The sequence below is a fragment of the Podarcis bocagei genome (assembly GCF_964188305.1).
Source record: "Podarcis bocagei genome assembly, chromosome: 10".
Classification (NCBI taxonomy): Eukaryota; Metazoa; Chordata; class Lepidosauria; order Squamata; family Lacertidae; genus Podarcis; species Podarcis bocagei.
Window position 1 is genome coordinate 31,417,634 of NC_138135.1, and position 288,358 is coordinate 31,705,991.

General features: G+C 44.9%; 1 protein-coding gene across 4 annotated transcripts; it reads right to left on the minus strand.

Annotated features, from left to right (window-relative positions):
* Positions 1–84,823: 84,823 nt before the first annotated feature.
* Positions 84,824–227,872, minus strand: ELFN2 (extracellular leucine rich repeat and fibronectin type III domain containing 2). 4 transcript variants are annotated; one of them, XM_081211103.1, is made up of 4 exons: positions 227,680–227,872; positions 227,244–227,343; positions 179,021–179,200; positions 84,824–98,057 (listed from the first exon to the last, which is right to left on the minus strand). In XM_081211103.1, exon 4 carries the CDS (start codon positions 97,446–97,448, stop codon positions 95,040–95,042), a length of 2,409 nt encoding a protein of 802 aa, XP_081067229.1. In that variant the 5' UTR covers positions 97,449–98,057; positions 179,021–179,200; positions 227,244–227,343; positions 227,680–227,872; the 3' UTR covers positions 84,824–95,039. The 4 variants fall into 4 exon arrangements, with proteins under 4 accessions (XP_081067229.1, XP_081067228.1, XP_081067230.1 ...); XM_081211102.1 differs by lacking the exon at positions 227,244–227,343; XM_081211104.1 differs by lacking the exons at positions 227,244–227,343; positions 227,680–227,872 and adding an exon at positions 227,081–227,150.
* Positions 227,873–288,358: the final 60,486 nt, after the last annotated feature.

Genomic DNA, 288,358 nt, shown 5'->3' on the forward strand with positions numbered 1-288,358 from the left:
ATGGATGCCAAAATCCAGCATCGCCTGAGCTCTGCAAGTGTAGCTTTCTCCCGATTGAAGTGCAGAATATTTGAGGACTAGAACATTTGTAGGGAAACCGAAATGCTTGTTTACAAAGCTATTGTACTACCAACCTTACTGTATGCCTGTGAAACATGGGCCACTTACAAACGCCATCTCCAACTCCTCAAAAGATTTTATCAATGGTGTCTCCGGAAAATGGTACATATCACGTGGGAAGACAGGCAAACTAATGCCTGTGTACTGGAAGAAGCAAAGATCACCAGCGTTGAAGCAACTTCGTTAGACTGGTGATGTTGTTTGGCTGTCTGATTATCATCTTCCAAAGCAACTACTCTATTCCGAACATATGTCTCCACTGTGGAAGGATGTGTGGATCCAGAATTGGCCTCCACAGTCACTGTTAAGACCATGGTTCATGGAAGACAATCTTACTCGGCTACGAGTGATCCCCAAAGAAGAAGAAGACCGAGCCAGAAGATCTTCACCCATGCTGTGCTGCTGCACACACATTTCATAGACCCATGTCATGTACACTGATTCATGCTTTGCCTTCTAAATAGGCATACAGCTAGCACAATGTCAGTGGTAAATGGTATCAGTTGCTGAGTTTCCTTGTGCTATCACAAGCCCCTCTTGTCCATCAGGGATCTTGAACTTCTTCAGTTAATTTCCATGAGGCTTATGTGAGAGAGCTCTCCAATGCAGCCTTGGTGTAGTTAAATATATGGGGTGTGGAGGGCGAGGCAGCATTCCATTTGGCCATCCAATCCCACGTTTCAAAATGTCTTTGTCAGGTACAGTACTGCTATTGTCCCAGTGTGACGAGGCAAGCAGACAAAATCAGGTAATAACTGTTGCAATTCTCAGTGGCCTAAAGCAGGCATCCTTGTATGTAGGATTTACAGACCCTTATAGGAGCTTTGAGTCAGAGGGTGGATGTTTGGGGAAGTGCAGGGCTGCTGCTCAAAACATCAGTTCTGTTCCCTCTTTTCCTTGGCAATACATTCTGGTGAAACAAAACCTAATGGGGTGCCATTGGACTCTGAGTTTCCTCATTCTAAGTCCACTTTGCTGACTCCCAGTTGTAAGAGCAATGTGGGCTTAGATTACTGGAATACTGTGTCATGTGTTTGTTTTACTAGGTGTTACTCAGGACAGAGGAGATGGAGTTGAGGTGCTATTGAGTTTGGTGGCCACCACCTTTCCTCCAAGGAGTCAAGGTGGCTTACATGGTTCTTTCCCTTCCCCATTTTATCCTCACAACAACTTTGTGAGGTAGGTCACTCTGATAAATTGTGACTGACCCAATGAGTTTCATGGCCAAGTGATGGAAGCCAGCCATCACAAATGGTGCAGTTTAGCATAAAATAAAGACACAGTGAGACAGCAATATTTTCAGGATGGTATGAGCAGCTCCTTTCGAACTTCTCTCCTCTCCCGTCTCTTTTATTATCCTTTGTTCTCTCCTGTCGCATGGCCGTTTGCTAATGTCTCACATTACCTACATCCGGTCATGGCTTAAACCCACCCATCGTCATATAGGGTAATTACTGCCCAGAAGGGGAACATAACTCCATATAAGGCTATGCACTTAATACACTGCAAGGCACGGACATGCAGGTCACCGAGGTCAGCGAGGCACCAGGTGGCGCTACAAGCCTTTGCCATGACTTCATGGCTCCCACAGCCAAGTTGGAATTTGAGCCCAGGTCTCCCAGCCAAAGCTGAGGAACTTGTGGTTCTCCAGATGTTGTTGGAGTACAACTTTCTTCAACCCTGATCATTTGGCCATATTGGCTGAGGCTGATGGGAGTTGGAATCCAACATCTGGAAGGCCACAGCTTTACCAGCCTTATCCTGGTAAAGCACTGTAATCTGGCCAGATGTTTTGAACTGCAATCCCTATCAGTCTCAACCAACATGACCGCATGCTGCTGGGAATGATGGAAGTTATAGTCCAGAGCAATCCAAAAGGTTGGTGAAGACTGCTCTCACCAATCTACTATACTGGCTCTCATTTTCAAGTTCCTTCAAGTGGATGACCTTCTGCTCGTGAAGTACTGCCGAAAACATTTTTGTTTGAGTAATGTGAGCAATCTCATTAAAGAAGTGTCGGAAGACCAGCGGATGTGTCATTCCACAGGCTTCAGGGATCTGGATTCCTGGTTATGTGAACAGGCTGTGGAATTGCTACCAAATGTTGTGTGATGTGGGAGAAGGAGGCGTCAGTCAAGTGAAGATGTAATAGATAGATCTGATCTGTCATGGCTCTCCTCCAGGCAGTCTCAACAGAGCAGACTGCCAGCCACTTGCTGAAGCGCTCTGGTGGAGCCATGTGCTCCATACCAAAAGAGATGGTCTGACTTGTATGCCTCATTTTGCTAAATCACTACCACCATCACCATGATCTAATTTAACTCCCAAAGCATTGTCTTGGAATTCAATACAGTGGTACCTCGGGTTACATACGCTTCAGGTTACATATGCTTCAGGTTACAGACTCCGCTAACCCAGAAATAGTACCTCGGGTTAAGAACTTTGCTTCAGGATGAGAACAGAAATTGTGCAGCAGTGGCGTGGTGGCAGCGGGAGGCCCCATTAGCTAAAGTGGTGCTTCTGGTTAAGAACAGTTTCAGGTTAAGAAAGGACCTCTGGAACGAATTAAGTTCTTAACCCGAGGTACCACTGTAACTGCTCCTTTATAAACAACAACCACAAATCCTTCCATTGCCTTTCCATAAATGGTCTGTTGTTTAGAGCTCCAGATTCATCTACAATACTGCATTCTGAGATAGCCATAGCTATAGAAAATCTGAAGGCGGGAAACTTCAGATTAATCTATACTGCATTTTGAGAGATAGAGACAGAGATATCTGATAGTGGGGATATTCAGATGAGGGAGAAAGAGGTTCTGATAGTGGTGGAAAAGGCAATCAAGAGCTGCAACCACCCCACCTTGTGAAGGGCCCCCAATGCAGGCCCGTGGAAGGGAAGAAGATGAAGGCTGAGGGGTAAAAGGAGAGCCACAGGTGAAGTGGATGGTTTAGTTGGTAAAATGTTGGACATGGCCCAAAGAGACCCAAGTTAAAGCTCCTACTCAACTATGAAACTCACAGGGTGACCATGGGTCAGCCAGAACCTCTCAGACTGACCTACCTCACAGGAATGCCATGAGGATAAAATGGTGGTGAACCATGGAGCTTCTTGGATGAAAGTTGGATTAAACAACAGAGGCAGGAGAGGGAAGAGAAGCAGCAGCAGTCTTTGAGCCCAAGAGAGAGAGAAGCCTTCTCACTAGTGACAGTCTACCCCCATTTCATAACTACCAACAGCCTGTCTACTCTTCATGAGCTATGTCAGTCATCTCAGGCCCTACAATTCACAGGTGCCACTGGTGAGTGAAACTACTATGATACTTTATTTGAAACAATTGAAAATTACAAGCATCTGAATGTGATTGTACTGGGTTGAAATCCATGTCCTGACAGCTCTAAGTCTGTTTGCCCTCCTTGGGCGGGTGGCTTTGCAGGTGGGACCCAGACCTCCCCTGTTAACCAGCCTATTGCATGCTGGATTGTCCTACTGCTGCCAGATTGGCCAATGGCAGCAGGAATTTAGGGGGTGTTCCCCTAGGGGCAGTGCCAACTGATCAGTAGTGGCACTTTGCATTGTGCCCTGGGCAAGGATAAATGACCGGCCTGCAGGGCCTTTTGGCCTCTTTTGCACTGTGCCAGTTCTCAAACCCACTATCCCTTGTATTAGGGTTTTTGCCAATGATACAACCTTGCTATGGACAAATGTCGATCACTGGATTTAGAGGCCGGGCAGGAATTTTTTCCGTCTGACAAATTGGCTCTGCCATTTGGGTTTTCGCCTACCTCATAGCAATTGTCACAACTTTGCAAGGTGGATAGGCACTGGGCAGGCCAAGTCTAGATTGGAGGGGGGATTGCAGCATCCACCCACCCCTCCACTGGTAAAGGTATCCTGTTAAAAGGATCCGGGAGGAGTGACTTCTGTCTGACGCCCAGACAGGGGCTAGGGTCATACCACTCCTCCAGCATAGGTCATAGAACATCCCCGCCCTGCTGGCTTCACCCTTAGAAACACTCCCAGCAGATGGACAGGAGTGATGTTCACAGTTGCTTACCTCAATGCCTATGACCAAACCTTTCACATCTGTAACCAGTAAAGTTGTGGCCTTATTTGATCCCAAAACCAATATGCCGTATGTTGTCTAGTTATTTGCACCTAAGGGAACAGGGTGATCATGGGACTTCACCAGGAACATCTGGACTGACCATTATTTGGTCAGCCTTGAACTTCTTAATTTTTGAAAACATTTTGGTTGTGGTATGCTTCTGTGAAGGGGAACATCCCACAATCCAAAGATGGCAGGGTTTGACTGCTTAGCCTTGCCATCCATGCTGCCCATGGTGGCTCTGCTCTGCTGCCATAGTTGGAAGCGGTAATACTAGCTGCTAGAAACCACAGAAGGGGAGAGTGCTCCGGTGTTCAGGTGCTGCTTGTGGGCTTGCCACAGGCAACTGGTTGGCCGCTGTGAGAAGACGATCTTGGACCAGATGGGCCATTGACTTGATCCAGCAGACTCTTCTTAAGCCCTTTTGCAGGGAATATAAACTTGTAATCAATCTCAGTTTGAGAGAAAACAATACGAAATATAGTTGAAATCAAGGGCTCGCAATACACTAATACTCACAATACATGCCCAGACTGAATCATATCAACTTGCAAGCCATCTAATTTGACGTTTCAGTGGCATCATCACTAATGCTGGGGGCTCAGAAGATGAGCCCGCGGAAGGCCATGTGGAAGCCCATTTCTAGAGATTCAAGGTGATCGCTTTCTCTCCCGACACGGAAGACAAAGCTTCAGTTGCTAATTGTTTCTTAGACGAATGACACCATCAGCCTTCAAGGAATAATGTGCAGCATCTTGGCAGGCGGCCAATGCACAGGCAGCACTGTGCGCCGTGTCATAAGGCTGAAGCGAGCTCCGTATGAAAGGCATCCACATCCCCAAATGGTGCTCGCTCTCTCTCTCTCTCTCTCTCTCTCTCTCTCTCTCTCTCTCTCTCTCTCTCTCTCTCTCTGCTTTGACATGGAATCCACAGGCTGCCCATCCCCCACCATGCACCTCCTCGTGAACAAGAAGAGCAAAAAGACGTGAATTGCAAAAAACAACAACCCAGACCTCAAGTTCTTTTGAGCGGAACAGATGGCTTGGGGACAAAAAAGAAAAAGGAAAGGTAATTCAATCCACAAGTTTGTCAATGTTTTGTTTTCGGAGTGTGCTACCAAAAAAACCAACAAAAAAACTCCAAACCCAGATAAAATGGCCTGTCACAAACAGCCAGCCTCATCACCAGTGACCATGTTGAGCTGTCTTGTCTAATGATTCAGTCCTTTCGACTGCCAAATAGCTCCGAGAGAATCCCCTCTCTGAGCCAGATTGGACTGTCTTGCTGTAGTCCAGCTTCGTTTCTTCTCACACAAAGACACGGGGGGGGGGGTTTGTAACCCACATATACTTGCAAGTTAAATTCCTGTCTCTGAGAACAGAGATATTCACAATTTCAATTAATATCAGGTGGCAACCAGGAAAACTCTCCAGTTTCTTTAAGGGTCCTTCCAGACTGGTTTTCAGTTGTTTGCTATTTTTGCAGGTGCACTCTGCAACATTTTGTTATTTTTTATTATTTATTTCATGTATAAAATTATTATTATTATATATATTATATATATGGTAGTTCTGGTAGCACAAGGATGGAAGACTGAAGAAACCCCAACTAAAGAATCATGGCAAGAAAAATTGATGGACTATGCAGAACTGGCAAAACTGACATACAAGCTGCGGGACAAGGATAACTGTGACTTTAAAGATGAATGGGAACCCTTTACAAAGTATCTGAAGACGCAACAAAGCGAACTGGACTCCTTGGCAGGTTTTGAATAATCATTCACAAACTTTTTATTGATAATAATCAGCTAAATCTATACAACATTGTAATATGCAGAAAACAGCATTTTTAGAGAAACCAAAGACTGGAACTGAGGGAAGTCGGGGGTGGGGGTGGGTCGGTTTTTGTGTGGGAGGGGGGAGGGAGGAAAAATGGGGGGGGGACAAGGATGATATGTTTTTTGGATAATATGCCTTGTTATAATTTTGAATAAAAATAATAATAACAACAGAAAAAACATTATTATAAAATACAAAGAAATAAAACAATAATTAAAATACAATAAAGCACATTTAGAACCAGCATTAAAATAACCAATTGCCTTGATAGCAGACCAGTGACCAGCATTGTCTGCCCCTGGTTTTCAAAGGGCTGTCTGCCAGCAGAAACATAACAAGGTGGGAGCACATCTAACCTTGGTTGGGAGGGAATTTCAAAATCTGGGAGCATCACCACCAGCCATGTCTCTGATGTTGATGGCACCAAGAGAAGGTGCTTACCCAAAGAGCTTAACACCATACAAGGAGATTTGATATTTCAGGAAACCTGGACTCAAGCCCGATATGTCATTGATGCAGTAATGGTATGTTAGTAGTGGATTTATACTGGGAGATCCACATAACATTCTGCTTTATTATTTGTTCTGAGATGCTTCTCCAAGGGTACTGCATAATTGGCATCTGGAGGGACCCTCTTGCACTATATATCATTTATTTATTTTTTGGAAAATGGTTCAGGACTCCTGGGGAATTCCAGGTTGAAGCAGTGCACTTACTGGAAGGGAAAAGGTACACCCAGAAGAAGATTGAAGTCTAATAGTCAAGTCAGTGTAGGCAATGTCAGATCACAAGCAGTACAGCCTTTCAGGACCCTGGACAGGTCATGGCAGCGGAGGCTGACTACAACTCACCAAAAGACAGTCATTGTTTCAGCAGCATCTTGAAGCCTTGCGAAGGCTGGCTGGTCTGGACCTGCTATTAACTCCACCACCTCTGAGGTGCTGTCATTTACTTAAAGGGCCGTTGCCCAATTCTGTAGCTGCTAGCCCCAACATCATGGGGACTACATGGAGGGGGAGGAAATGTCCTCTGAGGAGTCCCAAAAAATCATGTCCTCTGTCCTAGATGGTCCTGGAACAGGAGACAATGAGGCTCCCTGCCCTTTCTAGTCATAGAAGGGACTGAGGCCACATAACTTGATAACACCCTCCCCTTCCTTCCACCACCATTTGAAATGAATTAGTTGCGTAGGTGAGACCCAAAACAGAAGGCATAAGAAGAGCCTGCTGGATCAGGCCAATGGCCCATCAAGTGCAGCATCCAGTTCTCACAGTGGTTGACTAGATGCACTCTCCCCTCCTGCAGTTTCCAGGAACTGATACTCAGAGGCACACTGCTTCTGACAGTGGAAGCAGACCACTGGTAGACCTGTGCACAGAATTGGATCTCCTGCAAGCATGGGCAAGAGGGATTTGGTACTTTCACCCTAAAACAATGGGGAAGGTTATATCTGTAAACAAAAGAGTTTTCAGGTGGAAAGACACAGGTAGCTAGAGGTCTCACCACTCCCTCTCCCATCCCTATCCACCCTGTGTTTTAGAAGTGTGCCCAAATGGCCTATTCAAATCCTCCGTCCTAATTATGGGAGAGAAACTTGGGAGATGAGGAACTATTTCACCAAGCTCTTCTAGAGAGAAGAAAATTTCTCCAACAACTTCTTGGGGGTAGAGCTCACCACTGGCAGTGGCAGTAGCACACCTTCATTCCTCTTCTTTTCTTTTTGCCTAAGGCATTTTGTTTGCTTGCTTAATGCTGAAATAGGCCTTTTGCTGTTGTTTTGCTGCTATTCCCAATGCTAGCAGCAGCACCAGCAGCAGCAGCACCTCTGCTGGCAGCCATTTTGCATCCTCTTCAAAAATCCTGAGCCTAACATTGTTTTGAGGTATTCTGGGAGAAAAATGGCACCTACCACAAAAAGAAAAGGGGAAAAAAGGGGGAAGGGTGGAAAATATTCAGAGAAAATTATACAAAGTGCCCTTTTCTGTGAGGGTTGAGAGAAAGGGAAACTCTGGGAAATTATCTCCAAAAAAACCCAACCATGTTTTGTGAGGAAATGTTGACTCTACTAGAGTTCTAAGGGGCCAGCTTTATCAACAGAGAGGGAATAAACCCACATCTTCCTTCCAGTCATATATTTTGAATTGGGCATTTGGGCCAGACCAAACCCATACACAACGCAGAGGTGTGACAGGGGGAGGGAGCATGTGAGGCAATTTTTTTGCCTGTGCCGGACAGATCCAAATGAGTGGTGACAGAGTAACAAACGGTGCCACACACAGAGCTTCTCTCCACCAGGCTTGTTCCCTGCTTCCCCCTTTAATAGTCTCCCAGCCCCCACAGCCGAACACAAGACTCGTTTTTCTACAAAGGAGCTGCAAAGCTCCGTTTCATCACCAAGAAAACGGCTGATGTGCCAGAAAGCCACCAATTAAAAAGTATGCAACGGATAAACAGCCTTTGTATTTCTCGGAGGGCTGGGGCAACCTGTTTACCCCCCTCGACTTCTCTCCTCAGATTCTGCTCTCTCTTTGGTCTCTCCACACCCCCCACCCTACCCCCAATGAAGAAAACCAAACATAAAAGTGTGAGGGGCGGGGGAAGAGAGTCGGATACATGAAAGGGAATTTTTAAAAAGGAGTGATGGATAAAGAAGTAATTGACAATGGAGGCAGTGTGAGGAGGCAGAGGAGGGGGGCTCAGAGGGGGGCAGAGTGGAGAGTGGGATGGGGAGAGGAAAAAGGCGAAGGTTGGTGTCAATATTTCATGAGGACTGAAGGAGGCAGAGCTGTGCTCCCCAGCAGTATTCAGCAGGTAATTACCAGCTGTCAGGGTGTTTGTTAAGAGTTCAGGACACAAACTTGGATCACAGGCCCAGACTGGGGAGAAAATATAGAGGGAGGGAAGAGCTCTAGGGGCACAAGCAGCCAGTAGGTGACGATGACAGGTGGCGATTGTTTGAGTGGGGATGAGTGGGAAAGGGAGCCATTCTCTTTCGGTGGAGGATCACAGTGGCCTAGAGGCGGCCAGCAGAGGGCACCCCAGTTCCCCAGAAAACAGGCTTGTTTGCTTCTCCCTCACAAGAGGGATAAATTCAGGGCTGGTAGCCAATTGCTGCACACATAGACACAGAAACCCGCTGCCAAATTTTCAGGGGGTTAGGTGTGTACCCAACAATAAGTGGGCCATGCCCTATTTCACAGAGGATAGTTCTCTATCTGCAAGGTCGCCTGTTCTGAGTCTGAGTTAAAAGAACTCTTGAGAAGGTTCTTGAAGAAGGGGCAGCACGTTGGACAGAAGAATGTGCAGTAACTCAGGCCATTGTGGCTCAAAGCTTTCCCTAGATTTATTTTTGTATTTATGGTATTTATTGATTGGTTTTTATTTTACCGCCCTTCATTCAAAGATCACAGGGTGATCCACCACATAAAAACACAATATGCACTAGGGGGAGATGTACGGCATTTTTGTCTATATAAAGTAACTGCTGGGTGGCATTCAACCACCTTTTGCTCAGAGCAGATCTATTGAAATTAGGGGCCTTTGCTTAGCCATGTTCATTCATTTCAGTGGTGCTACTCTGAGTAAAACTGGGTTGAACACCACCCAGTCTTAACTGGCATCTCTACATATAAATGAGCACTGTCCCAGGGGCACTGCCTTTCTAGAGGCCAGTCTAGCCAGGGGAATACGAATGTCTCTGGGAATCACAAGGGGGAGAAAGATATTGTGTTGAGATCCTGCTTCTCAGTGGCCACTGAGAGAAGAAGTTGCTGGTCCAGGTGGGCTTTGATCCAACAGGATCCTTCTTATGTCCTTTAGTTCAAGAGAAAATAGGTACATTTGTGTATTATCTTCTGCTTTGGTTTTTCTCCTGGCTGAAGGCTTCCCTCCTTGTGCAAATAGCAGCTGGGAGTGAGGATTTTCATTGGGACTAGCACAGGGGGGTTCAACTTCCCCTCTCCCTCTGTCATCCCAACACTGCTCCCCACCCCTGGCTGGCATTTACATTACCAAAAAATGCTCATTAATAACATAAATGCAATTAACATCACATCCAGTTGGTCCCTTAAAACTGAAACATTTCCTTCCAGAATACAGTTAAGTGCATTCACCATTTCCCACTATTCCTTACTTTGCTGGCATCAAAAGGACATTTGTCTTTGTCTTTTGGAGCTCTCTCTCTCTCTCTCTCTCTCTCTCTCTCTCTCTCTCTCTCTCTCATATTGCTTGGAAGCTACATATTTATAAAAAGGTACACCATTTAACCCTCCAACCTCTCTATGGACATGGTGGCTGAAGGCCAAATCTGGATGTCTTTTTAGAAGAAGGATGCTTGGGCTTAGTCATAGCTATTGGACTTCATCTGGGAAATGTTGAGCTATTTTCCGCTGACTGCATGACAGTCCTCAAGAAGTCTCACAAAGGAAGAAAGAGAGAGCGAGATAATGGACAAGAACATATTCTCAGCTGTAGGCAAACATTTCTCCTAACACCACCAGTTCCTCTTGGGCCTTGTCTTAAAAGGAAACCTTGTACAGTATCTTTAAAAGATGCAGCTGGGAATTAAAATTAAAAGGCAGAACCCTGTATAAAGCAAAGGACAATAGACCGAACAGGTATCTTGGCTAAGATCCTGGACTGCTACAGCTATCCTATTCCTGCTGGTTAGCAAATTGCATAACTTGATTGCAGTTCGTTAATAGGAAGATACTTGATGTGCACTGATAGCTGCTGAGTCAAAGATTTCCTTCAGGGGTCTTGCATTTCTCTTAGGGAAGGTGGTCCAGAAAGAAGGGGGGTGGCTGGGAAGGAGGTGTGGCCTGGGGTGGCTTCCATGGGCTACATAGAGAAGCATGGAAGGTTGCATTTGATCCCCCAAGTCTGAGGTTCCCTCCCTCTGCCTTAGTATAATTATATAATGGGTGCTAGAATAGTGGGGCAGAAGGGAGGATGGAGAAAAGCATTGTTTTGGGTTTCAGGGTTTCAGGTCCACAAATGACAGCATTTTGGAGGTCCCAGGTCACAAGGTGGTTAGATCGGTCGCAACTAGGGCCAGGGCCTTTTCAATACTGGTGGAACGCTCTGTCACAAGAGACTAGGGCCCTGCGGGACTTGACATCTTTCCGCAGGGCCTGCAAGATAGAGCTGTTCCGCCTGGCCTTTGGTTTGGACTCAGTCTGACCCTTATGTTTCCCTCCCCTTATGGTTTTGATGAGGCTGCATTTTAAATTGCATTTTAACCGTTATTTTAATTTTCTTTTCTTTTCTTTTCCCCTATTATGGTTTTACTGTAATTTTACTGTTGTTAGCCACCCTGAGCCTGTCTCTGGCCGGGGAAGGAGGGGTATAAATAAATTTTATTATTATTATTATTATTATTATTATTATTATTATTATTATTATTATTATACCTCATTTTCTTTGACATTCAGCCACCCTGAAGAATTCCTCACAGAACAGTGAAACGGCAGCTTGATGGTGCATCGATTTGGCAGCCACACTGACAGGTGGTCACCTCATTTTCGCCCAGATATTTATGACTGCGAAGGATCATCGTGGATAAATGTCCCTGCTGTGGATCCATTTGATAGGGAGAGGGAAGCCCTGAGCTGCCGTTTGGAGAGGCAGCGAGATCATCAGCAGAGCCCCACATGGGTCTTAATTAATGCTCACTCACCGTGCCCACAGCAGGCTATGACACAGTGGGGTCTAAATGGCTCCAGAATGCATGAAAAGAAATACAAAGACAGGCTGGAAGAGGAGAGGGGAAATAAAGGAAAGGAAAAAGAAAGAGAAGCCTGGGGAAAATGTTCCAAGCAACTTGAAGGGTCATTTCATATCAGATCCGGCCCTGCCATTGGGTAGAATGAGGGCATGGGGGAGAAATGCAATTCAGTTCACCTCTAAAGGCAAACTGAATTGACCTAATTTGCATTTTCCAAAGCAAGTTTGCAAATCTAAACACACCCATCTCTCAAATTTTGAAATACAGTTCTCCAGTCAAGCAATGCATACAAATACATATATTAGTGAAAATAGCACACAAAGATGTATTGTATTAAGGAAGATTGCTTTCCAAAAATGTGAATGATTAGGTGAAATTGCATACAAAGGTGTGCATATAAGGAGAAAATTGCACTAAAATTCAGATGAATTCTCATTAGGACTTTTTAAAATAAAAAGCCACAAACTGAGGTGGAATGCAGACAACTTAACACTGAAAAAATGAGAAATGGAGAGAAACTGGAATTGGTAGATTCCCCATCCCTAATGAAAAGGGATTTGTTGTTTGGGGCGATCCAAAACCAAGAAGATCCATAGTGATGAATAGAGTTAGGAATAGGTGGATCTTCAGGTGAGCTGGCTGAGACTGGGGTTACCTAGAGCTCTGCAGGCTTAAGTTCTCCATCCTGGATAGCCAGAGCTACACAGGGTTAAGTCCTCCATCCTGACATTGGCTGACCAAAGGCCAGGGTAAGTCCATTCAGTTTGGTCACACTTTACACCAGCCAGAAGGGTGGTACAATACCAAACAGTATTTTAAAGGATTGTTTTCCCAGTATACCTGAAGGAGCGTCTCCACCCCCACCGTTCAGCCCAGACATTGAAGCCCAGCTCTGGAGGCCTTCTGGTGGTTCCCTCACTGTGAGAGGTGAAGCTGCAGGGAACCAGGTACAGGGTCTTATTGGCAGTGGTGTCCACCCTGTGAAACATCCTCCAATCAGATGTCAAGGAAATAAACAGCTATCTGACTTTTAGAAGACAGCTGAAAGCAGCCCTGTTTAGGGAAGTTTTAAATTTTTGATCTTTTACCCAGTGAGCTGCATGGCTGAGTGGGGATGTGAACCCTTGTCTCCCAGGTCTTAGTCCAGCCCTCTAACCCCAACACCACATTGGCTCTACACACTTTGTCTTGTATATTGGTCCATCCTTCACAGTGGGCTGTCCATTTGCTCTCAGTGAACTTCCACCAAGAAGCTGTTCATTGTGCAATCTGGTCGCCTTTCCTTCTTCTTCTCCGATGCCCGTGCATTTCAGCCCAGATTGTTAGATTTGTCTCTGAGTAGGCGCAACATGCCATCGAGGTCATGGGTAAGAAAGGAAGCAATTCCAACCAATCCCTTGCCCTATTGGGCAACTCTGGTCTTGGGGAGTGACAGATACAGTAAGAGCGAGCCCTACCAACCTCCCAGGACACCACTGTGGGTTTCCAGAGGTCCCCTTACATTTATGTTCAGCTGACCGACAAGGGCCACCCAGGACTGTGAGTCAGTTGATCCCGTAACATTTATTCCCTGCTCTGTTTGAAATGGAGGCTGCCAGAGCTGCCCAGAGGGTCTCTTGGGGAAAGTGGCCAAGCACATCTTATGTGGATGGATTCAATCAGACAATCCTTAAAGTACACACTTGAGGTGCCCTGCTCAAATAAATCTGAGGGTTGGGTTTTCTTTACATATTAATTAACTCAAGAGAGTTGTGCCGCTATGAAGAAGAAGAGGAGGAGGAGGAGGAGGAGTTTGGATTTGATATCCCGCTTTATCACTACCCTAAGGAGTCTCAAAGCGGCCAACATTCTCCTTTCCCTTCCTCCCCCACAACAAACACTCTGTGAGGTGAGTGGGGCTGAGAGACTTCAGAGAAGTGTGACTGGCCCAAGGTCACCCAGCAGCTGCATGTAGAGGAGCGGAGATGCGAACCCGGTTCACCAGATTACGAGACTACCACTCTTAACCGCTACACCACACTGGTTCTCAGTGAACTAGAATTGACATTTGTCCTGCTGTTCAGGTGGCAGGCCTCTATTTGAAGAGCCATCAGAGGACAGACCTCTATTTGAGATAGTCCACTGTTTGAAGGACTATTTGGTCTGCATCATGTTTAAAGATAAAGAGCTGCCAGAAAGGAGAGTGAAGGGGAGAGCTGGAAGCTGCCCACTCACAGTCAGCAGCACTGGACAGCAGACTGAGCAAGCACCCACCACACCATCTGGTACTGGTCCTCCTCACTTTGGTGGGATGCATTATATTTCCATTGAAATTAAAATACATGCCCCAGATCCAGTGTTCTCTGACCTCCAGGGCAAGGGCTGCTGCACTAGAGTAAGTCAAGAATAATGCTTGTGCAAGATGAAATCTAGTGCAGCAGTTACACTAGCAGAAGCTTGTTGTGCAACAGGTTGCACAGCAGGAGTTATTGGGGCTACAACAATCTGCTGTGCAATAGCCACAAGCAGCACTCTGCATCTTCTCTTGTTTAGGCCATTCTACTAGCAAGACTGCTAAGGGACTTTAACTTAGCATTGCACTGATTCCTCCCTTTATTTCTAAATGTGAATCTTCTTGTTGTTTAGTCGTCTAGTCGTGTCCGACTCTTCGTGCCCCCATGGACCAGAGCACGCCAGGCACTCCTGTCTTCCACTGCCTCCCGCAGTTTGGTCAAACTCATGCTGGTAGCTTCAAGAACACTGTCCAACCATCTCGTCCTCTGTCGTCCCCTTCTCCTTGTGCCCTCCATCTTTCCCAACATCAGGGTCTTTTCCAGGGAGTCTTCTCTTCTCATGAGGTGACCAAAGTACTGGAGCCTCAGCTTCAGGATCTGTCCTTCCAGTGAGCACTCAGGGCTGATTTCCTTCAGAATGGGTAGGTTTGATCTTCTTGCAATCCATGGGACTTTCAAGAGTCTGCTCCAGCACCATAATTCAAAAGCATCAATTCTTCAGCAATCAGTCTTCTTTATGGTCCAGCTCTCACTTCCATACATCACTACTGGGAAAACCATAGCTTTGTTGGCAAGGTGAATCAAGAAATATACAAATACTATGCCGACCTGTGGTCCTCGTAAGTGAATGCTATGCAAATCTGTCTCCTCTTTTTTGTGATTTGTTTCCTCTTTTTGTGATGATGCGTAAGTGGCCCCCCTAAACAGGATGGGAGAACAATTCTTATTTGTTTAGCTGTAACTATTTTATTATTTCTGTCCTACCTGTGGGAGTTTCCAGTGCAGATTATCAATTTCATAAGACCCAGTGTTCCCAGAGTCCGATGTCCCTGCATACACAGTCTGACCCACTGTGTAGCCTGCAAACTAGGAGGCCAAGCATTTTTACCCCCACCATATTTTTTGGGGGGCATCCACCCAGCAATGTTCCCTACTGTCAGAGGAAGGAGGAGGCTGTGAGTGGAGCTGAGCACAGCTTCAGGGCTCGACTCCTCCTCCTGCTGCCATGAAAGGCTGCTGAGCTTGAGAGAGGAGGAGCCGCCAGCCACTGCATTCAGCTCCGCCCCTGTCTCCTCCTGAAATGTCACATGATGTCACACACCACACACGTGACATCACACATGCAACCTGGCCCCCTCAATCTTCGGTGCAAGTTGGCGCCTCTGCTGCAAACTGTCCCCATATGAAGGGGTACCTCTTAGCAGTTAACTTAAGTAAAGATAATCAGTGTTTACTTGCTGTTCTGTGGGAATATTAAGGGGTGTCACATGTGCGTATCATGCACTTGAAGGCATCTGCAAAGCCTGTTCAAGTCATACCAACCCACATTTTACAGAGCTGCAGGCTGCAGACTGTCAAGATGGCAAGACTAGACTCACGAATGCTGTGAACGATACAGGCTTTCAGAACGGCAATTCTCAGTGACTTGGGAAGAGTCTCTAATGTACTTAGACAATCAGTGCTGGAAGAAGACTTCCTCAGACAGGGCTCTAGAAGGGAGGTCTGGGTGGTTCTGCTGGGTTCATATTCACTCCAGATTGCTATCTTAGGATAAGGCTGACAGATGCATCACCAGCTCCATCCAAGGGAAAGAATGAATTTGAAAAGCAGCCACAAAGTCAAACCATTCAATATCCATTCCCCAGTCAACACACTATGGAGAGTTGCTGCTTCCCCATTTTTCAGATACAGTTTCTGCTTCAAATATATCACTGGCACAAACCAGCATGATACAGTTTTGTTCCCTAAGGATTATATGTGGGAATGAATGTAGAGGTGGGTGCTGTTCAGTTACTAGGTTGAGATTCTTTGAATACATAAGGGTGTGATGTCCAGGGACCTGTCCCCTTTAGTCCTTCCTGTTTGGATTCAGTTCACATTTAAAGGCAAATCTACCTAAGTCACACTTTTCAAAACAATTCGCAAACTGAAACACAGCTGTCCTTTGTCATTTGCCCATCTCAGATTTTGCAATGCGGTTCTCCAGCCAAGTATTGCATTTTTAAAAAGGTTTATATGGAGGGAAAGTGTTCCTAAAGGTGCACATGTTAGTGAAAACAATGTACAAAAATGCATTCTCTTAGGGGAAATTGCTTTGCAAAAATTGTGCATATTAGGCAAAATGACATAGAGAAATGTGTTTTATTAGGAGAAATTCACACTAAAATGCTGGCGGATTTTCATGAGGGTTTAATTTTTTTAAGAAAACTGATGGGGAAATGTGGAGAACTCAACTGAACACTAGAAAAATAAGAATCTGAAACTGACCTACTCAACTCTACTTCCAGGTCAATAGCACCGCATGTTCACACATCAGCATTTGGGTTTTAAACCTTATGTTGTGCTAAACTGTGACAGAAAGCCCTCCCAGAAAGGCACGATGAGGCTACACACAAAGCTGAGCCGCAGGCACATGTCACTTCAGCTTTGGGGGACATTGTCAATGAATTCAGGCATCTGACTGGTACCTGATGCTGGTCTGCAGACTGTCTAGGACCAGGGAGCATGTGAGCATGTAAAGAGGAGGGCATCAGCAATGCTTGAGGCTGAAGAAGAGAATGCCTAATGTTTACAGGGACATCATCCATAGCATTTTCACCATCTGCTCCTCTGCTATGCCAAAGGAGCACTCACTACCTGGCTGCACTGTCTAGAAAGAACTGGAGGGTTGTTTTTGCAAGTTGTTTAAAGAAGGGCTTATGTTCAAGACTATGCTGCTTGCTTGTTGGTGTTTTTTTGGGGGGGATGCTGTTAACAAGATCTGGGTCCCTTCTACACGGCTAGTCCCTGCTTTTCACAAACTCGTTTAAAAACTTTGCCTACAGGGCTATGGGTCATGCTGCAAAGCTCATTGCCCATGAGTCCCTTGGACACAGATGTGATCTATGATCTGATGCTGGTTTTGTGAGGATGTCCTATAGAAATTGTGTATCCATGCCTTGGCTGCGCCCTTGTGCAGCATGGCAAAGCACCAGTACAGACAATGGGAAATGATTTGACAGTGCTTATGGAGAGAGAATCTTGAAAAAATTATGCAATTTCAAGAGGAACCATTTAGGGGATCTGGTGTGCATGCATGCCTGCTGGCCTGCTCTCTCTCCCCCTGACACATACAGAACCTTACTTTTCTCCACCACCCTCCTGGTCCCTGGTAATTCTGTTTTCCTCCCCTACCACACGGTCGGTTTCCCAAATCGCCCCCCTTTCCCTCCAACTCTCTTGCTTGTTCCACTTTCTGCTCAGTTGCTCAAGTGCTGACCTCAGCCTGGAATGGCACATAGGGCTGAATAGAGGAAGTGGGGAAGAGTATTGCTTTTCCAACTTCCTTCTTCAGCTCTATGCAATTTTCAAAGGCAGGATAATGAACCTCAGCCCCTCATGACCAGGGTGAGGGGGTGAAGGCTCAGAGGCATTTCAGACTCCAAGGAAAATCTTCAAGGGCACCATGGTACCCATGGATGGCAGGCTGGCAACTTCAGGTATCCTGTAGTTTATAAGCTAAGAAGGCAGCTGAGAGAGGAGCAAGCAGGCCTGTGCCTTGGTTGCCTGACCCAAAAGAAAAACATGGCTGCCTTGCATTTTCTCCCTTCTGTTTGATTGGAAACCAAAGCAGGAAACAGTGAGATGCTTTTTTAATTAATACAAGCTTTCTCTAGCTTACTGCAGTGGTCTCTTGCTGCCATCGCCCCCTCTCGTGCTCTGCGCTCCTTCGTCCCTCCCACCTTTCTGTTTTGCCTTTGCTCACCAACAGTTTAATTAAAATAATCCCAAGGGAAGCAATGCCTTCCACACCATTTTATATCTGAAGCCCCAAGCTGGGTGCATTCTGGTCAGCTTTGGGCCTACAGCTCAGCATCTGAAAATTACTTCTGTAACAATCAGGCAACAGAAGGGCGTTGTTCCTAAAAGAGTTTACCCCCCGGCTGAAATGAAATTGAATTGTTTCCTTCCTTCGGGAAAATGTCTCTCTTCTTGTTTTCGGGGGACATTTGACATGCAGATTTAGTGCCCATCCTGGCTGGTGGTTCTATGTAAGTACAAAAGCTCTCTATTTGGCTTCTCCCCCCCTCCCCCCCTTTTCTCCTCCTTCCTCTTTGCCTGGAGAAGAGCATCTCTGCAGTTCCGCCAACAAAAGCTGATTCAATAAAAGATATAATCTTAACCTACTCCAGGTACATTTTGCTCAGCTGGAGGATATAGGAGTCTATGATATTTCTGCTTGATTAGATTCCAGGTTTTCTCTTTTCTGAACACGTAAATGCAAAACTCCACCGTGTGACTGTATGATAATGTGAAAATGCATTTGCCTTCCGTTTTCTTCAGCACTGGGATCAGATAGTACATTTGCAATATAAGTTGGGGAGAACTGTGGTGCAGAGAAGAGGGGGAGCTGCTATCCAGCGCTTGCCTAAGAAAAAGTTGGGAAATTGTTCTCCACTAGCATTTCTTTATATCAGGGATGAGGAACTTGTGGTCCTCTAGATGTCCTTGGACCACAACTCTCATCATCCTTGACCATGCTGGCTGGGGCTGATGGATGTTGGGGTGTGGAGGGTTACAGGTTCCCCATGCTTTCCATTCTAGTTTACTTGCATTTGCCCATGTGCCTCCCTTCTGACTTCTATGGCACCCTCATTTACTGACCTCACCTAAATTTGTCCCTACTCCTTTGCCCATACCCAACTTTATCTGCCATATTGCATTACACATGCAATATGCATTACACATAAGCAGTGTGTGAATATCTCTATGAGTTTGTTGGAGATTTTGCCCCTCACCTTTATATTTGCTTTGCAAAGACTTAATTTATTTATTGAAGCACTTAGGTCCTGCCCTTCTAGTACAAAGACACCACTGAGGATTGTGGTCAGTCATTAAAAAAAAAGAAAGAAAAATCAGTTAATCATTTTAAATATAATAAGATCAAAGCCTGGTCAGAATTTTAAAAATGGTATTCAGTAACTGGGGGGGGGGTGACAGTAAGGTGCAGGGCCAGGTGTTCATGAGGCAAGGTGTTTCACAATGCTGGTGCCACCACCAAGAAGGCCTTCCCACTTGTCCCACTCAGCCATGCTTCTACCCTAAGTGGGTCATGAAGGAGGGTTCTTCCTGAAAGTGCCTGGTGTGGTGGGGCAGCGCTGTGGAGGTGCCTTCCTGACACTGACATCTCTGCAGTTCACCTGGACAGAGCAGGAAAGAGGTTGTGGCTGCACAGGCACACTGGAAAAGCCAATCTGCCTCAGGATTGGTGTAACATGATTCCATGGAGCCATCAATATTTTTGTAGTTGCATTTTGGGACTAACTGGAGGCAGAGCAACTCAGGTATATGTCATTCTCACCAGGTCTGGCTTTCTTAGGAGTGGATGCAGTTGGTAAACCAGTGTCAGCTGACCAATGGCTCTCCTGGCTGCAACTACCACCTGGCCAACCAGGTGTAAAGCTAAGTCCAGGAGGACCCCCCGTAGACCTAACTCTTCAAAGGGAGTACTACAACACCCCATCAAAGACAGGTTAAATCACTATTCCCAAAGCCATCTGCTTCCCATCCTGGGACCATGTGCTGGCAAAGTGGTTGCTCTGCCACTGAGCCATGGCCCTTCCCACATGGAAGAACATCCCTGTCCCTTTCCAAATTCTGCCCAGTTTTTCTTTTGAATGAATGAATGAATGAATGAATGAATGAATGAACAATCTGGAAATCTCATTTAAATATACAATTTACAAGGGATTATAGGGGATGCAAACTTCACAGAAAAGCAAGATACATCAGAGTTGTACATAATCAAACAGAACCAATTCAAGGACTTAAAAGATATTCCCCCAGATTTCCCTAGTAACATGAAGGAAGGACCTGCAGCAGAAGACGGCAGTGTATCTTCATGCCCTAGCAGAATGGCTCCTGGTCAGGCAGTCAGCCAGCAAGGAAAACTGGGACTCAGCGGCAAAGTACCTGCCTTGCATGCAGAAGATCCCAGGGTCAATTCATGGCATTGCCTGGTAAGAGTGCCAGAGACTCCTTGTCTGCAGCCTTGGAGAGCCACTGTCAGCCAGTGAAGGCAATACTGAGCTAACTCAACATAAGGTACAGTAGTTTTCTATATGGCTCTTATACGGGGCTCAACCAGGCTAAAGTAACTCCCTCCACCTTTTCCGCTCTTCTTTTCTGAATGTCATTCAACATTCTGTGGCTCCCAGAGGTTTCTGAGCATGTTTATTTCTTAAAGGAAAGCTGCCAAACCCCTAGATCATCGACATCTGGTTTCTCTGCTAAGGCAGGCAATGGTTGAAATCGAGCACATGGAAAGAAACAGCATGCCTTTACATTTGTGTGGTGGCTTCAGATAATGGTTCTAGCAGCATTTAAAAGGGTAAAGGTATAGGGGCCCCTGACCATTAGGTCCAGTTGTGACCGATTCTGGGGTTGCGACGCTCATCTTGCTTTATTGGCCGAGGGAGTTGGCGTACAGCTTCCGGGTCATGCGGCTGGGTCATGTGACCAGCATGACTAAGCCACTTCTGGTGAACCAGAGCAGCACACGGAAACACCATTTATCTTCCTGCCGGAGTGGTACCTATTTATCTACTTGCACGTGCTTTCGAACTGCTAGGTTGGCAGGAGCAGGGACCGAGCAATGGGAGCTCACCCCGTCGCGGAGATTTGAACCGCTGACCTTCTGATCGGCAAGTCCTAGGCTCTGTGGTTTAACCCACAGTGCCACCCACGTCCCGCCCTAACAGCATTTAGTAATTGTTAAATATGGAGGAAAGCTATCCAAGTGGGCTTTTCCTGGGGAACTTGGGTCTAGTCAAGTCCTATGCATTACTTCAATGGCCATTCTATTTGGGTAAAGCAGTAGACTTTGCACTTAACAAATTCAAAGAAGATACAATGCTGCAAACAGTTTGGGGGAGGAAAATGTCATTGAACATACTGTATAGCTGACCCAAATCTTCCATTCTTGGGCAAGGTGATTGAGCGGGTGGTTGCTGAACAACTCCAGGCACACCTGGAGGATGTGGACCATTTCAGGACCAATCAGGATTCAGGCCTCATCAAGGGACTGAAACTGCCTTGGTTGCACTGGTCGATGATCTCTGGCAGGCTAGGGACAAAGGTGAAAGCTGTTTCCTAGTTCTGCTGGATCTCTCAGCAGCCTTTGATACCATCGACCATGACAACCTTTGGGACAGTCCAGAGGAGCTGGGAGCTGGGGGCACTATCATACAGTGGTTTCGCTCCTTCCTCCTGGGCTGTGTCCAGAAAGTGGTGTTGGGTGATGAGTATTCAGATCCCTGGGCTCTCACTTGTGGGGTGCCTCAGGGCTCTGTCCTCTCCCCCATACTTTTTAACGTCTACATGAAGCCGCTGGGAGAGATAATTAGGGGGTTTGGGCTGGGTGTTCAGTATGCGGATGATGCCCAGCTGTACCTCTCTTTTAAATCAGAACCAGTGAGGGGAGTGAAGGTCCTGAGTGTCTGGAGGCAGTTGGCAGATGGATGGCATCTAGCAGATTGTGGTTGAATCCTGAGAAGATACTGTTCTTGGGGGACAGGGGGCAGCCAGGTGTGGGGGACTCTCTAGCCCTGAATGGGGTAACTGTGTCCCTGAAATACCAGGTGCACAGTCTCAGAATCATTTTGGACTCACAACTGTCCATGGAGGCACAGGTCAACTCTGTGTTCAGGGCAGCTGTTTACCAGCTCCATCTGGTACTCAGGCTGAGACCCTCCCTGCCTGATGACTGTCTGGCCAGAGTGGTGCATGCTCTAGTTATCTCCCTCTTGGACTACTGCAATGTGCTCTTTGTGGGGCTACCTTTGAAGGTGACCTGGAAACTACAACTAATCCAGACTGCGGCAGCTAGACTGGGAGTGGCCGCCAAAATCATATAACACCTGTCCTAAAGGATCTTCACTGGCTCCCAGTACATTTCCAAGCACAATTCAGTGTTGGTGCTGACCTTTAAAGCCCAACGGCTTCGGCCCAGTATATCTAAAGGAGTGTCTCTACCCTCATTGCTCAGCTGAGGTCCTCCTCTGAGGGTCTTCTACTGGTTACCTCACTGTGAGAAGCAAATTTACAGGAAACCAGCAGAGGGGATTCTCAGTAGTGGTGCCCTCCCTGTGGAACTATCTGGCTTTTAGAAGACATTGGAAGGCAACCCTGCTTAGGGAAGTTTTTAAGGATTTATGTTTTTATTATGTTTTTAGATATGTTGTAAGCCATCCAGAGTGGCTGGGGAAACCCAGCCAGATGGGTGGGGTATAAATAAAATTATTAGTATTAGTATTAGTATTAGTATTAGTATTAGTATTAGTATTAGTATTAGCATTTGCCCGGCCTCCCCCTCTTGTTTCTCTGTGGTTTCAAACCTGTTAGCACTCAACCACATGCATTTGCTATTAGAGGAAGTGATTAAAATGACATAGCACAACAATAACATATTGCTGTGAAATAATGCAGATGAATGCCATATTAATGGTATAGTAAGCATAGATTTAGTTTGGCTAAGAAGCTATTCAGGTGTTCTCTCAAGTGGCCATCTTGGAAGACTAATTGAGATCATCCAGTGTTATGAATGATGAACCTGGAAATCAGGTTTTTTTTGGACTGTGTACAACATCCTTTGTAAAAGGCCTAAAAAATACAGAATTATCTCAGGAAGCTTTGGGATTTGGCCTTGGCTACCCCTGCTCCAGAAGGTAGGACACAATTCATAAGGCTCAAACTATGGCGGAGGGATTTAGACTGAGCATGAGTAAGAAATTCCTGGTAATGTGAGCTTTTTGACAGTGGAAGAGACTGTCTCAGAATGTGTCTTTTGTCTGAAGTTTTTAAGCACAGACTGGATAGACTCCTATCAGAGATGCTCCAGTAGCGGGTGTCCTTTATTGCTACGGGGGTTGGGTTGACCTTTCAAACCTGGAGAGTCCAGGGATTGAATCTGGGACCTTCTGCATACAAAGCAGGTGCTCTTCTACTGAGCTACGGAATCTGTCAATTCCAGTTTCTCCCAGGCTCTCATTTTTCCACTCTTAAATTTAGTTCTCCACATTTCCACATCAGTTTGCAATTTTTATAAGGTCCTCGTGAATATTCAGCAGCAGTTTAGTGTTAATTTCTCCCGGTACATACAACTTCCCCATACATAATAATTTTCTGCATGATATTCTCACCAATACACGCAGTTATAGGCATATGTTACCCCAACATAGGCAATTTTGTATATATTACTTGGGTGGAGAACTGCCTTGCAAAATTCAGAAAAGTTAAAATTTCTGTGTGTTTCGGTTTGTGCAATGTTTCAGAAAGTGCATATTTGGTATGTTTGCCTCTCAATGTGAACGGAATCCAATTTCTCCCTGGTCCCTACCTGAGAGCCCGCATGTTTTCCTACAGGGAAGTAATACCCACATCAGAATGCTTTTTTCTTTTGCAAAGATCTCCAAGAGCAGCATATGTCTGTCTAAATAGTCTGCCAAATAGCTGGAGTGCAGATGCAATGTTTCCAGCGTGTGCATGATCAGCCTGAAAGGGGACCAGATAAGCAAAGAGTGAGTGGCGGCAGGCAAAGGAAGAGGCAAGCAGAGGATCTTGTGGAGGGTTGCTTTGAAGGACACCTTCGGCACCACGTCTTCAGCAGCCCATGTGATCCCTCCCGGGATAGGACCTGGTGATAGGATAATACAGGCTGCCTTGTGCTGTGGCATCACTAAACACCGGCTGCAGTGATGAGAGGGGGCTGCCTTCTGGGTTTGCTCTCTGGAGAGAGCTATGGAGGGGCATTTTTGAACAGGGGAGACAGGAGGGCTGGTGGTGACTTTGAAAGCATCCTTGCTCTAGTTTAATCATTATTCCAAGAGGGAAACAGGTAGCAGAGGCAGCTGAATACTGAGCTAGTCACAGGGGTAGGGACTTTCCTTCTTTTGTTGTAAAAATACAGTACAACCAAAAAGACAGTTACAATGCAGTGCCTTCCTTCTTAGTAAAACACATCTGGAAGAATGCCTGTGGAAAACCTTTTCGGATTGAAAAATCTCACTGGGCAGCTATTAACTCACTTGTACATCTGCTTGCAAAATCTGTACGGAATTCTCATTCAGATATAACTTCCTCCACACATGTTAAACCAGCTAAAAGGCATTTGAACCAAATGGATAAACAATAGATGAGGAAATCTGTTGGTGGTTCAAGTTCTCAGATAAACCCCCAGATGTTGGGTTGATAATGACAGGAACAAAGAAAGCTCCCTTATACTGAATCCATTTAGCACAATACTGTCTACACCAAAGGGCAGTGAGCACTTGCAAGTTTTCAGACAGGGTCCTTTCCTAGTTCTTCCTGGGGATGTTGAGGACTGAACCTGGAACCTTCTCCATGCAAAAGGAAATGTTCTACCACTCGGTCTACCACTCAGTCACTGAGCACGGACCTTTTCCTTTTCATAGGTGGTGAGGCTGTGGCAAGGGTCCACTCCCCCCAGCAGGGTTTTGGAATGAGGAATACTCCTAACACACAAGAAACTACACCTCTGAGTTCTTCCAATAAAACATTGAAAAACAGAGCCAGCAGGAGGTGAATCACTATTGACATATAATGAAGTCAAGCATTCGCTGCACTGTTTTTGCCCTGCCAAAATCCCCTGCAGTCTCGACTTTATCATGCAAACTTATTTATTTACTGTTATTATTACTATTTGTATCCCTCCCTCCCAAAGGAGCCCAGGGAGGCAACTCTGTCATGCTTATTTTCACACCAGCCCTGTTACTTCATCTTAACAAAAGCTCCTTCAGTCCTTCATACTCTTCATTTCTTTTACTGTTCAGACGACTGCTGGACAAAAGTGTACATCCCAGACATTTTGTGCCATTTCAGAGGGAATAGGTCTCCACAAGTTTGAATTAGAATAGAATCATAGAATCATAGAATCATAGAATCATAGAATCATAGAATCATAGAATCATAGAATCATAGAATCATAGAATCATAGAGTTGGAATAGACCACAAGGGCCATCGAGTCCAACCCCCTGCCAAGCAGGAAAACCATCAGAGCACTCCTGACATATGGTTGTCAAGCCTCTGCTTAAACACCTCCAAAGTAGGAGACGCCACCACACTCCTTGGCAGCAAATTCCACTGTCGAACAGCTCTTACTGTCAGGAAGTTCTTCCTCATGTTTAGGTGGAATCTTCTTTCTTGTAGTTTGGATCCACTGCTCCGTGTCCGCTTCTCTGGAGCAGCAGAAAACAACCTTTCTCCCTCCTCTATGTGACATCCTTTTATATATTTGAACATGGCTATCATAAATTAATCTTTTTATTTGAGGGTGCGAGATTTAAGTACCTTCAGGTGAAGGTCTAAGTACCTTCAGGTGAGATGGGCTTATCTTTAAATCTCAGCAGGCCTATTATTTATTCATTTGTTGGTTGGTTGGTTCATTAAATTTGCATACTGCCCTATACCCATAGATCTCAGGGCGGGTCACAACACAAAATTACAATATACGAAGCACAAAATACATAATAAAAATATAATGAAAAATAAAAGCAATTAACAATGCTATTGTATACACACTAATTATCAATACACCCCCCTCAAAAGCCCCCTAAACAATATTTCAGACCACAAATACCAAAACCCAAATTTAAGAGTTTAAAACCACCCCACCCTCTAAATAAAACAGCACACACCCAAGTTAAAACCCCATCCCCTGTTAAAACAATAATTTTCAGTGAGTTTTTCCTGTTCTTATGGTTGATTTCAACTCCTTTTATGATGTGTGTGATGTGTCTGGTGTTCCTTGCTTGCAACACCACAAAGCCACTGTCTGTCAACATGGAGCCAGATGGACTGATGGCTCTGACTGAGTGTGGGGAAGCTTCCTGTGTATGCCACCATCTTTCACTGAGTGCAGACTGATTTTTGACACACCATTGGAATCACAGTTTTGGAGCATTTGCAATAGTACCCAAGAAGCCAGCTGATGGTATATGCACTGTATTTTCATTAGAAAATGTATTTTACAAAGAATTAATTGTACTGGGGGAGAGAAAAAACCCATGTAATGTAATGTAACAGCTGCAAAATCTTGTGACTCCAATTAAGGTCACAGAAATGCTGAATCATTGCCTTCTCAATTTGTTTACTCCCTTTAAAAGTGAGCATGTAAGTGATAAGAGGGGTGAGATTGGAGGTTGGTTGGTTTTGCCACTGTTCTGCTACGCGTGGAAACTTCAGGCAGTCACTGTCCAGAAGAGCTGGTGAGGACAGACAAACTATAATTTATGGATTGCCATGAAGGAGTTTTGGAAACAAGAAGACCCTCTCTTGGGCTCAAGGAAGAGAACCACATCGTATTGGACTTCATATGTATAAATATTACTGCTTGTAATAGCTGCCATCTTGCAAGTTAAGAGTCATCTTCAAAGTCTTGTGTGTGGAATGTACTTCATCAGGAGGGCTTCGAGGGTGAAATGGCTGCATCACTTTTGCACGACTCAGAAAAATAGCTTCAATGTCTTTAAGCATAACTGATCTGCTTATGCATGCTATGAAGCTCTTCCAAAGCTTAATCCAACTTTCTGAAATTTAAATTCTGTAAGAACCTTGTTAATTTGGAAGTGAATTGAAGTGCCAGTTTTGAGTCCATTGGGTGGGATTCACCTGACCAGCCCCATCAGTGGAAGTCCTGCGCAAGGACTCCTGCTTGTACAACAGGACTTTCCTTCCTTGCCCCCCTGAAATTGGCTCAGAAGGGGTCAGGAGAACCCCCAGAATACCAAGAGGCAGGAGGGGAGGGAGCCTCGTGTCATCGGGCAAGCGGGAATGCTTGCGCACATAGAACAGCTGGAACAGTGTGACGCTAAATTCCACCCATTGTGTTTAACGTGGCATTTGAGATTGATTTTGAGAGCTTTGAGATCAACTTTGTTATTGAGACAGTTTTAATTTGACTGTAATCCTGATCCATGTAACATTTTAACTGGTATTTCTTGCTACGCTATACATAGATATTTTTAGATTTCTAAGCTTCTCGGAGCATTGGTGGTCAGATGGAGATAAAATAATTAATGTGGTGAAGATTAGAATCGGTTGCCTTTCTTCCTTGACAGAATTTTGAAATTGCCACAAAATTCTGCCCACTCCCTATTATTACTCATATATATGACCTCAAAGACTGTTGCTTAGGAGTGAGTCCTATTGAACTCAAATGGGCTTACTTCTGAGCACACATGCATAAGCTTGTAGTGTAAATCTTGCTTTTAAAAAATGTTCCTGTAGATAGATAGATGATAGATGATAGATAGATAGATGATAGATAGATAGATAGATAGATAGATGATAGATATTTTTCCTGCCACGGGTAAGGTATCGCCTAATGACAGAGGCAATATTTTAGAAATGACCCAGATGCAGATTTATGTAAACAACAAATTACAGGTGCCCCTTTTCTGCTTCCTACGATCATTTGGGAGCAGCAATACAGGATATAGCTATACTTGCAACATTCACAAACCTCAATATTGAAAGCAGTCTGTTTCTCTTGGCATCAACACACGTGAGCCAAGCTTTCTCTGCTTCTTTGTCAAAACTCTCACATGCGGGGTTGTTGTTTTTTTGCAAAGCCAAACCAAGTTACTGGCTCTTCCCAAGTCCCAGCTGTTAGAAACGACAGTCTACATCTATACTGGAACAAACAGGCCCCAAAAGTAGAAGATAGAATAAGGCGAAGAAGATACGATGACAACTCTACAGCAGTTTAAATGAAAAGCTGACAGTGTGTGCCAACTAGGGATGGGTGAATGTGTCTGCTTTGGTTTCTCTCCAGTTCTCATTTTTCAGGTGTTAAGTCTAAGACTCCACATTCCCCAATCAGTCTGGGCAACATTTCTTTTAAAAGTCCTTGGCATTTTAGTGTACATTTCTCCTAATATACTTTTTTTTGGTATGCTGTTTTGCCTAAAATACACTTTTTGGCAAGAAACTTTCCCCAGTATAATGCAGCTTTGTACGTTGTTTCCACAAATATATGCATTTTTATGCACACTTTACCCGGGCATATGTAATCTTATGCAAGTTACTTGGCTAGCGAACTGCATCGCACAATTCAGAGGAAGGCAAATTTCCAAAGATGGCTGTGTTTAGTGTCACATATTATTTCAGGAAGTGCCAATCAGGTAGATTTGTCTTTAAATGCAAACAACCAAATTTCTTCCACATCCATTGTGCCAACTCAGATTCCAATTTGCTTATTTAGTCATCAGACCGACGCAAATCAAGGATTTAACTCTGGCAAAATTATTGCAATGCCCACCTCTCTTTCTCCCTCCTCTCTCTCTCTCTCTCCATTTTCTCAGCTTCATCTTAGCCAAACTTTAGCTCTGCTATGGAAGAAGATTCCTCTTCTTTGCTAGTTTACCTTTCAGAAACCAGCCCTGCACTAATGTTGCATGCAAGCATAAAAAACCAGAATGGAATAAAGAAAAACACCATGAGCAAAAGTCAGTTCCAGAGTGCCCCATTCCCTTCTCTTCTTGAACTTAAACCTTGTATGATTTCACAAGTGGCGTGATTTTTGCCACTGCCAACAGCAAGACAAATACAGTGGTACCTCAGGTTACAGACGCTTCAGGTTATAGACTCCGCTAAACCAGAAATGGTATCTCAGGTTAAGAACTTTGCTTCAGGAGGAGAACAGAAATTGTGCGGCAGCAGCGGGAGGCCCCATCAGCTAAAGTGGTACCTCAGGTTAAGAACAGTTTCAGGTTAAGAACGGACCTCAAGAATGAATTAAGCTCTTAACCTGAGGTACCGCTGTATTCCCCCCCCCCATTTCATTGTGTGTTTGAAACTTTTTTAAAAAAAAGAGCCCAGTTTTTCAATATATTTATTTATTGTTTATTTTATAAAATGTAATTTCGTTGTCCCCGAGAGGGGGCAATGACAATAAAGATATTATTATTATTATTATTATCTGATTGTAAAACAAACAGACAAACAAACAAACAAACAAACATACATCTGTTTACCAAAAAGGATGTTTGTCAAAATACCAAAATTAACAATAAACTAAGAACAGATCAAACTCACATCAACTTTCTAAATAGCTGGCTGGGTAAGGCTTGTCAGCAGGCAACAAAAAGAGGGCAGTGAAGTCGCCTGCTTGATTTCAATAGGCAGGGAGTTCCAAGGTGCAGGCGCACTGAACGATAAAGTTCTGACGAATGCAAAAGGGGTATTATGTGGCACTTGTAACAGTGCCAGTTCTGCCAGTCAAAGTGGTCAAGTGGGAATATATGCGGTAAGGCTATCTCATATGTAAACTGGTCCCAAATTGTTAAGGAACTGATGACTGTATACTAGGTAAAAAAAAAAAAGGTAAAGGAGCCCTGGATGGTTAAATCCAACCAAAGGTGACTATGGAGTTCCAGCACTCATCTTACTTTCAGGCTGAGGGAGCTGGTGTTTGTCCACAGACAGCTTTCCAGGTCATGTGGCCAGCAGGACTAAACCACTTCTGGTGCAACGGAAACTCTGACAGAAGCCAGAGTGCACGGAAATGCCATTTATCTTCCTGCTGCAGCAGTACCTATTTATCTACTTGCACTGGCATGCTTTCGAACTTCTAGGTTGGCAGGAGCTGGGACATAGCAACAGGAGCCCGCCCCGTTGTGGGGATTTGAACTGCCAACCTTCAGATTGGTAAGCCCAAGAGGCTCAGTGGTTTAGACCACAGTGCCACCCACATCCCTACTATATACTAATAGTAACACCTTTATCGGAAGCTCTGCTGGGGGTGATGGGGTCCTACCCTCCCCCAAAAAACTACAATTGCAAATAAATAACTAAAATTAAATTTAAAAATGCTGTTTGCGATACATCCCTGTCAGGTGCCATATCTGAATGTGGTAAGTGTAAAATCCACCACTTTACCCAAGTCATTAATTAGGATAATGAATGGGAGTCAAAGATCCCTGCAGAAACCCACTTGATAACTTTCCTCAGTCTGCAACGATTCCTTACCTGCTGATCAACCATTATTTTTAGCCACCAAACGAATGTAAAGGCAAGCACATTGATTTCCATGTGCTTTGTATGGCCCAGTTCCATAGATGATTTCAATCATTTCCTGCCAGGCTTGGCTCTGGTAATCTGTTTTCCATTTAGAAATAAGCTACTGAAACTTATTTCCAGCAGAGATATTTTGTCTCTGGTGAGATGCATTCAGCACTTCCCCGTTCAGCTACTGGTTGCTTTGAACCAGTTGCTTTGAAGACGCATGGGCATTCTGGCATATTTTTCCAAGAGAAAAAATGGAAAGGCAACAGCCTTGACCTCCACCTTCACCTTTGTTCATGGGGATGGATGGCTCAGTCTCTTTCCAGTCTGTTTGCACTTATTTATTCGTAAGTCTGTTCCACCCCATTTCTTCATTAATTTGTGGGTGAGTTTTTTCCTTAAATGGGCACAAAAAGTCTTGTTTAAATTCATATTTTAATGTATTTCCTCTTTAAGTATGCATTTCTAAATATTTTTTATCCTTAAACTATGCATTTCTACACCCATGTTTGCACTGTGGGGGTTTTTTAGCCAAGAATTAAAACACAAAATTCAGAGAAGTGCAGAATCTTAAGTCTGAAGATCTGACTCTGAAGATCCGAGCTGCAGGCTTCTTTAGTTTTTTCACTTTGTGAGTGATTTCTGCCATTATAATCACTGACGTGATAAAAGTGCACTTACGCAGAGGTATCCACACATCATTCCACTTTATTAGTTGTTCCCCAATGTTCCAGCATCAATCCAGCAAATCCAGCAGCATCTGCTGTAGCTGTTGATGTCAGTCAGTTACTAATGTTGTTGGTGTCAATTACAACATGTCATTTCCATTCTCACTCAAACAAATAGGGCAGAATGACAATTGCATTTAAACAATTAAGTATGATGCCATTTTGCCGCAGAGGACAGCAGGATGAATAGTGAGATAAACGGCATAGTTTTTGGTGGAAGGCGAACTGCAGTGGAATGGGAACAGTGCTTCATGTGAAGAATACAGGTCACAACAGAAAACATCCCTATCTATGTGCAAAAAATTAATTCTTTGGGTACCCCTATACCAAGGGTCGGCAAGGTTTACCTCACCTGGGCTGGTTCACTCCAGCAGAGATCCTTCTGTCGGCTGGACTGCATGCACGCCCATGATTTCCAGCATCTACACAGACAAGATTTCCGGCCCCATGGAAGCGGGTCCCCGTGCTGCACTGCGCCGGTTTAGCACAGCATGTGGGGACTTGCCGAGCGGGCAGCTCAGTTCGGGGGCAGCTCGTAGGCTTGTTAAACGACCCCCATGGGCCACTTGTGGCCCATGGGCCTTAGGTTGCCTACCCCTGCCCTATACAGAAGACTTGCCTGAGCACAAAGTTGTGGGAATGTAGGGCCTTCCTCCCTCTTTGACCCCAAGGCCATCTGAGATGCTGGCACACTCATTCCATGTGTGCTGCAGCATGTGGAATTTCCACGCTGGTACCTGCCCTGGACCTTTGGCCATGGGCAAATAGGCCCTGTACTCAGACACCGTGGGCTGATTCACTCCTCTTTATCACAAGGCTCTGGCTACCTCTTCCATTTCCCTTGTAATTTTGATGAAAAAAGAACCTGAATGAAATAAGATTATTATTTTTTTAATATAAAAAACCCAACAAATAGGCAGAGTAATTTTTCTCAGTCAATGGAAAGCATGTGTTCTGGCTTTCATTCCTCCCTTCATTTTCTGGCTCTGCCTTCATCTCTCCCCCCCCCCCCCGCTCCCGCTTTTCTTTGTAATGAGGTCAGCAGCTGCTTCACAGCCACATTCATGTAAATCAGTCCCCAGAGCCCCTAAAAGATAAGAGGTGAAGAAGCGCACTCGTCCCTCCAGATGCTGGCAAGATCTCCAATTCTCCTGCCTATCTCCTCTGACATCATGCACAACCTTCTCCCACAGAGCAAGAGTGGAGAATTCTTGAAAGGCAAAATCCACAAATGGAGCCCCCCCAAACCCTTTTTTCCCTTTGGAAATGTGAAGGGGACAAGGGCAAGGACGGGGCCAGGCTGAAGGTGAGGATGATCAGCTTGGGGCAGCTAAAGTGGAAGACGCAATCACAAGCCAGCTGTATCTTGTGAGTAGCCCATGCATGACATGTTAGCTGGCTGAAGAATGGTTCTGTTCCCTCTATTAGGGATGGGAAACTTGTAGCCCTTCACACAGCTCACCATCCTTGACTACTGGCTGTGCCAGCTGGGCCTGATGGGAGTTTGAGACCAACAACTGGAAGGCCACAGGCTATCCATCTCTACCATACATGGAGAAGCTACCCTGAGATTGTGCATCACGGTGTTCTGACTTCTCCATGTCGACGGGAGATAGGTCCTTGTTAGGTTTCCCACCTTTCTGCTGGCATTCCTCCTGTATCATTAACAGCACCCTGACATATCGGCATGAATCGGGTGAAGCTCTTCTTTGCCACTTATCTCCACGCCAGGAAAATTATTTTATTTGCCGATTTCTGTGTCAGGCAGGCTGCAGTTTTTGAAAAGAGGGTGACAGCCTTTTCTTCTGATGCTCAGAGGTCTTACCGTATAACAGGAGACACTACCTTCTCTGAACGCCCAAATCCTAGCAATTTAATTTGCATAGTATGCAAATTAAAGATGCTAATTACACGAAGTTGTTGCAGTAAATCAGCACGTACTATTTGCATATATCCCAACTGCCACTGCATTCGTGCTCCTTCCTTGCAGAATGGAAGCCTTTCCCTGACTTTGTGTGGCTTGCTGTCCATCAACAGAGGGGAGAGAGGTTGACTGTGTACTCATGCCCCAACTAAATTCGAATTAAATGTGCTAATGTTAATTCACAGGTATAGGTGCAAATTTAGAAATAATGACTGTAATATAAATGGCAATATAATACACCTTGCTTGGTAGGGCAGATTGTCACCTGTGTGCCCGCTCAGTCCGCTACCAAGGTTCTGTAGGAACACTTTGGACCTGCAGGTGCTGCTGAACTACAACTCCCATTATCTGTGGCCATTGGCCATGCTTGCTAGGGCTGATGGGAGTTGTAGTTCAGCAACATTGGGTGAGCCAAAGGTTTCCTATCCCTGAGGTACTGCTATCTCCTGCTAGTCTTCTACTGCCCTGCCTCCTTTGTCTCAAAAGAGCCAATGTGGCATTGTTATGGGCAAATCACACTCATATATACTCTGCAGTCTCCCAGAATGCAGTATGTGAAATTCTGCTCTGGGACTCAGCTCAGCGACCTGATGTAGCCAATATTGTGCTCCCAGATGTTGTGGACTACATTTACTGTATTCATTTTTCCCAATTTGAACTATAAAATGGTGATTTTCTTGAGTCACAATGACAGTACCCCTAAACATTTTTTTTTAAAAAAATAGCACTGAGTATACCCACTAAATAAAAAGGCTGTAGCTAAATTATACTAACCTCCCCCCCCCAAAAAAAAAACCCCTGGCATTACTTAAATAAAGTCTATCAAAATAGCATGCACACAAAATAACATGCACACTTGCTGGATCATTTTAAAAACAACCCAGAAGTGTTTTTATTGCAGTTTTTGAACAATACAATTAAAGTAACATACAAAAAGGTGGGAAAGTCAAAGCGGGAAAGGTGATGGGTTAAGGTGTTTTGTCCATATAAACTGTTATTACAAAAATATACCAGACTGCTGACTAGAATGCCTAAGTCTGAAGAAATGTAGGCCAAATGGTCTTGTATTTCTTCTTTGTGCTCAGGCTGGTACATTGCCAGCTCAAATAAGGGCAGGGAGTGCAAATCGTTAATCCATTGCTGTATGGAAGGTGATGGCTTCTTCCAAAACTGAAGCATCGGGCATTTTGCTGACCCCAGTCCATGCTTGACCCATAATTCAAGGCCTGGAGGTAAATTCCAGATAGTGGGGATATAATTCAGAAAAACCTGCACATCTTTGAAATGGACTGTGGTTTCCAGGACTAAATTAATAATTTCCAAGACTTTGCCTCCAAAGGGATTTACAACAGCACTACTTCATGCGGCTAAGGGGTCCAATTTTTGCCCCACATCACCAATACCATAGCTACACAATAGTTGGGCAATTTTAAATACCTGACTAGCTGGCAACCCTCAGCACTCGCATCCCAAGTAGCCTACCAGCAGAGTCATTTAGTTTTAAGCTTTTACCTTTAGTTTTAAGCTAAAAGATCCCCTGTTCTCATTTCAGAAACCCTGACTGTGGATCCCCAACTCAGCTACTGAGAGTGAGAATAAGGCTGTTATCACCTGGGAGTAAGTATCACTGAACGAACTACAACTCCCATCAGTCCTAGCAAACATGCTCAATGGCTAGGGATGATGGAAGCTGTAATTTGCCATATCTAGTGGGCCAAAGGTTTCTGGTCTAATGGTAGGGCCAGCCCTGCCTAGTGTTATGGAGCATGTAGCAAGAAGGGTCACATTTCCACACCCTTTCCATGTCCCACCCTTATACTCTACCCTTTATATCCCTGCCACAACCTGAACTGGATTTCTAAAAACTAAGGCATACTGGGGAAACTCAGCATAATCAGTGATTCCTCAAAGGCCCTACCAACTTTCTGTTAGTTAGCTTTATGAAAGAATCTAGTGGGTGAATTATTACGGGCAACACATAATAATAAGGAACATGTCAGAAAATAAAGTATGCATGCCCTTAGTACTGTCAGAACTATACATTCATTGATCTTTCAGATATAATTTGATGCAGGACTTAGAAGTTTGTAAATAAGAAAATAATTGGTTTGGTTTTTCATCACATCTCATCTATTAGTATGTGGCGCAGCTCAGACATTTACTGCGACAGCGAGAGTTTGGAGCCCTCCTCCCCTTCCATAGGAAGAAACTTAGGAAGCTGCCTTTTACCAAGTCAGATCAGGGCTCCATCTAGCTCAATATTGCCCGTTCTGACTGGCAGCTGCTCTGTGGCGTTTCAGGCAGGATGTTTTCTCCTAACTCGGGATGTTTGGGATTGAATCTGGGACCTTCTGCATGGAATGCAGATGCTCCATCACTGGTCCTTCTAATGGACCTACCATGGTCCATAAGAAAACAAGAAGAGCCTGCTAGATCAGCTCAATGGCCCATCTAGTCCAGCGACCTGTTGTCACAGTGGCCACCCAGATGCCAATGGAAAACCCTCAAGCAGGGCTGAGCCCAAGACCATTCTTCCCTCCTGAGGTGTCCAGCAATAGGCATTCAGAAGCACTATTGACCCTGACGATGGAAGCTGAATATCATAGCTAGTAGCCATTGAGAGCCTTGATCTTCCATGAATTTGTACAATCCTCTTTTAAAGCCATCCACGCTGGTGGCCATCACTGCCTCCTGTGGGAGCAAGTTCCTTTTTTAAAAAAATGCTTTTTATTAAGTTTAGTCTTTTATTAATGAAACTGTGAATTAAAGATTGGAATAAGAAAACCTGCGGAAGGGAAGGAGGGAAGTCAATGGCTCTACGGAGCATAAAGTAGGATACAGGTAAAAAGACTTGATGTTTTTGGTTTGTTGGTGTTGGTGTATTTAAAATGAAAACTGTGGGAGCAAGTTCCAAAGTTCAACTATGCACTGCTTGACGATGTTCTTCCCTTTCCTGTCACAACATAGACAATGTGACATGAGTACTCTAACAGTGCAGACATCCAGATATCTGCAATTATTCCTCCTTATAAAAATGTGGGTGGTGGGGAATGGAGGGTGAGATTGCTGAAATTAGGTATCCACATGCATACTGGAAGGCAAGGTGTCTGCCTTCCCTTTTCAGAAGTGTTCAGTGGGACTTAACTCAGAACAACTGCACATAATATGGTTGTGGCCTAAAATGTATGAACCAGCCCTTGATCTCTGACCTTATCCAGATATAAGTCACAGCTGGGAGGGGCGGAGTCTAACCATGTTAGTTTCAACTAAGTCTTAGGACTTGACACAAAGAGAAGCCCTTAGATATCGAATTTATGTATGCTACTACAGCAGCAAGAATGTTACTTGCCCCAAAACAGAAAGAAGCAGAAGCAAAAGGAAGAATGGATACAAAAGCTTATGCAATATGCAGAAATGGCGAAACTTACTGGAAGAATAAGAAATAAAGATAACAAACTTTTTATAAACGAATGGAAATGGTTTACAGATAAATTGTAAGCAGATAAAAACATTTGCAGGATTACTGTAATAACCTGCAGTTTTATAAGAGTATATATTTACAGTAGATAATTACCGTATTTTTCCGTGTATAACACGCCCCCATGTATAAGACGACCCCTATTTTTTGGGACCGCAACAAACATTGGGGGGGGGGCGATTGCTCAAAGTTGTTGAGTTTTTTGGGGGGAAGACTGCCTGGAGTTGTTGAGCTTTTTTGGGAGGGTCACCACCGCTAATCGTTCTACAGCCTGCACGGACACCTCACCGCAAAAGAAATTTGACCGCCCAATTGCCGCAGCCAAAGCAAATCGTCAGCAGGCCTTGATGCAGCAACCAATCACATGAGCAATCACTGCTGCCAATCTCCTGATGGCTGCTGCCACAAATCGCCAGTCCCCCCTCTGCTACCTTTCCCCACTGAAAGAGGGGGAAGTCACATTTTGCAATGTTAAATGGATTGTAAAACTAATGATATGTATAAATTTGAAAAGTATAAAAAAAACTTTTTAAAAATAGATTTTGAATTTAGCTTAGAGTCATTCAAGAGATAAACAGCAAAACTCCTTTAGAAAATGCTTTTGCATGAGCCCCATTGAAATGAATGAGATTTGCCAAGAGCACAGAAATGTGGGGGACTCTATCTATCTATCTATATCTATCTATCTATCTAATCTATCTATCTATCTACAGTGGTACCTTGGGTTACATACGCTTCAGGTTACATACACTTCAGGTTACAGACTCCGCTAACCCAGAAATAGTACCTCGGGTTAAGAACTTTGCTTCAGGATGAGAACAGAAATCGTGCTCCAGCAGCGCGGCGGCAGTAGGAGGCCCCATTAGCTAAAGTGGTGCTTCAGGTTAAGAACAGTTTCAGGTTAAGAACGGACCTCCGGAACGAATTAAGTACTTAACCCGAGGTACCACTGTATCTATAAATCTATCTATCTATCATCTATCTATCTATCTATCTATCTATCTATCTATCTATCTATCTATCATCTATCATCTATCTATCTATCTATCTATCATCTATCATCTGTCTGTTTGTCACTTGCCTAGGGCAACCCAAGGCAACTTACAACCAAACAGACAGACAATAAACTCCACATACATTAAAACCAAGAGCAAAGAAAAATACACTAAAAAACATCCAACCCACTTTTAACAGGCCACAGATAGTTAAAGGCCAAAGGAAATTTTTTGCATGGCACCTATAGATATGTAGTGAAGACACTAGGAAAGCCTCCCTGGGGAGAGCATTCAACAATTGAGGAGGCACTACAGAAAAGGCCCAATCTCATGTTGCCACCTTCTGGACCTTTTGTGGAGGATGCACATGAAGAAGAGCCTCAGAATACCATTCCCTTCTAATAGTTTGCAGTTTCGTTAATTAATGAGATTTCCAGGTTGAATACAGCTCCTGTAGAGTTCCTGGCCATTGGCAAAAGGCCCATGACTATCTCTTTCCTCCCCACTTCTAACCTCTTAGCATAGAAATACAATCTAGCCTGAAGTGTCAATACTATATTGGAATTGAATTGTTTTAACTCAAAGGACCAGAGACTACATGATTCCTAATTACAGCTGGAGAGTACAAGATATCTAATTAGAGAGCGATGTAAGACTTTATGTAGGTGGCGTGAGGTCTTTTGAAGTTTCATATTTATAGACAGCGACAAACACTGAGTTGTCACAGTCTCCCTCTGCCAGCAATTAGGAACCCAACAGCACACCCTAAAAACTCTAGTGTTGTAGCACCTTTTCTCAGAAAGTTGGCTCATCTGCCACACTGTGAAATAGATAGTGTTTCTGCACAATCAGATGCTTGACTTTGGAGGGAGTTATCTGGCAGAGAATGAAACTGAGTGCCTTTCAGCACCAATCAAGAGGTAAAGAGAGCCCTGAATCTGCTACCCATTGAATTTAATGAACTTGACATTTCTGACATTCTGCCATAAGCCAAACGTCTCATTCTCTTACAAGCAATGCAAATGACAAAGAATGTTTCACAATAGAATCATGTCATGCAAAACACAACAGGTAATACCACTTTCCTACTTTACATAAATATTATTTAAAGATGTATTTTTAAAAAACATCAGAAGGGAGAGGAAGGGCCTCAAAGTTGCCCATCAACAGTTTGCACTTGACTGGTCCTGGTCACAGATGTCCCCGCTATGGAGAGATGCAATGTGCTTCTATTTAAATGACAGCAATCATTTCTAAATGTGCATCTAATCCTATAGTTTAGCACATTCAAATTTTATGCAAATCCATGCCCTCTTTTCATTGCCATGCATTTCCTCTTTTGTGGGTGTTTTGCTAGTGGCTACTCTAGAGAGGATAGAAGAACTATTCATTCATTCACTCACTCACTCACTCACCCACCCACCCACCCACTCACCCATTCGCTCATATTTATTTTATTATTTCTATCCCTTGTGTTTCTTTTTGGAGGGGAGTGATGTGTAAGTAGCCACCCTAATCTGGAGAACCATACCCAGTTTCAGCCACCATCATGTCTCTTTATCTCACTGTAGCATTACACATTAGCATTGTCAAGAGACACAGAATGAGGCAATGCAGCTTGGAGCAGATATGTGGAGGTGATGGGGTTCTTCAGACAGTTCCATATGTGCCATGACAGGGGTCTTGCTGCCACTGCCTTGCCCCATCCCTGTCCCGGGAAGAGCTCTACCACTGCCCCAAGAGAATGCCACTGCCTTCACAATAAGATTCTCTCAGCTTCTCCTTTTTTCCAATTGTAAACCTAGTTCTCCACATTTCTACTGCTATTAGTGTGTGTTTTTAAAAATCTTCATGAAAATTCATCAGCATTTTAGTGCGAATTTCTTCAAAGAAAGACATTGGGGGAAGTAATGCATTTTGTATACTTTTTTAAAAAACTGATATATTCATTTTGATGCATGTCTTCCACTAAAATACGTGTTTTTGTAAACATTGCTTGGTTGGAGAACGGAATTGCAAAGTTCAGTTCTCATAGTGTTCTCATTTTTGTTTTGGTTTTGAAAGTGTGAATTGAATTCACCTTTAAATGCAAACTGATTCAAATCTATTCACCATCCCTGCTTCTCTCTCTCTCTCTCTCTCTCTCTCTCTCTCTCTCTCTCTCTCTCTCACACACACACACACACACACACACACACGTTTCAGCTAGGGACAAAACTTCTGTGTATGCAACCTCAAACACTAGCTGTAGTTATGAGATAGATAAGATCACCGTCCATGGAAATCTGTGGGCCTCTAGATATCATTGGGCTCCCATCAGATTCAGACAGTATGGTCAGAAATGATGGGGAATGTAGTCTAGCAACATCTTAAGAGCCACAGGTTCCCCATCATTGATCTATGGATTACATGCTAATTGGGAAGTCAAGATAGACGCAAAGTCCTAGAATGGCAGAGATGACACATATATCAGATAAGAAAGAGATAGGGAGAAGATTACGAGAAGGAGAAGGCAATGAGAAGGAAAGTAAGCCCAATACAAGAAAGGGAAAGGGAAAGGGAAAGAATGATTAGAAATCAGGCATCACTAGGTTGCAATCTGTATTGTCAATCATGGTTCCCCTAAAAGAATCCTGGGACTTGTAGTTTGGTGAGTGTGCTGAGAAGTGTCATCCCACAGCCCCATCACAGAGCTACAGTTCATGGAGAAACTATTAAACCAGTTTAATTTATGGTATCGGCTGAGAGCTGTGAGGGCGGATGCCATGAAAAAGAGACGCGGTCAAGAAGACAGGGTGGAAAAGAAAGCTGGAGGGATGAAGAATGCAAAGGCGAGAGGCCAAGGTCAAGAGTAAGGGATTGGTGTCATTGCTGAAAACCGTGTGGCTGCAATATAAATGGAAATTCCACCCGACTCAGATCGATGTGGTCCCGGGAGAGGGAGCGGGGAGGTGAAGGAGCAAACGCAACCAGGGTGGACTGTCTCATCCCTCAGCCTGCGATCATTGCCCCATTTGATTAGCTCAACCTGCCTGTGACAAGTCATATCCATTAAGAGGATGAGAGCCGACTGGCTGATTATGCCTTGAGGAGGGGGCAGGTTTGATGCTTTGCCTGATCGCTTCATCATTCTGTTGACAGCCAAGAGAATGCAGGCAACTTTTTTTTTTGCAGGGCTCGACTTTTCCTTCTTCCTTCTTCCCTCTCTTTATCTGGCAGTATCCTGGTTGCCATGGTGATCTAGATTAAACGCCCCACTCCTCCCCACCCCACCCTGCAATTGCTGTGTCGCGCAGGGTTTTTTTTTTATTATGTTGTGATGGCATTTCTAAATAAGGCCCTGGGGACCCATGAGACATGCTAATGGGCCCTGGAGCCCCATTAATGCACACAGGAGCCTCCTAATAATATGATTGTTCCTTCTGAATTAAATCCCAGCGGAGAAGATGAGGCCTGTTCTGCTCATTGCTCATGGCATACACAAATAATGGCTGCTTAAAGGGCCAGCCAATGCTTATTGCGCTATGAAAAAAGAGGCTCCATTCAACTACCATGGAATTCAGGGAAGTGGGATTATATTGATTTGTAGCAGCCCTCTGGTTAATTGTACAGTGGTACCTCAGGTTAAGGAAATCAGCCCTAAGTGCTCACTGGAAGGACAGATTGTGAAGCTGAGGCTCCAATACTTTGGCCACCTCATGAGAAGAGAAGACTCCCTGGAAAAAACCCTGATGTTGGGAAAGATGGAGGGCACAAGGAGAAGGGGACGACAGAGGATGAGATAGTTGGATAGTGTTCTGGAAGCTACCAGCCTGAGTTTGACCAAACTGTGGGAGGCAGTGGAAGACAGAAGTGCCTGGCGGGCTCTGGTCCATGGGGTCATGAAGAGTCGGACACGACTAAACAACAAGAACAACAACAACACCTCAGGTTAAGTACTTAATTTGTTCCGGAGGTCTGTACTTAACCTGAAACTGTTCTTAACGTGAAGCACCACTTTAGCTAATGGGGCCTCCTGCTGCTGCCGCACCGCCAGAGCACGATTTCTGTTCTCATCCTGAAGCAAAGCTCTTAACCTGAAGCACTATTTCTGCGTTAGAGGAGTCTGTAACCTGAAGCATATGTAACCTGAGGTACCACTGTAATTCACTGGTGAAGGGTTAGATTGGCATCCTGCAGTCAATGGGAAATGAGGTCTATGGAGCTTCCAAATGTTTTCCCACCCCACTGTAGGGATAGGGAGTCTGTCTCTTCCTCCAGATGTGTTGGACTCCATCTCTCCTCATTGCCAGCCAGCATGGCCTACAGTCAGGGATGATGGGAGCTACAGCTTAACTTCCAACACAATGTGGCGCAAATCTGGGGCACCATCTTCTGGGTCTGCACTAGATCACAGCCCCCACAAAAAGCACTTCTGCGAGGCATAGCTTCCCAAAATGAATGTTTCTGAGTGCCATGGCTGGGAAAAAATGCAGCCTGAAATTGTGCAAGACTGTGGCGGCCATTTCGGCTGCTGTCCTCTCGTGAGAAAAAATTGGGTGTCCCTTCTTCTTCAGGGCAGATGACAGGTATGCTATTCTCCAGCACCACATGCAGAGCCACAGGTTCCCTATCTCTGCTCTACTGAATCCACGCATTCAAAGAGGAGTCTAAGATCTCCCAACAGGTTGATTGACAGGGGGAATGGGATGGGACAGAGTCCTGTGGTTATAGGACTAGACCATGAGACAAGAAATGGTGATGAGGGTTCCACTTTTTAACCTGTTAAAATTTTGGCACTGTGGGGCTTTGCTGAATTATTATTTATGAATCACTTCCTATGAAGCATCTCACAGTGAAGAAGAGGCACCCCAAAGGACAATAAAGAGGACACCTTTCTGATCATGTGATGGAAGGGCATTCCAAAGGGTACGTGCCACCACCATAAAGGCTCAATTCCAACATTGTGGACAATAGCCCTCCCAATAAGAGAGTATTTGCAGGATGGCCTCTCCTGCAGAGTTCACTGATTGGTTTGGGTATATGAGAGATGAGATGATCTTTTAGTAGGACACCAGATGGCTGGTTGAAGCCACTGTACAATAATGGGCATCTAGTCAAATTATTTTGATTAAAACATGTAGCTGGAAAATTGGTCACTAATGCCTAATATTCATCGTAGAACCTTATTTTCTTGCACAGCAATTTCAGGGCTGAAAATAGGTATGACAAGAAGAACACCATGCTTTATACAGCTCTGCAAAACAGCTCACCTCCATTAGGATAAAGCTCTTAGAAAACAGCCAACAGGGCTGGCTGAAGTTTGCCTAAACACCCAATTCTGCTCTCCTGCAGTGAAAATGAAAGAAATATAGACTAAAGCTTCCATTTATCATGGACAAGCTCTGGAAATATGAAAGCCTCATTTTTAAAAAGCGTGATATTCTGTTATTTGTGAAACACATTCAGGCTAATCAGCTGTTTTTAATTTAATTGAAATTGATACTCTACCACACACAATTTTTAAAATTTACAAAACCTAGCTTGTCAATAAATATGTCCCAAATGTAAGCAGTCTTTGAAGCAATAACTTTCAGACCAAACATTTTCAAGTTCATCTGGTCTTTGAAATCAGCTCAGTCCAATAAAGACTGTCAAACATGTTTTGACTCCCGTCTTCATCAGCGGCATAAATTCATTGTTTTCAGCACAGATCCATGGAGATCTTTTCAAACCACTGGAAATATAGCAACTTAATCAAGGCTTTACAATTCTGGAACCTCCAGGCTAAAAGTATAAGGAATCTCATCAATCTAGTGGGGCCAAAATCCAATGTTTCAATATTACAAAAGACCTGGTGCAGCATGGTTTCATAAAAAATTATGAGCAGAAAGCAACCGTGTGTGTGTGTGTGTGTGTGTGTGTGTGTGTGTGTGTGTGCTTATCTACACAAGCATGAAAGCACATACACAGCCAGGACTTCAGAGCTAATAGGGAGGACTATTGCATATGGAATGTGAAGGGTGGCAAGTCTCTGAATGAAGGCATCAAAAGCTTCTGTGTTTGTTATTTATATATGTGTTTCTAAGCAAATTTGATCTCACCTCTCTATACAGAAAATGGGACCTAACACATCTTGCAAAATGCATAATATCAGAAAAGTACCATTTAAAAAGAAATCAACTAAGCCACACGTTCTAAACATCAAAAATGATAAATGATATATCATAAATCAAAGCTTAGAATTAAATCACAAGTGCCTGTTTATACAAAACAGTAACAGCATCCAAACAGACCATTTTTACCCATTTTCTAAACGCAGATACTGCAGGAGGTGTTGTGCGCGAAGAGGGAAGGTTAGAGCACATAGGGAGGATTAACCCTTCCCTTACCACCTGCACCCTTTGAAAAGACCCCCATGTGGCAATTAGGAAGAAGCTTCCATTGGTACTAATGGAGAGAAAGGGCAAGAAGGGGAAGCCTCAGGCTGGGTTCTGTTGCAGCAGATTCTTCTTCTTCTGCAGACAGAACCCAGTGTATGGGTTTGCATCTATGGGAGGAGGAGCTCAAGCCATATAAAGGTGTGTTATCCTATTCATCAAGACACCTATATGCTTGGAAGAGCTTTACCTGCTCTATCTATGACCACCATTACATAGAGACAGGAGTCCTGTCAGGGGGGAAGCAGCAACAGTAATGCAAACCAATAGAATCAACTCTCCTGCTCCCTGGGAAAGGAATTCCTGGATGCTCTATCATTTGGAGATCAAATTACTTGGAGGTTGATGAGGAGGGATCAGCTACTAGAAATAACTACTAGGTTTGCCCAAGGGTAAGCTCTCACCCTTGTTTTATGCAAGTCCGTTGCAGGTGGGAGCACCATTTGCAGTGAACTTGCGTCTGCTCAATTCTGCCTTGACTTTTCCCACAAATGGTTATTGGAGCTAGATTTTGTCATCCACACAATAAAAGGAAATGTGAACCTTTAATTAATGCAATGTTGATCAGCCTTATCTAGGAAGGAGTCACGAGGAAAGGGCGGAGGAATGAACACATTACATCCAAATCCAGGCTATGTCTCCCTTTCAGTAGCGCAGTCTCATGAAAAGACCTGGGGTCGGGGGGGGGCAGGAAGAATGCAGCAAGAGCAGGAAACTCTGGACTGTGGGGTTTCTCCCACCTTGCTGAGGTCACCTGATGTCAGACACACACACACACACACACACACACACACACACACACAGATCACCTGATGTCACACACACACACACACCCGCTGCAGCTGTGGCTTCTTCCTGGGTAAGGCTGGAACCAGTTGTGATACATTATGCTGCCGCCACTGGGACATCTGGTCCTTGGGCTGAAGACCAGTAGCAGATACCAAGGAAGATAAGGGGGCCATAGCAAGAGGAGCCACTTCTGCCAATAAAACACCCCTTTTCTCCTCCTCAGTATCACATTAGAACAATTCTTCCTGAGCCTGCATTGTCTGCATCTGTCATATATTTGCAGATGGTTATCTCATGTCCTCTTAGTCACTACTTAGCAGAGCTAAATATACTTCTTCTTACACTTCCCTCATAGATCAGTCTTTTTCATGCCAGGCTTTCTTTGACTTTGTTTCTGTTCCCTGACTTTCCTCTCACTTGGCTCTGGAATTCTGGTAAAGCAATGGGATTTTTATTTTTATTTTTTTAAAAAAAATGGTTGTCTAGAAAAGGCTGTAGTGGCCCAACTTTGCTGCCCTGCTGTCTGGGGAACGGCCTTAACTCAGCAGTTTGTCACCTATTTTATATATGTATAGAAAGAAGGCCCCCAAGATATTACACGAAAAAACAGAAAGTTCATTTTCTCTGGGGCGCTTGGAAGGCATGTCAGAGTGCTTTAGATGTATGGCATGGGCATGACTGAAGAGAAGAAAAAAGTGTTATATTAACACAGCTTGGAAGCATGCACCCAAGACACAATGTAGAATTGTCAAGTACACAAAACCACCAGAAGCACACACTTCAGTACAATATGTAGTAAATAAAACATGCAAGCATGGATCACCCCACAGATACAACAAAAATGTATAACAAAAGAAGAAGAGGGAATGCGAACATGGTGGCAACCCCCATGAGATTGCTGAAGGTGTGCAAGTGTGCCCATATTGCACACAGAACTGGGCAGGCCTAGTCCCTTCTTTCATAGCCAGGGATGGTGCTTTTTGTTGATGTGCAAACAAACTGCTGGTATACAGATAAGTGTACAGCAGGGGAAAGACTTGCAGCTGTTATTCTAGTCCCCTTATGTATGCTTAATGATGTTTAATTGCAATTTTTTGAATTATGCAAACAAAACTACATTCAAGCAAAAACTAAACGGAGTGTGTTCAGACAGGGAACACTCAGATAAGGAAAAGACGAGCTGAGGCATTTTGACCATGTAGATTGTGCTTTGTGTGTGGAGAGAGCTGTTGGTGTGAACTAATGCACTAATTAATAGAATAGAAGCATATGATTTCTAGAAACAAACCTATATCCTGGAAGACTAGACCAATGAACTTAGCATGGCACAAAGTCATCGGGGTATTATTTTTTAACCAATTGAGGAAATGGATATATACACAAACACAGCAAGTGTTACATAATGAGCAAATGTTGGATCATAAGGGAATAGGATTTGTTCCCTAAGTCACTGGAATAGCCTTAGATAAATCACTAAAACAGTATTTAGGAAATCCTATGCACATCCTGTGAACATAAATGTGGAAGGAGAGTTGGATTATGGTGGCAAGCTCCCCACCACGACCTAAGTGTGTTCATAGAGCATATAAACCTTGGAACTCACTCCCACAAGAGGCAGTGATGGCTACAAAAATTGATAACTTTATAGGCATGAAGAATAAGGCTATCAATGTAATGGGACGGGGGGTGCTGTGGTCTAAACCACTGAGCCTCTTGGGCTTGCTGATCAGAAGGTCGATGGTTTGAATCCCCATGATGGGGTGAGCTCCCATTACTCTGTCCCAGCTCCCGCCAACCTATCAGTTTGAAAGCAAAATAGTGCAAGTAGACAAATAGGTACCACTGTGGCAGGAAGATAAACGTCATTTCTGAGTGCTCTGGTTTCTGTCACGGTGTTCCGTTGCACCAGAAGCAGTTTAGTCATGCTGGCCACATGACCTGGAAAGCTGTCTGTGGACAAACGCCAGCTCCCTCGGCCTGAAAGCGAGATGAGCGCCACACCCCATAGTCGCCTTTAACTGAACTTATCTGTCCAGGGGTCCGTTACCTTTTTACCTTACTAGCTAAGATGGTTATGCTCAGTCTCAAGAGTGGGAGGCAGCAATGTTAGGATCGTCCTACTCGTGTGTAGGACCCTGGCAGAGACACATGCCTGACTGGTCAGTCGTTCGGGAGCTTCAAAAGCTTTCTCCAGCCCGAACATCACAACGACTGATACCAAAAGGCATTAGCACGCTTAGGGATCCTGCAGAATATTTGCAGTTCGCATAACAGACTCAGTAGCTCAGCATTTTGACTAATCTACTGTATTTACATATAATACACTCAGATCATTCTGACGTAACTCCTTCCTCTTTCTCATCAGACAGCAAAGAGAGAAAGACAAAGGACAATAGTCCCACATCAAGGAACACAGTAATACCAAAACATCCTGTCTCCATCACTTCCCACACTGTGGAATGAAAACATACACCGTCATGTGATAGACAGCAATCCCATGACTGCAAGCATGGAGTAAGAATCCTAACAAGCAATGCTTCTGAATACCAGTTGCTCAAAACTACAGCTGTGAAGAGCATTCTTATTGCTTGGGTCCAGCTTGTGGGTTTCCCACAGGCATCTGGTTGGCCACTGTGAGAACAGGATGCTGGACCAGATGGGCCATGGGCCTGATCTTTCAGGCTCTGCTTATGTTCTCACCTCAACCAGCTCACATATATTTTGCATGTCCAAAGGGACCTATATGGATGGTTGAGCACCACAATCCTGCCCCTGCCCATGTGCATACTCTGTTCACATGTTGAATCAAAATAGTGTTTCTTCCTCAGCCTCCATTTCCCATCAGCATGAACTTATGATGACTTGTAGAGTCATTATCACATGCAGAGCTATGATCATATTATGGGAGAGAGCTATGGCAGATGTACTGCATGTACCCTGGGGTTCAGTTCCTGGCATTTGCATTTATAAGTGTCTCTGATATCAGATTCTGGGAACCAGAAGCACCTGTCTAGATGGTCCTGAGTTCGATGGGTCCCAAAACAGAGCCTTTAGCCTCAGAGACATCTCTGAAGGAACAGCAGCCAACTCTTGCATTGGGCTCACATCACCTCTGGGCTGCCAAGCACTGTCTACAGCGTCACCTTGAATCTGCTTGTTGCGTAAAATGAATGAATGACACAAGACACTTTTTTTTTTTTTGAAGAATTTGAGTTGCTAACCCTTAGCTCCACTGAAAGGAAATGGTGAGGTGAAAGCAAGTCAATTGCGGAGAAGAATGACAAGAAATTCAACTGGCATTCCTGCTGTCAGCTTTTGGCACCTGTACACTGTCCTATTGAAATCCATTTGATGCCAGCTTTAGTGGGAGCCGAAGGAGGCCCCTCATTAAGAAACCAGCTTAGGAAAGGGCTGACAGAGTTAGGCTCTGGGAACACTCAGAGCTGAGTGAGGCAGGAGACAGGCTGCCAAGGGATCAGTTTCGTTAAGGGTAATATCAACAAAAAGTCCTTGCTGAGTTGCCATGCCACGTGTATGTCAGAGAGCAGCCTGTGTATCCAAGACAGAACTGACAGGGAGCCAAGCAGATTCATTAGAACTTCTAAAGGAAGCCTCTTGTTGAACACACACACACACACACACACACACACACACACACACACACCTCATGGGATGGAGAACTCTTCAGCCCATCCATTTATTTTCTTTCCCAGTGCAGTGGCCAAGAGGAATTAAAAACAACGCAGGATGGAGAGGGATACATAGTAAGAAAGTGTGGCAGGGAAAAAAGCTTAATGGTAAGGCCATACTAGGTAAAGGTAAAGGGACCCCTGACCATTAGGTCCAGTCGTGACCAACTCTGGGGTTGCGGCGCTCATCTCGCTTCATTGGCCGAGGGAACCGGCACACAGCTTCCGGGTCATGTGGCCAGCATGACTAAGCCGCTTCTGGTGAACCAGAACAGCACACGGAAACGCCGTTTACCTTCCCGCTATAAAGCGGCACCTATTTATCTACTTGCACTTTGACGTGCTTTCGAACTGCTAGGTTGGCAGGAGCAGGGACCGAGCAATGGGAGCTCACCCCGTCGCGGGGATTCAAACCGCCGACCTTCTGATCGGCAAGTCCTAGGCTCTGTGGTTTAACCCACAGCGCCACCCGTGTCCCTAAAGCCATACTAGAGATAGCCATAAAAACATAAGCAGAGGCCTGCCAGATCAGGCCAATGGCCCATCTAGTGCAGCATCGTGTTGCCACAGTGGCCAAACAGATGTGTGTGCAAAACCAGCAAGCAGGACTCATGCACAAGAGTTCCCTCCCCTCCTGCGTTTTTTTGGCAACTGGTATTCAGAAGCATTACTGCCTGCAGCTGCTAGTAGCCTTCAACAACCCTCTTCTCCATGAATTTTGCCCATCCTCTTTTAAAGCCATCCAAGCAAGTGGCCATTGCTATCTCCTGTGGGAGCGAGTTCCATAGTTTAACTATGCTCTGCATGGAGAAGTACTTTCCCCCCTGTCCTGAATCTTACAACTTTCAGCTTCATTTGATGCCCGTGAGTTCTTCTTCTTCTTTTTATAATAATTTTTATTGAGTTTTCCATATTTATCAAAATCACATTCTGATACATAATTCTATAGCCTAAAACATTGCTCAAATTGAGCATCGACCTCCTTCCCTCCCCCTTTCTGACTTCCAAACGTCTTTACTAAATTCTTAGCATTTCTATACCCACGTTTTTACCTTCTATCTTCTTTTTTTATGTTTCACTTCATTACATGTAAATCAGTTCCTTATATTCACATTACAAAACATTTCAACTCAAACCTACAAACGTTTTCAGATGTTTACAATGTTCTTTCATATAAAATATAAATTTGCTCCAGTCCTCTTGAAACAGTTCGTCATGCTGATTCCGGATCTTCCCCGTCAACTTTGCCATCTCTACGTATTCTACCATTTTGATCTGCCATTCTTCCAATGTTGGAAGTTCCTGGTGCTTCCATTTCTGAGCCAGGAGTATCCTTGCAGCCATTGTGATGCCCCTGAGTTCTAATGTTATGAGAGGGTGAATGTTTATCCACTTTCTCCATGCATTGCAGAAATTTATGAACTTCTATCATATCACCTTACCTTTTGTTGAAATGAGAACATTCCATGGATGAGTATTGGAAAGAGGATATCTTAACTATATTTAATCCTCTACAGACCCACATGTGTGGGTTAGCAAACAAAAGAAAAGTGCCTGGTGCCTGTTGTTGTTGTTGTTTTTAAATACAGGGGTTGAACATAAAGAGTCCCATTGTTAGGCAGATTTAGTTAAGCATAGGGATAGGCTTTTAAACCTTCTTTTAAGATGTTCCAACTACTTGAGGCAGCTGGCTCCCTTTACTATTCCTGCAGAGAAACAGGCACCACACTGAAGTAAGTTTAAAATATACTTTACTTACAACCATGTTTTGTCCTTAGAAGCAACAATAAAATGCAGATAAATGTTCTTAGTTGAAAAATACAGCAAGCCTGAGGCAGAGAGATATGTTTAAGCATGACTGCCTCTATTGCTTGCAGCATTGGGGGTGGGGGGGAAAGAAAGAAAAAAAGAAGAGCAAACAATCCTTACTTCTTCCGTTTCAGGAGAAGAGGGGATGTCACATCACTGAGTCTATTGTAGCAAGTTAGAACTCTGTGGTCCTTAACTCCTTTACATACTAACTAGCATTGTTAGGTTTGACTGCAAATCTCACACACTTTCCTCCACCTCACACAGCAGAAGACCATTAAGGACAGCAAAGCAGGCAACTGTAATGTAACCCATGAGGCACAATGAAAGGAGGCATTCTCCTCCACGAGCTACATAGAAATGATTGGGATTAGAGCAAAATAGCATAGGGAGAGAGAAGGAGGTTCCATTTGGATTTTCCACCACCAAATGCAAAATGTCAGAGCACACATTCTTTTAATCAACGGTTTAATGATAGAGTTTATAATTTAAACATATTCTCTTAGTATTAAGAAGTTGGTAATTTGAGAACTTGCTTTAAAGTCACTTGATCCAGGCTGTTACAAAGGCTCAGGATTGGTTGCACAAGTTTCTTAGAAACACTGAAGAATAAAGTTGTTGCATGCCTTTCCTCATTCCTCTCATTTGCCAGTGGACCCAGAATCATCAAATGGTGTCAGAAGTGCAAAATAAGGAGCCCACTGAATCAGCTGGAAGCAGTTTTCTGGATATACAGCTAGAAACAGATGATATTAAGAAGCTGTGGCAACCACTCCAGTGAAAGCAATAAGGCCTCTGTAAATGCTGTTATATTCTTATAAACATGGATATGTTTACAACTACCACTGAGCCTGCAGTTATCAGGTTATTTCACATAACTGGAAGAAAGTTGAGACAAAGGTTTGAATTGTCCCTGGCAGCCATAGGAGCGGGAGAAAACTGATAAGATCGTTGTCTATGGACCCAGAATCATTACATCTGGGCTGTGAAATTATATCTAAGGTTGGGTATATTTTTTATTACTGCTGCCTATTTAGTAGAGTTGTAGAATGGTATGTTTTTATTTCTTATACTGTATTGGCTTTTTATTATGTGAACCTTCTTGAACAAGCTGCAGTCAGAAAAGTGGCCTATAGATGTTTTAAAATAATAATCATACATTAATGTCTTGCATTATGAGTTGCTGGAGGGAGTTGCAACAGACTCTTTGCAATGCCAGACATTATAAAAATAATAAGATACGCAGAGAAGCTACAACTAAGTTATTCCTAGTTTTACATGCTCCACTTCAGTTGTCTGAAGCATGGCAACAACACTCTTGGTGCAGCCTTTCCCAATCTAGCGCCCTCTAGATACTGTTAGACTCCAACTTCCACCATCCCCAGCTAGCATGGCCAATGGTCAGGGATGATGGGAGTTGTAGTCCAAGGTTGGAAACAGCTGTCCTAGCCTGATGAAAACAATGTCAAGGCTGGAAAGCACAGGAGGGGAAATGTCTCTTGGGCTCGGGTTATACTTGGGGGGGGGGAGGTTTCCCACAGGATTCTGGTTGGCCACTGTGAGAGCAAGATGCTGGACTTGAGGGGTCATTCAGCAGGACTCTTCTGATGTCCCTAATTGTGCTTGCCTCTTTGTTGACAGCTGGAGGGGATCAAACAAACTGGTGGCATATGTGCCCTCCTTGTACCAGGAAAAAACAACCAAATTTATACCAAAACAACAATAACATAAAGGCAGGAATTACTAGGATTGGTGCTTGCTGTATTATTCTATAATATTAATCTTTCAGGCCTATTTTGATTTGACCTAGCACTTTGGGGTGTTGATGGCTACCCACACATGCACTGCAACACTGGACCATGTCCATAGAAACATTGCAAACATTTGCATTACATTTTGCTGTGTTTTGATTGCATTCCTTGATTTTGAGAGAATCCACTGCAGAGCTCTGACCATGACTAATGAGCCTCTGAGTGCCCAGCTTGTATCCTTGGTCTTCTATGAGCTGTCAGCATTGGTGGGGTCAGAATGGGGTGGGGACAGGCAAGCACCTTGAATGTGACCTTTGTCCATCAGAGTCTTTATCGCTGTACTTAGAGTCCAAACGAGGTTCCATCTCTAAATCAAACAAGCCCAGGAAGTGTGGGGCCAAGGAAGGTGACGCCAGCCATCAGCACACACTGCTAATATTCTTCCCACCAGCTGCAGCATTGTTTAGCTTGACTGTTCCTCTCTTTTCCCCCTGGGGTTTGCTCACCTCTGCCACAATATAAGCCCACTCTAAACCTACATGCAGAGCTGCTCATATTCTTTGCTCTTCCATCAACTCTCAAAAATCCAAATTTGTTGCCAAGGAAACCCAACTTCTACGTTAAACAAGCTCAGATCCTGTTCTCTAATAAAAGGAGCACACATCAGTTCAATTTGTGCAAATGTTCTCCTTTTGCCTAAAGCTGTTACGTCCGCAAGCTTGATTCCACACCGAAAAGTTGTGGTTTTGTGGAATGTGAAATATTTGAGCAAAGGGCAGTGTCCTGTCAAGGAAAGACATATGGGCAAGTGAGGATAAGTAGAAATGTGGAAACAGAGATAATGTTGCTGGAGGTTCATGAGAAATAGAAGGCCTTGCTGAGCCCAGACACTTTCATCACACAGCTATCATTTTACTCAGAATTAAGTCTGGTTAGGTACAATGAGGATTACTCTTAGGGACATTTTTCATATATATGATTCCAGCCTCAGTCCCTTAAGCACTGGAACATATCACTGACAATTCCTATATGATATGGAGCTGTATCATTATCACTAAGGCCAAGGAATTTCCACTCTCCCCTCAAAATGCAATTGCAATTCATGAAAGTATAAAATTTTGTGTTATACACCAGATTGTGCATTGAACAGCCTATCCTATGGAATACACACCAGGATTGATGGGATGGGCAGATGGGAGAGAATATAGAGCTCTTGCTTTTCACTGATTGGAGAAGCAGTTCAGAGGAAACTAGTAGAAGAACTTCCTCTTTAAGGCTTAGTGGCATGTCCCATATTATTATACATAGGCTTACTTCAAAACCTATTACAGACAGGTAGCCGTGTTGGTCTGCCATAGTCAAAATAAAAAAAAAATTCCTTCCTGTAGCACCTTAAAGACCAACTAAGTTAGTTCTTGGTATAAGCTTTCGTGTGCATGCACACTTCTTCAGATAGAAGAAGTGTGCATGCACACGAAAGCTTATACCAAGAACTAACTTAGTTGGTCTTTAAGGTGCTACAGGAAGGATTTTTTTTTTATTTTTTCAAAACCTATTATTTCCCTAAAACCTTGAAGGTATGTTGATCCATGAATGGCAGATATTCGCATTACAAATCCTTGGTCAAAGTTGCCGAAATTGCTTCTGCATATTGACATTTCGTGCAGAGACAGAAATATTTTAAAGTTACTTTTTATGTGGTTCCATCTAATCAGATGGAAACCTAGTGGCTGCAGCCATTGGATGTGTGTGGGCGTGAACAACCTCCACACATTTAGAATGGACCACCTGGAAAGCTGTGTGAAGCAGCAAGAGGTGGAGGCAGTTTTGAACTGTTTCCACAGGGGGTATGTAATGTACAAAGTGGCCCTTAGAATTAGTGTGGGCAAGTAGAGAATGGTCCTCCCTTTGAAGTTCTTTCAAGAGCTGTCAGGTCTAAGTCTGGTTTAAAGGGAGAGCAGGAAAGACCCTGAAGATGCCTACCAGCAGAATGTTTAGAAAATAACCAAATTTCATGGCTGCTGGGATATCAGTTGAGATCATTTCTTACAAATATGCAAATTTAAAGGGAAGCTACAAGGATATGAAACAGTAACATCCAATGAAAATGAATATGAAAAGATAGTAAGAAGTGATGGTATAACAACTAAGGGAATGTTTTCCCTTTTATACCAATCCCTTATTGAGAACCAAATTTGCCCCCAACGGAATTTTAAAAGCTGGTGGTAATTAAATTGGGGCATAACCATTGAAATGGATGAATGAAACTATTTGTGGACAAAAGCACCATATAAATGTCTGTCAGCAACTACTAGGCAACGTTTACTCAAAATTGTGCATGGATGGTAGTTAACACCAAGGTGCCTATCTTATATAAAGCCTAATAGCTCTCTGTTATATTGGAGATGTTGTCAAATGATAGGTGCATATCAACATTTGTGGTGGGAATGTCCACAAATTGAACAATTTTGGAAGGAGGTTTTTAAGGAGATAGATTACAGCTCAGACAATCCCAATAACCCCAGCATTAGCCTTACTTCATTCATATATTTCAGATATGAACCAATTAGGAAGTTTATTTACATTTATTAACCTTGTAATTAATGAATATTGATCTCTGGTATAATACAGTCTGGTAAATAAGCAGAATGGAAAAGCTGTTGCAAAATTGATGGTGGCAAGGGGAGAGAAAAAAAGATAATTTTTACACGGTAAGGTGCGATTTTATTAAATATGTGGGGGGGGACATGGATGAGAAATACCTACAACATATATCGCAACATGGTTTAAATAAGCAAGCACTACTTATTAGCTCACTCCTATCACTCTGTTTCCAAGTTGACGTATTGAAGAATTCATTTTACTGGTTTACAGTACATTATTATGCACTGTAAAATAATATGTTTAGTATTTTACACCTCTAATGACCCATTTTTGATAGTCATGTCATGTCTTATGATTTATGTATGTGTGTACAATTTTGTAAAAAGAAAATAATAATAAAAAGCAGTTAGCACCAGGACAGCAGACTGAGCAGAGACACAGGTCTTCCCCATTATGGTGAGATGTATTGCATTTCTGTTTGAATTCTAGTAATTATTTCCAAATTTGCTTCCATAGCATATGGAAATAGTATGCAAATCTGTGTCCGCTGTTTGATGCTCTTCCTCTTTTCTTGGCAATGTGTAGCTGGCCATCAATTTATTCAAAAAATATATAGAATGCTATAAATGTGCTCTGCACAATGATTCCTGTCCAAATGTTTACACTGGGGATGCCAGAAAGGAATTCATTCCACTCTGCTCAAACGCCATAGTGGATTGTGGTATCCAAAGTAGATCCTGCAGCCTGTTCATGGAGCGGCCTCTCCCTGTATAATTTATGAGGCCTCCAGATTGGCAAAGTACTCTTTATACCACCTGACCACTATAGGCATTGTTTTGCATGTTTCAGCCTCTCCAGTAAAGCGTGTGTTTTGGAGGTGGAGGGGGGACAATTTTCATGCTGTCTTCACAGCAGAATGGGTACAACCCTAGTAGAAAGCAGAATTGCTTTGAGCATGCTGCTGCCCCAATCAGTCTGGGGGTTTTGGCCCGAACTCCTGCTGGGCCAGAACTTCTGAACCCATTTTTCATTCCTATTAGCAAATTTGTGTGGTTCTGCTTCCAAGTTAGCCAAAGAGAACCATATGCAGCCAAGGAGATCTGGCTGGTCACCAGACATTGGCTACAAATTCAGCATACATCAGAAGCACACAATAAGAATTCAGGTATATGCAGGTGAAATTGGATAAAATGCAGTTCAGTCTACATGACTTTATTGGTTTGTACCTGTGGGAGGCCTTCTATTCCCCACGGCCTCCCCATTTGCTATCAAAGCACAGCGGCAGTCTCTCTTTAGTACATGGCCTGTGGGAAGGGTTGGGACCCATCTACCACAAGATGTGAAGGGAAATTTCCTCTAGCTCAGGAGTTCCAGGCCTTTGTTTCCAAAAGCAAGAAAGAACAACACTCTCCACTTTAGTTCCCTTGTGTGACAATTAGCAACTGTGCCTGCTGTCGGCAGCTGGTGCATCCATTACAGGAGCACAATCTGACTTAGCAAGGACAACCATGTGTTGAGATCCAGCAGCCTTTCCATTCACTCTCCTCTCCTGAGAGACAGCCAGCTTGGACAAATGATGCTGCAGGCTAGTAGCTGTTGGAGGGGACAGAAGACACACACACACCGCTCACTGCCAATCTCCTGGGCTTGGCTTCTCTTCTCACTGTGATCCTATTTCTGGAAAGAGGTTGGTGGGCGCTTCATGCAACAGCCAGTTTTCAAGTTGTTGACAACAGTGATCCAGAGCAAGGTATAGCCCTCTTCCTCTTTTCTTTTTCTGGCTCCGTCACTCCAGTGAGAGAAGTCAAGAAAGGGCAGGAATGATGGGAAGCCAACAGACCAATTCCTCTTTCTGCAAAGGACATCAGGACTTTTCAGAATGTGCAGCAAAGAGAGGGAAGGCAGTGCAGTCTCACATCCTCACCTCCATGTCATCTGCGGCTACCTTGCATCTCCACCACTGATGTCAACTGCGTGACAGGAGATCCTTTCACAAAGAAAAGAGGCTGCTCCCTCTCATCTCCAGCTGCTACTGAACCGATCGTCTCAAATGCAAGGCGGGCTGATCCCTGGGGAGCTCATATCACACAATGACAACCCCTTTTTACTTGTTGCCCTCCCACTCCTCGAGATGTCATTCCAGGTCAGAATACAGCCCAGGAATGCTGAAGCAGCAATCCCCTGGAAGAACACCTGTCCCCTTCCATCTGCCAGTCACTCTGTCACTTTCTCACACACAAACATAATGCACGCATGCTTCCCCCCCTTAAATGCATTAGGCCCTGTCCAAAGACAGTTTTATTCATGTCCCATTAAAATCAGTGGGGCTTGCAGAACAATCCTATGCCTGTTTGCTTGGAAATAAGCCCCAATGGCTTCAGTTAGAGTTATTTCCTTGTCGGTGTGACATGATTGCAGTCTTAAGCATGCCAGCGTGTCCTTAGAGCTACCTGCCATTGGCTCTCGTCTCACTTGCTTTTGGCATTTCACAAGGTCCCAGTGTGGGTGCCAGCCATCACTGGCAGCTGAGCCTCTTCCAAAGACAGAAGTGGATAGGTAGGTTCAGCTGGGTGAAGGTGGTCCTTTGGATAGCAGGCCCCAAGCTGTTTAGGGCATTAAAGGTTAAAAGCAGACCTTTGAACTGAGAATCACAACACACACACCCCATATATACATATCTGTGGGGGGTTTTCAGATTGCAAACAAAGGAGGCTGTATTTTTCTTTAAAAGCTCTGAGGAAGTGGGAGAAAGAGAATGTAGACCCTGCAAGTCTAGTCCCATCATCACCAGATCCTCCCCACTAGAAATGAGGGATAAATTTTATTCACTTTTGGAAACTTACGGTAATTAATTCGCAGTTTCCAAAACATTCGTTGTTGCTGCTGGCACATGCAGACCAAAACATGGCTATCCTTCAAACTGTGCACTTCTCTGAATTTTGCAGTGTGTATTAGTAACTAAAATGTAAAAAAAAAAAAAAACGCTTTATATTAGGGTGCAATGCATTGCAAACATATGCACATTTAGATAAAAATGCATACAAAAATGTGTCTATTTGGATAAATTTGGCCTAAAATGCTGATGAATTTCCATGCAAACATTTTTAAAAAATCATGAATTGATGTGGAAATGTAGGGAACCACACTTAAGATGAGGGGTGTGAATGTGAAAAATGGAGAGAAACAGAATTGGACAAAATGACAGGAAGGATTCAAAACCTGAGGGACCAGAGATTTACAGAAGATTGGAAGAAGTATATGAATTATTTGAAGAGCAACTGTAATCAACAAATTACGCTAGTAGGACTACAAGAAGTTTTGTAAGGAGAAATATACAAAGTGTTACAAAGTAGAAAAAGATAGAGTTATTGGTTATGAGTTTGAAATGTAATAGGGAAGATAAAAAATGCATATTGAGAGATTAGATTGGAAAATTTTCAGACAGGATTGATGGAAGTCAAAAATTTGAATAAGATGGGAAAGTATGTTTAATTACTGTTGAAAATGATATGTTAAAAAAACTAAGAAAATTTATATTAAAAAAAGAAAAATGGAGAGAAACAAATTTGTCAGATTCACCCATCCCTACTTCCCACCCTTTGCCTTTTGTAAGTCTAGTTTACCCCAGCCATGTTCTTCCTCACATCTCCCTTCCCCCATCTGCGGGCAAAGGGAGGGCTTTTGTTTTGCCTGAGAGCATGTAGGAGGAAAGGATGGGCCAATGGACCAGGGAAGGAATATGGCTGAGCTTATCGCCTTTTCAATTGGCTCCTGGAGCTGTGTCTTTATGAGCAGGCTTCACCTGCTGAAATGTTTAGGTGAAGCTTTTCATGGCGTGTCGGTGGGCACTATCAGTCACTGGTTCTTGCATATCAAGCTGCTATTGAAGCAGTGTTACAGAGGCAAGCTGAAAAGCTGGCAACTCCGATGGCAAAAGAATTCATGTGCGCATCCTCTTTCCCGGTTGCAGAGTTGTTAAGGAGCAAAGCGGGATTCTCCAAGATGCAACAAGGCAAGCTTCTGCAACAGGGGTCGTGGGGAGGACACACATGATAAAGTATGCAGAGCACTTTGCACATAAAATTTTGGTATAAATGATTAACAATAATACTGTAGGAAGAGCTACTAGTTTTCCCAGAAGTGGGAGAATGGTCATTGCACGTTTATATAGGTTGAATCACTTGCTTCGCTTTAAAAATTCCCCATTGCCTCACAGGAAAGCTTGTTTTAAAGAAAAAGAAAACAGCCGCGTTTGAAAAAATGAAGCGGGCGGGGATCAGAATTGCCAGATGGCAGCCTTCAGTGTAGCACATGGCATTTTGGGTAAGCCTTTCACGAAACGAAATTCTTTCCAAGTTCAGGTTGGTGTGACAATCAAGTGATTTGCTAATTGCTGGTTAAATTAGGGTTTTTAAAACAAGAACTGCACTATTGCACTGATAGCATTGCTGTAAACAACTGTGTACATCTCCTCATGGCAGGGCATGTGTTTTAAATTAAATTCTCAAAACATTCATTGATTTGTCAGTGTTTTGTTTCTGTTTCTTTGAAAAGAAAAGAACAAAACATACCAGGGAAAGCAATTTCCTTCATTAACACTCCCAACTACAGGTCCTGTGAGGTATTGAGTTAATAATTAGGGTGATGAGGTCAAGAGCTTGAGACTGTTCTTGTACTTTTTAAAGGTGTGGTAGGGAAGGGAAAATTCCCATCAGGTACAGCTTTTTCCTGCCAATGTTGCACTTTGTGTGGAAAATGTAGTGGGTGGCGCTGTGGTCTAAACCACTGAGCCTAGGGCTTGCCGACTGGAAGGTAAGGTTGGCGGTTCGAATCCCCGCAACAGGGTGAGCTCCCATTGTTCAGTCCCAGCTCCTGCCCACCTAGCAGTTTGAAAGCACGTCAAACGTTCGCCAGAAGCGGCTTAGTCATGCTGGCCACATGACCCAGAAGCTGTCTGCGGACAAACGCTGGCTCCCTCGGCCTATAGAGTAAGATGAGTGCTTAACCCCAGAATTGTCTGCGACTGGACCTAACAGTCAGGGGTACCTTTACCTTTAGGGAAGGGAAAATTCCCACCAGGTACAGCTTTTTCCTGCCAATGTTGCACTTGGTGTGGAAAATGTAGCATTTGGTAAAAGCACCAATTTTGTTAATGTTTTAAAGGCACCAAAGCCCTCACGTGGTCTGGATTTGACATCTCCATGGATAATGGAACCTAAGGATTTGCAGTAAGGCATGCAAGGATTCTATTGATACAGAGCTTTTTTCAGCTGGAACTCACCAGAACTCAGTTCCAGCAGGTGGGCACCATTGCCATTATAAGAGAACAAGGGGGGCGTTCAGGGAGAGTTCCAACACCTCTTTCTCTAGAAAAACAGCATTGACATTAGCTCAGCATTAGAACACACCTGAACATGAACACACACATGGTCCCAGGCTCAATCCCTGCCATTTCCAGGTAGGGTTGGGAAAACCTCATCCGAAACCCTGGGTCATAGGGTCCAAGATGGTTGGCCTGCCTCTGAACACTAGCTATTTAGAACTGCAAGTGTGAAAAATGCTGTTACATTCAGGTCCTGCTATGGGGCTTCCTATAAGCATCTAGCTGAGCAGTGTGAGGGCAAAATGCTGGACTAGATGAGCCGTAGGTCTCTGTCAGACACCCTGGAGAACCACTGGTGTCCATATTGTACTAGAGGAACATGGGTGGCACTGTGCTCTAAACCACTGAGCCTCTTGGGATTACCGACCGGAAGATTGGCAGTTCGAATCCCCGCCACTGGGTGAGCTCCCGTTGCTCTGTCCCAGCTCCTGCCAACCTTTGAAAGCATGCCAGTGCAAGTAGATAAATAGGTACCACTGTGGTGGGAAGGTAAACTGTGTTTCTGTGCGCTCTGGTTTCCGTCACAGTGTCCCGTTGCACCAGAAGCAGTTTAGTCATGCTAGCCACATGACCCAGAAAGCTGTCTTTTGACAAACGCCAGCTCCCTCGGCCTGAAAGCGAGATGAGCGCTGCAACCCCATAGTCTCCTTTGACTGGACTTAACTGTCCAGGGGTCCTTTATCTTCTTACCTTTTACTAGATGGACAAACTGTCTGACCTGAGCTAAAGCAGCTTCCTGCACCTCTGCCACGTACAGCGTAAGCCCCTGTGAACACTGGTTAGCAACATGGCTCCCTTTCAGATGCTTGCCTGGTTGGGTTAGAGACTTCTGAAGGTCACTTTAACATGTCAGCAGGTCCCAAGGTGGCTGACGACTGAAACTCCATTTCCCCTTGCTCAAGCATTTTCTCCCAGCTCCTGTGTTCTCTCAGCTCCCAATTGTGGCAGAGAGGAATGAGGGTCTGACAAGGCCCTGCCCACAGCCTGCTTTCCCAGGCTTGTGCCATCCATCTTGGCTCTAACTCGTGACTCCGGACAGGTGGGAGGCAGAGACCTGTCACTTTCCTTTACCTGCCTTCCTTGCACCTTTGCCCTTGTAAGCAAGGCATTAACATTCCGTAAAAGCTTCTGCTCCGGCTGCAGCTTATGGCTGAAAGGGCTGGGTCAAGTTATGTGACATCTCCGTCTGGGGCCCTTTCAACCAAAGGACCAATTAACAGGACCTCCCGCTGGTGTCTCCAGCTTCCTAGGACAGAGGAATGTCATCCGTAAGGCTCCGTGTCCACGCTGACAGCTCTTGTAGCATTTCTTTGACTTCCGCCCCTCTTTGTTCCATTTCTTTTCTGTGCTGCTCTTTATATAGCTAGCAGGCCACATGCAGAAAGATCAGGGATGCTCACAGTTCAGGGAGGAGCCGTAGCTCAGGAGAAGAGCCCATGCTTTGCATGCAAAAGGTCCCAAGTTCAATTCCAGGCATCTCCAATGGAAAGTATCAGGTGCAGACCCTGGAGTGATGCTTCCAGTGATAGAAGGGAACACTGGTATAGGTGGATAAATACTCCGACCTGGTGCAAAGCACTTTCTTATGTTGCACAGTATGGCCTGTTGCTTTAAATGGCTTGCTAATGGGTTGCTTATCGATGAGCCATTCTGCTTATGGGTCGGCCTGTCAGTATAAATGACAGCTGATAAGCACTTACCCAGGTATAGGCTATTGCTTGAATTTAACTAATTAAGTCTTGCTAATGGTAGGAACTAGTGTGCCAAGTAAAGCAGCAGGCCAGCATGCTTGCTCATCAGAAGTTGTACCAATCACAGATCAGCACTACTGCCATTAAAACAAAAGAAGAAGAAACTTATACCATACATACAAATACAAACACACACACACACACAAGCAGAGGGCGCTTTCATAAGACCTGTTTATTCAGCAACCGACTTGATTTGTTTGCTGGGAAGTTAGACAACATTGTATCAAAGCAACTGTTGCGTGGCTATTCCCTCCCCCCCCCCCACAGGTGGAATAAATAAAGACAACGGACACAGAAATTTAGGTTAATGGGCGTAAATGGCCACAACTTTATTGATTACAGGTAAGAAGGGTATTAGGCTTTAGGCATTGGCCCCTAACCGACTATCCGGTCTAACCGGGAAGGGTTAAACACCAACAGGGGGAGCCACCCGAGATGCGTATCCCTAGGCGCTCCCCGAGGGGTTACCGCTCGGGGGCGCGCTTTAGGCCCTAGCCTCCGTAGGTTTCGGACGAGGCGTCGCCCCTCGGAGTCCTTTAACGAACTACCCTTCAAGCATTGGGGGAGGTGATGGCGTTCCTCCCCCCCAACCTCATTTGCATAACAATACATCAGCAGCTAGGAAGAAAAGGGGCAAGCAGAGGGCTGCCCCGACCTTATGTGGCCTCTGGAAGGCCCGCCCCTGCCGCCAGCCGATTGGCTGGCGCTGCAGGGGATGCAAATAAGGGAATCCCTTATGTGTGGGCGGGGTCGTGAGCCCGCAACCCCCCCTCCTCCTGAAGTTCGGAATGGGCATTATCCTACACTTTCCAGGGCATTTTCCTGTCTCCTCTTTACCGTAAATAGTCCAGTCTTTTGGGGAAGCAGGTTTTAGTGTGCAAGACCTCTCAGTCAAGTGTAACTGCACAGCCTAGATTTGCTGATTTGTTATTGAACCCCACCCCAAAGTATTGTCAGTCTGGAAGCACCCCTTCAAGGATGGAAGCAGGCCTTTTTTTCAGCCGGAACTCACCAGAACTCAGTTCTGGCACCGCTCAGGTGGGTGCCATTGCCATTCTAAGAGAACAAAGGAGACATTTATGGTGTGTTCCAGCACCTCTTTTTCTAGAAAAAATAGCACTGGATGGAAGTATCTGAAAATCTGAATGTCAAGGCTACATCCATGGGTGTGTTTTCTTATTCACACCTTGTTCCTTCCTCTTCATGAGAAATAAGTTTCCCCTCCCTTGATTCTGCTAAAAATATGGACCATTTTGCATATTATATACATTCCAGGTTTCCTAAAGTAACCAGCACACAGACAGATACATACAGCAATAATAATATAAAAATATGCATGTGGTAATTAGCTGATGAAATTACATTGTAGAAATAAGGCACAGCAAGGAGCTTGGCTCTTTTAGTATTATACATACAGTACACATAATATATGTGTGTTTTGCATATAATCAGTCTGGTGGCTTTAAAAAAAAAGACAAAGCTCAGACATCGGTGGGTGCTCCTCAGGAGGTGCTCTGATGTGAGCAAAGCTCAATTAGTCTGCAGCGGCCAGACTCCATGCATAAATCTGCTTGAAACTGATTCTTTCTCCATCCCTACCAGCAGCATAAATATTGTCTGATAAAACAGCTAACCAATAATATAAATAAGCAATACAAACAAGACACCAGTATTTATAAATCACAGCAGGATCCAAGCAGTGCAACAGCCTAAAGTTAAAAATGGAAAACCAAACAGAGAAGACATGAAAAAATGAAGACTGTCAGAACAGAAACAGCTTTGCTCAGGTCAGGACAGACTTAGGTACCTGTTGGGTCTTATGGAGGTGTGGGTTCCAAATCAGAACATCCAGATCCAACCAAAGCAGGGGTCAAACTGCACGTGGAGGTAGAATTCAGAGCAGCTTTTAATCACTGGACTCCAATGAAACAATGTTGCTGATAAGATCTGCCCAGGCAACAACACAGAAGAGTGCTGGGAAATTACTACTGTATAGCAATACTGTATATCAGTACTGATTTCCCTGTAATATAATCCAGAAATGGAACCCAATAAAGGGACAGCAACTGCTTATGTCCCAGGATACATCTTCAGAGGCAAGATACCCACTCACATGAGGCTATGGACAGGCATGGAAACAGAGGAGCAGGAGTAAATGTGAGGGTGATGGCAGAGGAGTCTGAGATTGATGAGATGACAGCAAGGGGGAATAAATAGTCTCCACAGTAGAGAAGTCAGATCCTCCAAGCGTTACTGCTACAATCAAAGCTGTTTAACATGCAACCCATTCCTATCCATGGCTACGTTAAAAAGCAAGCTAACTGGTATTGGATGTTGTACTCATACCATCACAAGGAACTGCCTTGTGTCAGAAAATCATGGATTGTAGAGTTGGAAGGGACCCTGAGGATCAGCTAGTCCAGTCAATAGACAGCTGTCCCATAAGGGGATCAAACCTGCAACCTTGGCATTATCAGCACCACACTCTAACCAACTGAGCTAAGTCAGATGATTGGTCCATCTAACTCTACACTACAGTTTTGTCTACACCGACAACAGCTCTTCAGGGTTTCACACAGGGGACATTCTCAATTTTTGCTGGTGTTTAATCAACTGTAAAGGTAAAGGGACCCCTGACCATTAGGTCCAGTCGTGACCATCTCTGGGGTTTCGACGCTCATCTCACTTTATTGGCCGAGGGAGCCGGCGTACAGCTTCCGGGTCATGTGGCCAGCATGACTAAGCCACTAACCAGAGCAGTGCACGGAAACACCGTTTACCTTCACGCCGGAGCGGTACCTATTTATCTACTTGCACTTTGACGTGCTTTTGAACTGCTAGGTTGGCAGAAGCAGGGGCCAAGCAACAGGAGCTCACCCCGTCGAGAGGATTCGAACCGCTGACCTTCTGATTGGCAAGCTCTGTGGTTTAACCCACAGCGCCACCCATGTCCCTTTAATCAACTGTACTGGCTCCCAAAGAATTACAACAATCTTTGCCACCTGCTTCACTGGACCTTTGGAATTTGTGACTCCTTTTTTTAAAAAAAAAAAAAACAACAACAACAACCCTTTTTGGGGGGCACACCATATTTATTTGGTGCTTTTTAGCTGGTTTTTAAAAGTATTGACCTTTAAAGCCTTTTATTGTTTGGGACCAAGAAGGACTACTTGTCTCCACATGTGCCTATCCCTACACTAACCACCCACTATCTCAGGCAGAACAACATGTAACTATTAAATCCGAGGATATAAGACCTTTGTGGGGCTTGATTGCACTTTGCCTGCTATTGCACCTTGCTTTTTCTTTATAATGCCAGCTGTCAGCTATATGATACCGGATTAGATAGGATCCCCAAACAACCTGAGAAAACACAGACCCTATCTCCTTTTGTACTTTTAGCAGCTGCTTAATCTGCAGAAATCAGCTGCTGAAATTGCATGGCATGGTGATAAATATTGTCACTTGCCTAAATGATTAAGCTGCCTTTAAAGGCACAACCACAGGAGCCCACTGAAACCCCCGACTCCTGGAAAGGAGTGAGAAGATGCCAAGATTTACAGCTGCAAGGATTTTCAGGCATTCGCAAATCAAAGAAAAATATTGTGAAAGAAGACACACACACACACTCCACCTGAATGAGGACAGCCTCAACAAGTGCCTGTAACTTCACAGGAAGCCCCACATTAAGATAGCTATATGCCAGCTATTTTGAATGAACCATCAACAGTGAGAGCCATACAAACAGAAATGGAGAAAGCCATATTGGCTGGGGTTGATGGAAACTGAAGTCCAGCAACATTTGGAGGGCCACAGGTTCTTCATCCCTGAAGTAAGGAATATCATATCCTCCAGCATTTCTCTAATGAAAATAGGGGTGTCCTATATAACAGCAGCAGCAGCAGCAGCAGCAGCAACAACAACAACTTTATTATTTATACCCCACACATCTTACTGGGTTGCCCCAGCCACTCTGGGCAGCTTCCAAAATATATAAAAACATAATAAAACATTAAACATTAGGAGGACTTCCGGGGAGGCGCCTCAGACAATGACGGAGTTCCTCTGACCAGGAGGAACTTGCACCGTGGAAATTGGGTCTGGCTGCCACGGCGAAGGCAGAGACTCGGAAAAAATCACAGGTGGGAGAAGCCTGTGAGCATGGGATTCAGCGGGCACCTTTTGCACCTCCCCTACTCGTGAGGAAACCCGGTTTCGGGGATCCGGAGCGACGTGGCGTGAGCGGCGCGGTGCTTCAAATCGTCTGCTTCTTCCACAGAGCGAAGCCGCATAGCTGTTGTCGGAGAGCACTGACCTTTTCCTGTGGACAATTCGACTCTAAAGTAATTACCCGTGAGTAGAGCTGAAGCGGGAGAATTGGATGTTTAAACGTTTAATTTGACATCGCAACGGGGAAGTTCAAAACAGGAAGTCCACCTTCCCCTGAAGCAATAAGGTTGCAAGCTGAAGTCTTGGAAAGCCTTATATAAAAGACTAAATTTCCAGCGGTAAAGAACATTAAATCTCCCCCTCGGAGGCAGGAGAAGACGGGGGGAAATTATGGACTGAATATGCCTGCAGGAGAGAATGTAGGGAGCTAAAAAACCACCGCTCTGACCCTGGGAATTAACAGAATTAACAATTAACAGAGTGGAATACAAAAAGGGAGGTGTGAGGAGGTCGTTGAAATAAGTGAATGAAAGATAAGATATTGCAATTGGATTGTGTTTTGAATGGTTTTTGTTTTGTTTTGTAAATTGTTTGTGTTAGTGTTGTGTAGTGTTTTTTGTATGGTATTGTATTGTTGTTGTTTTTGTTTTTTGTTTGTTTTTTGTAGTGTTGTGTTTAAATTGTTGAAAATTAATAAATATTATTTTTTTAAAAAAAACATTAAACATTAGAAAACTTCCCTATACAGGATTGCCTTCAAATGTCTTCCAAAGGTTGTATAGTTTCTTATCTCCTTGCTCAGTGGTCGCATAACTCCATACCCTCCAACATTTCTCCAAGGAAAATAGGGACATCCTAAGAAAAAGTGGAACATTCCAGGATCAAATCAGAAACCAGGATGGCTTCTGTAAATCTGGGGCTGTCCCTGGAAAATAGGGACACTTGGAAGGTCTGGAATATCTGGAATTGGATGCCAGGTAAACAAGGGCATTTTAAAGGCAGTAGCCTAGATCTAGTTGAGATTCCTGCAGTGCAAGGAGTTGGACTAGATGACCCTCAAGGTCCCTTCCAAGTCTACAGTTCTATGATTCTACTCTCCTCTCTTTCAAACCAAATATCCTGTCCCTGTCCCTTTTAACGAGAATTTATTTTTACTTTATTTAGAAGGTGGTGATGCATGCTGTAAAGTACAAAGGCAGAGCATCCACACGCACCAAGTCTCAAGTCTGTTAATGTAGAGAAATGCCACTGCTGGTAAGGCTATCGGATCCTGATCCACACAGTGCTTTTGTGCCTTTAAACAAGGAGAAGTTCATCATGTGCTGTGTTTGCAGTAACTGGAGAAATCGCACCTGTCCTGCTGAACCTCACAAGTATTAGCAATTCAGCAAGCGCCTTTCAAAGCCAGATGTTGGTAACTTTAATGCCTGGCACCACCATCAGAAGGAACCTGACATACAGATGTGTCCGTCCCACACCCTGTGAAGATGCTCTGAATTAAGTTTTCTGCCCATCTCCTTTTTGATGCCCTTCTGTTTGGCTCTCCCTTCTCCTCCCATCACCCCGCTCCTTCCTCCATGATGGTCCTGAAAAGGAGGCTGCATTATCCTCACTGAGCCTGTGTGGTTACATAGCCCAGAAGCCTATAATTAGCCTTAATTACCAGAATCACAGCTTCATTCCGGCAGCTCTATGCCGTGGAGCACTCAACAGACGGTGTCAAAAAATACCAATTATCTCTGTGGCGGCTGCTCCCTCTTCTAAAGAGAAAGAGAAAGATGGGAGATCGGGTGGATGGACAAATGGACAGTGGAGAAAATAATGAGTAAAAGAGGCAGACAAGACAAATCCCGTTAGCTGGCCTTTCACTTCCTGGCTGCCCCTCTCCTGCCCAGCTCTGGCTCCCTGGCACTGCTGCTTCCATGCTGCCTTTTGTGGTACTTCACAATTGCCTCCCTCAGGGATGGAGGGCAAAGGCCACATAGCAATAGTAATTTCTTTACCATGATTTGAAGCCCCTTCCTGGTGGTAGTTTAAAATGAGACACCAATGTGAACCAATTTTATTTTTAAAACAGCAATTCCAGGCCGGCAAAGAAGTCATAACCTTTGACCTGGAAGCTCTTGCCATCCTGGACCCAAATTGGTCCAGAGTTCCAATTTGTTGCATTGCGCTATCTGATCACAGATGGGCTGCAGTTATTGAGCTGTGTTGGAACTGTGTGGCATATATACTCAAAGGAACTGTGGCTATGTACACATTGTACAGTTAAAGCCCCAAAGAATCCTGGGAATTGTAGTTTATGCCCTACAGAGCCATAATTCCTAGCACCTTTTACAAACTACAGTTCCCCGGAATTCTTTGAGGGGAAGAATGAGCTTTGAATGTGCTTTAAAGGTATAGCCTGTACACAGCTTCTGATACAGCCCTGAGACCAGGATGGATTCAGCTTAGGTTCAGCACTCACTTCAGCCAGAGATTTACGTGCTGTCTGTTGGTCGGCCAATCTCTCTCTCTCTCTTTCTCTCTCTCCCCCCCCCCCCATTTTCAGTTGCAATGTGTCGAGCATTTTGCACTTATTTTGTGTGCTTGTTCAAAATATTTCTGCCTCACAACAGACCTCCAAGGCAGCTTACAATAATAAAAAAATGCAACAAATATTGGTGTTGTCTTTTTTTTTAATGGGATGGAGTAACCGGGTGATGATACAAACTTCTGGTGCTCTTATATGTTCCACACTGACCACTTGGGGAAATTGCCCCCCCCCCCCCATTTTGGCTCAAGGTTGGGGTATATCCTCAGACATTTGAACGATCTTTAACTTTTGTCAGTGGGGTGTGGGGTGATGCAAATAGTTCACTCCTTGGGCTTTAGATCACCAAACTGCGGTGATCCTAATCCTCTCAATCATCTTATGTTGAAATAGTCCTACTTTGAATTGGGCTGTACTGTATGTTTCTAAAAATTAAAAACATGCTGCCTTGCTGATGAATTGCCTACAAATGTACAGGTTATCTTATGGGAGCAATTCAAAGTGCAGCAGCCACAAAGAAAGCTCTAAATGACCTGGGACCTGCATATTTCAAGCCATGCTGGCTGTCCCTTTAGATCTGGCACAGAGTGAACAAGAAGGGTATGGGATAATCACAGCCCCTCTTCTGTTTCTTCCTGGCCAACCTTCTCCTTCACCCTAGGTACACCACTGTAGTAATTCCAGACCATAAGATGTCACACAAGGTTTGATGGCTCCTTTTGGGGATTGTTGCACTAGCCCTGGCCCTAACTAGCTGCCATATTCAGGATCTGGACGGAGGAACTTTCCTTCATGACAAATTGCCTAGCAATCCCAGGCTGGACTGAAGTCCTTCCTCTGCAGTGTGAGGCTTGACTTAATTCCTTGAACTTACTTACTTCACCAAACTTTTATTAGGCATTACAAATATAGGCCATCAAAAAACATCCATATATAACATTTTAAAATATATACAAAAACAGCCATGTAAAATAGGTAATAACGAGGATTTCCATTGGAGTTTCTTCCCGCTAAATAGTGCTAAATAGATACTATTGACAAAAACTCAGCCACCCTTGCAGTTACTTCCGGGTTAACGTCAGACAGAATCTGATATTTTCATTGTGGTGTGATGTTAGACTACCCCAAAAGGGGGGTGGCACGTGTTTGCGTAGCTGGTTGTACAATGGACATTAGAAAAGAATATGTCCTACAAAACACCCGTTCCTTGAACCATCTAGAGCAGGGCTTGTCAACCTGGTCCCTACCACCCACTAGTGGGCATTTTAGGATTCTAGGTGGGCGGTAGGGGGTTCTATGACACAAGCTGAATCCTCCTTCCATTGAGCACTGGTGGGCGGTAAGGAAATTTTACCATCAAGAAAGATGCATTAGTGGGCAGTAGGTATAAAAAGGTTGACTACCCCGATCTAGACTGTCATACTCAAATGACCTTTGTCTGCAGAAGACAAAATAGTGCCTACGCTATTTCTGCTCTGCATTTACGATACACGTATTCTGGACGAGGGCTGTATTACTTTTATTGTTGCTAGTCGCTCTGAGCCTGGCTTCGGCTGGGGAGGGCGGGATATAAATAACATTTTATTATTTTATTATTATGTGCAGAAGGTTCTGTTACAGAGCAGTCAAGGTTGCTGCTGTAGACAATATCTTTGCCCTCCCAGGCTCAAGACAGTGAAGGAATAATTCCTTATCTTAGCATTTCTCCGAAACTCTTCTTGGGGTGATCTGTGCCAGTTGGCACCATGGATAATATGCAAGTTGGGGCAATGCACCCATGTAGAAAAATGAAAGGAGACAGCTCTTCCCTGCTCACCTGGTTCTCTACTTCTCTCTTTCTCCAGGCTTGGCTGGGAACATCTAAGATCTACATGTGCCAAAATAAAGAGGCTGCAGACTCCAAACTGTGCCGGTGATGGTGATGGTGACAGGAATGCTCATGGCAAGCAGAGACCTAGCAGTCAGAGCTCCTCTCCCTCCTCCTCCTCCTGCCACCAAACTCCCTCCCTTCCTTGGCATTCCTAGACCCACATCTGTATGTCTGAGATTATTCAGACACTGACCCTCCCCAGCGTTCTGGGCAGCCTCCTTGTCTCTTCTCTCTTGCCTCGTCAGCTAGAAGCCTGAGCTAGAGCGAGACGAGCAGGACAGAGCACTGGGCTGGAAAATTGGGTACAGAAGCAGCAATGAATTCTTAATGTCATCTTTTCTGGCTAGACATATTTTGTTGTTTGGTATGGTTTTCTTCATTTTCATTATTATTATTTTTTATAATAAAAAGGGGGAAAGGGAAAAAGAATGACTGCTCAGGCTCTTGATTCATTTCCTGAGGCAGCGCTGACCAACCTGCGTCACACACTCCTAGCCTCTGGGCTTTTGCGCTGACAGCACTTTAAAGCCACAATGAGGAGCGGTGGTCCTCTGGGGCCAGGAGTATTTTCCCTGCCTCCGCGAGATCTCAGAAATGTGTCTTTTCCCCCAAAGGCACTGGGGCAATAGAGCTAGCCGGTTTATTATTTTGCATTAAAATCATTTGTTTGCCACCTCTCCAGTGCTCAAGGTGCCGTATAAGAACAAGAAAGCGTGTGAATCAGGAGGCAGCAAAGCCATTTCAGATCAAGGGCCACATTCCCTTTTGATCAGCTTTCTGGGGGCCAGTGGTGAGTGGGGTAGAGGCAAAAGTTGACAGAGCAACTCATACAAATTTCACCTTTGTGCAATCGGTTAGTTTTACAGGGCATCCGATTGCGCCAATTGACCCGCCTCCTCTAGGTTTAGATTCATTTGGCACTGATTGGCATTGACAGGGAGCCCCTCTTGCTATGGAACAATCTACCCCCTAATCTACCCCCCATCCACTCAGAGCTAGGATACATCCCACCCTGCCAAGCTCAGTCTACAACCAATATATGGGGTGGCATTGGCTGTCAGATTCTTCTTCCTTAGTCTCAGTGTTGCCTTTGTAGAACTCAGCAGGGAGGAAGATGGGATCTAAACTGGAATTAGTCGGTTGTGTTTCTACCAGCCATTCGCCCTGGCTCTACCTACTGCTGGGCCTCCCTGCCTTCTCCCCTACCAGTCCCAATGGGCGCCAGTATCTAAAGGTCACCTGTAAATTGACATTTTCCTTCTGCACAAAGTTTGCTGATCAGCAAAGGGAAAGTGTCCATTTGCAGGTGTGGTTTGGATTCAAACCTCACCTGCAAATGGATAAAGCAGGGCTCACTCTCAGACCCAGCCACCTGATCACTGCTGACAGCACACCCCTTTGAGGTTGTCACCTGATCACATAATGATGTCAGGTGACTGACAGATGGGCAGCTCTGCCTACCTGGCAAAGTGGCCCATGGGGGATTAGAGGAGGTTAGGATCTAGTTCAGCTGGTTCCAGTTTACCAGTATGTATTTAGCATTTATCTGTTTTACTCAAATCTGCATCCCCATTTGTCCTTTTCCTTTGGTGATGCATTTTGCAGCTGAAGTGGCCACCCTAACTGTATCCTGTTTGGATTGCAGATTAGGGTTGTTACACCTGAACGTTCCTCATGAAAAAAAAATCCTGAATTCTAGTAAACTAGCTTGTCAGGGTTCCATGCAGAACTTCTTCCTGTCTTTTTCTTCCTTTCTCCAGTTGCAGGAAGATCAATTGGTTTCTCATGAAAGGACACCTGCAACTTGACTCCCAACCTATAGCCCGAAGCAGTACAGCTCAGAAAAGCTTTTACCACTTGATTCCGGCTCCTGTGGTCTTCCTGCCTGCTTACTGTTGGCAGAGTCATATTGGGGGTTTTTTGGCTGCCTGAGCCAGCTTGGTTGATCCTGACCTAGAAACAAAATGGGGCCTCTGGAATAAAAGGAGAGCAACTAAGGTCCTCACAGCTGAATGGTCTGCGATTATTATGGAGATCAACAGTATCACAGGGTTGTTATGGCCAGAACCTATGCAAATGGACACAGTGATGGTTTGTGGTCCAGTGCATGCAGAAGGTCTGAGGATCTCCCCCTGGTATCTTCAGCTAAAGATCATCTTCTCAGGGCTGCAGAAGAGACACTGCCTCTTGGAGCTGGCAAAACTAAGCTTGGGGGCTCAGTATGAGGTACTTTCCTGCTAAAAGCAGGCTGTGGCACAGTCTAAATCAGGAGTGGCCTGGAGGCTTCTGTTAGAATCCTCCTATGACTCTCAGATTCCTAGAGTGTATTTGCATGGAAATGAACAATAGTCTCACAGGTCAAATAACAAAGCCAACTCATTTACTGTGATGCCTTGATGTTTACAACTATTGGTTTGTGTATGGAGGAAATAACATTAGTGTCATATAGTGTCTGGAAGCAGGACTTGCTAAGCGAGAGCTTCTGAGTTATTTTCTCCAGATTACTGTGCTTAGTTTGGATAGTCCAATACGTATCCGAATAGCCTTTTGATTTTCTGCTTTGGAGGGGGTGGATGAAATCTTTATGCAAATATAAATAGGGCTCAGAGAGAATGGATAATTGAGGACAGTGTCTGCTGGGTCATTTTCAAATAGGGCAGTTGCTGGGTTGTTGTTTTTAATGAAAAGAAGGCTTTGTATCTCGCACACTTCAAAGGAGGAGAATGAAAAACAATTTTGTTCTTTGAATTTCAAAAAAACTTGAGCCATATCAGAAGACCAATATGGACATGAATGGAACAACTAGCTAGTCTTTGATGCTGGTATTTATTTTATTCTTCTTCAACATTCTTAAACACCCATCCCTCACAATGATCACAGCTCCCCAAATCATATCTGCATGTATATTAAATTTCACCTCATTCACTTATTCCATAGTTGTTACTAAAGAGACAGACCATCAACAGGCTGCTGCTGGATAGAGTAGCCATGTGCTCTAGTTTGCAGTCCCCTATTTAAAGGAGTCTTCTCTCTGAAAGGGTGTCTGGCCCGAGTCTGCTTTAAAGATAAATAACCATAAGAAGGGAGAGCCCATCAGTGTTGTGCACTCGGACAGTGGTGAGCGCAGGCCGATATTTCTGTTCACCATGAAACATGGGGATTGGGGGGCATTCAATTCAGTTCACATTTAAAGGTTAATCTGCCTAATTCACACTTTCTGAAACAACATGCGAATCAAAACATGGCCATCCTTTGAAATTTGCACTTTTCTGAATTTTGCAATGCCATTCTTGTGTCAAGTAATGTGCACAAAAATGCATATGCTCAGTGGCGTAGCGTGGGGGGTGCAGGGGGGGCTGCACCGGGCGCAACATCTGGGGATTAGGGTTAGGGGGCGCAAATCCACGGGTTAGGGGGCGCAAATCCATGGGTTAGGGGGCGCAAATTACTTGCCTTGCCCCGGGTGCTGACAACCCACGCTACGCCACTGCATATGCTAGAGTAAAGTGACCATAAAAATGCATATATTAGCGAAAACTACATACAATAATGTATAATGTTAACAAGGATTGCTTTGCAAAGCTGTGCATATTAGGCAAAATTGTGTGCAAACGTGTGTGTTCAGAAAAATTCACATTAAAATGCTGCTGAGTTTTCATGAGGAGTTTTTTCTTAATTGCAAACTGATATAGTAATGTGGAGGACACAAGTGAAGATTGAAAAACTGGGCAAAACCAAAACTGACAAATTCACCCATCCCTAGAGAGAAGTATTTATTATTACTATTACCATTACTATTAATGTCTATACCACCCTTCATTTGAATATATCAGAGTGGTTTGCAGCATAAAAATATATAATACATAATAAAAACAAGATGATAACCATCCCTTCCCACAAACACATTTAAAAGGACATGAAATATAATTCAGCCAAAGGCCTGGTTGAAGAGGAACATTTTTGCCTGGCATTTAAATATGTATAATGAAGGCGCCAGGCGAGCCTCCCTGGGGAGGGCATTCCCTTCCACAAATGGGGAACCACCACAGAAAATCCTCATTCTTGTGTTGCCACCCTCCATACCTCTCACAGAGGAGGCACACATAGAAGGGCCTCACATGATGATCACAGAATCCTGGTCTGTTCATATGTGCTCAGAAACTAATTGGCAGCCAGTGCAGCCAGGCCAGAATCAGTGTAATATGCTCAAACCATCTTATCCCAGTGAGCAACTTGATTGCTGAATTCTGCACCAGCTGAAGATTCCAAACTGTCTTCAGAGGCAGCCCCACGTATAACACATTGCAGTAATCTAACCTAGAGGTTATCAGAGCATTGATGACAGAAATTAGGCTACCCCTGTCCAGAAAGGGGCACAGCTGGGCCACAAGCCAAAGCTGATGAAAGACACTCTGTGCCACTGAGGCCAGAGGCAGATTTAGGGCAGTGTAACTGGTTCTGCTACACTGGGCACCGAGCCTGGGGGGAGCCACAGGGTGTCACAACTATGATGTAGCGAATTCAGCAGAATGGAAGGCAAGAGGTGGCAGGCGCCAAATTTTGACCCTGCACAAGTGCTGCTGAAATTTGAAAGACCCAAGCCCACCCCTGCTGAGGCGATCTGAGACTCCAAGTGATCGCAAAGGATCAAGAACTACCCTGAGGTACCCACTCATTCAGAGGGAATGTAACTCTAGAAATTAAATTACAGTGGTACCTTGGCACTCAAACGCCTTGGTTCTCAAACGCTGAAAAACCCAGAAGTAAGTGTTCTGGTTTTTCGGAAGCCGAACATCCAAAGCGGTTGTTGGCTAGTGTTTCCGGGACACTTGCACCAATCAGATGCTGCACCTTGGTTTCCGAACATTTTGGAAGTCAAACAGACATCCGGAACGGATTAAGTTTGGTGCTTTTGTTTTTGCCATTTATTTTGTGTTTTTGTTTTTGAGATTTATCCATTTAATTTGTTTTTGTGAGTGTGTAGAACCCAGTTCAGCTACTGATTGATTAATTGATTGTGTGACTGTGAAAATAGATAAAAGCCCCCCATCTAAACAATATTTTTTTAAAAATATTTTATCATCTTCAGTACTGTCTTATTTATTTTATAGTACAGTACATTGATTATTGCTTTCATTTTACGGATCAATGGTCTCGTTAGATAGTAAAATTCATGTTAAATTCAGGTTTTTGGTGTTGCTTTTAAAAGTCTGGAACAGATTAATCCGTTTTGCATTACTTTCTATGGGAAAGCACACCTTTGTTTTGGAACGCCTTGGTTTTGGAATGGACTTCTGGAACAGATTAAGTTTGAGAACCAAGGTACCACTGTATAGTATTTATTTTTAAATTCTCATCTTTTCAAGGAAATAAGATCCGTGTCCCATTTTGTTTTTGTTTTTTGGTGATGCACTTTATCTCTTCTGGCAATGTATATGCAGCTATCCTACTATTCATATTCCCCAACATACTGACCTATAATTACAAAGATAAGCTTGAAATTCTGAGCTTACATGACAAACGTCTCCTTCTGAAAAGGAACGATGTTACGACTTTCCCAGTCATATTTTACAGATGGTTGTAAACGTGCAGGCATCACGCGTATGTTTGATAGGCCATGATTTGTATGCCCATCACAGGACTTTCTGGATTTTAAACAAGGATTTTAAACAAGTTCACATTCATATTATTTTTGACTTGAGATGCAGGGCCAGAGCAATGATCTTCTAATAGTGTAGCCTTTGATACTGAATCAGTTGTTTTGGTTTTAGTCTTAAATAGACAAGATGGAAAAGTAGCGTTGTCAATGCTATTGTGTTGGTGGGAACAGAGCCGCAAAGAGATTATGTAATTTGCTCAAGATCACTCTAGAGGTCAGTACAGACAGTATGAAGAGGTCCTTCAGCAACAGCAAGAGATTTCCTTGTCTGAGGCAAAAATGGCACTGCCCCCCACACTTTGTGCAAAAGCCATCCAGTCTGGCAGTTGAAACTTACTTTGTGGCTGAGGGTGGCAAAGCATTTTCCACCCTACCTGAAAGCAGCAGGCTAGTTTACATGACATAGGGCAGCCATTTTATGACTGGCGCCCATGGCATTTTTTCAAAATTCCAAATACGTCCACTGGCCCTAAAGATTGTTGGTCCTGCACAAGCCCTTGATAACACTGGGCAACAATTTTTTACTTTTTGAATGTTGTCTAGATTTCTACAATTGATTTAGGGTATTTTTGCACTGCTGAATCAGGAAATGGCATCCGTTTCTCTCCATCAGGTCAGGTTTTTGTGCTGTGTTGATTTGAAAAAAATCAGATCTTGTGACAAAATCGATTACATTTTTGTGGCATTATCAGCTGATTTTTGTCAACACATATCATCCTAAATATGTTTTTAAGAGAAAAAAATGTTTTTCCAACAAGATATATTGATTACCTGATAGAAACATTGATTACTGTAAACTGAATGGTGGGCATTGATAAAGGTAAGTACACGTAAATTCCATGTTGCTTCACCATTTTTCAAACTTCAGGGCTTGAACTTCCGTTTCTTGGAACTCCTGGAATGCTCAGCGGTAGGGAGGTCTCTCTTCAGAGTCCAACAGTGGTCAGCCATCATGACTGCATCCCAGCGATCCTGATACCTGGTCTCCATCTCTCTCATGTCCTGATGGAATCTCTCCCCCTGCTCGTCACTCATTGAACCCAGGTTCTCAGGAAACCAGTCCATATGTGAAAATAGGTAGTGCATCTTGACGCTCATGTTGCAGCCCAGGTTTCTGAAAGCAATCAGCATGTTGTTGACAAGTTCTGCGTAGTTTCTGGCCTTATTGTTGCCAAGAAAGTTCTTCACTACCAGAACAAATGCCTTCCACGCTTCCAGTTCCACTTCGTTCATTGAGTTTCCGAACTCTGGATCTCTGATGAGCTGACAGATCTGAGGACCGTCAAAGATGCCAGCTTTCAACTTCTCCATGGTCAATCCTGGAAAAGCCTGGCACAAGTAAGTGAAGCAGTCACCATCCTTGTCCAGAGCCTTGGTGAACTGCTTGATGAAGCCAAGCTTGATGTGCAGCGGTGGGAAGAGTATTCTGTCTCTGTCCACCAGTGGGTCATTGATGATGTTCCTTTCTTTGCAAGGCACCAATTCCTCCCACACAGGCCAGTCCTTCTTCGTATAATGCTGAGCACGGTCCCTACTATCCCACATGCACAGAAAACATGGGTACTTGGTGAAGCCAGACTGTTGTCCCAACAAAAAGTTCACCATCTTCAGGTCAACACAAATAAACCACTTATGCTGATCATAACCAATTTTCTCCAGCACATACTTCACCACTTCATAGTTCTCCTTCAGTGTAGTCGAGTGAGCCAGGGGTATAGAGGCAAACTGGTTGCTGTTGTGTAGCAGAACACATTTCAGTGATCGCTTGCTGCTGTCAATGAACAGTCTCTAATCTTTGGGTTTGTACTGTGGCACTCCAAGCTTGAGCAGAAGCTGCACAATATCTGCACAGTACACCAAGTCCTTCTCTTCTGAGAAAAAACGGAGGTACTCTTGATGCCTGTTGCGGAAGAAGCTGATGCAAACACTGTCAGAGACCTTCAACAGTTCGGCAGAGTCCTTTGACAAGCTGAGGTCGCAAACTAGATCATTCAACTCCTTTTGGGGAAATGGATGTGGAGCATCATCTTCAAGAACCACTTCTTCTTCTTCATGTCCTTCAACACTGGAGGCATCTTCATCACTAATGTCAGGAAGTTCTCCGAGGTTAGGCAGTGGAATTTCGTCACAATGAGCTACAGAACGACATACTAATTGAAGATCAGGATACTTGAGGCTGCTCCGGTTCTTTCTGTTCATCCCAGTCACATCAACAGCGCAGAAGTAGCAGTCAGTGACATGGTTTGTCGGCTCCCTCCAAACCATGGGAATTCCAAATTTCAGACTCTTCTTGCCATTGGTCCACCCATGTAGAGTCTCGGTGCATGCCTTGCACACCATGTGTGGCGCCCAAGCTTTATCCTGGTCACCAAGTTTAATACCCAAATAACTTTATGCTTTGCCGCACCAATTTATGGAAGATTTTGAGGTTTTATGACTTCAAACTGATCCCTTTTCGACATAATCACCCAGAACTATCGGACCTGAATACTTCTTGTCATTAAAATAATCATTTCCAATCAAAACAATTATTCAACATGGCATTTTACCACCACCAACTTCTTCTAAAATGTTCCACACAAGCGTACATGTGAACAAAAACGTAAAAAAAGACATGTGGCCATAGCTCAAAAACTTGATCTGATTGAGCAAAACCAATGTGATTTTTGTATTCAGTGCATCAGATTCATCCTAAATCAACTGAAAAAATGCAGACAACAAATTTGTTGTTGACCAGTGTAATTATCTAGTTTTCTGACCTCAAGGCTAGGCCCTGCTATCTCACAGCTTCTCACCTAATCCCAATTTTCTGCTGTCCACCTTCCTTTCTAAAGTCTAAAAGTCTAAACTAGAATAATTCAGTGCTGTGTTTTCACAAGGCCACAAAGGAAATGCATTTGCTTTTTCCGTTTCCCCACAAAATGAAATATTTTCACAATTATTGCAAATGCAGTTTAGCAATGGCAAACTACAGAGAAAAACACTAACATGTTTGGGGATTTATTTATTTTTATTTTTAAAAAAAGAACGTTAACACGTTTCAAAAGAGGATGATATATTTATGTACTGTGGGGGTTTTGTTTTTTTAAAAAAGCTTTGTTGGTGTAATTACTTGTCCAATCTTCTTTTGCCCTTAAACCCCTTAGCTTTGGGATTTTTTTCTTCACTTCCCTTATTTGCCCAGCAATAAAGCTTAGCCATATGGATAGATATAACAAGTCGGGATAAAGTTTTTCTCCTTTGCTCATGAGTGCCGCTGCACTGCTGTACATTTGCAATTCATTCTTTCTCAGTGGTCAGGCAATTAAGCTTATTACCATCTCCAATAATGTCAACGCATGCTGGAGTGGGAAGAAGGGTCAGCAAACAATGGCCTTTCTCATCATCAGTGGGCATGGCAATACCAGACAGAGAAAAAAGTCAAACCTAACTTGCAAGGTAGCAGTGTGTAATCTAGCCAGCTGCCAGCTTGCGGCATCCTAGGACAGAGGTGAGGAACCTCCAGAACTCTTTGTTTCGTGCTTGGAGCACTACCCTGGCTATATCCTCCCCAGCCACACCCCCTCTCCTCGGGCTGTTTGGGTGCATCTCCTTCTCCCCCTGCCTCAGCATCCCAACTTCATGTTTATTTAAGGTTCTAAACAGTCTGAATAGACTGTTCAAAGCCCCCTATTCAGTTCAGAGAGCCAGTGTGGTGTAGTGGTTAAGAGCGGTAGTCACGTAATCTGGTGAACCGGGTTCGCGTCTCTGCTCCTCCACATGCAGCTGCTAGGTGACCTTGGGCTAGTCACACTTCTCTGAAGTCTCTCAGCCCCACTCACCTCACAGTGTGTTTGTTGTGGGGAAGGAAGGGAAAGGAGATTGTGAGCCACTTTGAGACTCCTTAGGGTAGTGATAAAGATGGGTATCAAATCCAAACTCCTCCTCCTCCTCCTCTTCTTCTTCTTCTTCTTCTTCTTCTTCTTCTTCTTCTTCTGGGCCTGGATCTAGGTCATCCCCAGATCGTCCCAGGTTGGATTGAGGCATTGACATAGGGCTAGGGTGGGCAGAAGGTTGGCATGGGATCTAGAGGTAGATCTGTGGACGATTTGCAAGGGTTTCTTGGCTCTTACGGTAAATGTTTGACAACAGAAACAGTATGCCTGCAATCCTCCACCCACTTAACCTGGGTGTAAGTTGCATGCAATTGAGTGAGTCTTCCTTCTTAATAGACATAGAAAGAATTGCAGCATGAGAAGACCTTTCCCACCCACTTTCTAAATTAGGCTGCTGAAATGACGTTAGTGGGAGGTTGGGGTGAAAGGATTTTGAGGTGGTACTGAAAACAAATTGCTGGGCTCAGTATGTGCTCAGCAGGACACTCTGTCTCTTAATTCTCTGGGCATGTCCTGAGCCATTATACTACAACATACTATGAAAGGTGGACTATGGGTTCTGGGGTGGGGGTGGGGAACCAAACAAAATGGATCCCAGATGCCTGCCATCTTCCCATCCCTGTAATAGGGGCCACACACAATGGTAAGCAAGCAAGAAGTTGTCCTGTGTTTGTCATATGCAGCCCTGTCTGCATTCCGCCTCAATTCACCTCCCACCCAAAACTGCATTATTTGTCTTGCTGTTGGCAGTGGCAAAAATCACGCCACTTGTGTAATTATGTAAGGTACGTGGTCATTACATTATTCTTCCCCGTTGATTTTAATGCAAATGAAACACATTGCAGATGTGGGGGGGGGGACATAATCAAAAATGGATCGTGTCCTGACAGAAAGTAACAACAGCAAATGCCAATTCTATTTGCTGGATTGATTTGCGTTCTGGGCATGGGACGAATAAGTGAAAATCAGCAATATCTTCTCCTATTTTTGTTGGATGCCTATGACATTCCAAGAAACTCCACAGACCTAGAGGTGGCCTGATACGCTAATGAGGTCTGAGTGTTAATCCTCAGAGAAAGGCGCCCTTTTCTGCCTCACTGAATTTCCACATCCGTCTGATCCCACTCGTATTTTTCTTCCTTTCTAATGTTGGGCCTTGAAATGTTTTTCAGGACCCTTTCTTCTGCTAACATAGCCAGAAATGCTATATCTGTCAAACTTGCCCTTACCATGCACTTGTCAGAGGTGCAGGAGGTCTCTTTGGGCCGGGAGTTGACAACCTTTGTCTCCAGCAGGAGTGGAGTTCTGTCTGCTCCGCTGATGTATCAAAACCTGAAGCAGAAGGCCTTCCTCTCTCCAGCCTGCCTCCTCTCTGACCTCCTGTCAGGAAGAACCCTTAGCGCTAATTGTGCTGTGAAGGCTAGCTCATGAAAAAAGCGAGAAGCCGGCAGGGGAAAAGTTTGCTTCCTGTAGGCCTTTGAGAAACTCTCCGAGAAGCCATCACTGAAGATGTTGAAGCACAGCCAATTAATAGCACTCTCAGATAGTCAATCCACTGACCCAGCAAAGGCAACCTAATGGTAAATAAGTACTTACCTTCTTCGTTCTGAGCTCGGCTGGGCAACCACAGTATTTGCACATAGCTATGAACTAGGCTTTTTATGACGCATTTGTATTGGTAGCCCCTCCTCCTCGAGCCTCTTCCTTCCAAGTACTAGGGTTCTCCTTGAAGAGGAACAGTTTTGCACGAATTGTATACCTCACCCTCTTTGGTACACTTCCTCACTGAGTGGATCTTGCAGCAAAATGGCGGAGGTGGTTTGAATGGCAGCCCAGGATAGGGAACGGAGGGACTGAAGAGCGCAATTTTATTCATTTCTGCTCAGACACAAGTCTCATTGTGTCTAATTGCACTCACTCCCAGCTGTGTGTATAGGATTGCAGAATTACTTGCTTTTGAGGGTGGGCGGTGGTGGTGTTGAGAGAGCTCAATACCTCTCAACAAGCCACTCAAAATCCTGTATTCGTTTCAGAGTTTTCAAAGGCAATCAGACGATATCAAAATAAAATGGTTGCTGGCTGATTTGGGCACATTGGATACCTGAATTGTCTGGGTGTTTTCTGTGAGTTACGTTGGTCTTGTTCACATAAGGCAGCAAGCCAAACTCACCATGGCTACAGATTGTGGTTAGCAAAGAGAGAGCTTAACCAGGCAACCACTGTGGGGAATGCTATGAGGAGGGCATCTATGTGCCTGCTCAGTCTGCTGTTCAGGTGCTAAGTGCTGATGAGTTTTCCCTTCTTATAGGGATAGACTTATTAACGCCCATAGATGCAGATTTAGAAATAATTTCTATAATCAAAATAAAAATATGACACATCTCACAAGGGATAGGCTAATTTGTCATTTTCAGTTTTCTCCTTTTTCCAGTTTTAAACAGAGTCCTCCACATCAGTTTGTGATTTTTTTTAAAAAAAATCTTCTTGAAAATTCATCATTTTAGTTTGAATTTCTCCTAATACACACCTTTGTATGTAATTTCCCATAATATACAGTTAAACGAAGCAGATTCTCCCCAAATTGTCTTTTTGCCCTAGTATGAGTTTTTATGCATACTACTTGACTCTAGAAAGACTTTGCAAAATTCAGATAATTGTGAATTTAAAAGAATAGCTGTACTTTGGTCCTCACATCGTTTCAGAAAGTGCAAATCGGTGGACTCCCCTTTAAGAGTGAACTTAATTCACTCTTAAAGGGGAATTCTCTCCCCCCCATCCCTACATTTCACCATTGTGGGTGGAAATGGTGGCCTGCTTACTCCAATATCTGGGTCCCAACTGTTGATGGGCAACCACAGCACTCCCTTTTTATAGTTATTTATACTTAAACCAGTCTAAACCACAGAGCCTAGGGCTTGCTGATCAGAAGGTCGGCGGTTCGAATCCCCGCGACGGGGTGAGCTCCTGTTGCTTGGTCCCTGCTCCTGCCAACCTAGCAGTTCGAAAGCACGTCAAAGTGCAAGTAGATAAATAGGTACCGCTCCAGTGGGAAGGTAGACGGCATTTCCGTGTGCTGCTCTGGTTCATCAGAAGCGGCTTAGTCATGCTGGCCACATGACCCGGAAGCTGTACGCCGGCTCCCTCAGCCAGTAAAGCGAGATGAGCACCACGACCCCAGAGTCGTCCACGACTGTACCTGACGGTCAGGGGTCCCTTTAACTTAAACCAGACTTGGACCAGATAACCCTTCAAATAGAGGACTCCTTAAAACAGGAGTTGTTTGACTCCAACTCCTACAAGCGTCAGCCAACATGGCCAATGGGATGAAGAGATCTGGAGTCCAGCCACATCTGAAGCTCACCATGTTGGCTACCCGTGAAATAGAGGGCCATCTTCTATAAAGCAGGATGCCTGGCCACCTTTTCTCTCAAGCAATTCATGTCTCCAGTATTGATGTCAATGCCTGAAAGGTCAATAAAGCCATAGGAAGGGTAGGGATGGAGTTGGGGATGCTTGCTTGTTTCTCTGAGGAGGCAGGATAGAAACGAAAGGGTGGGAAGAACAGTCTTTCACTCACTGAGATAACTTTTGGCTGTTGCAGGAAGCGTTGGTTTGCTTTCCTGTGTGCCACAGGATGCACAGTCATCAGGCATTATAATAGACAAGTTTGAAATGATGCATAAGTCATTAAGCATCCTGCTTTTTTGGCACTTCCTATATCATGCAAAGCTGGCAACCCATCCAGCACACATAGAAATTCTTCTGCCGTAGCTTCCCAAATTGTCATACAGACCTTCAGTGCTACTTCACATGGGCCTTGGGGTGTGTGTGTAAGAGAGAGAGTGAGTGAGCATTAGTAGTGTCCTGAAAATAGAAGGCTGACATCCGGGTGAGCTACGTCACAAATTAAATTGAAAAGCAAATGTTAAGTATGTTCTAGTTTTTTGTAATAAGCAATACCTGTAAAGATTTTGTACTTTGATTTCATTACATGTGTTTTTATATGTGTTGGAAGCCCCAGCCACTCTGGGGCAACCCAGCAAGATGGGTGGTGTGTAAATAATAATAATAATAATAATAATAATAATAATAATAATAATAATAATAATAATAATAATAATAATATCATCCCATCATTACCTCTGAGATTGGAATACTAAGAGTTGGAGGGGACCTTGCAGAACATTTATTCTAACCTGCTGCTTGATGCAAGGAATCCAGAATCAGGGCACCCCCAAGAGATGGCTGCCATCAGGAAATCTGCTTGAAGAGTGAGAGCCCACCACCTCACTAAACAATTGCTTCCATTGTTGATGTGCTCTTACCATCAAGACGTTTCTCCCAACCAAAACATATCCTCCTGCAACTTAAGCCCATTGGATCATAACTTAAGCCCCTGTGGGGCAGCAAAGAATGGGTCTTTGCTGTCTTCTATTTGACAACCCTTTTGTGTATTTGAAGAGTTGCCCATTTGACTCGGATTCTTCAACTGTTTATGTGACTGGGGCCCTCCATTTTGCAAAGAATTGTGTCTCTGGGTGTGCAGGTTCATTCTGTTGTTTCTGCTTTAGGCACCATAAGGCCAGCCTTCACTAGATGCTCCTCTCCAGCTCTCACCTAAAATACAAAAGTCACAATTCATCAGAGTTAGGTAAGCTTAACTCTATTGGTGTCAGTGGACTTAAGGGTGCCTAACTCTGTTTTCGGCTATGACCAAAGTGCTTTTTCTTTTCTTTTTCACATAGCACAGTGTAGTGAAACAAAGTGTGTATTTTTGTGGTGTGTGCATGTGTCGTCTTGTTATGAGATATCTCCAGGATGCTGAGCACATGCCCCACCACCCCAGCGCAGCTTTTCTCTTGCGTTCATCTTCCCATTATAACTATCTTGTCTCTGCCAGGACAGTTTCAACCAAGGAACATTTTTCCACAGAAGTCATTCACAAGAATCTTCATCACCTGTAAAATGTTTGGTTTTTTTCAGGAAGCAAATGGAAGGAGAGAAACTATAGGTGAGCAGTCCCAGTCATACTCTTAACTCGTTTTTCTTTTCTTTCTTTTTTTTAATAAGAAATTTATTGCAAATATAGAAATTGATTTTCTCCATACAGGAATCTCCGATTCAAGGAAAACAATTTCGTGCCATTCAGTTTAAAACGTGTGTAGGATGGGGGAGAGGGAGGAAGAAATATCAAATAAAACTCAAACCTAAAATTAAATCAAACTTCAAAAAATAAATCTCCATACACAACCAAGATTCACAGGATCATTACAGGAGGAGGAGGGAACCCGAATGGCTGGTGAGGACCCAAACCAGCAGATGCCTCCAATTGTGTATTACATTCAAGGGGCAGGGGAGCAGAAGTGGGACTTCAGGGGGAGACTGGGAGGAGAGGGGGCACTACCCCCCTGCTCTTGTACCCCAATTCTGTGCTTGTGGGTGGCAGGGCTATGCAGGGATTCCACCCCTCTTACAACTGGCTCCCTCTCCTCATGTTGTAGTATGGATTGGGAGTGTAGGAGTCACCTGAAAGCAAGGCCTCATATTGGAATCAAAGGCCAAGAATGGAGGTGGGGGGGCAGGCAAGGATCTAAGGAAATTCATCCCTCCAGAGGATGGAAAGGATATGTGTGTATCTGGGAGGAAGGACCTTCCATTTGCAGTCGTCTTCCACTGTGGTTTTCCTGCCCTGAAGTATATGGAGTTAAATCTTCCTGAACAAGATACAGTAGACAGAAAGGGGTAGATGTTTTATTCCAGTTCACAGCAAAAAGGAACATCGATGAAGAGATCCCCAAGGTGGTTTAAGATCTGCTTCGCGGAGTTGATCTCCACAAAGTACCAAAAAAGCAGGAATGTTAAAAGAGCATGGTGGGGGATGAAAGTTTCCTCAAAGCCCACAAAAAAACCCAAATAAAACAAAAGCTCAGTACAAAACATTTCACAGTGAGATTCATTAAAGAACAACTTCCCAGTGTTGTAGTTTATACACCGTGACTCTAGGGAGGCTGTTGTCCCTGATCCTGGAAGGGTTGCACTTTCGTCTGTGCGCAGTGTCATGGCTGTTGAGCGGTGGGTGATGGCCGCCACTTAAAAAGGGATCCCCCCCATCTGATAAATGGGCTTTCCACATGCTATCTTTGCTGGTCCTTTCATATGCTCAGGGCAAGGAAGATGGAGCTCATTAAGCAGCTCTTGATGTCCTTCTGTGGCTGCATTCTTCTCCATGAGATTTGGCTGAGTTGGGATTTCTGGTGCTTAGTTCATGGAATGCTCATCTTGGCATATTGTCTTGTATACTATGCACTTGGTTGCATCTTGCAATGTCTAGTTTAGCTAGTATGTCAACTGATGAGATTATGCTTAATGAGAGTATATAGAATTAGGCTCTGGATTCCAAGAACTGGTAACTGGATCCCACAAATCATTTATCCTCCAACTTGCTCCATTCTTCTCTCCATCTCCACCTCATAAAATTTCCTAATCCTGTCTGCTTTCGTTCCTGGTCTCCTCCTCCATCACCTCATTTTCCCCCAACACTGCACTATGTTCTTGCCCAGTTTTCCAATGGAGGTCTTATCAAATGAGGACTTCCCACTGGACACTTCAGCAGCAGAGGGCAAGAAGGCTGCCCTGCTTTACAATGTTCTACTATAGCCAGGGCTAGGAGGCTTTATTGGGTGAGGGACTTATTCCCGCATGGGAAACCTTCTGGGGTGGGACCATATGTCAGCGAGGACAGGACCCAATGCAAAAGTTGGTGAAGCAACAGACGTGACTCTTACCTTTGTAGAGTTGGCTCATTCCAGCTCTGCAAAAACCGGTGGTTTCAACAAATATCCAAACCTCTACATCCAGGCAAGCAAAATGTGCTGGCCACACTCCAAGGACACAGTTCAGGCAGGGAAAAGCACTTGAGGAAGGAATGGAGCAGGGTTGGTGTTGGGGGAGGGGTATGGGCTGGCCATGGTCTGAAGGCACATGAGGCCCCCACCTTCCTGAAGCTAAGGAGGTCTGGGTCTGATTTCCAGGAGACCACATGTACATTGGTGGAATATAAATGTAAGCAACTATATTAAAAATAAGCAAGTGTATATGTGGCCCATGGAACAGTTCTGTGGGTCAGAGAGATGGGGGCCTGGAGGACTGCATTCATTGCCCCACCTCTGGGCAAAAGGTTCCCCACTGCTGTCCTACAAGGACTCTTGGAACATGCATTGATTTGCCATCGTATCATGCAGGGTTCAGTACACAGATCAGCACTTACAGAGATCCAATGCTCTGAACCAGAACCTCCATGCCCCACTGTCTGGACAATCAGCCCTTCTTTCTAGTCATTTTATATATTCTAAGATACACGTTTTTCCTCTTCATTTTCACCACTATGTCACTCTTTCTTCATGATCCCCTCCTTTTATATCCTACAACCTCCTCTCCTATTTTTTCTTATCACTTTTTTTCTGGAATAGATATAGTAATTTCTATGGAGAATTGGTAGTAGGGATGCCAGTGAAAGTCTCCAAACATAGGATCACAATCAGATTTTGGAAGGCTCATCAAAATCCATCTCAAAGGAGAGGTGAGTTTTATGGCCCCTGAATCACATCTTCTCTGGCTCAGATTAAAACCTGAGCCGCAGAAGAATTCCTAGCCTCCCCGCTCCCATCAATGCTATCTCTCATAGTTACTTAATGCCCTCTCTGCTTGTCCCAGTTTTCTCAAACCATTCCACTCTTCCTTTCATTTACCTTTCTAGAGCCAGGGACAGGAGAAAGTAAGATGACTGGAGGGAATATTTCCCCCTTCTCCCTTCTGTTGCACTGATGTGATTAGCAGTGTAACAAGATGCAAAAACTCGGAAGGCCATGGAAGATGTGGTTCTCCCAAGAGTTGCTGCAACTGCAGTGGGAAAAGGGTGACAGAAATGGAAAGCTCCATTTCTTGGCTGCAATGGCTGCTGCTGCTGGGGAAAACTTTAGAGGACTGCAACAATTTGTAGGGTTTGAGATTTTTCTAAGCTCTTGGCTTGGAGAAATGATCTAAGCTTTTCATTTTTTTCGGGGGGTGGGAGTTAATCCAATACATGCTTGGGGGAGCTCATCCACATGTCTCTGCCCTGATCTAGTAAAATAGCCCAAATGACCACAGTGATCCATTGTGGCCTTGCAAGTTCTAATTATCACTGTTTCTGCATTATTTACCCTCCATTTCTCAGGTGTCCCTCGCTGTCCCCCCAACTTCTGTGTTTCCCTGTCAACCCCAAATCTTTCTATAGTGTTGGCTTCCCAGAGGCTGAGTGAAACTGGTATTTCTTCATATCTGACCTTCCCCAAAACTTGTGCGACAACTTTTCATGCATAAGGTAGGGCAAAACTATCTCAAGTTTCATCCTGTGTTTGTATTTGGCCTGGCAGGAGAGGAGCTGGAACAAAGTAGTTTGATGAAAAGACAAAGAACTTCTGTGCAATCCTCAGGGAAGCTTAGGATGAAAATCAAAGCTTCAAACTAGCCCAGGGTCACTTGTCTATAGCAGATTCTTAAACAGGCACGTTCACGATACAAGATCTCCAGTCTCCTAACAGGCTGGTATACTGGATGGTAACCATTACATTTAAATAAGGCTGTGCTTTTGACTTTTCTTTTTTGCAACTTTTCCAAGTGACCCCATCCACCTGTCTTGAGTATCCTCAACAAGCTTTTTCCAATCACTGTACTGGGCAGCTCAGAGTGCTGATAGCCAGAAAAAGGCACCTTATGCTGGTTTTGTGGAGCAGCAGTACTAACAGTCCCAAAGAAGATATTTCCTCCTCTTGTTAGTCCAAGTTTCTGCCTCTTGATTCCTGTCCCACAATCTTGGCTTTCTTATGCCTCTTTTCCAGTTCTATTGCCATGATCTTCTGTCACCACCCCTCTCACTCTCCCTCACCACATATCATCACCCTCCTTTTGGGGGTCCCTTTTCCTATTACCTCTCCCCACCCTCATCTGGCCTCCAAGAGCCTCTAGTTAAGTATTGGGGCTGATTAGCATTGCAAACACATCGACACCACCTCAGCCAAGATTCCTTGACATAAATTTCCATTTGTCGTTCATGAATATTTCAAGCCCACCTCAGGAGAAATTATCTGGCACAGGAGGCAAGATAGCAAAGAATGAAGTCGGGGTGGCACTGCAGTATTTGCAGAGGCGGTGCCTGTAGCATCTTCCAATGAGATCAAAATCACAGCACAGTGTCTTTTTCACAGGTTGTAGGTGCTGTAAAAAGCCCACTTTGCCCTTGTACTCCTGATCCTCCTAGGAGATTTCTCCTGAGTCATTTCTAGAGGGTGTGCAATACACTCCAGATTCTTATCTTTTTCTTCCAACTCAGTCACAGGAGGATGGGCTGTACCCCTCCCATGTGGAACAGGTGTCCTTCCTTCTGAAGTGCCACTTTGGGAAGAATCTGGTCCACTGTCAGTTTTAGGTTCTTCTCTACCACTGAAGTAACCGGAGTCCCTTTCAGAGGGGAGTACGAATCCAACTCTGGCCTTCTCTTCCTCCCAGCAGTCTAAGCAAGGTCTCCATCACTTGATGGCTGTCCAAGCCCAGCAAAGAAAACAAAGCAAGAATTTTCTAGGCTAAAAGTGTCCGGTTTCTTCTTGAATGCGCCCCAGGTATTTCAGGACTCCAAGGCAAGAATGATCAGCTCACTCTGGGGAGGCTCCTTTAGTGCATTTCTCCACCACAAAGAGGCGGAGATCAAGATCATTATGTGAGCTACACAGTGGCTTCGTTACTCAGTCACCGCAAACAGTTGAGGAAGCTTCATCACCAGAACCTACTGGAGTCAAGGGGAGACACACCCCCACACCCCCCCACTGCTTTGGACGAGGCCTGCAAATTCCCAATTAAGGTGCCCTTAAAGCTAAAGGTTCTGGTTCTGTGCTGGGATGACCCTAGCAACAGATGTTTGGCCAAGGATTGGGATTTCCCTTGACCTGGCTGCCCTCACTTCTCAAGTGTTTCTAGGAAATCAAGACTCATGAGGGTAAATGACTACCACAGGATGAGCCCATGTTGAAGATTTGGTGCCATCATTTTGGCCTCAGAAAGTCATTGAGGCCAAAGCCAGATGCTTGCAAAGGGGCAGTCTGCCTGTAGGGGTGGACTGCATTGGAAGTTGGGGTTGCTGGTGGCACCTGGTTTGGGTCATCTTTGGAATCCACTCCCTCCCAAAGTTGTCAAATCACAATGGCGGTCAAGGGCATATGGGGAATTTGGAGGCAAAGTGGGAGGAAGGAGCAAAGGAGCATGGTTAGGTTTAGTCTCGACAAACCAGCACATACACAAAAGATGTTTTTGCTCAGAAAAATACAGTTAAAATCATCATGCAAATATAACGCTTAAATCTCCTCTTTTCGGACTGTGTGCATGTACTCTGTGGTTGTTCAGAGTCTCATCTAGCAGCAGGGAAAGGGTTGGTCAGAGAGTTAGAGCAAGCCTTCCTCTCCCTTTGCCACCCCTCTCCACTCCTAGCCTGTTGGAACAGTTCTGTCCTCCATCAGCTCTGGAAGATCCTGGGCTTGCTATGTACCCACCACCACCTATGATCTAATCTGAATCCTTTTTTTTCCTTTTCCCTTTTCAGAGAGATGGAGGAAATTGAGATCAATGGCAACACACAGCACACAGCCTCTTATGTATGATTTCATCGCAACCTGCTCCACAATAAGAGATTATGGGATGGGGAGGCTGGGGTGAAGCAGAGGAAGTGGGAAACAGGGTTTGTTTGCACCTTCCTTCCACCCTCGCTGCCTTTTACCCTGATTCCGAGTCAGAAGGCAAGTTATCTCATTTCCCTAGGGTTGTGAAAATCTATCTGGGGTGGCTTTGGTGTACCTTTTAATAGCAACATAATATGGGAGAATTTTGGCTGGTGCAGTTTCTGCCACCACTGCAGCATGAGTGTGGGAGAAACTGCCAAATTTCTCCCATCTCCACACATATTAAATGGCACAGGTATCCTGTCCTAGATGGATTTGGGTGATCCTATGACACCAGAATGATCCAGCAACACTTCCTCGTATATGATGGTTGATGGCTCTACCTGGCCGAATGTTCCAGTTCCTCAACAAGTCCAGCACACACAACCATCACCACTTTTGAATCACGCTGAAACATCTCCTCTCCTGCCAACAAACTCACACCTCCCTCATTGTTTCAAGCACCATAAGGGTGTGCTATTCAGGACGCCCCCTACACCCTTTACTCAGACCGAGTGCTTTAGGGGAGTCAAAAACTGTATTTGGTCCTGCTGTTAATATCTGCCTAGGATCAAAGCACTGCAAAACTTCCCACAACACAGGAAACATGCCAGCATGCAAAAGGGATTCTGCAAGAAGTCGGGGGTTTCATTCATGAATCCACTGGGACTCAGCAGGAATGCACTTTGCCCCCCTCCCACCAGAACCCCCACTGGATGTTATGCCCATCTCCCTCAGTAATATTCAAACAATTGTCATTCTTTTCCTTAGGCTTTCTTCAGGATTCTCTCACTGGGGAAGATACTCACAGTGAGCGTGCCCCCAATATTTCTCCTGAGGGCTCCTGGCCAGATCTTGTAAAGGAAATATTTCAGACTTGTCCCCTGGAATTTTAAGAAGGATCTACTCCTCAGATAGGGATCAACCTCCATATCCTCTCTGGGAGTGAGACAGATTGTCTCCAAATCCCAAACAAGTGTTTACTCCTGGGATTTGTCTTGGAATTCCTCCCTGTTATCACCCAAAAGCATGCATCTCTTAGGGTGATGGAGGAGAAGCTCTGTTGGATCAATCAGCAAAGATCTCATCTCTATTCAGTTCCTACCAAGAATGTATCTCCAGGATCTCGGCCCCCTCCACTTGTTTCCATGGTAAACAAATCCCTGAGATTTAACACGCCAATCACTGGATGGCACTACCAGCCCAGACTGCTTTTGCTATCCACACTATTGCTCAGGTAAGAGAAGGGTCCTCCTACAATTGCCGTGTGAAGCACAGCATGTATCAGAGGTGGAGGCGAGGTAAGAATTCTCCCCACAGCAACCCAGTAAGCACTGACCATTCAATTACAACTGCCACAAGAACTCTAACCACAGAGCCCACTTACCCAGCCACTTCAAAATACACTTGGCTGCTTGCCTCTTAGTTTGCTAGATCAGACATTTTTTAAATTCAGCTTTACATTGTTATTCCTGCTGCTGTTGGCTGCAGGCAGACAATCGGGAAGAAGAAATACTGCAAGATGCAGAGAGATTAGCCCTGGCTCTGCAAGGCCAAGCTTGCCTTGAGTGTCTACATCTGGGGTCCCTGTTGGGGGAAGTGACACTTCTTTTCTTGCATTGGAGAAAGGACTCTAGTTTGGTGCTTGGGAACTAGAATCCAGGACTCCTTTGGGCCAGCTCTACTAATGGAACAACACTGCCAAGAGAAGATCTTGGGAAGAGGCATTTGCCCCAGTGATGGCTCCTGAAAAAACTCCTTGCTTGGGGGGGCTCCATCACTGAAAAGGAATTGCTGGGAGATTCCCTGGCTGAAGTAACTTGTGCTTTGTTGGTGTGTTCTGATGCAGGCAGGTAGTGGGGGGCTATAAGCTATGGCGCTTTGCTGCAAGGTAGAGATGTGAGGAAACTTCATGGTGGTGAGCAGAGGGAAGGTACGCCTTATCAAGTGGTGTAATAAGACATAGCAAGGCAGGGAGGGCAAGAGGGAGTGGAAACGTTCCGGAAGGCAGAGACGCTTTATGCTTGGCACTAGAACTGATAAAACATCCCCTATCACCACCTCTATAGAACACAGCCTTCATAGAGTGGCTCTGCTACTTAGATTTAGCAAATTACCTATAACGTGCAGGGGTGCTACCAAGGTATCTTATGCTTGCTTCCTATTCTATACCAGCTCTCCTTGATTAAACAATCCCTTGTCTCCATGGCAGCTTGAGGCCACATCGGAGCTGCTGAATAACTCCAAGCAGTGCACTCAGCCTGTGCCTCTTTGCGTCCATTGACCATTGCCTTCTCTGCTGTTCCCATTGGCCACTGGCACTCTTTCCCAGGGGAAAAAGGTGGTCAGAAGTAGGACAGCTGCATCTGCAAGGAAGCAATAGGATCTAAGTAGCAATCTCTGATATTATCTTCATTCAAGGGTATAATTCCTTCAAGAGTGGCTCCCCACCCTGCCCCCACCACAGTCTATAAGTTTATGAAAATTTTGTTGCTGGGCTTAAATTTTTGTCATCTTACTTCGCGCTGCTATAGCCTAAATACTAATTCAATAAAAGATATTCTGTTCTATTCAATGGGCATGAAGAACGGGTGATGGCAGCATGGTGGCAGGTCAGTGGTTGAGACTGGCCTGCCCACCAGTTTAACTGATGGATGCCTATGCTTTCCTATTCTGATCTGACCCTTTATACACCTTGAATAAGCACCTTGCCTTTAGGCCTTCTTTAACCCTCTCTGCTCCCATCCAGTGTTCCGTCGTAACAGCTTCCTACGCTGCAAGGACAGCCAATGTGGTGGCCTCCAGAACTGCAGTTGAACTGCAACTCCCATCTGCCCCAGCCAGGATGTGCAATGTCCAGGCATGGTGGGAGCTGCGGTCCCAACATCTGGAGGGCACTATGCTAGCTACCACTGCAGTGTAGTGTGTATATCCAGCCATCAGTGTGTTAGATTGATTCCCTTCCTCTATCCCACCTTAAGGTCAAGTTCTGGCAGTGAGGTGCAATGGAAGCCTATTTGAGATTTGCCTTGCCCACCAAGGACCTCATAGCTGATCACAGGCATTCTTTCAGTGTAAGGAGCAGTGGATGAGAGCCCATCTGTCGGTCTGTCATGAGACTCTGCTCCACAGGGTGCCCAACGTATTCTGGGATGGAGTTGTGTGCTGTTCCCTAAGCCAAGCATATCCGGGGTCAGGGTTCCTTGAGATCATAGAGGGGTTGCAGATGCTGCCCTCCTTCCCTTGGCAATTCTCTTTCCTTGTGTCAGGCAGCACAATCACCCTCTCCTCTTGGAAGACAACTGAACAGCCCACCGAGGTGCAGGGAGGCACCTTGTGAGCTAATGCTCTTTCTTCCTAACAAATGAGGAAAGGTATGGAGGAGACCCTACTACTGATGCTCCATCTCCCAGCCCCCTTCCAGAGTGGAGGAAGCCAAGCCATCTTGTGGCAGCCTACACCACACAAGGTTCATGGGCAGGTGAGGACATGTCAAGAAAGCCTCCCTTTTGGCTCTTTGCTCCTGTCCTTGTGCAGATAAGGATATATGGAGGAGGTGGGAGCAGGGCAGCAGTCTGAGAAAACCTCTCTGAGCACAGAGAGGACATTCGTATTACACCATGTCTTCATCTGGACTCTGAGGCCCTTGAAACAATGGGGACCACTTTTCAACAAGCTGTGCCAACACAGCTGAGGTTAACGTTAAATGACCCAACCACATCAGCAGAGGTTGCCCACCTGGGTCATTCCCATAAGACTGGCACTCGTACTCTCTGCAGGCTGCTAATCTCACATCCGGCACTCACACAACTGGCCCTCGTCCGCATGGCTGGGTTGCTGAAATGTTTCCCCGGCTATGGGAGATCCACTCACAGGAAAGTGCCCCCCATGCACTAGGGCAGCCTTTGCCAAGCTGGTGCTCTCCAGATGTTTTGGGCTGCAATTCCCATCAGCCTTTGGCACCACAGCCATGCCGGCTGGGTCTGGTAAGAGACGTAGTGCAAAGCCTATGAGGGGTACCAGGTTGGGGAGGCTGCACTAAGGCAACCTTTTCAGAGCCCCTTTAAGTATAGGGAAGGGAAGGATGAGGAGGCATCAGCCCTTCCCTGACCCCCCTTTTGTCTGGGGAATGAGCAAAATCCTCTCTTTCTGGAACAAAATAGCAAACTGGAACAGAAAATCATGTGGGCTGTCTTAGCCTATGCCTGATTAGCATCCTTCCTTTGCCACTTCTGCTACATACCAGCCCAGTATCTCCCTTAACAGTCACCCCCTTCTTTTTACCTCAGTACAAAAGCAAGTATCTCCTCCCCACCAACCCGAAGGAGTTAACAGTGGTCCCCATAACACAGTAGAGACAATTCATTTTACACGGGCCTTTTTTCCTGTTCATTTTTGTAAACTTTTAAGAAATGGTTTTCAGTTTCTTTTATCGGGGTTTTGTTTTGTTTTTGTTTTTCACAGTCAGGTGGGTTAATTTGTGTATGTGTGTGTGTGTTGATTTTCTTTCTTTTAATGAGAGAGTCACAACTTCTGCTGAGCAGAGACACCTTTCCAGTAATCCAAGATATCGTGCAGGTCTTCGTCCTTGGCAAACTGGACCTTCTTCCGCAGGGCGTGGCCGGCCGCCATGTAAACCTCCTCCCGGTGGTGCTTCTTGTAAGGCCGGAAACGCTCCCAGATCTTATGGGTGCTCTCTGAGGAGTACTCTGGGCTGGAGGAATAGCCCGAGAAGTAATGTCTAGGCGAGAGCTGAGAATATGTGGAGTCCCGCTTGGACCGGGAGAGCGGCTTAAGGAAGGACACCCTCTGACTTAAGGTATCGCCGCTCTCCTCATAGTAGAGAGCTGGGAAGGAATGCCGGTGTTCACTGCAGTGGTAGGATGGTTTCACCTCCAGGTGGTGGATGGCACCTGGGGACACGAGGGGAAGACGATCCAAGGGGCTGTTGAGTGGGCTTCCTTTCTCAATGTACTTGGAGTCTGCCTTACTCAAAGGTGGATGGTCAGGTACATCAAGGCTGAAGACCTTGGCACTCTTGATGGAGCCGCTGGAGGAGACGCTGCAGGTTTTCCTGGTCACCGCAGCATCTGCACTGAGCTGACGCTGCAGGGGATGGTGGGAGCTCTCCTTGTAGGGTGGTGAGAGGAAGCTTGGCCTCTCCAGCCCAACAGAGGAACCGGCTGGTATGGACTGGCATTCAAAAGCCATGTCAGAGTCAACACCACCCCCTCCCCCCAAGAAAGAGGCTGTGTCCAGCTTGAGGGCATCAATGCAATTGTTGATTATCTGGTTCACCTTGTCCACTTCCTTGGCAATTGTTGAGATTTCGGCGGCTGAACCTTGCCCATTGTCCAGTTCATGCAGGTCATCATCCCGCTGTGACCTGTCCAGCCCATCCCCACCACCTGTCCGAACCTCAATGTAATTGCCCTTGGTGGTGACCTTGGGAGTATCCATGCCAGCCTCCATGGATTTGGATGAGGGCATCTTCTCCCCAATCATGGATGGAAGAGAGGACATCCGTGAGACAGGGATGACAGGCGGCTCCCCCAACTTCTGTGACGGATGTACAATTGAGCTGGTATCAATATCTGAGCCATAACGCATCTCCAAAATTGTTTTCTTGACGTTGAGGGACTTTTGCTTCTCCTCTTGCATCCTACGCTTCCTCAGGCAATAATAAACGATGCCAAGGATAATAACCATTCCAAAAAGACAACCTAAGATAGTCATGATGTAATGGGTAGTGGTGGATGTGTTGGCCATGGGTTCCTCTCTCCCTTTGCTCCTGGTGGCAAAGGAGAGGCAGGTGTGGTTATAGCGCTTGGAGTTGCGTATGGAAGCCACACAAAAGGTATAGTCTGTGTGAGCCTTCAGGTGGGTGAGAGTGACAACTTCCTTCTTCTTCTTCAGGGTCATTACATCAGAGATGTAGCTGTTATTGTACTGGACCAGCACGTACATCTTGCTGAAGGGGAATGGGATGGTCACCACCAAGGCAGCTGAGGTGATAGTCACCTGCTGGAGCTTGATGCTGGGGATGTAGGAGGAATCCGTGGTGGAAGACGCTGGAGGCTCTACTGAGAGGAAGTCTGGGCTGATGCCTGAGTTCTCAGCATTGTCCTCCTCCCTCTGAGAATCTGGGATGTATGGTGTGGGGTTGATCCTGGAGATCAAGGGGTAATTGCCATCCCCACACATTGACTTGAAGATGGTGATGGCATTGCGGCTGTGGTGTGGCCGAGGCATGAGAAGTGGGTAGCCGGCAAACTCCCGGGGAGTCTCACACTGCAGGCGGTCATAGTTTTTGGTAACATTGTTGAAGGCCACCAGCCACATGAGGAAACCATAGAGGTTGCAGTCGCAATTGAAGGGGTTCCCAGCCAGTTCGCAAACCATCAGGTTGCTGAGGCTGGTGAAGGTGCTTCCCTCCAGGCGGCTGAGGCGATTGGAGGACAGGTCGATGCTGATGAGGCTGGGGCATTCGTTGAAGGCTGTGGGGGTGACCACCTCGATCAGGTTGTGCTGCACAAAGAGGAACTGGAGACGGCCCATGCCGCGCAGCATGCTCTCCGTCAGGTTGGTGAGCTTGTTGTAGCCCAGCTGCAGCACCTGCAGGTTGGACTGCCCCATGAAGGCTCCATCCTCGATGTAGGAGATCTCGTTCTTCGTCAGGTTGAGGTCCGTCAAGTTACCAAAGCGGTTGAGGGAGGAGTAGAGCACCACTTTGAGCTTGTTCTCATTCAGCCGCAGGTCATGCACAGTGCTGTTGATGTGCTGGGGAATGGTCTCGTACGGAGGCTGGTTCTGGCTGCAGATAGCGAGCCAGACATAACCTTTGTCTCCTTCGATCAGCCAGCAGTCGCTCCAGACACTGCTGGGGGCAAAAATGCAGAGCAGGGTAGCCACCCAGAATCCCAGACGGAGCATGTTGGGCTACAGTGCCCCCTTTAGGCTAAAAGAGGCAAACCCAGCAACAACAAGAACAACAACAACAGAATTGAAAAGGAGACTTCAAGAGGGCGACTTGATGCCCTCGGAGCTTAGCAATCAAAGGACATGAGCACCCCAGTTCTGTTGGACGCCACCATTGTCATATGTGCCCAGTTTCACACACAGTGACAACACTGACTAGCTGTGGTCGTCAATCAGAGTGAAAGTTGTACTTGGAGGGGAAAGATAGCTATCTCTCTCTCTATATATATTTGTGCTTCTTCTCAAAGCCAAACAGAAATGAAACGTTCAGCAACAAATCTTCTTTGTGTGACTCCTCCACAGCCTCCCCTGAACAACACCATGATGCAATTGGTGGGAGAACAAGGCAGCGCCGCCTTGGTGTCGCTGACACTCCTTGGGTGCAGCTTCCGCCTCCGCCTCCTCTCGTGGGTCCCCTCCGAGATGCTTCAGAACTTCAGATCAAACGTGTTGAAAACAAACAAACAAAAAATGTAGGGAGAGGAGGAGAACGTAGGGAGGGGGGAGAAGGAGATGGAGGCAAAAAGGGAGGGAGGGAGAGAGGGATCCATCTGTCGCTGAAATCTGGAAAGGAAACACACAAGAGACAAGAAGAGGCATCAATTAGGGGGGCTTTGAAATATGAAAAAAGACAGCTAGGTTTGTTAGTTTCACAGGGATGGGGAGAAGCTGAGCGCAGAGCAATGAGGATGGAAGAAAGGGGGGCGTATGTGCTGGATTAGCATCGCTTGCTATGTCGATAAGCTTTGGCGAAGGGAGCCCTTGTAACATAATCTTGTATATCAGTGATAGCCAGAAGGGTACTTGGGTTCTGTTATGTAACAAAAATCAGAGCCTTGTGAGGAGGGGGAGCGGAGAAAGTGGAAGATGGGGACAACGAAGTGGAGGGGGGGAGGATGTACAGCTGTGTTTCGTTCAGCTTAACATACCCCTCCCTTCAATGGGGATTTTCAGCTGTCCCTGTAAAAACAATTTCTCTCTCTCTGTGTTGTGTGCACACATACGCGCACACACTCAAGATAAATAAATAAGGGTCCTAACTAAATGCTTTTCTCTTCCTTGATGCAAAAAAGATAAATAATTCATTTGTTGTATAACTGCTCTTGTTCCGAAAATAATTCTCTCGCCTTAGCAGAGATTTTTTTTTTTGAGGGGGGGTAATATAGTCTGGGTGAGTGCAGGGGGGGAGCACCTTTAATTGGCGGAGAAAACTGTACAGCTGTGATGGTCACAGCTGGGCTCAATGCATGCTGAGGAATAGGGAGATGTGTCAACAGCACACATAGCTAGCAGTCCTTAGGAGGTCGAATCTCCCTTTTGGAATCAAGATGTGGTGATTAACGGGTTTCTTCTTTACACATCTGAGTTTACTGAAGTGCTTCCACATCCCTTAGCCCCAGAGCGGTGTGTATTTTTTGCTATTTGGTGAATGGTCGGGCCTTGGCAGTGTGGAATTTGTAGCGGGGTGCAGTACGGCAAGCTGAGAATCTCAACGTTGTCCCCCTTTCAAAATGCCAAGTTTCTGGTCCTCAACAATACAGTGGTACCTGAGGTTAAGAACTTAATTCGTTCTGGAGGTCCATTCTTAACCTGAAACTGTTCTTAACCTGAGGTACCACTTTAAGCTAATGGGGCCTCCCGCTGCTGCCAGGCCACCGCCGCGAGATTTCTGTTCTCATCCTGAAGCAAAGTTCTTAACCCGAGGTACTATTTCTGGGTTAGTGGAGTCTGTAACCTGAAGCGTCTGTTACCCGAGGTAGGCTTGAAATTGCAAAAGCGATGCCTGGTGAAACCTAAGAAGCAGGAGAATTCCCAGTGGTCAGAGAGCGTGTGAAGCTTCAGTGACCTGAATAGCCCTTGCTGCTTTGCCATTCCCAGCAGAAATGTGCCACCTTGCATAATTGGACCAGACAGCAGAATTTAGCTTCTCAAAGTTCAGAATTTAAGTTACGTTAGTACAGCTCCTTTATTTCTTTCTTCTGGTTCCACTGACATTGGAAGCAAGATTCCTATTGACATTTAAACATACGGAGGGTCATTCTGGGTCAATTTAAAGGTCTAACTAGTTCAGGGATAACCAACATGGCACCTTCCAACTCCCATCATCCGTGCCCATCAGCCATGCTGACTGCGGCTGATGGGAGCTGAAGTCCACCAAAAGCTGCTGTTGGCTGCCCAATCTAGTTTAGCTTCTTGTTTCCTGTTTATCACACTGGCTAACCAGCTGCTTCCAGGAAGTCCAGGAAGTTGTGAAGGCCATGCTTATCCACAAGCAACTGGCATTCATTTTCACACTGAATCTGAACTTTCAAGTTTCATTTAGCCATCTTAGCTAACAGTCATTAATATAATTCTCCCCCTCCTCCTCCTTCTCCTCCTCCAATAATCTATCTAACCCTCTTTTACAGCCCTTGAACCCAACAGCTATATCCATTTCTTGTGGCACTGAGTTCCAAAAACTAATTGAACATTATCCAAAGAATTTCTTTGCTCTGTGACCGACCTACACCTATGGCCAGTCAATTTCATGAACTGAACCCACATTATACAGAGTTATGAAAGGAGAACCTTTCTTTGCTTTCTTCTGACTGTGCATCAACTTACAGATTTCTGTTATAGTCACATTTTTATTTGGACACTTTGATCTGGCAACCATGATCTTGCTAAATAACTAATCTTCCCTTTCCCTAATTTACACATTAAACAGAAAAACCCGATACCTCTGCCAAAAGGCTGTGAGGGATAAAGTCCTGATTGATGGTTTTCACAGCACAGTTCTATCCGTGTCTATTCTGAAGCAAGTCTCACAGAGTTCAATGGGGCTCATTCCCAGGTAAGTGGGTATATAGCATTGCAGCCTTAGACTTCATTGCTGGTAAACAAGTATCATTATCAGTTGCAGATTGGTGGAGCTTTTCTTGCTTCAAATTCAGTCACGCGTCAAGTTCATATCATACTTTTCCCCCCCTCCCCACTTCTCAACAAAACAACTGAGGACAGTTGCTGTGGAATCTTGTACCATATGGAAATTAAAACTACAGGAAAAGGGAAGACCTGACAGAAAAGAAAGAAAAGGTGTTCAAGGAGCATGTTAGCATGTATTTTGCTGAGACTTAACAGGCATCTTCAATCTATTCACTCTTGTCTTAACGTTTCAGACTTCCAGATTTTACATTAACAATGAAAGTGACAAGTCAAAAGTAGGCTATTCAGGTATACAAGTTGTGTTTGAATGTCTCAGTGTTCCTAGACTATACCTGAGTCACATAATGTTACCTGCTTGTGGAGTGTATTATTGACTCCCAGATAGGAAATGATTACGTAATGCTGCTAGGGTGTCCTGAAGCCCAGAGAGATTTAAAACTCAGTTCACACATTGCAGTTTTGAGAAACAAAATAGTGACTTGCCACCTGCCTACTTTGCTCTGTGACTGGATTACCCAAAGCCCAGAGATGAGGCAGGAGACTCCAGGAAGATGGCAGAATAAATCCCTGCTCTCCACCAGAGGCTCCTATGCCAGGAGAAACCCAACAGCTAGTCCTGTCACCACCTCTGTGGCTCGTAGCAGTTATTCTGACCTCTCCATCTGACTGAGGACTCCATCATTCATCCCCCAGCTCATGAGCGATACATAACTAGGGTTGAGACAAATATTATCTCAGCTTGGCCTCAAGGCATACATTTTTGATTGGGATAGAGGAAATCGGGGAAATTAAATATGATATTTTTGCAAGTTTAGCTATGCTGTGTTTTAATATCCTCAGCAATGACCGACTGAAACAACAGCATGTGGGTTTGTGCATCTCATCAGATAGAGAGGCATCCAAGATCAAGGCGTCTGTAGGAGTAAGTCAGAACCCAGAGAAGCAACGGGAATGCTCCCCTGGGCTTCCACACTCCATCCCCACCCCACTTGCCACCACCGCCACTGCTGCTGCTGTGGTGAACAGCTTTCTGCAGACTGAAAACTTGCTTGCATAAGCAGCAACGTGTCAGCAGCAAAATCCACAGCACTAAGGATGCCCAAGGGAGAGCTCAAGCTACTCCCCAAAGTGCCTGTACTAGATCTGTGCATTGATTGGGTGTGTGGAACCACATGATCCAAGCTGCTGGCATCTAGCCTGCAGACCTTCTAGGAAGCAACTTGAATGCTCCCTGGAGATAGCATTATCTCCAAAACATGAAATAGGCTCAAAGCATTCCAGAGAGGCTGCAATAAACAAACAACTAAATAAAAACCTCACTGGAGGAAAGATCAAATTGGAAATAGAAAAAGTGAGTAATTTTGGTTCAGCTAACTTACTGACAGTGCTCCATAAAGTATCACCTAAATCTGTGATAGGTTTGTGCAAATTATTTATAAAATGTTTTACATCCCTCACTGTGTCCCATATTTCAAAGTGTGATGTTCTCAGAAGTCCTTGTTTAAGGAGTTTCATTTGAAAACTGAAGGTGGAGATGGGCACAGGAAGAAGTGTGATGTCTGTGCAGCGAGAGAATCCCAGAATGCCCACTCATATAATAATCACAAAAATAATAACTTGCAATATCTGTTATATTTTCAGTGCACCCCTGACTGAAAAGCAATACCCCTACTGGTCAGAGGGAGGTATTGCTTACCTAAACTAGCAGTGTGGGAGGGTGCTAAAAAGGAAGAAAAACATTCTTTTTTTCTCCTTAATTGATCAAGGCTGCAATCCCGAGCATGTTTAGGATTGAGACAGCAGCATTTACATCTGAGTAAGCATGCATTTGAATTGCAGCCTGTATGGCCCTATTGCCTCAAGCCTTCAAATGAGTGTGTTCTTCATTATTTGTGTAGCTTCTTCCCCTTGACCTTACTGCCTTGGGTGACCCTACTGGGAGTACGAAACTCCCGGTGGCTTCGCTCCCAAGGATCATAGGAATACGCAATGATCACTCACCATGACAATGATCCAGCCAGTGAGAGTGTGAAATACCTATTAGGTTTAAGTCTTTCCTCTTTCTTGAAAGTATGTTATAATGTTGCTGAATTGCTTTGTTTGTTTTAATAATATTATTAGGGTGGTCTTGTGTCCTACTTAGTCAAGAACAGTCCCTTATATGAAGGACAGTTCTCTGCGTGAAGGAGTCCTCTGTTTTGAGGGTCGTCCAATATGTCTGTTTTAAAAATAAAAGAAATGTAAGAAGGGAGATCAGAGGTCTTGCAGTTGCCCATCGACAAAGTTAGCAGATGGAGCAGGCTCACGGGTCACCTGCTCAGTCTTTCCCACTACATTCAAATGGGGGAAGACTCTCCAGGCAAATTATAGTAATATTTTCCAAAAGCTACATTTAGACTATGGTAATCATTTTGACATTTTCATCTATACATATACATTAGCGCATGCAACTTTTTACACAAATCTCTGTCCGCTTTTTAAGTGATGCAGAAGCAGCTATCCTTAATATTATTCTGGTCTGCTTGTTATTTATTGTTATCATTGTTTTATACCAATTTTATTATTTATTTCTATTGCTGCCTTTTCTGGTGCTTTATGATGACTCTGTTTTCCATCAAATGTTGTGGCATTACATATTATATTTATGCAGGGATATTTTTTTTCAGCCAGAACTCACCAGAACTTAGTTCCAGCACCTCTCAGGTGGGAGCCATTGCCATTACAAGAGAACAAGGGATGCATTCATGGTGAGTTCCAGCACCTCTTTTTCTACAAAACAGCACTGCATTTATGTCATGGGAATGAGTACAGTATGTGAGAGCTTAGTCATAAAAGGCCACCTAAGTATACCTTGGGACGTGGGTGATGCTGTGGGTTAAACCACAGAGCCTAGGACTTGCTGATCAGAAGGTTGGAGGTTCGAATCTCCGCGACGGGGTGAGCTCCTGTTGCTCGGTTCCTCTCCTGCCAACCTAGCAGTTCGAAAGCACATCAAAAGTGCAAGTAGATAAATAGGTACCGCTCCGGCGGGAAGTTAAACTGCATTTCCGTGCACTGCCCTGGTTTGCCAGAAGTGGCTGAGTCATGCTGGCCACATGACCCCGAAGCTGTACGCCGGCTCCCTCGGCCAATAAAGCGAGATGAGCACCGCAACCCCAGAGTCGGCCATGACTGGACCTAATGGCAGCGGCGTAGCGTGAGTTGTCAGCACCCGGGGCAAGGCAAGTAATTTGCGCCCCCTAACCTGGGGCAAGGCAAGTAATTTGCGCCCCCCAACCCCTAACCTGCCGATCTGAGGCGAGTTGCCGCTGGCGCTGCCGCCCAAATGACGCCGCTTGCCCGGAGGAGGAGGGGGGCAGAGAGGCGAGGAAAATGCAACATGGCCCAGCAGCTGCAGCAGCGGCGGCGGAGACGGGGCTGTGAGGAGGGGCTGCCTGCCGCATCCTCCGTGGCCCTGACGCACGGGGACTGCGACAAGCGCTGAGAGCCGCTGCCTGCCGGACGCCTTCAGCCCGGGCGCGCGCACAGCTCGTCGGTTCCGCGAGACATGGGGCTCTGCTACAGCCTGCGCCCGAGGCTCTTCGGTGACTCCGGAGGCAGCGAGCGCGCCCCCCCAGATGTTGCGCCCGGTGCGGACGGCCCCCCTTGCACCCCCACGCTACGCCACTGCCTAATGGTCAGGGGTCCCTTTACCTTTAAGTATACTTTAAACAAACACACAAACAATGGTGAGGTCTCATTATATTCTCAGGTGACTCCTTTCTCTATTTTAGCTTTCAAGAAGGACCTAAGGTCACATCCATAGGTCTTCTCCCCAAGAATCCCAGGAAATGTAATTTAAGAGTGTTGGACAAGGTAGGTCTGTGAGGAGTAAACTAATGTTCCTGGTTTTTTTTTTGGGGGGGGGAGCCATGTGTTTTAAATGTATGGTGTGTGGATAATGTTTAAGACTATCACTAAATCCTTTCTTGCTCTAGCAAAAACAACAAAATTTCCAAGAGAAAGACTCAAAGGACAAAAAAATAGAACGAAGGAGGGGGGCCAGGAGAGAAGAATGCAGATCCTTGAGAAACTTAACTTAATCTGTGCAGAGAGAGATCTGAGCTGATCAGGGCCTGCAGAATTACTAGGGCAGCTGGATTAAAGGATCACAGATCGAATTGGAGAAAGAGGCAGCTGAATATTCAAAATGAAGAGCCAAGATGAGGAGGAGGAGGAAAGAGGCAGCAAAGGTTGTTGAGGAAGGACAAAGCAAACTGTGAGAGAGACAACCCGAAATCTTCTGAATCCTAGGGAAGATGAATCTATTCTACTCGTGATCCCCTGTGATAGGACCTGGTTTGTTGCCAAGCAGAGTCCGCATTGGTCAAAGCCTACACTGCAAAGTGGCCTGAAGGAACATGAGAGAAAGCTCTATTGTTGAAGCCGGGGTGGACCTAAGCACTGCCGAGATGTGGACCTGCCTTTGTAAATCACTCTTAGCACCTTGGTGGGAGAGAGTGGTATATAAAACAAACAAACAAACAAAGCAATTAACTTAGATTTCCAAGGTCTGTAGACACTAATTTGCTCGTGCCCTTCCTAAGCCCCCTTCCCCTTCCTTTTCACTCTCTTCATTACATTTGCAACTTTTCTTCATCCTCCCACTTCACATATTTTGCCCATTTTATGCCCTATTGTACGTTGACAACTTGGCTTTCTTCTCTCTTTTTAACTCTTCGTGCTCTCCCTATGGAAGTTTTTTGCAGTAGACTCACACACAGCCTTTTTCTTTTTCCTGCTGGTTTTCCCTTAGCACATATCTGCGCTGTCTGTGTCGTGTTCCACATCAAATTCAAGGATACAGTCATTATAGGAACAAGTGTTTAGAAATTAGTGCACGAGTTTTGGTTTTCCTCCCTGTCCGTTTCCCCTTGTGTGCCCTGGTTGTTGCTGTTGTTGTTTTTCCAGATTGTAAGCCTTCAGGTAGGGACTGTCCTGTTTTGATTATGTGTAAATAAATAGAATGCCTAAACCCTCCATCCATTTCTTTGTGCCCATCATATTTTTCTTCCTTTCCCCTTTCGCATTCCTTGCACATCTGTTGCAAAGTCTTTCCTTTGTCAACCTGACCTTGTTCTTCTGCTTGCACCGGACTGTTCCCTACCCCATCCCCATTACTCACTTGTCAAGTCCTGACCTCTCCGCACATCTCTCTCTTGCCTATCTACTGTATTAGAGGAGGGATGGTGCCACTTCTGTGCTCTGTACATTGGCTAGAACTCATTAGAGCTACATTAAACATTGAACAACAGCAGCAGTAAAACAGAAGACCCCATCTTGCTCAGGGCTGGTTGATGTCTCGGCAGTACAGTCTTCCACGTGTGCAGTAAGCAAACCATTTGTGGAAGTGTGGACAATGGGGCAGGCGAGGTCCAGGACACACCTCTTCTCCATCCACGGATTCAAGTCAGGGGAGAGGAGGAGGGTGGTCGGAAACTTCAACGCCATCCCTGACCTTCCAGGGGACACACCTGCCTCAAAGACCCTTAGTTTACCTGCCTCAGATCACCTTTGCCTGCTGGAGTGTAAAAAAGAATTGCGGATCATGGGAAGGGGGGGGGAAAACCCCTTCCAATCCCAGTTAATCATCTGGGGAAAGCATGTAACTATTACAAAGGAACTATTCACCTGTCTCAAGTGGTCCACCAGGTATCTGTGCCTCAGGGCCTGTGGTGTCACAGGAAGGCTGTGATTTCTCAGGCGTTGCATTCTGTAATCCTAATCAGACCTGATATCACGACGATACCAGGAGGTAGATGCTCTGATTTCCTCCCAGAGGTACCGAATGAATTCATATTTGAGGAAGGATTTGAAAATGGGTCCTAATTGCTACGCCTCATTTCTCCTCCTGCGTGACAGGACAGGAATAAAACAAACGGGAGGAAAAGGACATCTCTCCTCCAATTCCTCCCTCATTTCACTTGCAGAGATTTCTGATCCAGTCAAAACTTTTGTGAGTCAGCAAATGTCAGAAGCAAAACTCATTAACCCTCCCAGTTCTCTTCCGTGACCCGGACCCTCCTCATCCTCTACTCTCCTGTAGCGTGCTGCTTCTGTTTTTAGTAAATTTTTAGACACAGGGATCTGCAGGGACAACCTGCTCTCATCATCAATCCTCAGAGACCATCCATCACTTGAGGGAGAGGGAGGAAAGGAGAGGAGGAATACAACACAGTCCTCCTTCTGCCAAGACAGCAGAGCCCCTGCTATAAATCAGCTCAGCCAAAGAGAGATTTGTAACAAGGGGAAGCAGCCCAGCACCCTCAATACTGGCCAGGAAATATGCTGACTCCCCCATTTGGCTACAGCCTTCCTCTTGCTTCTCAGAACCCACAGGCTGGCAAGTATTGATAGGCAGGCTGGGAGGTGAGAAGGCAAGCATCTCTTTTCCAGGGAATATGAAACATGAGAGGGCTGGTTGTGGAGAAATATGAGCCAGGCCCAACACAGCTGGGAGGTTGGCTGGCTGGCCAGCCACAAAGTGATCTCTCTTGCTGATTTGATGAATGAAAGTGGTTTTAGCAACAACTCCCTCCCAGGACTGCTTTCCTCCCATTACGCTCCTGAGATACACATACACACCCATCCCAACCATACTATGCTTCTTAAAGCTCTGGTGGAAGGGAGGACAGGGTGGTAAAGGCCAGAAAGGCTACATTCACACAATACATTCCAAGCCATTTCATGCCACTTTAAACAGGCAGAGCTTCCCCCAAAGAACCCTGGGAAGCAATGCTTTTTTTCTGGGGGGGTGCAGGGGTACGCATACCCCTAAACATTTTGTGAATCTAAGTTTGGCCTCATTGAGGGGCGGTATTTCATTATGTGTAGGAAAATGAGAGTCCCCCTAAACATTTTGTTTAGAAAAAAGCACTGCTGGGAACTATAGTTTGCAAAAGGTGCTAGGAGTTGTTGGGAGACCTCTATTCCCCTCACAGAGCTATAATTCTCAGAGTTCCTTGGGAAGAGGAATTGATTGTTCAAGCACTCTGAAAATTGTAGCTCTGTGAAAGGAATAAGGGGGGTCGCCTAACAACTCCCAGCATCCTTAAACTCCCCAGAATCCTTGGGGGGAAGACGTGGCTGTTTAAAGTCCTATGACACCACTTTAAATGTACAGTATGAATGCGTCGTTAATGGCGGATTCTTCATTTCTGTTCAATGCAAGCTTATAGGTGATTCTAATCTAAGTGATGTTGAATACAGACCAAGTGGTTGGTCACCCAACATTAACACAGGTGTGATCTGATGGGCATAGTATCACTGTTTGCGTGAATGTAGTTCAATAAGGACTAGCCAGTTTAGGTTCATTCCAGAAGACTAGAGGTTAGTCATATACATAGGGTCTTATCCACATCACTAAAACCAGTTCTAACCCTTATTAAGTGTTGTGGCTTCCCTAAAGAACTCTGTAAACAGTTCTTTTGGGAAGGTTTGAACTTTTTTTAAAAAAATCCTCATTGAATTATAATTTCCATACTTCCTACAGCAGTGGAATCTGTGTTACTTAAAATATGGGATGGCATTCAGTGCTAGTACAGCTCAGAGTAGACTTACTGAAGTTAATTGACATAACTAGCTTAGGTTCCTTAATTTCAGAAGGCCTGCTTGGAGTGGGACTTAACTGAATACCACTCAGAGCAGGCAACTCTTTACATCTAAGTTTCTGGATTTCCCAAAACTGCATGGCATTTCTGCTATTGATCGGTAAGGTAGATTAGGGTATTCGTATCTGTGGCTGAGTGTGCGCAGTAGAAAGACACACATAACTCAGTGTAGCGGAAGAAGAGCTTCTCTCTCTCTCTCTCTCTCTCCCTCCCCCCTGAAAAAAATGTTGATTGATATGTATAGACTGATTTCACAAAGTTAAGTTAAATTAAGCTAAGCAGATATATAAGATTGAATGTTTAATTATTAAGATACAAAATTACAATCTCAGTAATAAAGTTACAAAATAATAACAAGGAAGTCACGCATGGGTGGAGGGAAGACACAGGGCAAGAAATAAGAAATGGATAAATGTTGGTACATAAAGAAATGTGAAAATGTGAATTTACGAATATAATGTATATGTATCAATATGTAAAGATTTCATATATGTATTACAACATTAATAATAAATAAATTAAGTGAAAAGAGAAAAAAAATCTGGTGCAATCTCCTGAGCTTATAGAGATGCCCTAAGATTCCAAACTCAATGACAGACTCCTTCAACTGAGAGGTGCCCTTCTGTATATCCAGTGCATTGCAACCTCAGTAGCTCAAGTCATGAGGAAGCTTATGGAGAGCAAACTGGTTATCAAAGAGCTGCCCATTGGGGAATGCAACATTTGCATGTAGCTTTCAGTGACGGCCCTCCAGGGAATGAGGGCATTAGGAAGCAGGCACTCATTCTACCACTGTATAAATGGTGCTAAGAGCCTCCCCATTAGACATTTATGCTTGACAAAACTTGCCCAGTGCTTAACTGATGCCTTAGGGATGTCAAAGCCAGGGAAGTGACTATAAGGCTCTCTCTTTCTGCTGGTTCTTGGATGGCACATCTGCCTTCAGTGCTGGAGGGCATCAATGCCACCTACTGTGCGTAGGCTGTTGCAAAGGATGTTACCTGGATGTTTTTGTGTGGCTGCTCTGCTTGTTCTATCGGCTTGAGGCTCTCTGCCGTGTAGTTCCCTACCCAACAAAATGTGGATAGAACCCATGATGCTATTTCAGGCAGCATTATGACCTTCCTAAACTTGCCATCAGATTTTTCTTTGCATATATAAAAACCTGGACATTCTAACAATTGTAGATCACTGTGTTATTTCTCAATTCTGCCTTTTTTGAAACAGCGCATGAAGTTCTGTTTATTCAAGATGTACTGCCAGCGTTAGGAAACATAAGCTAGGGTTACAGTCACCAAAATGGAATGCTTCATTGCCCTTTTGGGGCTAGACGGCCCAAAATACAACTTTTTGGTTCCTGAAATTCATTCTGATTGTGCGGATATAATATCAAGGACAGAATTCTACGGGATGTGTTGCTAGTGTGTGAAAACAGTCAAAATCTAAGGATCCCCAGGCATGAACCTCCATATGGTAGAGACATCAGACGCCATCCTGGCATCTGGGCATCTTTACTTGGTCGCAGGTGGCCCAATAGATAGGTGCAAAATGTGCCTGGTATCAGGGGGATTTCAATCGCTGTGTACTACCTCCCATCTTGGAGTCAATATGCTTCTGAATACCAGTTGCTGGAATGTAAAACGGGAAGAGTACAAACTTTTTGGCCACTGTGAGAGCAGGATGTTAGTCTGAACCAGAAGGGCTCTTCCTATTCATTATTTCTCTCTTCCCAGTTGAAACTGCATTGTTCGTTATTTATTGATATGGTTTGCAACTCATTAGCAGCTTGTTTTTCAATGATTTGCTGTACTTCGCTATTGAGGGTTGTTGTTGTTTTCTCTCTGGAGAGACAAATATATTTTCATTGACCTAGGAGCACAACTGAGCTTTTGAAATTCTAACCCTATGCGCAAGAGCAAACCCCACTGAACATGCTAGGGCTTATTTCTGAATACATGTGTCCAGCTTTGTGCCATAAGTCTCCCTGCATTCAATAAAACTTAAATGCATGTCGTTTTATTTGCATTTCACTGTATAGAACAGGGGCAGCCAACAGGGTGCCCTCCAATGTTGTTTGACTGCAACTCCCCCCAGCCCCAGACAGCATGACCTACAGTCAGGGATAAGAATCATAATCATAATAATTTATTATTTATACCCTGCCCATCTGGCTGGGTTTCCCCAGCCACTCTGGGCAGTTTCCAACAAATTATTATTATTACTATTATTACTATTACTATTATTATTATTATTAGTGATAAAAGATCAAACATTAAAAGCTTCCCTAAACAGGGCTGCCTTCAGATGTCTTCTGAAAGTCAGTTGTTTATTTCCTTGACATCTGATGGGAGGGCATTCCACAGGGCCGGCGTCACTACTGAGAAGGCCCTCTGCCTGGTTCCCTGTAACCTCACTTCTCACAGGGAGGAAACCTCAGTGTCCAGGCAGAACGATGGGAGTGGAGACACTCCTTCAGCTATACTGGGCCGAGGCCGTTTAGGGCTTTAAAGGTCAGCACCAACACTTTGAATTGTGCTCAGAAACGTACTGGGAGCCAATGTAGGTCTTTGATGACTGGTGTTATATGGTTTTGGCAGCCACTCCCAGTCACCAGTCTAGCTGCCGCATTCTGGATTAGTTGTAGTTTCTGGGTCACCTTCAAAGGTAGCCCCACGTAGAGCGCATTGCAGTAGTCCAAGTGGGAGATAACTAGAGCATGCATCACTCTGGTGAGACAGTCTGTGGGCAGGTAGGGTCTCAGCCTGCATACCAGATGGAGCTGGTAGACAGCTGCCCTGGACACAGAACTGACCTGCGCCTCCGTGGACAGCTGTGAGTCCAAAGTGACTCCCAGGCTGCACACCTGGTCCTTCAGGGGCACAGTTACCCCATTCAGGACCAGGGAGTTATAGTCCAACAACATCCAAAGGGTACATACCAAGTTGTACCTCAGTGTAGATTATTTGCCAATATTATTTCACTGTTAAATAGTTGAATGTTTCTCAAACTGAGTTGGAGGTAAGCAGGGGCACAGGAGAGCAGCTTCAAGTCTGCACATGTATGCATGTAGATAAACCATTCTGAATGCCATACTGGTAGCAAATGTGAAGAAAAATTCAGTGCCCTAGTGTCTGTTGCTTTAATGCTCCTTGGGCTGGGGTGGACAGTCTCTTGAGTGCTGAGGGCTGGAGATCAGATGGTAGGGTGCAAGACTTAGGGGGAGACATGGCATAGTAAGAATTGGAGCTGCACAGAGAAGTGAATCGGAGCTGAGATTAAGTGGATGAAGACACAGCAGAACAGGGGTTTGTGGAACTTTGATCAGGCAGCTTATTTTGAATAGGGCACAGCAGCTTTGGAACAAGGAAGGGCTAGACTCAGTCAGCCACATTGGGACTGAGTAAAAGAACAGCGTCAAACAAACAAATATACAAGCTTTGGGGCTTTTTATCCCCCTCTCTCCCAGTGGCTTTGGCAGAGCCCTTTAGGCAGCCCAGCTGCTCACGTCCATTTGCCTGTATCTTGGCTTGTACAAAGGTATAAGCAGCTTTGCGCACAATTGAAGGATTCCTGCAGAACCTCACTTACTGTTCTCCTGGAAGAGGAGGTTAAAGGAGCTATTTGCCTATATTTCAGCTTAGAAGAAAGTAGCTGAGGTGTGTGTGTGTGTGTGTGTGTGTGTGTGTGTGTGTGTGTGTTAGGGATGGAAGAGAATTTTGTTCAATCCACATTTGTAAGCAAACCATCTTAATTTGTACCTCCCAGACTATTGCACAGGCTGGGATGTAAATTATCCTTCACATTTCATACTTATCCAAATTTTGCAATACAGTTCAGCTCAAATAACATAAAAAATGTGTTTTAAAAAATGCACAACACAAAGGGAATAGGAAATCTGTACATTGGGACAGAACATGTATTTAAATACGTATTTTGTGGTAAAACAAGCATTTGAATATGAGTTTTCAGAGAGACAAGTAGAACAGGATGTGCTTATGAGTAAACAGGTGAAACTGACATGGATTGGGGCCAGTCTGATGTCTTCATCCACAGGGTGTACATATGAGGGGGCCTTAATATATGGAACAAAGATAGGAACAAGATAGGAAAGTGTTGGAGAACAAGTTTTGGATGGATAGATTTTGCTTCCAAGGCCTCCGGCTGCATATCCAGGTGGGTTGAATATACCCAGGGCTTTCTTTATTTTCCAGCCAAAACTCAGTTCCAGCACCTCTCAGGTGGGTGCCATTCCCATCATAAGAGAACAAGAGAGAGATTTGTGGTGAGTTCTGGCACCTCTTTTTCTAGAAAAATAGTTCTGAATATACCTAAATCTTTTTGGGGGGTGCAGGACATGGAAGACCTATTAAATTTAAGGTATGTGATTTCATAACATGTGAGGAACACTGCATCAGTTCTCCAGTTTGTGATCAGCTTAATTGACTGTTCCTCCAGTCAGGCTTCCAGAATTTGCTTCATATTTTAGCTTTCAATTTGTTATTTGTCAATTCATAGCCTTGCTATCAGTTATTCATGGTCATTTACCTTTTCCCAACTTTGTATTTATTATTCATCAATTCCCAGTTCAATACAGATTATCAGTCAATTACAGCTAACGTGTAATTTGTATTCGTTGCATTCATCTCGCCCATAATGGAGTATATGGAATTGGCTATGCATGATCTGGCCAAGGGCACTTTTATAATCCCCTTTCTGTCAATTCCCTTTCCTCTTTATATTATTTTCATCTGCAGAAGGATGATTTTTAATGGCCATTTCGTATACAGCTTTGCTGTTGATTATCGGTACCTACCCTGAATATCTGGGATGAGGGAAACTGCACTGGGGGGCGCTCTGTCTGTGTGTACACACATCTGCCTAGACAGACAGATACCTAATGTATCAATTTGTTTCTTCCTCATAACAGTTTCTAAACGACTGTGGATTCTGCATTATGCAACTTGCTTATGTAACTGGGGACCAGATGCCTGTTTACAGTGAAGACAAAAGTTGAAACGGACTAGTTGAGCAGAATTGAATTAAACTGATTAAGCCAATTCACTGGAGTTAAATAGAACTGAAATGAATTGAATGGGCGCCACATTCCCAGTAACCACCTCTGGGAGTACGAATGAAAACTGGAACGTTTGGGATAGGAGCAGAATGTTCAACTCTGATTGGAATCCTTACGGAGGCATGGTTTATTTTCCCTCCAGACACACTGTCCCACAGGTCTGTTCAATAGATACCTTCACAGTTCTCTGTTGGCTCTAACCTGGATTCACTTGGTTCTAAACAATCAGGAACACAGTGACCTCCCTGAGTACTCTCAAAGCTAGCCAAAGCAAGGTTTAATATATAGATCTGCAATAGTTAGACTTACACACAGTGTCCAGACAAAATTAAATAACAAATCCTTCATGTAGCACCTTAGAGACCAACTAAGTTTGCATGCACACGAAAGCTCATACCAATAACAAACTTAGTTGGTCTCTAAGGTGCTACTGGAAGGAATTTTTTAAATTTTGTTTCGACTACGGCAGACCAACATGGCTACCTACCTGTAACTAGAACACAGTGTCCAGGTTCTGGGTTAACTATTTAAGTCTGTTTTTGTGGTCTCCCCCTATAATAATATAATAATAATTTATTATTTATATCCCACCCATCTGGCTGAGTTTCCCCAGCCACTCTGGGCGGCTCCCAATCGAGTGTTAAAAACAATACAGCATTAAACCTTAGGTAAAAGTGACAGGATTCCCACACACACGGCCTCAGCATTGAGGCATTGATTTAAACACACACAGCCGGGTCTAGATGCTTACCGAAATTGAAAAACAGAGCATGGAATCGTCAGCATTCAGATGGAGAAAGGAAAAATGGTATCAAATGGAACCGGGAAATTCTGTCTCCAGAAAAATGGATTGCCGCTCCAGATTTTTTCCATCTCTATGGTTTAATGGGTGTTCCCAATTCCCATAGAATACTGCCATCTCCCCGCTCCAGGTTTGTGCCAACCTCTGCCCCCATAGTGCCCACTCCCAATGGCTGGTATTGGGGAGTGGTCCAGGAGTAGCAGCATGCAGCCAGCAGCATTGTTTTGTATTCTGCTATTTTATTTTTAGATTGCTATCCATCTGTCCCATTTACTTTAAGTTATTAAATTAGGTTAGCTTCTTGGTATCATTTTACACAATGTTGTTTTAGTTTAACTTGTTACGTTTACGTTAGTTTCTTTGTATTGCTTTGCAAGGAGCGACTTTCTGCACTTACTGAAATGGCGGTTATTTCCAATTGCTCCTAAATTCTAATTGCTTCTAATATGCTTTCTAAGTGCTACACTTACTGTTCTTTTGAGATGCTTTTAGGCACAATTTTGTGGGAAAGTGGCATCTAAATCTGTTGAGATCATGGGGGGCGGGCAGAAACATCCAGAAGGCAAACACCAAGTTTTGAGGGTGGGCAGTGTGTGCATGTGAGAGACACAGGAAGCTCCCTTATACTGAGTCAGACCACTGGCCTATCCAGATCAGTGATACCTACTCTGGCTGGCAGCAGCTCTCCAGGGTTTCAGGCAGAGGTCTCTCCCAGCCCTACCTAGAGATTGAACCTGAGACCTTCTACATAAAAGCAGGTACTCCACCATGGAGCTACGGCCTGCTCCCTGACACAACTGCCATTGCCAGACTGGTACATTTTTCCTGAAACTTTTGCAAACTATCCTTCCCCCACAAAAAAAATTGCCCAAATTGCCTGCCCAAATTTACTACCTGTAAATTGGGGAGTGGGGGTGGAAAATGGATAATCAACCAGTTACAGTTCCCTGGATTCTTTGGTGGAAGCAATAACAGTTTAAATGATGTATAATTCTGTAGTACAGTCGTACCTTGGTTTTCGAACAGCTTAGTTCTCGAACGTTTTGGCTCCCGAGCGCCACAAACCCAGAAGTGACTGTTCTGGTTTGCGACCTATTTTTGAAAGCCAAATGTCTGATGGGGCTTCTGATTGGCTGCAGGAGCTTCCTGCAGCCAATCAAAAGCCGCGCTTTGGTTTCTGAACATTTTGGAAGTAGAACGGACTTCCAGAACGGATTCCATTCGACTTCCAAGCTACAACTGTATAGATAGGCCCCATTGTCTGAACTATAAGCAGCACCTTGTGCTCCAGAAGTGCTTGTAAAACTGAAGGCTTGGAAGCTACTGACTCAGTTTTGCTGACAACAGGCAACTTGTATAGCTTGAGTACTGGTGAGGGTGTAGCACCAGAGTCCAGGTAGCACAGATCAAAAATTTCTGCATAGGGATTCATGGGATCAATGTGATTGGTGTAGAGCTGTGGTTCCCAAAGTGGACAATACTGCCCCCTGGAGGGTTGGGGGATTACCCAGGGTGAAGCAAGGGGATGGCAGGGGGCGCTGGAGGTGTAAATGACTATCAGACTTTGAAAAGCTGGCATCGCTGGATCAAGTTCATCAATTTTGTTGAATTAACTAAATAGTTTTAATCGGATTTTGAGCAAGTGTGCAATTGATTGTTACTGTTTTGAATTGTGTTATTATCTTCCTAAGTGGAAAGTGCTATTCTGAATAATGTTTTTGATAGGGTAGGGTAGGGGAAACTGTGGGTGAGTTTATGGAACCAAGGGGGCAGCAGTCGAAAAAAGTTAGGGAACCTCAAGTGTAAAGGATAGTGGGGGAACTCAAAGCATTATAATTCATACTGCATAAGAGGACACTGCTGCAAAGCTTCTCACAGCATTGTCACCTTGCTGCAAGGATAATCTTCAGAGCAGCAATGAGTTTGAAATAAATAAATAAAACGGCATTCAAATCAGCAAATTTGCATGCTGTAATGCACATACACACATCAGAATTTTTTATTCAACCACTCGATTGCTTTATATCACTGGGCACAAAATTCTTGTCCCTCTGGCATTTTGATAGCAAAATCCCATCTTCTGCCACTGAGGAGGGGGGAAGGAGGAGATCAGTTTCACCCCTAGTTTCACACCCATTCAGAAAATTGAGGAAGTGCTGTGACTCAGGGACAGAGCATCGACTTCACATGCCTTCAAAGGTCCCAGGTTCAACCGCTGACTTCTCCAGGTCGGACTAGGAATATTCCCTGTCCCAAACCATGCCACAGATTACTGAGCTAGATGGACCAATGGCCTGATTCAGTATAAGGCAGTTCCTTGCTCCTAAAACCCAGACCCAACCCATGGAATAGACTTGGACTGAGGTCAAGAAGGCCTAGACTCAAGTCCGAATCTGCTATGGTGCTTTTTTGCATTGTGACCCTGTTTATGTTGCTCAACCTCCATCCTCCATCTGCAAAATAAGAATAATAGTGGCCTACTTCAAAGGATTGTGGTGAAGGCACGCATAATAAAAGATGGTAAAGCCCTGTACAGATCCAAAACCTACTCCGAATGAGAAACAATGGCAAATTGTGATGCTTGTGCATGTGGCAACATGGCTACATGTTTCTTTAGGCCAATTTTTCTTTTCAGAATTAGTAATACTTTCATCCTTACTTACTGATCAGTGACTGGAGCCTAAAGGGCCCCATCTCAACAGCGCAACCCCTTCTCTCTGCTTGCCAAGTTGACAATCTTTTGTGGGACCATTCATCCCTGTGGTGGCTGGTGGTGTTTCTCTAGTTTTCACTTTTAGAAAGCAACCTTGATCTTGCTCAGAGCCACAGTGAGGCTCCCCCTCCCCCTTTTAAAAAGGGGTGGGGAGAAGGGAAACCCTCAGCCATCTCATCTAAGCCAAAGCTGTTGGATGGTTACTAGCCATAATGACTATGTTCCGCCTCCACTGCAGTGTTTCAGGTTATCAGTTGCTGGAAGCTAGAGGAAAGGAAAATGCTCTTGTGTTCAGGTCCTGCTTTCAGGCTTCCCACAGGCATCTGGCTGGTCATTGTGAGAACAGGACTCTGGACTAGATGGGCCATTGGCCTGATCCAGCAGGGTTTTGCTTCTTTACCCACCCAACACTTCTGAGAAATCTGCCTGCTCCCAGTCTTTGTGGCCATGGTTCCAACACAGACACACACAACCACATAAATTGTTGAAGAAAGTGAAGCTGGAAAGTTTGTCCCAGTGCTAGAAAGGACAACAGTCCAATTTAAGAATGGGGATTTTTGGTCTGCGAGCATTCACTCCATCTTTAAAGCAGCCTTCCTTTCCAACAAATATGCTGGCCAGGGACCAGCCCTATCATTTTGCAACGTTCTTGCTGAAAACCTTGTATTTAGCTGGCAACCCAGAGCGGTTTCCGTTTGTCTGTATTTCTCTCTTTCCCCTGCTCCCTTCTATCGCTCACCCCCCACACACACACACACACAAACCCTTGCCCGAGGCATAACAAGGAATATCCACTCCACCTCTGAGGCCCAGAGAAAAATCTTTGCCAAGCCAAGTATTCCAGAAGCAAAAGGTAACAGCACATGAAACAACACAATCATGTAAATAAGCCCCCTGCAATGATTAGATCCCTAATTCATTAGATGGCGAGAAAAGAGAAGAAGGGAACACGAGTCCAAAAGGAGATAATTGTGGTCGATCAGGAGCTGTGAAACAGAAGCGAGAGCTTTGGAAGGCAAAATCTCATTTGCGGCAAATGTAAGCGCTTGGGGGGGGGGGAGGTCTTTTATGTGCCAGCCAGTTCCCAGGAAGGGCAGAGAGAGGCATCCTTTTGTTTTACAAAGCATTTTTATTTTTATTTTTTGCTGTACATATTAATATCATTATTAAAGATTAAAGAGGATTTGCATCTGCCCTAGTCCACCCTGCAGCCACTGCCAGCAGGGGAGTGGTCCAGCAGAGCAGGAGAAGGGGTAGGATGGATCAGCAGGGGATTACAGAAACCATCCAAACAGTTATCAGTAATAAATCAGTGTGCGTCACTCTCTTCCCTGAAGGGAGCAGGGTACTTAGCAAAGAGCTCTGTCCTCTGCAGCAGCCCCCGCCAAGGAGCGCAGAGCGGCAAAGGGTTTAGGAGGCGAGGTGAGGAGAGTTCGCCATAGGAAGGTTAGGCTCCATCTGTGCTACTCATTTATGTATAGCAGTATCACATCACTTTAAACAGTCATGGCTGTCCCTGCAAAGAATGCTGGGAACTGTAGTTTGCTAAGGGTGCTGAGAGTTGCTAGGAGACCCCCTGTTTCCCTTGCAGAGCTACAATTTTCATGAATTCCCTGGAAAGAGGGACTGACAGTTTAACCACTCTGAGAATTGTAGCTGTGTGAGGGGAATAGAGAGCTCTTAACAGGCTCTCCACACCCTGGATTCTTTTGCGGGGGTGGGGGTGGGGGGGTCATTTCATAGGATTCTTTGTGGGGGGAGCCATGGCTGTTTAAAGTGGCATGGTCCTGCTTTAAATGTCTAGTTCAGATGGGGCATTAGAGGACCTAGAAAAAGAGTGATGGCAGACTTCTTGTGGTGGATGGGGAATGAATGGAGGCCGGGAGGTAATCTGTGTTTGGAAGCCGCCCTGCTCATGGGTTGTAGCCAACACTATTCATTACTCAGAGTAAACCCATTGAAATGAATGATCACAAATAATGGGGTGCATTGGTTTCAGTGGGTTTGCTCCATACAGACCTTCGGTGGCTGCAACTCACATGCTTCAATTTTAGCATGGCACTGAAAGTGGGGGAAGCAGTGTCTATAAGAACAGAGATTTGTCCCAGTCAAACTAACTCTTGGGAACTGTGTACACCCAAGATGATGCAGACAATGTGACCCTCTTTGCACATGGGAACTGGGAGTGTGGGGAGGCTGGGGTGGAGAATCCTGCAGGGGCAGAGCATGTACACAAGAAGAGAGCATAACCAGAACAAAGGAGAAGGTCCCCAACCTTGAACGACCCCCAAAACAATGAAGACAGCAATTTAGGAATACATGCAATGATTTACATTAGCAAATGTAAAGGGAACATATATGCAACCACATGAATGTATATTTTGATCTAAATATATGAATGTTGTTGCTTTGTTGTGTGTTGTTGCTATTTTGTTCTAGAAAGAATCCACTCTATTCCATACAGAATATTGTCCCTGGGCCTATTATTTTTCCAACAGTAAGTATGTTGGATGCACAACTTAAAATTCCCCGCTGGTTTGAATGATAAAATGGATTTTAGAAGCATTTTTATAAGCATTTTTCTGACTCGTACAATAGTGGATATAAAGCTATTGTTTGTCTCTCTCCGAAATGGTAGCTCTGCTTCTGAGTAATTGTTCTACTTAAGGGTAAGTAGCTGTTTATGAGAATCACCGATATGTGATTTGGCAGCTGATCTCCACCACCACAAGAACATTTCTGAGCAGTAGCATAGAGATACCCCATTTACGGATGTGGGGGGAGCATCACCTTTAGACTACAGAACAGTATTTTCATATTATGCAAACTTTTTGCACTAGAAGAATTTGCAACAGCCAAATAATCATTTTATGTTAGTCTTTGAGAGCAACAAACCCTTTGTAGTAACATCATTATTTATGGTATCATATTTTAAAAGATGAGCATAGTTTTAAGAAATAAAACAAGAGGCTTTAAAGATAAACAAGAGGTTACAGTGGCCATCAGTGTGTTCTGATAAGGCATGAAAGAGGATGCAATCCAAGATATTGTGTCATTACAGTGGTACCTCCAGTTATGAACTTAATTCGTTCTGGAGGTCCGTTCTTAACCTGAAACCGTTCTTAACCTGAGGCACGCTTTTGCTAATGGGGCCTCCCACCACCGCCGCTGCCGCCACACGACTTCCACTCGCATCCCGGGACAAAGTTCGCTACCAGGAGCAACTACTTCCGGGTTAGTGGAGCTCGTAACCCAAAGCGTTCGTAAGGAGGATGGTACGTAACCAGAGGTTCCACTATATACTGTGAAGTGTCTGGAGAAATTGTTGCAATTACTACACAAAACTGGCTACCACTTAAGTTTGTATCTATGTTCATTTTACATGCAACTGTAAGCTCCTTTCTTGACATTTTCATTGTTTGGGGGGTTTCTGCGATTTTTGTTTGTTTGTGTGTGTTGTTGTTTTCACTGCAGGGAGCATGTCATGGGGGTGGGGTGGGGGGGGCTATCTTTTAGGATAACAGTGGGGCCTATAGTTTTCCTGAGTGGGGAGGCAGGAGATTGGTTTGAACTAGGAACAAGCTCTATATAGCTTGCAGTGCTCAAGAGCACTTCAAACAAATAATGGAAAAACTAAACCTTACAGAATATCCTAAGGGAAATTAATTTGAAGGCTCCTGCAGAACTTCTAGCAACAGAGAGAAGAACTGTGATGTGAAAAGAGGCCAGGGCCATGACTATGGGGGGACAGGATGCTAAATAGGGAAGCTGCTTTCCCCCCCCCGTGAGATCAAGATGTGGCAGCTTGTATCCGCTCCTCTCTTCTGGGAGAGAAACAACTGTCCCCCTCCCCAAAACAGTTTGGAAGCAAATGGTTAAACGACTCCTTTGCACCACCCCTTGCTATTCAACCTCTGCCCAGTCTGAAGTCACTTACGTTTGCTTTATCTAAAAACAGAAAGAGAATCATGGGGATGGGAAGAATTATGAAATCACCCTTTTAAAAATCCTGAGAGGCAGAGATGCTGCAAGAGGCATTGTAGATGAGAACTGAAACAATATTTCTGCAGGGACAGTCATGAATAACAGGATAGTATCAATGGCTTTGGGACTGCATGAGCCATATTGTTCTGCATGCACATTTTTGTGGAGCAATCCAGAGCTGGCACATTATGGCCATGTTCATGCATAAGCCCTAAAGTGTGGTTTATTATACCACACTGTGTGTGAGCAGCACATGGGCCAAGCATTCTTGCTTAGCTCCTCTCACATGGGTAAACAAACCAGGATGGGGCTACCTTAGCATGATATCAACACTAAGGGTCATGGTTTGTTAGGGCAAAGCAAACCATGATCTCAGGTCCAGACACCATCATACTATGATAGCCCCATCCTGTTTTGTTTACCTCCCGAAAAAAGTGAGGAGCAAAGCAGGAGTATGCATGTTTCATACACCAGCACACGACTTGTGAAACATATGGTTTAATAAACCAAACTTTAAGGCTTATGGTTATGAATTAACAGGGCTGGTTTGTTGTTGGCTAGCCTGGGGGTGGTTTCATCTTGACACACACAAAATCTGCTGCAATGGTTGAGTTTTTTCTGTTCCGTCCCTATGAACGTCTGTGCTGTTCATCCCATTCATTAGCCTGATCCTATGCATATTTGCTCAAAAGTAAGGTTTATGGTATTCAATGAGGCTTGCTCCCAAGTATGTATAGGATTGCGGCAGATGGCTGTGAATCAGGAGGATTTGTAGCCTACTATGCTGATCAGCTATAGAGACTGGGATCGGCCTCCTCTAAAGAGCCCACATGTTACATCTCTCCAAGCTTCCATCTGTGCTCCATATTAATGCTATTAATGTCTATAGGCACAACGTATCCCTCCTTGCTTTTCCCCGCATCTTCCGACACCTGGATGGCAAAAGCTGGTCCAACTTTCAAGGGCTCCCCGTCACGCACACTCCCACCACCCACCAGAAAGCTAGCACCTGACACACATTTTGACACAGGCCTGCCTCCCCCCTACACACCTCAACTTGCATTACAGCCTGAGTTTTTTCCCCTCCTTCCATTGCCAAAACACAATGACTGTTATAATTAACAGATTATCTCAGCGCGACAGCTGCAGTCCTTTGAAAATTAGGTTGAATAACAGGATCCTGGCGTATGGTAATTTCTTTTCATCTCCAGAATATTTCTCTCTCTCTCTCTCTCTCTCTCTCTCTCTCTCTCTCTCTCTCTCTTTCCATCCCTCTTTTTTTCCTCACCCTTCCTGTCAGTTATTTCTTTGCAGCTAGATGGGCATTGTGGATGCACACACACACACATACACACACTCTGCCAGCATTTTTCATTCTGCTCTTTAAAAACAAAACAACACAAAACCTGTCCTCTTTCATTATGCAAGAGAATGGTGGTTGCTAACAGGAATGTCAGCACAGCAGTTAACATAGGTGCAAATGGAGCTGGGGCAATGAGGTAATAGGTGCCTGAGTGAGCCCCACGCTTCTGTGCAAAATGACAGGGTGACTGAGGTCCCAGGCTGAACTCCGCTTGCCACTTGGAGACATGATACTCTTTACCCGGCAGAGAGACATCAATACCTGACCTCAATCCCACACAAGTAGAGGCATCACTTAGACAACAGATGCTTTTTACATTCAGTCTGTACCCCACGGAATGTTTCCTGACACCCAATGATCCAGTGCCCTCCCCCGCCTGCTAAAAGATCAGGCACTTAATACCCTTTTCAGAAATTATCAACATCTCGTTACCCATCTCTTGTTCCATCAGAAAACTCTGCCTTTGTCCTGCTTCACATTCTCCACTTCCCAGAGGAATAAGAGGTTCCAAGGAACCTTTACAACTTGCGCCCCATCAGCTGCTATTGGACTACAACTCCCATAATCCCAGGCCACTGGCATGCTGGAAGGGGCTTGCTTATTTATTTAAAAGCACCTCTAAACCACTTAATATCAAAAGCATCCCGAAGTGGTATACAAAAATAACCTATAAGCAATCAGAAGAGCATGGTAATAACAGTAAAACAGTGTTAAAAGCTGAAATAGTTAAAAACAGGAATTGAGAAATAACAGGGTAGCTTCTAATGCAGGCATCCCCAACCTGAGGCCCTCCAGGTGTTTTGGCCTACAACTCCCATGATCCCTAGCTAACAGGACCAGTAGTCAGGGATGATGGGAATTGTAGTCCAAAACATCTGGAGGGCCAAAGGTTGGGGGTGCCTGTTCTAATGGGTATAGGGAAGCCTGAGCAAAAAAGGCAAGATAGTTGAAGTAATCAGTGATGATTCACATATGGCAGAGGGAAGGACAGTCCACAGAAAATGCCTATTTGGTTTCAGCAACCTGCAATATTCTCTAGAGGGCAGTACAATGAGTAAGATTTCCCCAAATTTCCAGTTGGGCTTGGGAAAGATATAGGGACCAGACTTTGACAGGTGGATGGGATGAACCACCTGTCAATCGTATGCCACTGTTATGACATCACATGGTTGACAGGTGGGTTGCCTCACCCACCTGTCAAAATCCCTTGTGCAGGGCTCCTAAGCACCCAACAGCCACCTGTCTGTCAGGCACTTAAGAACCACAGCATCACCAGCCCTATATTCAGCCTTTTGCAAGACTTGGCTGCAGGAGAAGTCACATCTGTTCCCAGCAGGAACCTTGCAGCTTTCTTAGGCTGCTTCTAGTCAGTCAGGAACAAAACACCTCTTTCACTGACTACACTCAAATAATGAAATGGCTTCCTTTGGTCCCCACCCACCATGTGTGGGCAGCTTGTAGCTAGCAGTTACCAGCCATCAGAGGTCATTAAGCAAGCACCTTCAGTTAGCAAACGAGACAAAAGCTTAGAGAGGAAATCATTTTGCATGTCCAAAGAGCAGGTTTACAACAATATTCTTGACACCCACCCACATATCCCATGCCCCCTGCTTGTTAGCAAAACAATAGCTCTGCCATGAATACTCTTCACCATTGTTAACAACAGTTTCTCCCTGAGTTATGTTAAGAATCGGTTTTCCCTCTCTCCACATCTGAAATGTCATTCTTGAACACCCATTCTTCTTACTCTCTTTCAATAAACATGTCCATACACTTCTTTCTTCATATTCATTCCCCTCCACATAATTCTTGTGTAAAAATTATGCTTTTCTTGTACTAAATTTGGGTTACCTTAACATGGAACTTTTTTTTTCCATGCACACACCACTGGTTATGTATCACGTTGTCTTTTTTACCATATCTGCATCATACCATTATTATTTACCTAAATAAATTCTTCCATGCCCCTCCCACAATGAAGAAACTACCACCACATATTCTTATGCCACAGCCTTGATCCATTAAGCTTCCACTCCTGAACTAAGATATCTTCACCCTGTGCAAATATCCCTCTTACCTTAAACCCTTGCAAACAGCAGCTCTGAGGCATGCTCCCTCATCCACGCCTACAATTTCCACTCTGGTCTTTGAACAATAAGTAGGGCTTTGTTGAGGAGTCATTGAATTTGATCCTCCAGTTCTGTTAGAACATGTCATATCCAGGATACATTTAACCAGGCAAGAGGCCTTTGGGCAAGAGCTGGTTCTATAAATCTTTGTATTAAGAAGTGACAGGTGGTAGCCCCCTCACAATGTGATAGAATAGATTAATCTCTCATCTACTTAATTTTGTCCTTTGACGAGTTGCTAGGTGACGTATCAGCATACAACAAGCAGAAGTTGCAGGTCCAAATTGGTCTTCAATTATCTGTTTGGTATTTGGTTTGATCATTCTTGCACCTTCTTGGTAGTAGCGCCCACCCTGTGGAATGCCCTCCCATCAGATGTAAAGGAGATGAGTAATTATATAACATTTAGAAAACATCTAAAGGCAGCCATGTGTAGGGAAGCTTTTTAAGGTTTAATGTTCTACTATGTTTTTATATATACTGGAAGCTGCCCAGGGTGGCTGGGGCAACCCAGTCAGATGGGTGGGGTACAAATAATACATTATTATTATTATTATTATTATTATTATTATTATTATTATTCCTTTCAGACCACTGGCTCATCTAACCAGGGGATGAAATAATTCATGAAAAACTCTTCGTGAGAATAAAATTAATTCACAACACTAGGTAGCTAATCAGATATGGCTTGGTGGGAATCTGGCACAGCAAGAGTTTCTGGGGTTGGTGGTTGGGAACCAGGCTAGCGGCTCAGCAGACTCAGGCACAGCTTCCAGGCAGCCTATAAAAAGCTCACTCTTGCACTAAGCCAGAGTGAAGAACAAGACCAAAGATCATTTACTACAGAAGCACAGCTGTATCCCTATTGGCTACTTAGGTCATGTGATCCTTCTGAATCTGGAGAATGTAGTGCCCACCCCCCATGCTATTTGCTGCAGTGAGCTTTCACTCATTTACACACACATACACACCCCTAAAAGGTCCTTTGGCCTATAAACTATTCCAGTGGCTGGAGAATAAGGTCCCCGGGTCATGCTCAGTACCTGCAAAAACGTACCCATAATTCAAGTAAGCAGTTTTGCCTTTGCCCAGTCTCTGCTTACAGCAATGGTTCTAAAAAAAAATCAACCTTTTAATCCCATCCATTCCTATAACTCCAGTGATGCCCAAGGGACCGGAGTTGATTCAGTTTACAAGGCCTTCTTCCTTCTCACAAACAAAGCTCAGTGGCATAATCAGATCCTAAGCCTCTGTGTCCATGCATCTAGCTACGATGCCAATGTAATACTGCTATCGCACTGGCCAAAGGATCCAGTGATGCGGCACTGAGTCACCCTTCCTGTTGATATGCTCCGCCCAGGCCCATTTATGTGCTGGCTCAGTGAACGGCCCACTTACAAAGCCATCTGTGTGCTGGTAGCTGCAGGGAAAGCTTTGCCTGTTTTGTCAACCACCTCATCTCATGGCAAGACACTTACAGTGGGACCTCTGGTTGTGAACAGGATCCATTCCGGAGGTCCAGCCGGATCCCGAGGTTTCCACAACCCGAGGATCACTGTTCTGCACATGTGCATGGCAGTAGACCGCTTCTGTGCATGCGTGTGGGGCGGTAGACCGCTTCTGCACATGCATGCGTGACAAACCCTGGTCCGATACTTCCGGGTTTGCCGCTTTTGTAACGTGAAGTTTAAGTAACCAGAGGGTTATGTAAGCCGAGGTGCTACTGTATTTGGATCTGTGCTAGAAGCTGAACTCTGCAAGGGGAGTGAGGTGTTCTGCTTCACTGTGTCTCTGTATGCAGTGTTGCATTTCTCTTTCACTTTTGGTCCATTCTCTATCAGAGACACTCAGGATATTCAGTGCAATATTCTTTTAGGCAGCCCCACCCCATGTTATAGAGACACCTTTAATTCAGTAATATCCTCTACTCAGAGCTTTGTGCTATCCTGTTCACTCACCCAGCTGCACTAGCTTTCTGATCCATACGCCCTCTCTCCAGCAAGTGAAAGTATCTCTTTTAGTCGTTGAAATATATGCATATTCATTTTATCCTTTCACTTTTGGTCCATTCTCTATCAGAGACACTCAGGATATTCAGTGCAATATTCTTTTAGGCAGCCCCACCCCATGTTATAGAGACACCTTTAATTCAGTAATATCCTCTACTCAGAGCTTTGTGCTATCCTGTTCACTCACCCAGCTGCACTAGCTTTCTGATCCATACGCCCTCTCTCCAGCAAGTGAAAGTATCTCTTTTAGTCGTTGAAATATATGCATATTCATTTTATCCTTCTTACAGTAAGATTTGTCTGGTCATTGAGCCATGATCCATTCCACAAGCGTTCGAGGAATGCATTCCCAAACTGCATTACTTTTCCACGGACCATTTGACAATTGCTGATGCTATTGGCAGACCACTTTCCAAACTACATGGGTCCTCCATCCAAACACCCCATGACTAACATCCCAGAGGAAGCAGCCCCCACGCCAATGTGGGACTATATCAGTCCTGAGACCCATAAGCTATAATTTCCTACTTTAGTCAGATACCTTTGCTGGGCATGATTGCTTCCACCTTCACACTTTCTCCCACACCAATCCAAGCAATTGTAAGGAATTTTGCCTATGCTTTCGCTTCCAGGTGTGCTTAAAAATTGCATAGTGACAGAACTCCTGAAAGATCAAAGTGATGCTTGCATGGTCTCTAAACACCAGGGAGCTGACCACATGGGTGGATGTACCCAGACCAGCAAGACAGTGGAAACTAAGACACGAAGGAAAGATGTAAAAAAATATCCTGATCTAAAGCCTTCAGATGATGGGATATTCTCTAGGTCTGAAGTATTATGGCGGGGGGGGGGGTTAACCTGTGGCACTCCTGGTGTTGCTGGACTGCAGTTCCTATCATCTCTGACCATTGGTTATGCTGGCTGAGGCAGATGGGAGCTGGACTCCAACAAAATAGCTCACTTGGTTAAAGCGTTGTGCTGATAAGGCCAAGGTTGCAGGTTCGATCCCTGTATGGGACAACTGCATATTCCTGCATTGCAGGGGGTTGAAATGATCCTCAGTGCCCCTTCCAAGTCTATGATCCTATGAATTCTATGAACTTCTGGAGGGCCACGGCTTCCCCATCCCTGAACCATGGGAATATTGAACAGCAGAGCTCTGTTCCCGATTCTATAGCTATTCTTGAAATATAGTTGCTACTGTGCCAATAATGACTTCAGCCTGGTTCTTGAGGACTTTTGTGCTGGGTTATTAATTTATAGCAGGCTGCCATTTCTTGAAGAATACAAACAAGAGCGCAGAATGGAAATGGCAGTTTAAAACCATTGGCAACGTAGCAATAAATGGAAGGGAATGGAGATGGAAGTTAAGTGTATTTGAGGTTAAGGGGAAGCTTAAAGCTCTGCATGCACTTCTCAGGCATGTGAAACACCAAGATCCATGAGACAGGGCTGTAAGTTGATCGTCTTTGGTTTCTTTTAACCAGACGTTACTAATAGGATACACAGGGCTAATATGCATCATTTATGTAGAAACAGGCTTCTTGTCTGCTTCATGTAAAGGGTCAGGCTAGATATCAAAAGCCTTTGCAAGATAGACCTTCATGCATGCAGAAGAGTTCAGGGTTTGGATGTATATAATTTTGAATTGCCTACGGTGAAAATCTACTATTACAGTGGTACCTCTGATTGCGAACGGGATCTGTTCCGGAGCCCCGTTCGCATCATGAGCAGAACATAACCCACATCTGTGCATCTGCGCATGCGCGGGTCGCGATTTGCCGCTTCTGTGCATGTGCGTGATGTCATTTTGAGCGTCTGCGCATGTGCGAGCGGCAAAACCCGGATGTAACCCTTTCTGGGACCTCTGGGTCGCCGCGGGATGCAACCTGAAAAGATTTAACCTGAAGCAAATGTAACAAGAGGTATGACTGTACATGCTTCTATGGTCTTATTTATTCATTGCCCTCATGCAGAGCCATGCCATGTTGACAAGGTGGAGCTGCGCTTTGAGCCCCATCCCCACTATCACTGCTCCTTCCTGCAGCAACTACAGCTGTCTGCGGTGAAATTCCCACATGCAAACAGCTGCTCATGAGTAGGTGCTCTATGAGATTGGGCAACCTGCTTGCAGATTACTGGTTGCAAAATACGCAGGCTGTGTAAATATCAGTGGCTTAAAACACAGGCATGACAGCAATGCCACTACTAGTCATTGCAGCTGTATTCTGCCCTCCACTGCCAGAGGCAGCATGCTTCTGAATACAAGTGGCTGGGAACTGCGGGTGGGCAGGATGGTATTCTGCCCATGTCTGGCTTGCAGGCTAATAATAATAATAACAATAATTTATTTATACCCCACCCACCTGGCTGGGCTTCCCCAGCCACTCTGGGCGGCTTCCAAAAAAATATTAAAATATTGTACTACATCAAACATTAAAAGTCTCCCTAAACAGGGCCACCTTCAGATGTCTTCTAAAAGTCTGGTAGTTGTTGTTCTCTCTGACATCTGGTGGGAGGGTGTTCCACAGGGAGGGCGCCACTACCGAGAAGGCCCTCTGCCTGCTTCCCACAAGCATCTGGTTGGCCACAGTGAGAATGTGAAGCCATGCTAAATAGGCCATTGGCCTGATTCATCAGGCTCCTCTTTTGTTCTTAAGCCACATTTGCACAGTTTTGTACACATCGGAAAGGGGAAGGGGAAGTCTTAACCCACATGACCGATGTCAGGGGAATGAGACTGATGGGGGAATGGTGGAGACTGCCCCCCCAAACTTTCCAGAGAAGAGGAAGGCAGTATTGAATTGCAGCAGTGGTTTGAGGAAGATCACAGCTCAGAGAGAGGTGTACAGAAGAGTTGGGAGGTGTTGGAAGAAGAGAAGGGGGAGACAGAGACAGATCAGCCAACTGACACGTTATCACTGGAGAGCATTTCTGACACACACACCCTTCTCCTAGAACTCAGCATGCATTGAAAGTGGAAGAGCAAAGGACTCAGAGAAAATTAGCCCCAGGCAGCCACCATAAGGGGAAGTGCTGTTACTAGGAAGGGAGAGGGGAGGAGCTCAGTTGGAGCAACTCCATTTTAGGAAAGGTTATATTCCTTCATCGTTCTCTGTGAATTATTGAATAAATTGCTTTGTAAGAATTCTAATGTTTCTCTGATTCTGGGCTGCCTCGTGGGAGGGAGCTGATTCCCCAAAGCCTGACAACCCGTTTGGTTCTCCTGCTCCTGCAACCATCCAACCCCCGGAATTCATATTCATGAAATGGCCATCTCCTTTGAGATAGCACAGCTGTATCAAATGTACACACTTAAAGATGAAGCAAATGCAAGTTAGGTTTTCCAGTAGGATTGAAGCTGGCTGGAGGGGGGAAAGGAGCATCCACCAATAGTATTTATCAAGGAACTGAAGGATCGATATGGATGGTGGCTAACGTTGTGTGTGTATGTGGCTTTGGAAACCAGCAGCAGGAGCTCACTGGATGCAGAGAAGCAATACCATATACACAGCCGCAGTTGCTGAAAAAGAGAGTAGAAACATCAAGAGTGAGGCTATATGCACAACCCCACTGTCAACATGGCAAGGCCTTGCACATGAGCAGTGAATTAAAAGGATTTGCAAAATGGTGAGATGGTCACAATGAGAATGAAAGGGGAAAAGACAACAGAGGCAGCACACAGTTAAAGAATGGCTTAAATGTATCTCTGGGTATACACAAAAATTTACCCATGTGGGTCTACTCATTATGTGCAGCATAAAATGCCAGGGATCAGGGCCCAGGTGGCATTGGGTTGCTATTTATCTGGATAGCAACTCAGGGGTCAGTGTATTCATGAAACAAGCCATGTGAGATGCTACAGTAAGTTTTTTTCTGGTCCAGGCTCAGAATCAGGCCAATATTTAAGCATGAAGTGGTTTCATGAAACAACACACGTGATTGGCCAGAAGCTCTCTTTTGAATGCTATTTCCCAGAAGATTTTAAAAAATCAGCATTTTTAAAAATAAAAAAGAGTTACTAAGAAAACATGGTATCTGCTGCTGCTGTATACATTATGCACACTTGTATTAATTTGCTTATACTGCACAATTCATTCTGGTTGCAAAATGTTATGTTTCTGAAAAAAAATGTGAATTTTTGCCAAGGGCAGGATGCTAGGAGGGAGATGACTCACCAAAGACTGTGGGACAGCATGATACCGCAGCAGTCAGGATGCAAGCTGAAGTTCTTATAGGAGGAAAAGGAACATGGGTCGCTTAAAAAAATATTGTCCCTCAACTTTCAAAGATTCCAAATAAGCAAATTGGCAACCACCAAGTAAAGGCTACCTCCATCTCAGACTGAGCAAGATCCAACAGCTTTGCCCTGCTCCTATGTCTCAGAAGTCCTGGGTGGGAGTTGTTGCCTAGTAACTGCCAACTACAAACTACCAGCAAGGGGAGACTGCTTCCATCACAGGCTGCTCATCCCCACTTACTTGCATCAGACAGTTTTGATGGAGCTGCTAGACAACAATGAACAGTATGACAACAAGGAAAGACAAGGACCAGGGTAGTCAATGCTGCCTGAATAATTCTGGTTGCAGATGCATTTCCTGTTGCCGTGCCAGGTTGGAGTATGATTTTATTCTGAGAACCTTTCATAAGCCACTTTGAGTGCCTCTCGAGGCTATAAAGAGGGATATAATACTATAAATAAATAAACAAGGCTCTAAATTTTGAGCCTTCCATAGATATTTACCCAGCTCAGGGTCCTGTTTCTGCACTGTAGCTTATGCAAAGCTTCTACATCAGCCTTCGGCAACCTGGTTTCTTCCAGATGTTTTGGGCCCTGCCAGAATATCAGGTCAAGGAATTCTGTTCTACATGAATGGGGTCACAAAGCTTGCATCAAGGTAGGAAAGCTCCACATAGGCCTTCCTGTTTACACCCACAGCTTCCTGGCTGTGAACAGGGCAGCTCTTACAGGAGGCAAATCTTTGTCAAGGCAATACACTGGAATCTCTTCTGACAGCAACAGATTGCAGGATGTGGGCTGCTGATCATAGGATCAAGCTTTTCCCTTGGACCATGAGGGCTGCATGCTTCATTGCTTAATAGTAAAATTTTAGATCTTCCGGTAAAAAAAAAGTAATCCATTATCCAGGCTCCAAGCAGTCATTCTTTCCTAGCCCTTTTGATAGCCTCTTTATCGCCATCTTGAACATCCAAGGCTAATCATTAAATTTTCCTTTCTAAAATGTCGCTAGCTCCTGTTTCCTGCTGAATGGACACTCTGGCCTACCATTTCCACCTTCCTGCTCCTGGGATCCCTCGATCAACAAAGCATTGACGTCTCATTCCCCCTGGTTACACTCACAATATGGAATGTTCTCTCAAAATGGGAAGCTGTGTCGGGACCACGCTGTCCGTGGTGCTGAAATGGAGCGGCGATGCTGTGAAGACTACGGATGCCCAGGTCTCCAGGGGTGCAATGTGCACTCGGTAGTGGCCAGAAACATGAATCACCATTAAAATTGACAACTCCCTCTTCGGTGTTTATTCCCCTAGCAGTCACTTCCACAATCAACTCTGTTTTACAAGTCAAAATGAGATTCTACTTTCCTCTTCCCTGCTGCCAGCGCTGCAGCCTGAAAAACCGAAATTTACACATCACCAGCGACAGTACAGATTGGGGTGGTCCTGCTGCTTGTGGGGGGGGCGTGACAGAGTGTGCTCTTTCACTGTGGGGGAGGGAAGGGTGGGGTTTCTTGTAAAGGATTTTGATCTTCAATGTAAACTAAGCAGGTAGCACTCAAGCATCTACAAGGAGAAAAGTGATAGATGAGCCAACCCTCCTGATCTGGTTGGAAAGCTCAGCCTCAGCCAGAAGACAGAATTTCCTCAGTATGAGCAGCTGAGTTAAAAAAAAAAAAAGGAATCAAAGCATGGGAAAGAAAGCGAAGTGTGGGGTTTTTAAAAAATCCCCATCTCTCTAGAGAGCTAGCTTAATGTTTTCCGTCTGTCTGTCTGTCTGTCTTCTTCCTGCTTACATTTTTCTCTTTCCCCCCCCCTGCCTTTCCCTCACTTTTCTGTACCATCTAAAAGCAATCTAAGTGGTGGGTAAACAAGTCTAGCTGTTCAGTTGATGACCACTTAAATTTCTTCCTCGCCTCACTGGGCTACCTGTAGTAGGGAAAGTGCACGGTTGAAAATTGACAGTGTTGTGTATACCATTACCAGGCTGGTGGTCTGAAGACTTCTACAGAGCTTGGGAAGAGAGGTGGCGGGAGAGAGCAGCAAAGGCCAGGAAGTCTGGGTCCTAGCTTAAGTGACATCTACAGCTTTGCAAAAGGTTACCATGCATCTTGGTTACTGCATCTTGTGTGTGCAGCAGATTAGCACACATAGGAACCAAATTATCAAAACACACAAACTTCCAATAGATATACATACTTCAGCTCTGAGTTAAAGCCAGAAGTTTCACACCTATCAAACCCATGTTTGGTAGAATATAGCCAGATCTGGTGATGATTTATATATCAGAGTTGAGCAACAGGTGGCTCATCAGTGACCAGCATGTAAAATATTGGACTTGGACCAGAATCTTGAGTCACCAATTTGCTCCATGATTTTCTTTATGGGGCCACATGACAGATAAATTGCAAAGCATTTTGGACATGGAAGTGCTCTGTTACTACAATAAAAACCCCATGGTTCTTGTCCAGGGATCAGGGGTCTTTTTTTAAGAATGATAACAGTGCAAGTTTCTGTTTTAATTAAGTTTCTAGTTCTCATGCTCGCAATGATGGCAAAGGTTGCCATTTGGCCCTTTGTGGTGAGCTATTTGCTTTCTCCTGCTCTGACTCTGTGAAGTCCTTCCAAATATAAACATTTGCCCAGCACGATTTGAGAAAAGCTAAGCTGTTCCTGGAAAGAAACTCCATCAACAAAATACAGAACAGTATGATGGGAGGAAATAAAGGAGAGGGGGGAAATGTGTGTGGAAGAAGGAATGAAAATTAATTTAGAAATGAAAACACCGAAAAAGCAATTATTTCTGAAAAAAGAAAGAATCATACAGCAATAGCAGGGGAAAAAACATTTTTTTTACTGAGCTTGTTAACATTTGCAAAGTAACCCTAAATTTATGCCATTAATTTGCATATATTAGTTTTTTCACTGCTACTGGTTTATAGTCTCTGTGAAATCTTTGCAAACGCATGTTTCCCCCTCTTCACTTGCATTAATTAACACACTGATGTTCACATATATAACTTTATTGGAAAACAGAATGCAGCAGCACTGTAATCAAGAGGTTCCTACCTCTGCCCGCCTCCACCCTCTCAAATGAATGCCCATGCCCAGGACAATCTGATCACCGGGTGCAATCCTGCCTTCAGGTATGCATAGGTAAACTTCTGCATGTTCCACTAGGTGCAAGAAACCTCTACAGATACCATTGTTTCTGGTCCATAAAGAGTTAAAAGCTGCAAACTACTCAAGCTGTCACATTGCCATGCTGAGGCACACTGTGTTTACACATAAGCAGTCACTGGGGAGCCTGGAATTGGATTCCTGGGGGAAAGTCAAGCAAAGGCATTTTGAACACAGGTACTTAAGGCTCACACTGCAGAGAAAGAAACAGGTATTCTGGACGGCCAGCAAATTTGTTAAATTTATTAAATGGCTACATTAATTCCCAACAGCCCAGTCATTAGAGATCCTCTAGAGCTGGACTGACAGTCTATAGAATCTGGAGGACAGTGTGAATGTGGGCCTGGGAGGCTGAGGCACAGGACCCCAGCACAGCAAGTAAATGACACGGTAGAGGCCTTGGGAGACGCCAGCCTCTTCCTGCCTCAGTGCTCCATATGTGGACCTGGGAATAAAAGCACCCACTGTGAAAATGAGCAGCCATAGTCAGGCACAGAGAACCATAGTAAATCAGAAACTTTGGGATTCTAGATGGTGTTCTCAGAAGGCTGAGGAGGGAATTGGGGTGATGATCGCACATACCTTTTTTTTAAGTCCCTTTTTAGGAGACGTCCAAATTCACTTGTTTGCCTTCTTATTCTAGAGTGTTGCACCCCGTTTCTCGGGCCCTCACCACTACCTACATCACTGGATCACACATTCTTTGCCTCCACTCAGCTGCCCAGGAAGAAAGGCATAGCCCACCCATTCAGCAGCTACACAAAGAGCCATTCAGAGGGGCCTTCTCCCAAACGCTTCCACGTCAGAACGTCAACACTCTTTGCTACCCAAGTGAGGAATGTGAGGCTTACAAGCAATGAAAAAAGAAACAGTTCCCATGTAGTGCATCTCCTCCTTGCTCCTTTTCAAGGAGATGCAGCAGTTATGTCCACTGGGGAGAAAGAGATGCTTCCTTGCTTCTCTTTATAGGCTCCCAAGCAGGGCCCCTTCTCATTTGATGCCCTTTCCCCCGTAGGCCAAAGGAAAGAAAAAGGTTGTGTAACATCCCAAATGCTGAAACCAGGTCACACCCCAAGCAAATTAGGGCATGCAGCATCTCTCTAACCAAGCATTAGCAGAGAGCTGCATGTCCCAGCTATGCCAAAGTGAGGGAGGTCAGAATGAGGGAGCTTTGCCTAAACTTCCAGAAGGGGATCTTTACTGGTTAATGGCTGTTGTTGTTGTTGTTTAAATAAGAAGTGCAGGGGTCAAAGTTTGTCTGCTACTTGACACCCCATCTCCACCTCTCAGATTTTTTTTGGGGGGGAGCAAAATTTGACTACTCAGAGATAACCACACTCTGCGCATGCTCAAAGGAACTCTTTGATTTGTTACTTATTACACCCCATGTTCCAGGCTGAAGGCTAAAAACAAGATCTAAGTCTGAGCCCTGGCTTGAATTAAGTGTAGATCAGCTTTTCCCAGTATTGTGTCCCCAGATGTTATTGGATAGCAAGTCCCACCAGCCAAAGGAGGCATGTCCCAATGGTCAGGGATGATGAGAATTGTAGCCCAACAATATCTGAGGACCTAAGGTTGGGAAAGGCTGGCATCAACAGCACTCACCACCTTTGGGCAACTGCTGGGATTATAGTGCCCTCGCAGGACCAGGTTCCCCTAACGTCTGCCTTGGATCCCTGCATGTGGGCTTCCCTGCTACTGGCAGTGGCAGGCAACCATTGAAATTTTCCACATTGCCCCCAAGTGCCACTATGTTTGGTGGCGGGGGCATTGTGCTACCAGGTAAGCTCATGGCTGGGACCTCACCAATATGTGCCTCCTGAAGGGCACTTTGCTGAGGGTTCTCTCAAACCTGGGGTCAGCCCTATCTCAGCCCCACACATCAAAACTGTCCTTGAATAATGCACCTCAGCAAGTGAGGATTTTGGAGCTTCACTGGGGGGAAAAGATCCTTAATGAGAAATCAAGTCTGTCCCACCAAGGGGACTTTAAAACGCCTGTCAAACAAGCAGGCCTTGCTTCTAGGTCTTTAGACGCGGGTGTAGTCTAAACCACTGAGCCAATCCCTGCAACGGGGTGAGCTCCCGTTGCTCGGTCCCTGCTCCTGCCAACCTAGCAGCTTAGTCATGCTGGCCACATGACCTGGAAAAACTGTCTGTAAACAAATGTCGGCTCCCTCGGTCAATAAAGCCAGATGAGCACCACAACCCCAGAGTCGTTCGCAACTGGACTTAACTGTCAGGGGTCCTTTACCTTTACCTTTTTTATGCATGCAAAAAATCAGGCAGGTGAAGTACTGGCACCAAGATAAAATTGATGGGGGGAACTTTACCTGCTAAATTTTGATATGTCAGGCTACCCTAAAGAGACAGAGCCTCTTTGTTATGGTCAACCAAATGTAGCTGAACTTCAGGTTAGCAGGAACCTTCTGGCAGTTCCCTCACTGTGAGAAGCGAAGTTACAGGGAACCAGGCAGAGGGCCTTCTCGGTAGTGGCACCCACCCTGTGGAACACCCTCCCACCAGATGTCAAAGAGATAAACAACTACTTGATGTTTAGAAGACATCTGAAGGCAGCCCTGTTTAGGGAAGTTTTTAATGACTGATGTTTTAATGTATTTTTAATCTTTTGTTGGAAGCCACCCAGAGTGGCTGGGAAAACCCAGCCAGATGGGTGGGGTATAAATAATAAATTATTATTATTATTATTATTATTATTATTATTATTATTATTATTCACATTACTATGGAGCTATGACTGCCCTGGTGTAGAAGGCTTAACAATGCACTCCAGAGCTGCAGAGCAGCTTGCCCTTTAATGTGCCACCCAAGAAAAGAAATAGTGGCCCCATTAATCAATTCAATCCCAAACTATATTTCCCCCTTTAACTTAATTCTCCATTTTCTATCAATCTGAGTCTATCAAGCAGTTAATTGCTGTTTAGGAAGGAGGGGGTTTCAAGTGAATTGGGTGTGGGGGAGTGGAGCGAGCTAAATTTCTCCTCCTATCATTACTGTATTGCTGCTTGGGGGTGTCAAATGCTGGGGAGGATATTTTCATTTACTTGCTGGTTCTCCCATTGCCTTGGCAACATGAACAATGAATTCAAATCATGAAGCCATCCCTGGTGTGGTGCAGAAATTAAGGGTTGGGTTCTTCCTTGCTTCGTTTGAGGGGATTGTGGAGGGGGTGGGCAAAAAGGCAGAGAGAGAACTAACTCCTGACTAGAGCTACAGGTGCATCAGATGTAGAGCAGCAAAGATGGGTAGAGAGAAATCTGTGCTAAGACAGGCCAATGCACGCACTGACATTAGGGGCATATGAACCAGCCATCATGCACTGTCACTGGAGGGGTTGCACAATGCCCACAGTGTGGGAAAGGGGGACAGAGACACATTTTACTCCCTCTGTCCTAATATATACTAGAAGCCAGAGTTATCCAATGAAGCAAAAGTAGACATAGGTCTCCATGCACTGCAACTCTAGAATTCACTGTCACAAGATGCAGGCCACCGACTCAAATGGCTTTCAAAGGGGATTAGGCATCTTCATGGAGGACCAAGCTTTCAATTGCTATCAGTGGCTGCTAGTTTCAGGATCAGAGGCATCATGCCTTTGAATGGCGAATGACTGGGAAGCAAAAATAGCACAGAGGGGTATGCGCTGCTGTCCTGTCCTGCTTGTGAGTTTCCCATAAGCATCTACTTGGCCACCATGGGGAACAGGAGCCTGGAGTAAATTGGTCTGCAGCCTCATCTAGCAAATCACTTAATGTTTCTAGCAGCACTAACAGTGAATAGTACTGGAAGAGAGGAAGCAGCTGACGTATACAGAGTCAGATCTTTGGTCCAACTAGGTTAGTATTGTTTACAGACTGGTTCTCCAGGGTTTCAGACATGAACTTTTCTGCAGGTCTGCCTGGAGATGCCACTGGACCTGGAATCTTTTGCATGCAAATCAGGCACTCTGCCACTGCAGTACAGCCCTTCTTCTCACTTTATAGACATTGTCTGATCAATATGCATAACCTTCAAGTGGTGTTGGAGGATGTGAGGATTTCACACATTGAATGTGCAGAGTTACAAAGTGAATATTTGGGGGGGGGGTTAATGAAGTCATGCCCTGCCTTATCATATATATAATACCAAGACAACAATGCAGTATGATTAGGCGATGTATACAGTACTTGGTTCATGCAGCCAAGTTTGTGAACATTCCCTAACATCACCTGGATTCTATGCACATCAACTGGACACTGTGAAAAATCCCCAGTTTATACTACTCATTGGGCTTTTAAAACAAAAACGCCTGCAAGATTATTGCTCTGACCAGGTCCACCACAAGGCTCCCCCTTTTCCAGGCAGATCTACAATATGTAGCCCTAAGGTGTTGGCTCTGCATTTCTAAGCATAACCCCTAGAGCCTAGTCTGAGAAAATATTGTTTTAAGTCTGGCGAAAGGTCCACAGAGTAGTCTCTCCATAAACAGTGCTGAACTTAGTTCATATTCAAGCTCAGGGATGGAGGCAGTCCTGTTCAGGGAAGTTTTTAATGTGCAATGTTATACTGTGTTTTTACTAATTTTTTTGTTGGGAGCTGCCCAGAGTGGCTGGGACAACCCAGTCAGATGGGCGGCATACAAATAACAAAGTATTATTGTTATTATTACTAACCAGACATCCTTGGGCAAGTCACTCTCTCAGCTGTAGTTCCTCTTCTAGACAACGTGCTAATAGTGGCCTACCTCACTGGGCTATTGTGACGACGATCACAAGAACTGATAACAGAGCCAGTCAGAATGCACACACATTCACTGTATCCTTGCAGTCTTAATTCTTGTTGTGACTTCTATACTTGCTTCGGTGTTTATCCTGCCCTCTCATGTGCATGCAGCACACCAGGATTCAAGCTCTGATTCCTGCCATGAGGCTTGTCCAGAGGGGCATCCCCAATTGGTATGCCAAAAAGATTTGTCATGCCCAAGGCATGCCAGGAGAACAGGAACTGCTCATGGTACTACTTCACACACGCAAACCCTTGCTATTGACTCTCACAGGAGGGAAGGAGGGATGCCAGCTCAGCCCTTTCCTCTTCTGCTAAGCAGATGGAACCACAGCAGGTCTTTCAGGACCTGCAAATATTAAGTTGGCTTGTTTGAGTGGCAGGTCTTTTCCCGAGATGCCCAGCATGTATGAGTAAAGACAAACCCCAAGCCATCCTAGAAGCACTTCAAAGGAGGTTTCACAAGAATGCTAAATGTAGATGAGTGACCTTTAATATCTCAGCTTTGTTGCACAGTCAGTGAGGTTTTTTTCCCTGACTCTTCCAAGGAATATTTAATATGATGGGCGATGATTCTTATCCGTCATAACACTGAATGGTGCAAACCAGTTTGCCTATTGCTTGCATATCTGCTCAGAATGTATGTACAATTTTGTTCTACTTGCACACTGCTGGTTGCTATGTTTTATCTGTACCACCCATCCTATATTCTAATTCCAGTTCAATTCTTCAAATATCATAATCTGCGTAGCCAAGATGGCAACAACCATACACAAGAAGGAGACGCCAGCAGAGTGGGGTAACACCAAGGTTTGCAAAAGTATTTTTTAAAAAATTGGGTAGGGGGGGACTCCAAAAACACTGACTGTGGAGAGAAAATTGGCGGGGCAGCCAGATGGATAAATGGAATGAAGAAGCTGGAGAAGGAGAATGGAGGGAGAAGTCAGATAGAATGAAAAAAGCATCTCATTCTATGGATACGTCATTTCCTGGGTCACACTGAGAGGCTATTTTTAAATATCTTCAAGGTGTAAAAGTGAGAGCTACCCACAGAAACCTGGGGGGAAATCCAAAGTGTTAATACGACTGAGATTTAGCAACAGTGTGTACAGCACACACACACATATAGACAATCTGAAACAGCTCAATGAGGACTAAGCATGCTCAGTGGGCATGTAATGCTGACTGACTGTGGGGAGAGAAGCAGAAAACTGGTTGGCAGATGGACTGGACTGGCTGGGACATTGACCAGAAGCACCCTGCACTGCAACATTTTGTTGCAGAGCCCCAATAATATATATTAACAGCAAACTCAATTATCAGAGTGTCATTCCTTATGTAACCAAAACTGAACCATCCACACACAAGAAGGAGGTATCATCAGCCTTGAAGGGACCCCAGGGATTGAAAGAAGAAGAAGTATTTTTAGAAACACAAGACAGGCAACTTCTGCAAATGCATGCCTAGCAATGCTGTCTGACTGGGAAGCAGGGTTAAAACTGGGTGGGAGGGCACTTGAATGAACTATCCTGAACAGGAACATTTCACGGTGCAACATTTTGTTGCAACAGTGCTTGCCTTTACATAATAAATCTTCAAATTGAATCTAGTTTAGCTGCGGTAAGGAGTCTGAAAAGCCTCTTCTTGAGTCAATTAATCTGAAATTAAAAGCCCTGATAAAAAGTTGCAAGAATACTCCTCTAAACATGCAATGGAAGGTCAAGGAGAAGAAAATCCCCTTTGCAACCCAAAGAAAACAATAAATCATAAAAGTGTAAAACTGTATTACATTAAGTTATTTTGAGAAATTGCTCCAAAATGTTGGCTGGTGTTCTGGATTAACTGATCCAGAATAAAATAATGTGTGTTGTGTTTTTTTTAAAAAAAAAATAATCAACACAATTCAAAACTTGGAGGTGGTGATAGAACTAGAATGCATACTCTAAGCATTTTTTTTAATTATGCTTTCAGTTTTTAAAAACAATCCAAACTCTCCTTGATTAACTTTACAGCTGCAACCCTAAGTTACAATTTACGAAACTGTGTGCGCATCATTCTTTCTCCCAAATCCTACCATTTCATCTCTGGTTGAGCATTAGAGCACCTGTTCCACATGTGAAGATTCCAGGTCTAGTCCCCAGCATCTCTAGTTTATAAAGGATTATTAGCTAGCAGTGCCTGAAACTCTGGAGTGCTTCTGCCAGTCAAGTCACAAGCAATAGTGGGCTAGGTGGCCAAATCTCACCTGTGATAAGGCAGCTTCCTGCATTCTTTAAGGGAAAGTATCTGACAGTTGGCCTCCCCACTGCCTTAGGGGCCTTCCTCTTAGCTTCCCTGCGTTCTTAAAGCAATGACTACAGAGAGAGCCTTTTTAGTGGTGGCAACGAATGAAAAACTGGCCACAAAGCATGTAGAAACAGCTCAACCACACCTCCTTTCCTGCTGTGCTGTTTTGTTTTGTTTTAAACTGTGAGGAGTTTTCAATCCAGGGGAGCCTTCAAACAAGGTGGTTCTAGTGGTGCAATCCTTTCCATGCCCCAGCCCTGCTGCCTGTGCAGGCACCACGCACAACCGAGGGGGACCCACCCTCTATCGACATGGTAAGGGGTTGCTGTCACAGGGACGGCGTGCGTTCCAGCGAAAGCGCGCAGGCAGCAGAGGCGGGAGGGACTCCCCTTTGCAACGTTCTGCCTGCCTCCCTGACTTGCGGAGAGGGCGGAAAGGGTTTTCCATTCCCAATTAGGCTTCTTGGCCGCCTGTCATCCCGTGACTCCAAAGTCTCCATCTGCTCAATTATGAATACCAGAAGAGAAGAAAACAAACATTTAATGTCTAATCTAATCAGCCCTCCTCTCGCTAATTAACACCCTCCGAGTGCACACACAGGCTTCCGGAGGTATTGGTGGGGCTGGTAATGACCCCCAACCTGTGCGCACATATGCTGTGGGGTGAGATGGGGAGGGAAAAGTCCCCCGTTGCTCCGCGCTTCTGCAAAGGCCAAAAGAGCGAGGAGGCATCATTATCTGCTTTTTCTTTTCCCTGTACTTTCCCGGATTCTCTCTCGCTCTCTCTCTGGACTTCTGTTTTCATCCCTTCACGTCATGCTAAGACAGTAGGATCAGTGGGGTGGGGGGGTGGGGGGAAGTCTCTTCTTGGAAAGGACCCCCACCCCACCAGCAAAGGGGAGAGGGGCCCTGGCACTAATCCGAAGCTGAAACGCAGGCTAATGCGGGCCTCCTGAGCGCTCCTGCGCCATAATGGAGGGCTCTGTTCAGGACGCTAATTAGGGGTCTTCAAAGGCGGCATTCTGCAGCGTGCTTTCTTAAAGGGAGGTCTGAGGAAAGACAAGAGAGGGGGTATTCTTTGCTCAATGGAAGAGTTTTGGCGCTTATCACCACCAGGGCTGTAAAAGGTTCTTTCTTCCTCCTCCTCATTCCCTCCTCCTCCGTCCCCCCACCCCCACCCCACCCTGCAGGTTTCCCATGGCAACTCCAGCATGGTATCAAGCAAGTCACAGGCATCTGGCGGTGCTACAGCACCACACACACACACACACACACACACACACACACACACACACACCCCTCCCTTCAACAGTCCAGAGAGTGTGCCAGGGATAGGCAATATCTGCATCTCATGTCGGGGAGGGAATGGACAGGGCTTCTTGGTGATTCTAGGAGAGGGATGAAGGGAGACAGGGAAGCAGAGGCAAAAAGGCAGGTGCAGGGGAAGGCATGGGGATTATTGAGGAGCTAAAGGAGAATAGTTGGAGTCTCCGTGCCTTAGCACTCCTTTCTGCTTGCTTCTGCTGCACCCTGGAGAGGATTAAGGTGGTCACACATCCTGTTTTACAGAGGACATCCTTTGATTCGAAGGTCTATCCTTTATTTTAATGTATTTTTAATCTTTTGTTGGAAGCCGCCCAGAGTAGCTGGGAAAACCCAGCCAGAAATATTATTATTATTATTATTATTATTATTATTAGGAGTGCTCCATTTAAAAGGCTGTCAAGTCCAGGGTTCCTTCTGTACTATATATTTAAAGAAGTATCATACCACTCTAAGCAGGCATAGCGCCCACCAAGAATTCTGGGAACTGCGGCTTGTTAAGGGTGCCAAGAGTTGGCAAGAGACCCCTATTCCCACTCACAGAATGACAGTTCCCAGAGTGCTTTAACAATAAGCCTGTCTTCCCAGGGAGCTATTTCACTTCCAACAAGCTGCCTTGGGGTAAGTGGTCCACTTTGGCTCCAGGGATATCAATATCGCAAGGAAGCCGGTGCTGCTGTTGCTTAAAAGCCCCATCTGCAGCTGCAATCCTAACCATGTCTTCTCACATGAATTCAATAGAGCTGACTCCCAGGTAAGTGGGGTTAGGACTGCAGTCTAAATCTCAAATTGTGTGACTATCCATAATGCACAAGGTATTGCCCCCACCCAGTGGATAAATAGCACAGTGGTACCTCAGGTTAAGAACTTAATTTGTTCCGGAGGTCCGTTCTTAACCTGAAACTGTTCTTAACCTGAAGCACCACTTTAGCTAATGGGGCCTCCCGTTGCCGCCAGAGCGCAATTTCTGTTCTCATCCTGAAGCAAAGTTCTTAACCCGAGGTACTATTTCTGGGTTAGCAGAGTCCGTAACCTGAAGCGTATGTAACCCAAGGTACCACTGTATACCAGTGTACCCTCCTGCTTATGAACAAGCCTTTCTACAGAGACCAACAAATAAAACAAAAAATATCAGCAGTACAGACAGAAGGCTCTTGCCAACATTTCCCACAGGACCTTTCTCCAGGGCGCAAGGCCTTGCATTCGGAGCACTCATTTGGAAGAAGAACACTGTGTACGGAGCACGCCAGGGTGTGATTAGACCTCTTTCAGCCCCCAAGCCCAGGGAACTTGGTCACATCTTTCCATGCTAAGAGATCAAATGATATAAATTATATACGAAACCTCTGATCAAAAGCTAGGCACAAGGATCTGTCAATGAGAGCTAATGAACTGGCAATATGGCCTGTGGAACAATGACTGCTTCGAGCCCACACAGTCACCACCACCAAGAAGACCAGCAAGGGGGAAAGCAGCTTGGCCTAATCTGGGTTTAAATGTTTGTTTTAACACTCACCTCTTCAGCCTCACACTCACAAACTGATTTCACTTTGATTTACCTTCATGTATCTGGGCTGCAGGCTTGAAGACAGCCCTTCATATTTATTTCAGCACCAAATTACTGCAAGCACTTTAGAAATTATAAACAACAGTGAGAAGTTAAACAGCAAGGTACTCCTGAGGTAAATCTGTTACCAAGAGTAAAAGGTAATTGCTTCTTAATAACTTGCTCTGGAAACTATCAAAAGATATATGATGCAAGTCATCATCATCAAACCTTTATTGGAAAGAAGTTCCTTGACCACGGTAAAGCAGCAGCTGAAAAAGAACCAAGAGATGTCCTGCCATTATGTATTGCTGCCTTGTGCTCAAGATCTTAAGACAGAGGTGAGGAACCTATGGCACAGAGGCCATATAGAGCCCTCCAGGTCTCTCTCAGTGGCTCTTGAGGCTCCAGGCCACACACCCTCACAGAAGCCACAGCCCCAAGTACTTTTGCCTGGCTGGAATATGTCCTTGAACTGGAGTAATGGCTCTTGCTTACCTGAAAGGAGAAAGGAGGTGTGTATTTGTAGAAACCTCTGCCTTTTGGAGGGTTGGAATGAAACCTACTATACAAAGGTTAAGAGACACATCTACTGCTCTGCCCATTTTTGCACCTGGCCCCACCCACCAGGATCGCCAGAAGGTTGTCCATATGGGCATATATCTCACCGGCTAAAAACGGTTCCCCAACTTTGCCTTAAGATGTGGGAGGAGGCCTATTCCCTTAGCTTAGCCTTCACTAATTTTCACAGCTTCCCACAAAGAGCTCATCTTGACAGACACCACCCATATATGTGCATATATTGGGCCATCAGAAGGAATCACAGGATTGAAGAGTTGGAAGGACCACAAGGGTCATCTAGTTCAACCCGCTGCAATGTCAGGATCTTTTGCCCAATGCGGGGCTCAAACCCACAACTCTAAGATTAAGAAGCTCATGCTCTACTGACTGAGCTACCTCTGGAGCAGCTTAGGATCCTGCCAATATTCGACAGTGTTCGACAGTGGAATTTGCTGCCAAGGAGTGTGGTGGAGTCTCCTTCTCTGGAGGTCTTTAAGCAGAGGCTTGACAACCATATGTCAGGAGTGCTCTGATGGTGTTTCCTGCTTGGCAGGGGGTTGGACTCGATGGCCCTTGTGGTCTCTTCCAACTCTATGATTCTATGATTCAATATGGCTGTGTTTCATATTAAGGATAATACTTTGTGTTTCCGGAGCATGCAGATTTCTAGAGCATTTGAGAAGGATGCTGGATTTCATGAAACAACTCAAAACCATCCTACTGCTACTGTGATGGATCTGGAGAGAAAGAGGGAAACAAGCAAAGAGAGAAGTGGATGATGAAACCTTCTCTGCAACTGGTATCTCTCCAAATAACCATCTGCCCTGCTCTTCACAGAAGCTTGTTTGAGGTTATGGTCTCACACGGTGGCCCTTTGTACAAATGTGATCTAAAGAGTTTCTCAGAGACAAGGCAAGAGGGATCACATGCTACTCTCAAAGCTCCTTGGTTGGATCACACAGAAACATTTTGGCACAGGGGGAAAGCAGCAAATGTGAAACAGCACACTCTCGGGGATGATTTTTCAGTAGTGTGAGATGTCTGTGAACCTTCTGGGATTTGCAGATGTTTTCTCAGATATACATGTACACATATGGGCAAATAATGGGTACAAGGAAGAGCTCAGGCGTGGGGTGGGAGAGAGGTATGGCTACCTCATGGTTCCCAGCAGAAGGCTCATCTATTCTGCTGCAGAAAAGCCAGGGCTGCAAAGTTGTTAAGTGACTTTCAGGAAGGAATATATGTGTGTCCTTTGATGTAGAGTGTGCCTTTTCAGAAAGGGATCAGGTCCTTGTTGTGTGGGCCCTAGTAAAATATTGATGGGAGCCTAGTACCAGGTCATTCACATGAACAAATTCAAGTTGCAAATAATCCTGTGCTACGGAAGTTGCTGAGCAGCTGCAGGAGGGCAGAACAACTGATGCGCATCCTAGACCACAAAAAAAGAAAGAAACAGCAACACAGAAAAACAGTGGGAGAACGAACCAAAAGAGGTGAGGAGAGAGATTTCACACAGAAAGAATGAGGAGAATCGAAAGAGCCGTGAGGCTCAGGATGAGAAAAAGATGAAAGTAATGTGAACTAGCAGAATAAAGTAATGAGACAAGAGACAGAGCAAACAGCTGAAGTTTATTTTCACAAGGCGCAGCTCTCTTGGTGTCTGCCTCGCGAACAAAGCATACCTCTGCATTCAATGAAACACATATATCTTATCTCCCAAGGCATCAACCCATTTCTCACCCTATTGCTAGTGCTACATCCTGTAATGGAAGCTTAGGCCAGCGTGTGGCTTTCCAATTTCTTACTTTACTAGGGGCTGCCACCCCTGCCCGCATTGCTCACCAACTATGCCTTCCTGCCAACCCCCTCCCCTTTATACCTTACTCAATGCTCCCATCCTCCATAGCTTCTTCAACAACCCCCATCACCCCCAATCTCCCCATCCCTGCCTATCTACCACGCCCACTCCATTGCCAGCCCCCAATCCCAAGATACTCCTGTTGCTGCCGCCAGGCACAGGGGAGAGGGAAATGAAGAGGAGCAGTCAGTGGGGTGGCAGCGATAGAGGGAGAACAGAAGGGCTAGTAAGAAAGTGCACCTGCCACTTCCTGACTGCGGATCTGCTGGCCTTCAGTTACTTCCTGCTCACCTCTGAGGATGCTCGCCTGCTGGGGCAGCTCCTGCACAAGCATCCTGCTTTGTTGCCCATTTTTTCTTCCTCCACCTCAAATGCTACTGAACTATGGTCAGTGTCAGGTACGCAGCAGCAGCAGAGCAGGACAATGGCCTCTCCAGGCTCTTCCTCTGTGGCTCATCTCAATCACCTGCCTTGGGGCTCTCTGTCGAGCCTCCAGGCCTCTATTCAGCTGTCAGGTTCGACCTCTTCCTCTACCTCTAGTGTGGGGAACCTTTGGCCTTCCAGCTGAACTACAACTCCCCTCAGCCCCAGCAAGCACAGTCGGTGCCCAGGGAAGATGGAAGTTGTGGCTCAGTAACATCCAGAAGGCCAAAAGCACCTGCTCTACCTGGACTGGAGAATCATTGAAGACGTGCATTGGCTCCTCAGCCACCCACTCCAAGTCAAGGACCGTATACTGCCTGAGCATATTACATTTAAATTTTGCGAACATGCCCAAATCTTGGGAAGGGATATAAATATTGTAAATAAGCATGCTTATTTAAGTCCTTAATTCTAGGTGAATCCCACAGAATATTCCACAGCTGAATCATCAGAAGGGGGCGTTGAATCGTTCCAGTTTTTGGACTGGCCCGAAAACGGAGATTGTCTGTTCTGGCTCTAGCACACGCTGGGTTGCAAGATGAGGCTGTTTAATCCCTGACACGGCTACAAGCTTGCTACTGCCACTGGCATCCTCCTCAATTTCCATTTTAATATCCCAAAATTAAATTCTTCAGATTTATTAAACAACTGCCATACTATCTTCACACTGAATCTCTCGGCTAATGAATCTGAGCTAGTCAGGGAGGCCGCTGCAGAGAAATCCCCTTATATTACCATGCTAGGATTATTTTAGCAGCCTCCCTCCCTCCCTCTCTGTGTATGGGTGTCAATGGCAGTGCCCAGGATTTTGTTCCTACCTGGGTGTTGCAACCTCCCCTTGGAGGAAAAAGCAGGCTTCCTGACAATTTCCTACATCTCTACCACCCCACCACCCACTCTCTCACGCTCTCCCACTTTCTCCCACTATTGGAACATAGGAAGCTTCCTTATACTGAATCAGAGCCACTGGTAGATCTAGCTCAGCACTGTCCACACCGGCAGGCAGCAGCTCTCCAGTGTTTCAGGTGGGGAATCCTTCCCTACCTGCAGATGCTGCAACCTTCTGCATTCAAGGCATAAGCTCTACCATTGAGCTGTAGCTGCCATTTCCCTCTAGAGCAGCCTTCCTTCCTCGATCTGGTGCCCTCCAGGTGATTTAGACAACCACCACCTCCTGCCAGCAAGGAGGAATGCAAAAGCACTCTTCACCAAAGAAAATCTCCCATTGCTTCAGCTCTCAATACCATTATATTTACCCAGCCTTTGAGTGATTGTTGTAGACGGCAGCCATCTGGGACCGGGGTCCCTGGAGAGCTTCCTTTTAACTGCCATTGACTGGTTGAGTGACCTTAAGCAAGCCACTTCAAGTCTTCTTGCCCATTTTCTGTGAAACAGACATGCTTCGCCACTTCTTGGAGCCCTTGCGAGACCCCGGTGAAATCTGGGTAGCAAAAGCTACCGAATTAAAAGAGTTGAAAGGGCAAACTCACTGCACAATGCCTCGCCACCAAGAGCAAAGTGAAAACTACATGCTGCAATACTAATCATGAAAGTCAGCCAGGGTTCAAGCTTTGTCCCAATTTGGAATACTACTTGCACAATTCTAAATACAACTTTGAATATGAAACTTTACCTCCACAATTTTATGCATCTATTTATTTTATCTACATCCCTCCTGTCCTCTATGGAGTTCTTGGTGGCACACATGGTTCTCCCCGCTTCTCCATTTTATCATCACAGCAGCCAGTTGAGGTAGGTTAGGCTGAGAGGATGTGACTAGCCTAAGGTCAGTCAGTGAGTTTCATGGCAGTTGAACCATGATTTCCCAGTTCATAGTCTAACTGAGGGTGCTCAAACTTCTCAAACCAAGTGGGCCACAAGAGGACTTCAACATGGAATCTGTGAGCCACACACTGCCTTGTCACATAGGGTGGTGGGGAACAAGGTCAAAATCTGAAGGCTCCCCGCAGCCCTCGCACTGCCTTCCCGAAGCCTCCTATCTCCTTCCCAAAGCTCTAACTATGCTTTGGGAAGGGGGCAGAAGGATTCTAGGACCCTGTCAGAGCTTCATGCCTCCTTCCCAAAGCCCAACACCTCGCTTATCCAGCTTTGGGGGCTGGAGGCAGCCAAACATTGCCGAGGGCCTCCTAAAAAGCTTTGAGCTCCTAATGCGGCCCTTGGCCCCATGTTGGACCACCCTGATCTAACTGCTGCGCTGCGCTGCCCCTCAGATGCTTTTGACTTCCTGGCATCACTTGGTTGTTTTGCCTCTGGCTTGTTTGATATTTGAAATCCTACAAACATTTAATTCTGTCAAAAGCCCAAAACCACTGCATGTTCCCATCAAACACAGCCAAACAGTAAGTACTATTGCATGATGACTACCAAATACTTCAAAATCTAAAACACTGGAACAACCTATCACTGGAGGTGAGATGCCATCTTCAAATATTTTTTTGGGGGGGGACTCAACATTCTGCTGAATATTTGCAGGGAATAAATATTTGTAGGGGGCAGATACCTTTCCACAGCTGCCACTACTCCAACATCTGTTGCCTGAGGCAGCCACCTCACAACAGCCATGGGGCTGTCCCTGGGAACAACCCTCCCAAGTTGTGTGTTTTAGTAGAGATGGAAGGGAAGAAGCACTTGAGCTGGAATCTGCTCAATGAAAGGAGCTCTGTGCTTTGGAAAATCCTCCTTTTCAGGCTGAATCTTCCCAGCCTGAAGAGGGGATAAAAACTGTTGAAGAGGGATTTGAGCTACTCTTCCACTTGAGGTCACCCCACTTAAAGCAAAGCTTGAGTTTACTATGCTGCAGCATCTCTGCACAACAAAAAGAAATGGCAACGGGACCCAAGGACATGCTGGAAAAAATCGAGACCGGAAGGCAGGGGAATGACACTAATCCCCACCTTCTCCCAACAGGTAGTCGCCCCATCTAAACTGAAGGATATTGCACAGGAAATCTCAGTCCTCACCTCTACAGGAAAGGCTCTCCCTTCCACCACTTCGAAAGCTACTGATAACATGCCTGTCTTTACTATATAATGCTGCTGTGACCTCCCAGCTCAGTAAAGGAAATCCAAGCCAACCCAAATTGCGCTTTCAAAGCTTCCTCCCAAAACCCATCTTGCAAATGTGCAAGTGCTTTCATTCTGTGTTGGGTAGCTAAGGGGTATTTAGAAATGGGTGCTATTAAATGTACATACACACACACACACACACAATCCCCACATTCAAAATGCAGGACTGCTTATTCATGATTTCTTGGGGGGAGTGACATATTTTACATCCCCTTTGTACCCACACAATCCCTGCACTTCCAGTAAGGATCACATGGTCTAGCACACCCAGAAAGTGTGCAGCGGTCCATGTGGATGATTATGGGCACAAAGAGTGCTAATAGCAACTTTGAGAGTAGGGGCAAAGGCTAATGCGTGTGCATTTGAAGACACATGAGGCATGCAAATTGGAATGGGCATGTTTATGGGATGAGAAAGGTGCCATAGGAATGCCTGCTGAAGTGTGCCTCGTTAAAATAGAGGCATGTATATGAAGATACATGTGCAACACATTCCATGTCTGCACAGACTCACTTCCACCCATGGAAGCAACCTCCTGGGGCAAGAGAGACACGCACTACCCTCCTTGTCCACAAACCACACTGTGGCACAGGCAGAGTACAGGGGTCCGGTCCTGCAGAAAGGCATTTGTGAGGGAAATATATAATCCCAAGGATTTATGCATGCCAGCAAAGCCACATGCCACAGAAGGAGGGAGGGGACACCTTCCAAATTCATTTTCAATCAACCATCAAACGTCTCAGAATTTGACTAAGTGCTGTGCTAGGTTTGATTCGCAGTAGGGCTTCACAGAGGTTGCCAGTAAGCTCCCATCACAAGTGAAGCTCCAAGTGGTGGCAGTTTCCCTTGCCTCAGCCCCAGCATAACTAAACAAAGATAATTTGGCTAGCAAAACTCCCTTTGCCCAACACCTAGCACCAGTCTTTCTCTGACATCATTCCTTCAATGGCCGCCATCAGCACCACAGTGTGCTGTTTGATGAGAGGAGCAGGCGCTTTGAGCCACAAGTCATCAGTCATAAGCTCACTGGGTGGGGCCTTAGAAAGCCTCTCCTCTCAGTCTTAGCCCACTAATATAGGAACTGTAATAATGGCCTAACTTGCAGGGCACTTGGAAATATTACCAAGATAATGCATGTAAAGTGGTTTGAGCGTTTTAGGATAAGCAAATTCCATGGGTGGTTTGTCATCCCCATTCCATATCAAGCATAGGAAGGCAGAATGGCCCCAGCACTGACTGGGAAATGAGAGCAGGACAGGGTTTCTTGCCCAGTCAAGATGCACAAAATAACTGGGCTGTGGAGGGTGAAGTTACAGAGGAGAAGGGGCAAGGGAGAATTGTCTACCTCCTAATTTCAAAACCTTTTGAGATACGAGTCTCCTGTATTATGAAACACTTCAATCTGCATCAAAGGGCACTTTCCCTCAAAGCACATTTAGCACTGCAGCACTCAACTGGAAGAGGAGAGAAGGTATCATAAGGAAATTTAGTACTGGGTTTGTGCTGGGATCACTAACTTGTCTTGGACCACACATGCCAGCTCTATTAGACCACAGCCTTCCATTCTGGAGTACCAAGAAAAAGCACAGGATCCAGCACCTTTCATGATGATATGTGTGGCTTGTGCGTGCTCAACTGAACTATAAACCTACCCCATAGTGACAAAAAGCTCTCTTATCTGGGAGGATCCCTAGATCAGTTTCATACAACATATATAATATAAAGCCATGTGCATGCATGGTCTGGAACCCGGCAGGAATAATATGAGTTTGCAGATGGAAGTGTCATAGTAATCAAAACACGGGTCAGGAAGAAAAACAGCAAAGCAATTGCCATGAGCTAAAGGCCTTGGCCTCCCATGTATATATCTATTAGCTTCATTGTTGTCTTTATATCCTGCCTTTCTGCAAAAGAACACAAGGTGGCTTACACAAGAACAACTCGAGCTGCACACAAACGCACCATACATTTAAAGCACACAACTTTCCCCAAAGACTCATGGGAACTATAGTTTGTTTCAGGTGCTGGGAATTGTAGCTCCGTGAAGGGTAAGCTGCAGTACACAGGATTCCTTGGGCGAAGTCATGTGCTTTAAATGTATGGTGCGTACACAGCTAGAGTACATGATACAACCCAAAAGAGAAAAGAAACTCAAACAAGGTGACAGCAGTTAAAAACAGTCAACACTTTAAAAGGCAGCAGGTCAGATAATAAAATATGGAGAGTCATGAGATTCTCCCCTTCTCTGGCTCAGATTTCTTCCTTTAACCAGGGATTCCTCTTCTAAACCAAGATTTGAAACCTGGATCTGACGCTGCTTCTACAGTTAAGAGAGAGCCTTGTTTGCTTAACTGTGGTTACCTTTAGTGCTGATGTACCACAAAAGCAGAGTTAGGGCAGAGGTGGGGTTCTCAGGGGGAAAGGGAAGGGAGTGTGTAATCCTGCACCACCTCTTCCTTGCAAGCCCATAAACACAGTTAAGACACTGGGAGCGTTGCACCTGCACTGGTTCTATACATTCTGTCCTTTTGCTGCATGCAGTTCATCCAAGGTATGAGTCAATTAACCTAGAACAGGCCATTAAACATGCTTTTAGCTGCCTACATGGAGGAACTGGGAGTGTGGGTATGTATAAATATGCAGGTGTATTTGAAGATGTGATCATAGAGGCTGTGGTCACACTACTGAGCCAGTACACTGTCAAACCCACCGACAGCTGCTCCCTTGAGTCTCCTGGACACCATTTTTCCCCTCCTCCTCCTCTTCCTAATCTCTGTGATGTAAATCCATTTGCAGCGAGTGCCTGGGGACTTTTAATTCCGTTGGCATTAAACGCACTAAACCTCTATTACCAAAAGCTTTTAGGATTTTCCCCTGAATCTACAAAGTCAGGTTTGTAACATGACAAACTCCAGTTCCTGGGTGCTTGCAAAAAATTAATTTGTACATCCTAAATGCCAGGATCACAATGGGATGGGTGTGACATCCCCATTTCTGACTGTAAGCTCCAGCCACTGATCTGCAAGAGTTCTGGGCAGGCATTGTCCGCAGGTGCTAGGGGTGCGATTTAGCTGCCAAGCCTCAACACTAGAGGTTTGCTGAAGTTGCAGTACAAGACAGCAGGCAGGATGCCATCATAGTTGGGGGCTGGAGGTTCCCAATTGCTGTAATGTAGAGGAAATGATGCACTTTAGATTTCTGTGCCAGAGCTTTCTCGTCGACTTGCATCTTGTCGAAGCAGATGGGGTGACATGATTGCATCACAAAATGCTTGAGCATCTCAGACACACATTTATAGGAAAGGTGACGCAGCCTTGCCCTCCTTGCTGCAGTTTTCCAGGTACTGTAACAGAGGAGAGACTGGCTGCACCTCCCTGTTCAAAGAGATTCCTGGACAGAGTGAGGTTCAGCCAAGGGAACCAGCTAGAAGGGGAAAGTGGGAACAGATTACCTTCGGGTGTATTAACACAGAAATGATGCAGACATCTTGATCCCGGAGGAGCCAAATGCCAAAACCTACAGGAAGCAATGCAGTTGCATCTTTGCTCCAGCTGCTTCCAAGTACTGCAATGTAAATTACCAAAGGCTGCAATCTACAAATTACGGAGGCAGTCCTGTAGCTTTAAATGAAGCTCTTTAGCAATAAGTGATTTGTGGATCACAGTTAAGGATGTAATTATCAAGGAACCACTTACTTCGGAACAGCCCACTGAAATCAACAGAACATTCAAGAAAGTTGCAGAAAGGTAATAGTTCAAGGACTGGGGGAAGAGCTGGAGGCATCCGAATCGAAACGGCAGCGCTGCTGAGCTTTTCATCATCATATACAAGGTACATCTCCTGTTTACCACTGAAGTGGCGATGATGAGAAAAAACTACACCTGAATAACTTAGCCCTCCTGTGCACCCACAGAAGACACACAGGAGTTTTGCTGCACTGCATCAAGCAACATCCCTTGAAATAACCTGGATATGATTTTGCATACCACGAATGCTAGCCAGACATATTGCCTCCCAGACCCCTCAAACTTCTCCTGCCCTTTTCTCATATGCATAGAGGTTATTCAAAAGGTAGGGTGATGAGAGAGTTCCTCACCTTCGAGGCACAAGAGCAGAGTTACAAAAACATGAGATTCATAAAAGGTACAGGAACTGCAAGGGCGTTTGGCCACCAGCTTTCTCAGGACAAAAATCCTCCAGCAATTGCTCCCTTAGGTCTGCTTCTAAAATGATGTATGAAATGGCAGCACCATGCTAATGCCCCAGAAAGGGGAAGGGGCAGGTTTTGGGGGGCTGGGTGTGGTCCACAGGCTCCTGTTGAGTAACAGAGGATTGCTAGAAGTGAAACCTGCAACAAAATGTAGCAGCAAGAAGCGGTTCTATATAGCTATGCCTCTTTCTAGGATACACCATACATTCCCCCCCCCCTTAACACTTTCTGGACTTGCCTCCCCCCAAAAAAATCATTCAACATTCTGTACCCCGCAGCTTGCTCAGTCATCACTGAAGGAGGATCTCCCTCTCTTAAGGTGTATGTGAGGGGGGCGTTGGGGGGGGGGGAGGTTTGTACTTCGGTAAACTCCAAGTCTGCTAATTCAGCTATATAGGTTGTTTCAGCTCTATAAAGACTGGTATTTAGAGAACTAAGCATGTGAAATATTATTGGATATTGGCCAGGTTTAAAAGCCTAGATTAGGAGAGCTGCAAGGTTGCAGCCTAGAGATCTGTACTCTTGATGCAGCAAGAGATGAGGCAGGCTGTACTTTTGCCATCTGTACCTGCATCTGTCCTGTTGTCTACTCACCTGCATGCGCAATACACCTGGAGTCCTACAGGAGGCAGGACCTGGAGGTGGTTTTGGTCTCTCACTGCATATCGGGATTTAAATGGGCATGCAGGTATCTTTATAGATCAGCTATAAGCAAAAGAGAGCATTGCCTTGGACCTCATCTGGCAGTAAGATTAGAATGAAGCTTTATGAAATGGAGGGATGATGCTGTTGAGGGTATCCTTTCTGGTGCTCGTGAAAATGGGCAAGTTTTTCAAAATTTGCCTAAAATACTGCACAAGCATTTATTCTGCTGGGGTAGTATAAAAGAGAAGGCTCGGTCTTTTTAAAAGGTCAGAAAATATCATGAATGTTTTTAAATATTTGAAGGCTTAAGACAGTGCAGTGTCATGGCACTAATCAAATCAATTCACATTCTATTGTTGAACCAATTATATCATCACAAACTTCTGCTCAAACATTAGAACAGAAAGAGAACAATATTACAGCTGTTTTCTGTTAGCAGCAGCAAAGGCTTGCAGATATGTCAGAGCAAAAAAAAGAAAAGAAAAGAAAAAAAGATTAGAGGTCGTTACAATTAACTACTTTTGACACTTCAAAACGCAATCTCTATTTCAGAGCTGCCACATCCCATTTTGCCAATACAGTGGTGCCCCGCAAGACGAACGCCTCGCAAGACGAAAAACTCGCAAAACGAAAGGTTTTTTCATTTTCGAGTTGCCTCGCAAGACGAATTTCCCTATGGGCTTGCTTCGCAAAATGAAGCTTGCCCCGCAAGCTCCGGGGACAGCGGGTCTTCCCCGCTGTCCCCGGACCTCTTTTGAAGCAAGGGGCTGCGGGGAGAAGCGATCTTCTCCCCGCAGCCCCAGGTCCGGGGACAGCGGGAAGCGCTTCCCGCTGTCCCCAGACCTCTTTTGAACCAAGGGGCTGCGGGGAGAAGCAATCTTCTCCCCACAGCCCCTTGCTTCAAAAGAGGGGACAGAGCGGCGCTTCCCCTCTGTCCCCGGACGGTCTCCATAGGAACGCATTGATTGATTTTCAATGTATTCCTATGGGAAACCGTGCTTCGCAAGACGAAAAACTCGCAAGAAGAAAAAACTTGCGGAACGAATTAATTTCGTTTTGCGAGGCACCACTGTATATAAGGAAGAATGTTAGACAACAAGCTTATAAAGGCTATCAATATTAGCCAAATCAGATAAAAAATTCTTTCCCTTGCATACGGTATAACTAAGAACACAATGGCAAATATTTTAAGGTGTGTGAGCCCAGCTTATATACAGTGTTTGATCAGGGTGTGATAATAAAATCGCTCTGGTTATAGGGTGTTACTTTAAGTGCAAACAAAGTGTTATGGATGACAGCAGACCCTAGTAGATAGAAATAACTCTCAAGGAGACGGGCAATTTAACTTTTAATATAGCAGACAGAGTATGAAAACGCTGACATCTGAATCAAGTCCATATCTTAAACTATTCAGTCTCTTTTTAAAATTAATGCCTGTACCGTGTCCATGCACTAGTGACTTAAAGCTTGTACATTAATATTAATTTTTCTTAACATTTGATTTTTGCACAAGATTGTCCAGCTATTCCTAGATACATTTTACAATTATTTTTTTTAAAAAAGATGTTAGACATAAATTACAGGGCACATTGTTAAACTGCTCTAGGAAACATTTCCTTGGGAGTTACTTCTAATCCATTCGAAAATGCCCTGTATATGACATGAAGAATGACAGACACACAATTTAAACATGCATAACTTTGCTTCTTGCTGAACTACCTGTTGTGGTTCTAAGCATTTGTTCTGTGGAACTTTGAGCTGCTCTGTCTCCATTAGTCATGGGGACTGATCATTCACAGCCCATGACATTTATTAGAACCATTGCCCATGTGACCCTCCTAAAAATAATGGAGGCATTAGCGGCGATTTTTAAAAGCACACTTCTCCAGCAACAAAATGCCATGAGTTTGATTCTAACGAGGAGAGCAAATCAAACCCCTCTTGCACTAGACCATGTGTGTGTGTTGGATTAAGTGGAGGAATCCCTCTACCCATCTCTCCTAGCTGAGCTGGCTTGCCACAGGCCACCAAACATGCAGATAGGAGGCATATATATATATCTGCTGGTGAAGTCCAGCAGTAAGCACTGAAATGGACTATTCCAAAGGATGCGGGGCTGAAATGGTCCTGGATCTGCTACATCACAAACTAATGTCAATGCTTTCACATGCCAGTTTTTGGCCCATTCGGGAGCTGGCATAGGGGCCTGGCCTGAACATCTCTCCGTGTGTGCACACACACAAACACACACCCTCTGCTGCCATGACTGCCATGAGTGTCTGGGCCATAGATGCAAAGTCCCACCAGTGGAGGTTAGGATTGCAGTCAAAGTCACACTTGAGTCCCATCGAAATCAATGGGAATAAAGGTAGTTATAACCAACTTGTGCCATTGGTTTCAAAGGGTCTAAAGAATGACCAGCTTGGTCAAGATCCAACTCTAAAGTCTGAACAGTGAGAAAATGCTGATTTTTCCACAACAGGAATGTCAGATGAAGGAAAGATGTTCTGACTTTCCATAACGGAGGATAGAGCAGCATATTCATTGCTTAACAAAACACTAACATTGAAAGACCAATAGCAACTTTGTCCCCAAAAAAGGGAGCTGCTGAAGAAGACCTGTGGTTAGGACAACTGGCCTTTACGGCAGAATAAAATAAAAGTTAATTGGGACTTAGTCACAACTCATTAAGTTCCAATGGTTTAGCCATGGCTAATCTTTGCTATTTCTCCCATTGGCTAAATCAGGAACAGAGGACCTGTGGCCCTTCAGATATTGTGGGCTACAACTCCCATCGTCCTTGACCATTGACCCCACTAGCAGAGGCTGATGGGAGTTGGAGTCCAACAACATCTGGAGCAGTGGTTCTCAACCTGTGGGTCCCCAGATGTTGTTGGACTACAACTCCCATCATCCTTGAGGTCTGGCCTTGCTAGCTAGGGGTATGGGAGTTGTAGTTCAACAACATCTGGGGACCCACAGGTTGAGAAAGGCTGATCTGGAGGGTCACTGGTTCCCCATCTCTGGAGCAGATCGAAAGTTGCTTTTTCACTTCGCGTGTAGTTTAGCCCCCATTCTCCATTCCCAGTTGAAATGAAGCTTAAGAATTTTCAGTGGCACATGCTCACAGTCTCTGTCTCCCTCTCCTCCTCTCTCACCACCAGAATTTACATGCAACTACATGTAATCAAACCCTGATGGACGCTCAGGTATGCTGTTGTTTTTTCCAGGAGGGAAATCTAATTTTGGGGGAAAGGCACTTAGAAGCATGACCAATGGTCAGAGAAGATGGGACTTGTAGTCCACCAAAATCAGGAAGACACCACATTGGTTGCTTCTGCACAGTGCTGGGCCACTGGAAACCCAAAATTTCAGCCGGAATTTGGAGGGGCATTTGGAGCAATAGGATAATTTTGCCTTTCAGGGATAAAGGGAAAATTTATTGGGAGCAAGGAACAATACTAGCCTGTGCTCATGTGGTGGCCTAGTAGCAAATGTTTGCTACTCACACCTCTCCAATCCTGCTTGGAACACAGGCCACAGGAGCACCAGTACGTTTTGGATTCCTGCCTCTCAAATTACTTCTCTCTCCCATCTGAAAAAACAACCCCCTCTAATTTTGCAGTCATTTTTGTAGCAGACCAATCTTAAATCTACCTGTTTGGTCCTTTGTTTATTTATATGTATAATAGGATGGAAGAAGCAAGCAAGCCTGCAAGGCTTTCATCCAAGAGTTAAAGGGTATATTGAGTTATACCGGGGGGTGGGGAATAGATATTCAGGACAATGTAGTCAGTAATAATCCTGAAATGTCCTTTTCAAGTGACTGCTGTACCCAGATAAACTCAAGTTCCATATCATCATGGCACAGCTACTCTTTGACCGCACTCTGGCTTACAAAAAGCCCTTGGACCCTTTTATTCTCCAAGGAACTGGCACAGCCCTGTGACTTGGGTGAAATGGGTCAGATCAAATGAACACAGTGAACCATCACAGAATAGGACCAACCTTTTGCAAGGAAGACTGAATATTTCAGCAGTTTTGTGTTCTCCCATTTCAGTTTTCCCTCCTTACAAGGTTTTCTTTTCCCCTTCCAGATTTTCTCTGGCACAACGAAGAGGTAATGCTGGGATACACATGTCATATACAGTGGCTCTCCAGCGGTGCAAAATGCAAGCCCGTCTCATTGGGAGAGACTTTCGAAGCCATTTTTGAAAGTTAACAAATAACCTTTTGACTCTGATTTCCAGCGCAGGTGTTGGTTCCTGCAGGGTAGAAAATTCACATGCAAAATCCAATTTATTTTCAATAATCATTCTAATTGAATTTGCAGGCCTTAAATCTCAGCAGGTATAAGATTAGCAGTCACTGGAGCCAGCCAAGATTGTGCTCCTCCACATTTTCCACCATTCTGCCATGAAAACCTCCAAATTCTGCAGCCAAATATCAAAGTCATTTAATAAGCTAAATACGTGTACAGTTTACTCCACACACCTCAGTTCATTCTGCTTGCAAAATCTGAGTTTTCATAGAATTGCAGGAAAGAAGTTAGACATGGAGGGGGGGCTGGCTCTGAGGGCCTCCACATGATGTTGGGCCAAGGAGACAGTGAACTAGGGTTACTGGTGCCCATCATCTTCTCTAACCAAGCTAGCAGAGGTGGTCTTGGGTGATTTTGGAGGAACCCAATACGGCAGTTCCTCCAAATGATCCTGGGAGCTATAGTTTGCTAAGGGTGTTGGGAATGGTACAGTGAGAGGTAAACCACAGTTCCCATTATTCTTGAGAGGAAGTGAGCCATATGCTTTAAATGTACTGTGTGGATGTGACCTCAGTTTGCTTTCAACCTCCATAAGAGATGCTATCCATGGTACTGAAACTCTTGACCTGCCTTGCTTCAGAGGCTGCACTACAAAGTGAAGTCTTGCACTGCCCAGCTCCTTCAAGGCCCTGCAGCAAGGTGGGTCAAGAGGAGCAGTTCTCCAAGTCTTCAGGTGGGGGGCTCTTCCATCGCTAGCTGGAGATGCCAGGGACTGAACCCAGGACCTTCTGCATGTAAAGCAGGAGTTCTATCACCACTGAAGGTCTTTCCTGGCAGACCTTCATAAACATCGGTTAGATAGAAATGGAGCAAATACAGCTCCATTTTCAGTGTACATTTTCAAAAGCAAGAATTGGGTGTTTTGCTCAAGAATGGAAATGCTGTTCCTGCCTCTGAAATTCTCAACAGGTATTTTGCCCGTGGTCAGAGCAGAGAGCTGTTCAGCATCCAACGTTGATGTCAAATGACAGAACTTGCTTGTTTTCCAGCTAGACCACAAAAGAACAAATCCAAAGGCAAATGCAGAAAAGAAATAGTGATGTCACTGAGGCTTTCATGGGAAAGGGAGGAGCAATGCACTGAAAGCTATTGTTGAATATGTTCCAAGCATGGTAAGGCTCTGCACAGGCATACACAGAATTAGCAGTGACCCTGCTGTGAAGGCATGCTCATTACCACTGAATCATACATAAAACCTTTTCACTCAGATTAAGCTCAGGGGAAGCTTGGTTTGGGGGAGAAGCTGAATTTGCACAGCACCAATTGGCTGGCCTTTATATCAATTGTGAAGCTACCTCAACCCTTCTCAAAGTAGGGCTGTGTACAGTTCTGAGTGGCTGGCCTTTTCATTATCCATACAGATACTTCTCTCTCTTTTTATGTGAAGGTATTTTTTTTAAGAGTAACAAGCAATTTAAAACAGATTTTTCTAAAAAGACACCAATAACAAAGTGTCTAGAATGGTCGGATAAATGCGCAAGGGGCTTGAAAACAATAACAAAAGCAGCTGGCTTCCTTGCCTAAAGCACTGCAGGATTTGGGAAGCAAATAGGAAGAGGCACCCTGAATTTGACGTGGAGGCTGCACATCGGAGCAGGGACAGGAAGCCTGCAGCCCTCCAGTTTCTGGACTCCAACTCCCATTATTCCTGGCCTTTGCCCATGCTGAGCTGGGGCTGATGGGAGCTGGAACCCCACAACATCTGGAGGCTGCAAGTTCCCCACTGCTACATTAGGGCAAAGGCAGGAAGAAGTAGCTCACCCCGCAGCAGAAAATCCCACAACTGCTCTTGTTTGCTTTCATGTGTCCTACTTTTGCCATCTTCTATCTGATAGGCTGTCCAGTCAAAGCCTGATTAAAGGTAAAGAGGCAACTGCAAGAAGAGAAAGCAGGAAGAGCCTTGAAGTTGTCCATCACCGTATTTAGCACCTGGACAGCAGACCAATCAGACACATAGCTTGCCTCGCCACAGTTCCTCCCCACCCCCTAGGGTATGTATTGCAATTCTATTTAAGTCAGGGGGTGGGGAAGTTTTGGTCCTCCAGATATTGCAGGGCTACATTCCCACCAGTAGCCATACTGGCTGGGGCTGGTGGGAGTGTGTATCCAACAGCTGGAGAGTCAAAGGCCATTTTAGGCAAATCTGTGTTCTCTCTTCTGGCCACCGTATTCCAGTTATGTGTATAGTCACTGTAAGTGCTTCCTGGACTGCAAAATCCACAGCCTGAAAACCACAATCCACCTTGCAACTCAGCAGGCTGCATTATTAACTTACCTGCAGACCTTTCAACCACTACATTTCAAGGAGATCTGGGAGTCAAACCAAACCAGTTAGTTTTGAACTGAGCGAAGTAATGTTTGGTCCAGCGTCAACTTCAAGTTTTATTGACCCATGAAAAGAATGCATTCCACCCTACGTGCTCTGCTTCCCTGTCAGAAACACACTCCCAGACTAGACTGGCTTTGAGCAATTACTTGACCCCCGGCTCCCTCTTTGGAATTTCCAGAGAAGATTTGTCAGAAAGGCAGGTGGACGCTTATATATACACACCTCAGTGACCTGAATTCTGCAGGCTGTGCAAAAGGAGAAGAGAGTCCTGGCGAGAATGAAAAGGAGTAAATCAGAGCTTTGAGGTGAACAATGCAGAGCCATTAACTCCATTGATTGCCTTTCAGCTCTGAATCAGCTGCAGATGTAAAACAGGACAGAAAACTCTGGGAAACTTGAAAAAAGTAGCCCCAGCTAAGCACTCCTCTCTGTGTCCCCAGTTACGTACCTGCTTCTTGTGGCATCGTGGACCCCGGAGTATGAATTGGATCTGGAAATGCAGGCACATTTATTCCTCTATATTAAACATTCGGGGTGTAGGGTGGGGAACCAAATCACACAACCAAACCAAATAGTCCACACACAATTAGAGCTGAAACAAAGTCACATCCACCCACATGCCTGGGACTGGAGATTTGGAACTAATAACCGCTGCCCAAAAAATAATAATATTATTTTCCTATAGCTTTAGAAGGATGTGAATTTTAAAACATATTCTCTGTTCCATCAGCTGTCATTCTGCTTGGCCATTATGTAATTTTAATATACCTGAATTGGCTCCCTTCCCTCTCCCCCTTGCCCCTTTCTTCCTTAAACATCATGTCTACTAGATCGTAACCCATTCTGGCAGGGACCTGTCTGTTTTCTATTATTCTATAGTGCTTAGATGAATTTTAATTAGAAAGGGGGTCTCACGCCTAAGTTCTGAGCAGTTTGCTCTCTTGCCTGTGTGCCTTTTCCCACAACACTTTTGATGCCTTGAACAGTTTCCTTCTCCATCAAGCTGCTCCCTCGCCATCTTCAAAGGTTTAATTAAAACCTACTTCTCCTGCAAAGTCTCCCTCTCCTTCTCTCTCTCTCTTGGAATCCATCCCTGTAATGCTAAAAACTCTGTATCGAGGTGACAACTGGATTTTTAAAAAATAACAACAAAGTAGCTTCATTAACCGAGAGCCAAACCATAACACAGCAATCGATTGGGAGTCCCAGATCTCACTTGTCAACTGTCATACACAGCAGCTGTCATGCCACTCATCAAGATTCTGTTTCTCTAAAGCACAAGTGGGGAACCTGCAGCCTTCCAAACCGCTGTTCAACTCCAACTCCCATCAGGCCCAGCCAGCACTGCCAATTATCGAGGCTGATGGGAGTTGGAGTCCAACAAATGTTCCGAAGGCTAGAGCACGCCTCCTCTGTGAACTGCACTAAAATATTCACAGAGACAAACATCACCCTTTATGTGCCTTTTGCTTCCACTTCACCTTCCTCTCCCATACCCTCACTTGCTTTATGAACAGTACAATCCTAATCATATCTACCTAGAAGCAAGGCCTATTCATTTCAGTGGGGCTTACTGAGTCCTCTTCTCCCCCTCTGCTCTGTCTTTCTAATATACATCCCAGTCCTTCTCTCCCCCCACACCACCACCAAGTGTATGCAATAAGTGTTTTCATTGAGTTTTACTTTATGACGCCAATATTATATTTCTTGCATTTGTGAGTAATTTACCCTCGTTCCAAGCTCAGAACAGCATTTTTGTCTCATAAGGACTCATGGTGTTAGTTGAGAATGCACGGTAGCAAATCCACACCACACACTTAAAGAACATGGAAACTGTAGTTTGTAAAGGTGCTGGGAACTGCATCTCTGAGGGGGTAACTACAGTTCCCAGGATTATTTGGGGGAGGGGTTAGGGTGTTAAATGTGTGCTGGATGTGCTTTAAATTTGGAGCTTCACAGCTGAGGAGGGATTAGAAGCTAAGATTCCCACTCCCTTTCACGTCTCCTCTGTTCTTCACTTGCTGAGGCTGCAAAAACTTTTCACAGCCTCCTTAGGATTTTACCATCCTCGGTGTCATGTGCATCATCTGCAACCCCGATTCTTCACTCTTGAAACCTACAGAATGTATCCATGCCAAATAGCACTGCTCCTAATATACTACTCTAGACCTTTGAGGGAACCTGAAATTCCCATACATACCATCTGAGTGAGCACAGGAACGATAAAATACAATTGGCATTGCTTGCTGCTAGGGTTTAGAGTCTCTCTCTCTCCCTCTCTCTCTCTCTCTCTCTCTCTGTGTGTGTGTGTGTGTGTGTGTGTGTAGAAACTGCAGTTCTGGACAAGAATGAGAAAGCTGAACTGTGAGCTGAAGGCAGCTCCACTGACGCAACTTGTCTCTTTGATATGAAATAGAGGATTTGTTGCCCTCTACATTTGCAAAGACACAAAATACTACCAAAAATAATGCTGTAAATCCCTGGTTCTCTTTCCAAACCAAATCAAGATAGTGCTGCCCTCTCATCACGCAAAGAAGTGGGGAGTATGTACTACTGCGCCATTGATTCCCTAGGGATAGGGAACCTGTGACCCTCTATATGTTGTTGGACTACAACTCCCAGCTGCCCTACCTAGGGATTATGGGAGCTGAGCCCCAACAACACATCAAGGTTCTCCATTCCTGGTGTACACAGTCTTATTATGTTACACAGGCAAGTCCTTGGCGCAGAGGTGCTTACAGTAGAATATATATGCTTTCGTGAAATCTGTATTCCATGCATTGCCAATATGCCACTGCTGCAGAATGCATGTTAACTAGCAGCAGTGATTTGAATCTGACCAGGATGCAGATACAGACATGCGCACACCGCCCCTCAGCTGCAGCCCATTTTTAGGTTTTACTTGCAAGCACATTCACACAAACATTTGAGAAAATAAAAAAAATCCTTCCAGTAGCACCTTAAAGACCAACTAAGTTAGTTCTTGGTATGAGCTTTCGTGTGCATGCACACTTCTTCAGATACCTTCAAGAGCTTCAATCTGTCACTTTGTGAGCATACTTGGACAAGAGCTGAGCCCAATGTTCAGAGGAGGGTTGGCAAATTGGGAGGAGGGGAAAGGGGAAAGCATGGAAATGGAGAATGTTGATGACCTTTGAGGCACTTGCAGGATTTTTTTAAAAACCTGTTAGCAGTCAGAAGCTGCAGTAGTCAAAAAGCCACGCTTGCTTGCTTGCTTGCTTGCTTGCTTGCTTGCTTGCTTGCTTGCTTGCAACCATTTTTTTCCTGCATTTCTTACTCACAGCAGTGACAATCCTCAACATTTATCTTCCTTCGTCAGATGCAGTGTGGGGCAAATTGGGCCCTGACGGAGGAGGATCTGCAGCAACATGGCAGCAAAAACTGCTTAAAGGATGTAAGGAGGAGAAATCTAAAAAGAAGCACCATGTATCTGACTGTGCTACTGTCTCTGGCTGCAAAAAAAACCATGCAAGTCTCTCGCTTGGGAAAGCCATCTGAATTTTTCAACCCTCTAACCTGCCCCCTCATCTTTGCAGCCAGAGAATGGGCTTGAGAAGTTGGGCAGGCACTTCCTGAGCAGCTCTAGCTTGGTCATCTACAGCACACAAGCCACTATTATGCATCCAGTACCTCATGATTGCCCTTCTATGAGGACGTAATGAAGCTGGGATTTCAGAGGATCTGCTCTGCGTGTATCATCAATTATCATTATTATCACTCATCCACTTTAGGCTATTATGATGTATATTAATACAGCCCTGTGTATTAGCAGAGCTATCTCGAGGCACAGAGGCTGGCAACATCTGTGTAGGCAGATTGTGAAAAATCCATCCCCACCTCAGAGTTGACAGTTGACGCCAGGCAGCAGACAGTGGCGAGTCCGGATTTTGTGGCAATGTTGTGCTTTCTCTTGCCTTCATTTATTATGTCTTCGGCTTGGGGAGAAGACTTCTCTTCTGGAAGGAATGTCAACAGGTGAAAAGGAATATTTTCCACTCAAGGTTAGAGACACTTCAGGGAGTTTGGGGTGGACACTGGAGCTACACAGTCCTCTTTCTGGTTCCATAGTCACTGCTGATCGAACAGGATTTTCATATTTCTATTTTTAAAAGCATTTCAGAAACCTGGGGGGGGACCTATAAGGAGCAAGTGTGTACATTGCAGGTAGTGACGACTCTTATATCACCTTCAACTCTCTGGAAAGGAAAAAAATACTGTCTGTCTCCAGCTTCCATTTCACTGACCATATTGTCTTTTGTTTATCTACTGCCATCTCAAAATATCAGGATGGTGCACCACAATATATAAAAAACAAGACATGAAAAACCATCCAAAAGCAGCACATTGTACTATCGCTGGTGTCAGGAGATTGAGAGCCAAGTCACACTGCCAAAATCTCCCTCTATGCAATGCATGCTGGGTCGTTTGCATGGAGGATACAGCCAGCAATAATGAGGGCCTTCCATGGATATAGCCAGAGCTCCTCAGCGGCAATTTCTGCTACCACAGCACCACCTTTTGCAGATGCTCACAGGACCATGGGAAGCCCCTCGGGAGAATGAATGGCCAGGTCACATGTTATGTTCTCTGTGCCAACACATCCCCAGGAGCAACTACACTGTGGAAGATTTTGACAATGTGTGAACTGTCTCACAAAACAAAAAGCAGAAATAATCATAAAATGCAATGATCCAAAGAAGTACATGACTACATCTACAGGACAGTGGGATATTTGTTGTGTTTGTGTTTTTTAAATAGCACAAACATATTGCACTGCAAGCTGCTTTTTAAATTCCTCAAAATATGAAAGCTGCTTTTTAATGCAATGATACTGAGGCAAGTGGCTCTAGATGTCCAGGTTTAAGGAAGAGACTTAAAGGATTTGAAAGTCTGCAATGCTCAACAAGTGAGTTTTGCACAGTAAAAGTGTGTTTATCTGCTTTGTTTTTCACTTTTGTGTGGCTGACCAGCATAGTTTCAGCAGCTGGGCTTCATTGCTGTATAGTAGAGATTTCATTCCTTTTAATGAATTAGCAAGTAAGGCAGAAAACAGAGTGGTAGTTGTGTATCACTACATCCAAGGCAACATCTCCTCACCAAGTGTCTGGATGCTGCCAACTCTTTATGACAAGATGATATCAAGAGCAAGTACAGATAAGATCATCACAGTCACCATGGAGGTGTACCAACCTCTATGAAAATAAAAGTAGTTTGTCTATCAATCTTATCAGGGGAAAGAGGGCAATGGGAACCACCACAGAATAAAAATCCAGGAACGTGCTTTTCTCATTGGGTATTTTCACCATCCATGTGCATGGTGTTTTCCAAAGCAAACCAGTGGTCTCCTTCCCACACAGAGCTTGCAGTCTTTTCTATTTCAAGTGAAGCATTTCATTAATAACAGGACACACACACCCCTCTGAAGATCAGACTAAAGGCCCTTCCAACCAAGGATCCTCACAGTGACCACCAAATGCCTAGTGGAAGCCCAAAAGCAGGACCTGGCAGCAACAGAGCACTCTCAACTTGTGATTCCCAGCAACTGGGATTTAGAGGCATATTGCCTCTCTCTGTCCATCACATCTCACCCATTTCTTCTCATCTCCTCCCTATTCCACATCTCTCAACAACCCACTCTCATCCACTCCCTTCCTTCCTTGGTATTAGACTGGTCTGGTTTTTTCCTCCCCTTTCCCCTTCCACCTCTCTCGCACTTGGTGTTTCACACTCCCCTCGGCTTCATTGTAACTCTCTTCCTTTCTATTTCTCACCCCTTTCTCATCCATCGCATCGTATCACCTCCCTTGTGGACTTCCTTCAGTTCCTGAAGCTGGCTCCATGGATAGCATCGCGTTTCTCCCTCATCTGCTCCAAACTCGGCTCATTTCCACCAACAAGCATTTAGTGGTGGTGATGGGGAACCGTACCAGGCTTCCCTTTGTGCTCCTGGCAGGCTACATGGCTGCAGAAATAGCTCATAATCCCACCCATGCCTTCCCACTGAATCCTCACTCTGTTTCCAGAATGGAAAGCCACAAGCTCCCTTTCTATTTGCAAACAAACAGTGTCTTGAAAGAGAACAGTTGCCTCAGTCCTGGCTTGCAGGAGCCATTGTCCTCCTCCCGCCATTCGTGTTATTTACAAGCCTTGCTACAGCTTCGCCTCCACCCCATCCACCAACATAAAAAGGCCAGGCAGTTCTCAACAACCCACCTACTGCTAAAATAGCCCATATCACAGAGAAAAGTCCAGTGCAGACAAGGGTGTGTTCAGGGATTCTCTACAAGCAGAGCAAAAGCACCGGTTTAAAAATAAACCTAGGCAAATTAAACAGATTTGTGCACAACCGTGATGCTCAAAAGGCCATGAAATAACAGCTTCTCCTGTTATGGCATCTTTTTTATTTCGGTTTTAAGCTGTGGAATATGCAGAATCCTGGATGGACAAAGCAACAACGTACAAGAAACAAAACTGTAGGTGCTGCTGCGTCACCATTCATGGGCAGTGAACATTTTATATTTGAAAGATTTATTTCTGCAATTGTGCGATATTTCACACATCGAGGGATATAGGTGAGCAGGCGGATGGTGCCCAAACCTCAATCTGTGCTTCCGTGTTCATCCAATTGCTTCAGTGCACACCTAGATTCAGGCTCAACAAGCAACTCCAAGACTTCTAAAGGCCATAAGAGTGACAAACTGTCTGCAATCTGGGTACAATCCTACATGCTGCCATGCTGAGGGCTTCTTTGAGAGTGCCTACAAAGCAGCCTTTTTAGCTTTGGAAGAAGCCCACCTTTAATCCCAACCTGGAACAAATAACTCACTTTTCTAATATGAATTGTCTTTCTTTCTGCTTGCATCTCTCTTTGCTCATTTTACCTCACCATCTCTTTGCATAACTCTTTCTCCAGTTGGGAAGCATTGCTAAATTGTGTGCCATTTTGTTGAATTAAGCGTTCACATCACTGACAACTGTCTCTGCTTCTCTGTGTTGACCTGCATCTGACTCCAGCCCTGACATCCTGCCCTCTGGTGCAGCGGAGTACCAGTCTTTGCTCTCTTCTGTAAGATGTCCCTTCTCATTCAAGGATAACACAGGGTGTATGGTAAACTGAGCAATGGCATTTGCTACCATGCCAAGGACCGAGACGAGACAGACAGGTTGGGAGGGCATGTGGGTGTTGGGTGTGTAGCCTTGAAGTGTGTGACATAGCACACTGCAAATTGGGTGAAATGTTGCATTCTCTCCTCCGTGGGGAGAAGAAGGGGCTTTATGTGTGGGCAACGGGGGTGTAGGAGTAATGAAGGCAGAGAGAAATGGGGTGGGGGAGGTGTTGGGAGAGGAAGCAGAGACAAAGAGATAAAGAGACAGAGCAAATGAGGCCGTGAGTGGGAGGGGTGTGGGGTGTGGGTACGAGGGAGCAGAAGCAAACAAGCTGCAAGAAATTGTAAAGAAGTGAGAAAATAATTGCTACCTATTGTTATCGGTTAAGATATTCAGCTGCTTTAATTCATCGCAGGCATTTTCCAAGCCACTGGCAGAGATTCAACAAACCAAAATCTTTAATTGGCCTTCTGTACTCTGCTGACCTTTCTGAGGAAGAATGGCTCAGAAGGGCCCTCCGGAGTCAAGCGGAATAACAGGGCCACTGTTGCCCTTCACAGAAACCTCCAAACGGCATCACCTCCTGTTCTGCTTCCTTAGACCTGCTGGGACAGCTGCCTTTTCCTCCTTCTCCCCCCCCCAGCCCCTTCAGAGCCTATGTAATTACCACTGCTAATGCTCCTAACAATTAAAAAGAAAAGCCAACCTAGTTACTCCCATGGAAACAAGAATATTCATGATACAGATCCCAACCTTCATTGGAAAGCTCAGCGTGACAAACGCAGGACTCCCAGCCATCTCCCGCTTGGACAGTGGCTCCATTTGCACATCTTTAGCTTCATCAGTGCCATCGCATTAAATGTTCCCAGATGATTCACTGAGTTATCCCTGCCTCTTCTGCTATGCAAGGATGGAGATATGGCTCAATACGACTAGCATTAGTGAAGCATTAAGAGAAAGCAAAATTACTTGCACGGGAAGGAGAACTTTCACTCTAAAAAGCACTCTGACAGCAAAACAACAACAACAACATTTGCATGGCAGCTCCCCAAGGAAGCTCATGTTGACCTGATGTGGAAAACTGACACAGCAGGGATTGCAGAGAGCCCATTTTAGTTGTGCAATAAACTGGCACTGGGAAAGTGTACCCCTCACTCGGTTAAAGATACCATAGCTGATCATTCCTATGAAGTTGAAGCTGCAGTCCACTACACCAGGGTGAGGAATATGTGACCTTTCATACGTTGTTGGATTTAAACTAACATCTCCTTGACCACCGACTATGCTAACTGGAGCTGATGAGAGCTTGGGTCCAACAAAACCAGACAGTTCCCTGCTATATACAGTTACCTGGGGTTGAGCCCCAGGGACAATAGCGGAATGCAATTCTGAAGATGCACATATAGGGTTGGAATGTTCACTGGTTAAATCTATTTAAATCTGCTTCATTAGAAAATGATGTAATAAACCCTGTTTGGAGCTTGTGTCTAGAAAGGAGTGGCGAGGAGATCATTTGCAGTGTGGGATGTTAAGTGAAGTGGGGAAATGGATTTAAGGGAACACTGAATGACAGCTAGAGGAGTGGAAATTTGGGGAGCTGACAATTGGGAGATGGCGACAGTGGAGTGGGGATTGGCTTGGAAGGGATGGGTCTTTGCAGGTCGCCATTTCTAATCACATTCATCCCAAGCTTCAGTTGATTGTGAATTTGTTTCTTTATATCCTCAGATAAAACACATTGACTGTGGTTAACCTTGGGTAATTGCCAGTGAAACCCAAGCTTAAAAAATGCCATCTCCATACCTACTCAGTGCTGTTAGCACAGGAAGACTGACAGTAGTTCTGGAGAAGAAAAGCATCATTTCCTTTTAGATGATGCCTGCATGTATCACAGCAGGCCCCATCTTAGAAAAGAAGGGAACTGTGCTGTTGAAACAGGAGAGCAAAAGAAGGTGGTGTGTCTCTTCGAAAATGTCACCTGCTGTGTGCAGTTTTTATTAGTTAATTATATTTAAAACGGGCAATATTTTTAAAGGTGTTGCCTTTAATTGGGGAATGAGCACCTTTTATTCTGTGATTAATCTACCCTATTAAATTGACTAACAGCACACACAGTCTGTTTAAGTTGGAGGTAAGCCCTTACTATGCCCAGTGGGGACTGAGGGTTGCAGCCTCAACGTTAACCCAGTGTACAGTGTGAATACAATATGTGCGCCACATTACATCTCATATATATTTTAGAGAGAGATTGTGTGGGCAACTGTTATTGATGAGGAAAGACAGTGGGTTGGCAGGGAGAAAGGATTTCTGCTCGGATATCTCAGCAAGGATGTGCACGCTAATGTCCCATAAAATGACAGGCCTCTCTCTCTCTCTCTCTCTCTCTCTCTCTCTCTCTCTCTCACACACACACACACACACACACACCAGATGTTCAATTATAATATGCAGTTTTTGTGACCAAATGAATAGCCATGGATAGAAACTCATGAGCAGCTTTTAGCCATTTGTACATTTTCTTTAGCAGTCTTTAGAAGCAACCAGAAGCAAATAAGAAGAGCCTGCTAGCTCAGACCAATGGCCCAACTAGTCCAAACATCCCATTCTCACAGTGACCAACCAATTGCTGGGAAGGGGGACTGGCAAGCAGGACCTGAGCACAAAGGAATTGTCCTCCCTCCTCCATGTTTTCCAGCAACTGGTATGCAGAGGAAGTACCACCACATCCAGCAGCCACTGATAGCCTTAACATGCATCCATTTGTCCAATCCTCTTTTGATGTCATCTAAGGTGGTCCAAGCCATCCACCCAGAAAGTCTACTTCCTGTTCTTTTCACCATCTAAGCCAGTCTTTTCTAACCTGGGACACTCAGGATGTTACTGGAGTCTCCCACCATCCACAATCACAGGCCATCCCGGACGGCACCGAGGATGGGAAAGTCTGGCCTGAGCATTTCACAATAGTCTGTATTTTGTTTTGGTTTTTAAGCCTAAAAGCTACACGAAGGCTGGCAGCCAACGAAGCGGGTCCTGTCCCATGAATGCTTATGCCACGATAAATTTGTCAGCCATTAAAGTGCCCCCAGACCCTTTGTTGATTTTGCTGCTACAGACTAGCATGACTACACCTCTGGAATTTGTCACAAAGTAGGTAACAAATGCAGTTTTAAGCAATAATAAAAGGGAGATTAAGGGTCTAACATCGTTTGTAGACATTAGGAAAGATGACCCTTCCAAGCACCAGCGGTTTTGTAATGCATCCTGTTCCCTATATTCCGTAAAAGATGGGTAGGGCAATGAGCGTGGACAGGATCCATTATGAAGTATGCTCCTATTCCTGCTTTCTGCCCACCCAGCCCAGCAATAAAACTGTTAAGAATCCAACCCCTGGAGGGAAAGATTATTTCAGAGCAGCAAGACGTGAAATGAAACAAAACGTGTTTGGGTGCAGACCCAGCCTAACAGAGTCAAAAACCCCAGTATTTTCTTCGTGTTTCTAACACCACCAGATGTCAAAGAGAAAAACAACTACCAGACTTTTAGAAGACATCTGAAGGCAGCCCTATTTAGGGAAGCTTTTAATGTTTAATAGGTTATTGTATTTTAATCTTTTGTTGGAAGCCGCCCAGAGTGGCTGGGGAAACCCAGCCAGATGGGTGGGGTATACATAATAAATTATTATTATTATAACATTGCACATGTGAACTTACCAAAGATCCTCACCACCAAAAGGACCCTCAGCTGCCTGTGTAGCTCATAGGCTTCATCTGTTCTTGGTGCTCTCTTCCTTTTATGAGTGGTATTGAGTCCACCACGGTCCATGCACACACCATACATTTAAAATGCTATTACACCATGTTAACAGTCATGGAGAATTCTGGAAAGTGTAGTTTGTTAAGGATAATGGGAACTGCACCTCTCTCAGGTCAACACCCTTAACAAACTAAAACTCTCAAGATTCTCCATGGCTTTCAAAGTGGCATAAAGTGCTTTAAATGTATATAGTGTGGGTGTGACCTCAGCTCCCTCACAGTTGTGACAGCTGTTGCTTCTAGGACATTCATACCTGGCTGGCTGTTTCTTGCAATGCCCCCATATGATAAACACATCCTATGTTTCCGTGCACTTGGATTTCCCGTATGTGTTTGGGCTGGCTGCAAATTTTGGCTTCCGACATCCTATATCACCCCCACCCCCTTTTTCCCCCATAGATCTCTCGCAAAGCTCATGCATTCTCAATAGCAAGTGCACCTGCTCCTTTTGTATTCTATTTTATTCCTCATCATAAAGACAATTGGGGCTATAATTTGAGCAATCGAACAACCTATAATCAAGAAGAAAACAACACCAACCATCACAAATCTCATCTTTAGAAGAAGGAGGAATGGATGTGGTTTATTGTCTTCATGTCAGATTTAGCAGTAATCATATGCACGCTTACATGGGCAGTCAGATCCATTGAATCTAGCAGGGCTGAATGATCATGTACAGGATTGGGGTGTCAGGGATGTCTGCACAAGTTTGAGGTAGGGGGTTGGAGTGTGGTATGCTTAACCAGGAAATCTTTAATATTTTCATACAAGAAGAAAGAAAGAAAGCGAGCCAGAAAATATGACCTATTAACAATATATCAAAATATCAACTCCTATATTTCACATCAGTGATATTCAGTGCCATAAGTGTTGATGTCAATCAGGGGCGTTGCTAGACTAAGGACACAAACCCACAATGACACAAACAGGATCTGTCTCTGCTGTCACCCACAACTGCAACTGTATTGGAATTGCTTTGTTGCCAAATATTTTAGTTGTGTGTTTGCCACCCTGGGCTCCTTTGAGGGCGAAAGCGGGATATAGATTTAATAGTAATAGAAACAAATCTGCTGGGGTCTTACTGGCACTGTGATTTGCAATGCCCAAGACCAACAGGAGGGGTGTTGTATTTTTTTTTAAAGGGGAGGAAGGGGTTTCAAGCCCCATGGACAATTCCCTAGAAATACCCTTGATGCCAGTGATATTCCCCAGAAAACTCTCCTCTACTAAATTCTGGAAAAGCTGTCTCTCAAAACCTGAACTGCTGGTTTGCACAAAATATGCAGGCAGATCAAGATTCCCCACTGCACCCCAACTATTAGAATGTAAATTTCCAATCAATTTTGCCATTTTAAAACTGCAAGGTTTTTAAAGCTTTGCTTTGTCTGAAATGCTTAGTCCCAACAGTAACAGGGCCTGCAACCATGACTTTAATTGAAATCTTGATTTAAATCACTGACTAGAAAACCTTCCATTGAAGTCATAAATTTTCACCCGCTCTTCTACTGTTACCATGGTTATCTTTTTAAAATAACAATAAAAATTCACCCACACTGGATGATAATACAATTTACATGTACTGATTTACAGCTAATCAGAGACTTTTACTGAATCAGATAAATGATTTCCGTATCTATGGCTCTATGCATTTAGTATTTTCATATTCCTATTCTCTCTTCATTGTGGTGTATTTATAAAAGTATAAAGAAACAGATGTTACTCAGGATGGAGACGAAATATGTAGGTCAGTAGTTTTGATGGCTAGGAAGTTAAGTTTCCATGGTAAAAATAACTGGTAAATAATATATGTTCACAAGCAAGGATCCAAAACTACTAGGTAACTTTTAATTGGCAAGTCTAGTGGAATGCCACTCTGCAGCCAATCATATCAAGTCCTAAGTGCAATATATGATAAATTATGCCAGATGTTCCCTTCCCCCTTCCCATTCGGGTATATAGGAAAATAAACCTATAGTTTAAAGTTTTGATAGGGTTTCCAAAATTGGCAAATGGATCATATCCATGTATTAATAATAGATAGCAACGCTGATTCTTAAAGTATGAGTTAGGACTCAATACAAAGAATTTGTTTTAAGAACTCGGCTTGAGCCACATCTCTATCCATATTTATTGGACAGATTCAGAGTGTTGGGCCAACTCTTGTCCCAAGCTTGTCCCAATGGGAAGATAATTGTTATTTTAAAAAGATAACCATGGTAACAGTAGAAGAGCAGTGTCCTGCAGGGCTGAGGAAGTCTCATGAAACAGAACAAAGCCATGATTTGAAAAAAAGAGAGATCCAGAGATACAGTTTTTGAAATGATGCTAGAATTTATTATCTCTACTGGAATAAGGTACAGTGGACACTTGGGTTGCGAACGTGATCCGTGTGGGATGCAGGTTCACAACCTGCATCTGCGCTCGTGCGGGTTGTGATTTGGCGCTTCTGCGCATGCGCAAAGCGGGATTTAGCGCTTCTGTGCATGCGCGACCACCGAAACCCAGAAGTAACCGGTTCCAGTACTTCTGGGTTTTGGCAGTCCATAATCTGAAAAAACACAACCTGAAGCGGATGTAACCCGAGGGATGACTGTATATAGAAAGAGGGGGGTAAGGTCTTCTAGATAAAAAGGGGTGGGAAATCTATTCCACATTATATAAACATTGAAAATGGAGAGCAGCAACTCAGGGGAGTGAGTGCGTTGTGTGTGTGCCTATGACTAACCACCAAAGTGAAGGAAAGAAGTGGGGAAGAGGAGCACAGTTATAAACAGAAGCAGCAGAGTGAATGGTGACTCAGGGCTCATTTACTAGCAACGGGGAGGCAAAATGTGCTTTTGAGGTATGAAAGAGCAGCAGCTCAGGCCAAGCCGCAACTCCCCATTCAAGAAAAAGTCCCTTTGGCAGAGAACAGTTGCTGAACATTATAGGCAAGGCAGTGCCCCCTACATTGGCTCAGGTAAAAGGTGAGTGCACATCTTCACAGGCCGAATTAAGGCCTTGCATACCTACGGCAGGGATTCCAACTCCTGCCTGATGTTTGCCTAACCTTGGCGTGGGAGGAAATGGTGAAGAGCGGGGAGAAAGAGCACAGAGAGATGTGAACTTCCACCTTGCCGGCAACAAAGAACAGAACATGAAACGGGCCAAAGGCAGATGAGACAGTTCTGTTGCTGAGCAGCCTGGCCTGCCAAGCTGCCTGGATGGGAGGCTTCCCAGCAAACATCACTTCCAAGGAAAGATTAGGAAACTCCATGTCACTCCCTCAGATACATTGGATCTGAAGCTCCATTTCCAGATTGAGCAACCACGGGTCTTCAGTCCCATCCCCCTGATATTTCATCCACCTCACTTGCTATAGGGATGAAGCAGGGTTCTAGATGTGGGGAGACATTCTGTAGGACTGAGGGGAACCAAGTGGAGGAAAAGCCACCCCTCTTGAGACTTCAATATGGCACCCATCACCAGATTACACCCTGGCAACCCAAATGCATTCCACAGTAATTGGCAGCTAAGTGAGGCAGAGGGCGAGTGTCAAATTTAGCACCGGGCAACAGGCTGAGCAACCTACCTCTTCTCCTTCCCCCTTCCTCCTGCTGAAAAGCACAAACACTCCTTGGCTTGTTCAGATGTTACACCAAACGCAGCTATGAGCTATCTCCATGCATGTACAAGTGCTGGCGTGAAAGAGTGCACACCTGTTGATTTGTACAGGTGCATACACAGCCTGTGCCCTTGTTGAAGGTGACATGACAAGACCTCTAAGAGGGGTAGCTGGATACAAAATGAGGGCTTGGGCTCCTGCACTTTTAACAGTTGCTTTAAAGAGGGGATTTCAGCACAATGAGCCACATCTGTTGAAATTCCTTCTTCTGCACAACCTTTAGAGGTGCAGGAGCTCTGACCTCTTTTGTATCTGGCCAACCTAAGACCTCAGGATGGGACACCTTAGGCTCTCCTCCATTATCTGCCAGCTGCTGCTGTCTTGTGTTCGTATAGTATTTATATGTTGCGAACAACCCTGTGATCTTTAGATGAAGGTGGTATACTAAATAAATAAATAAATAGTACAGGACTCCTGGGCTGGCTTTTAGAAAATGGTCGTGAGCTTGCAATCACATGCCAAAAAGCCAATCCCGTTGGAATGAAGCTTTGGGCATTGATGCTACCTCACCACAAGCTGAGTAGACTTGTTAAAAAGTGTGGTTCCTGTGGACTGAAGCAGATGTGTGAAGAGAACTGCTCGTTGACCAGAGATATTTAAGCCCTTAGTATACCTGAAGGAGCATCTCCACCCCCATCATTCTGCCCAGACGCTGAGGTCCAGCTCCGAGGGCTTTATGGCAATTCCCTCACTGTGAGAAGTGAGGTTACAGGGAACCAGGCAGAGGGCCTTCTTGGTAGTGGCGCCCACCCTGTGGAACACCCTACCATCATATGTCAAGGAAATAAACAACTATCTGACTTTTAGAAGACATCTAAAGGGAAGTTTTTTATGTTTGATCTTTTATCGTATTTGTAATATTCTGTTGGGAGCTGCCCAGAGTAGCTCGGGAAACCCAGTCAGATGGGCGGGGTATAAATAAATAAATACATAAATAAATTGTTATTATTGTTATTATTCAACTGGATGACTATGCACGCAAGAAGAGGCCTGCTGCTCTGAGGCAAGCCTAGCATGAACAAGGCCTACAAGGACTGTGTCATGTTCTGCTGCAATCTGGCAAATTATTGTTATTATACATTCACATGCATCGTACTTTACAGAGGAACAAGAAGGCAGTCTCTGCCCCCAAGGAGCTTACATTTGAAGGAAGGGGAGGAAAATGTGGTTGTCTATACGCAGACTTAGTCATTCAGCTCAAGTCACAGATCACTTTCACAACTTGACAGGGGAAGTTATGAAGAATAAAAACTGCAATCCCTCGCACCATGGGGTTTCCTATAACACCATAATAAAAACAGCCACCCTCCACCCGCATTGCATGTATGATACTGTTCCAAGATCAGCGTTTCCAGGTACTTACCACCCGCAGAGAGAACGCACCTCAGGAAGCAGGATAAAGGTTCTGTTATCAGAAGGGTCCTCTTGCGAAGAGAGTTAAGAATCGAGAGGATCTGTGCAGAGCCCTACTGCTAAAACCCAGATGCAGCCTCCAACTATCAAGAATGCCTTTATTTGTCAATTATAAAGTCCCACAGGCCTCCTCTGAGCATTAGTCACAGTGATTTGCCCAGGAAGAAAAAAAATATTGCAAGCAATTACTACAACTGAACATACGAAATGGGCAATTCTTCAGGACACTGGTGAATTTTTCATTGAAGTCCAGCTACTTAAGAGTGTGGGCTGGGACTTTCAGACAATGGCAGATTGCAAGTTGCAGCAAAGCTGTCTTCAGTAGCTTAGAGAACAATTTACACTGTGAACAAGGAATAGAGAGGACAGAGGAATCTCCTCTTATGTGGAGGAAATGTTCTTTTACGTATAGAGTCATTTCAAAAAGGAAACTGTGGTCAGGTATTTTCCCGGGTCTAAATCATGCATAGCTTGGATGGGTGCCCACACCTTGTTGAAAGCACCTGAGCCAGGTCTGAGCTTAGTGGGCCTCAGGAACTCAGCTAGCAAGGCTTTGCTTTGTAGTGGTTTCAATTTCTCAATTTGTCAGCGTGGGCTAGATAGACCAATGGTTTGACTCAATATAAAGCAGCTTCGCGTGCTCATATGACTGCTTCACTATGCATCGAAATGCCCAATTCTTTCAAAGTGTGAGAGATCTTACCATGTTACCACCCTTAATAAAAACCTTTTAAGGTTTAAAATGCACAAACCCTGAAAAATCAGTTGTTGGGATCACCATGTGCTAGCATTCTGCACAGATATCTTTATCTATAGCCCATGGATCACATCGTCCCAAGAACTCCATGTTCCCTCTGGGAGAGGTATACTTTCAGAGGAACTAGCAAACACCCAAAATTCATAGGAAGCAAACTGGGCACTCTCTTATGCCAGGCCAGACTATTTGTCCATCTAGCCCAGAATTATTTACTCATATTGGCATTGGCTCCCTGGGATCTCAAGCAGACACACCTCCAACCCAACTACTTAGAGGCGGCCAGGGATTGAAATGGACCTTCAGCATGGAAAACCCAGGTTGTGCCACTAAGCCAGGACTCACATAAGGTGGTAGTTCCTGACTTTCCTCCATACTGAAATGGCCAGTGGACAGTATCTCCTCCCAACGTGGCAGCGAAATACTCCATTATGGAAAAAGCATTGCTATGGCAGAAATTCTCCAAGGATTCCTTGTCTCCAAGCATGTCCCAGCAAATCCCAACCCCATATTAACCTGAGAGCTAAAGCACGTCCTGATGCTTAGATCTGACTACAGCAACTTGCACCCTCTGGGCCTAGCAGCTGCAAGATGGCCAGTGCTTCTCTTTTTTATCACCTCCCCTGCTAAGCTGCGCATTGGGAGAACACGAGCGAGACCTGCACGCACAGATGCTCAACCCAACTTAGGTTCATGCTGGAATGATGGGAACTGAAGGAAGAGCACTCTCCAGCATCAGATGATCCCAAGCACGTGTTCAAGCTTATGATCGAGGGGGGGGGCAATAGCACCTGCAGATGCCTTGATGGGACAAGCACTTCCTGCAATGTCAAGGCCCTTTAAGCAAGTGCTGCGTGAAAGGTACATTCTGCAGCCGGCTGCACCCCTCAGAATGCAAGCAGCTCAGCTCTGAGCTTGCATGCCGTAGCTTTGCCTGTCAGACATAAACAATGCTGCTCCTCTTACAAAGAAAGAAGGGGAAAGAGGTGTGTGTGTGTGTGTGTGTGTGTGTGTGTGTGTGCACTGCGGGGGTGAGGAGTGGAGAAATGGAGAGAAGGCAAGAAAGAGGCATGTTTTTTTGGGGGGGAGGAAGAAGAAAAGCTCTGGATCACAGGCAGCTAGCGCTGCATCGGGTTCCCTCCCACATCCTGATTTCCAAGCGGCAAGCTCCACGCTGGGCGGCTGGGGGAGGCTGGGAAGCAGTTCCTCAACTAGGCAATTGTTATCGAGCAAAGCACAGGTTGAGCAAGACCTCCCTCCAGTGCACCTCTGCGCGGAGGAGGAGAAGGGAGAATGGGACCGGATGAGAAGGTTCTCTTACCTCAAGATGCTGTGCTTTGAAAGCCAAATTGCAAAGAAGCCGGGTCAGGTAAATCCGTGTTCCCTCTGAGCTTTGGAAGAAAAGGATATTTAATCACATTTAGGAACGGTCCATGACTCGTCGATCTGGCTCTTTGATGGATCGGAGCTTCAACGGATTCATTGCTAAGCTCTTCGTCTTCTGCAAGGAGAGGAGGAAAGCGGGGGGGGGGGAGGTGGAGAGAGAGAGAAAAAAAGCCTGAGAGTTGGAGGGAATATTCACTTCTTTCTTAGGTTTCCAATGGCAACAGGATATGCCACAAATGAATAGTGAGTGTGTTTGAGTGCATGTATGTGAGAGAACGAGAGAGAGCAGCACACAGCTGCTTAGTCCACGGGCAGTGCAGGATGCAACCTAGCGGGGCATGTCAGCGATCATGGAAAGAGACAAGTGAAAAGAGGCAGACGGACCGAGAGAAGCAGCAAGCCAAGTAGAGTGAAGCAGAGTCCTATCCCACAACTCAACACCTGACCGAGGGCCCAATGCTCAAGGCTTGCACATTTTGTGGGGTTTGCCTTGGAACAGTTACTCCCCCCCCCCCCGCATTAAGCATTCCCACCCTTCAAGGCACTCTTGCTCAGCTTTGGTGAATTTTTCCCCAGCCACTTCTCAGGCTGCGGAAGCAAGCACTTAAAATCTGAGGGGTTTAGTTTCACATCAGTTACCTAGTCCATGGGCAAAGCAAATCTCAAGGAGCACATATAGCCAAGGAGTGTGGGTAGTCACCGGTGTAACTGACGCCTTTTGCAGTACTGCAGGATCAATCCCATGCTACGTTGTCCTTGTTGAACATGCGCAATGTACTTTGAACCTGCCACAGGAGGCCGGTGGTTCTTGATGACAAGACAGAAGTCCTCCTAGGACTCTTTCTAACGTCACCTTTAGCAACGCGGAACAGCAACTCCTTCACATGCCACTTGGTAATATCAGAGGTCCACAGTCAAGAGCTATAGCCTCCATCCACCTGCTCCTTCCCATGCCACCCCCATCCCTCCCAGGAACATGTGAGTGAGTGAGTGTGTGTGTGTGTGTGTGTGTGTGTGTGTGTGTGTTAAGGTGATGTAGCTTGAATGCCTCTCACATGACCAACACAGGTGCCCCATGCTACTGAGTGGCAAAGGGAAAAGAAATTCTGCATTGGCTCCCATAATCCTAAAAGGGGTGAGAGAAACAGCCCTTAAAACTAAGCTTCAAACTGCATTGTGGTGAATGCGCAACTCTTGATATGCCAAACATTACATGTGCAAAAAATATTTGTATTCTGGCAGGGGAAAGCAGATCAAGGGGTGAGTGCAGGGCCCTCTTGTGCAACACACATGTATGTGCGTACAGTAGGCAACACACAGTATTAGAATCTCAGATATATAATGTAATCGCCAAGCAGCACCTTAAACTTAGGTTACGGTGGTCACAACAGAATGCCTAGGTGCCATTTTTTCCCAGTGAGGTTTTTTGTTGTTATTATTATTGATTTCATTTCTATACCAGTTTATATTTAAAAAAAAAACTCAAAGAAGTTAACACCATATTAAAACACCAAATAAAACAATCCAGAATGAAATAAATTCAAGCTTCAAGAAAAGTATTTCAGATCCTTTTCTAAGCGACATTTTGCTTTTCCCATATTTATTTACCTACTTGATTTATATAGCTGCCCCATTAACAGAAGGACTCTAGGAAGCCAAGGTGGTGTAATGGTTAGAGTGTCGGACTAGGACCTGGGAAACCAGGGTTCAAATCCCCACTCTGTCATGAAGCTCGCTGGGTGACCTTGGGCCAGGCACAGCCTCTTATCATACCTCACAGGGTTATTGTAGGAATTAACTGAGCCATGTACCTCTTGAAGAAAAAAGTGTGATACAAATGCAATAAATAAGCTCTTCTGCTTACCTGCTTAAGAAATGGGAGAGGTCAGCCAGATGGAGACATCCGTCACCAATGTGGCATCCAGAGATCTCCACGTGGTCGCAATTAGACCCGTGCCATTTGCAAGAGGCACTGGGGGAATTCCTAGCCCTGGCAACATGCACAGCACACCCCTCAGAAACACATCCACCACACAGACATGAAGTTCAAACAGCAACTTCCTTCCAGCAACGCATCCTCTGATGTACTTTGTGAGCAGATACCCACGCACGGAGGCTGACCAAAACTGCTGCCACCTGATGGGGCTCATTACAATGGCTGTAACATCTGAGAGTTGCTTTCAGTTTAATCATGTCTCCGAGCAGTTCTGTCCAACCACATGGAATGGGGCTTTCCAACATTGTTGCCGACATCGAGGAGTGCTGTCACACAGAACCCCTTGCCAGCAGCCTCCTTGTGGATCCCCATTGCCTTGGAATTGACCCTCACTCGTACAAAATGTGCGCCTTGCAGTGACCATGGAGTGTTTTTAATGCATTCACCACAGAGCATCTCAACCAGCTGGAGTTTGGATGGAGAACGCAGTTTCACTTATGTGCCTAAGCCGTGGGACAGCCTCTGAGACGGTGAAGCCATTTAAAGAGGTAGAAATGGAATGCTACAATGATTTGTTTTTGAGGTCACCCATGCTGCAGAATTGTACCTTCACTCACCTCCTCCATTCTGCCTGCTTCCCTTTGCAGGATACTTTCCCTGCCAGCCTCCCGTGACATTTCTAGTTAATATTACTACGCTGTAGAACAAGGGCGAGCACCTTGCAGCTCTAGGGACATATGCACAGCTCTCAGCCTAATTTCCTGCAGCCCTTGGCCTAATTTCAAAACTGATCTCTGCAATCGGTTCAGAACCTCTGATGGTAGGGATTTCTCCCTTCCTGGCAGCCAATGGGCAGGGAGGAAGAAGATGACAGGCAGAGATAATGGGGTGGCAGAGAGAAACTTTTTTTTTTATTAAGTCCCCACCCACTTTTGGCTCTGGCCCTATCAATTGCCAGCATGCAGCCCTGCACCCACAACAGATTACCCTTAAGGGAAATCAGCTTTCAATGGAAAGATTGCCCACCCCTGAAGCATGGACCACTTCATACATGGATGTTCAGACGAAGCAGCAAGCAATGGCATGTATATAGCCACTTCCACACCTTACATTATAAGCACATTTAAATCACATGGCTCCCACCCAGAAGAATTCTGGAAACTGTGGTTTCCCCCTCACAAAGCTGCAAATCCCGGCACCCTTAACAAACTACAATTCCCAGGAGTCTTTGGGGGAAGCAGTGTGCTTTAAATGGATGCTATGGGTATGACCACAGTCATCTCAAGTCCACTGCCCCCACTGCCACAGATGGGACTTTTGTATCATCTCAATGTCCCCTTAGTCTCTCACATGGTTTTCAGTTGGCAAAAGTTCACAGTTCACTCCGGCTGCGGACACACCATAGCTTTAAAGACCATCACCAGCACCCCATGTGCTTCAGAGGCATGCTGTGTGGATAGCCATGTTCAGCTGCCAGGATTCAAGTGCCTGAGTAGTGGAGCACTAAAAAGGTAAGTGTTGAACAGACACATGTGAATGATACCTGTGTGTGTCTGTGTAAATGTACAGAGTGGTTGGCAAAATGCAACCCCATAACATAATAAAACAACATACACTAGAACACATTGCACATTTTTTATTAAGGGTCCATCCCTAGACATATATACTGCTAACATCTTTTTATATATACAGTGCAAAAACTAAATGTTCCCCCCCCTCTCTCTCTCTCTCTCTCACACACACACACACACACACACACACAGAGAGAGATTTCCCTTGTTATCTTCTCACATCACCATCACAAACTTCATATGAATATCCTAAGAAACATGTAGTGCTTTTTTATTTCAAAAAATGTTTAGGGGTGCTCTCATTTTCCTACTCATATTGAAATCCTGCCCCTCAATGAGGCCAAACTTAGATTCACAAAATGTTTAGGGGTATACCTACCCCTGCGTCCCCCCAGGAAAAAACACTGGAAATATGTATCACAATCCTGACATTAACCTTGCCATGTTTTCATGCAATGATAGATTTACACTGGTTACATTTCGTGCTAAAATACTAACCCCACAGATGGAAACACTTTTATAGGCATATTTGTACAAACTGATGTGCATATCACACAAGCAGACCACCTACAGAAGCAGTCATTATGATGTGCCTGTCAAGTAAGGTGCAGTGGTGAGACTGGAGAGCTCACACTAGGGAAACGCAGACACAAATATCAGCTCAGCCCGATGCAGTGGACATCACTACTATGGGCAAGTCAGTAACTCTCCATCCAACCTACCCTGCAGGCCTGTGAGTTTTAAATGCATGTGAGTTTAAAAATATTGATCTGAACTCCTCAAGAGGAAGAGAGTGATGCAAATGTAATAAATAAAATAAGCCAAAGGCATGTGCAAAAATACACACACAAAAACCCAGAAACTAAGGGGATCTCAATCACACAGCCAGTCCCTGCAGAAAGCAGGGCTGAGCTCACCACTCATCACCAGGGAGGCAGTGGGTTCAGCTCTGCTGGAATGGCAGCATGAGTTCTGCATGGCAAAGCCTTCTGCACTGTGGTTTCAAGCCCCCGACAACAAGCTATCTGTTAGGTGCTTGGAAAGTGGCACACAGAGGACTTTGACCTATCCATCATCTGTTGACACAATGACATTGAGTGCTTGATAATGGGTTGTCCCACTCACCTATCAACGTTGACCCACAGGGGTTGGGACCCATCAGCCAAAATAGGTTCCCCACATCTTAAATGGCATCATCACTGTGACAAAATTCAGTACAACACAGGTGCAAGCCAGTCAGCCACAGCCAACTAGGCCCTTATGTCTAGATACATACCAGAAAATATAGGGAAAAACCACAGACAAAAAAAAATGCACAAACACCCACAGAGGCTATTTTGTCCCATGCTGAATTATGGCTGCCTTCAAATTGTTTGGAAAGGGCTGTACTTTTCCATAGTTTATATACCCAGAGATAAAATTCTGACAACTCTTTGCATTTTCCACTCGATACGGTGCTGAACTGAATAGACAACAGGCCAGTTCTCCCCCCTGCCCATCATTTCCTGCCCCCCAGTGTGGCCACAGTAGTTCAGGATCTACATGGCCAGAGAAGAAGTATCATCCACAGGCACAAATCCTGCCCACTCTCCTCTTGTCCTCCTTGCCTTTGGCAATGGGTATGCATAATCTGCATGCAAAGAAGAGCTGGAGGTCTCAGCAGCCCAGAGTGCTGTGAAATTGGCTGATAGCAGCATCGGGGGAACAACATGACTGCAAATCCTAAACATGGCATAAACTCCAATGGCAAGCAGATAGGTGGAAGGGAGAAGAAGAGACAGGTGTTCCCAGGTCAAAGGAGGGATGGGAAGGGAGGGGGGCTGGTGGCAGAGGGCGACTGAGGGACACAGGCAAAATGAGATGGGTGCCAGAGGTAACATTAGGTACGGCTTCCTTCACAGCATATTATGGACAGTGGATCCCAGGTCACTGCAGTGGGTAAGTAGGTCATATTTGCATGTGCGTGTGTGTAAAACAGAGCAACTGAAAATGCACACACACAAACAACATCCATTTACATTTCTTGAGGGGTTTGCATGAGGGCAAAGGCACATGCTGTCTACTAAGCCTTCTTCAGTTCCTAAGATTAAGCCACTGAAACACCCTCTGCGTGGGCTACCTTTAAAAACAGTTCAGAAATTTCAACAGATCAAAACACTCTTTTGTCTGGTGCCTATTGAATGGAGTACATAATACAGTCTTCCATCAGCTTCAGCTGGTGGCCCAGCTGCACCCTGCACAGGGACAGTCCAACTTCTGTTGTGTGTGCGCGCTCTGGCAGCCTCTAGGTTAGATCACTGCAACATGTTATATGTTAGGGCTGCCTCTGAAGATGGTTCGGAAACTTCAGCTGGCGCAGAATTTGGTGGCCAAAACCATTTGAGCATATTGCACTGATCCTAGTCCAACTACACTGACTGCCAATTAGTTTCTGGGTCCAATTCAAAGTGCTCATTTTGACTTTTAAAACCTTAAATGGCCCAGGACTGCAATACCTCAAGGACCGCCTCTCCACAAATAAACCGTACTGGACTCTGAATTCATCATCTGAGGCTCTTCGCCATGTGCCTCCTGTGTGAGACGTCTGGAGGGTGGCAACATGAGAATGGCCTTTTCTGCAGTGGCTCCCCATTTGGGGAACGCTCTCCCCAGGGAGGCTTGCCTGGTGCCTTCATCATACACCTTTAGGCACCAGGCAAAAATGCTCTTCAACCAGACCTTTCGCTGATTGGCATCCAATGCCATTATTATTATTATTATTATTATTATTATTATTATTATTATTATTAGGGGGTATTGGTTTGTTCTTGTTCTTATTTTTATTATGTATTTTGTGTTTTTTATATTGGAATTTTATGTTGTGATCTACGGATGAAGGGTGGTATACAAATTTAATAAATAAATTCAATATTAACTCCACAGGCTGCCTATTTGTCTCGATTTAAAGAATTGGTTTGGACCTTTAAAACACTAAGTCAATGCTTCCCAAAGTGGTCAGTACTGCCCCTTGGGAGGGCAGTGGGATTAACTAACGGGGGGGGGTGCTAAGAGTTCTCAGCCCAGTATACCTGAAGGAGCATCTCCATCCCCATCATTAAGCCCAGAAACTGAGGTCTAGCACCAAGGGCCTTCTCGCAGTTTCGTCACTGTGGGGTTACAAGGAACCAGGCAGAGGGCCTTCTTGGTAGTGGCGCCCGCCCTGTGGAATGCCCTCCCATCAGATGTCAAGGAAATAAACAACTATCTGACTTTTAGAAGACATCAGATATCAAGGAAACAACTACCAGTATCTGATTTTTATCTGAAGGCAGCCCTGTTTAGGGAAGTTTACCCAGATGGGCAGGGTATAAAAAATAAATTGTTATTAATTATTATTACTATTATTATTACTATTATTATTACTATTATTATTACTATTATTATTAGTGGGTAGCAAGGGGACACTTGAGGTATAAATGTCTATCAGCTGGTATCACTGGATCAAGTTCATTAATTTTGTTGAATTGATGAAACTCAATAGTTTGAAATGGATTTTGAATAAATGTGCAATTACTGTTTTGAATTTTATTGTGTTATCTTCTTGCTTAGTGGGTCATGCAAACCACTGTTCTGAATAATGCTCTTTATAGGGGTGGGGGGCACTGGGGATGAGTTTTTGGAACCAAGGGGGTGGTGGTACGGAAAAAAAGTTTGGGAATCACTGCACTAAATGGCCTAGGGTCCTGGATACCTTTGGGATCATCTCTCCCCCCCCTGCCCCCCATCTAAAAATCAGATTTGGAGGCCTTGTCAGGCTCCATCGCTGGTCCTTTTGCCTCTAAACTGTAAACTTTCCTCTTCTGGCAGGCTTTTAATGTTCAAAGATTTAGAGGGCCTACTTTTGGTACAATTTTTTAGATTGCTGCCTTTTAGTTTATTTGTGGCAGTGTTTCCAGTGTGTACTTTGGCGCTTGGTACATATTTTTCTCATTTTGTACATCTTGTGCTGTGAAGCTGCTCTAAGCACCCTATGGCAGAAGAGGAGTTTGCGCTTCTTGCTTATTTACTTACTACAACAGTAATGTCAAACCATTCTTAAAACTCAAATACCCTGAGGCTGTGCATTAGAAACACAAGGATGTTTTGTACACAACAGGGTGCTATTTTTGTACTACTAACCTTATTTACAGGCTTTCAGGGGTCTAACTGGCCACACTGTGTCCAGTTGCAGGCCACTCTTCCTGGAAAGCACTAAGGAAAGAGGAAAGAAGCACTCTTGTGTATTTCCTGAAGCACCCATCTCTCCATACCTGGGAGCCCTTATTGGACTGCTGCTTCCTGATACATGCATAAAGATGTCTAAAGACCCACATCTATCGCCTGTTTGCTTTGCACTTTATAAGCTGACTTTACCAGTGTCCCCACAGCAAACACAACTGCCCCATTGTGTGTCAAGAGGTATTTGTTTCTATGCATATATAAAAAAGGACTATTTGCCATCCAAAACATATGGAACTCGGACTAGACCTACTGAAATTAATGGCCATGAGTAACTTAATGCCATTTAATTTCAATGTGTCTCCTCTGAGTAGAACTTAACTGGATAGTGCATGGGCCTTGATTTGCAGTGCCGTGTATGCCCTTTCAAAATACAAGTTTCTAGCCATCATGGGCCTGGGCATGCATTTGGAAACTAGCAGGCAACAGGCACTATCACTGGCCATTGTGAAAGCTGTGAAAACATACACAAGGATCCCATTCTCACCTATGGGAAGGAAAATCATCTCATTACATACCCAATAAGAGTGAAGAACTTTCCAGTTGCAATTTATTAACTGCTAGCACAGGCATAGGCAAACTCAGCCCTCCAGATGTTTGGGGACTACAACTCCCATCATCCCTAGCTAACAGGATCAGTGGTCAGGGATGATGGGAATTGTAGTCCCAAAACATCTGGAGGGCCGAGTTTGCCTGTGCCTGTGCTAGAAGCTCCATTCTTCAAGGGAAGGAACATATGAACCCTAGATGCCTACATTTCCCTCCCCTATAATATCAGGCTTCAATCCTATGCACCAGAGATAAGAAACCTGTGGCCTTCCAGATGTTGTTGAACTACAACTCCCATCATCCCAGAACACAGGCCATGCTGTCTGGGGCTGATGGGAGTTGGAGTCCAGCAGCATCCAGGGGGTAGTATAGATTACCTATCCCTGCTTATACATGCTTATCTGGGAGTAATGCCCATTGAACTCATTATGACTTTTGCATAGAAATGTATAAGACAGAACTGTCAGTCATGCTCTTGTCCTCAAATAACCCTAATTGTTCCCCCTCCATCCCCACACCTTTAATTATCTCACCATACAACTCTGTACCTCTAGGTTGTACCTGAATTCTCACATCAGAGTCAGGGTAATTAATGTAAACTGAACAGATTTATCCAAAATAAAGACAACAAATGTAAGTATTTATCTCAACATCTGTGCAGAATTTAATTTTAGCACAGAACTTGATATTATGCAGAAAGTGGGTTTGGATGGTGGGTCAAAACAAAAAACGAAAACAGGGCATCATGTCCTATAAAGGGAAAGGGAAAGGACACCTGGATGGTTAAGTCCAGTCAAAGGCGACCATGGGGTTGCGGTGCTCATCTCGCTTTCAGGCCAAGGGCGCCGGCACTTTGTCCACAGACAGCTTTCCGGGTCATGTGGCCAGCATGACTAAGCCACTTCTGGCACAACGGGACACTGTGAAGGAAGCCAGAGCACACGGAAACACCATTTACCTTCCCGCTGCAGCGGTACCTATTTATCTACTTGCACTGGCATGCTTTTGAACTGCTAGGTTGGCAGGAGCTGGGACAGAGCAATGGGAGCTCACCCCGTCATGGGGATTTGAGCCACCGACCTTCCGATTGGCAAGCCCAAGAGGCTCAGTGGTTTAGACCACAGTGCCACCCGCGTCCCTATCCTGTCCTACACACTAATTGTGAAGTCCGCTCACCTTCCTCAGTGGGCAGTGCTGCAGCCAGGCATCGGACCATGCAAATGATTCAGCGAATGGCAGGCCAGATTGCCTGGCTGCTGGCTATTGGCCAATGCCAGCAGCCCTGGGACAGACACTAACTGTCAACTAATTATTTGAAGTATGGATTCTAACATACCCAAACCAGCACCATCCATGCACAAGAGACAAGCATTGGCAGGCTTAGGGGACCCCAATATTTGCTAAAGTACTAAAAAAACTGGGGTGAAGGAAGGACTCCAAAAACAGCCCAATGAGAACTAAGAATGCTCAGTGGACACAGAACACTGATGTCAAAGAGTGAACCGGCACTGAATCACATCGTTCAAAGTTGGAGTTAACTCTTTACTAGCAAAAACACAACCTTCACAGACTTGGCTGAGTGTCAGGCCTCCTGAGCACTGCAGCTCATGCACAGCAGGTCTTGTCCCATTAATCAGATGCTGAGACTGAAATTCCCACCTCCCACAGCCATCTAAGTCTTCTCCTTTCCAGGGCTTTCCCCCCCAAGCAATCAGAGACTGTACCTGCTTGCAGTCTGCCACTGCCCTGCCCATTTCAGCCCTCTTCTGGTTCTGGGAGAAAGTGAGGGAGCTTGTAACAGCAGAAGGGGGAGACACTCATGACTTCACCAGCCTGACTCACCTCTGCCTCTTGGCCTCCCTCCTCCCACTTGCCTGCTCCAGCTTTTGCCTCTGATTCTGTACTTCTCTCTGGCACTGACCTTCTCAACTCACTAAGCCCTGTTACCACTTCAGCTTCTGACACCTCCTCATCCCAGTCTCCTCGCTCTTCTCCCTTTGACCATGCATTGCTGTCCCACCACCACACCCCAAGATCTGAGCTTTCTTCCCTTGGTTGTTCCCCTAGCCGGTGAACCCCACCCTTCCTCTGCCTCCAACCAGTCCATGGCAGTTGACCACCATTGAAGGGGAACAGGAACAGAGGGGAGCACCCTGAAAAGGGACGCCGATGTCTGGAACCCTGAAAAGCAGCCCTCCGTACTACAGCATTTAGTTGCAGACCCAAACTGTCCAATCCTTCAAGCATAGCCACTCGCAGCAAAATGTACTTCCCACATTCCTTACTGGAATCATCCTCCAACCTTTTCCTGCTCCCTACACATCACACACATGTTGCTTGGTTCATATGTTATCCACTGGATAACTGCAACGTAGTATATTCACAAATCTCATACCACAGGCAGAATGCCACAGTCATCTCAAGCACAAAGCTTTCTAACGCAGCAAGTTCACACATACAGTGGCTTACCGTTATGGCTGCAGCCATCAAATGTAAGGGGATCAAGTGATGTTTGTGTCTGAAGCTGCCCCCCAAACACCCTCACGTTCTTACACTCCCACCAGCCTGCACATCTACTTCTTCCCAAATCATCTTACACTTAAAAATACATCCACCACATTATAGCATGCCCATGTAAGGCTGTTCTATCAGTAAGTTTCATTCAAAAAGCAACATCGCTCACCCACTCCTACACACACTGCCATATCCATTTCATAAACTTGGAGAAAACAGCTAAAGAAATCATCAAAATTTCCAGCTGTGGCAACTTCAAAATTGACTCCCTTTCCCTTTAATTAAGCTCTCTCGACTCTCCCCAGTGCACCACATTAACTTCAAGAGGCATTTCATGGTGTAGTTTTAGATGAAAATTAGGTCTGCAAACGAATAGCCTCTTCTCAGTCCGAGACCTGGCTTCACCCACATAGCTCCCCTTCCTCACATTCGCCAGTAACATCTTTTTTGCATTACACTTGTTAAATAATTCAGGCTGGAAGGGGGAAATGAAAAGGAGAGCAGCAGAGTCCTGGAAGAGTACCCAGCCACGGCACCAACCAGAACGCGGCTGACACATGCTGCCAACTTGGGCGGCTGTCACTGAACCTTGACATCGCTGACAGCTACTCCAGTTAGAGTGTTGTCAGGAGGGCACTTTAGAAGGGCTCTGTACTTACTGTTTTCCGACAGTGCGGAATCAAAGACCTCGCTCAAGTAGAGACCACATTGAACTTTTGAGTGCAATCTGGTGCTGGAAATAGACCTAGAAGTTGTCCCCAAGACCTCTACTCCACTCCAAGCCTGACCTCTCCATTTAGAAAACGCAACCAGGGGCATCTGCGTCTGTTGTGAGCAATACATGAGGACATCCTGTACGTTACAATTGCCTGTGTGCAATTTTGAACACAAAAAAACATAAGTACAGCCTACTGGATCAGGCCAACGGCCCATCGAGTCCAGCATCCTGTTCTCATACTGGCCAACCAGATGCTTGTAGGAAACTTGCAAGATGAGAGCACCTCTTCCAGTTGTTTCCAGCAACAGGTATTCAAAAGTATCACTGCCTCCAACTGGTTGCCATGGCTAGCCCTTTCCTCCACAAATTTTTCTAATGCCCTTTTAAAGCCATCTAGGTTATGGCCATCACTGCCTCCTGAAGGAGTTCTTTAGAACACATTTGGGTATGTGTCGGTTACACGTTGTGTATATTATATATGCCAGAGGTGGGGAACATCAAAACAGCCCACCAGACTTCTCTAAGTGGGACAATGGCCAGACCACACCCCTTTCAGGCCCTGCTTCACACCCAGAATGTTCTTCCCTGGCTGGGGTGCGCCCTTGAATTCTGATAATACCTTTTGCTCACCTGGATGGATGATATAGAACAGTGTGTCCTAAACTTGGGTCTCCAGCTGTTTTTGAACTACAACTCCCATCATCCCTAACTAGGAGCACCAGTGGAGATCCAAGTTTGGGAAACACTAGTATAGAGGGAGGTGTGGGAACTAACCTACTATACCAGTTCTTGCATGTGGCCCTTGGGGAGTTGCTCAGAAAAAAGTTTCCCCACTCTGCTAAATTCACATCCAAATATGGCATTATACATAGGCAATGCTGGTGCTAAATCTGTAGGCTTTGGGCATCAGAAGAGGGGAGCTGATATAATGCTGATGAACAACCTCCATGGGTTGCATCTGCATTCACCTTTTAGGATGAGCAGGGACTCTGAGAAAAATGATGCTCTAAGTATACAAATTTTAGTTCAAGATTCTGAAAAGGTAAAATGATATTGTTTCCAGAGTTGTCTGGCCAAGCTGCAAAAAACTGAACCCAGAAAATACTCTTCCATCAAAGAGATATCATAAATCTCCCTCCCCCCCCCAAAAAAAAAGATACATTACCTGCCCCTCTCTCTCTTTTTCAGAATCCTCAGTCAGGTCACTAATTTGGCCAAAGCTAAAACCCAAGCAATTTACAGCCTTTGACTAAAGGTCAAAAGAGCCACAAATGCCACGGCACCCAATTCGAAAAAGAATTTCCTGAACCACAAGGATTTGAACAGCATACAAATTAATCCTTGAGTATGAACTTCCACTAAGGTCTTCCAAGATTCCACTCAAATCCCATAATCCTGAGTCCACTACCCTGATCCTCCATGGGTTTATCTTGAATTCAGTCCCAAAACTTTGCTAGGCTGTTCCGACAATACATCTTCCTCCAGCTCTTGCAAGAACTTCCTGGCCTGTGGTTGGCCCTGGAACCCAGTTACACATGGCACCTTATGTAGAATTTCCTTAAGCCTTGATAGCCAATCCAACTTCGTTGCTAGTCCATTGATTTTGAGGCACCCGTGTGATGTCAGATGAGCCTGAAGTATCCTTTAGAGCAGCCTTTCTCAACCTGTGGGTCCTCAGATGTTGTTGGACTACAACTCCCATCACCCCTAACTAGCAAGGCCAGAGCTCAGGGATGATGGGAGTTGTAGTCCAACAACATCTGGGGACCCACAGGTTGAGAACCACTGCTTTAGAGGCATGAGCTGCAGGTTTCGAGACTCTCTTTACTGGCAGCAGCTCTGCAAGGTCCCAAGCAATTCATCTTTCCCATCACCTGCTACCTGGTCCATTTAACTGGAGATTGAAGCAGGGACCTTCTGCATGCAAATCAGATGCCCTGCCACTGGGCCACCATCCTTCCCAAGTTGTACTCTCATTTCACAACGGTCAGTGTTGGTAGGACCCAACAGGCCTGATTTGTGTCCACAGGTAACAAACTCTGGGTCCTAGATATGCCCCATAATTCTTTGCAGTATGAAAGCATGTAGGGCTTCTTTTAAGGTGAGTTGACATGGAAGAGGTTTATCTTGAAAATCAGGAGCCTAAGAGATGGCTGCAATCCAATACTATAAATGACTCTGGAAGTGGCAGCAGCCAGGAAAACAGATTTGGCATTACAAAGGACTCTTGTAATGGCTCTCATTTCAACAGGGAAATCCCAGAGAAGATTAAACAATACCTGCCTTTCATAACTTGGAAGGAAATAATATACAGGTGTTTATAGATGTGTCACCGATGCAAATAAACAAGTGAAAAGATATGAAAAGTAGCTTGATTACATAATATGTTAATTACATGCTAGCTGCAACATGCTTAGGGTGGCATCAAACTCACAAAGCATTTTGTTTGAGATAAAGTTTCCTCCGCCCTCCCCGAAAACACACACAAGTCAGAAGGAACAAGCCGCAAAACAGAATACAAACACCCCTCCATTTTCCTGTACAAACACTGAAAAGTGCTATTGTTCCTTGCAAGCGCAAAATATTTATTTAATATTTGTTCAGAAAGCAAGAGGCTGTGTTGGCTTTCCGATTAGAAAGGGTTTTAATTTTTTAGTGTTTGTGGAATGCTTGCTGCAACTATTTGCTTTCTCCCGAGAAGCCTATAAATCTCCTCCAGGGAAGATGCACTGGGGCACATTCCAGAGCATACACAGGCCCTTTGAACCTTGCGGTCCCACAGTGACCCGAGAATGTGACCTGGAACACGTCCAACACTCTCCTACGACTGCATGCTGCAAGGAAGGATCAGCGCTGGTGGGTGAGCCGATTTCATTCTAAGGAAGCTTGGGAACAATTGCAGATCTCATTAAAAGGGGGTGCTGGATACGTTTCTGAAGAACCTTAGTGCTCTGCAGAGTTAGGGTGACCATGTGGCTGCTTTAAAGAGGAAAGTCCTCTATTTGAAGCAGTCCTCTGTTTGAAGGGCTGTCTGGTCCAAGCCTGGCTTAAAAGAAGTGAAACCATAAGAAGGGAGAGTGGCAGGGACCTTGAAGCTGCCCATCAACCATTAGCACCTGGGCAGCAGACTGAGCAGACACACATCTCTCCTGGTCTTCCCGTTATTATGAGACACACTGCATTTCTATTTAATCATTTCTAAATTTGCACCTACTGTATACATATAAATTAGCACATGCAGATTATGTTGGCATATCCGTGCCCTCTTTTTTGTGTGAAGCACTTTCTCTTTGTTGGTGGCACATAAGTAGCCATCCTATCTGAAAACTATTGTTGGGAACTATTGTTCTATCAGTTTCTGCTTTAGCTGCAGATATCTAGTCTTTAGACCTTCAAGGTTATCCACCTTTTCCGTCTCTGATTATAGGGCTGCCAACCAGCCTCAGCCACTTTGCCTTTTAACATCTGCTTGTGAGGCAGATATTAAGCTGGTGATAACATTTATCTCCAAGCTGTGAAAACATCACCTGCCGACTGCAGCATATCAAGCTGCTGCACAGCAGCAGGCTTGCCTGTACTTTTCTGGTCATTTGGCAACTGCAACTGCCCTTTCCAAATCCTTCATGCCGCTTCTGCACCCATTAATTTGCGGCATGGTTGCCATTTATCCCAACTGTCCCTTGAAGTCTCATTCATCCTAGAGTTAAACCCAACAGAAATCCAGAGTGGAGTCCCTAAGATGGTTGGGTGGTACTTTTTTGCCTCCTTCCAGCAACTCCTGCAGCCAAGCTGGTGCCAAATGTATTGCTCTGTTTTCCTTTGGACCACATCAGTGAGCCCAAGAGGAAGATCCTATCATCTGGGCAGCCCAGAACCTCCAGACACACTGCCCAGGTTTGTGTCCCAAGGAGATCATTTTGGTGCTTCTAACACAGTGGATTGACTTTACCCCTGGAGGTGCACTCCATTGTCTCTCAAGACAGACATGCCAACAACAATAACAGCTCTTGTGTTTATATAAAAAGGTAAAGGTAAAGGACCCCTGAACAGTTAAGTCCAGTCAATAGTGACTATGGGGTTGTGGTGCTCATCTCGCTTTCAGGCCGAGGGAGCCAGCGTTTGTCCACAGACAGCTTTCTGGGTCATGTGGCCAGAATGACTAAACCGCTTCTGGTGCAACGGAACACTGTGACGGAAACCAGAGCGCATGGAAACACCGTTTACCTTCCCGCCACAGTGGTACCTATTTATCTTGCACTGGCATGCTTTCAAACTGCTAGGGTGGCAGGAGCTGGGACAGAGCAATGGGAGCTCACTCCATTGCAGGGATTCGGACCGCCGGCCTGCTACTCGGCAAGTCCAAGAGGCTCAGTGGTTTAGACCACAGTGCCACCCATGTCCCTTTTTTGTGTTTATATAGCAGCCTGGCGCGCACACAAATCAATTAAGCAGAGTTTTTCACAACACTTTTGCATTCCTGCTAAGAAAAGTTCCACCTGTTGAATTTATCCACACCACACTGCTGGTAAAAAGGACAGGAGCAATAATTGCCAGAACAGCTGGCCCCCCTGTTTAGTTCCACTCTCACTCCCGTGGCCTTTCTTACCCATTCCCCCCTTGCCTACATTTGCACTTTCTGCCACAATGCTGAGTCCATCTTCTCCAGCTTCCACCTGCTTAGTATGTTTATTGAACCTTCCAGACTAACCACAAGCTAGTTTGGACAAATTCATGGAGGCTGCAAGCCACAATAGCTATGTTCTACCTCCATTGCCAAAGTCAGTTTGTTTCTGAATTGCTGGGAATTGCAAGTGGGGAGAATGCTGTTGCATTCATGTCCTGCTTGCAGGCTTCCCATAGGCATCTGGTTGGCTTCTGTGAGAAGCATATGCTGGACTTGATGGACCGATGACCTGATCCAGCAGAACTAATGTTCTGATAATCATTGGTTCCAGAAAAATTTATTCCATCAGTACCCAATCATTTTGTGGACATAGGACAACATGTAAGTCATAGACACAAAATGACTCACAAGTAAAGTCCAGCCTCATGATGACCACTACTTCATCTTCAATAATAATTCTTCAAAGTCTATGGTAACCACAGAGTTCCTTGAAGAATAGGTAGTGGTGCATTGTTTCTGACAGTTGTCCCCCCACAAACAAAGAGAACTAATAGCAAAGTGACTAAGAGCATGCGGTGCTCAGTGTCTTCCTTTGTTATGAGAAGCAGTTTGAACCAAGCACTGCATTTTATCTTCTCCGTGAACGTACTAAAACATGCAATTCCTAATGGCACAATATGCAAAAGTTTATATGCTCCACTTGTTTCCGTGTACCAGGGGCAGCCCATGTTTGCTTGCCCTGGCAAAACACAGGCTTAGTCTCTACCTTTGGTGGAAATTCTGGGAAGGCATTTCAGAACTTTTTTTTAATAAAAACGTACCAGCTTTCCTTTCAATCCAAAATTGCTTATGGCAAATGCCGCTGAATGTGTTTGATAGCAACTATTATTTAACTACATCCATTATCTAAGTACTGTGAAATTAAAACACTCTACTAAATATTCTTAACTTTGTTAAAACGTAAGCCTCTGGAGGGCCAAAAAGCAGAGTATAAATTTGAAAATAAATTCAAGCAGCTATTGTGCTCTATTTTTCTTACACATCTATTCCAGATCCCAGTGCAGAACAGGCTACTGTGAAGAATGGGAGTAGCCAGGATTCTTGTTGCAGGGGGCAGAACCTCGCTTTGCTATGTATTTTTTTATTGGGGGACAGCTGCCCCTCCCTGCCCCCCCCCCCGGCTATGCCCATGCTGTGAAGTTAAAATAGAGGCAGATAAGAGCTTTCAGTGATATGTCAGTGTGGAGAGGGGTACACAGGCCCTTTATGAGAAAGGAGGGAAGTATAGAAGATGTAGAGGCTGGGGTCGTTGTTGTCGTCATTTCCCCGCCCCCGCCCCCGCTTGTTTAAGATGGGAAGGATGCTTTCGCTTTCTACATGAGCAATGCAAGTGCTGGATTAGAAGCTAGTATCTGTAAGAGAAATTCTTGCAGCAGTGGGAGGAACAGTAGAAGGAAGCAGCAAATGGCCTCTGCAAAGAAGCATATTCAAATAAAGTTTTTCTGTTGAGAAAGAAACCTCAAATACATGGGACATAAGTGAATTACATGGATTATAAACCTCCTTCAACATCTTCACAGTCCAGAGAGGAAATAGAACAGAGCAGGGATTTGGGACTCAGTGGTCCTCCAGAGATTGTTGGGACTCCAACTCCCATCAACTCCAGTTTCCTTTCACTCTCAGCTCCTTGTTCCTCATGAGGCTTGGTTTCCAGACCCTTGATCATCCTGGCGACTCTCCTCTGCTCACATTCCAGCTTGTCATTATCCTCCTCAAATATCAAGCAACCCCTTCTCGTAGGACTTTTGCACACTAGTAGAAAGAACACAAAGCATGCATTACTTTCTCCAGATTTACTCACTGTTGCTCTGCAACTAGCTAGGAGGATAACCTTTTGGCTGGAGCACATCAGATCCTGGCTAGCTGGGAACCCAGTTCATCTTGAGCAAGAGTCCAGCTATTAAACAAGTATTGATCTCGATTTTCCTTTCATACTGTGTTTTAGAAAAGACCGCTGTTTGGAGGTCGTGTGCCTTTATACCTCTAGCTTGATGGGAAATGCCTCATTGTTTACCAGTGAGACTGCTAATACTCTGCAGGAAAGAGAAGATGCAACATTGCCATTGGAGACCCTTCCCCTAATATTCTACCTCTAGCTTGATCTACGTATACCATATTTTTCGCTCTATAAGACGCACTTTTTCCCCTTCAAAAATTAAGGGGAAATGTGTGTGCGTGTTATGGAGCAAATGCAGGCTCCTTGGCTTCAGCGGTAGCAACGCGAAGCCGCCAAAGCACAGAGGGAGAGCTCCCCCTGTGCTCCGGAGGCTTTGCGTTGCTTTCGCTGAAGCCACCTGAAGCCCCCAGAGCACAGCGGGAACTCCCGCAAGCCTTCGGAGTGAAGCGGATAGCCACCTGAAGCCTGGAGAGTGAGAGGGGTCAGTGCACACCGATCCCTCTTGCTCTCCAGGCTTCGCTTCGCTGGAGAGGCGCTGCACAGTTTTCCCTCTCTGCGCAGCGCCCCTTCAGCAAAGCAGGAGGAGAAATGGAAGGGGCTCCGTTTCTCCTGCCACTTCACTGAAGGGGCACTGAGCAGAGAGGGGGATAATTTTTTTCCCCTGTTCTCCCACTCCTATGGTCCGGAGCATCCTATAGAGCGAAAAATAAGATAATCCTACTACTGTGATTGCTATGGGGAATATGATTGGGGTGGGTGTCTTTCTTTATGAAGAGCCACTGCTCTGAAGAACTGTCCAGACTGAGCTTAACTATACTGGTTTAATCTGGACGTTACCAGGGTTGACTGAAATCTAACCATGTTACCATGCTTCAAGGAAGTGATGAACTGCATGAAAACACACCTGTGCCTAATGGGCTCCCTGCGAAAGCCATACTAAGAGACCATTTGCAAACCAGTTCATGGCAGGGGCCTTATTGCCCTGTTTGTTTGTTCGTAATTATTATTTTTAGCTCACCCGCAGTGTTGCTCAATGGCCAATGTTAAATTTGGATGCATTTAATTAACCTATACAAATGGACGGTGGCCTTAACTGGCGCTGCCCTTGGAGAAGGGCAACTGCAGCAGAAGGACAAATCCTCTGGACGTACATCAATGCCGTCCCCCCTCCTCACACAACAGAGGGGTGACTCTTAGAAGTCGGAGGAGAGGGAGAGTTGAGCAGCCTGTGATCTCGCCAACTTGAGCACTGACGCAATACCAAGTTCTTTTTTTCTTTCTTCTTTCCTTAAAGAGTTTAAAGCCACTGCTTAAAGTGGCAGAACAGATTGCACGAGAGGCTCAAAATAAGGCTCCTTCTGCAGACATACAGATGTCGGCAGGTTTAGGAATCATCCTCTGACCTCAAACTCTTAATTGGATTCTACAGACTTCATTTCATCATGATTTCTTCAGTTATTTTGGGAACTTTTGTTCACCGAGAACATTGCAAGGCGTACAATGTTGGTTCTTGCCCCCTTCTTCCACAATTTGTACCCGGATGCCATTCCAGGGGACCTGAAATGCTGCCTCCTCCTCCTTCTGTTACCAGATCAACGTTCAAAACAAGGATGGGGAATCTGTGGTCTTCCAGGTGTTCCTGAGTAAAAAGTCCCATCGCCCCAGCCAACCATGGTCTGTGGTCAGACATGAAGGGAGAAACATCTGGAGGGCAACAGGTTCCTCTCAGTTCAAAGGGCAGCACATACTCTTGAGCTATGGGGTCTAAAATCAGGACTGCCCCTTGTTTTATTTTTCTGAAGCTGTGACATTCTGGAGTCAAATTATGAGACTCTACATAGGTTCACAGGACAGGCAGGACACTGCAGTAGAGAGGAGGTATAAAACACATATACTATCCAACCAGCCAACTTACGTATTACAAAGTGTGAAAGGAAGGAAGACCTTGGCCTACTTTACCATTTGGCCCTTGCTCAAAATCAAAGGTAGCCAACATGCTGCTCTCTGGATATTTTGAAGCATGGCCTTTGCTGAGGGAGTTTTAGTTCACATCATTTAGCTGCCCCTTCTCAAGATGAACAGGATTCCCAGTATCAGACTTGTTCTAGCCAGAGTATTACTTACTGGCTAGTTGCAAAGTTAGCAGGGAGGAATATGTGTTCAGTATTTTTGGTATTAGCATGTACTATAGGAGTGTGTGCTGGAAACAACATTTGTTAGTGTCTATGCATGTACATCAAATGTATGTACATTGTTGTATATAGGAATTAGGATTGTGTTCTCTCCTTCCTCTTCTCATACACTCAATTAGTTACTTCCCCTTTCATGCAGATTATACATTTGCTATTTTATCTGAACCATCAAACTATAGTTTGTGCTTCACCCTCAAAGTAGGATTGTGAACGACTTTCAGTCTTGGTTTGGAAAGCAGATACTGTATAACCATAGTTGGATGGTTCTGATGCAATACTAAACTATGGTTTGTTCTAAAGCCAAAGTAACTAATTGAAATGTAGTATGTTAGAAGAAAAGGGGGGGTGGAATGCAAGCCCAAGGCTTGTTCTGACATAGCATCAAACCCTAATTTAGCACCATTCTTTAAAATAAACAACATCCCTAGGCGACCCAACCCTTTCTGGGCTTTCCCCAGAAACAATTTCAAGAGAAGAACTCAAATTTCTGCTTAAGATTCCTTTCAGAATGTCTCTGTTTGATGGAAACAAAGGCCCTACACACATTTCATCCATTTGACATGCTGACCACAGAAAAAAAGCAACTTTTTTGGTTAATATTTAAACACACAGCTGAATCAATTCTCTCACCATTACCCTGCCCCCACCCCAAAGGATGACTTCCAGCAACACCAGCTTTGCTTTTTTTAACTCTTCAAGCAACACCACAAAAGAGCTTGTGATTAAAAGTGGCCATACAAGGATAAACCCCTTTAAAAGGACAGGACAGGTTGACCCATTTGGCTCCCATTTGACACTGGACTTCTACCTTAGCATCTATATCTGTATGCAAGAAGCTGCCTTCATATGGAGCCAAAGCCCAGGAGTTTCAGCTCTGATCAACGCATCTCTTCAAGGGCTCAAAATTGTCCAGCTGTGATCTGCTGCGCTTTAACATGCTACAACCGTAGCAGGAAGTCCCCAAGTCTGATCCTCCCAAAAAATAAACTATACCATATTTCCATTCAGTGTCAGATTTCATGGTGATGATGATTAATTCATTCAAGATCAGAATCAATTTTGTAGAGTTTTTATCATGGTGTGGGGCTTTTTGTAGTTTATTGTTAGTTTGAGTTGGCTGTTCCTTTTGTTCTGTTTTGATGGCTGCTGGAACTGCTCCAAACTGCTTTTTATCTCCTGTTTATTATTAAACGTGTTTACACCATTTTTATTGGCTGCTGGTGGTTCTTTTATGGATACTATATTTTCTGGTTTTATTATTTTAACTATTTTGGGGAAAGCAACCCTGAATACCAGTTGTGGTCAAAAGGGGCGGGGGAGATAAATATTTGAAATATAACTATAATATTTTGGCCTATGGGACCAGAAGCAGTAAAGGTGATAACAACATTATTTTTATTATATAGAGTCTGGCCAAGTCCTGGAAAATGTGTCCAGCACTGGTAGGACTGGATACACTGCAAAAATGCAGAAAAACCACGTCCGTCTGGGGGACAGGATTTTGGCAACAAGGCTGCGTCCATCCAAATTGACTATCATTACATCCCACTTTTCGCCAGAAGCCCTCAGTATTTTGAAACATTAATCCTGGACCACAGCTCAGCCCCTGCCATTCACACACTTCAGCCGTCATATAGCCCTTCCGGTCAGAGTTTCCAAGCACAATTCTGCCTCTGCATTTCAAAGTGCCTGGCTGGCTATTCCAGGCCTCCTCCTCTTAAAACAGGAGCGAGTCCCTGATTGCCATTCAAGATGGATTCTCATTACTCCAAAGTGTCCCTCTAGGAGACACATTAAATAGTCCACGAGGTTAACTTAATCCAGCTGATTCTGTGTGGTCTCTGCCCGAATTCCCGATTAAATTAACATCCTTGAATCTTAATTAGCATGTGAGGCAGAGGTTGCCTTAATAACGGAGATAATAATGCACAATGTTAAAAATAATCAAGCTGCGCCCTTCCCCCCTTCACACATGCAAATCCCCTTCAGTGAGAGAGAAGATGCAAAGGGCAGCACCGACTGAGATGCAACTGGGTTGCTTCGGGCAAAGAGAGCACAAGCAACTATGTGGCTAAATGACTAAATTACATGGGCAAGTGCTGTCGTCTCCATGCCTGTTAGCTGACATTTCTCAGAAGATGATTCCCCCCCCCAAAAAAAAAAAACTCCCCAGATTTTCCCCACCCAGCAAAAGGGGGTGCTTTGCATAACTTCCTCCAAATATTCTCTGCCTCTTTTTATGTAGCTACCACCATTTTTCTCCCAGTGCCTGGGCACTATGCAAGATTCAAAATGGTGGCCAAGCTACCAATAGATGGCATAGACCATTTAAAGCGCTATTATACCACTTTAGCAGTCATGGCCAATACCCAGAATGGCTTAACAATTTCTCTCTCTTCCAATGGAATTCTGGGAATTGCACCTCTGTAAAGAAAGGGTATAGGGTGTCTCAACACCCTTAACAAACTACAGTACCCAGCATTCTCTGGGGGAAGCCATAACACAATGCAGCTGTTTGGTAGGGGGAGGTAATCAATCATTCACTGTTTGCAGACTGAAAGCAACAGTAGCAGCAGCAAATCCTGAGCATATTTGAGCCAAATCAGCAAACACCAGCAATTTTTACTCCTGTTTCTGTTGGAATTCACCAGCATCCCTAACCCCTCAGTCCTTCTCCTTGGCCCTCAACCCGTTCAGATAAAGATACAGGATGGAGGGTGTGAGGACTATACACGCTGTTGCTGTTTTCGCTATAGGCAAAGAAGAAGGTTATAAGATGGAAGGCTGCTCAACTCACTCCCTGTTTTCTTACGGCTTGGCTGGCCCCTGGAATAACAAAAAACGAACTTGACAAGTGGAGCTGTCAGCATTTGCTCTGATTTAGTTAACCACAGGGAGATTGCAACAGCTTCCCATCCCTCTCTGACACAGACTCAAAAAGTTTTGAGGGTTTCTGCATGCGAAGCACAGCGGTAGATGCCTGCAACCAAAGTACTGGTTGGCTAGTTCATATCAATGTGTGAAATTCAGCGTGTGCGCACACACAAACAAACTCTCCTACACATAGGCCACTGCTTCTTGGCCTTCATCGCTCCCTTAGGGTTGCTAGCACACAATGCTGCAGTGACAGTAGAAACTACAGCCTAGCAACCCCTATTTTTATTTATTTGTTTCAATTACATCGCCAATTCAGACTCTTGTGGCCTCTCGGCTCCCTCCTGCCCTTTATTTATTTAAATTGTTTATTAGCTGCTCTTCAGTCTAAGCTTTCAGAGTGGCTCACAAAACGCAACGGAACAAAGAACAACGTACAAATCACAGCAGAGGAGAATGAAATTATCCTCATAAAACATCAAACACCAACATCCAGCCCGGTGCCTTCCAAATATTTTGGGCTACAACTCCCATCAGTCCCTACTAGCACAGAAATCTGATCCAGAGAAGAATTCTTGGGCTTTTAATTCTCACCCCGCCTTTGCGGCATGTTTTCCTGAGCCACCACAGCTTGTTTCCAGTCATCTCTACTTATTAGCCCCTTTTTGCCTCAGTTCCCTGTCACCTCAAGTCTCATTCGCAATTTATTTTTCCCTCCAGCTGCTCCTTTTCAGTCCTTTGCCTAGTCTGCACCTCCTCCCCACTCCCCCCGGGTTCTGAAAGCCTTAGTTTTCCTACAGGCCAGGATCTCTTCCCAGTTCTCAGACTACTTAACCCTGAACATATGGACAACTAGTCCATCCCTCACAGGAACTAGACTGCAAGCTGTTTTGTTCCCCAAGCAGTTAAACATTCCCTGAGCCATCACAGCAGTTCAGCCAATCAGTGTTAAAGGCTTCCTTCACCATCACAAAGTGAAATATCCAAACACCTTTGAGCATTTCAAATCCATGACTGATAATCAAGGGCATCTCCCAGAGGAATGTGAAATCTGGAACAAATACTCTGAAATGTTTTTGGTGATGTTCTATTTCTTCCTTCCCGTCTTATAAACAGTAGCTTCTCCCAGGTCTTTGAACTTAACACTAGCAGTAAGCAAGGAATGATATATAACTATGTGTAACTTGTTAAAATGATGCAATACAGCAATACATTTGGCATCAGCGTGGTTGCAAGAGTTGCCAGACGAAGGAGTACAAGGCGTCATCCAACTGTTTTAGGAGCTCCACTCCAGATTTGTGTAGAGTTTGCTCCTGAGCCTTTTCTTCTCCCAAAAATATCCCAGAAGGCAACAGAGGTTTAGGATCAGAGTTCTCCTCCTCCTAGATGGGCTACCTTCCCAGGTTGAGAAGCCCCATCTATCCCTCACTTCCCTCTGCAGCACGTGCAGGAACCACCTTCTTGTCCATTAGACCCGCTATTGGTCTCGTCCATTCAATCTGCCAAAGCCCGTCTTTGCATGCAGGGGAAGTCCCTAATTCACTGAGGGTTTGAGACTCATTGGCTGTCCTCACTGCCAGAGCCAGGCAGGGTGTGATGGGGATCTCTGCGGGGGGCACACAGTTCCCGCACCATCCCCCAGGTTGTGTGCCTGGGGCAATAGTCCCTTGCCACCCCCCACGCTACGCCACTGCTTACCTATGTCCCCCAATATTTTATTCAAGTTGGCACCCCTCTATAACACAGCAGGTATGGGGCAGGGGTGGAAAAACACACCAATTGGAAGAAATTTAAAGACTATTTGAATAAATATTGTAATATTAAAAATTAGAAGTTACCTGAAAGTACTAAACAGGCCTAGGATTAAATTAGGAGTTAGTTAGTTAAATAAATGAGATTTAGAACGTTAAGAAAAGTTAATAAATTAGCTTATAACTGGAATATTGTGTTTTAATAATGGTAGTGGAAATCTGTTACATTCAGATACAAGGAAACTCAGATGGAAGGGACCAGAGGAAGTCAAATAATATGTTTATGAGGTTGGAAGTTTAACTAATTATTTTATTTGTGTTATTTACGTGTTTGTTGTTATATTTGTTGATTTTACTTGTTTTACTTGTTTTATTTTTTCATCATTTTTCTCTGTCTTATTTGTTTTACAGTATGTGTTATATTTGTATGAAACTCAATAAAAAAATTATGGGGGGGGGGACACACCAGCCACTTCATCAGATGCCTCATCCACAAACACTTACGCCATAATAAGGTGCCACAGGTCTCTGCTCTATTGGCAGAGAGTCACGCGGTCATGTGCAATACCTGCACATTTTGTGCCTGTCTCGGGAACAGTGATCTCAGCGTTTTGCTTTTGTGTGCATCGCAGCTTTGCAGCTAATAAAAAAAGGAAAGGCACCAAACCAAAAAAAAAGAAGACACTACCAACAAGTCATGGAATATCTGTGCAGCATATGGAAAGGAAAGTGTGCCTCTGGCACCTCTGGAGTGTCGCCTCACACCTCGGCATGTGCCAGCAGAGCTTTGCTGCTCTCAGGAACACACGAGAATGCTTGCTTAAGTTGCCAAGGCACACCGGGCCAGAGCAATGGGTTCTGGGAGCTGCAGCTTGGTTCCTCTCTGGCAGGTGAGGCACAATAGCAGATCCAACAGACTCCACTCCAGCTACATGCGACATTCATTCTGTCTCCAAACGGGATCATCCTTTTCTCCTCGCCCCTAAATGCCTAAGGCTGTTCAGCGAGCGGCAGAAAGATCAGCAACCTCATCTGGAGCTCTTTAATGTAGGCACAAAGAAACACTTTGCTTCAAAGAGCTTAGATCAAGATCCACACTGCACCAGTTTTGCTTTACAACAGCTAATGAGAAGCCTGCACACCTCCCCCCAAAAAGCATCATAGATGCTTGACCTGCAAGATAAAGGAACAGTTGCTGATACTACTGTGGACTCTTTGCTGTTTGGTGCTTTCCAGCACAAGCTGCATTTCTCCTGGCAATAATAATATAAAAGGACAATTCCTTATGCTGCTTCCTTATGCTGAAGGAATAAGGAACATTGCAGTGGACGGCCTGGGCCAGAGGTTATTATTGCAGATTAAGAGATGTGCTGCTTTATTTATCCAAAAATTCTGAAGGGAAATGGAATCCAAAAGGGAAACTGACTCATTTTATTTATTTTGCTTTTTGGAGATTTGTATACTACTAGCCTTATCGGTTTAAAACAGCATACTGTATAAAAAACAACTTGCTAGGCTTAAAAACAGACCCCTAGTAGATTTCCATATAAATAAAATAAACCTTAAAAAAAGAAGAAGCAGGAACACCTCTTTGGTTAGCAAAGGCCACTGGTAATGAAACATAACCCGTGTCTTCTGGTGCCTCTAAAATATTGCAAGACTAGCAAAGAGTGGACAGGCAGGAAAACGCTTGGCCTTTAAAATGTCTTAGAGCTGAGTAGGCACGCAAGCAAATTCTCAACCTTCCTTCCCTATTCTTAGTTTACCTCCAGACTTTTGTGGGGCAGATTCAAGCACATACAAGAAAATTAGGTTTGCACAATTAATGATGATGCTAACTCTCAGTAGAATGAGGGGTAGGGTAGCCATGTGACCTACTTTAAAGGGGACAGTTCTCTTTTGGAAGCACTTTACTGTTTGAGGGGCTTGTCTGGTCTAGACTTGGTTTAAACATAACGAAAAGAACCCCAAGGAAGAAGAGCGAAGAGTGGCAACCTTGAAGTTGCCCATCATCGTTTTGCACCTGGAAGGTGCTCATCTGGCCACAATCTGCCCCACCCACCCACTATATTCTGATAGTGTATGGATGGTTTTGGCCAACCAAACAAATAACAAAAGTTCCTTCAGAGCAGGGGTGGGGAACCTGTGGCCCTCCAGATATGTTGGACTCCAACTCCCATCAGCCTCAATTAGCACGACCAGTTTTCAGAGACAGAGCTGTAGTCCTGCAACACCTCTTCTGTATCCCTGCTTAGGAGGCCATAAGGACTACTCTCACAACTCTAATTTACTGCATCATCCCTCTTCTCATTTTCAACCTGAATGTGGAAATTCCTGCAATTTTAACCCCGGTTCTTTTATTCACTGCTGTTTTAATTTCTAGCCTGTTCAACTAAGAATTTCTAGTTAGCTAAGATCCTTCAAAAAGGGATTGAAAGCAACCAAGCTGAGTCTGGCTCTCCCAGAGCCCAACGAATCGATTTTTCCAATCTGCCCTTCCCCCCCACCCAACCACCCTCTAATCCTGTTGAGCCATTTTTAACTTGCTTTGAGGCAAGTGAAGGAAAAGCCACTGGTGCCTTAAGGTTCTTGCCTGACCTTGCCTGATACAGAGCTCTGCCCATGCTACAGGACTCGTTTCCTCTCTTCCTCCTACACCATCTCTACAAAAATGTGCAGGGTCCTCCAAGCCTCCATGGCTGATCCTGAGGGTGTGCAAGGAGCCAGAGGGGACAGGAGAGGAAGAGAAAGTACCATGGCATCATTGGCATGCATGGAAGTCTATTGCACTAGTGAAAATGCAGTAGCAGATACAGCCTTAGCTTAGGAACTATAGTCACAACTCAAGGTTGAGGCCCAATCAGTCCTAGCTATTAAATTAAGCATGTGCTCTAACCCCTTCCAATAAAATCAGAGGCATTTACACATGCCTCATTTTGGTGGGGTTGTGCTATATGTTTTGAGTTTTTATTTCAAGGGTGGAGAATCTGTGGTTCTCCAAATGATGTTGGACTACAATTCCCAACATCCTTGGCTGTGGGCTAGGCTGATTGGGACTGATTGGGACCCCTACTTCATTTCAATGCAACCTTTTTTATTCTAACCTCCTCCTAGTCTTTACCTTCATAAAGTTCTTGCTTGTTTTACATGAAGTTACCATCTTGTAAACCAAACATGTTCAATCAAGAGGAAAGAAAATTACAACATGTGCAAGTTATATTGGCATTTTTTCAAATATCTTTAGCAAACAATGCTTCTCTCTAATCCACTGTAAACAAGACACAAAGCAATGGGCCTTAACTAAAGGAAACACAAGTGAAACATTAGTGCAGCCTTCTCCAATACAGCCTGCTGCAGCTGGTGGACTACAACTCCTATCGACATGGTTGGAGAAGACCATGGAGTTGTAGACCACCAACATTTGAAAGTCACCTAGCTGAGGTAGCTTGCATTAGAGAAAGGCCTCTGGGGCAGTAGGTAGATTTTTTCAGACTGAAGATACCATGATGGAGGCATGCTTGCTGTGTTGCTGCCCACTAATCCCAGTATCATCACAGGTTTTAAGGTATGTGGTTCAAAAACCTGAAATGCTTGTTTGACCAGAGATGAATGTATGACTAAAGAAATATTTGGGTCTGGGAAACCACTTGTCTGTTCATATCAGTTTCAATTTAAAAAGCAAGCACACATAACTATTGTCTGTCTATCCTTGAAGTGAAGGATATCTGTGTCTAGGAACCTAGATATTCACAAAAACATCCAAAGTGGAGGCGGCATGATCTGGAAGGGAGACAATTTCATAATCCTTCTCCCACCCACCACTTCTCCCTTGTATTCCATTCCCTCATTACCCATTTTTTCTTCCAGCTAGGGTTTCCAGTTGTGTTTCCATGGGGAGGGAGCGAAACATCCTTCCTCTACTACGTTTGGCAGAAACCCAAGTTCCAGGTCCTGAATCTCCGTAAACTTCCAATGAAATAGCAGTGGAACTACAGAAAAAGCTTTGAAAAGAGGTTTTGGAAATGGGGAACTCATTTTTGGGAGAATTTCAACCAGGAATTTAGAAGGGGTGCTTTATTTACAGGTTCTCTCCCTTAGGATAACCTGACAGATTCAGAGACTCAATGGATAGCTTTCCAACTCTGCAATGACATAGATATGATTCAAAATGATGCGAGTTTTAAAAATGAAAGCTTACTTTGGATGCAATGGCTGTGCAGAAGCACTGAATCCTAAATCTTTTTCCACAGCCCCAAAGAAGGTTCTCTACTGGTTCGGGGGGGGGGGGGGACGACGACCAAGGATGGCCTAGAGAGAGCCCTTCACATCTTCTTACAGCCCTGAGACAACTTGATCCTGCCATCCAAGGGCCCGAGGAGTTTGAAGGTGTTGGTTTGGGGGCACAGGGGAGTTAGTGAGGTGCAAACAGACCTTAAGTAGGGGATGGAGAAGAAACTCATCTTTGTTTGCATTTTAATGCAAACTACCTAATTTGCACTTTTGAAACAAATATGTGAACTGGAACATGGCTGTCCTTTGAAATTTACACTTGTTTGAATTTTGAGATGCAGTTCTCCAACCAAGCTATATGTACAAAACTGCATATGCTAGGTGGAAGTGTGCAGTAAAAATGCTTATATTAGTAAAAAAGCCATATACCAAAAAAAAAAATTATTATGGAAAATGCTCGGGGAAATGTATATACAAGTATTAGTCAAAACTGCATACCAAAATGTGTGTATTTTGAGAAATTTGCATTAAAAAGCTGGTGAAGTTTCAAAAGGAGCTATTTTAAAAAATACAAAACAAAACTGCAAATTCCTATGGAAATGTGGATAACCGAATTTAACATTGGAAAAATGAGAAACTTTGAAAGCCAAAATTGGCAGAGTCATCCGTTCCTACTTTAGGCTTGTGGGATCTACTGGGGGGTTTTGGGGGGGTTTTTTTTCTAATAGAGCCCTAAAATCCATCAACTAGAGCATGATACAAAAGACACACACTTACAATTAAAGTATTCTGATCCCAGAAATTTATTTTGAGTACAAGAACTGTATAGAGCTCATATGTTCCTGGTTTCCGCTCCTGGTTTCCCCAAGCTTTCCTCATTTTAGCAGTATAATTTTAGGATAGGGAGAGGCATTTTGCTGCTTTTACTAAACAACTGAGAGTCAGAAATCCTTAATCTACTGCTAATCACCCAGAGATCTACCATTAGATCTAGACCTGCTTCTTCCCACTCCTGCTCTAGGTCACTGGTACCCATGGGAGTGTCATGTGTACACCTTTATGTTGTCTTTGTTTAGGTATAACTGATGGAGTATTAATGTTAACGGGAAACCTTTGCCAGAGTAATAAGTTTGCTGCAGATGCTTGGATTAAAAATAAAAAGAGATGGGAGAAGAGCTTAAGTGTCTGGGGGAAACCCCCCAGCCCAGGAAGGCTAATATAGTCAAGCTAAAGGAGTATGAAATGATGGAGAGAGGGTAATAGAAAATACAACATTGAAAAGCTAGAAGAAGAAAAAGCAACGAAGGCAAGAACGAGGTGGATGTCTTCAGTGCAAAGCGGAAAAGGAAGCCAGTGAAGAAAACTCAAAATATGTGCTCAGGCAATTGACACAAGCAAGCAGACTCAGTCCTCTAATCTTTTCTAAGCTCTAGCTTGCAGTTTTCAAAGCTGGCTAGCTAACCACTCAGCCTTCATTCATTTCAATAGGAATTGCGTGTCTAACACCCTCTGCAAGCTGGAGAATCCCAGCCCACAGCTATGGCTTTCACACTCATTGATGTTCAGCTGAATGTTTCCTTAGCCACCTCTAGCAAGCCTTTCTTCACCATCTTCTGCACTGATCTAATAAGCATGTGATTCTGTATGAACTTACTTCATCTCACAAGTTTCAAAGGCAAACGTGCTTCTCCCAAGCCAGAGAGAGACTTCCCACCTCAACCAAACAATCTCTTCCCTTTATTGGTCTCTCTGTATCATTGATTTTGTCCTTGATCCTGATTCCCAAACGTCCCATCTGCTGTAGCCTTCAAATCTATGCAATGCTGCTCTCTTCTGCCGCTGCCAGCATGAGATCCTCCTGCATGCTGGGCATTAATCTTGCATCACAAAGCTAAATACATAATGCAAATTCTGTTAAAAGTAATAGGACAATCCCAGGTATATCACAATATCACAGTATCACAACCAGGAAAAAAGCCAACTGGGCTCAAATTTGTGGAAAGCATATCATGGGAGTTTTGAGAAATATACATATTTAGCACACTCCACATTCCATTTACATGGACCTAGTGCACCTTTTTTCAACTGTTAATTATTAAAGGGTTTTTTTTTTTTTGAAGTGGTTTTCTAGAAGCATTTACCCGAAACGTGAGAAATCTTATGCCAGAGGCTTCTCCCCTCCCCAAACTACTTGAGAAGCACAGCCAATCCAGGTTTTGCCAAATAGTTTTTAAGTTCACCATAGGTTTTAGTGCATGTTTCCATAAAATTGTGGGCTAGGAAGTTGCTTTTTTCCAAGAAAATTGAAAAGTAGGATTCCAAGATTACACAAGCCATATAAAAATCCCACATGAGCTTTAGGTCTGCCTCAACTTAGATGCCCTGTGCTGAGGAAAGGAAGTGTTTAGGTCAATGTTTCCCAAACTTGGGTTTCCAGCTGCTTTTGGACTACAATTCCCATCATCCCTGATCACTGGTCTTGCTAGCTAGGGGTGATGGGAGTTGCAGACCAAAAACAAGTTGGGACTCACTGATTTAGGTGAAATTCCATCATCTTCTTTTTGTTGTTGTTGCTGAGTAGGGTGTCAGAGGACCAGAAGTCACAGTTCCTCTTCATCAGGTGATGGAGATGAGGACTGTGAACCTGAAGGAGAAGGGCACAGAGGGCGAGCTGTACCTGCTCCTACTCCTAAGGACTCGGTTTCAGTTTGCAACCTCAGAGCCCTGTGTCCCCCAGAGCACTCTCTGTGCCTTGCATCCAGCCTTAAACCTGCCTTACCTTTCTTACGCCCCACCTGAGCTTTGCCTTGCCACCCCACAGGATTTAGACAGGTTCAGTTTCACATTCAGGGCTTCCAAACTTACGGAGTAAAACTTAACAAAAAGGGCACGGGGGAAAGCTAAGTTGAAAGGGCAGGGACATATTGGTTTTCCAGGGCCATATTGACATAAAACTAGAATCGTATCACAGGAAAAGCAAGGCACTGGGAAAAGCCGATTAAAGTTAGAACTTTGCACCTGCTGGGGAAATGCCAGAGAGAGACAAAAGCTCAGCTGGAACTGCAAGAGCTGGCAATGTTCTCAATCTACCTACTCAAGGGCCTGGCTCTGCATGCCTTTGTAACTGTGTAAAGGTAAAGGGACCCCTGACCATTAGGTCCAGTCGTGACCGACTCTGGGGTTGCAGCGCTCATCTCACTTTATTGGCCGAGGGAGCCAGTATACAGCTTCTGGGTCATGTGGCCAGCATGACTAAGCTGCTTCTGGCGAACCAGAGCAGCACACGGAAATGCTGGAGCGGTTCCTATTCATCTACTTGCACTTTGACATGCTTTCGAACTGCTAGGTGGACAGGAGCAGGGACTGAGCAATGGGAGCTCACCCCATTGCGGGGATTCGAACCACCGACCTTCTGATTGGCAAGTCCTAGGCTCTGTGGTTTAACCCACAGTGCCACCTGCGTCCCACTGTGTAGGGATGGCTAAAGTGACTTTACATCCATAGCCACTTTGGTGCAGAATTGTTTTGCCTGCTCACTTGCTTTCACACACCAAACTACTGGTTCAGCCTCAAGTCAACTGAACCAGGCAGCAAGATGCCACTAAAAGCACAATGAGAGCTGTCAACAACATACACTGTATACCAGTCGCTTCAGCAAGCAGCAATAATCCACTGTAGACTCAAATTTCAACCCGAGTGAACTCCATGACAGAGAGGCTGCAGACTGGGGGTGGCCAACCTGTGGCAGGCGAAGGGTATGTGGCTGTTGTGCCCAGGCGGCCATGAAGTTTGAGTGTGTCCTGGCTATGGCACAGAATCAGGCCAACACATAAGCCTGCCTCTCAGATGGCCTTTCGGTTTGACTTGCAGAACGCTTGCCAAAGGAGTGTGGCTGCCGGCTCTAGAGAACTCCAGTTATAAATTGCTAGTGAATTTATATTCAGCAATTGGCCCTTGCCTGATCTGTTTCCCTTGCTTCTTAAATGTTTGACCCACCCCTTAACTGGTTCTGAGAGCTCTCTCCAATTTGCAATTTGGGCATGAATTTATCCAAGTATATCCTAGCAGATATGTTATGTAACAGTTATGGCAGCGTCTCAGATAAAATATTGGAACTCCATTGCACTTGACATTTGTATAAACCCCAAAAGGTCAAGCAGTTGTGTGATCCATGCAAGAATAAGTAGTAAGCAGAGCTATATAAATAGGACGCCTTCTTGTCAAAGCCCAATATTGTGTGTTTAAAATAAAAAGCAAAAGAGCATACTGGGCCACGGGAGAAGATCAAAATCAACAGTAGGGCAATACGTTTTAGGACCATCTAAAGTGTCAGAAATCAGTGACATGTCAGGCAGAATGTTAAACAAAACAGGAGAGCTATGTAGCTGTTCCCCAATCTGCAGTTTACAACAGGAAGGGTTTTTTAGACCATGTCCAGGACTATTTGGACAAACCTGGAGGACTACAACATGGATGCCTGTGACGGATGTACTGTACATTGCTTTGAGTGCCTTCTGGTGAAAACAAAGACCAGAAGATACAATAAAGTAAGAACAGTTCCTCTGGCACTTTGGTGACAGTCAACCTGCACTGCAACTCTGAGGAATGGAATCATCAAGAGGAACAGCCACCAATAACCAGTCCAACAGACCATTCCCAGTCCCCACTTCTTTCCAAAAGTATCTGTCACCCCCCAAAACCTTTCAGCTCTCCTAATATACTTCAGCCCTGTTCCAGTGTGCAGGAGCTGTTCCAGGCATAGGCAAACTCGGCCCTCTAGATGTTTTGGGACTACAACTCCCCTCATCCCTGTCCACTGGTCCTGTTAGCTAGGGATGATGGGAGCTGTAGTCCCAAAACATCTGGAGGGCTGAGTTGGCCTATGCCTGAGCTAATCCCTGTGAAATCCTCATCCCTACCCACTGAACCCGCTGTCCCAGCACTAAATTTTCTCCGGCAGGACAAATCCTTCTCTAACCTCCTCTGCCTCCTTGACTTTACAATCCCATTGTCAGACTATTAGCATTTCTGAGCTAATCTCCTGTTATTATCAAAGCCCATGAGCCATCTGTACCTGAGGGGGGCCAGGCCTCCAGCTCTTGCAGTTCCAAGTTCTATGGCAGCAGTTTCTAACATTATCTCCTCAGCCCTCCACGTTTTAATGCTAGCATTGTTTATTTCTATGAGGGCTAAAGCCTTTGCTTTTCTGTTTTGGGAGGGAAGGTGCAAAGCAAAATTTCCAGACTGCCAAATTCTTACCAGGTGCCAAGTTCCATTTCATGGGTGCATGGGATGCCTAGCACTTCTAAAGAGCTCATCGTTCATCTTAACATCCAGTGCTAAACTGTCTGCAAGTAGGAAAGCCATCACCTTATAACAAAACCTTAAAGAGAGTTGCACCACTTCAAATATTCTCCTGCTCTCCCGGTTCCCTCCCACTGAGAATGCTAAACTGAAAGGGCTGGAGGTGTGACCCCAAGAGCATGAGAATCTGCCGTGCAGGTACAGTCCTAGAGAATTTCTACCATTGTGAAAATAAAATGAAAAAATCCCAGGTCACACATTGCCAATCCTTAGCCAAGAGCCTGTTTGATTCTCCTTCTACGCTAGATTACCCTTGACTTCACCATCTCACACCCCCAGGGTGCCGTGCTATAGAGAACTGCTTTCCCATGAGCCACAGTCAAAATTCCTCCCTGGCTCCTTTGTTACATCCTGTTCTCCTGATATATATATATATATATATATATATATATATATATATATATATATATGCAGGTTTTGGTGTCTTCGGGTGTCTTCCCGTGTAAGAGTTGGGGTGTCTAGGCGACGTTTCGACGAGGTCTCACTCGTCATCTTCAGGCTGGTGCTTTCGGCTTCTTGTTACTGGAACAGAGCTCTGTTCCAGTAACAAGAAGCCGAAAGCACCAGCCTGAAGATGACGAGTGAGACCTCGTCGAAACGTCGCCTAGACACCCCAACTCTTACACGGGAAGACACCCGAAGACACCAAAACCTGCATTCCTGTACCCGTGAAAACCTACGAAAGCATATATATATATATATATATATATATATATATATATATATATATATATATACCACTGAGCACCACCTGAAATAATTCTCCCTCCTTAGTGTTTTACACCTTTCAAATACTAGTAGGCCATTATCATGTCATCGTTTAGCCAGGCTATACATATTTAGCTCTTTTAATCTTCCCTCATAAATCAATCTCTGCAGCCCCTTAATCATTCCTGTTGCTCTTCTCTGAATTCCTTCCAATTTGTCAACATCTCTGCGCTTGCAGGGCGCCCAGAGTCGAATACAATTTTCTGAGCCTAGTCTCACCAGAACAGTATACAGAGGAACTATTACCTCCAGGCACCAGACAGAATGTCTCTGGATATTGTCATACAGAGACACCTCATTACATACATTTGACACTGGGGAATAGAACTGAAGAGTGCTTCCCCTCCCCTCGTCTTCAAGCAGAGGCCCTTATCCTAGGAGCGACAGTATCTCTCCTGCTGTCTCTGACACGAAAGGCAGGTGTCAGACAGAGACAAGGCTAACCTAGACCAATAATGGGCTACATAATCCAGGTGTGCAACATGCAAAGACAAAAATACACTCTCTAAAACAGAATTAAGAATTACTTAGCATTATTCAGGCATTCAAACACCACATGTGGGGAAGAGAAATACTTTGGAGTTATGTTGCCTCCTCCAGCATCCTCATCCACGTGAGATGCCCCAGCCTTCTGAAACTCAGCATGTACAGTGTGATGGTGCTGCACGACAACAAAAAAGGACAGTTTCATTAATTGCAGCCACAATTAATGAGGCTAGTGGGTGGATTTGCCTCAGTGAAACACCAAAGGCATTAGGCAATTTGTCTAAGGAGGTAGAAACGACATGTACTGATTCCTGGGTCCATGAAAATATCTGCTTTGCTTATGTCTGCACACATAAGGAACTATGGAAGGGCCCCTTATTATAGCCATGGTAAGAAAGGCCATGACTCGTCCTCCACACAAGTTGCCACCAACACAGGCACAATCAGATCAATAACGAGTTCAGGTTTTCAGTTCGTTCTTTAGTCATATTTTCCTATATGAAACATCACAACTTAAAATGTGCACACAGGGCCAGACCAAGACATTTTGTTGCCTGAGGCGAAGGACAAGATGGTGCCGGCCCACATTCCACATAACAGGAGACAACTGGACTGTGGGAACTGAATCTTACTTCAACCAACTGCACCTGAGCTGGCTAGGAAGCCCAAGGCAAGCCATGTGGCATGCACAGCTGTCTCCTCCAACAAAGGGGAACAACTGGGATGGGGTTCAGAAGGAATAGCTGCTGCCACTGTGCCCCAACATCTGCTGCCTGCAGTGGCTGCTTCACTCCACCTAACAACAGAGCTGGCCCAGCACCCACAGTGGAGTTTGCATCTGATTTCAGAGATCTGATGCCTACTGCTGAGATGCTATGGACAACCTGCCTAGTCACCTGTGGCCTGCAGAAACTTGTCCACAAATTACCATGTCTTTTTATTTGGAAAAGTAAATGTTCCATCTTGAATCTTGAAATAAGGAATGAAAGAAACGCAACCAAACAGACATGGCAAAACAGAACAATATCATAATTAACTTATAATTTAAATCTTCAGGTTCATCCTGTGCTGACCTAGCCATGAACCCCATAAACCAGCCCCAAACAGCCCGTCTTACAGTGCTTTCAAAAGATGCTGAGGCTTTGGTGACTTTGTTGTGGGACCCGGTGCCATAATGGGACATCGACTGTCTGAGAAGCCTCTCTTTGTGCCCTTATCTAAATCAGATGCATAGACGGTATTAAGATAAGAACTTAAGATGCACCCTGCTGAATCAGACCAGAAGCCCATCTTGCTCTCACAGTGGCCAACCAGATTAACAAGGTGATGGATCTTAATAGAGCACAAAGCAGAAGGTGATCTCTAAAACATATGCTGGGTCTAAGACTACATTTCTATATTACATGGAAAATGTAATAATGTTTCCATGCCATTCATTCCTTGTCATCTGCCCACATGGTCTAATGTGGCTACAGTGGTACCCCGCAAGACGAATGCCTCGCAAGACGGAAAACCCGCAAGACGAAAGGGTTTTCTGTTTTGGAGGCGCTTCGCAAGACGAATTTCCCTATGGGCTTGCATCGCAAGACGAAAGCCCATAGGGAAATGCTGGCGGTCGGGAGCAAAGACTTTCGCCCACAGCCGGCCTTCAGAAGAGGACCTCTTCTGAAGGCCGGCGGGGGGCAAAAGTCTTTGCTCCCCCCCGCCTGCCTTCCCCCCACCTGCCCCGGGCGATCTTAAAATGCTGGCGGGCGGGAGCGAAGCGTTCGCTGCCGACCCCCAGCATTTTAAAATCTCCAAGGGACAGCAGAGAAGTCTCTGTCCCGGGGAGGTTTTAAAATGCTGGGGGTCGGGAGCGTTCGCTGCCGACCCCCAGCATTTTAAAACGATGTTCCGAAGTGGGGAGGTGGGGCGGGAACATCTACCCCAGCCGCCCCACTTCGGAACGATGTTCCGAAGGGGGGAGGGGGGGCGGGAACAGCTGCCCCATCCGCCCCACTTCGGAACGATGTTCCGAAGGGGGGAGGGGGGGCGGGAACAGCTGCCCCAGCCGCCCCACTTCGGAACGATGTTCCGAAGTGGGGGGGTGGGGCGGGAACAGCTGCCCCAGCCGCCCCTCTTCGGAACGATGTTCCGAAGGGGGGAGGTGGGGCGGGAACATCTGCCCCATCCGCCCCACTTCGGAACGATGTTCCGAAGGGGGGAGGGGGGGCGGGAACAGCTGCCCCAGCCGCCCCACTTCGGAACGCTGTTCCGAAGTGGGGAGGTGGGGCGGGAACAGCTGCCCCAGCCGCCCCACTTCGGAACGATGTTCCGAAGGGGGGAGGTGGGGCGGGAACAGCTGCCCCATCCGCCCCACTTCGGAACGCTGTTCCGAAGTGGGGAGGTGGGGCGGGAACAGCTGCCCCAGCCGCCCCACTTCGGAATGATGTTCCGAAGGGGGGAGGTGGGGCGGGAACAGCTGCCCCATCCGCCCCACTTCGGAACGATGTTCCGAAGGGGGGAGGGGGGCGGGAACAGCTGCCCCAGCCGCCCCACTTCGGAACGATGTTCCGAAGGGGGGAGGTGGGGCGGGAACAGCTGCCCCATCCGCCCCACTTCGGAACGCTGTTCCGAAGTGGGGAGGTGGGGCGGGAACAGCTGCCCCAGCCGCCCCACTTCGGAACGATGTTCCGAAGGGGGGAGGTGGGGCGGGAACAGCTGCCCCATCCGCCCCACTTCGGAACGCTGTTCCGAAGTGGGGAGGTGGGGCGGGAACAGCTGCCCCAGCCGCCCCACTTCGGAATGATGTTCCGAAGGGGGGAGGTGGGGCGGGAACAGCTGCCCCAGCCGCCCCACTTCGGAATGATGTTCCGAAGGGGGGAGGTGGGGCGGGAACAGCTGCCCCAGCCGCCCCACTTCGGAACGATGTTCCGAAGGGGGAGGGGGGGCGGGAACATCTGCCCCATCCGCCCCACTTCGGAACGATGTTCCGAAGGGGGGAGGGGGGCGGGAACAGCTGCCCCAGCCGCCCCACTTCGGAACGATGTTCCGAAGGGGGGAGGTGGGGCGGGAACAGCTGCCCCATCCGCCCCACTTCCGAACGCTGTTCCGAAGTGGGGAGGTGGGGCGGGAACAGCTGCCCCAGCCGCCCCACTTCGGAACGATGTTCCGAAGGGGGGAGGGGGGTGGGAACAGCTGCCCCAGCTGCCGGGCTTCGTAGCGCTGCTGCGAAGCCGGGCGGGGGGGTGGGAACACCTTCTGAAGGCGGGCAGGGGGCGAAAGTCTTTGCTCCCCCCTGCCTGCCTTCCCAGGGGCTTTTAAATCGCCCCGGACAGCGGAGAAGTCCTCCGCTGTCCGGGGCGATTTTAAAATGCCGCCCGCCAGCATTTTAAGATCCCCCGGACAGCGGAGAAGTCCTCCGCTGTCCCAGGGTTTTTTAAAATGCTGGGGGTGGGAAGAAAAGCCCTTGTCCCCCCCCCAGCCTTCAGAAGAGGTCCCGGGACAGACTGTCCCCGGACCTGGCCTGAAGGTGGTTTCCCTAGGAACGCATTAATTGATTTTCAATGCATTCCTATGGGAAACCGTGCATCGCAAGACGAAAAACCCGCAAGACGAAGAGAATTGCGGAACGAATTAATTTCGTCTTGCGAGGCACCACTGTATTTGGTGTCCTGTCATTGCCCAATAGAAGCAGCCACTGAAATAGAGGTGGCAAGAACGATGGCATCCAGATTACATGCCAACAGGACCCAAGGTGCTTAGCATATGATGGGTTAAAGTCAGTGCATTTCTCAATATGTACCTGGAAAAGAACAGGCAGCCGATGCAAACTGGGAGCACGGCTGCTAACAGGAATACATTGCTGGAAGCAGTTTCCTTGTGGGTTTGCCTTACTCCGTATGTGCCCATTCGACTGCTTCAATCCACAGAACTGGTACTGTTACATGTGCCACATAATACTTGTTCCACAGTTATAAGAACATGGAATCTTTAAAAAAGTACCTCCTCTTGAGATCGTAGGCTTGGAGAGCCTCTACCAATCAGGAAGGTTAGATAGACCTACTCTCTAACCCATGAGTATGGGTTGTATCCAATTCTAGCCATACTCGGAGCATGCCCACTGAAATTAATTTGAGTTCATTCATTTCCATGTCAAACATGGTTTGATAGAACCCTTATAAACTCAACAGTTCCCTCTCCTGAGCAGCAGCCTTCTGTGAATCATGGAATTTTGTCAACATGCAAATATTACAGTGTCCTGACATCACCATCAGAAAATTCGCTTCTTGATATTCTCTCCCTAGATACTCAAGTGGCCCTCATTTGTATAATGCATTCTGCACCGCAAAAACATTAAGGCCTCTTTGCTTAGGGAAGATCCCTGTGAAGGAGCCAAATTATTATTCCCATTTTTACAGGCAGAAATGGAGACATGGCAACCTGGCAGAGAAACAGCTTGTACTCTGGCCACACAAAGAGCGCAGGAAGCAGAAACAGGAATTCGTAACAGGTCTCCTGAGCACCTGACTCCAAAGTCTTCATTGAAAACGTTGTTTTAAATCTGTAACAGATTTCATAGCAAAACAAATATAACCACCATGAAATCAAAGCATATACAGTTCCCTGTAGCAACACAGCACAGCAACAATAAATTAGTGCTCTGCCCTCCAAATTCCCTGGGAAGTTTTTCAGGGGTCCAGACAGAAGTGCACTATGATGACCCTGAGGCTTCACAAAGAGTCCACATGCAGATACTTCACTGGAAAGCAGATTCCTTGGGGTCCACCAAAATTTGGCTGGGCTTGATGACCAATCATTGCTGCTAGAAGCCACAAGAAGCTAGAAGGCTTCCAGGCTTCTTTCTTCACAGTGGCAAAGTAAGGGCAACCTATTGAACTGGCTGCTGCCTGGTGAAGGGGAGAGGTTTTCAAGAAGTTGCAAGCAGGCGTTCCCTTCCTTCTAGTGCTGCAATTGTAAAGGCTGCAGAGAGAGCCTTCTTACTAGCTACTGCTAATACATATTGCTATAAGCAGACATTTTACTCTAAACATACAAAACGTACATCTACTATGAATGTACAAATCTCATGGTATTTACTAAGTAGAAAAAAGTATTTTTTTAAAAAAAAGCGAGAGAGAGAGAGAGAGAGAGAGAGAGAGAGAGAGAGAGAGAGAGAGAAAAGAAAGATTCATATTTCTTCCCACACCCGATTCATGAAATACTGTGATATTTTATGTTAGCTCCTATTTTTAGAATGCTGCCAGAGGCACATTTTGGTTAAAATTGGTAGAAGTCATAAGGTGGGGCAAGAATATTCCATGATGATTCTGCCAACCTTCTCCCCTAATTCAAGGACGGCTCCTTTCCAACCTTGACCAACGATGTTGCTTCCCTCCCAACGCAAGGCACATCCTAGCACCATTTTGAACAAACACTCTCTGTCTCTCTGCATAACTGGTAGGATTAGTTAGTCCTGCGACAAAGAAGTGTTCCCTACTAGCCAAAATTAAATTCCTGGTCCAATCAGTGATCTGGCAACTGCATTTATGAAATCTTTTGCATTCCAAATTCTGCAAGAAAGAATGAAGTTTATATTAACCATCTACATTCAACTGGGATATGGCACACCATGGCAAGCTTCTCTTTTGTGGCATTTGCAATGATGGACCAATTCTGTGCATGCTGGTGGATCCTCACAATGACCTAAGCACAGGAAAATGCAATTGGGAGGCTGCACAGACTTTGACTGCAGCAGCTACAGGCTGAGATGCAGGCTGAGACCCTACCTGCCCACAGACTGTCTCACCAGAGTGGTGCATGCTCTAGTTATCTCCTGCTTGGGCTACTGCAATGCACTCTACATGGGGCTACCTTTGAAGGTGACCCAGAAACTATAACTAATCCAGAAGGCAGCAGCAAGATTGATGACTGGGAGTGGCTGCCAAGACCATATAACACCAGTCCTGAAAGATCTTCATTGGCTCCTAGTACGTTTCCAAGCACAATTCAAAGAGTTGGTGCCATAGCTGTCAACGTTTCCCTTTTTTTAAGGGAAATTCCCTTATTCAGTATAGGATTCCTCGTAAGAAAAGGGAAAAGTTGAAAGCTACAGTTGGTGCTGAGCTTTAAAGCCCTAAATGGCCTCGGCCCAGTATACCTGAAGAAGTGTCTCCACTCCCATCATTCTGCCCACACACTGAGGTCCAGCACCGAGGGCCTTCTGGTGGTTCTCTCATTGCGAGAAGCAAAGCTACAGGGAACCAGACAGAGGGCCTTCTCGGTAGTGGCGCCCGCCCTGTGGAACGTCCTCCCATCAGACATCAAGGAAATTAAAAACTACTTGACTTCTAGAAAACATCTGAAGGCAGCCCTGTTTAGGGAAGTTTTTAATGTTTGATTCTATTTTTAATATTCTGTTGGGAGCCGCCCAGAGTGGCTGGGGAAACCCAGCCAGGTGGGTAGGGTATAAATATATGATGATGATGATGATGATGATGATGATGATGATGATGAGACAGCCATAAGAACAAGGCTTCCAAACATCATCATCCATCACCGTCCATGTCAATGCTTCAACACTTTTTCTTTTAGAAACAGGAACAAACAATCCAGAGAAAACTCTCTCACCAGCTTAGTTCCTCCACTGAAAGAAATAAAGGACAAAGTTGTTCCCTAAAGCTTAACCACCTACCTATTTAGATTCTCATTTATTTGTGGAGGATTTTTAATGTGCAAATTGCTCCAAGCTTTGCCTTGTCTGTCTGCACGCTCACCAAGAAGGAGAGATTATGCTTGTCTTAATGACAGATGGAACTCATGGCTGAAAGTTAGTGAATTGTCCAGAGACATAGTATAGATAGAGGGAAGGGCTTTGAATGCTGGTTTCCCAAATCTAGGGGAGGGAGATTAATTCTTCCCACAGAAAGACAGGTTTGTTCATACAGCCTTCTTTTCCATAACTAGGGAAAGGAGATGTGTTCACAACAGATATATACAACAATATTCATAATAATAATCAAAATAAAACCACAGAACCACTCACTTCAATTACATTATTATTATATCTTTGTTATGATTACTGAGCATACACCACCCTGAAATGCAGAAGGATGAGGGGCAATGGGATATTGTTTTAAATAAATCAATACTCCATCCCGCACAATGAGTTATTGCTGCTCAAGAACAACCGTGGGGGGGGGGGTTTGTTGGGTTTGTGTGTTTTTTTAGATTTAAGAAATATGATTTATTCACCCACTGTATTTACACCTTCAGTCTGCATGGAGGGAGTACAGATCTTACAGCATTGTTATTTCAAGAGGGGCATGTCTCCCACAGTAGTGCAGCCAGCCTGCCCAAGATGGATCCCAGTCTTTCTTCTTCTTCTTCTTCCCAGAACACCCTGCTTAAAGCTCTATTTTCCTGTCACCTCACACCCATTTACCCTGGCAACCTTCCAACTCCCCAATCTCTGTTCATACCTCAGGGCAAACAACTGTGTTGAAGGGAGAACACCCTGGCGTCTGCCAACAACCCCAAAATTCAGGGCCAGTAGAAAGCTGTCTTTCAGGAAGCTCATCGTGGCAAGGGGGGGACTAATCTGGTCACTTCCATCAGCCATTGAAGAAGCAGCTGCCCCAATGCTTGCTTTCCTCATCCCTCCTCATCCCTTTTTCCTTTTGCACTGTGCTTATTAGATTGCATGTGTGCAGACAGGGGCTGCCTTATATTTTGATACATGGTAGTGCTTGGAGAACTGTACATGTTTCTCAAGCATTCCTTAATAATAAATACTAGAGCAACCAACAATGCTATAACAGCAGCAGTAAATAGCAACTCACAGTTCATCCATATGAGCAAAAAATATCATTTATCCAACAGAAGAATCACCACTAACTCCTCCAATATATTATGTATCATTGCATGAGTATCCTACTTAATGCTAAGGTTTCACTGGTAAACACCAACTCCAAGAAAGCCAAGACTTTCTGGTGACGTGACCTTTCTGGCTGAGAAACACCTTACTCAAGAAGAATGTACATTTTATCTATTCCACTTCCATTTGTATTCAAATAACGCCTGCTGATATGTAGCACATGATTTCTATCCATCCTCTGGCAATGTTCACATTTATGCACCACTCAATGGTTTCTTTTCACCAAATGCACAGGGATTTTCAGTTAAACCATCCCTCAGATGGTTATCAGGTGTTCTGCAACAAAGAGATCCATTATGGCAGGTGAGCATCCCTGAAAGACATTCTAGGACTTCCTTCCAGAGCATTAACGTAAGGAGATAAGAAGAGCCTTGCTGGATCAAGCCAGTGGTCCATCTAGTCCAGCATCTTGTTCTCACAGTGGCCAACCAGATGCCTATGGGAAGCCCACAAGCACAACCTGAACACAACACTCTCACCTCCTGTGGTTCCCAACAACTACTATTCAGAAGCATAGTAGGTCAGACTTTCAGGTAACATGGGGCAGCAATGAGGCCCCCAAATAGCCAAACCACATCAGGTTTGAGGTACCATCAGCAAAGTGTCCTCTGGTGCAGCAACAGTGCTCTGACAGAGGAAACATTCTATATATCCCACAGCACCCCCAAAATACTAAGCATCACTCTGGGGATTGCGTGAAATTAAAATGATAGTTCCCAGAACCCCAGAGGGAGCAGCCATTTTAATTTCCCACAATGCCCTGGGCTGCTGTTACATGCTGAGAGCTGCTCAGGGGTGCTGTTTGCCGACACCAGGCCTGCCCTCATAAGTATGCAAGAAGACATTTCCTCTAGAAGAAGATCTAAAATCCTCTGCAACATGCTGGAGTTCTACAGCAGGCAGGCTGATGTGAAGAGGGGGGAAAGAGGTTCCTTGAAGGCAAAAGTCTGAAAACCTCCATCAATTCCATAGGGCTTTCGAGTATGAATGGCAAACAAGAGCTAAAGATTTGGCTTGGAAGTGAAGAACCCAACTACAAATCCTTGCTCTGCTGTGAAGCTTGCTGGATAGCCATGAGCGAGACACTCAAAGGCTGGCTGTGGTCCCCAGAAGAAAGGCAGGGCACAAACTTCAAATGTTAACACATTGAGTTAACATGCAAGCGCTTGCCAAGGTACCATCGCAATGCAACTATCATTGCAATGAGAAACACATAACTCTGGATTTGTCAGCTACCATGAACTGGAACATAGGAAGGTGCCTTACACCAGCTCACACTGTTCTCCATCTAGCCCAGTATTGGCAACTCTGACTGGCAGTGACGTTCCAGGGTCTCAGACAGAGGTCTTGCCCAACAACCTGCTGGCTGGTTCTCAGAACTGAAGATGCCACGGACTGAGCCAGGAGCAAATGGCACCACCTTTCCTGGCACAGTTGCTGCCTTTAGTTTCCAAGCTCTCCACAAGCTAGCAAATTCCTTTCCAAAGAGTGGCTCTCTTTTGCAAAGGAGTAGTGGAGCTACTAGTGATGATGACTCTACTTCTTCTGGAATCAGAGGCAGCCTGCCTCTGAATACCAGCTACCAACAGGGGTGCACTTAGAGGTCAGCCAGGTTGGCCTCCACCAAGGGTGCAGGCCCAGGAACTGCAAAAATTGCACCTCTCTGCACTGATGCATCTCCTTGCCAAGGGTGTAAGGAAGCCTAGGTACATCTCTGACTACCAAAGAAGAGAGCAGGAGAGAGAACTATTGCCTACCTATCCTGTCTGGGCTTCTCCTAGGCACCTGGTTGGCCTTTGTGGTAAACAGAGATGCTGAGCCAGAGTAGCCTTAGCTGTGATCTAGCAGGTTCTTATGAAATAGCCTCATTTAATTTCCATAGTAAATCTACCCTGGCGGAGCCCATAGAAGGTTCTGACAGGTCTGAGCATGCAATTCTGCAACTCTTTGGTGGTTTTATTATAGTTGCCATCACCAAGTTCTGTCTGTTTTTATTATTTATTCACCTGTATCTTAAGAACTCCTTCTCCATTTTAATCAATACTGTAAGAGGTGATTGTTGCTCTCGTTTTACAGTAGGGGATCAGAAGCTGAGAGAGGGCAATATCTTCTGTTTCCCAACACGACCATGGCAGAACTGATGATTGAATCCAGATCTTCTAGACCCCTAACATTCGCTCCAGCAGACAGTGACTCTAAATTTGCTAAATACATTCTGATGCAGCCAACTCTGATGGCACCTATTAATTTTTTCCCAGGCTACTTTCACTCATGCTGCAATCTTATATGAAAGCAAATCCCGAAGGGGTGACTTACTTCCAAAGAAACATGTTTGGAATTGAGATGAATGTAGCACAGCTATTAATTGAAAAGTTGTTTTAATGTATGTTCAAATGTTGGTGAATATTAGCATTCACATGTGTATGCTGACAATCCCACATTAACTTTGTGAATTCCTCAAAATAAATGTATGTATTTACACTACTTGTCAGACAGACACAAGTGGTTGCTGGCATTCATAGCCAGGCGACAGTCAACATTCACCAGCAAATCCCAAAATGTTTTGACTTTGGGGGGGGGGAAATATTTGTCTGGGATCATCAACATTTGCATGCCAATGTTTACCCAGTTTCAGACATTCTGTTTAGAAAGCCAATCATATTTTTAGTGAACTGGCACAAAACTATGTTGTCCTTAATTGGATCCACCGATTTTTGGTTAACAAGCTCATGTTATTTAGCTTCAAGTAAAACAACAGAAGACAGAGTTCTGGAAGAAGGACTATCTCTCAGTGGTAGAGCATCTCCTTTGCATGCAGAAGGTCTCAGGTCCAACCCCCAGTATTTCCAAGTACCGCTAAGAAGGATTTGTGCATGAAATTGTGGCTAGCCAGGACACTGTTATTGGACCCCTTCCTTTGACTTTCAGTCCTATGAGATTTCCCATGTTTCTGGTGCTGCTGCTCTTAAGCAAGCCAAGACAATGGGGATCGCTGCAGCCTGCTCTTTCTTCCTTCTCTCAGTTCCTATCGTATCTCCATCGCAACCTCTATCTCCTGCAGCTTCATCACCTGGCTTTCCTGCTATATGAACTGCTAGTGGGAAGCATAGAGAGATGGGGGGGGTTCCATTTAAATAATGCATGTTCCATGCAAATGAAGCTTTGCTTGAAAATGCTAGCCATGCTGTTAAGCTGCACTTTTCCTGGACTCACCAGGAGGGGCCGTTCATTGGAGACCTCGACAGTACGAGTGCTGGAATACGGTGCCGCGGTGGGAGCATAATGCTCGGGCAAACAGGGCATCCCAACTCCCATCCACTCCTTTTGTCTTCTGGTGCATATCAAAGTGTTTGGCTAACATAACCCATTGCAGTTGGGGCTTACCATATCTGGAGCAACGGCTTCTCAGCCCTGCACAGTTATAAACAGATATACATGCCTTCACACACAAAAATCATAACATGCACTACCATCTCTGTCTCTGATCAAATCCTACCTGCCTAATTAAAAATCTATTCGATGGAAGAACTGCATTCTCATTCTTCATATAGGAGCCTACAAATGTGGCTCTATTAAAGGATTCCCTTTAACATACACCTGTGCAAATCTACATACGTAGTAGGCACCATTCCTTAACTACCAGAATATTTGACATGCATCCATCTGCCCTGCATATATGCCAAAATCAGCACTTTCACATACATGTATGAAAGCATGCATGTGCATGGGCACACGGAAGTGTACACACAGCAGGTCCTGAGCATATCGGCGGCTGCCGTCTTTTTGATTTACGCTGCTCTCTGGCTCAAAGACTAAGGCTCTGTCTTACTAACTAGCACCAGTAAGCTTTGCTCTGTACACCCCAGGGTGAGGGTGTGATTCAACTGTCCACCTGCTTCTCCTGATCTAGTTCTTTTCGGGGTTCCCATGCCCCCAAGCAGGACGCTGCTTCAGTATGAAATCCACAGAGCCACCTGTTTCCACCGAACGGAAAGAGAAGACACACAAACAGCACACATGCACGGACAGCCCACTCGCAAGTTGAACATGCGTGCAAGTCTCCCGTGCAATGCCCACACAAAGGTTCTCCTCCTTTGCAAATGGACAAATCTTATTCAGCCTACACAGATGCATCAGCCCTAATCTCTTCGATGCAAGGCACACAAGCACAGAGAAAGAGGGAGGGGGAGAGGTTCTGCACCCAGCCAAGCCAATCCACCAGCCTTTTTCCCACAACCAGCAGCAGACTTGCTTCCACCTACATCCCCCAAAACTCAAAGCCCACGCACCTCCCTGCCAGTCTCTGCAAAGAGCCCCTGCCAAAAGTTTACTATGATGACAGAGAAGCGGAGGGAGAAGGATGCAGGGATGGGATTCTCCTCCTGTTGCCTCCGCCTGGCCGATGCCGCCGCTGCCACCACCATGGTTGCAAATGAAAAAATTGAAACCTACCCCTCCCTCCTGCTGCTAATGCTCTTGCAGGGGCCGGAATAAGATATCCAGCCAAGCACAGCTGCACACAGCAGGCTTAAGATCTCTTCAGAACTCGAAGCTGGGGAAATGGAGGGGGGGGCGGAGGAGAGAGAAACATCCAAGGCAAATCCATCATTCACATCGGTATTTTTTCTCCCAACCCCTGATCTTCCTTCACCTGTAGTCCCCCCACCCCAACCATCCACACTCATCCACATGCACCTCATTTGCCTTCTCCAGTTTAAGCCCTAAAGAATGGAGAGAAGGCAGGGAAAGAGGGAGGGGGGAGCTAGCTGGGGGGGAAAATGCTTTATTAAAATGCAACACAAAAGCAACCAGCTAGAATGGAGACCGCGCACACCCCGCATCATTGTGGCTGCCGCTTGGAGAGGGGTGGCCCCCAAAACGCACATACCTGCTCCTTTGCAAGCGATGCTGCTCCAAGTTCAGGGTTTGCATCCCAACGAGAGATCGAGCAGGAGGAGGAGGAGGAGCAGGCAGCTGAGGACTACTCTTCATTCAAATTCCCAGCGATTGCTGATGGGAGGACTGGAACTGAACGAGAAAGAGAAAGAGAGAAGGAGGGAGAGGGGTGCTCTGGCTGTGTGTGTGTGCGCGCGCGCGCGAGGTGCGTGCGTGTGTGAGAGAGGGGGGGAGAGAGAGGGAGGGAAGGCGCGTGCCTGGCCCGCACGCCCCTCCTCGGAAGCAGTTCCCGGCTCCGACCACCCTCTCCTCGCCAAAACCCACACCACCAAGAGACACCGGGAGCCGAACGCAGCCGGGCAAGGCAGAGCCAGGCGGAGGCTGCCGGGCTTCGCGGCCGTCGCTACCGCAGCCGCATCACTAAGGAGGAGGAAAGGGCAGGCCAGAGGATTGCAACGCCAAGGGATTAATTCCGGCCCCAGCCTCGGCCGTTGTCTTTTCTGTTTCCTTTTTTTTTTTTTCTGGCCAAGGGGGCTTCGGAGCCGGAACAGAGTCCGGCGAGGGGCTGGTGCTCCCCCCAGGAGCTTCCCCTCCAGTTGTGGCAGGTGGGCCCCGGGCAGCGCGCAGCCTCTGCCCCCACCCCATCCATGTGCTGGAGGGTCAGACAAGCCCCCCTCCCCCGTTCACGTGGACACATCTGATGGGCTGACCCCACCCCGCCAGCAACAGCTGTTGGGAACAGCCTTCCGGGATGCAAGCGCAACAGCTGGTCGCTGTGGCCAGGAGGCACCCGCGCCACGAGTGGCAGGCCTCCTGGAAGATCCAGGGCTCCGTGCACAGGTTCAAGCCCCACCTTGGGCAAAGGATTCCAGCATTGCAGGGGTTGGACTAGATGACCCTTGGGACCCTTTCAAGCCTACAATTCTAGGGTTCGGATTCCAAGTCTAGCACAGGCATGCAAACCGCAGCTGCTGGGAAAGCTCTCTGCTATGCGCAAGCTCCTCGCATATGCGAAGGTAACCGTTGCTGGGCAGGTACCCTCTTCCCTCCCATTAAAGAACAGCTGGGGAAAGAGGGCGAGGAGGGTGTGCGGGAGAGATGTGGTGGTTTCCCAGCTGTTCTGGCGGCAGCTGGAAAACTACCCCCATCCCTCCTGTGCAAACACGTGACACGGCCACCTACACACACGCAGCAGCAGCAGTAGCAACAGCTGTCTTTCTCCTGCACAAATGCAACAGCTGAGTGTGACCAGGCAATGGTGAATCGGAGGGCCGAGCTGCAACAGCAGCTGGAAAACGACCCATAGCTGGCTCCCTGCTTCTGCAGGCATGCAACAGCTGTTCAGCATCCTTCACCCCAGATGCTGGACGGGTACCTCACCCACACACAGCAAGCAGTTACTTCCCCATCTCTCCTATGTGCATGAAACAGCTGCTGGCAAACACCTGCACCCTCATCCTTCACACACGCAAGAGGATCCATACCTTACCTGTACACATAGAGGCACACAGCAGCTCCTTGAAAGCCCCTCTCACATGCAAATAGACAAAAGCATTTTGGTGAGCAGGGGGAGCTAGTCTTTGAGTATCACAGAAATCTACCACCAGCAGAAGCATACCTAAACCACCTACATTTTAAACACATAAGCAACAGGGGCTGGGGAATATATTTCATATATGCATATGCAGCAGCTAGGACCCCACTATTAGCATCCCTCTCACACCCAGTGGCAGCCAGAGTCCCATATCCCTTTCTACCCCTGCTGCTGACTAGGAAGCATCCTAGACAAGTAGGCAGGCCACTGGTACCTGTACTTTTGCATACTCAGAAACAGCGGATGCTGGTCTACTGGTCTACCTTTCAACCGAAAATAGCAAACATTGTCTTTGTTTATATATTTTTTTAAAAAAAAAAACCTCTTCAAAATCTCAGTGCTGCACACTCTTTCCTGTCCCACACACGTTTTATACTTCCTTGGATTTACAGAGGCATTTCTGTCTATCTTCCGTTCTCTGGCCAATCAGCTCTCTGCACCACTCAGCCAATCCTAATCCAAAAGTATAGGTATGGCAAGGAGGTATGGCATGTGTCTCTAAGCAGAAAAACCACATGACTGATTGGGCTGCCGGAAAGTCAGCCCTGGCTGGAAAGTTCTTGCTCCATCTGTTGTTATGAGGCCTGTCCGGCACGGCCACTATAGCAGATATGAGAGGGGTGAAGATTGCTTTAACAACAGCCCTGTCAGAATCACACATTCATTCTAAGCATGGTCAGAGTTGTTTCCCAGAAGTCCAGAGAAGCAACATGAATTATTCCTTACTTTGTGGAGCCTATTTTATTTGTTTAGTTTACTATTTGTTTTGTGACCTTGCTAGAGTGAGTCTCTTTCCATAATAAATACCTATTTTTTACTTCATTATTTTACACTTCTTTTTTAACTAGGAGAATAGTGGGTGGCTTGTGTATATGTTGCAACAAACTCTGTATTGACCATTTCTCTATATTCACTTATTAAAAGCTGCAGCAGCTGCTTGATGAAGGAAGGCAGGTAAAGTAAATCTGTACCATATGCAATTCCAGTTTTTCTGGGAAAGGTGTGCTGCTCTGCTTCCAATGAGCTCTTCACGTAGCAGGGCATATATCTTGAATGTGCAAGAGTGGAGGAAAATGCTGTCACTATTATTTCCCACCTTGCTCTTTTGTGAGTTTCCCACAAAATAAAAAGTTTGGGCTCTATACTTGGCTGGGTATGACTCCAAATTCTTTCCCAAACTTAAAAAATATTCTCCCAGATCTCAGACAATACAGAGGTTGGTTATGATTAGTCTAGTGTGATGCTGAACTCTGCACATAAGCATAGATTATTACTTCACATTTTCATAACTGAGCTATGCATTGCAAATATGTTATACCTAATAATTGGGAGATTGTCTATTGGTTTGAATACTTAGTTATTTTAGAGAAAAAATGGTGTTTTGAATGATGACTAAATTGACCATTGTGGGGAGGAAAACTGCATGCAACTAGAAGCAAGCTTTCCTCACATTAAAAAAAAATGTGTGTATTTAGTTTTTTGGTAACAGATGTGTAGGTGTAAACAATACATGAATTCAAAAACCTGTGTCATGCTGTATAGCTTAATTTCTAAATAAGAGGTATGGAGTCAAATCTTTTTTTAAAAAACAAACATGTTTGGGCCCTCATACATGGAAACTCTTTCTCTATCCATAAATGTGCAGAGAATAATTGGGGGTGGGCAGAGCAGAGGAGACAATGGCACATGTATGTGTACTGACACATTCTTCTAAATAAGTGTTGTACAAGTCCCACTCAGATAAAAACAGCAAGGTTAAAAATTGCAGCCCAACCCATTCAAAATGTTGCTAGCTGCCACTGCACACAAAACATACGCAAACAGTTTCTAGGAAACATCTTTTGTGTGCACATAAGCAATAGCTGACTGCAGCACCTTTGCAAAGACAGGTAACTTTAGACCTCTGACATACAATTGGAGCACCAGAAGCCACACACAATACAGAGATACTCCTACATTCATTGCAAAGCAGCATCCATCTCATACTTATAACCGTAAGCAGTTTCACAGCACCCTTCAAACCTCAAACAGAAGAGCTGCTGGAGAATTAGCAACAAACTTCCCACGTTTACAGCTAGTCACATAAGAAACACCATGTCTCGTACGTCACCTTTCGCCCCCGATAGATATATATTAAAGTTACAGAGCGAAAAAGGAACAAATTCAACAGGTGCAGTTTCTTTCCTGGCATAAAGGGTGCAGTCATGCAAAAAGTTGCACCTGTTGAATTTCTGCTACTGTAAAGCTATTAAAGGCAGAGGGACTTTGCTTGGGGGCAGGGAGGTTGGTGTAGCAATCCTAATCTACATGCCTCTCTTTAACTCTGCCCTGACACATTCACACAGAATAGCTGTTAGAAATCTCTCTTAACTGTCATCAAAGCGTGCTGGGTAATGTAGTCCAAGAGTGCTGAGAATTGTCTGTTGGACAGCCATAGCTCCACCCAGTCTGAACTGCAGTTCCAAATGTTCCTTGAGATTATTAAACCACTTTTAGGAATGTAGGTAAGTCTACCCCCCAGCCACATGAGGCTGCTGCTTGAAAGCTACCCACTGTGTTTTCAACACCCAACAGTTGCAAGGGGAATATCTGCATCATGTACAATGTGGCACAGGTTGTAATAAATCAATACACATGTGCAACAGTTACAGCAACAAAAGCAGCTGCTCTTATCTCTATGAAAGACCAACAAGGCCAAAAGCAGTCTAGCTTCTGCTCTCTCACACATACAGTACACTAACAAGATCTGCTGGAAAATGTGCATCTATTCAAAAACACTTGCATTTTCTGGTGGTGTCTATAATTACTTGTGTTGTACATAAAGTATACACGGTGGCAGCATATTCTCAGATGGGGTAGAGAAGCTTGGTTTATAACTCTTCTCATCCCTGACCATGGACCATTCTTGCTGCCGCTGATGGGAACTGGAGCCCAATAGCATCTAGCAGTGATGGCCAAACTTGGCCCTCCAGCTGTTTTGGGACTACAATTCCCATCATCCATGACCACTGGTCCTATTAGCTAGGGATGATGGGAGTTGTAGTCCCAAAACAGCTGGAGGGCCAAGTTTGGCCATCACTGATCTAAAGGGGCATAGGGGTCCCTCACACTTCTTCTAAGAAAACAATCCGCATGCATTACAATCCTATGAATATTCCCAACAGTTAGGCAGGTGGCTCTGTCCTTTTCACAGAAACATTTTTTTTTTCATTTGTAAATAAAAATATTGTGCCAAAGGGGAATGCTCTACCTATACCATATGTATTCCTTTTTCTAGTTAACTCTTTTTTCAAAACCTATGGTAATACACACTTCTATATTATGACTGCCTATCTTTTTAAAAAATTCTCCTCCTCCTCCTCCTCCTCCTCCTCCTTCTTCTTCTCCTCCTCCTCCTTCTTCTTCTTCCTCTTCTTCTTCTTCTTCTTCTAACAACAGTTAAAATAACACACATGCACAAACTGCCCTATAAAGAAAGGTTGCAACATTAGGGACTTTTTAGTTTAGAGAAAAGTCAAGAGGCAACATGATTGAAATTTACAAAATTAGGAATGGTGTGGAGAAAGTGTCTAGAGAAAGGTTTTTCTCCCGCTCTCATATCACCAGAACTCATGGAGATACAAGGAAGCTGAATGTTGGGAGATTTGGGACTGATAAAAGAAAGTGCTTCTTCACACAGCACAGAGTTAAACTATGGAACTCACTTCCACAGGAGGCAGTCGTGGGCACCAACTTGGATGGCTTTAAAATAATAGTAGACAAATTCATGGAGGAGAGTGCTATCAGTGGTTTTTATCAGTGGAAACTGCAGGATGAGAGAGTGCTCTAGTGATGATAGATAGATAGATAGATAGATAGATAGATAGATAGATAGATGATAGATAGATAGATAGATAGATAGATAGATAGATAGATAGATAGATAGATAGATAGACATACAGTGGTACCTCGGGTTAAGTACTTAATTCGTTCTGGAGGTCCGTTCTTAACCTGACACTGTTCTTAACCTGAAGCATCATTTTAGCTAATGGGGCCTCCTGCTGCCTCCGCGCTGCCGGAGCACGATTTCTGTTCTCATCGTGAAGCAAAGTTCTTAACCCGAGGTACTACTTCTGGGTTAGTAGAGTCCGTAACCTGAAGCGTATGTAACCTGAAGCGTATGTAACCCAAGGTACCACTGTACACACACAGGGAGGGAGAGAGTTTGTGTGTGTGTGTGTGTGTGTGTGTGTGTGTGTAACAAATTTTCTGTTTTACAATTTAAAATACTCATTTACACATCCTTAAAATATCAATGACTTCCCTTCTTCTCTTTCCATGGTTCACTTTACATAGCATAAATCCCTGAATATTTTACAAAAACTTACTAAACCATTCCGCATTCCATTACTGCATCCATCAAAACTCACTTACACTGTTGAATTTATCTTAATGCTGCCAACGTTTTCAGGTGTACACAATTCCTCCCCCCCCCCCATATATTCAATAAACGTTTTCCAAGCTTCTCTAAAAGTATGTTCTTCTTGTTCTCTTATTCTATATGTTAAGTCTGTGCATGTTCTGTCAGCTCAAATTGCCATTCTTCTTTAGTTGGGACCTCGTTGGTGCTCTAGTGCTCGACTCCTGCTTGTGGGTTTCCCCACAGGCACCTGGCTGGCCAACAGTGAGAACAGGTTGCTAGTCTAGATGGTCCATTGGCCATCTCTTGGCTCTTCCTATGTTCTTAAGTTCTCATAAAGATATCCGTATCAGATGTATTCTTTGGGACTTACTTTGAGTTTATTCTATATGTCTGTTCAATACTTGTTTCACATCCCAGATCTAATTCTAGGAATTCCTTGAATAGTTCCCCCAGAAACATGGTAGGCAGGTTCACTGGTTACAGCTTTGCTCTGTCACTGTTCCTTCATGTGGGGAAAGGCTGCACCTGTGGAATTTGCTTGCCACCCAGCTGTTAGAGAAAGGTAGCAGCTCTGCCCATTTTAAAAGGCAGCAATTTTTAACATCTGATAAATCACTTCCTAGCAATTTGGGGGTTGTAGCCATCTAAGTTCTACTCAGAGTAGACCCATTGAAATGAATGGGGAAAACACATTCCATACAAGGTCAGCCCTACCATTCAGTAGAGCGAGGTAAGCTTCTGATTTTGGGTGCCTTGAAAGGGCAGCAAAATGTTAGAAAAAATACAACAATAAATGAAATAACTATCAGGAGAAGCTTGTTAGAGAGATGCTGGTAAGATTTTTCTGCCTCAGGTGCCAAAATAACTTGGTTGGCCTTGAGGACTATGAATTTGACCTCGCAGGGAGGCGGAAGAGAGAATTTGCTGCTCTGCCTCAGGCAGCAGAATACCTTGGGCCAGCCCTAACTCCTGACATATAAAGCAAATCAGGGGAGGGCAATCCCCCCAGATGTTGCTGAACTACAATGCCCAGCAATAATGGGCAGCAACCTGAGCAAGCATGGCCAATAACCAGGGATGGTGGGAGGTCAGAGATTCCCTACACATATGAAAAGACAATGAGTTCATGCCATACAGGAGGGGAAAGAGGGCTGGAGATTCCAGAAGAATCCCATCACCTCATTCAGTGGACTCAAAGCAATGTGCATGGATTGTCTTATTTTAGCCAATCAACAAACTTATGAAGTAGATTAGATGGGAGCAGGTGAGTCGCCCCAGGATCACCCAGTAAACTTCAGCAAACTGTGGGGCTTTTAAGGTTGATCTCCCCAGTCGAGATGCAGCACTTTAACCATTATACTACGCTGGCTCACAATCAGCGCTTAAACCTACTGACTTAAAAGTCTTGTTGAGAGAGGAGGGTCTTCAGCAGGCTGCAGAAAAGTGGCAGAGACGCTGCTTGCCTAATATTGCAGGGGAGGAAATTCCAAAAGGTAGGTGCCACTACAGTAAAGGCCAGATTCCTGCGCTGTTTGGAATGGGCCTCCCAATTAGATAGTATTTGCAGGATGCCCTCACCTGCAAAGCAGAGTAGGTATTTATTTACATTTATATCCCACCTTTCCTTGGTGTCTTTCTTCAGACAAAGAAGCCTTCTGAGGACTTCAGAAACACAAACACCTCTGCAAGAGCTAAATTTGCACCAAGTCGTTTTCAAAAGATGTACCTGGCTCTCTTCCCCAGAAAATGCAAACATTTGTGAAAAGATATACAGTGGGTTAAACTACTGAGCCTAGGGCTTGCTGATCAGAAGGTCGGTGGTTCGAATCCCTGTGGCGGGGTGAGCTCCCATTGTTCGGTCCCTGCTCCTGCCAACCTAGCAGTTCGAAAGCACAAAGTTTAAGTAGATAAATAGGTACCACTCCAGCAGGAAAGTAAATGGTGTTTCCGTGCGCTGCTGTGGTTCACCAGAAGCGGCTTAGTCATGCTGGCCACATGACCCGGAAGCTGTACATCGGCTCCCTTGGCCAATAAAGCAAGACGAGCGCCACAACCCCAGATTCATCCGTGACTGGACCTAATGGTCAGCGGTCCCTTTATCTTTATCTTTACCTATACTGGTACATGGTTACCCAGTATATCTTGTTAGTGTGTACATAAGAGAAGAAGCAGAAGCAAGACTGCTCTTGGCCTTATTGTGTCTTTCATAGAGCAGTGTACATAGTTCCCCTCCATATTTTATACTTACAACCCCTTAAGGTAGGTTAAGGCTGCAAGAGGCAGTGACTTGCCCCTAGTGACACACCTAGTGAACTTTACGTCTAAGTGAGGATTCGAACCCTGCTCTCCTAGTGATGAGACAATCTTCCAGTTATTCACTTGAATATAAATACCACAGTTGCTGTCAGTCACATATACAAGTACTAAAGGGAATTAGCCACCAAATACCTACATATAACACATATAACATATAACACTTGCAGATTATCACACTTGCAGAATAAGAAACTTCATTCCCTTCTCAACAGCTGTACAAATAAACTCATCTAGTTGCCATCCCAATATGTACACACAAACAAAAGCTGGAGGGATTCACTAATGTGTACCACAGCTGCTGAACAGTTATCACACCCCCTCCCTCCCTCCTTTGATCAAGTATACCAAGAAATTAGTGAACATTTCACAACACTCCTCATAGAAATATGCCACTCTGCTTGTCCCAGACCAGCTTGTCCCTAACCCAATATAACGAATGGAAATCTTTTGTTTGTTTATTTAAACCTTTTTTTAAATCTTACACTTCAAAATAGGCTTTGCCTTCGGGGTTGCAATCTAAAAATAATAATAATAAACTTTAAAATAAAACTTTTGAAAAATAAGTTCTGTCAAGTGTCCATGGAAAATAATCTGGTTTACAATGATAGTGGATAATAGAATGTCCTGAATGCCTAGCCTACCTGGTGTCAAGTCAGTATGTCAAGTCCCCAGTACAGGGTCAATCCATGTGTTCAAACTCCAAACCAAAGTACAGTCCCACAGAGATCCTGATGCCTCCAAGCTGAGATTCATCAACATGGGCAATTGAACAGACACAGCCCCTCAGCTCTGGGCACTTTTTGTACTTTGCCTACTGATTGCAGCATCTGGGCTTGATCCTCACCTGCTCCAAGCCTCCTCTAGCTGAGGAATCACACACTTCCTCTCAGAGCTAGCAAGCCCTACCTGGTCAGCTTGGGAGCTAGGTTGTGGGTCTTTGCCTGCCTTGGCCCCTGGAGCACCCCTCCCACTGCTCCCTATGCCTCAGAGCCCGCTGTGTTTGTGAAGAGAGGGGCCTCTCTGGTTCTGGTGATGGGTCCAGCTGCTCTGGTTCCTGTGCAGTGACCTCCATTTCCTCGTCATCCTCTGTCACCCCGTGAGTACTTCCTACACCAACCTCTCTCCTTCCCCATCCCCAGCTTGCCCCAATGTGTCCCAGTCGCTTGCTGGGATCCTCTTCCACCTCCCCGTTGTCCTGCCAGTTCATAACATAGAAATGTATTAAGAACTTCATGCCTACACTAATAATCTTTTAAAACTGAATCCATGACCCTCTGTGAAACACTGAGTCAAAACTTATTTTGCTACATAATAGAATGAATCAGAGGGGAAACTGTGTGACTTTAATATGATATTAACAGGCCACGTATTGTATTTATTATGGCTCAAATTGCACTTATTTAGAATTTGTTAAACAAACAACATAGGCATTTATTTTCCGTATTACAAGGAAAAGCCCAGTAACAACCAACCCTTCCTTATGAAAAGTTCTGGGAAGTTAGTTAGTAAAGGATCTTGCTTAGTGTCCTTCTTGTATGTGTGTAGAAAATTTCACAATTGCTGCTCTAAGCAAATTAATGGTATATGAGCTGTGTGACCAAAGGTTTTGGATTATCTTCCTGGGAGTAGCGTAGTGTAGCGTAGTGTAGTGTAGTGTAGTGTAGTGTAGTGTAGTGCAGTGCAGTGCAGTGCAGTGCAGTGCAGTGCAGTGTAGTGTAGTGTAGTGTAGTGTAGTGTAGTGTAGTATAAATGCTTTATTTGGTTTGTTACAGCAAGGAAATTGCATGTATGTTTGTTTAGGAAATGTACAACTCAGAAACTTAATTCAAAACTGCTCTTTTTCTTAGTGATAAAATGCTGCAAGCCTATAAACACTTATTCAGCTTGCCCTGTACATCACCTTGGTTTAAATCAATCCACCTTGATCCCCACGAAGTCATGGATCTCTCTTCCCACTTCAGATCTGGCTAGGAAGGAGAGACCCCATATGGCAGCGAAACTCAGCCTCTCTCACTGCAGTCAGAATCTCTTCACTGATCTATAATGCGGTGAGCAGTGACAGATTGATTTTACAGCTCTGCTTGGAGCCAGCCGCTGGCCCTGGGTTGGGGATGAATCAGCTTTCTTTGGGCTCTGGCTTTTATTTCCCTATTTTCCTTAAACCTCCCTCACAGGCAATGAATAGAAAAGCAGAGCAAGGAAGTTGCCATATAGGTGTTATTGGCATGTATTCCCACTCCCATAATCAGGAGCGACAATCCTTATTTCGAGGAGGGAGAGGTGAGCAAATTTCTAATTGATGCTTCGCTTGTACCTCATTCAGCATTAACTGCCCTGCACGGACACCCAAAGACTCTTTTCCGTGATTGAACTAGGAATCCAGAATGCATTCAGAAGACGACCAGCATCATATATAAGCTGTTAAATTTAGCCATCCTTGCTGCACAGATAAATTGGGCTAAAGTTTATTCAGTTCCATTTATTTCAACGGGACTGCAGTTTGGTTCACACATTACCAAAGGGGGGGCCCTGCTGCTTTGCATGAGGGCATTTTCTTGCAGGAAATCACAATCAGCCACACCTGCATCTTGGTCCTCATCTCTGACAACTGCAAAGGTGGATTGCATGCAACTAAGCATTCTGCAACCCAGAAGCAGACTTCATCCCATACTGAATTGCAGCCATAAAGGCTCTCCTTCTGAGAGACCCATCCAACCAACAGAATCCAAAGATGCAAATGACTTGGGGGAAACCAGGCAGCAATTGGTTCAGCTGCCGCTCTTCATAATACTTTGAGAGATGTTCACGCAAACAGCAGACTGAAAATTGTAACTTGCTTCAAGGCACCCATATTTCATTTTTAACAGCAATACAGCCCCCTCACTGCTCCTCTTAAGAACTGCCAATTTTCCTTTAGGTGCAAACAGCACGAGACAGGGATACTTAAGGGGTCCTAATAGCCCGTTGACAAGATTACATTTTGATACCAAATTAATTTGCAATGAACATTATGTATTGGTTTCAACCTTGCAATCAATACAAAGACATTTGAATCCACTGATGTCGGCCTCCTGTTTCAGTCAGGGAGGGAGGGGCCAGCAGATGCACAGTAATGGCTCTGGTCACAGAAGGAGGTAGACGAACCAGCTCATTGGTACCCACTGTTGATGTTCCTTTCTGCAGCCTAATCTCACCTATTCCTTTGCAACACCTTTCATGTCAATTTTGATCATTCTTTTTGGACACTTAGGATTCATAAAATTTCCAAATTCCAGTCATGCAGTATGACTTACCTCAAATGGGTATGTGGTGCAAGACCTGCATGCAAATATACACATAGTATTCTAGCAAATTTTGTCATTTCCAATGATTATAGCAAGCAGATTTCCTTCCGAGAGCAAGGGGGAAGTCCATCCATGCAAAAGAGCTATTCTGTAAATGTAGACTATCAAGGTCCCAGGTGAACAGCCTCCAGGGTTGACCCTTCAGATTCAAAAGTTCTTTTGATCTAGGAAAATCAATGGAAGATGAGCCTTGGAGCAGCGGGACAGGCCCAAAAGGAGAATATTTTCTTTTTTTATAATCATATTTATTAAAGTTTCCAGAAATATAGAAATACAAAAGAAAAGAAAAGATAGAATATACTTAAGACCTTATTTTCATTACCTTCTTTCTAGGACTCCCCCCTCCCCCTCCCAGCTGTATTCCCCTTTCATTAATTTGGTTCTACAAGCTCTCACTCCCAGTTTAAAACTTAATTTGTTTAACCCACTATCCAATTTAAATTATACAATCTTACCACCATCCCACATCGTTAACAGAAAAAGAAAAAAGATTTTTCCCCAAGATCTACCCCAATTTCCTTCCATGAATTCCCTTTTTTAAACATGTCCAATCAAAATACAATGATATACAAAAGTTATATAAAGAAATAGAAGATAAAAGATATAAAAAGATTCAAAAAATGGTTACACAGCCTTTGGATTCCAAATCTCCCCCCCCCTTCCCCCGGTTTGAATTCCCCATGTCCATCAGTCTGTATGTTATCAGCCTGGAGGTCTCAAGTCCATGGCCAAATTTCTCCCCATTTCCACCTTGCCGGTTTTCTTTTAATTTATTTATTTTAATGATGTTTAACTTCAAAAGTTCAATCTAACAGAGGCCTTTAATTTCCTTGGTCTTTGCCACTCCTCCCATTGTTCTTTCCGTGTCGTAGTTAGTCCTTTGTTCTTTTTATTCCTCACTTTCTCAGGTTTCATGTCCCGTTCAGCTGCTAAAACGTTCTAATTCAGAAATCTGGTATTTCTACAGAGGTTTGTTGTTCAGGAACAAAAACTTACGTCCAGTAAGTTACGTCCTTCCTTTCTTCAATAGAAAATTCCATTGTCTCCTTTAATGTAAACACCTCTGTAGACAAAATACTGTTTCAGTTTTGCAGCTTTCCCAGAAGATAAGTCCTGTGCGAATCCCAGAGTGTTTTTCCACGTACGACCGTTCTTGTAATGTCCCGAAACCCCTCTAGGGGGATTGTAATAACTTTGTATCCTCTAATCCAACAGTCAAATTGTTGTTCCTTATTTTCCGACAGTTTATATCCATATTGTAGCAAATTGTAACAGAATTAGCCAGCAAAGTCCTCGTAACAAAGTCCTCTTTATATTCTCCAGCTTTGACAGCTACTTTGACAGCTGTCAAAGTCTCCGTCTCTCTTCACCAGGCTCTGCAAATCGCCCCGGTTCCCAGGGGGGGTTGCATTTTCCTTCTCCCTCCACTCTTCTCCTCCAGCACAGTTCTTGTAGTTTCCCATCGTGGAATTAATGATTTTTATCAGCAATATGCTTCTCTTTCGATCTCGGTTACCCAGTTCTTGTTTTAGAATGTTTACAATTAGGGGGGACTGACTTCCTTTTTAGATCACCCCCGCTCGTGCCAAATCCGAAAAAAATTCCTTTTTTTCTCCTTTTGAACCCGGTTTCCCAATTACTCACGGGTTGTTGTTAATAGTCCGAATTTCCAATGGAAGAAGTCAGCGCTCTCCGTCGAATGGCATGCGGCTGCACTCGGCAGGGAAAGCAAAGGACTCAAAGCACCACGCCACTCCCCGGCACCCGATCCGAAGCCTTTAAAAAGGCTCCTTCACGAGTCGGGAGGGCGCTAGCGGTGCCAGCCGAGTCACCCATGTCCACGGGCTCCGTGCCCGTGGTTTTTAAGGGTCCCCGCGTCGCCGGCGCGGTAGGACCCAGCCCCTGCCGAGCAGACTCCCTCCGGAGCTCGGAGGGAGTCCGCTATTCGGTGATGGCGCCAACCCGGAAGTCCCAAAAGGAGAATATTTTCCAGGTGTTTATATTTATTGAGAGAGAGAAGATTCCATGGCATCCACATCACATTTACTCTCCTGTTTTGGTATTTCAGATCGGAAATTAGCCCAAGTAGCGTGTGGCCCAAATTTAAATGGATATCATGGGGAAGAGACATTTCTTGCTCTTTTCTTCTTAAATAGCCAGATCTCCTGTTTTATCCTAAATGAGAGAGAAAAAGAGAATATGAGGTAGTCCTTAAGTTAATTTTTAATTGAAATATATGTAATTGCTACTTTTATATCTACCTTCTTCCTAAAGCACTAAGTAGTCAGTTGTATTTTGTCACAGTTATTTGTGTTTGCAAGGTTATTATTATTTTCATTGTTTTAATGATTTGATGATCTGCAAGTTTTCTAAAATGTTTACCTTGAGAGGGGAATACAACCATCATCAACAATAGTTATCATCTTCATTCTGTACAATATGGAGATCAGGGTTTTTTTCTTCCAAAATATGAGAATTTCAGTTGTTCTTTTAAAAATGCAAATGTTTCTAGCCCTCATTATTTCTGCTGGCATTGAAAACTTCTGATCAGTGTTTCAAGGGCTCAAATACCATTGAAAAATTTGAAGCATTTAAGAGCTTATGGACCCTGAATGTTTGATAGTACTCTGTTATTTCAAAGCCATCATAACCTACTGTTCCACCTTCCAACAAATCCCACCCCTTATTTCCTTGGGTGCTCTAACCCCAGCCTAAAAACTCAAATTCTGTCAAATAAATAAAAATGGCAAATTAGAAGAGAACCATCCCTATCTGATTTTAAAACTGAGCATCCATAAGGCAGTGTGGGAAGCTGCAAGTTAGTTTTCTGATTTCCTCCCCACCGCCTCCAATATATTCAGTGTCTTCATTGAACCAGAAGGCAAAATGTCAAATGGGCACAATTGCCTTAGGGTTGAAGTGGATTGATAATGGTGGGAGTCAATAAGACAAATCTCCAATTTCCTTAGCACAGCTTTCTTCATTCACATCCTGAAAGCACCTCTCCTGAGGCTTTAAAAAAATATATAATCCTATCTAGGCCCAAAATTCCTGCTTTTTCAAATAGCTATTTGGTTTATTCCAGAGAAGAGATGGAGCTCAGCTAGCCTCCTGTGGTTATCATTTCATTTGGCCGAATGTCAGGAGTGTTTCACACCTTACATTTTTAAAGGAAGAGGCAAAACATTTTACTTGCAGCCAATAAAACTGTACGGTATCACATACAACAAACATGAGTTTCCTGCATTATGTAGCATCATGTAGCTGTCAGGCAAGGGACAAGATGCCTCCCTGCACCCATCCACATACAGAACTTGGTAAATGCAAGGAACTTTTTAAAATGCCACTTGGGGCTGCCATTTCACCAGCAGCTGGGTGGATCCATTTTAAACTGTTAAATATACAGTGGTACCTCGTGTTACATATGCTTCAGGTTACATACGCTTCAGGTTACAGACTCTGCTACCCCAGAAATAGTACCTCGTGTTAAGAACTTTGCTTCAGGATGAGAACAGAAATTCTGTGGCAGCGGGAGGCCCCATTAGCTAAAGTGGTGCTTCAGGTTAAGAACAGTTTCAGGTTAAGAACAGACCTCCGGAACGAATTAAGTATGTAACCTGAGGTACCACTGTAATAGCACATAGCAGGACAATTAAATAGCCCCCGTTTTGGTTTTCAGGCTTTTTGCCCCTGAGACCCATGGAGTGTGTGTGTGTGTGTGTGTGTGTGTGTGTTGGAAGATGTTTGAATTAACCTCAGGCAGACTTCCTACAACCAGGAATTGAAGATATATGGGTGCATGTAATTACTTGCTCAGTCAGATTCTTTTTTCCAGAGGCATCCTTTAACTTGGCAAATGACACCTCAACCCTAAAGTCTTTTTCGCCTGCTCTCCAGAGTCCCTACACTTCACATTCAGCATTCATCCTCTATGTGTCACACTGAAGCCTTCCGCCCTGGTTTTCTTCAGCATCCCCCCTGTCCACCGCAGGCTATGACCCTCTATATCTTGTGGCCTATCCTGGTTTTCTGCCTCTCTCCTTTCTCTTGTGCTCTCTTCACTGCATGAGAATTCACTCCCAGCTATATTTTTCTCCCTCTTGGTGTGTGCAAGCACCTTTGGAATCCCTTCCCTATTAGTCCACCTCAGGGATCCCGGCTAGTCTCACAGTTCTCTAAACGCAACATACCAGTGTTCTGCTTCTCCTTCATGCTCTCAGTAGCCACCTATCAAGATATTCAGTGCTGCTGAATGTGCTTTAGTTACTGCAATTCTACAGTAAGTACACCCATATCTATTCTGAGATCAAATAGTCTATTAAACTTTTTTTTAAGGAAGCTACTGTGATCAGTTTATACAAGCACTTCCTTTGAAAGCCTGTGTAGGTCAAGCTACTGGCAAACCCACTGAACACACTGGTGAAAAGAATTATAGAATTGTAGAGTTGAAAGGGTCCCTGAGGATTATCTGGTCCAACCCCCTGCAATGCAGGAATGTGCAGCCATCCCATATGGGGATTGAACCTGCAACCTTGGCATTATCAGCACCACGCTCTAACCAACTGAGCTATCCAGGCTGAGCTAGTCCTCTGCTATTTACTTATTCCATTTATATCCCAAGGAGCTCAAGTTGGCATTCATGGTTCTTTTCCTCCCCACAACAACCCTGTGAGGTAGGTTAGACTGAGAGACTATGACTGGCCCAAGGTCATCCAGCGTTCTTCATTGCTGAGTGGGCATTCAGACCCTCGTCTCCCAAGTCCTAATCCAAAACTCCAACCACTGTGCTCTCATAACGTGGAGTGGGGTTCAAGCTGTTAACCTTGGTATAAATGATAAGAAGTACAAAGATGACCCTGTTTTCATTTATGAAATACTGGAAGACAATGCCCTGATCCATCAGGGGTTCCATTGTCCTAGGAAAGTAGCGGTTCAGGCCAGAGGGCATGAGCCAAAGTGCTGATCTGGGATAGTTTCAGGACCCTGGACAGCACTACACATACTAGCCTAGGTTTCTGTGGGCGTTCAGGACCATGGCTAGTAATCCTGCAATTAAGGTAAAAGATCAATCATTTTGGTACCATGCTGGAGCCTAGCAAGGAGAGTCCTTCTGGAAGCTCCACTTTCTCAAGTGTTGCACCTTTAAAGGGTCCCATATCTTGTTTCATCCATTCTTCTAGGGAGCAAAGGGCCAAAGTAACCTGGTTTGGGAAAGCTACCCAGAGCCTTTCTGCTTCCAGTAAGGTCTACTTCTCAGAGCAGTGGTACTTCCCTTTAGCAGAAAGAGTGCAGGATACAAGGCAGAGGGAAGGACTAGGAAATGGGTATGTCTCTGAGATGCTGAAGAGCTCTATCTCTAAAGATTCTCAGTCCAGGACCCCAAGAGGGAAGGGCCATAGCTCAGGGGCAGAGCATCTAATTGCTCCCACATTCACTTCCTAGCATCTCCAGGCTAGGATATAAACCAGCTGCTGCCAGTCAGGCATAAGCAATACTGAGCTAAATGGACTAACAGTCTGGTTCAGTATAAGGCAGCTTCCTATGTTTCCATGATGAGCAGGGGGGATGTGCAGGCGAGCCAAACGTCACAACTGAAAACATTGCAAGCCTGGGTCTTTGTGTTTGGAAGGAGAGATGGGTATATAGGGATGAGGTGGATTTGTGTTGGAACAAATCAGTGAGCATGCCTTGAGAGCCCTCCTACAGTTGCTCATTTAACAGGCGAAGAACTCCTGAGCAATGTCAGTCTTTCCCCGCTGGAATGGAAGAGTTGGCAAGTCCAGGAAATTACTGGTTTCCAGAGGTAGGGGAAGGCTGCTGTGATACTCACCAGTGGCTAAGACACCCTGCAGATGCTCAGATGCAGTTCTTCCCTAGTATTACTCCCAAGGAACGACCCTGGAATTTGCTAGAATCAGCCCTTGGTAAAAAAAAAAAAAATGAGCCCTGGAGCAGGCCTAATAGTTCAGGATCCAAGGCGCACTGTGTCCCTACTAGCACAAGCTGACAAAGCCATCCCTCCCCCACTCCTCTCTGAACTGTAAGCCTGATTTGGAAGCTGGCTCATTCTGCAGCCCTGGGCAGTGGTACTTCATGTCTTCTTCACATCCCCATCTGTCAAATTATGTGAATAATAATACTTACCTCAGAGGGTGGTTGTGAGGCTTAATTAGCTAATGTTTGTAATGATTTATATAAGCACTAAAGTATTATTATTATTCATAGAAATGTTTCCTACAGAGCTTCCCTTTACCTTTGCCAGTCACCATTTACAGAGGCACCTCAGCAAAGGATGATCCTCAGGAAAGCATCTCTTCCGATGGAATTTCACAGGGAATAATAGATGAGGCCACTGTGAGTCATGGGGTGGAAGGGAGGGAGGGAGGGAAGGCTCCTGCAGAGGGTTGCCTGAGCCAGCCTGAAGCCTGAAGGGAAAGCTGGAAGTCTGAGGGAAGGAGAGAGAGGGCGACATACGGCCACACACTCTTCCCTCTTCCTGGTATGGGTTAAAAATTCAATTCGCAGAAGTCAAAAGCAAAATTCTTATTGATTTCAAAAGCAGCGAGAGCTAGCTTTAATTTATTTCTCCGGCACTCTTTGGAAGCTATTGAGTGGTCTGTGCTCAGGGAAAGAAAGAGAAAGTATTAAATAAGATACGTTTGATTAAAAAAAAATACAGAAGCAGAAGGGGGGAAATGGTATTGTGCTTACAAATCTTAGCTACATACACTTTTTGTGAGTGGGGTGGGGTGACAATAGAGACAGGAGGAGATATTTTTCTATCTGTCTGGAAGGTGTTTGCCACACTGGGTGTGCTAACCGTATATAATAAACATAATAACAATAATTTAAAAAACCAGATGCCCTTCTGAGAGGCATCACACCAGAGAGATAGTTATACCTCTGCAGTAAATAATAACCATCATCATCGATGAATTTAGATTTATAGGATAATAAAAGGGCTTCTATTGAAAGCTACAGAAATCTTTTGTTGCTGTACTAAAAAAATGTAATTATCATCCTGGTTCTGTGTCTTTTTCTCTTCACAGACACAGGGCTACCCTGTTCAAATCTCACTTACTGATGTTGAAGTCATAATTAAGCTAACTATCCTAATAACCACAGTGATACCAACTCCATTGCTAACACTTGCCTCCTGAGCTGTGGTATGTTGTCTCTGTAGCCCAATATTTCCACCCATACACTTAAGGCTGATTCAGATATGTATTTCTGAAGTTGCCTAGTACATCACAAAAGTACCACACCACCTGAGTTTCTTGCAGGTAGGTATTGGATTTGTCTGAAATCACACACCCAAAACTGCAGGTTTTTTAATTTTAAAAAATCCACAGTTTTCAAGATGTGACATATTGGAGAAATATTCCCCAGTGCCCAAGTGAAGTGATACAGTCACCATGAAAGGGCTTCATCATCTCAGAGAAACTTACTGGATATGAACCAGCTTTTAAGGTACATATCCAGGAATATTATTACTACATTTGTATCCCACACTTCATCCAATGAGCCCAACACGGCCTTCATAGAATTATTTAGGTTTACCTTAACAAGCATGGAAAACATAGGAAGTTGCCTTATATTGAATCTGGTCCATTTAGTTCAGTATTTCCTACACTGATTGACAACAACTTTCTGGGATTTCAGGCTTGGAGATAAAGAATGGCCCAAGATTTCACAGCTGAGAAAGAGTTTGAGATTGCATGCCCCATATCCAAACCCAACACACCAGAGCCACCCATCACCGCTAGCTCTCTAAACACCAGTACACAATCAGAATAGTTCAATACTAGTCAAAAGTGAGACCTGCAACAAAATGTTGAAGTGTGGATGGAGTAACCCTAGAGCAAGATTCCAACCATTTCAGTTCTTTTCTGCCTGGAATTTTCCCTCCAACAGTCAATTAGCATTCCATATTCAGTCTCCTGTTTTTGTAATTCCCCACCCTAAGGTGGGAGATGGTGTTGTTTTCGGTACTTCTGTAAAACATGGGTTCTCCTAAGCCTGCTGACCTCATGTGTGTGGATGGCACCATTTTTACTACAGAAGCAATGGCATGGCATAAACACTGAAAATAGAAGGAATGATAAAATCCTTCCCTGCTTACCCCCTTCTGACTGCATGCTGCTGAGTGAGGAGTGGAGTCTAATCTGCATTAATGATTACAAATATAAAACAAGCAGGTGGTAGTTTTTTGACTAGCAGGTGGTACTTTTTTCCAAGCTACTAATTTATTTCAAGGCCACCCAGTGGGGCTTCCACACGATTCTGCCAAATCATATCCTTGGCCTATACAGGGGCAACCACAGGAACAGGCTGCTCTGATACCTTCCTCCACAGGATTGCAACCCAATCATTTGGGTCTGGCTTAAAATGGGGAACTGGGTGCAGGTAAGCAGTGGGTTCAGGTTTTTTGCAATCCATCTCTTCCTCTCCTTCTCGAAGGCAGCCTGGCACAGTTTTCACAAACTACAGGTTTTGGTGACAAACCTGACTGTACCCCTTCAGGCAGTCAAGAAACTGTTGGGTGTGGAGGAGCTTTCAGTCTCAGAAACCCTGGTGCTTCACATGACTGAGAATACTCTTCCAGACAGAGAATACTTTTCCAGACAAAACTGCTCTGTTGTCAGGAGTGCGTGCAAGAGCCAGGTCCTGTGACCAGTAGGGCTTCGCAGGGCTGGGGCCTTCCTAAGTTTGTTCTGGAGAGGCAAGGCACGGCCACACAGGTTTGGCCACTTGGTAACTCACTGCACCTGGTGGCAAGAGCCGGGAAGGGATATAGGGTCAGCATTTCCCTTTGGCTCTTTGCCACAGCAACACATTTCCTGCCTTGCTGCGCTTGGCTTCTTGCTTCCTGATCCTTGGACCTCGGCTTCCTGAATCCCTGCTTCTTGATCCTCAGACACTTGACTTTGTGACTCCTTGCTTCCTGACCCTCGGACCCCTGGCTTCTGGACTCCCTTTCCTGCTTCCACCCCGCCATCTTGCCCCCGGTCCCGACGTCCTCCGCCAGGACTTCGACTGCCCGTAAACTGAACCGTGACATCTGTGCACATAGAAAATTAGGGCTGTGCACAGGCTGTACCTTTCAACCACATTCAAAGTGCATTCTTTCCCGCAAAGAATTCTGGGTGCTGTAGTTTACCCCTTGCAATTGTACAAAAGCAACCTTTAACAAACTACAGCACCCAGAATTCTTTGAGGGAAAGAATGTGCTTTGAATGTGCTTTAAAGCTGTGGGGTACACACAGCCTGTATGTCAGGGAGAGGAGTTCTAACCTTGCCTTCTCCTTGACATGTCACTTTTTAATGGGCAGGCAAACTTATGTATGGAGTAGTATTCAGTCAAGTGACCCCAACCAGCAGTCTGAAATTCTGCAGTCCAGACGCAGGTTTGCAACCTCCTCTTGCTATTTCTGAAGACTAGACTTGACTCTGAAAGAAGGAGAGGACAGTGACAACAGCCTGCCCAAAATAAGCTTAGACCCTATAGTTCACAGGTGGGGAACCTTTAGCCCTCCAGATGTCGTTGGAATCCATTTTCCACCAAGCATGCCAATGCTCAAATACAATGCAGTCCCACAATATGTAGAGGGTTACAGGTTCCCACCTTTGCTATAGTAGTCCACCTGCTGAATTTACCTCTCTCAACCTTTTTAGACTCTCTTCACACTAAGGGTCCTATTTCCTTCCAGGCAGCCCTCCAGGGGCCACTTGCCAGTGGGCAACAGATGTGAATGTTACCATTGTACAGCAGACAAGTTCCTTCACACCCACACACTCTGTTCTCTTTTCTCCATCAAGTCAGCAAAATGCATTATTCAAGGACACATTTCAGCCGGGCAAAGACACTTAAGGAGGGTGCAAAGCAGGCCCCACAAGTGCCTGGCCTGAGAACAGGGGTGGGGTGTTGTGGGGAGACAAGGACTAAAGTCTTGGGCCCTGGGACTGAGATTCCCTGCCTCTGCCCTAAGCAATGGCCCAGCCGGCAAGATAACCAGTGTGGCAATTTATCCCCTTTCCTCCCCTTCTTTACTAAACTGCTTAACAAGGGAAGGAGGCAAAGCCTTCTGGAGCGCAGCTGGTCCCCTGACAGAGCTCATCTCCTGCAATCCTTACCTGTCCTTTCAAGAGCTCTGATGGCAACGTCTCTTAAGAGCAAGCCTTAATCTCCTCTCCATCTACCAGACACACAGCCAAGTTTGACAGGGGACTGTTTGCTTTCCAGTGTGTCCATAATATTAAAATATATGTTGTGGTGAGGCCTCCTAAATGTATTTTTCATTATTTTTATTTCCCCCTCGTTATCATATTTGTGATTTAGATGCAGTTTTCTCTACCCTCCGTGCTTAATGAGTCGTCAGCTTTATTCACTCACACTCCCATCCTCCCGGGAGCATGCTTTGATTTTCTAGTGGGTGCGTGAAAACACAGATTAAAGCAATTAGACAGAAATAATCTTGGGGAAAGGGGAGAGAGATCCAGAGCGCCTAATTATGCCGTTTTAATCAAGACACAATTATGCAGAGACTTTTATAGATTATAAATTAGCCAAACTGCAAAAGTGAAAAAAAATTATATATAGAAATTTAAATATCATCTATCATGCCTGTTGTTACCTTTCCGTCTTTCCTGAACCAGATCGTAAGAGCCTATCTGAAGAACTGTATTCTAAAGGCTATCCTGGGAGAGTAAAGAAAACAAACTGGATTTTTATTCTTGGCTGAAGTAGACACCTTGGCAGTGGCAGCTAATCCTTTGGGGAAAGAAAAAACAACATATTAATATTATCCAAATCCAGAAATATTGACATTGTTATTTCGGGCAGAAGAGCAAAGCTGCAGGTACTTCTAAAGATTTATTCATACATTAAATCCCCTACGTGTTTCGAGCCCAGCTGTTCATCAGCAGCAAAATCTATACCATCTTTCAGTATTCTAAGTGGAGAAATATTTTCCAACAGATATTTTGAGTGACTTTTAAAGTGTGGGTAGAACTATATGTTATGGGAGGGGACAGTTTTCCAAATGGACACACATTTGTGGGGAATACTCTCGTGGGAGAAAGGTCCTTACAGCAGTGGCTGGTGTCAACTAAGACTGATAGGGTGGAAGGCAGGGAGGCCAACAGTAGGTGGCGCCAGAGCCAATGACAGGCAGAACCAACCAATTCTAGTTTTGTTCACGTTCCTCTTGATGAATTCTACAAGGGGCAACCACTTAGTCTTAAAGGAGGAGGAAGAAGACAGGCAGGGCCACTTCCTGGACTGGTTGTAAGTAAGAAGGCAGGCAGATGAGGTTAGCAGGGCAGTGCCCTATGTGCTCAACTTCCACTGGGTGCCCATTCCCACTTTGGACAGCTACCAACTGCCCTAGCAGGAGCCTCCAATATGCTGGCCCTGGGCCAATGGATACATTGAGCATTGTGGGGAAATGTGAATCACTCCACCCAGTGGCGGAGCTTCATGATCCGGCACCAGGGGCGGAGAGCAGGCGGGAGCAGGGCTGGCGCACGTACTGGGGGCAGGGGGCGCCACCTACACTCCTCTTCCTCTGCCAGTGACTCCACCTGTGAAGGCTGGGGTTCTTCTCATCACCAAACACACCTTCGGTTTGCTTACTTATACTTCTGCCACTTAACCCACAACTGCGATATACTGCCCCAAACTTCCCAAGCCTGCTTCCTCTCTTCTCTGCCTCTTCCCTCCTCCGTAATACTTGTCCTCCCCTTTTTGTCTTCTCATATTTCACCAAGGGTGATGCTCTTTCCCTTTATTCCTGCTCCAGTCAGGATCTTACTTTCATTTGTTGGTACTTTCCCTTGCTTTTTTCCTCTGTTTACTATCTGGCTCTCTGATGGTTCCTCCTTCGCTGCTTCATGCTCCTCTCCTCCCTTCTAGTCCAGCCAGCCTTGCTCTTTGTTCTTCACTCTCCTTCTCTCTTCTATTCATCTACACTCTCTCTGCCACTGCCTCTCTCACTCCCATTTTCTTTCCTTTATGGCAGTTCATCCACTCCTGTTTCCCTTTCCCTTTCTTGCTGACGCCCAGCACATATATCACTCGACTTTTATCCTCTGTCAGGTTGTGCAACACTCTATCCTTGGAGAAATCTCCCATTTCCCCCCTTTTCCAGCCCAACTAGGTCATCTTCCAACCAGACCACCAGCACACTGGAGTGGAAGCCTCCCTGATGTCTCATAAGAACATAAGAGGAACCTACTGGATCAAGTCCATTGATATCTAGCCCAGCATCCTGATCTTACAGTGGCCAACCAGATGCCTGTGTGAGGCCCACAAAACAGCACCTGAGTGCACTAGCTGTGTCCCCGCTTGCTGTTTTCCAGCAACTGGTATTCAGAGACATACTACCTCTGACTGTGAAGGCGGAGCATAGTGAGCATGTGGTGTAGTGGTTAGTGTCAGACTAGGACCTGGGAGACCATGGTTCTCATCCTGACTGGGCTGTGAAGGTCATTGGGTGACCTTGGCCCAATCACACACTCTCAGCCTAACCTACCTCACAGGATTGTTGTGAGAATAAAACGGAGGGAGGGATTAAATATGCCACCCTGAGCTCCTTGGAGGAAAGATGGGATATAATAAACATAATAAAATCCCAGCTAGCAGCCATTGACAGCTTCATCCTCCATGAATTTGACCAATTCTCTTTTAAAGCTTTCCAAATTGGTGACTCACCTCATATAGTGTATGCAGTACTTGCTCAAATCAACGCACACATCTAAACAGCCCTCTCACCTGACTTTCAATGTCCCTTTGGACCTTGCATTTGCATAACATCCAACTGCACAACATGCAAATGTACAAAAAATGCTTTTTTGTGTCATACAAAAATGTGTGACATGAATATTTTTAATTGCACAACCAGACTCACTGGTTGATTCCAGGTAGGGTCTTCATCAGTGCTTTTTTTCTGGGGGGGGGGGACAGAGGGGGATGCATACCCCTAAACATTTTGTGAACCTAACGGGAGAAGAAACTAAAAAATAATAATTAAATGTTAGTTTCTTCTCCAGCACGGTGAATCGTCAGTTCCGTTGCTACCCCTGATGGCGGCCTCATTTCCTGTTACGATGTTTCCTGAGTCTCAGACGGAATGCGAGTACACCTAAATATATATTTTTTTTAAAAAACCACTCGTTTTCATACCCCAAATGGGCCGTTCAGCCACTTTTATGTGTGTGATAGGCATGTCAGCACCCACATATTCTGTTTTTTCACTCATTGGTCCCATCTGCACTACGGTCATAGGAGCTGTAATTGGTTAAGGGTGCTGAGAGTTGTTAGGAGACCCAGACTACAATTCTCTGGGTGGCTTAACAGTCGATCCCTCTTCACAGGGAACACTGGGAATGATCTCTGTGTGGTGGGAGCTGCCAACAACACTCCGCTCCCTTAACAAACTACAGCTCCCAGGATTCTTTGGGGGAAGCCACTACTGTTTAAAGTGATGCAATACTGTTTAAATGAAAATATAGTGCAGATGGAACTGTGGACACTCATTGCCACTCCATCATTTGCCATTCACACCAAGGGACAGAGCTTGAGGGAATCCATCTGTGCTAGGTTTTTGTTGTTGTTGGTCCCTACCAGAAGTGCATGCAAGCAAACATTACCAGAACATAATTATGTTTCACAATGGGAAAAATGGAGGGGAGTGTTTAGGGCATGGCTGGAGGGTGGTGAGGAGAAAGATAATACTGTGGTCCTGGTAGTGCCATTCTGCTGTTTGATTTGGCAGGGGCAGGTTTGATTTGGTGTATGGCAATGTTTTTAAAAATCATAATATCCCTTAGGGCCCCGTAACCATTAACAGCACAACCACACATTTCCACCCACCCATTTTATTTAAATGTTCAGTACGTGTACCGCAGTTACAGTCTCCAAGGTAATCCCACCACATTTACTGTGCTGAGATCTTTAAAGAATAGCTCCTTCAAACCAGGTTGTTGAAATTCATTAATGTCTTCAGCAGGTGGCAAATGGTCAAAATTGGTCTCTTTTGTTTGGTATGGGGGAGGCTACTGGCCAGGGTGTGCTCAGGTGAGGAACAAACAAAGGTAGGGGTACAGTGTAGTGGCAGAGACAACCCATCAAAACATCACCACAGGTGTGACAATATACCCTGCCAAATATATTCTCTAGCGAGCTTCCACACCACCAGTGACTACGGATGTAGAATATTGTAATCCCCATGTAATTTGTGGGCTTACTGTACTCCATAAATGTATGGCATATGCTAGAATGGCACAGTGGCTGTGTGAAGAATGAGCTGGTGGAGGAGGGTTCCAGATTCAAATCCTACCTCTGGTGTAAACTCACCAGGGACGCTTAGGCAAACCATGATTTCTTATCCTCAGCCTTTCACCTGCAACATGGGGTTAATAATAATGACATAGGGCTATTTACTTACTTGTTTTTTTAAAAAAAATCATATACCGCTTGATTGTAAAAAACAAACAAACCTCAAAATGGTTTGTAAAAAGATAAATCAAGTAAAATTTGCAACTTTAATTTAAAACATTAAAAGTTCTAGTGCTAAAACTAATTAAAATTACCTCAAATTTCTAAGCATCTGGCTAGCCTTGACTAAGCAAGGATGTATTCAGCAAGCATTGAAAAGAGTTCAGGGAAGGCACCTGCTTGATGTCAATGGGCAGGGAGATCCAAAGTGCAGGTGCCGCCACACTAAGCAATTGAGTTTTTACAAAAGCAGAAGGGGGATTATGTTGCACCTGTAACAGTGCCAGTTCCACCGACTGAAGTGATTGAGTTAGCACATCTGGGGCAAGGCGACTTCATAGATAAAATGGCCCCAAGTTGTAAGAATTACTGAGATAATGCATGTGAAACTCCTTGGAGCAAGGCAAATACTATATAAAGATAAACATATTATTTCCTACAAGTATGTTACCAAGCAATAAGCGAATGGCTGGCCAGAGGGTGCTTCCCCCAGGCCCCTGTGGGGCACTGTGAGGAGGCACCTCTATTTGAGGCAAGAGGGGGCAGCTCAGAGACCAGGGGCAGCAGCTGTGGCTGCCCAGAGGACTCCCAAGGAGAGGGGAGAGGAGGCTGAGGGCACACTCTACAAGGGAGGGTGTTTGAAAAAGGGTGAGAGGCTGCCAGCTCTGCAGGCAAGGGGTGACATAACTGGGCTCCTGAGCCCCACAGGGGTGCCGCAGAAAGAAGGTAGTTGGTCAAGGGATCCGTGGACTCAAAAGGTTGAAAACCTCTGCTCTAAAGGCATACAGCCTGCTTGCTGCCATGAATTCTGGGTAGACTTATCCCAGAAGCAATTTCCTGGGCTAATTATTCCAATTAGGGAGACCACTAGAGGGCATCCAAAACTCTAACTTATCTTGGTTGCAGATAGCGTCACCACCCGTTCATAATCTTCATGGATCATTTATACTTCGGGTGCCCTGTCCATAATAAGTAGAACATTTATTATGGGTGACGTTTGTCCATGTTTTTTGTGAAGGCAAAAATTATATGTCTGAAGAACCATCTTCAATCAGTCCTGCCTTCAGTTTCAGAAAATATGGGCAAGGAAATAACAGCTGCTGGAGGCAGCAGAGACCAGAATCAAGTATATTTTTTTAAAAAAAAATTGCTTTAAGGAGATCTAATGCCTAATGTCATTTTGTTTGCCACACACACTCTGAAAACAGAGTGCTGCATATCAGGGGCATAGAACCCATGACTACAACTCCCATCATCCCTGACCATTGGCCATGCTCACTGGGGCTGTTGGGAGCTGGAGTCCAAGCCCTGTTATTTAGCATTTTTTAATATTTAGTAATCATATCCTCTTAAGGAACTCAGCCTTGAGTGCTCACTGGAAGGACAGATCCTGAAGCTGAGGCTCCAATACTTTGGCCACCTCATGAGAAGAAAAGACTCCCTGGAAAAGACCCTGATGTTGGGAAAGATTGAGGGCACAAGGAGAAGGGGACGACAGAGGACGAGATGGCTGGACAGTGTTCTTGAAGCTACCAGCATGAGTCTGACCAAACTGCGGGAGGCAGTGGAAGACAGAAGTGCCTGGCGTGCTCTGGTCCATGGGGTCACGAAGAGTCGGACACGACTAAACAACAACAACAATCATATCCTGCTCTTCTACAAGAAGTACCCAGAGCTGTTTGCAAAAAAAGAATAAATAGAAATGTTAATATGTAAATTCATGAACATGACCAAGAGCTGCTGTTGTTTTTTAGCTGAACACAACACAAGCATTTCTCATAATAATGGTACCATATCAAAATCTCAGTTTATCATCAAGTTGTAGGACTCCTCTAGGTGCATTCTGCAATGTGTCATTGACATAATAATAGTGCATTAGTGGTGAACTGGAGTGTTGGAGGGTATGAGGAGGGATGTAGTGATATTGGCAAATCCTAGTATGTTAAAACTTGGGTTCATGCAGGAGAGAAGCATTGTGGGAGAGTCAAAACTGTAGAATTCTGGGAATGTGTATCTGGTTCTTTTAATTGCAGATTCCTTGTCTTTAGAGGTGTGAATCAAATTGCCTCCTCAATTGCCTCCTCTGGGCAGGAAGAAAGATGTTATCTGATTTGTAAAATCTGACAGTTGGGAGTCACAGATGTGGAATGGTGTGAAAAGGCTATCAGGTAATTTGTAGCTTAGAAGTGTCTGGTGTGTCTCTGGGAATGAAAGGGGAGGCTTTGATCTTCAAGGCCTCTGTGAATAAACAGAGTTCAGCTGTCCAGTCTCCTAACAATCAGGAGTTATTGTCTCCGTGTGCAGCCATTGGCGAATTGCTAATTAATCTAAAGAACGGATTGGCCCCTAAATTTTGTCTCCACGTGGGATTCTAAAGGATAAAACTTTGGGGAATTGAGATGCAAAATGTAGACCATCTTGCCATGCAGATCACCTTGCTCTGGTGTTTGCCTGCGGGCATTTAACCAGAGGAACGGACTTTGTGATTTCTTGCTTTGCTTTGAACTTCTGATTCTTTGTGCGTATGTTTTAGTTAGTTATACAGTCATACCTCGGGTTGAAGTAGCTTCGGGATAAGTATTTTCGGGTTGTGCACTGCAGCAACCCAGAAGTAACGGAGCATGTTACTTCCGGGTTTTGCTGCACGCACAGACGGTCAAAATCATGTCACGCACATGTGCAGAAGTGGCAAATCACGACCCATGCACATGCAGACGCGGGTTGTGTTCACTTCTGGATGCGAACGGGGCTCCGGAATGGATCCCGTTTGCATCCAGAGGTACCACTGTACTAAGCAAGATTTTTACTTTCCTGTTTGTAACTTTTAAGAAATGTGGAAGCTTTTGTTTTCTGAGTGACTTTTTTTCAATAAATTTGGAAAAGGACTTTTGCCTTTTTGTATTCTGTGCCTTTTGCCTGAGAAGCTGAACCAGTGTCTAGTCACTCCGACACCTACTGGTTATACCTGCTGGATTTCTGTCTGCGTCACGGTAGAGTGACCCAGAGTGGGGCAACCCGGTAATTATCAAAAGGTAGTTCTCCTCCTTAGACTCCTCTCAAGAGTTGATCCTGGAAAGGAGGTGGTGGCAGCATCTACTGTTTTGGCTTGTGCCTTAAACCCTCACGTCTTATCGCTCTACCTGCCCAGGTCTTGCTGGAGTTTGGAGGACTGGAAAGGGGGGTGGAGAGCGGCATATGTGACCACGACAAGGGATAAACCCTCTGGTGGGGGACATGTCATCCTCCTTTTGGAGCAGCTTGCCCAATTTTTGGTCCCCACCTTGCACTCAGCTCTCACCTGTGGCTCCCAGAAGCTGTCAGCGTGCAACAGAGGCCACATCCCAGGAAACAGTTTCAACTAAACCAAGTGAGGGTAGCTGATGGGTCTCAAACCCTTGGTAAGTTAGGGACTTCCTTTGCATGCAAAGACAGGCTCCAGCAGATTGGGTGGACAAGACCAATAGTGGGTCCAACGGTCAAGAAGTGGTTTCTGCACGTGCTGCAGAAGGAAGTGAGGGGCAGATGGGGCTCATCAACCTGGGAAGGTGGCCCATCTCGGAGAACGAAAACTCATCCTAGACCTCTGCTGCCTTGCAGGGGATCTTTGGGAGAAAAAAATGCTAAAGAGTAAACCCTAAACAAATCCAGAATTGAGTCCCTAAGATGGTTGGATAGCGCCTTGTAATGCTTCCTACTGGCAACACCTGCAGCCAAGCTGTTGCTAAATGTATCACTCTGTTTTCCTTTAGACCACATCAGCAAGGCCAAGAGACCTCCAGACACATTGCCCAGGCTTATGCCTCAGGGAGGTCACTTCAGTGCTGCTAATGCAGTGGTAACAGAGGAGGACTACCCTGCTGAGCGCCTGAGGGCCCTAGTCCTGCCACTCAGCGTCTGGCCTAGGGCAGGGCCTGACGGGCTCCATAAAGGATTGCTGCCGCTGCTGCTGGACAGAGAGGGCTCCGTTTTTGTGTGTGTGTGTGTTTTTAAAAAAATATTTTTTACTTATGTCATTTTAAACTGTGATATTAATGCTGTATTCTTAGTTTTAGATTTTGATTTGTGTGGAAATTGTTTTCCATTTGGTTGTGTATTTTTTTGATGTGGTTAATTTCTTGTTTATGACTTTTGTAATTACCATATTTTTCGCTCTATAAGACGCACCACACCACAAGACACACCTAGTTTTTGGAGGAGGAAAACAAGAAAAAAAATATTCTGAATCTCAGAACCCAGAATAGCAAGAGGGATCGTTGCGTAGTGAAAGCAGCAATCCCTCTTGCTGTTCTGGCTTTTGGGATAGCTGCGCAGCCTACATTCACTCCATAAGACACACACACATTTCCCCTTACTTTTTAGGAGGGAAAAAGTGAGTTATAGAGCAAAAAATACGGTATGTAAGTCTTGTCATGTTGTAAGCCGCCTTGAGCATTGCTTTTGACTGTGGAAAGGTGGCATACAAATAAAATGGTGGTGATGATGATGATGGTGATGATGCTTTGACTTCACCCTTGGAGGTGCACTCCATTGTCTCTTGAGACAGATGGATATCAACGAAAAGTTGTGGTTCTGTGATGCTTCCTCAGTGGCACGACATTTTTGCCGCCTGAAGCAGTTACAGCAGCACAACAAAAGCAGGACAAAAAGAAGCTAAAACTTTTGTGGCATAAAACATTATGGGCAGCAGGAAGCTATGGGACTTGCTCTGATGGGAAATGAAGCAGTCAAACCACCCCAACACTTTTGCAGGCCAAAGGGAAGCAGAAACATATATCAAGAGCAATAACTGAGAGGCTATTGTAGATAACAAACTGAACTTGAACCCTTAGTGCAGGAATGGGGGATGTGTTACCCTACGGATGTTGTTGGACTCCAAGTCCCCTCAGTCTCATTCAGCATGGGCAGTGGTCGAAAACGATGGGAATTATAGTTCAATAGCATATGGAGGACCACAGGTTGCCATCCCTACCATAATATGATGCTGTGTGATACAAATGGCTTGCATCCTTCTATTTGTAATATCAAAAGCATCATGTCCAAGACTTGGGAAGCAATAGCATCTCTCAGCTGAGCATTGCTCCCTTCTCTTCCAGAGGACTGTGTCCACTTTTAATATCTGATTATCCAGAAGAATGCTGCCAAGTAGAAATTATGGAACATAATATAGGATCTAAATGACAAAATTGTATCAGGAGCTCATGCAGGGATTGGAATTATGGAGGGGGGGTGATGAAGGGGAAGGGATCTGTTGACAACTTCCAAAATTTAAAAGGATGTTGGGGGTGGGGGAGGAAGAGGGAACAAATGATTTGTTCTCTCAGCTAAGAAGAGGGGGAGAAATGATCACCTTAACGATAGACAATTTACATGCCACTGAGAAATGTTTGAAGCAGTTTCTTAATCATAGGAGCATTTGGGCTGTGGTGGGATAAAGCACCTAAGAAGAGCATCTCCTTCCTTAGAGATTTTCCAAGGACATCTGCTTCAGTTGTTTTTGGTTGAGGGTATCCTGCTGATTAGCCTCAGAGACAGTGGTTTGGTTCCTAGCTATAGGGAGGCCATCCTGGCTCCCCGAGTATTTTATTTTCACAACAGCTTATGTGTTTTCAATGGTGGTTGAAAGCCATCAGTCATGGCTCCGTAGTCACAAATTCATATTTTCCTCCTGGGCAACAGGCAGCGCTGCAAGCAATCGGTCTGAATGCCACATGTCATAATACCACTCAGCTGGGAGCTGGGATTATAGCTTCCCCCCATACGCCCCATAAACTGGCTGCAGGGAGAGAATCATTGGAATCAGCATGGGTCACCCATTGGGAGTGTGTTTTGCAGCATGTTGTTCAGCTGGTGGTGGTGCACAGCACTATACACAAGCCATACCTAAAGGGGGTTGTTTGGGCTTCCTGCCTTTCTATCGATCACACTAAAATGTTTGATGCACCATAGCTCAGTTTTTGCTACTTGTGCTAATTCCAAATAACTCCTGCAGTTTTGATGCAAGCATTAGAGAACTAAAGCCTGAATATCAGAAGTGTTGTAAATTTCACCATCACTCTGATATCTAAGGTTGTGTGTGTGTGTGTGTGTGTGTGTGTGTGTGTGTGTGTGTGTTGCCAATAAAGGCTGAATGAATCTAAGGTTATAGCACAGCAATGGTGAAATTTCAAACTCTTCTGATATGCAAACTTTAGTTTTCTTATTAGGTTCATTCATAGCACAGTGGTCCTTAGTAATGACAGGATGAGGTATATTGTAGAGTCTCCTCCTTGTTAGCCTGCACTCCCCATCTGCTCTGATCGCTTTGGTTTATCCTTCTCTTGTTCTGTTCATAGAAACATAGGAAGCTGCCTTATACTGAATCAGACCATTTGATCCATCTTTCTTAGTATTGTTTATGTTGATTGGCAGCAGCTCTCTGGGGTTTCAGAAAGGGAGTTTCACCGAGTCCTACCTGGAGCTCTGCAAGCAAGACAAATACTCTACCACTGAGCTACTGCCCTTCCTCTGTATGATCCACCTCTTGATGCCATTGACTGACCTGCTCTGATGTCAAAATGGGCCTGTGTTCACACGGCAAATTGTCATCGGCTTACATGTGCTGCTGCAACAGAAAAGCTACCCAAGTTGGCCCAAGACAGCTGGGTGCATTTGAGGCCTTAGATTAGCAATGGGGAGCCTGTGGCTCTCCAAATGTATATGGACTACAGATCCCATTATCAGTTACCGCTAGCCATGCTGGCAGGGACTGATGTGAGTTGGAGTTCAACAAAAACTGGAGAGCACCACAGGGTCTCCAAACCTGCCTTAGCATTTGAATTCCCAAGGTTCATGACCATCGAGTGTGAAATGAAACCTGTGTATCTCTCACAGAACTTCACAGGCTCGTTGTACACACAGATCAGTTAAGCACTCTAGAGAGCAGCAGACAATTGCTTCTACATAACAACAGCATCAATTATTACAGCCACTATTGCTGCTCAAGATTTATTCAATCAAGGTGTACTAGATGCTATTTAAATTATGGCACATTCCTTGCGCAGAAATATTTGCGCTTTGTAACACGTGGGCAGGGCAGGGAGAAGATGAAAGATGAAGCACAAGATTTGATAAAGGAGTGGCGAGGTCAGAGCAGTAGTGGGTTGGCAGAAAGGTAAAAAGAACTTAACCTAATGCTATAAGAGTTTTCTCTTGCAAAAGAAATGAATTTCAGAGAAGAATGTTAAGGGGGAAGAGAGATGGGTGTTTGATGGATGGGAGAAGGAAGGTTCTTTCCAGTATAGGTCTAGACGGCTTCAAAGTGGGAGAATTAAGATGGCTGATAGTAAGTGAGCTTCTGGAGAGTGGAGACAGAAGATAAGGGAACAGTGGGACTGGCAAATGTAGTTGGGGTATTAACCACACCATATTTCTGTATGCCCAGTTGCAAATGTGGACAGGTTCTTTTCACAGCTGTGGGCCCATCGTGGGGAAGTGGCACCTCGGATCCACGGGTTCCCCTTTCTCCCTGCTCAGGGCAGCCCTGCCTGCCCCTCAGAGCCAGTGCAAAACACCATGCTGGGCCATGGCAGAGTCAGCTTCTCCTCCTTGCCTGCTCTCCAGCAGCTGCCAGGAGCTGCCCAAGGGAGGAGACCAGCAGCAGCAGCCATGGAGGGGCAACGGGATGTTCCCTCAGTCGCCACTGCCTCCCAGGAGAAGCGCCAGCTCCTCCTCCTCTCCGAGCTTGGCAGCAGCAACACTGGCAGGGAAAATAGGGGCATTCTGGGATCAAATCAGCCAGGATGGTTTTCATAATTCTGGGACTGTCCCTGGAAAATCAGGATGCTTTGTGAGGTATGCCAAGCAATACACATAACCATGGAAAGAGAGGCCCTCATAAGACCATTAAGTCCAGAGTCTAAAACAGTGGAGGCTGGTCCATTAGGGCAAATGGGGCAGTGTCCCACCAACCTCAGCCTGCATTCAGCCACCCCTGCCTACCTGACTGCGCACTTATAACCAGCCCTGGTTGTCAGTTTCCTCCTCCTTAGTCTGAGTTTTGCCCTCGAAAAGCTGAGCAAGGAGGCATATGCGGACTAAATTAGAATGAGTTGACTCAGCCTGTAAGTGGCTCTGTCTACCATGGCATCCTTGCCTTCTGCTCTACCAGTCCTGACAAGCACCAGTGGTCTGAGATTACCGAAGTGTGCCGCAGCGCAAAAATGTACAAAAGGAGGTTAAAGTCAGTCAGGGGGCCTTGTACCGTACCCAAGAAAACCAATCTCGATTTAGTGTCCCAGAAACAGTTCCCAAAAGAAATGAGCTTTGTATGACAACCTGGTAGTGAACTTTCAGTGTCTCCTTCCATAACGCTCCTAAAATTCCCATTCCCCAAACTGGTGCCATATTCCATCTTGTAGCTAAAATAGAAAAGGCTGTCTATTGTGTCCCCAAGATTCATATTTATTGTCTCTTATTATGAAAGCATGTGTAATCATTTTCTGGGTGAGAACGTGTATGTGTATGTAACGAGACAGCTTGACTTTTCCTGCCAGGGAAGTGTGGGTGAACATTTGCAAGAATTCTGACAGGGTGCAACTCAGCGTCTACCCCACTTTGCCTGTAGGCTTCTCACAATGCTATTTCTCACTGTTTATCATCACTCCACCTTCCTGGTGTTTCGTACCCGACACCCTTTCTGTAAGGTTTCCAAGCAGAAAATGAAAAGATAAGTGGAGCTGTCTTTCGTACTACTGGGCTGGGATATCCTGGAATGAGAGATTCTGTACCATTGCTGCTGCCATTCCTGTGATGTGCAATAGGATTGTGAACCACCAGCTCTACAAAATAACTGAAATCCGTTCTGATGTTTTCCAGAAGTGTGGCAAAACATTTAGTCCTAGGGTGACCTGGTTAAACAGGAGATGCTGTTAAATTTGTTTGCTCTGTTCTGGGAGAATAATGCACAAATGCCCGAAGTTCAGCTTTGTCAGGGAGGGGGAATCAGAACATTCTGGATTATGCATGTGTCAGCTGTCTCATCAATACATGTGGAAGTCCCCCTATAAATGTCAAGACTTCCATGAAGGAGTTCAATTTTTTATTAAATTTGTATCCCACCCTTCCTCCCAAAAGAGCCCAGGGTGATAGGAGTTGTTCAGTCATGTCATTCAGTGAGGCCCAAGTATCATTACATACATATTTATATTTAATGTTGCAACTGTAATACTATGCATGTCATTGCAGAAATATGCCCCACTTTAATTGGGGTGTAATTCCAAATACTGTAGATGCGTACAGTCGTACCTTGGTTACTGAATGCCTTGGAACGTATACATTTCGGCTCCCAAACGATCGAAAACCAGAAGTGGGTGTTCCGGTTTTCAAACGATTTTCAGAAGCCAAACGTCTGGCACGGCTTCCGTGGCTTCCGATTGGCTGCAGGACACTCCTACAGCCAATCGGAAGCCGCGCCTTGGTTTTCTAATGGTACTGGGAGTCGAACAGACTCCTGCAATGCATTCTGTTCGAGAACCAGGGTGCGACTGTATAGGATTGCTGCCTAAATTTCCCATTTTAAATAGCCACCCTGAGAACCTTCCCTCCTCATGGTGAGAGGAAGCAATGCCTCTGAATACCAGTTGCTGAAAACCACAGGAGGAGAGAGAATTGTTATGCTCAGATCCTGTTTGCGGGCTTCCCGCAGGCATCTGGTTGGCTATCATGAGAACAGGATATCGGACTAGATGGCCCCAGTCTTATCCCACAGGCTCGTCTTACGTTTATATGTGGTGGGATATATTTTAAAAACAAACAAAGGAATCGGGTACTATTGTGCTCAATATTATTACCTTTCCTTGAAACTAAGACACATGACGATACCAATGCATTGGTATGTTTTCAAAATCCTTATCGCAACCCCTCTAACTATCACTTATAGATTTCCTATAGAAATGGTAAAGAAACACACCAGGTTGGAAGGGCTGTCTGTCCTGAGCTTGTAGTCAGGCCTGGGGGTGAGTGGTGGTGTAGGACTGCCCCCTGCTGTCCCTCAAGTTCGACTGCCAGATCCTTCGCCTGCACGTTTACCCATCGTGCCTCTTCTTCACATACAGAGAGAAGCATAAATATCACCTCCAAAAGCAGCCTATTTTTCATTAGATTTTCTTGCGAAAGACTTCGTCCTCAATATCTTCCCCCAACCACTCCTTTACAGCTGCTGCCTGATCAGCTACGCAAATAAGCCCATCAGTGGCACAGAACCCAGCCAACATTGCTGCAGAGAAGAAGCAATAAGCAATCCTTAGAGAGACAGAGCCAACTGGCAATAAATTTGCACTTGCTTCTGTATTTGTGTGTGCATCTCCTGATCAACAACAATAATTGCTGCCTATGTACAAGGCTTCCCTCCCCAAAGCCTGTTTGCATTCCTAGCCATCAAAACTGTCACCTCCCCCGCTGCTCCAAAGAGTGCATATAGTCATAAACAATCCAAAGCAAGTGGGATATGTGTTGGAAAGGTTTGGAAGAGAGCTTCTTGCTCACTCATAGCAGAGTTAAGTACAATGGCAATTGATCCAAGTGCATTAAAACTGGGTAAGAATTACATCTACCCTCTTCCACCTTTAAACAAACTTTCCCCACAAAAATACTTAGGCTAGAATAAATTACAGTCACTTAACTTTCCAAATAAGTGAAATTTTTACTCAGAGTTTCCATAAGTTACAGCAAACAAATCTCCATCCGTTGGCAGTAAAACAAAGATGAAAAAAGGTTCAAACAATTTTAAAAGACGAGTACTTGGTTTCCTTACAAAAAGGATCATGAAATGTTTGGGTTAGCAAAGATGCAGGCTATAAAATATCCTTTTAGAGAGATTCTTCATTCATGTGCAGCTTTTGCTGAGTTGGGAGCCAAGCCACATGGCCTGTTCTTTGCTTCTTCCAGGAAGCGCAAAGGGGGGGAGATTAAGAAGGGAGGGAGCAAAGCCTGCTGAGAGCCTACAAAGTCTCACCCACTTTCAATATGAGCTCAGGTTAACCCTATTTATGAACACAAGTGTGAATCAATAACTATCTATTACAACAATATGAAACTTCTCCTAAAAGGTATGGCAAAATTCATAATGGCTGTAGGGAACCTGCTCAAGATCACATGACTCAGATTAGTTAATGTAGGGGTAATCTGTGACCCTCAAGATGTTGTTGGACTCCCAGCTCCCGTCAGCCCCAGCTAGCATGGACAATGGTCATGGATGATGGAGCTGGAGCTCAGCAACATCTCGGGAGGGAGGATTTCAAGCTCCCTCAACTTGCCTTAATGCCTATCTGTATGGCAGAAGGTGACACTAATGGGATTGTGATGACATGAAGAACCTAATTAACTTATTAATCATAGGCTTGCTCACGTTACTCTGAACACAGGTACAAGTCATCTCTACACTTTCCACACTGAGGTCCAGCGCCGAGGGCCTTCTGGCGGTTCCCTCATTGCAAGAAGCAAAGGGGACCAGGCAGAGGGCCTTTTCAGTAGTGGCGCCCACCCTGTGGAACGCCCTCCCATCAGATGCCAAGGAAATAAACAACTACCTGACATTTAGAAGACATCTAAAGGCAGTCCTGTTTAGGGAAGTTTTTAATGTGTGACATTTTAATGTATTTTTAATCTTTGTTGGCTGGGGAGACCCAGCCAGATGGACGGAGTACAAATAATACATTATTATTATTATTATTATTATTATTATTATTATTATTATTAGCAGTATTATACTATTATTTTATGGGTTTTTCCATTTGATGTTACCTGTTTTCAGCATTTGATTTTATGTATTTCATATCTTTTATTCTGCATTTCCACCAAGTGTGCCAAAAGTGTCTAGCAACAACAGATAAGAATGCAGTATTAAAAACAAACAAACCAAGCACTTTAAAAGTAGCAATTAAAAACTTACAAACAGCAGAGAGAACACAAAGAACTTATCAGTCAAGCTGCAAAGTCCAGGATTGAAATGCTTCAAAAACACCAAGAGAGAAAGCAAAACACACAACCTAGCACGTCTACAAATATTTTTTGAGTTTAAAAAAACACCATAATTCGTGTATGAGATATGGATATATGTTGCCTGTCAACAAATTTAGATTTGTGAGCAGACGGATTCTAACAATTATTCTAATTATAATGGTGTTCTAAAGAACAGTCTTACTAGAACAGCTGGGAGAGCAAAGAACCTATTTGGTGCTAAAACTTAGAGGCATGTTTGATAAGTTTTTTGATCTGATTCTTCAGCTATAGCTTATTGAAGCTGGATAATGATCCCCCAAAGCCATGAATGTTGTATAATGTAGTGCCATTATTCAGTCTGTAAAATGGGGATAATGTTTTCACTATGATGTTCACAATAAGTGGCTTTTGTAAGCAAATAATTGATCCACAAAAATTACTGGTAGTTGTGACTATATCCCATAGAGATGCAGGTGACGCTGTGGTCTAAACCACTGATCCTCCTGGGCTTGCCGATCAGAAGGTCGGCAGTTCAAATCCCCGCGACGGGGTGAGCTCCCGTTGCTCGGTCCCTGATCCTGCCAACCTAGCAGTTCGAAAGCACGCCAAAAAGTGCAAGTAGATAAATAGATACTGCTCCGGTGGGAAGGTAAACAGCGTTTCTGTGCACTGCTTTGGTTTTGCCAGAAGTGGCTTAGTCATGCTGGCCACATGACCCGGAAAAACTGCCTGCAGACAAACGCTGGCTCACTCATCCTGTAAAGTGAGATGAGTGCCACAACCCCAGAGTCGTCTGCGACTGGACTTAACTGTCAGGGGTCCTTTACCTTTACCTTTATATCCCATAGAAAGCAACAAGTCATAAGTTGATCATAAATATCTTGATTTGTTTCATTTGTTTCAATATGACATCATCATTACTAATTCCAGCTGCATCTGGGCTTTAGAGGTTGAGGCTCCAAAATTAAATTACTGTTATCATCACCATCATTTTGCTATTAAATTTAATACCATGATAAAATGGAATATTTCTAACCAAAAAAAAAGAAAACGATATACATGGATAAACATTGTCTCAGAAGTTAGTATTCTAATGTATTACAGATAAATCCATTTTTCCATAAATGTATCTGATGATGTTTCATCTTTAATCCTCTTTATGTAATTTTAGTTAAAAGAGCTAATGTTCTTATCCGTTTATACCAATCCAGCAAGGGTGCTGTTATCTCCAATTTCTAAGATGAAATTATGCAATCTGTGCCAATGGCAGCAAAGTGAGTATTAACTCAAAATCATCTTCCGAGACAACCCAGGCATCCACCTACATAAAGAAATTACACACAGAATAATACGTGCACACAAAATTAATCTCAAAATTAACCACTCCAATTAGTACCTGAGTGCTTGGATAGAGAAGACTATTCATATAATGACATGCTATAACTGTGACAAATTACAAAAGAAACAACCATCGATAGGTTGTTGCTCAGTTGCAGTTAGAGCTGATTTAATCTGAACTTGCACCTCAGCATTTATGGCAGAGCCAAAATTTATTTATTTATTTAGTGTGCAGTTGGACACAAAATATGCAGTTGGAAGCCGGTAGTGTACTGTTTGAAAAATGGGGAGCAATCCAGACACTCTAGGCATGATACTTAACCACTTAAATGACGGGCAACGTTTACAAATTATATTCCATACTTAATCTGCCCAATCATATTAAAACACCTTCTTCTTGTTAAGTATAATTGGTTTAATTGACACTGAAATAGGAAGGCCTGTGTATTGGTGAAAAGGTTTAATAAGGGGAGATTCCATTGAAACTAAATGAAGAGCAGGCAGTGGTCTCCAGGCTTTAACTGAGTTGATAATTAACTGTGGGATGTTCTCTACTCTTAAACTGAACGTGTTCCTTTGATCATATGAGAAAGGCATTTGGACAAATCGCCATTTTGAAGGAAGTCGCCTTTGAGGGGTTTTGTTGTTGTTGTTGTTCCCAAAGCTCCATGGAGTGAGGATGTAAATGAAGCTCTCCAGGTAAACAGTCTGAGGCTGATGGAGGCTGGAATGCAGGTAATGGAGCCTGTGTGAGAGAGAGCTATGTTTGTCAGCTCCGATTATAAATTAACGCTATTTCTAAGATGCTGAGTCTTGATATTGTATGGATATTTGATGCCTTTGTTTTGTTTTGGAAGGAAGTTCTGAAAGTAAAGATTTGAATTAAACTGATGGGCCTTGACCATGTTTTTATTCCAAAAGGATTCAGTTTTTAATCCATCCAGTTGCTTCAAACTGTACAATATTAATATCTGCAATACTTCTTTGGGGCCAAAACCTTCTCTACTTCGTCACATCCTTGTAAATACCTATAATGTACTGTTATATCAGGTATGTCCAGAGTCTGTTCCAGGGGCCTAATCCGGCAGCTCAACAACTTTGGGGTAAAATTGTAAACAAATATCGGCCCTCATGCATGTTCACTTCATACAATCTGGCCCTCTTTGAAAATTTTTTGGACACCCCTGTCTTATATGGTACCCTGTTGGTTGGTTGGTTGGTTGGTTGGTTGGTTGGTTGGTTTTGTTTTTTGCAGCCAGTGCAAAACGGCTCATCTGGTGTCCCACTCAGCCAATGGTGGCATATTATAAAGGATGTAAAGATAGATGTTTTCTGTTTCCACAGATAACTGGGGTCTGCTTTTGCTTTTGAGCACAACATTTGCATTTATGATTGACACTGTGGGGTTTGGCAGTGAGTATGCAGGTGAGGATACTAGCAGTGTTCTTACAATCTGACAACCCTGCAAAACATTTGACCTTGTTGCTCAAAGCCATGGAGAACACATTCTCAATACATTCAATGCCCCATATTTCATCAAAGAAAACAGATTTATTGATTTATTTTGCTTTCTTGGAAGAGTGCTACACACACCGTTTTCCCTCCCTACCACACACAGAAACACGAGAGACATACAGAAAACTTCAGCTGGGTGTGGGAGGCAGAGGAGATCCAGTGAGTGAGCCAGTCCAGAGAACTACTATTAATTTATTAATCCCTTCTGGCTTTGCTTGCCAAACTGCACTGTCACCTAGTCAAGTCTTTCAGATTGACGAAGCCAATCACAGGCATGGACTGAGTCTGAAACTGTCTAGTTAACCCTCTGAAAAAGCTTCATTGGTTAGCAACTTGATTCTGCAGACAATACAAAATGCTCTGGCAGAGGGAACTAAGCAGCTCATCCTACCAATTGCTTTAAAAAGAACCCTGTGTATGGTTATGGCTTCTGGCCTCATGGTCCATCCACAAGTTATGCTCTTCAAAAAAAGGGGATTTTAAGTTATGAAGGGGTAAGCTGTGTTTCTTCTCTGGAATATTAATAATAATAATTTATTACTTATACCCCGCCCATCTGACCAAGCCTCCCCAGCCACTCTGGGCGGCTTCCAACAGGATATTAAAAACACAATAAAAGATCAAACCTTAAAAACGTCCCTAAACAGGGCTGCCTTCAGCTATCTTCTAAAAGTCTTCTAAAAGAACCCTCTGCCTGGTTCCCTGTAACCTTACTTCTCACAGTGATGGAACCGCCAGAAGACCATCAGCGCTGGACCTCAGTGTCCAGGCAGAATGATGGGGGCGAAGATGCTCCTTCAGGTATACTGGGCCAATGCCATTTAGGGCTTTAAAAGTCAGCACCAACACTTTGGATTGTGCTCGGAAATGTACTGGGAGCCAATGTAGGTCTTTTAGGACTGGTGCTATATTGTTTTGGCAGCCACTCCCAGTCACCAGTCTAGCTGCAGCATTCTGGATTAGTTGCACTTTCTGGGTCACCTTCAAAGGTAGCCCCATGTAGAGCATGTTGCAGTAGTCCAAGTGGGAGGTAACTAGAACATGCACCACTCTGGTAAGACAGTCCACGGGCAGATAGGGTCTCAGCCTGCATACCAGATGGAGCTGGTAGACAGCTGCCCTAGACACAGAGTTGACCTGCGCCTCCATGGACAGCTGTGAGTCCAAAATGACTCCCAGGCTGCGCACCTGGTCCTTCAGGGGCACAGTTAGCCCATTCAGGACCAGGGAATCCTCCACACCAGCCTGCTCTTTGCCCCACCCCCAAACAGTACTTCTGTCTTGTTGGGATTCAACCTCAATTTCTTAGCTGCCAACCGTCCTCCAACCGCCTCCAGACACTCACACTGAGAGTGGGTCTTGCCCTCCAAATTTATGGAAGGTAAGTGAGAAATTGGTCATTATGAAAAATAAGAAACACTGAGATTTTCCACTAACTCCACTAGAATAAACACACTGAAGAAAACAAACAAACACAACCTCCCTCCCACAAACATTATCCCCTACGGGTACTTAAACGAATATATCAGGTTCATTTAAGCCCAGAATTTTGTAAAGAGAAGAAAATCAGCAGGAATGTTTCCAGGGCTTTAAAGTGAGTAAATAAAAACGCATTTTCTGTGAGAAACCTTGTTTAGAGAGGGGGGAGTATTTCCTAGCAACCTTTGGGACAGGCTTAACAAAGCAGCTTTCTGCTAGTCCAGGTGAACCAGAAAATGAAATTGACAAGCCAGTAACTTGAGAAAGGAGAGAAACTGACCTGCCTTTCTTCCTTGCCTCCAGCTGTAAAGTAAGGGGAGAAAAGAAGTCAGGAAACAAAATTGGATTTATTTAACTTTTAAGAAGATATGAGGCAAACCAAAATCAAATATTGAACACCCTGGAGTCTCTGGCTACATTGGAAGCTTTGTTGTATCTTCTCTGGCTTTATTGGCCTATGTGATGAATAACACAGGTTATGAAATGTTTGGTAAAAATAGATGAGCGCTAGCTTTATAGTGTCCCATAAAGAACAGCGCTCACCAGGGATACAGCTCTTCAACAAGCCTTACCCAGTGTTGTTGATTGCTAGTGTTTTCCTAATGATGGTTTTTGACTCTTCGCAATACTGGCATTTAAAATCAAAGGATGCTTTAAAATAAGGCTACTCTTCCTTTCCCAATTCAAACAGAAACTCCTAATGCTGATAAGCATCTTGGGTAGACTTTTCCAAACTCTTATTAGGATCCACATATCACTGCTGGCACACTAAGGCTGCAGTTCTAATTCCACTTACCTGGGAGTAACTCCCATTGAATTCAACACTAGAATGGGCAGATTTAATTGCCTATTAAAAAAATCCAGGGGGCTTAAACTCTGCTAACTGTAAAGCAGGCATGTCCAGCAGGTCAGTCACGATCTACTGGTCGATCATGGGGTGCCCCTGGTCGATCCTGGTTGATCTTTGGACCCCCTGAGCATTGCAAGCCCCCCCCAAAAAAAAGCAAAAAAAAAAAAGCCCAACAACTTGGGCTTCCTAAAAAGAACTCATCAACTCTGGTCCATCCACCAATGACAATGGGTAGAACTCTGCCAGTTTTTTTTTTACTGTGAGTAAATCGCCGTGTCTTGGGAGTTGGACGTGCCTGCTGTATAGGACTGGCCTGTAAGCATACAGTGAACAATAAGGCAATAAGCTTAGCTTTAAATGTACACACAAGGAGGGAATCAAACTTAATAATCCTGACAGAGCAGAACTCTGGGGTCCAGTTATTGGAGAGTCTCAGCTGCACAAAACATGGCTTTGCCTTTAATGGCAGATCTGAGAAATTCAAGGGAACGTGTGGTGGCTGTTCCTTAAACAGAGCTCACCAACTCCAGAGAAGAACATTTGTGCTGGAAGAGGCAGGCTATGGGAAGATGGGCTCACAATTAATAATATTTAGGTCTGTGGCTGGCAACGGGATTTGGGAACCTTGCTTCGCCTCTTCCTCTCAACCATACCATTTCTGGCTGCATGACAATCTTTGACTAGTTTAAAACTTCCTTTAATGCAAAGGAATATGATGAAGATTAGCAACAGTATTGAAAAAACTAAACAACCATAATGCGAAGTCAGATAATCTGCCCATGGGCTTTTTGTGGTGCCTGCCTCCTTCAGGTTTTTAAGCACCTCTGTCTAAGAATGATGAACCAGCACTGTTCTTAAAAAGTGACATTCGACTGATAGAGACGCCAGAAACTGGCCCGGGAAAAAATGGTTAATGCCTCTGCAAACTCTTCCAAGCTCCATCAGTTGTATAAATGTCATGGTAAATGAAAGGAGGCCCCACTGGGAGTAATGTGCCTGATCTCAGTGTGCAGCACTCTAGGGCAAAAATACAGTGTGCTTTCTCTCTCTCTCTCTCTCTCTCTCTCTCTCTCACACACACACACACACACACACACACACACACCTTTAGAGATTGTCAACTGAAGGGGTTGAAGGACAGGAGTGGATACAGAAAGGGAAATAAATAGGGCTGAATGGAGAAGAGAGGTGCTGCAGTAGTCATGAGCATAGAGGAACCAGGACTGGCCCAAGACATTTTGCTGCTTGAGGCAAATTATAAAATCCCCACCCCCCAGGCCCAGTTCCCATGTATGGTCTGGCTGTGACATTTTAATCTAGAATTGGGACAGCATCCACCATTGCAGCCGAGGCAGCAGGCCAGCATAGTGGGTACAGGATCAGTCATTGTGGCACACAGAGTTGTACTCCAGCTGAGGGAAATTGCTGAAGGGGCTGCCCCTCCAGCATCTGCTGCCTGAGGCATTTACCTCACTCTGTATAATGGTAGGGCTGGCCCTAAGGAACAAATACGGGGGAAATGAGTGACCGATAACCCAGCAAAACAGGTTAGAAAAAGCAGTGGGAGAGTGAAATCTGGAGAGAAGTAAAACAGATGCAGGTAACGGGAAATGGCAGGAGAAGGAAATATATCTCAAAAAAAAAAGAAAGAAAGAAAAGAGGAAAGTTACAAGTAGAAAGAAGGAGGGGGCCTGGAGTGGTTGTCGGATGTCAAATCTAATGGGAAAAGAGGATTTATCTGCAAAAAATAACCCAAATCTAAGCTGCAGCTTGAGAGTTGCTGTATTTAGACCCATAAAAAGTGTGGAGCATTTATTCTTAAGATGAAGGAGGAGGGAGAAAGGGCCATAAAACAAAATCTCTGCTTTTGAGGGAAAGCAAACACGCTTTTTGCTGGAGAAAGACTCAAATTATCTAAAGAGTTTCATGCCAAGAGAAAGCAAAAGCAAGGGCCAAGTTTTAGAGATCACTCATCCATGGTGTTGGAGAAACCATTTTGTACCTCTTGGGCTTGCCAATCGGAAGGTTGGCGGTTCAAATCCCCGCGACGGGGTGAGCTCCCATTGCTCTGTCCCAGCTTCTCCCAACCTAGCAGTTTGAAAGCACACCAGTGCAAGTAGATAAATAGGTACTGCTGTGGCAGGAAGGTAAACAGCATTTCCATGCACTCTGGTTTCTGTCACGGTGTTCCCTTGCGCCAGAAGCGGTTTAGTCATGCTGGCCACATGACCTGGAAAGCTGTGGACAAACACTGGCTCCCTCGGGCCTGAAAGAGATGAGCGCTGTAACCCTATAGTTGCCTTTGACTGGACTTAACCATCCAGGGGTCCTTTACCTAGAGTAAACTCATAAATAGTCTACAGTGCCTGTGGGGGGGATTTATCACTCTCTTCCACCCTGTTATTCTGGGTGGAGTGAGTAAAGGTACTACCAAGGCTATGGTACGTGATGTCTGACTTCTCTGTTATGGGAAAACTGAGGCAATGGGATTAGCTAGGAAGAGGGTGACTGGCATTTGGAGCACCCTGACAACAGACCTCTTTTCACCCCTTTAGAGAGAGCTGCAGCCGTGCAGCAGACATCAGTTTCACAAGTTGTAAAGCCAGAGCCACAGCTCAGTAGTAGACCATCTGCTTTGCATTTCATTAAAGCAGAGCATGCTCTTGAAAGCTATTTCCATGATCTTATGCCCTGCATAAGTTCTTAAGAGACAATATCACATGACCCACCAACCCACAACCCACACCCATGCTAACAGCTCTATATCTGTGGAGCTCACACAACTGGCAACATTTGTCCTGACGTTGCTTCCTATCTCTCTCTATATATATACTTCCTATATCTATATCTATATCTATATCTATATCTATATCTATATCTATATCTATATCTATATCTATATCATCTATATATATATCCCAGGAGGAAATGTATTAAGACACCATTGGATGGTTTGATCCAAACAGGCAATTCAGTTAAAATCTAACTGAGAGAAATATGTTAGATTTAGAGTTGCAAGAAACTGAGAACAAACATTATTGCAACAAATGTTGTAGATTGTAAATATGTGCATATTGATGATGAAGACATGTTTTTAAGCATGTGGGGTGCTACATGCTCTCTTTGTGCTACTTTCTTTTTTTACTTTGGGTGCAGCTTTATCTAATCCTTTACTTTTATTTAACTCTTGAAATAACATAATTGGTTAATCAAGCCATGTATCCACTGAGAAAAGCCAAGGCATTTCTCTCTCTATCTCTCGATTTCTCCCTCTCTTTTCTCCCTCTCCTCACCCCCCCCCCTTAACAGCCTGAATTTGATAATTGGGATGAACCAGGCAGCTGGGTTCTGAAATTAATTTGTTAAGGTTGCTGGGAATTGTAGCTCTGTGATAGGTAAGTTACAGTTCCCAGGCTTCTTGGCGGGGGGACCATGTGCTTTAAATTTATGGTGTATATGCAGCTGAAGAGCGAGAGAGAATTTTTTTAAACCTTTTCTGCCTGAAAGAGTAGGGCTCTGGGATTCTGAGAGATTTACAAGGAGGAAGGTTAAAAAAAAGTTATTGATGCACACTATAAGTCTCTTTCTCTCTCTCTCTCTCTCTCTCTCTCTCTGTGTGTGTGTGTGTGTGTGTGTGTGTGTGTGTGTGAAAGAGAGACAGAGACAGAAATATCTTTAAATGCTTAACTGTTTTATTGATAATTTTAATATTCCTTGTAAACAGCTTAGAGGTTTTATTACAGCCAGGTAGCACATTCATTGAGTGACTGGGCTCCCCAGGCAGATAATGAAATAAAATAAAAACAACCTATAGTCTTATGGAAAGAAAGCATCCATTGGTCAGTAGTTTGCTTTGCTGTGCACAAAGTCTAGGGAGAAATTTGCTCTGGAACCTTTTACACTTTCCAAAACCATCCATGAGCCCAAATGCAATGATCCTTTAAAATGTGTACATCTCTGAATTTTGTAATACAGTTCGCCAACCCGAAATTTAGTTGGGAAGTGTACCTAAAAATGCAAATACTCATGAAAATATCATAAAAGGGTTCTTTTCCTTCCCAGAAATTGGCTTGCAACAATGTGTTATTATTTTAGTTGTGTTGCTTGTTTTAAATATCAGGAATGTGAGACTTTGGAGAGCTGCCACTTTAGTTAGATTAGGGAAAGGGAACCTCAGCGAACATCACCAGGAGGGCCACAGGTTCCCCATTTCTGGGCTAGAAGGACCAAAGATCTGACTCAATAGAATGCACCTTCAGTTGTTCATATGAGATGGTGGCACCCAACAATGTGACAGTGGACCCACCAATCAAATGCCACCATCTAAAGTTATGAAGGCTATATTGCCAGCCCTGATGCAGTCTCAGTTTTTGCTTTGCTTTGGCTTCCCATTGTGATGAATCTCCTTCCCAGATATCTGTATATTACAACAATAAGGTATACTTTACAAACGACATACCGGGTATGTACAGTCATACATATTTACAGTGATGCATATGTGTCTTTCACCACAGTCACGGACCCTCCAAGTGTCCCTATTTTCTAGGGATGTCCCTGATTTAGAGAAGCTGTCCCGGTTTCTGATTTGATCCCAGAATGTCCCACTTTTCCTTAGGACATCCCTATTTTCATTGGTGAAGTGTTGGAGGGTATGGGGTTCTCTGACCCCCAAGCCATCTGAAGGCAATCCTGTATAGGGAAGTTTCTTTAATGTTTTATTATGTTTTTATATATGTTGGAAGCCGCCCAGAGTGGCTGGGGCAACCCAGTAAGACGTGTGGGGTATAAACAGTAAAATTATCATTATGGAATGGCACGTCCCTATTTTCATCGAGAAATGTTGGAGGGTATGCAATCGTTGCCTATACATTTGGAGAGAGAGAGAGAGAGAGAGAGAGAGAGAGAGAGAGAGAGAGAGAGAGAGAGAGAGAAATCATCATTGCCTAAACAGCAGGCACAAACCTGGAATATCTGTGTGTAAAAAGGATCTCCCTTCCCAACTTGGAATAATGGAAATTTACTTTAGGAGGCTGGATATCAAGAACTTGTTCCTCACAGAGGAACTGTTGGGCTATGGAAATGTCTCCTGAGTCATGAGAAAAATTGCTTTGGGACAATTTTAAAATTAGATCTGCAGACAAACCCACAGCTGTGAAGAGCCCTGCATATTGACTCTCTGACCCAGAGCTTTTCCATCTCGGCTCTGTGCGACTCGCCTCTGATGGATAGCTGGCTGCAGAAAGGACTCTATTGCCTTGGCAGTCGTTCCCCTTTAGTGGACGAGGGGCCACGTGGCTGCGCTAGAAAGCTGTTTCCTCATTCTAAGAAATTGGATTAAGGGTCAGAGGATCCTGGCTGTTATTTACCTTTTGATTAAAGCCGGCCTGCCTCCCTCTTGAGCAACACGGGAGGACAATGTTGCTGTTATGTACTCTGCTGCCAAGCCTGGAGCTCAATCTCTGGCCTGCAGTAGAAGCCAGAGAAAGAGAGAGAGAGAGAAGCAGAGGGTGGGGAGAAGGAAACAAGGCTTTTGGGCAGACCTCCATTCCCTGTTTGTTTTGTAAGCAGGATCTCGTGCCAACTTTATGAGCCAGGTCAAGAATGGCTGCTGTGGTTGATTTGACCCCGAGGACTCGCTCAGGGCACTGTCCCAGGTAGAGCAATAATCTCTTTCTGCTGACTCTCTAACATACTGCAGTTGTCTGCACTGGGCCCTCAGCTATGCATCCACTCTTCTGGGGTGGGAAAACATTTTCCGCTTGAAGGCTGCATTCTCTTTTAGGTAACTTTCTGGAAGCTAATGCCTGTGCTGGACAGGGACAGAAGCAAAAGCGAGCAGAGCAAGGAATGGAAATGTTTCCTTTGTGCAGTATGCTAGTTCCTAGACGTGTTCCTCTCTATCTTCCATCCAGGGAAGGAAGAGGCATTCTCAGAATTCAAGGCATATTCTAGCTAGGCAAAAACACTCAAGGAGGGGGCAAGACAAGGCCAGTTGGGGGTGTGGATTTGAGAGTCTCGAGGGCCAGGTAGAAAGCCTTGGAGGGCTGCATTCAGCCCCAGCCTTTGGTTCCCCATCAGTACCCTTTGCAATGAAGGGGGGGACCTGCGGTCCTCCAGATGTTGCTGAACTATAACTCCCAGCATCCCTGACAAACATCCATGCTGGCCAGGGCTTGCTCAATACGTTCTGTTGTTTAAGGTAAAGGGGGAAAATGGCATCCCCTCTCCATTCTACAAGCCGAACCAGACTGGACTGTCAGTTGAATCTGCCTGTGACACTGACGACAGGATAGCAGCCAGCAGGTTAAGGGGGTCGGGACCGGCTGTGTGGCAATCGGGGTAAATGAAGCTGCAGAGTTCGGGAAGAGCAGCTGTCATGGTAGGGCTGGCCCTGGTGGTGCTGGGGCTGTTGATGCATTGATCATTGCAAAGCATCCCTAATTAATATTATTGTATAATTATATTATTATATTATTGTATCTGTCCTTCTGAATTTGCCACTACACTACTGATGCTTTGTTGTTCACAACGGAACTGCATGTGAGATTGCATTGTGTGCTGGTGTACATTTTAAAATACGTTTTCCTTATTTATTTATTTATTTATTTATTTATTTATTTATTTATTTCAAGCCCTCTGGAATCATTTAAGGAAATCAGGGCACAAAAGCTGCCCAATCAATACATAAAACTCTTGAGTCTTGACTTGTGCAGAATGGTGATGTACATAATCATTGGCCCTCCAGATAATTACCATATCTGGAGATTGCTTATTTGCAAATAGTGTGGTGGCCAGAGGGGGAATTCAGGGCCAGCCCCAGACATGTTTGGTGCCTGGGGTAGAAAACCCAGAGAGTATGCTCCCTTCATGGGAAGAATTATGGGACACATCCCACCAGGACATTCTCCTGTCCTAGCCCCATTGAAGTGAATGGGAGACAGGGAAGAACATGACTGTGTTCTTACACAACTCCTTTCTGTGTCAATGGGCCTGAATCAGAAAAAGTTATTTACATACTGTGCCCCATGGATCACATCTGATTCTCCCACCCTCCTGTCCTTCATCTTCTTCCTCACTGGTGATCACTCGTAGCCGAGTAAGATTGTCTCCTATGAATAGATGGTTTTTTGGAAGACACCTACACATGAATTTGTTTTATATGTGGAGATCAGTGCATGCTGACCAACTCACAGTCTTCACCATAAAGCTATATTCCGATGGCATGAGTATCATGACAATCGGTAGTGTCTTATCTGCTGCAGCCTTCATCCTCCTTGTAACATACCGCTTGTTATCTTCCACCTGTTCTGCCGTTGAAGACTTCTTGGATCATTCTTTGTCTAGCAGCTCCTCTTACCGCCTTGGATGACCCTACTGGGAGTACAAGACACCTGACAGCTTTGCTCACAAGGATAATAGGAACATGCAAGCCCACTCACCCCAACAAGGTGATGATCCCGCGAGGGAGTGTCCTTCATACCTCATAGTAGCACTGCTTGTATGAGGAGTTGTTTTTTGAAAGGGTGGAAGGAACTTCTCTCCTCTCCTTGCAACACCCCATCTCTTACCTCAGGGGTCAGCAACCTTTTTCAGCTGTGGGTCGGTCCACTGTCCCTCAGACCATGTGGTGGACCATTTAAAAAAAAATAAAGAACGAATTCCCATGCCCCACAAATAACTCAGAGATGCATTTTAAATAAAAGGCCACATTCTACTTATGTAAAAACACGCTGATTCCCGGACTGTCCGTGGCCCGGATTGAGAAGGCGATTGGGCCGCATCCAGCCCCCGGGCCTTAGGTTGCCTACCCCTGTCTTAGGTCCTGGATTTTCGGAGAACAAAAGCTCAGAGCAATCAGTTCATTGTTACATCATTGCTTAATGACCACCACTCCAAACACATTATAGCTCCTGTTTTCCTTCTTCCTCTTGCTCTCCCCTCCTCTCTTAAAATCACTTTGGATTTCCTCCCCTATCTTTTATCCTCCTCTTCTCTTATTTCGCCTTTCCCTCTCCCCCCTCCCTTTCTCCTTATGTGCTCTCACTTCCGCATTATCCTCCCCCCTCCCTCAGCTGCTACTCCAGGACAATAGAGCAGATGGCGAGTGGTTTGCTTCAGAAAGTCAGTTCAATGCTGGAATCTGCTGCTGTTTCTAAAAACAGACCTGCTCTCTAACGCTAAACTGAGCATTAAGACAATTGGGAGGAGGCTTTGGCTCGGGAATATCACCTACGCTGGCCTGACAGCAGCCATGGTGGTCTCAACCCCTCCCTCCACTTTGCCCTGTCCTGATGAATTGTGCTTTTTGGGCATCTAAAAGGATGCATCTTAGGACTTGGGCTGTTGCCAAATGGCCAGGCAACTCCTGTCCCTTTGAGAACAGCTTGATCTGGAGAAGTTGGTAGGCAAAGCATTTCAAGGCATGGGGTTAACTATTATCACCTGCTAATTGCTGCAGATGAAGCTGCTGGTACACTGATTACAGAGATAGGAGGAGAACAGAGTAGCAGCCTCTCTGCCTCCATTATCATAGGGCTTAAGCGTGGCCCAGGGAATTGGATCTAAGCAAAATGGAAGCAAAAGTTAAGAATTAAGAACATAAGAAGAGCCTGCTAGATCAGGCCAGTGGTCCACTTAGTCCAGCATCCTGTTCTCACAGTGACTAACCAGATGCTTATGGGAAGCCTGCAAGCAGGACATGAATGGAACAGAATCTACCCTCCTGCATCTTTCAGCAACTGGAGGTAGTACGTATCTGTCAGATTAGTAGCCATTGATAGCCTTAGCCTTCATGAATCTGTCTAACCCTCTCTTAAAACCACCCCAGTTTAAAGCCACCAAACCCAAATGAGGAATTTGATATGCTTCTATCAAGAATCAATTGAACATTCACACTTTAGTTTTTTAAAATTCACATTTAGTTTTACTTTGTCGTAGGATATGTCGGAGGGGGATTTGGCTTCATATCAAGGATGGAAACCTGTGACAATGAGGTGCAGGGGGACAGACATTGCTGGAATACAACATCCATCATCCCTGGCTGTTGGCCATGCTGGCAGGGGCAGGTGGGAGTTGGGTGTCCAACAATGGAAGATTGCAGGCCCTTGCTTTAAATGGCATGTGTGTGGTCATCGCCCTGCAAGTGTGACTCAACTAATTTTGCCAGCAAAATCTTAAATGAGAGCACAAAAGCAGAAATCCACAATAAACTTTTAAAACAATTCTGTTTTGAACTTGCTCCTTTCAAAGGAGTGGGGAACTTTCAGTTCGGACTTTGAAGTCTGGAATATACATATATATTAAAAAAATCATTTGTGCTATGTTTTGCATACAGCTCGGTATCAGAGCTTGTGCATTACATAGGAAAGGTCCCGGGTTCAGTTCTTAGAATCTCCAGGTAGGACTGAGAAAGATGCCCTGAAAGTCCACTGCTTGACAGTGTAGTTAGTTACTGGGCTAGCTGGATGGACCAATGACCTGCCTTAGGTAGAGGAATCTGCCTTATACCATGTCCATGCCATGCTCCCTCCCAGAAGGTCTATATTAATCTCTGATTTGAGTCCCTACCAGAGAAGAATGGCAGATTAAGTTGATGGGCTATGCCAAACTGGCAAAAATGACCAGAAGAATCAGAAACCGGGAAGACCAAATTTTAATAAGGAATGGGGGAAATACCGTATATAATTTACCTTAAAAACCATTTTAAACAATTAAAATTATTAGGTTAGGAATAACACTTGTAGTTTAATGTTGAATCTGGGGTATAATGCAGATTTTAAAGATTCAGATTAATAGATAAGATGCAGGAGGAAAAGGTTAATATAAGGACCCACAAAGGGGAGAAGGGAAGTTCAGGAGATTCTTTGGAATTCTCTTTTTATGCTGATTGCTGGTGTCTCCTGGTCAGGCTGGAAGAAACTCCTTCCTCCAACCCCGGAGAGCCACTGCCAGGCAATGTGGACAATACTGAGCTACATGTTCCTATATTCCTTTTACATCAGCCTGCTAAAAGGCTAGTAGCTTGTGTTTCCATGTTGGCAGTAGAGGGGCTTCCTCTCCACCTAGCTACTAGCCTCTTAGCAGGCTAGTAAAATAATAATACTTTGCAGGCTAGTAACATCTGTGAGCTTATTTGCAAGGCTTGTACAGAGGCAGAGGCACCTGTTTATGTGAAAGTCAATAGAAGCAATCTATGCCTCAGAAACTGGAGCTAAATTTGCAAAGGTGTAAAGAAGCATTGGCCCTACTCAGATGGTTGTTATCTGGATAACAAGGGACACTCCCCTTGTACACCAACCTAAAGTCCTTGAGGGCAGGGAAGGGGGGTTTCAATGTGAGAAAAGAGAAATTTCACCAATGCAAAATAGAGCCTCTAAGCTTAGGGTGTAAGTTTCCCACTGTGGTGATGGAATTGCTGGGGCATGGAGAGAAACCCGTGGTAATGGCTCCTGTCAAGCCTCTCCTGGGTGAACAGAACCCCATCTTTCCATTTGGAGAAAGAACTGAATCACACGGATTGGAGCTTTTCCCGCCTCTGCTTGGCTTGCTCTTGGACTGGGCGATCCATCTTTGCGCGCCGGTTATGGTGCTCCTCGCGGGAGCTGTGGCAATAACGGAGCTAAGCTGATGGGTGTCGATACAGCGCAAGGCGTACGTGCTTTATCGAGCACAGCCATCCCTTCCCTGCTGCGAGACACACAGCCATTGCTGGGAAGGGGAATGTAAATAATGACAGCTCCAGCATGCGCAATTGCTCCCCAGAGCAAGAGAAACACGTCATAAATCAGGCAGAGTGCAGGCCCAAGCGAGTAACCCAGCCCACGAGGAAGGAAGGAATCCAACTCAATGTGCCAAAGGAGAGCGGAGCATGGAAGCATTTTCTGGCCCCCGTGTCTGGCCAGGCCTCTCTTTTTCATGCCGTTCCCTGCTGCTTTCATACAGAAGAGGTTTGTGAAAGTGGGACCTACCTTCATCTAAGCTGAAGAAGGGAGCTGTTACATCCTTGCTGGCAAACAACATAGAAACAAAGGAACCGATCCACCAAATCAACATTGCCTGCACTGTCCATGCCATACCCTTCAAGTGTCTCGATTTCCTCAGGACAGTCCCAGAAATACAGAAGCCATCCCAGCTTCTGATTTGATCCCAGAATGTCCCGTTCTACCTCTCCAGCACCGCCACCACAGAGCACATGTCAGGGACTGGACTGAAGGGGACGAGCTTGAGGAGGAATGGTGGAGATCGCCCCCCCCCCCGGAAGCTTCCAGAGAAGAGGAAGGCAGTATTGAATTACAGCAGTGGTTTGAGGAAGGTCACAGCTCAGAGAGAGGCGAACAGAAGAGTTGGGAGGTGTTGGGAGAAGAGAAGGCAGAGACAGAGCAGCCAGCTGACATGTTATCACTGGAGAGTAGTTCTGATCCCCCTTCTCCCAGAACACAGCATTCATTGAGGGTGCAAGAGCAAAGGACTCAGAGACAATTAGCCCCTGGCGGCCACTGTAAGGGGAAGTGCTGTACTAGGAGGGGAAAGGGGAGGAGCTCACTTGGAGCAATGCCATTAAAGGGAGCCGGTGTGGTGTAGTGGTTAAGAGCAGTGGACTCGTAATCTGGGGAACCGGGTTCACGTCTCCGCTCCTCCACATGCAGCTGCTGGGTGACCTTGGGCCAGTCACATTTCTTTGAGGTCCCTCAGCCCCACTCACCTCACAGAGTGTTTGTTGTGGGGGAGGAAGGGAAAGGAGAATGTTAGCCGCTTTGAGACTCCTTAGGGTAGTGATAAAGCGGGATATCAAATCCAAACTCTTCTTCTTCTTCTTCTTCTTCATCATCATCATCATCTCTTACTGTGATGATTGAATAAACTCATTAGTAAGAACTCTTCCTTGTTTTTCTCTGCTCCTTGCTGCCACCGGGGGAAGGGATGGACTTCCCTGAAGCCTGACAGCACAGGAGGAGGATGAGCCGCCATTTGCAGCCAGCACTTGTGCTTGCAGTGGAACCCTTGTGCGTGGGAGAGGCAGTTCCTGTGGCAGATGTGCGCAGCACTCCTGCTGGCCCCTCTCTGCCACAGCCATAGCTGCCACCGTTGTCATGAGGTGTGGGGTGGGCAGAGAAAGCGAGCGGGGAGGGAAGGGAGCATGCAGCTGCCAGGTAGGGGCTGTGGCACCAAAAGACCCACGATTTCCCAAATTCCATTTCGAGAATGTTGGAAGGTAAGATGTTCTGCTTCTGCCTTATGCTGAGGCCCACCTAGCTCAGGAGTGTCAGATTCAAACATTACGTTTCATGGGGACAAAGGTTCCAATGTGTGTGGAGCTCATCGCCAGTTACGGGAGGAACTAAGCTGGTCAACTTTATTGAAAGAGGTGAGTGGTGAAGAGACCTTTGGGGCTTGGTGGATTAAACAATGGCTGCTCAGCTCAAAAGCTGCAGCATCTGGTGGGATGAGGAGGACCGTGTCTTACTGCTGCAAGAAAAGGTGGATGCTGCTGGGCCTTGGATGTAGCCAGAAGAGTTAATGCTTCTCCTTTCCCAAGGTCTATTGCCGTAGAGACGTCAGTGTTCCAGCAGAAATGGAGGCAAGTTGTAAGAAGTCATGAACAAGACATTCAATTTAATTTGCCCAGAGAGTTTGTTAAATAACAAGCATCTGGTTGAAGAGGCACAAAATGATGTTTTACTGTGTTCAGTCCAAATATTTGACTAACTTCCATGACCTTGTTAAGTCCTGGGAAGCAATTTAAACATCAGAGATCAGCAGCTCAACAGACCTCAGGTCAGTAATTAATAACGCATCCTCTCAAACATGGAAATAAATTAGTTTTTTTGCAGGAGATTTCCCCTCCCTCCTGTCACTTGCAGGGGAGCGGGGCTGCGACAGGAACAGCCTTAAAGAGGCTCTGCTCATTTAGAACCCCAATCCAGTTTTGAAAATATAAAGCTGGCCTGCAGGGACTTGCACGTGAAAGTGCAGAAAGGAACATACAAGAAGATTGACAAAGGCCAACAACAGCTAGGTAGGCAAGAAATGGGTGTCCCAAAAGACCAAGTGGCTGTAGGAACTCCCCTATGAGGACAAGGGGCTTTCTAGTTTAGAAAACAGTCAAATAAGGTGGGGGTGGAGGAGTATAAAAATGTGGCTGAGATTATTCAGTGGCTGGCTGGGTGGTTAGATGCCTGAACAGCAGCACTCCATGCTGCAACATTTAGTTGCAGGTCCTAAATGGAACTTCGCATATAGCTCCCAGAGAATTCTTAATGGAAGTTCATAAGAAGTTATCACCACCTGTTGGATACTGATGGAATCAGCAGGCTATGTGCTTAATGAGCAACAGAGGGGCCAGTCAGATCTCGACCCTCAAAGTGAAGATTAAAAACCTCTCCCATGGAGCATTGAAGCACTTTTGCCATAGATGACTTGCAACCATAAAGATCCCTTGCCTTCCCCCCCCCCCCCGCATTATAAGAATACACTTCCCATAACAATATTCATCTTTAAAACTAAAATGACTTGGTACTTTTACTGCAAGGATAAGGCCTGGGGTTTGAACTCCTAAATAGTCTTGAAATTCCCTTTTTTGAAGGCTGGCCAACTGGCCTAAAGGTAAACTAATTAATTCCTGCTACCTGTACTTAAATCTGTACCTACCCAAAGACTTTAAAATCCTTTGGGGAGTCTGTTCATAATAAACCTGTGTTGTTGTTTTCGCAAAGAGAATTTATAACGGATGTGATTAAGTAAAGTTCGAGAACCTTTGCATTCCTGTAATTGCAGACTGTGTTGTTCTTGTATTTTAAGAACCACATTATTTCATGTACATGTTTTTGTAGCCTGATAATATTCACATTACCTTTATAATCCTTTTATTAAGCAAACATGTATATTTTTGATATTGAGCATCTGTCCATAGGTTTCCTGGCAATATGAAACAAATCTGTAAAGAACCCCTTCTGTGCAAAATAGCAGCACACTAATCTGGCTTTCCCAAATCTAGTTTGTTGACTTAAGGCTATATAACAACTGACGCCCAAGACATCGTTCTTTATTTATTACATCACTTCAACTTCAAAACCTTCCATGTCCTTGCCTGCTCACTTTATCTCTCCACCCTTATATCCTGACACATGACCTTCATTTGTTTTAACTTCACCATCTTTCTGCTTCCACAAGCAACTCCATCCTTTCTCCCTTGCTCCCCATTAGGCCTCAAGCGACCTTCCACAACCCCGTGAGGCAAACACCCTTACGTTCTTCTGACCTCTCCTCAAACCCACCATGATAAGGTAAAGGTAAAGGACCCCTGGACGGTTACGGCCAGTCAAAGGCGACTAAGGAGTTGCAGTGCTCATCTTACTTTCAGGCCGAGGGAGCTGGCATTTGGCCAGACAGCTTTCTGAGTCATGTGGCCAGCATGACTAAACCGCTTCTGGTGCAACGGAACAGCGTGATGGAAACCAGAGTGCATGGAAACACTGTTTACCTTCCCGCCACAATGGTATCTATTTATCTACTTGCACTGGTATGCTTTTGAAGTGCTAGGTTGGCAGAAGCTGGGACAGAGCAATGGGAGCTCACTCTGTCGTGGGGATTTGAACCGCCAACCTTCTGATCAGCAAGCCCAAGAGGCTCAGTAGTTTAGACCACAGTGTCACCTGCATGCGACCCCCACGCCATGTGTTGGACCACCCAGCTCTAGTACTTCCAAGCTGAGGTCTTCTGAGTCAGAGGAGGGCTATACAATGTCTTCAGGCTGGCGGGGGGGGGGGGAATGATGTCACAAGCTCTCATTGTGGTTAGGTGATTCTGAGGCTGGCCCTGAGAGCACTTCCCTCTCATGGCCTGAATCCCCAGCTTTATTCCCTAAGGAAGGGACGACTGTGTCCAGGGTCATTGCCTTTAGCTTGAACACAGCTGCTATACCACATGCTTGGAAATCATGCCCTGAGGGCGTAATTGGCACCCTGCCATAATCTTGGTGGCCAGGGGGTGCTCCAGCAGCTGTGGAGGGAAAGAAGAGGCGTGTGAGCCCTAGCCCACAAACATGACCCCTGTTTTACTCAGAGAAACAAAGGTAGAATCTAGTGTCTCGTTCAATACCCAGAGCAGGAGATGTAAAAATGCCCTCTGATAAGTCATTGTCTTGGGGGCTATGGCAAAGTCTTTTGGCTTCTTCTGTAACCAACACTTCTCTTTATTCATCTCCTCATGTATTGGCATGAATCTACTGCTGCAACTGCTGCTAACTCACTCCTCAAGCCCCAATCTTCATAGTCCCCGCTACCTCTTGGTCATGCTGGAAGATAGCCAAGAGATGATTTGACATATTTCATAGATAGATAGATAGATAGATAGATAGATAGATAGATAGATAGATAGTGAGATACTTAGGATTCTGAACAGGCTACCATATTCTGCAGCAAATTCTATATGCACGGAATAACCCAAGACAACCAATCTGGTCTATGGTGCTGGTACTTCCAATTAATTTGATCTTATCTTTCCCTCAGTGGACAACCGGGTGTTCTACATCATCTTTATGGTAGCATTTTAAAACCTGGTGAATGTTATATTCCCCATTTAATTTTCTTTTTCAAAGCCAAGTAATTTTCTAAGCCCAGATTTTTTTTTCTATCTCTCTCCCTCCTACCTCATGCATTACAGACATTTTATACCCTCTTCTCAGACTTTGCTACAATCAAGCCCTTCAGAATAGTTTTTTGGTCCTTATTCACAGCAAACGTTGTATTTCTAAGTCTTGTTCTGTTTATGATCTAAGTACAACATCCCCAAATCCTTCTTAATGGAAATATGTTTAGACAGTTATCCCCAACTGAGCTCTCTAGCTGGTTTGGAAATATCTTAACTATTTGGGGATACATGTTGAAAACATCATTAATGGGGAGCGGGGGTTCAGATTGGGGCAAATCAATGTTTTGCAATGGTGCAGTCGGCTTTTAATTGAAATGGGACTATTACTGGTGTTCAATTGGCATGGTTATGTATTGTTTCTATGTCAAATTGCAACAATGAGAATTGAATCATTAGTGTTGTCCTAATGATGGGGCGGGATGCGGGTGGCGCTGTGAGTAAAATCTCAGTGCCTAGGACTTGCTGATCGTATGGTCGGCAGTTCGAATCCCCGCGGCGGGGTGAGCTCCCGTCGTTCGGTCCCAGCTCCTGCCCACCTAGCAGTTCGAAAGCACCCCTAAGTGCAAGTAGAAAAATAGGTACCACTTTATAGCGGGAAGGTAAACGGCGTTTCCGTGCGCTGCGCTGGTGCTGGCTCGCCAGAGCAGCTTCGTCACGCTGGCCATGTGACCCGGAAGTGTCTGCGGACGGCTCCGGCTCCCGGCCTCTTAAGCGAGATGAGCGCGCAACCCCAGAGTCGGTCACGACTGGCCCGTACGGGCAGGGGTACCTTTACCTTTACCTAATGATGGGGCATCCACATGATGCCCTCCCCATCCCAGCATCACCCCAGACCTTTCCTTTTAATTGCAGGGCTTCTCGATGCCTGGAAAATTCAGAATGACCAGGATTGGGAAAACCTACATTTAAAGGATGGGAGCGGGGCAGGGGGAGGTCCAGGACAACACTAAGATAAGGAAGACTTGCAGATGCACCCCCGCCTACATTAATGGGGAGACAGGCAGGTGCAAATCCACATTTGCAAATGTAATCTATTATTGAGTTTGCCTAACCCAGTCCTAGTCCCTCGGGTAAGAGTCTTTTCATGTCGAACTTCAAGGAGAGATGCTGCCTTAAAGCTCAGCACAAAAATAATTCTTCCCAAATTATACAAATTTGAGAAAGACTACATTTAGCTGAAATGGAGTATTACTGGTATTTCATAGTAATTGGCATGTTTGTTTGTGTGGTATATTGCAGATACAATTTCTTGTTCTTTTCATTCTTGTGCGTAGGGACTTTCACTGTGGGCAGGTTGGTGGTCATTGATCTCCTTATCCTCAGTGCATGTCTTTTAGGGGGGAAATAGGTGCTGGTACTGCATACCCCTGAGTACCCCCATAAGAAAGGACTGCTTATCCTTCTTTTTGTTCTTCAGATAGAATGGTTCTTCTTAAAGTTTTGGAGCTCAAAGCATTGGACAGGCTAAAGACAGGGACCTCCTTTTACAGACTGTGGATTATTCTGCAAAAGGTCTTAAGTTTCTGTCCTGATCAAAAAATTAAAAAAAATGAATTCTCCACCATCCATTCACTCAAATTTATTTATTTATTTAAAAGGTTCATTTCACACCAAGAGCTTCAGAACGCACACTGATTCACATTTCATTGAAGTGCAGGCTTCGTTTTCCCAGGGCTTTTGATCAGTGCCCTGTTATTTGATTCACACGCCTC

Bases quoted from the DNA above. Each gene is read 5' to 3' on its own strand.
- ELFN2 (XM_081211102.1), bottom strand. From the start codon at position 97,448: ATGCTCCGTCTGGGATTCTGGGTGGCTACCCTGCTCTGCATTTTTGCC.